Genomic DNA, 240,924 nt, shown 5'->3' on the forward strand with positions numbered 1-240,924 from the left:
TCTACACTCACTGCTCACACGCTTTCACTGGGTACCCTTGCAGTTTGCAATACAGCCACAATTCTTTGTTTCTCACTTGAATACTGCCTGCCAACACCTCAACAAGGGTTGTGCAATCACTTTGAGTCAGGCAGAAGACAGTGCTGCTCTAAAGGAAAAGTATATGAATCCCCCTAATTTCAGAACAAACATTTTTAGCTTTCAGCTACACTCAGATACAGACTCGTCACTTGTGAGACAAACTACAACACAAGCAAGCATGTTTTAAAACTGCATTGCAACGTATAAATGTTCAATCTTTCAAACACTTCACACAAGTTTAGGTGTAATGCTTGCTAACACAGGAAGAGTCACAGTGATGCCTATGCATCCCACCGGAGTTTGCAGAATCACTTGTTCCACAGAATACCACACACTGCATCCTCTTTCTGGAAACAAGCCCTGACAAACTGCAAGGCAATTTTCTACCCAACGCTAGTAGCTGTCTCTTGATCCCCCTGGAAGGACCACCCTGCCGCATAGCTCAGCATCCCACCCCTCTTCCACTTCTGCCACTCTGCAAGCCAGCTCTAGAGAGCACGAGAGAAGCTGCTGCAGCCTGGAGACCAAGGAGAAGGGAAGATTAAGGCTCCATTCACCTTTTCAGGTTGGAGCTCTCCGCAGCTAGCAGGATGGAGTCTGTTACATCCATGTCCCTTCACAGTTCAGACCAGTTCATACACTGTTGCTGATATGAACCACACCTTAATTGAAACAATTTCAGTTACAGTTGAGCCCACACGTGAATAGAAAGCAGAAATTTGCCAGTTACAGTCCCTCAACACAGCTGATATATCTGAGAGCAGCCTTCCACCACTGAGGTTTTAAGGGTCACACGTATTTTTTAGCCTTTTAATTTACAATTTACAGAATGAATGCAAGGGTAAATACCAAATCCCAATAACCCATAGTAAATGGGTAAAAGATGTCCTGAAATACCAAGCTTTAAAAATTCAATTAAAAATATAAATAAATAAATAGCCAATCACTGTTTTTGCAATTATTTTAACTTTGATCTTTAAAATCTGCAAATTGACTTATATCCTATTGCGACAGAAATCAAATCATTTTTACAGTTGATAAACAAGTTTACTAGTTAATTAAATCCTTTCTGGATTTTTTTTTTTTTTCCTCTTTCAATTTTAAGAGAGTAAAAGTTTAAGCTTTTAATAGAAAAATGGAGCAGCATAATTGTCCTGGGTTCAGCAGCAGCAGTCAGTTTTTCTCCTTCTTAGTAGCTGGTGCAATGCTGTGGTTTTGACTTTCGGCCTGGGAATAATACTGATAAAGCAGATGTTTTCAGTTACTGGTCAGAATGTTTACCCTGACCAAGGACTTTGTGAGTCTCATGCTCTGCCAGGGAGGAGGAGAAGGTGGGAGGAAGCAGGGACAGGACACCTGACCCAAACTAGCCAAAGAGGTATTCCATACCACAGCACGTCATGCCCAGGGATGTAACTGGGAGCTACCCAAAAGGGCACGTCCTCTTCTCTGTCGAGCTCTTTTCCGGCGGGCAGTATCGTATTCTCTTCCCTTGTTATTTCTCTTATCATTATTATTATTGGTGGCAGCAGTAGTGATTTGTGTCATACCTTAGTTACTGGACTGTTCTTATCTCAACCCGTGGGAGTTACATTCTTTCGATTCTCCTCCCCATCCCTCGGCGGGGGGGGGGGGAGTAGAAACTGCATGGTTCTAATTTACGGCCTGGGCTTAAAGCACGACAATAATATAATTCTTTTGCTTGATGCTCTTAATTGCAATTACGGGTTTAAACTAGAGAGCTCCTCTGGGGGGATCTTGAGAAGAGTTTGGGTTTTTCTTCCTTAGCTAGAGCAGTAATTAGAAAACACTTGGCTTTTCCATACCTCCAATAAACTGCCTTTCTCTCTTCCAAACAACTTCAATTTTCCATATTCCTAAAATTACATGAATTAGGTTTACAAGTTAATCCCCAAATTATCTGCAACATTAGTTCATACAAGTTACACACTGGTGACATTTTGAACTCCTGAGTAACACTAATATTTTATGTTGCATTATAAGAAGTACTAAAAATGTACTTTTCACATGATGCCACACAGCTCAAAATACACAGAAAAAGCAAACTGCTTTTAAAAATTAGTAAACTTAAGAATATTACCTTTGATTTGTATTTTCGTATGTGACCATTATAGGCTTGATCCTGCCAGCATTTTTTACTCAGTTCAGTAAAAAACTGAGTAAAAAATGCTCATAGTGCAGTTCACTATGCTTCGAAAATAAGCCCTCACATTAGCAACTGCTCAGCCTGAGAAATATTACAACCCAGTGGAGCTTGACTTAACTTCATTCAAAGCATACAGTTTTCCAGAAACCATCATGACAGATTTCCTTGCAACCTGCCAACCTAATACTGATAGCTTAAACTCACTCACTCCTGCTGCCAAACCCATCTCTTCTGCAGCTTGACTGCCCACAGCTCTCACGGCCTCACAAAGCTCCCACAAAGAGACAGTGAGGCAGTTGCAGAGCAGGGCTGGGTTTGCCTGAAGTTTCCTGTGAGGACAAAGACCACCAACCCTGAAGGGCCTGGCACATGCCTAGTTGTCTCATAGTTCCTGTAGATGAATGCTTCTGTGTCGTGGTTTAAGCCCAGCCAGTAACTCAGAACCACGAAGTCCGCTTCCCCCCCCGCCTTTCTTCCCTCCGCTTCTGGAGGGACGGGGAGGAGAATCGAAAGAATGCAACTCCCACGGGTTGAGATAAGAACAGTTTAATAACTAAGGTATAACACAAATCACTACTGCTACCACTAATAGTAATAATGATAAAGGAAATAACAAGGAAGAGAATACAACTGCTCACCAACCTTACTCGCCCCCACCCCGCAGTGATCTAGCCCTTCCGGGTAGCTCCCAGTTACATCCCTGGGCATGACGTGCTGTGGTATGGAATACCTCTTTGGCTAGTTTGGGTCAGGTGTCCTGTCCCTGCTTCCTCCCACCTTCTCCTCCTCCCTGGCACAGCATGAGACTCACAAAGTCCTTGGTCAGTCTAAACATTGGTATTATCAGCCCTGTTCCCAGGCTGAAAGTCAAAAACACAGTGCTGCAACAGCTACTAAGAAGGAGGAAAAATGACTGCTACTGCTGAACCCAGGACATTCTGAAACTACTGGCTGACAGTATCTCCTAGAGAAACTGAGGCATTACAGTCTTGCTGAATGGTCAGTATGGTGGGTAGGAAATCAGCTGATGGGCAGCACCAAGACGGTGATGGTGAATAAAGGCTTTTCCAGCTGGCGACCTGTCACTAGTGAGGTCCCCCAGGGATCAATTTTGGGCCCAATGCTATTCAATGTCTTCATAAGCAATCTAGATGATGGGATCAAATGTACCCTGATGATGTCTGCCGATGATACCAAACTGAGTGGAGAACTGGACACTTTTGGAAGGTAGAGCCACCCTGCAGGCTGACTCGGAAAGGCTAGAGAAGTGGACTAACAAGAACCTTACAAAGTTCAATAAGGACAAGTGTAAGGTCTTGCACCCGGGTAAACACAATCCAAGAGTGCAGCACAGGCTGGGATCTACCTGGCTGGGGAGCAGCTCTGTGGAAAGAGAGCTGGGGGTCCTAACGGACAACAAGCTCAGTATGAGTGAACAGTGTGCTGCCGCAGCAAAGAAAGCCAACAGGATGTCCGGTTACATCAACAAGGGCATCACCAGCAGAGATAAAGGAGTCATTATGCCACTCTACTCATCTCTTCTCAGGCCACACCTGAAATACCGTGTTCAGTTTTGGCCCCTGCTATACACAAAAGATGTGGACAGGCTGGATAGGGTCCAGATAAGGGCCACAAAGATGATCAAAGTACTGAGAAGGTGCCATATGAGGAAAGGCTGAGACAACTGGGTATGTTCAGCCTAGAGAAAAGAAGGCTCAGGGGAGACCTTATCACCATGTTCCAGTATTTAAAGGGTGGCTACTGAGAAGACAGAGACTCCCTTTTCACAAAGAGTCATGCAGAAAGGAAAAGGGGTATGAGCACAGGTTACTCCTCGGAAGATTCCGAATGGCCACAAGAGAAAGATCTTTACAATGAGAAGAAATGATCCTTGAGGTCCCTTCCAACTTGGTATTCTATGATTGTATTAATATCTGATTGCCCAAATGTTGCTGGCCCTTGTATTCCACCTACTCAAGTAACATGGGGGGGGGAGGGGAGGTGTTAGAAAAATAATCTATAGAGATACGTACTTGATATAAATTTTTAAAAAACTACTGTTATCTTAATAATTGTCCCTCAGTTAAGGGTAGAGTCATTTGCATAACTTGATTAAGAAGAAAGAGTTTCCACAAGAATTAAAGCTTCCAGAAGGCATTTTTCCCAGTAACCAATAATTACCAGTACAAAAAGGCTACGGCAGTTATTGCTAGGCTGCTCTCTCACTTGACCTTCGCCACAAGAAAAAGTTAGGTTGAGAAAAATCTCCCTCCCTTCTCCAGCAATTTTGCACAAAAGAGTAATAATAATAATAATAATAGTTAAGAAAAATCGTCATTGGTAGTGAAGTAATTCCTTTATTGCCATAGAACCACAAAACTTTAGTCTTTTGTGACAAAGGGCTTTAGGTTGGACATGGATTATTTTTCTGGTGTTTTGAAAAAGCATATCCTGCAAGCCGAGACAGGCCTCCCTTCTCAGAAAGAATTCCTTTTTATTAGCTTGTCCATGCAGACTTACAGAACCAAAATACAAACAAAGCCCAGAATCAAAGGGATGGGAGGAAGGGGACTTCTTGCAGATGACAAACTCTGACTGATGCAGGCCCTGCTACCAGTATCTTTGCTATTGGAAATGCTGGTTACAGTGTGCAATGTAACTGGTGATATTACTGACACCTGCTGAGAACTGGAGGTGAGACAGAACGCTGCATAGGCAGTATGACAGCACACAATGTGCAGTACATTGGTCCTTAGTCACATGCTTTCAGATTTCCACATACAGTTCCCAGAACTAGTAATAATCTCGCACTCAGCAGACTAAGACCAACACAACCACCCTGTGAAACTATTTCTCCTCACAGAATAGCAAAACTTGGTATTAAATTTTATAGGGGTACAGACAGAAGAAGGGAGCATTGCTAGACTCCAATTACTACGCTATATTGAAGAGCGATGGTTCACCAGTAGATGTGCAATGAAAGCAAAGCTGCTTCAGAAAGATACAATGTTTTCTGTAAAAAGAATAACACACAGTAGCACAATACAGGAAAGTACAATTTACTGTTGATTAAATAATTACAGTACAGTGTTATACTTCCTGAGGCTCTGGAAGCTAAACTGTAACTCAGGTGAGATGTAAATTCCTAAACAACAAAAATGCTGACATGACTATATGCATATTACTGTTACTGGCTGTTGTTACTATTGACACAAAAAAATATATACAATTGTCCTCCTAGAATTGTAGAACAAGTTATATGGCAGCCAACTAAAACAAAAACCAATTTTATTTACTTGGCCTGACTATAGTAGCCAGTAGAACTATCCTCACCATGCTGTTGCAGCCTGTGCAGGGGAAAAATAATACTGTGAAATAGATCATATTGTTTCAAAAGCTTAACCAAGAGACAAGCTTCTTCCCAATGTTTGTGTTTCTCAAGAGTATTATCCAATTACTTCAGATTTCTAATCCTAATAGATTTTTTATTGCCACTAACACATGTATATGTGTAGTTGAACGAAGAGACGTAACACGCAAAGGTGTTAGCAAGTATGTTAATTGGACAATGTTAGCGCAACTCAAACATGTTTTCTGTAAAAAGAGTTGTATCCAAACACAGAAAGGTATACTGGGATACTTTGAATACTGATTCACATTAGATAATTATTCATACTGTTATTAAAGCTTTTTCCTCAACCCCAGGTTTGTTAACATTTAGAAGTTATAAGATATACAAAGCTTACTGCCTCTTTTACCTGAGCAGGCTGGGGTGAGTGAAAGAAGGGAATTAAAACTGCAAACTTTCACAGTTCAGACAGAACAGTCTGCATTAGCCGTGCCTCCCTCTACCAGAGTGAACAGCCATGCTCCTCTGACAGCTGTAGCAATGAGTGTGAGCAACGCACCAACAGCTTGTAAGCTTGCAAGTACAAAACTACTGCAGGGTACGCTGCTTTTCCATGCTATGTTCCCATTATTCAGCAGTTGTGACCAGTGCTGTCATACCCAGTGATACACCTGTGATGCAAAGCATTTAGCTTCTCAGTATGTCAAAAGGCATGCCACATCTGAAGGAAATTAGGGAGCCATCTCTGGTTCACATCCCACCTTTCAAAACAAAACCAGAGGCTATGGTGACAGGAGAGGAACACACACTCTGCAAACTCTGCAAACAAAACTGAAGCTATATACAAACCCTGCACTTGGCGTGCAAGATAGTGAAGTCTAGTGCACCCTGAGCATAACCCAACCATGCAGCTGTAGGCAATCATGCTGATTAATCTGGCAAATCATTCCACAAATGAAGTAAATTAAACATTGGAAGGATGCTGTCAGGTCCAGTTTACCAATGCTGGTAGAAATTATTTTAAGTGCCAAAGAAACTTATTCTTCACTATGCCAGTGAGCTTTCTCAATTGCTTCTGGTTTTGTTAAATACCACAGCAAGCAACGACGACGTGATTAAACTTATACTGCCCTATAGCACCTTTGTCTAGTACTGCATCATTTTGACACAGCTACTTTATTCATTCTCTGAATCAGAATAAAAGAAATCAGATGGCTTGAATCCAGCACAATTGTGAAAATCAGTTCACTCCCTTGAACACATTCCTATGTAACCTTATTTAGGTGTTCCTGCTCTGGCAGGGGGATTGGACTAGATGATCTTTTGAGGTCCCTTCCAATCTCTAACATACTGTGATACTGTGTGATACTGTGAACAGCACAATCCCTGCATGGGAGGGAGGAAGCTGTACACCCAATGACTTTACTCGGCAGGGTCTGAATGGGAAAGGGTAATTGGCCTGGAGAAACTCTCCCACACCTGGAGACTGCTCACTGTTTACCAACATGGTCAGTTACTAAAAGTATGTCTACACTGCCCCCTAATTCATGAGGTACCAGAGAAAGTACGGAGCTACAGAGAAGGCACGGATCTCTGCACAGGACAATTTACCTTACTTCTCATTAGCAACATCTAGTTGTTTGACTAATTTCCTATCTTTGTAAAGGATACTGCCTATCAGTTATTTTACCAAACACACACCTGTACTAGTGAAACCTGCACTAGTGAAACCTGCAGCTGTATGGGACCCCGAAGACCCTGGCAGAGCAAGCAATGTCAGAGCTGCAAGGAAGTGACTTTAGCAAGAGCTGTGACCACTTGGCAGACAGCTGCCTGCATACAAGGGCTGCCTAAGGCACAGATGCATGCTCCTGTAAACACATCCCAAGTTCTCTCTCTGTTCTTGTGTCAGATGCACATTGCTGAGAATTGCCAAGTCCACTTGTGTCACTCAGGAGTGGTATTGTCCTTTGCAAAGTAAACAATCCCATGCCTCTTATGCAATGACAAGCAGAGCATTTCTGATATCCAAGCTAGATCAAGAAATCTGTGCACTACATAGAAGTTTGCAATACAGGTATGGCATGACATTATCTTGAAATTGAAAACTTCTGTTTAGAAAATAGGGTCTTCCATGTCCTTTGGAAAAGCTTCTAAGAGAGACAGTGGATTGTGGGGAATTGTGGCAGGAACAGCTGAGTGGGTATAATGCTATAGATGGTCAGGTGACAGTATGCCACTCAGTTAAAAATCATACATAGCTTTAAATGAAAGCCTTTTGTTCTGCTGCAACAGAGCAAGTATTTTCCACAACGACGGGCACAAAGGAAAAAACCTTTAATGTGAAACCTACTCTAGAGTAATGCATTTTCTCACCACGTCTTGACTTCTCACACCTGTTTTGGCCTCCACTCCACCTCATGACTGCCACCCTCCACGTTCAAAGCCAGTGCTTTGCAGCGAGTGAACTGCCTATGCTGCCAACCCTCACTGCAGCAGCACACTGCATGATGATGCTCAGCAAAACTGCATGACAGTAGTCGTGAGCAGTGGCTTGGTGAGGGCGCAGCAGGAAAGGCAGGTACAGGTCGCTGTCCTGTGCTCCTCCCTGCTTTGCAATGCTGCTGATAACTCCTGACAGGAGCAGGCGCAGAGGGTGACCCACAGCTGTGCAGCCATCTGAACCAGCACAGCAAACTGAGTAGGTTCATGGACACCTGTGTCAGCCACCACTTCAGCCAGGTACAGGCTCCATGGCACTAAGAGCAGGCATACAAGTTCAGAGGGCACTTAGGGGCCATGCACAGCAGTTCTATCTGGTTTACCATATCGTATAGGTAGTAACAGCTGTGTGAAAGGAGGGCAGTTCTAAGTTCAGTATTAACAGTTCTTACTACGTAAATGTTGCCTTTTGTTTTAAAAGAAACGGGCAGTTTTGGACATAGATGATCGTAAGGTTCTTTCCTAACATTTTCCTAACCATTTTGATTCTGTATTAAAACACCAAGAATGTACCTGTCTTGCTCCCCCACAAGCAGAATCTTCTCCTGTTCCATATACATAAATGACAAAATTACCCCTGATTTCCTTAACAGTCCTAAAGTGCTACAGGTATTTACACACCAACAAAGGCTTCTCTACATTAACAAGCAATTTCCACAATGTAGGGAGCTGCACAGAGGTGGCTGGCAGAGAACAAAGAACACAGATGCAGAATAAGAACTAATGCATGAGAATTTTACCACATACAGAAAAAATTACAAATGTTTTTAGCAAACGCTGGAGTGAAAAAATTCCCAATAAGTATGCCATTTAACAGCAAATTATTTTCTCCTGAAAACAGGAATAAATGCTTCGAGGTGACTTTTAACACTGCATGCAAAGCTAACTTGCAAATATGCACATTTGCTAACACCTAAATTAGATGTTATACGTGTCAATGCAATTCAGCCTTTTCACTTGAATACACAGGGAAAATCAAAAAACTGTGAACTTCCGGGTTTAAAGTATCTTGAACTCCTAGCCCAGCTAAAGAACCATACAGATGTAATTTTAAAAACTTATGAATTTGTTTACTTTCCTGTATAGACAATCAACAACTAGAAACTAATTTCCCCATAACAAGCACAAGATATTCCTTCCTGGACAGGACATTAACCCAAGGCTGAGGTCTATCAAATGGGTATCCTTATGAGGTATTTTAAGTAATGCTTCCTTTAACATTACTTTGTCACATCAATTCTTTCAAACCCATATTTTCCTTGCTCGTTGGACCACAGACAAAGCGTTAAAGTCTTTGTGAGGTTTCGTAACTGGCCTTTCAGAGTCCATCCCACAGCTGCTCATCCTGTCTTCACACTAGCGCGGTGCGAGAAGCAGGGCACAGACTACTGAACCAGCGATGCCCCTGCCAGAGTGGGCCCCTTCCAAACAACTCCACACAGGAGCCTAAGGTAACCGCACCGCTACCAACGTGAGTTCAAGACAACAAACGTGGGGGACAGGCATTTTTGATGGTGATTATGGTTACCCACAGCCACCACCTCACCAGTGAAGCTCTCCCGCCGCCTCAGCTGCCCCCTACCTGCCACCGCCTCCGGGCCGGAAGGCCACCGGACTCCGAGCTCTGAGGAGGCTGCCGCACACCGCTCCCGCCAGCGGGCGGCAGGAAAGCCGCTCTCCCAGCCCAGCAGTTAGGGTAACGCGGCCGTGCAGGGCTCTGGAGATGGGGCTGTTCATAGAACGCGATGCCGCGCTCCCCCTCAGGCGCCGCGAGGTAAGGTGCGTTTCCTCGCGGCGCCTCCCGCCCAACGCCGGGATCGAGCTGCGAGCGCACGTGGCGCCGCTTGCGCCACAGGCACCCGCGAGGCGCTGTGAGGCGGTGGCGCGCGGCCATAACGCTGCCGGGCAGCTACCGGCGGGTCAGCGGTGTGGGTCTGTGCAGTTACTAAGCCTGTCTTGCACCGTTACCAGATCCCCAACTGGATTTTGTTCGTTCCTTAAGTTTTTTACCACAGGTTGATCGCTACACATGCATTGGTGTTCTTTTCCTTCTAATTGAGGCTCTGGTACAACTCGGAAATACACCTGAGGTCCTGCTGCACCATGGAAGGCATTGAGCAAGCTCGTTTCACCTCCATGATTAAGGGGCAGCAGATCTGCTGCTGCTCCGGGTGAAGGTTCAGACGCACCGGTGCCTGCAACAGGCCAAGGCCAGAGGTAATTATTATCCAAAGGCCCATTTAGTAGCATAAAGGAAATGTTGCTGGTTTGCAGAAGGAGCAGCACTACCCAGAGCAGGACTGTAGGTGCAGCCCATCATTGACCCACAGACCATACACACCGGTTCTGAGGAACTGGCAGGAAAGTGTATCATTACATTTATTGGAAGTATTGATTCACACATTATTAGGAACACAGTACCACTTTAGGAAAGGTTATCAGAAATATGAATAGAGTAAGTAATGTCAGATGCAAACCAACCATCTGGTCCAATTTTGTACATACTAAATGTATTTTTTCTTTTCTAGATCTGTCCATACACGTAGGTGTGGGTAGTAGCCCTCTTTCTGCTGGCAGAGTATTCTATGCAGACTGACTGTCCCTGCACTGGCTTCTGAGAACAGAGATCATAATGTAATTTATGGGGGAGGCGGGGGGAAAGCATGTGAACTTACTCTCCTAAGGCTCTTGTTTGAGTCTGACTAGCTAAACTGGAAGCTGGGTTTATGCTTGTGGCCAAAAGCAGAATGCAGTGAGTGTCTCTCCCAAGAAGAGAGAATTTACAGCTTTTATTAGGTCTTACAGATAACCATAGTATGCTTTATCAGTGGTCACTGTATGGACCAAAAGAGATATACAATTATTGTGAACGTACTATACTACTAAACCAGTATTACCACAAAAATGAAGAAGACTTTACCAGACCATAAGACTGCTTATATCTGGCTAATCTCAAAAGGTTTTTTTAATTGTTTACAAATAGTTTCATTATCATATATCCTGCAGTTCTAGAGCTGAGGCACTACAGCACAGGCATCAAAAATCTCACCCAAATTCCCAGTTTTATATATGCAATGACTAAAGTTTAAAATAATCTTTTCCAGACAACTTCAGTCTCACATCTCAAGTCCCTTAAATTTGTCTTAAATCTCTGGATATCAAAAACCTCTAACATACTTGCTCCTGAGGATACCTGAAATATATTGGTAATTTATAAACATGTTTCAGGGTTACATGATTGGTAAGTAAACAAGTCTTTGGTAAATAATAACTACTCTGTTCTTTACTCAGTTAAAAAACTTAATCCATTTTTAAATCTAGTTTAACTGATTTTTTTTAATAATTATTTCTATAGTGAATAAGGCTCATGGCATAATGTTGAGTGGGATGAATTGCTGTACGTAGCAAAACCTGAATGATGTTTTCAGTTACAAATCCTGTTAGAGCAAATACTAGTTTCCTGCTCTGGCTCGTTTTCTTTTTGTGCCTTTCAGCCAGGCCCAGGACGCTGAATCTGAGTGAGACTTTCTAATGAATTAGATTTCCAGCATGTAAAGGTGTCAGAAATCTAGAAAATACTGTCCATTGCAAGGATACATTCTACAGTATGTACTGAATTGTATGCCAAAAACTACAACAAACCAATAAGTTTAAGGTTGAAATACATATTATAGCTGCAGTATTTCCTAAAAGTGTCTGCTTTACCATTTGTGCAGTAAAACAGAAAAACTATGAACTATGCATGCTTGTGCAAGTTGAACATGACTTCTTGCTCCCAAAGGAAACTTAAAGGCACAGGACATAGGCAATGTGAATGAAAACCTGGTAACAAACACTGGCTTCCATTCTATTACAAGAATCCAATTAGAAACTGAATGCCTAAACTGATATTTTTTTCTGTTTCTGTACTAGATGCCTTCACTTTGGCTAAAACATACTATACCAGGTCCCTTACAAAAAAACAGCAGCATTAAATAGATTTTGTAATTTCAGAGGAGAAATAAAAAGATGTCTGCTTTAAGTTTGGTTTACAGAGTTTTGGGGATTATTTTAAACATGTCCAAGAAATTAGCAGATTATTTTCACTGATTGTTACAGTTTTACTGTTCTACTACATTTTTAATCATTTGCCTTGTTAAAGGATCAGTTACATTTGAGACAACAAATATTATGCTTTACAATAAATAATATTCAAGTCAATGTCTTGTACTTACAAAATAACACTATAATATTCAACTCTATTTTATATATTCTGCAGCAAAAATAACATTTCTAGTAGGAAGGAATTACTTATAAACTTAGCAAGATCTAGACATTCACATATGTGTGTAAACAACTTAACGAGGTTTATTATCTTTCCAGGAAAGCTATGCTTTTACAGTAGGTTTCAGCTAAATGTTATCATAATATGGTAGTAAGCATGTAACAGTGCTTATATTTAGTTCCATCACAAATTTGAATTTGAAAGGAAAAAGAAAGTAAAAAAAATAAAAAGGAGTGCCATTATTTACAAAGAACAGCAACTTTCCTTTTGCTTCACAGGTGACTGTATCTGTGTGCGAACAAAATGCTAGGGCGAGACATTCCAGATGAACTGCAGCTAATGTTGGACGAGGATGATTTCATGATGAACAGTGAAGGTCCTGGTAATAAACACCTAGAAAGGATATGAAAAACATAGCAGAGTTTACTGGCAAAGTGACATTCAAGAGCAAAAGAATTAGTTTTTCATGTATCATACCTTATAATCATCATATGCAAGAAATTACATACAATAAATATTTATATACATATACTGTATATATAATTATATACAATAAATAAATAATAAATACAGTCGCTAACTCGGGAAACAGACCTAAATTCAAAGAAACTCTTAGCGAAATTTCAAGATGTTGTATGAGGATTAAAATCTTTCCAGTCCTTCCTGTTTAAAGCAAGTGGGTAAACAAACAATGGTATTTTGTGTAACACTACTTCCAAAAATTAATACTTCAGCTATTGTTGCCTGATATTACAGTACTATTTGTTTACTTTAAACTGGGTAAAAACTCCAGTTGATGTTAACCAGCTTATAAAAAGTTCAGTTGTAAAAAAAAGCTGATTAGGGAAAAAACCAAATTTTTTCAGCTTTGTTTCCCAGCTCTAATTACCTAAAAGTAGACACACTATCATCACTGCTTTAACACAAAGAACAACAATGCTGCAATGTAGTAGGTCACATCAGTGACTGCTTACCTTTTAAATTCAGGCAACTGCATCACCTCTCTTTTTTTTTTATTAATTACAAACAGTAATTTATCATATTCATTCTTAAATCTATCATTTCCTAGTGACAGGAGTAATAGTTAATGTCAAAGTCATTAAATGAGCATAGTAAGTGTGCAAAAATAACATCCACATTAAATCACCATTTTGTAATGAAATACGTCAATGTTAGGAAGGATTAACACAACATATTGTATAAATTATTGCTTAACTTTTTTTTGCGTCATTCTAGTGTGGTTGGTTTTATTATCTTTCTCCCCGTACAAATAAATTTTCCCAGCTAAAGAGGTATCTATTTGCATATATCTACTTGATACTTACAAGGTATCATTGAAAGCTTTAGTTTCAAACATTTGTTTTATAAACATGCTCCATCCCTGGTGGTGTTCTAGGCCAGGTTGGACAGAGCCTTGGGTGGCATGGTTTAGTGGGAGGTGTCCCTGCCCATGGCAGGGGGGTTGGAACTAGATGATCTTAGGGTCCTTTCCGACCCTAACTATTCTATGATTCTAACAGAAACAAAAAAAAAAAAAAAATGGTTTGTGCTCAGAAAAAAATAAAGTTCTTCAAATTAGATTTATAAAGTCTTGGAAAAAGACTTCTTGTACATTAATATATATTCTGATCTTTTCTTGCACTTCATACAATTTTACAGAGAGTAAACTATTATTAGTAGGTCAGATTCTTACATCATTTAAAAACAGAAAACTAGATGAGAAGTGAAATTGTATTGTGGCTCTTCCCTTCCTAGAAAAATAGTTCATTACCTTACAGTTGCGGGGCATAATGAGAAAAAGCATTTATTTCCATATTTGTCTTTCTTTTTACAAATTCAGAATATCATGGTTAACCAGTATATTGCTGTATCCATACTATATATGTAACATTTGTGGAGATATTTTAATCAATCAGAATTATCATGATACTCCGTTGCTGAAGACATACTGATACTAAGAGAGAGAGGGCTTAGATTCCTGTAGCCTGTGAAATTTATGAATAAACTTCCATTCAGCATCCAAAGAAACACAGAAACTGAACATGAGAAAGTTCTGTTGGACCATCCCATTCACCACTTCCCAAATGCAAACCTGTTAGCTGCAGTACATTAGTGTAATCCGATCTGTTTGAATAGTTTGTGGTTGGTCATGATGAAAAATTTTCTGTAGTATTAACAGTAAAAGCAATAAAAACTTCAACGTTGAAGATTTTCTAGTCTTAGCTTATCCAAATTACTTTACCACACTCCTGCTATAGCTCAGTTGATGTTAATATTGAATATGATTTGTTTTGTGGCTAGCTTACTTCTATTTTTGCTGAGACCAAACAAATTCAGTTTCTGGTTGGTTTTAAATTTTATAAGAGTGCCTTGAGATCCATATGACAATAACAAATGTGTTCAGTGTATCAAATAACTAGTCTGAGATATAGCAAGTAAGCAATTAAATCATAAAATAAGTTTAACAGATAATATATCAAAGGTTTGCTTTTCATGTACTATTAAACTCCTAAAGCTTTTCTATGAAATAATGTCTGTAAGATGTTTTATATAAACAAAGCATTTGTAAGTTTATATACATAATAATTCAAATTGCCTTTATGGATAGAATTTGGAACCTACGTAATTTGAAGCTTACATTTAATTCTCCAGCTATGACTGTTAAATTGCAGACCGTTGACTCCCACAGCTGGAGCATTTTCAGTAATCCCTATTGTACCTGGTTGGAGAACTAAACCAGCCAATGGAGAATCAGGTAAGTGCCAAATAATTTTTTACTATATGGTGCTGTTTTGCAAGGTTTGAAAATATATTTATGCTCTGTAAGATGAAATAATAAAACTTTCAGTCTGTAGGTTTTAGAAATCAACTTTGCAAAACTATGCAATACAGTAAATCAGATGGCACTTACCTGACCCTTGGCTGGAGCTGCACCCCTATAGCATCCCACTGCGAATATGAAGCCAGAAGTATCACACCTGTTAGGATACCTCTATGCAAATGCAAATCTGGAATCAGTGACATTGAGGGATCTGAGAAGGGGAAGAAAGGAAATTTTCAGTTCAGTGTATGGAAAGCCTTTGCTGCAGCTACGTAGGCAGTAGGCAAGACTTTAATACGTGTAGTTTTATACAAAATGTGTATATCAAGTCTTCTTCTAGCAGCACTTCTAGAGTGGGCTGGAGAGATTAGAATGATAGACACTCAGGATCAAGGGAAATATTGGGGGAGTTGCCTTTTTTTTAATACATAGGGAACGAGGCTTAAAGAGAAGGGTAGTGGTAGCAACATAGACTAAAACCTGTTCCGATATTATCCTTTATAATTTAGTAAGAGAATATTAAAATTTATACCTTCTATCATCCCAGTGGAGGCTATTCCCAGTTGGAGATCCTCTTGAGTCTGATGAATATTTGTAAACCACCAGCAGGCAGTGTTTACAAAGCTGTACTATTCGTTGGCAACACTGGAGTTGCACAGGAGTCACCACCTCTGTGCTTTTACTCAATATGGTTTCCCAAGAGTTCCTGTTACGGAAAAAGGCAAGAGTTCATGTTTTCTCTAACAAATTGCAGCCTGGGAGCTTTACTGCTTTATATCAGATTTAACAAGAGAAAAAGCATGACCTTGGCTGTTTACAGGAAAGGTCTATACTATTTAACACAAATGCTGGCAGATGCAGAGTCCAAAACACAAATTAAGAAGTTAATCTTCATATGTGAAATGCTCACAGCCATTTCTCACATGGTTTTTCCCTAAAGCATTTATAGGGCCATTACGTAGGTTTAGCACATAAAGATTTATTGTCACATAATCTTGTATGTATCTTACAACAGAAATAACAAAAGCTACTTACTATTTTTAACAGGCTACCACCTGAGTGCAAATGTGACATCATATTAAAGGAATTATAACAGTAATAAATTATTTCTAAACGTCTACACAGCATAATAGTAGTAATTTACAGGTGATTAGTATGTGCTCTGCTTCCTTATCAAATAAACATATGTGGAGAGTTTCTCCGTTTAGTCATTCAAATAACTACTTCTCCCATCTGGTCACACGGGGTTGGTCTTCTAAAATTAAGTGGAACTTGCAGAGTGTATCTAAAGCAGCATGCCTTTTTGACATACAGACCATCACCCTTTTTGTTTCCTTAAAAAGCCACATCTCTTTCCAAAAAAGCCCAAAACCCTACCATACCAACATAAACGGGGTATGTTTTACCACAGAAGATTACAATAACTCTTTGCATACACCTCAACACCCCGCTGTGGCAAATTCCAACCAGATTACAGATCATTACATCCGTTTCAGGGGCAGCACGGTCACTATGAAGACTTTTTTGGTCAAATCATTATCCAGTAGCACAGATGGTTTGTAAGCTTGAGGGGGGGTTTTGTTTATTAAAGAAGCATTTCACAGACTGAGGAAAATTTGCTGCATCTGGCTTCAACATAGCATCCAGGATGATTTAGCCTTGTCCACTGAGATCAGCAGTAGATTTCACTAACCTGGTATAGGAAGTTTGTCCTTAAAACAAAATCAAAGAACCAGCAAGCTTACTTCTGCCTACAGAGATTTTTAATATTATGCTGTATTAGGACTGAACTATAAACATCAGTGACTAAAAGATAAGCTGTATGTACAGCTAACTGACTTTACAGCCTGGCTCCTCAGTCTAAATGATATTTTCTAGCTGAAACTGTTCAGTCTGATAGAATTTTCACTGCACACATCCTTTTCAAGTGATGCAAGCATTTCTCCTTAATTATTATCCATCTAATGAATTGCTTAAGAAGTGGTGTTTATAAGACACCAAAACTGTTTCAATATCAAAAGCAGAACAATTCTACTAGTTGAAGAGCTAGTATTTTCTTCAACATACTTTTCTCAATATTGTTTCCTGTCTGGGAGCTTTCCACTTGTATTTTTACATGAAAATTAATCTATTGTCTTCGTTCTTTCCTTACAAAATCATGTGATGGTTTGTAGAAAGCAGCAAGATGAAGTTCTGAGTATTACAGTCATTCATAGTGCTACACATAATTATATTCTAATTCAATCCATAAATCTCAAAAATCCTATAGAAGAAACTCTCTGGATAAATTCTTTCAGTTCTGGGCTGTGAGGTCTGTGATCACTTTCCCACTGCTAGGAGGGATTTTATCAGTGAAGAATAATGTGGCATGCTCTAACTATAGTCAATTATGAACATAGTGGTATAGAGTTAGCCTAACAACAAAAATGGAGATTTAGAACTATATATGTGAATTTAATGAACTTTCATATAAATGTGCCTGTGGAATCTCCTCCATGTGCTACACAGATTCAGTTCATACTCCATTATACTGCAGTCAACAGGGATCAGAGTACTGTTACCTAAGGAAACTTAATTTGTTATGCTCTAGGTTTAGTTTCCCATACATTAGTAAGAAATCATGGACTCCTTCCCAGATCCATAGAAGAGTATTATGCTTAATTGTGCAATATTGTCAATAATGTGTTATTCTTTTTATAGCCATCTGAACTCAACTGGTTATACCAGGTTTCACTTATTAATTTTGTTTATTATACAGTAAATCAAATGTAGCTCTCTGAGGTTTTCTTTGTTTCTTTATTCATTCTTCTTTCTAAAATAGCACATGCCTAGAAGAGATCTAACCAGAAGAAGAAACCTTAAGGCTATCAGCTCTGCTTTTCTCCCAAAACATAAATCTTACGAATAGTCTAAGTACTATACTTTTCAATAAATTTTCATATACTCGTGTTGTTTATGAACTAGCACATTAATACCCCTACCCTACATGTTTTCCCAAATTCTACACATGTCCTATGTTTATTCCAATCTGTTCTTTAAAATGGTGCAAGGACCTCTAGGGAAGAGTGATGAGAAGTTGGCCTTTCTGCTACAGAGATCCTGTCCTAAATTCTTTGTTGTGGATTACACAGCAAGAAGGATGCTTGTAGCAGAGTAAATAACGTACTGGGAAAGTACAAACAGCCTTTCTGGTTTCCTCTGTGAGTTCTGTAATAAGTGTATTACATGCAGAGTGATCTCTACACATACTGGACATTTGGATATTACTTTTATAGTATTTTTAGAAACTTTCACATAGAAAAGAATGCAAAGCTGACTCCACTTTGGAATCAGCTGTCTTGTTCTGCATGAATGAAATAATGCTAGATGAGATATCCTACTCTTCATTGAACTCTTATGCTGGCTCAAAGACTCTTCTCCTAAGCCAAGTGAGCAGCAGAGTTGTTCAAAGGAAAATCATTTTCTGTAGAGAAAAAAAAAAAGCTAAAAGTTTTCATGCATATTAGAAGATTTGCACACTAAAAGTAAATTCAAAATAGTAACCGCATTATTAAAAGGAAAGGTAATTATAATATTTTATTGCAACAAAAATGGAGCTTGGACCCAAGACTTCACACACCTCTGCTGGCATGAAGAAGGAATCCTACAGCTACTGAGGACTATACCAAAAAAAAGTTTTGGTTTGGAAACATGGAAACCTTTTCTCAGCCTACTTTAACTTTTGGAGTGTGCAGTGTTGGTGCCAATACCTACCTGTAACAAACCTTAAGGCTATTATCTACATGTTCCCATGGCCCATCTTGGTGGGAAAAAAAAAAAAAAAAAGTGTAAAGACTCCTAATGGCTTGCACAAGAAGCCTTCAGCAAGCAGAAGATAATGGTAAAAAAAGCCCCAAAACCTCATGACCTTTTGCATACCCTTAGATCCTTCTTCTTCTTGTTACCCATTTTGTTGGGAAACAGCTAACAAGTGCATTATGTGCATTCTGTACAAAGGACATACTGACCTAATTCCTTTGTACATACAATATCCACCAGCATACTGTTGTTTGTTATGCAAGCTAATCAAACCCCCTCCCATTCTTTATACATTCAATATACTTAAATAAGAATGTCTTTTTGTATTCAATATATTTAATAGTTAAACATTTGTATTCTTGTTTTATGAATAAATCAGGGCGGGGAGACTATTTTATACCTATGATCTGGTCCTCCAAACCTATCCTTACCTGAATGCCTTTGATTTCAGGAACGTAGATTTTGAAGTGTAGAATACTGAACTTTCAATATATGGCATAATCTTTTCTTCCCCATAAAAAACTTGTATTTGCTACCCAAATCAAAACCTCCTGCTTACCTCGGTGTGGACATTTCCTGTTCTCTGCATATTTAAATTCCCACCAGTGTGGAAAACAGTCAGTATAATCAAGCACAGTAATTCAAACTCATCCTTGGTAAATCAGAGAACTGACACTGCATTTGGCATGAGATGTCAGCTGCACTTGTGACTGAATTTTTCCTTTGTAAAGCTCAGATAAATATCACAGTAATTTATGTTGATGGTAAGTCCACATTTGACATTTAGAGTGGACTGGCATCAAGATTGTGCACCATCCTATGAAAGAGTTGACCTAAAGCTCAGACATTTTGAAAATGAGATTTTTTTTTTTGCTTAGATTATTATATTTGTAAATACATTACTAAATGGCTGATTCCATTACTGAAATGCTGGCCTAGATTAACAGATTTCTAATTCTACTATATCTCTAGATGGTTTTAAAACAAGTTCAATATATTACTGCATTCTCTTGAATGAAAATGAGCAAAAAACTATGCAGCATGGATTGTAATTGTGAAGTTATGAAGAAGACTAAGATAAAAAAAAACAGGCTTACCCTGAATTACAGAAACAGTTCCACAGACCTTGACCATGGCTCCAAAGTAAGCGATTAAATACACGGTTAAAAAGACGGTACAGATGTAAATTTTCAATGTCTGGAGCCTTCCAGACATGCTGTAGAACTGCACGAACACTTGTCTTGACTATATCCAAAATCTAGGAAAGAGTATTCCAACCAAATCAAAGCAAAGGCATATTGCAAAACCATATAAAACTATCATATAAAAATATATAATAATCATATAAAATAATCATATATAAATAATATATATATATTATATATATAATATAATATATATTTTTATATATATAAAATATATAAATATAATATATATATTATAATATAATATATATATAATATAATATATAAATAATCATATAAAACTAATCTATAAACCTAAACCAAACTGTTTGCTGATTCACTGCACACATACATACACACAAACACACACGCACAGATGACTGCATAGCTATAAATTCCCACAGATGTCTGTTCATTTCTGTGCATTCATCAGCAAACTTTTATGATATGCTTTTCTGTCAATAACATTTTGCAAAGCCAAGGAAATTTTTTTTTTTCCTTAAAGTTCATTTCAATTTTTTTCAGTCAGTTCAACACTAATTCATTTAAATAACAAAACGTTTAAAAAGAAGCAACATAATTAACAATCCAAATATTATCTATTTGAAGATTATATCTTTTTCCCCAGTTGCTTTTAAAATATCATCTATTTTATAAAGAACTAAAATGTTCTGAAAAGCTACAAATTGCTCTTAGTTTAATGTCTGTTTAAGCTCAGTGTTACCCTAGATGAAGCCATTTTAGTTTAGCTTTCATGCAGGAAACTGTGTAGTGAAATAAGTAATAAGAAAACAACCAGCAAGATTTTTAAAATAGCTATTTTTATAGAAATGCAACAAATTTATGATATACAGACTACATTTAAATGCAAGTGTGTAAAGATGTGGGTGAAGAAAATGCTAAGCTGCATTCAGTATAGCACTGAGCGGTCTACACAGTAAGTCTTAGCTACTCAGTGCACACACATGCTTACAAGGTAGTTGCACATCCAACTCATTGTAGTCCTCTTGGATACACCTTTGCACATCCCGTTGAACTGGGACACAGAAGGTGGGATTTGTCTTGCCTGCTTTTAAACATCTGTACATTCTGTTAAGTCAGGCCTCTAGGTTCCCTCCATAATCACTGAAAAGAAACAAGTTCCAGAGTGTCTTGGCTTCTGTCTAGTTAGATACTATCAATAAGACTGGGAATAGTTTTGTGACCAAAGTAGCATTTAGGCTCCACACTGGCACTCTGAACAGTGTAAAATCTATCCTAAAAAAAGTTTATGGTGCATGTAACCTGCTAACAAAAAAGTCAGTTAAATCACCATGATTTCTTATAGAGACATTCTTATTGCCCCTTTTGCAAAGCAGACTCAAGTGGGTGGTGAACCGATGGATGTATTCTTTATTTGGTATAAGATGTTGCAAATCAAAAGGCGTAATACTTCCCCAGGAAACTTTGAGATCTGTATGACAAACTGATTCACATAGTGAAACATCTGACACTCAAAAGGTGAATGAAATTTAGTAGAACAGCAAAGTATGGAAACATGGTAAAGAACTGCAGTTTTTGGTCCCGGAAAACAAACTGTTGTTTATAAATAGTCTGATTACACATGATGAAGGAAACAAAGCACAGATAAACAAAATGCTTGCAATAGCACAATGAAGCTACATAGTAAAAGAGTAATGCTTAATGGGCAGAAAATCTATAGATATGTGATAATGACAACCTCTTTTTGAAGACGTAGGAGTAGTCTGCATGCACAGGTCTTGCACTAATTCCATACGCATAAAAACCCAATGCAAGTACAGTGCACTGTATTCTCTCTGCTGAGAATCTTTATGAATGCAGGTGTCCAACATGTTAAAAACCACACCTGTGGTCTCTTCCTCTCAGAGTGAGATAAAGAGAGTAGTAAATTATAACCTAAGAATGGTGACCTTGTTTAGTAACTGCAGGAGCTAAGCCCAGGTTTTGAACTGCTCCATGGAGCAGTGGAATGGGCCCAGATTTTCAGACATTCCCTAAGCAGCATTAGTCTACTATCTTAATACTTCCCAAGCATTCTTTTCACTGTGTCTTGCCTAATTAAGGCTTTCCCCACACAAAAGGCCAGCTGTGATTGTATACATCCATTTGAATCGAGTCCCTAAATTACGTAAGGGATCAACTACATATTCCTTCGCAATGTTACACTGACTGATGGTAATTTATCTGTGTGTGTAAAACAGAACAATTCCACCCCACATAGATTCTCTCAGTAGTCCAAAAGACGTGAACTAAGGACTATGATGCCAATGTAGAGTTTTTTTCTTTTACTTTAGCACCTGGAATTGAAGAAAACTAAGAACTGAACCTTGCATCTTAAAGCAAGCTGAAGACTGCAAGGTACTCTGGGAAAGAAAAAAACCAAACCAACTTTCTTGTTTTTACTGTGTTGATATTGCCAATATGCCAGAGGGGAAAAGTATCTCAGTTAATTGTTCTTAATTTGCAACTATGGCCTCAGTCACATCCATTTAAGAAAAGAGACAAGGCATCTTGAGCTGGAACTTCATGAAACCTACATCCTCGTTTTTCAAAGTTAATTTCCCTAGCTTGCCTTCATCTTTCTGTTTAATTTACATCATTTACTTTAACATAACCAATTATCTAGGTGTAACAGAACAAGATGTTATGAAAGAGCATATTCAAAACCCTCTGGTAACCATCAAAACACTTTTAAAGAAATTACGTAAAGTGATGTAACATGAAGCAGTCTCAGCTCCTCCCATGCAAGTCTCTCTTTCCTGTAAGTCTTGGGAGACTAAATTTCACTTTAGCACCAGTTTACTCTCAACTTGCTTCTAAATGCCTTCTGTAGCTCTGCTGTAATGACAGAATATTACACACTAAGAATATGAGCAGAAGTTAAATTTTTCTACATCGTGTTGAATAACTGTTAAGCAAATATAGCTGTCAGGGATGAACATTGTGAAATCTAGTACATTGCGCAGGTATTTTCTTCTTGTGTGTTAGAATTTCCTCGTAAGTATAGTAAAGGGGACTGAGTTTCTGGTTTATATTTCTCAAAGTTGCAGAAGGTACCTTTGAGACAGATTCTTTACTTGCATAAATATTCTCCACCTTGAGCTCACTTCTCCTTTACCCACCTCATTGGAATATAAAACATACTTCTTTCAAATCAACAAAAGCTTACACATTTGGCAGTCCTCAGCTGCAATGTCATTGTCAAAGTTAATCCATTTTTATAAACTACCTTTCTAAGAATAACTATGTGATTGCTTGAAGGGATTGAGGTTAAAAGCAGTTTAAAAAAATAAAGGCAAATCATTTCCAGTGCAAGCAAAGATGAAGGGCGCACTAATGCTTTCAGGAATTATAAGTCTCCTAAGTTGTAAAAGATGTCCTTACAGGAAAAGCAAAGAAATCCACATTTCTAATTGTGCAGTTTTTGCTAATAACAATCTGGCATATCAACTTGTATCATCCTGACTTTGTACATGTGCCCTTGGATTGTCAGTCATATAGGGGACAGAACTAACCCTTATTGTTGGCTTTCTGAAATAATGCTTAAATGAAAAAATTCTGAATAGATTGGAAAAACAAACAAATAAACAAAAAACCCAAGAAAAGAAAACCAAAACAAAATCAAAATGCCAAAACAAAGTAAGCAAACAAAACCAAAACCAGACAGACACAGGTAAATTAAGGCAGATGCCCAAAAGGAGCTCAGGAAAAGAAGTTGAAGAATGTGTAGTAAAAAGTCTCAGTCCCTCAAAGAGCAAATTTATCACTCTCCCTGTGGCAACTCCTTCCCAAAGTTATGACTTATGGGGAAGGGTTGAAAAAGACACCTTAACCAGTCTTGTGTGAAAGCCCCGTATCTCAGTTGCAATGGTGGGCCCAATCTGGTGACTTCTTTCCATGCTTGTGACATCATAGATTAAAGCGAGCAATTCCAGCAACATGTCCCTGTCCCCCACCAATTCCAACTGTCCCAAAGATTCCTGCTGAGAAAATGACATCTCCAGTGTGACAGCAGTGTGAATTTTGGGCCCTATTATGCATGTATGTATGTACGTACTTATCTGTTCCTCCCTCCTAGCAGCTCTTTCTCGATATCATTTTCTACTAGCCCCACTAAAAGTCTCTCTGGTTTGGGGCTAAAGGCTAAAACTGCCAAATGCACACAATAGAAAAGACCTATGCACATGTATATTGGAGTAACAGCACTCTTTCCTGTAATTAAATGAAATGAGATCACTTTAAGCAAAGGACTATTCAGTAGAATAACTGTAGACATCAAACAAAAAATGACACAATTCCAGCCAATGGAGATGGCTGCTATACTGATTCCTGTCAATGGCAGAAGAAATAATTCTGCTAAATTATAGAGCTGTGCTGCCATTTGACATGGTTTAAGAAGAATTTTGATTAAACTATATCCTCCTACATTTCCAAGTTCTTCAGTTTGTCATGTGTAATTTAGTTTTATAAAGCTGTGTGGACACATACTCCATTTAATATCTGAACTTCAATTGAATAGTCAAATATAATTCTATCTGATGACATCACACTGAATGAACATTTTCTCTGTCCAGTACGAAAATATAAGCATTTAATGAAATATTCAATAAAATACAATTTGAAAGACTGAGGATCATACTGCTGATTTTATGAAAAGTAATTTGAGATGAGGATCTGAAATAGTTCTTCTGTTCTTCTATAACAATCTACCAACCTTTTCCATTTTTAATATTTATCATGTATACAGGATTTTGATTGTCTCTTTCTTTTATGGTCTATAAAAATAGATTGTGAAACTGAGATTATATGCCTGGGCCTGATATGCTAATCCACATAATGTGTCAGTGACTGAGGCAGAGAAAGACCCAAAATACTGCTTTAGGGGCACCAAAGTATTACTAATAGATATAATTTCTGCTATATTAAGGAAAACAGATATTACACTGGGGAAGATTATTTTGGCTGACAGATGACATACAGATATGACTGACATACCAGAGTAAGTCAGCTTTTAAACAGATTAAAAACTCCTTAGATGCTATGCACAACAGTAGCTCCTAGATAGCAAATGATAAACAAATATAATTAGTCCTTTGCAAGACTAAACCAGTTGAACATTATAACAATGTCAATAATCTTTGCTTGGAAGGTCTGTTTTTTTCTTAACATGATCTTCGTAATACTGTAGGTCAGAGATTTAAATAACCAAGTAAGGTATCACTAAGTCTAATGAAGTTTTAATACACCTGGTCTGAAACTGCTGAATGGTTCATCCCTTACCAATCAAATCTTCTGAATCTATACACTTCTAAGAACATTTGCAAAATCAGGCATTTAAGCACTAATCATTTATTTGTTTGCTTTTCTTTCAAGAGACTAATCTTCTAAGGAATTGTTTTTGAAATTACATTCCAGGATAATTATGCTTATCTAAATATGGAGCAACATAATTTCCTGCAATGGAATTAATTCATATATATGTTAGTATTAATAGCCAGTATTTTAGTATCTCAAGTCACACCCAGCTCCTGCTAAACACCAGTAGAAATACGGGTACGTTCCTGCTTCAGATGATCTTCAGAAAATGAAATATAGGTCACTTACTTTTCGTTGTTTTACAGAATCCAGTTTTATCAACCAATAGGATGCCACTTTTGTTTTGTGATACTTCCAGTTATCCATGATCTGTAGTCATTGCAAAATGCAAGATAAAAGAAAAACACATAAAACCAACTGAAATCTGGCATTTCATTCATGAGCATTGCTAATGCTAAAAAGTGTGAGCATCTAAAAGACCTCTGTGAAAATAATTTTTCCCTAAAAGAAACAGAAAAATATTTGCAAATTTACATGGGCGAACATTTGCACAGATGTGTGCAATCTTTCAGTTTAATCCTACCCTCTTTTCCACCTGATTCTAACATTCATACACTATAAAGCAGGTAAAAATCTTGTCTTGAGTGACTCAACATTTCCTTGACCACAGCAATAAGTTCAATAACTGTTAATCTAGTTAATAGTGAGGGGGTTTGCTGCATAAAGGATATTAGACATCCTTTGAAAACATCCTTTCTATAAATGATCACACATTAACTGCAATATGCTGCTTTTATGATGTCTAAGTGCTACCAAAATAGCTTAAGCTGTAAACTTACATTTTTATTTTTATTTTATTTTATCTTTCTATTCTATTCCAGACTATGACAAGTTCTAACTGACAACTATTATGATTTTTTCCTTTCATTATGAAATATTATTTCCCATCAGAAACTGGTTGAGGCCAGAAGAATTTATAAAAGAATTCTGTAATAGTATAGTGTATTTATAACCATGCTAACATTGCATAAGAAAGCACCACTAGATGGAGTGCATACACACACACTGCCGTATGTACAGATATGCACACACACGTCTGAAAGGGAAAATTTAATGAAGCATTTTATTTCTGTTTCTAGGATGAGAAACTCAATATCCTAGTTATGAATACTATCTTTCAGAATCACCCAAATCAACTATTGCTACAGGAGAATTCCTCGCCACTCTGGTGTAGTTGCACAGATTACTGGAGGCATAAGCAACATTTTGAAAGCACACAGAGTGTCCTGGATGGACAATGGATTAGATTAGTTTTAACACACTGTGCTCACCACAACAGAATACAAGTGTTAATATAAGTTACTAGATACCTCCATACTTCTACTAGACTGCTCTAAGCAAACCTGCCTTGGCAGGGGGGTTGGACTAGATGATCTCCAGAGGTTCCTTCCAACCCTAACGATTCTGTGATTCCATGAAAAGAACTTCTATCTTCATTTATTTCTTTCCCCAGTGGTTGTTAGTTTCGTTGCACTAAATATTTAAAAGGAATTTAGGTAACATGTATTTTCTGCTTATATGTCTTCATATTAGATACTGCTTTTTAATTGCCCTTTGGATTGGACAATGTTTCATGTGGCTTTGGTATCAAATTATGAGGCTCAGGATGAAAGAAAGGGTAACATGGCAGACTAGATGAGCCAAAATGAATGTGACTGGTGACTACCAAAATATGACTACCAAACTTCCAGTATGTCTTGCCGCATGCCATTCCAAGTTCTCTAGTATGTCTATGCAAGAGAAGTTAACATGTCAAGATGTGTACTAACAATATCAAATGAAACACGAATTGTAACATTCTTCTTAGCTTACTTAAAAGTTTGAACTTTTTCCACAATGAAAAATTGAATTTTCCTAACCTTCCTGATGGTTTCTCATGTATTTTATAAAGACATAGGAATGCTTTCAGTGCTGCTCTTTTAAGGTCAGAAAGCATGCAAAGCTCCAAGCTTTTGAAATCTTTTGAACTGTCCTGAGTTTTGGAAGTTTCAAGGCCACAGGAGCTCATGAATCATAAATTAAGCTTTCTATTTTCCTTCATTTTAGTGGCCTAAACAATAAGTGTCCAGCCTGTTATTCTTTTCTTACTTATAGATACTTACATCTTCTATAATGAATTCTGATTCTTCATCTGTTTTGCCTGGGAACTTCATTCTCATGTCATTGATAATTAGAAGAGTTTCTTTTGTTAAAGCAACTTCTTGCTCTTTCGTTTTCTGTTGCAGCAAAGACTCACTCTAAAAACCAATATGAAGCAGAGGAAAAAAATCAGGCACGTCATTAGATCACATTACAAAGGTGTTTCCTTGACAAAAATAAATTCTAAATAGGGTGACATAAAATATATTTGTAAAGTGTATCGACATTATTTAATACGTAACTAATATACACACGTATGCCTCACGTACATTAATGCATCACCGTTACTTATAGTTGTCAAGAAATTAAAGAAAAACTGTTCAAATATTTGTTGGAAACAGAATAAAGAAATATATATTCAATATTTATGATGCCCATCCTTTAAAATATAAATTTGAAATGTAGATAGCAGACTTTGAATTTATATTCAGCATAATAAAAAAAATATTAGTCATAAAAAGCTTCCTTTCAGTTCTGCACTGCAACAATTTAACAAAAACTGCCAATTACGTGTCATTGCGCCAAGATTTCAGGAAGCATTAAAAAGCAAGGACACTTTGCTCCTGCTGTGGTCAGTGGGGGTTCTGACAGTGTCTTTGATTGTCCATGATTCTGTTTAAAATAGCAGTGCTTTTGATAGCAACACCAGCTTGAACCCCTACAGTGTCTAAGTAAGACCATCTCTGGAGGGTTTGAGGGTCTTCTTTAAGTCTTCGGCACTAGTTCTGGTCCTCTTTCTTTACTTTTGCATACTTTTGCATTTGCAAGATTAAGTGGGCTTAATTTTACACTTTTTTAAGCATGAAATTTTTAGGCATTTTGAAATCTTTGTATTTTGTAAGAACCTACAATACTTACTATGGGATATTTTTGCCTAAGTAGGTGATAAATATTTTCAAGCATAACAAAATATTTTACTATATGATGCAAAATAACATGGTTGAAATAATAACATAGCAGGTATTTCCAAGTCCACCTTTGTCTATAACTCCTATAATAACGTGGCTGTAATTTCTAATGGTAAATGGCTTATTCCATAGTTTCCATACTTTTAGAACATTTGGATCTAAGCAGCCTCCAAAAATGGCAATATACTGTATTTTATTGGCCAAAACATATATAAACTAATACTTTATCACACACAAATTATTTCTTCTTAGTAAGTTACAGTTTATCCATTTTAAATATATTCTAGCAGTAATAAATAGTATATTATTCTTAGTTGCAAAAATAATTATAATGAGTTCCATTCAGAATATAGTGCTAAATTATGAGTGCTTCCTATCCATTCTGTAAGTAATTTTATTCACATTATTTTAAGAAGCATGACCTGAGCTCTATCACCCAACATACTGTTCTGCATATCAAGATCATTTCCGTGGTGGAGCTTTCCCAGTGAAAAAGAGACTATGGTTTCTTACTAATGTTAATTTAAGTGACTAGCCCATTTTTAATGTCAGATTGTAAGAGACTGGTTTTAATCTTTCAGTAATTTGTATTTGATATAAAGTTAATGTGAATAGAAAAATCTATATTAGCCCTGTCTCATTAAACTCTCAGAGTACATCTTGATGATAAAAGGGTAGTTTTTAAACTTGAGATAGCTAATGTGATAAAAAATACCTTTAACACGTTGTGGTGAAGACACAATCCTAATGTCTTTCCAGTTCTATTAGCTGACTTTAAAGATGGAAAACCATGTTAAGGAGTGTTTCACAAGATGTCAGCACACAATTTTAAAAGGATTCTTTTTAATCATGTAGACAAAATCTCACAGGCAAAACAGACAATGAGCGTTCTACCAGACAGAAATGATGATTAGAGACAGTAAACACTAGGAAGCAAGTTAATTAGCATTACAAAAGGATTTCTCACAACCAAAGCTCACCACAATATAGAAAGGCTGTAAATATGGGTTAAAAGTTCCAATTTGTTTTCCCCATCTCCATGTGAACTATTTGGGTGATGAAATATGTAGGTCAGGCACCACAGCATGAATGGAAATACACTGGCACCAGCATACAGTACAGTACTGAATGAGACTGTGGACTGATCCCAACAAATGCTACCTAGGGATAAGTGGATATGTGGTCCATCATGCAAACACAAAACAAGAAATGCCTGGGCTGTGAAGGAGATACCAAAGAGGATGACAGTCTGGTCACAAAAGGAAAAAAAATTTATGATTCAGAAGTACATTGTGAAATTACAATGAGCCACACAAATTCTAAGCAGCTGAACATGTTTAATCTGATTTATTAATTCTATTAATTATTTAGTTAGACTACCTGAGTCTAAATGTTTGTCTGTCTCAGCGACAGGCTTCAAAATAAAAGTTTTATCTTCACTTAAAAAAAAAAAAGATGGCTTCTAAGACATTTATTGCAGTGGCAAATCCTAAAGATAACAAGGGCTACCTATAAATTTGAAAATGTCCACGTTGGAAGTAGAGCTCTACTCCAGTAGTATAGTGTATGCGAAATAGATACAGTTGATTGAAAATTAATTACACCTTCTTCTTCAATGGACACTCATATGAAGTTTTACTAATGTCTTATTCTTGTACAATGTATTTAGCCTTGTAGTATACACTGGTTTTGAAATATTGATATATTTTTATTATTGCCAAGATTTTCAAGGTAGGTACATCCTTATTTCAGAACCAACAGTCCTCAAACAAACCAGAGGAACTTTTTTAGGGAGGCAAAAACTTTCTATATTCAAAAAATTGTTCTCAAAAAATGTAACATCTCTATTGCAACACCAGAAACTGAAACATCACATCTAGCACTCACTGTAAGTCATATCATAGAATCATAGAATGGTTAGGGTTGGAAAGGACCTTAAGATCATCTAGTTACAACCCCCCTGCCATGGGCAGGGACACTTCACACTAAACCACGCCACTCAAGGCTCTGTCCAACCTGGCCTTGAACACTGCCAGGGATGGAGCATTCACAACCTCCCTGGGCAACCCGTTCCAGTGCCTCACCACTCTTACAATAAAGAACTTCCTCCTTATATCCAATCTGAACTTCCCCTGTGTAAGTTTGAACCCATTACCCCTTGTCCTATCACTACAGTCCCTAATGAAGAGTCCCTCCCCAGCATCCTCATAGGCCCCCTTCAGATACTGGAAGGCTGCTATGAGGTCTCCATGCAGCCTTCTCTTCTCCAGGCTGAACAGCCCCAACTTTCTCAGCCTGTCTTCATATGGGAGGTGCTCCAGTCCCCTGATCATCCTCGTGGGCCTCCTCTGGACTTGTTCCAACAGTTCCATGTCCTTTTTATGTTGAGGACACCAGAACTGCACACAATACTCCAAGTGAGGTCTCGCAAGAGCAGAGGAGAGGGGCAGGATCACCTCCTTCGACCTGCTGGTCACGCTCCTCTTGATGCAGCCCAGGATACGGTTGGTTTTCTGGGCTATGAGAGCACACTGCTGGCTCATGTTAAGTTTCTGATCGACCAACACCCCCAAGTCCTTCTCCACAGGGCTGCTCTGAATCTCTTCTCTGCCCAACCTGTAGCTGTGCCAGTATGTAAGTCTAGAGATCTTATATTCCTGGGTTTCTGTCAAAATAGCATTGACTATAGTACCTCAAGTTTTCTAACACTGTAAGATTAGTAAGGTATTTATTGCATTTTACAGCAATAGAACTCTTTGAATGGAACTGCTGTTAACTCACCCCTGAGGAGTTCATAGTTCCCACGCTGGATGTCTGAGAGACCCTGGCCGAAGTAGGGCTACGACTTAAAGAATGAGACCTATTCACTGAAGGTGCACGCTGCATTTGCAGAGATGTTTTGGCTGAAAAGGGACGTTGCTCAGCTGCCTGTGACTGCATAGTCAATACTGATATTGAACGAGGGCAGCTTACAGAACGTCTTATTGGACCTGTGGATGATGTGGGGGATGAATTTGATGGAGATTTTGTATTTTTAATTGAAGGTTTCCAGTTCGTTCTACCTGCAGACAAATTAAATGAATGATGTAATTATTTCTTACTCTCTTAACACCCATTTTTCACTCTTTGTAACTATGAGCATATATGACCAACAGATGTGCACATATGTGGTACTATAATGTATGTTAACTAACTATATCTGTAGCAGTCAGTGGTGTCAGATTCCCTAATAATATATATTTTACATACTCTATAAGATCATTTATTTCTTCCTCATAGTCAGCTTTAATCAGGTAGACTCCAGTCCTCCATAACATCCATCAGATGCTCTATAGGTCAAGAAGTATATGGCTACTGTTTGTGGCTTCCTGACTGTATAAGTACAGAAGCAGGAGAGAAAATTTGGTTGATGAACCCCGTATGTACAGATCTAGCCCCTGCAGAGCTGTCATCTTCTGCTAAATAAAGGATGCTGCTATGAAAAATAAAATTTTAAAAGCAGCATTATATGTGTGTAATAACATGATTCTTTGAGACAATACAATGCTAAAACAAAAAGATAACATGTATCTACCATGTTCAACAGAACATGCTCACACTAATGTTTTGCAGCAAGCAAGAAAACAATCATAAAAAACCCCTGCAGAGATCTCATCTGGAATAAATTACTTCCTATATGTCTCCAGATAAATTTCTTTATCCTTTCTATATTCCAATGAATTCAAGCTTAATAAGACTATCTTTCACAAAGAAAAAAAATATCATTCACACCATTTCCAAGTGCAGCCCAGGTGTATCTTTCTCTCTTTAGCATTCCTGGCAAAAGAATATTCGTTTTTTCTGGCTTTTCTTTTTAATTTTTTTATTTTTTTATTTTCATTCACTTAGAAAATATTTTAGAGATGATGAAACAAGGAAAGCAGTGTTAAACTGGTTACAAATGTTGATACATTCTACAATACCGAAGCATTTCATATAACTCATTGTAAATGCCAGACTTACTTGGAAAAGTGATCATTTAACTTACCTGATCGTTCCAAAGATTTGTATTTATTTTCTTCAAGATTATATGAAACCTTTTTCTCTTTTTTTTCATTGTGATCTTCCTTTTGATCTTCCTTTTCAGTTTCTTCTGCTGATTCTGAAATACTGCTACTGCTATCACAAGTACTATCACTATTGTAGTACTTAAGTTTCCTTAAGGGCTGTGCACTTTCTGGCATTGAATACAGGGGCTAAATTAAAAAATAGAAAAAGAAAGAAAAAACACCCAAGAAATTATTTTTTTTCAGAATCCCAAAAGAGTGCCTTCCTATCACACTAGATCCCTGATTCAGGCAGGTTCATTTGTACATATTTAAAATTAGACAGGAAGTTTGTCCTTAATTTTAGAAAAAATGCTTAAATATTCACTACACAGGAATCCTTATCTTTCTTACATGAACAGCAGCATAACATAGTAAAGGAAAAAGAAATGTTCCATTTCAATTATCACACTACCAGATATATTGAATCATAAATCAAGCGATACAGAATACATTTACAATCAGTTTCAATCCCTCACTGGTATTTGCAATAACTGAAGCTATAGCTTAGCAGTGATCAATGTGAAGTAAAGAAATACATCGGGGAACTCTGGCAGGCATACTTCTGAAAGAGAAAGTGATTAATCCACATCCTGCAGAAAGGAGAAACTAAGAATATAGTGGTGGGTTTGGTGTCCCATATGCACATGGGATACAGTGTCATTGGGTAATTAATCTTGTGCTATTACCAATACTGAGACAAAAATCAAAACATAGGAGACAGAGAAACTGATGGAAGAACAGAAACTACAAATGAAAATATTTCTTTTTCCACCTACCATCAGGCAGACAAAAAAAAAATGCAATATCCTCCATTATATTTACTATCCTAAGAAGACTTATGTGGTCACTTTATTTCTGTACACATTTTCTTTCCAGTAATTTTCTCTCAGTCATAATAACCCATGGTGTGGCCTCATCTTCGTAGTCATCTAATGGACTCCAATTAAAACTCAGATTTAGAAAAAAAAAATTAAAATTTCTGAACATATTTTGGGTCAGAGTGAAACAGAAGAACTCTCAGGGAGAATTTAAATTGCCCTATTATCTTAGCATAATGTAATGCACCAAGATTTATTGTGAAGGGCAACAGAAAAAAGCCCCAAGATATCCTGCAAGATAAGTGAACATACTCTACCTAAACTTCTGCTCCAGCCAACAAAGGAAAGAGATTTCTGCCATTAACTTAAAATCAACAGTATGTTTATGCAAGCCCAAGCTGCTAGAATATTCCAAGCTGAAGAAGAACATTCCATTGAAAAGAGCCCTGGCAATTGTTCAGGTACACAGGGAATATGTTGATATCTACTTGCCAAAAGGAGAAATTAAGGTGCCTCAACACCTACTGCTTTCTCAAAAATCCTAATCCTATCAGTCCTAATCCTGATATGCTGTGTATCACAGAGATATATTCATTAAGCATTCCGGATGATTTATACAAGGTATAATAAACATTTTAAGTGAAAACTCACAGAGGCTTTAATGTAGATCTCACTCTCACTTGTCATATACATGTTCCTCACACATTCTACACTAAATAGTAAGGACATCCTGGCCAAGACTTCACATAAATTAATGAAGAAGAATAAAAAGAAAGGTCAAAGAAATTACAAAAAGCAATAATGATAAATAATAGCTAGATCTGGGTTTAAGCTGACCTCTTAAAATAAGAGATACTTGATTGTGTGGCAATTCTAATCACCTTGATTTTCCCCTGATGCTAACCTGATTTTTCTTTGATTAAACTCATCTGATTTTATACCAGAAGAATAAAAATAAGAGTAATTGCTCGTTTCCTCTAAAATATCTGTTATTTTATTTCCTTAGTTCTTTTTCCTGCGCAAACAGGTGCAATGAAATAAACATGACTAAACCTTGCAGTGTGTAAGTATAAGGTGCCCTCTAGAGGCTAGAAACAAACCAGACATTTTCAGAAGGCATTTGTCATTCTACGTAGAATTTAGTAATATTTTAATTGCAAGCAAAAATGCCTTCATTCTGTGAAATTCTTGTCTTTTTTCCTACTCTGAGCTCCTGATTACATTCAAATAAAAATAAGGTTGAAATTCCTAGCAAATATGGAATAGTTATTACATGCTAAGCTTATGCCTGTAGCCCTCATATACAGATATATGTATGTATGTATAAATGCCTATGTGTATATATATATGTTTCTATGTACAGAGGGGGGTGGGAAGGAAAACGCTTTTCTCTCCTAACTATTACAGCTGTTCTGTATAGTTTTCTGAGTCCTGACTGATCTTTTTTCCAAGGAAGAGTGTGTGCCCAAGGCAGAGCATCTGCCTGTCAGTAGCTTCTGTCAGCAGGCCAGCCACTGACTTTTAATGGAGGAGAGGACTGTATGACCTTGTGAAAGAATCTTTCATATTGGGTAACATGACATCAAAAGTACTGTTCCCTCAGGTTTGTTTTGTCAATTAGATCTTGCATATGTTACTTCTTTGCTATGCTAATGAATCTTTGTGGGATTTTATGACTACAAGAAGGTTTTACAGCTGGATTATTCTCTTACCTGATAGATTACTGGGCAAAAGTAAATTCTACTGCCTACCTTACTCACCAGATTTCTATACAGATATATGTTTAGATACTACATATCTCATAGCAGATCCTTCACAAAAAGGTGGCCAATTAAATACATATTATTAGCCATATGCACCTTACCCCTTACAGGAAAAAGGTGATGCTCTTTTGGTTAAAATGTAAGGACCATCCTCAATAGTCATCTGTATTTCAAAGGGAGTGCATAGGATATTATGCAACCAGGGAAGTCTCCAGCCACATGGCTTCAGTGTAGGCATGGTTTAAATGATTGAGAAGTGTACTAGGACCCTGAAAAACATGCAGTAATAGAGATCCTGCATGAAGTGTGCATACTGCAAGGAAAAGAAACAATCTCCTTGGATAAGCTAGTTTCATTGCCTTCCCTTTTGATTTCATCAATCTTATGAGAAGAAAAATTAAAAAGGTAGAATTTTGGTCTTTAGCAATTTTTTCTTTCTCCTATAATTGCAAACAATATTGTAAGGGTAAAGCAGCCTGTAAACTACAAAATCCATTTGCCTGCTATAAATTAGGACCGTGTCATATAGTCTCACTCAGAAATTAATTAGTTTTAAGATGAAGCTTGATCAAGAAAGGCTTATCAATTTGGGCTCAATACCCTATTAAATATTTATGGCCTCCAGCTTGGGAACAGCTTGTCTGCAACCAGCGTAGAGATAGTATAGATCAAGTCTGTGTGCACAGAGTCAACCAGACAGATGATCTCTGAGGGCTGCTGGGAAAAGACAGGCTTCTGGGAAAAAAGGAAATATGTGACTGAGAATAAACTTAAGTGACCCTGGGAACTGGGGAAAAAAAAAAAAATCTCAAGGAAAAGAATCCCTGAAGAATGTAGATTGAGTGTGTTGCTGGGTGGACTGGACTTTTTTTTCTCTCTTCTTTAAATGAATCTACCACTGTTAAAACACTAGCTCACAAAAATCCCCATATTTGTAATGAGGTTCCTGCAAATCTGTCTTAATACCAGACTGGGTATGCAGATCACCTTTCCAGTATGCACGCCTGTAATAACACTTAGCTCTTTGGATTCTTCCATGTATCTAAAGTACCCCTGCAAGCTCAGGACAATTGTCTGCGTTCATTTTGCACAGAAATTCCCAGATTTGTACACCATGTCATCAGAAACATAAAATGTTGCAAAAAAAATTTACACACATCTATAAATAAGTCCATCAGTGCTTAGGAACATAAATGTAGGCTTTTCTAAGCAGACTTGACCTAAAATGTTTGCAGGATATAGGAAACATACTTATTTTAGCCAAGCCCAAACTATTTATCTTTACTGGCTTAGAGAGATATGCAGTGTACTTAAGGCAAAGACTTGCATGAAATATGCACACAACCAGAAAGCATTAAGCTAAAAATAATATACAGTCAATTTAAAAGCAGATTTTGGATACAAAACTGGCTCCAAGACATACCATGAAAGAATTTTAGCAAGTAAGCCAGCTACAAATACATAATAATCATAATCAATCCTTAGAGATTCCATAATGCATGTTAGCCCATGATCTCAAAATTCTTAATTTTGGCACTAATTGTTCAGAGATGAATGCATTCTTTCGGGATAGGCTGTGGATATAGAAATCATTTCACACACTGAAATCAAGCAATCTCTTGTACAGCAATTGTTGCCATGCACCGTAATTCCTCAAAATTATTTAGACAGGAAAAGAAGGATCTCATGTCCAGTTAAAATTTTAATGGGATTTAGTTGGACAAATGGTAGTTATGCTTCTCATCATACTTAAAAAAAAAAGGCTAATGGCAGTCTGAGGAAGACAACTTCCACCAGGATCAGCTAATTACATTCCCCACTTAAAATTCTCAGACTACCTCTCTACAGAGTGAAATAAAAAAATTGGTATCTAAAAATCAAATACCTTAGGTCCTCGCTGCCTGGTGCATTTTTCCATTAGCTTTTCATCATCTATTTCACACTGCTCCAGAAGATCCAAAATGTCCTCTTCCTAGAAATAGGAATTTCACTACAATTAATTCAAAGCAGGACATATCTTGTCCTTCCAAAATTCAAGCACCAGGTGGTAGGAATTTGAAATTACTTTGATTACTAATTCCTGAAAGAAGACTATGCATCCCTCCACAGGAGGATATAAAAGTATTTCTTCTGATGCATGCATCTCTGCTTACCATCAACACAAAAGTTAAAATCAAGTCTCTACATTTATTAATGATAAAAGTCTGAAGAAAAGGTTAAACAAAGATTCCTGTAAACCTGCTGGTGATGCCAACTACAAAGATGGGAAATTATTTCTCAGATTTCAAATTAAATCACACTATTTTGTTATTTTAAAAATAGTTATTTTCCTATGCTATCAGGTAGAGGTTTTGGATGTCTTAAACTAGTGGAGCTGGTTTTATGCTGTCTCTCAATCCAGTCCATACAGGTGGATGAATAGCCTGAGACATTACTGGAGGAAGAAGGAGGCAATTACCAGCTCAAAAGCAGTTTCTGCCAACCTCTGGTTTGGCCAGGGGTAAGGCTGAGGAAATGGTAAAGTAGCTTAAAGCCATCTAGCCTGTCTCCACCCTGGGTCCACTGCAGTTCATCCAGATTCAAGGATCTGGCCCCACAAGCTGCACAAAGAATAATAATAAAATGATGGAAACATTATCAAAGACTGTTTATTATCCATCACACATGATTATCATGAAACTAATCCACAAGGTCACAAAAATCACAAGATAAATAACTCCTAGAGCAAATACTTTTTGTGCTGTAGTACCTTCATTCTTTTTAAAGGGTTATTCATTTCCCGTTGAAGAGAAGCTGCTCTCCCAGCAAGAAATGTCTGGAAAGCAGTGGCTAGTAAATTCTCGTACTTTTCAAGTAATGTCTTGTCATCAGGAGGGTAAATTCGCCTAAAATAGGGGAAAAAAACTGAGTTTAAGATAGAAGCTGAGCTACCTATCACACTAGGAAAAAAAGTAATGCAGTTAATCCACAGTCTCTTCTATAACACATACGCATCCCATCTGTGATAATTATATAATATCACATCATGAAACATATACTCTGAACATTGTTCTCTAAATCTAATTTTAACTCAGTGAACACAGTCATGTTTAAACCATCAATTAGCCAGTCAAAACAAAAATACCATGGAGGTCATTCCGGAGATACACCAAAACTCAGTTTTGCAGAGCTCTGAAATTTTAGTGGGTGTGAATGATGCACTCAGGTGTGAATGATTCATGAAATATTAACAAAATATTGCATGTAAAATTCAAAACCACAAAATAATGTGGATTTGCTGTAAAAGGACACAAAACAGTGAAAATCTGAACAATTACTTTGAGTTAATGGGCATGATGTAAAATAAAGATTGAGTATGTGCTGCACCTGAATCATAAATCCTCCAAAATAATAAACAGGAAGAAAGAGGTACTATAGAAAAACATTTTTTCTGGTACATAGATGTACAGGGTGACTCTGATTTTCCATTAGATCAGCTATGCTATTATTCTCTAAATTCACAGATAAGGAGATTATAACAATATGAGAAGCAAGACTTGGTGATTTATTCATGCTCATCAAGAAAAAATGGACTTTGAATAAAACCACTCCAATCCATTGGTCGTGAATGCCTGAAACACAGCCAAAAATTACAAAGGTGGAAGGCTAATTTCTAATGTATTGTAAAGGAGTAATCCATAAGTTAATTCTGCCTGCACTGTGCAAAGCATAGGTACCCTTTATGTACTGACTGGCATTATGTGACTTTCATGATTTTGTAGCCTTTTGTAAACTTTTTGCAATATTCTGGGCAGAATAAAAATCCAGGAAAACATCCATCAACCTCAGCAGGCTTTTATTTAATCTATGGATGTCAGTTCAGCAATTGGCTTAGTCAAGTATCAGCCTGCAAGCACAGGTAGCCCACTGATTCCAGGAGCAGTCCCGGGGTAATAAGAAAATCCAAAGCTGTTCTGCCCTTTTACATACGCATATTCCTCATTAAATGACCCTTCTCTTTTTCCTAAAGAAAACAAAATATTTTTTTATTTTTATTGATTTACAGTAACCAAAAAGCTAAATAAAGAGAACATTTGGCTCATTTTCAGTCAAGAACTGAATAAGAAACCTAAAATCTGATTAGTTAAAAGTTAGACTTTAAAGTTTCTGAAAAAGCAAAATGTATTAAAACATCATGTTTCTCTCTCTTGTAGTATAAGCAGCATGAAAATAACTGCTTCATTGTGGGGCTCTTTTTTGATATACTAGTTTAGTTCCACATACATAAAGAAAGGGTGTAATTAAAACTGGAAATGTTACGAAGAAAGACTTTTTGTAAGCAAAACCTTAATTTGTCGAAAATGAAAATTTCACAGAAAAATTTATCTGTTTAAATGAAAGTTTTACTGGGAGTTACAGAACATTTGTTCCAAAAAGCAGAGATGAAGAGAAGCAGTAAAGGCTTTCTAACTACTTCAGAATAAAAGATGTGAAGTCAGACATCCCATGTCCTGGATTAATGTTGAAAAGGGTAGGCAAACACTCCCATCATCTCTTCCAAGCTGTACTCCGCTCCCTTTCACCAAACATTCATAGGCCTTGCTTTCACTTCTCATTGAAGCAAATATAAAGAATAACAACAACAACAACATCTAACACAAAATTCTTGTTTTCTGGCCAATGCCTATTATAACCAACAAGTTATAATAGCTTCCTTCTGAACATATTTTACCAAGGAATTTGAAGACACTTAGGTCTAAGCTTACTAAGATACAAAATCAAAGTGTAAAAATATGAATATAGTATCTCTCAAATGCCATTCTATCAAAATTGGTGGAAGCACCAATATATTTTCTGATCTTTTGGCAAGCTCATAGATAACCTGGTGTACATGTATATATTTTCTATAAATGCCTACACATAAAAATGCAAAAATTATCATCTACCACATACACTTGTTTATGTTATTCTTAAAGAATGCCTCGAATACTTCCTACTAATACAGCCAAAACCAGTTACCTGTAGTTCCCCATGTGCCTGTTTTCATGCTCCTCTTTGGAAATCTGTTTACGTACTTGTGCAAGTCTTTCCTTCTACGAATCAGGAAAATAAGATAATTAAACCAAAGAGCACATAAGCCACTAGCAAAAAACAGCACATCTTTTGCCTTCCTACCAGTTCTTCTTTTCTCCTTTCCAGTGTGTGACGCTGCTTCTCCCAGTCTGAGGAACCTGGTGACAGTTTTTTCATGGAACCTTGACCATACAGTCTTTTTTGAGACTCAGCCTTCTGTTGAGCTAAATTTTTCCTTTTATCACTTGTCCTGAAACACAGATGTTATTCTGTCAACCCAATGCTGCTGCAATGAGATGCACTTTCATCTCACATATACCATCTGTATTTTCCAGTGAGTCATGTGAACTTTATGCCATAAAATTAAAATTGAAACTCTCATTAAGAATTTTTTTTAATACTAACTTTTATGGCTACAATATTTTCACACTTTAAGGTGTTCTTTGATGACTCTGTACTGTAATTTACTGTACAAACATGAGTCTATCTATTTTCCTGAGGTGTAGACTTTTTCCAGCATATCCCAACTGCAAAGTTTTCCTGTGGGGTAGGGGGTACGGCTGCTGACTGCATGTGAAACTACTGCCAGCATATTTCTTGTGTGGCCACATGCCCATGACTGCACTCCTATCCCCACTTCAAGACCTGTTTGGAAAATCAATTTTTAATAAGTATGAAAATTACTATTACCATTTATTTTTTGCAAGCACATAAGCAAGAAGAAGAATCAAGTCTGGGTTAATTTCAATAGCAAAACTGCCAGCACAGGAAACATCTCTATTCTGAAAATACCAACATGGGAGAAAAGGTCTTAATTTGCTCCTAGCCCAGTTCAAATTTCAGACAAGCAAACAAACAAAAGAAAAGAAATACCAAATCAAAGCAAAAGAAAGAGCCAGACTGAAGAGGACAAGTTTACCGTATGTTGAGAAGCTTTAATGCATTTAGCAGAACGCCTTTTTTTACATCATAGTCTATTTTTTGATCAGTTCCAAAGCTTGGGGCACGATTAATCTGAAAAAACAAGATACAGAAGACTCAGGAATATTCAGGTTCACTGGGGACACATCTATTTTAACAGGCTCTGGAGAAACCATTCTTTCAAATACAGCAGAGATTAAGAGAATACATGTTGAGAAGCTCATTTCTATTTCTGTTATTAAAAAATGAAAGCATTGAGTATCACAGGCACTGGGAGCCCAGAGATGTACCTTTCAGATGCCAAGTTATCCAGACACTTACAATGAATACCTTCCAAGTACTGGCACCCAGTCTAATCTATTCCTGGTTGCTTCAAACAGAAAATTTACCATGCAAAGTGCTGTTAAACAAATTATAACAGGCTATGTGTCATGCTAGGTAGTCCAGCACAGGAAGAGTTAAACTCTTTCTTAGCCCCCATTCTGAAAGCAACTTCCAATACTTCTCTAAAAAGTAACAACTACATAAGGACAGAAAGGGGCTCTATTTCAAGGTCTTCTGAAGTACATTTAAATAACTCTTCAGATACACTCTGAAGCAACACCTAGAGATCTAAGTTACTAAATCAGTACATAGTGTGAACACATAAAATAATAACAGTCTCAGTAACAAAAAGCTTATAAGCTAAGTACAAGATAAGAGATTTAAAATGTTACCATAATTATAAAGGAACAAGGGAAATGCAACTAAGAATTGGTAAGACTAAATCACACACTCAACAGCTAGGGGTCCTGACCAACCACCATACAACCACTGCCAAGCTTTGAAGCTCCTGCTTAAGAACTTTATTTTTTGGAAAGCTGTGAGGAGGGATAATGAAGTAGCTCCATCAACATTCCTAAGAACACCTTCCAGGCAGGTAAAAATGTGTATACATGAGCAATGGGTGCTAATGAGAAGCAGGAATCTTGCCTGGATAGTGAATGAGCAAGCAGTACTGGTTACAGAAGGGACAGATACTAAAGAGCTTCAGAAGAGAAAACTAATACCTTGTGCCCCATGCAAATGAGAAGTGGGATACAGTTAAAGTGTTCAAAGCAGAGGACAACTAAAAAAAAAAAAAAAAAAAAAAAAAAGGCGGTTCATTAAAATTGCATTTTAACACTTTTTATCTATTAGAGTATCTTAGAGCCTCGACAGCTGTGGGGCAGAACTATTTTGGCCGGTGAGTTACCAAATGTCCTGTTGCTGAGTCCCAACTGCCCCACCACTTATGGTGAAATCCAAGGTACCTTTGGCTTTGAGAATCAGCTTGTTCACTGGTTTTGCAGACAGGCTGGCAAAGTGAGCAATGAGAGCTGATGTTGAATGAAAAATCGTGAAAATTCAGCAGAAATAGGGAAAAGGTGTATACATATGCTTTTTTAGAAGACTCATCCAAATATTTAATTGACCAGTCTCCTCAGACTGATCTGCTCATCTGTCACATCACAAGGGCTAAATATTTTTTCTATACTGTGACAGTACAAATATTTATTGACATCCATTTTCAAAAAACATGTGAATGTTCCACTTTCAGCTAAGCCAACATGTAAGCATTAACAGAAATGAGCACAAGGATTAAAACCCAGTTCTCCAACGTTTCATTAGAGAATACTGCTAGCTGACAAGACCACAGACACACTGCATCTCATTTTTAACATGAAGTTTAAACAAAACAACTGCATTGATTAAATGCAGCTGATAACTGAAATAAACTGGAAATATTCTGATTCTGAGATATCATATTGTCTAATCCAGGAAGGATTTAGGAATTTTTAAAAACATATGTGTGAAGATCCAGTATGAAGCCTTATGATTAAGTCCAACAAATACTGAAGTACACAAAAAGCTCACTGGACTGAAAAGAGACATGAAAATCAAGCCCAGACTCCATATTCAGGAGAAATAATAGATGTTGAACAAAATCATATTCTGTACCATGTATTAAACTTTTTAATCTATATTAGCAGGTTTCAACTGAAAATATTCTTTGAAATAATGTTTTTGCATGCATTAAAAACAAGTGAACAGACAGACAGATTTTTATTAAAACTTCCAACAAATTAATTTCTAATTTTTCATGTACACTGAATCCTTAAATCCAGTGAGACTGCAGTTAGATACAGGGACTTATCTGGAATATGTAAAATGCTCTGTTGGTCCAATACTGAATTCCTAGATATGCACAGACACATGCTCAAAAGCACTGATGCATAAACTCCAGAGCATAAAAAAGTGCACGCTGTTGTACTTATATTTGGTTTAGGTATTTCCTAGATTTACAACAATTTGAACTACAATATTGGGCATAAATTCTGCACTACTAAAAATTTTATAAATATGTGTTACTTACATGAGCACCAGTGAGAATTAACACTATGAAAAGTGTAAAATAATTTAAATAACAGTTTATTTCCTACAGGGTAAATTTTGCCAAAAATCTACGTCTGGCACTTCTGAACAAATGAAACTGTACTGACTCTGTTTATTAAGCAGAAAATTAAAGTGGGGTTAGGAAACATATAAGAAGGCATTTGAATTGCTATTATGAAGCAAAATGTTATTATGAGACATAACACAATCACTCGACACTAAGGTTTTTGTCACTTTAATGCAGTCATTTAAGAGGCTGAAAAGCTATGGCATTCATAGTTAAAGCTGGAGCATTGCTGTATCACCTGCAAACACAATTTTCTGACACTCCATTCATGACTAATGTTTGAAATCCCAATACTAATGTGACCTCAATCCTGAGGAGTAACCAGAGGGGCCGTAAAAACAGTGATCCAGTTCTGGACAACTGTTGCAAACTTGGCTTGGGGCAGTATGTTTCAGATAGCAGTAGACACAAGTCCAGTACAAATAAAATCTGAGCAACTGGGTACGTCAGAAAGTTACTACATAAAAGCCAGGTGTGAATTTAAAGTTCATTAGTACCTCTATATTAACTATGTGTATACGTATAAGTTGCTTTGGATAATTTATCTTAAAAACGTCAAATTTTCTAATCTGTTGCATACAGCAACACACAGAAAAACTGCTTGATAAAGAAATACAATATTCCTCTATATGGACTCCTGGATATAATGTTTCTTACATCTATTATGTTTACAATATTACAGTTTTATCTCCTTACTTTAGCTTCTTTACTTTCTATGGCTTTCCAATAAATATAGAACTCAATTATTCACATAAATTTTTACTTCCTCCAACTGAAATCTTCTTTTGTTTCATAATTAAAATTTCACTGAAAATTACAGTTTTACACACAATTAATCAAATGGCTGGTAAGCACAGCAGTTGGATAACTCAGTGTATTTCAGGATTACATACTTGTAAGTAGAGGACCACATATTTGTAATGCTTAAATTAAGAAGCGTAAATTGAAGTACATCCTGTGAGGGCATCCCATCAACAGTTAAATTTGCAAATGATTCTGATTTTACAAATATTACACTCCATAAATGTGTAAGATACACCATTTCCATCTTCATTAAGACACGGGACAAACTTTAGCCTGGCGTTTCAGTTCTTTATCAAACCAGTCAAAGATCATATTCTCAACTGCCATGCTGCAGCCTATTCGTATGGAGTTGAAAAAGAAATTTTTTAATACCTATCATGCATGCCTATTGAAAAGACATTTCAAATATAAACTGAGATCACATGAATTACTTTAAACCTAAAATCAATTGAATAAAAAGTTATACACTTTCAGTAATAGGAATTTAACCTCTGTTCAATCTGTAGGACAGCATGAATGTTTTGGGAAGGATCTCATTCTTTATTAAAATGATTGAGATTTCTAACAACAGAATTTGAAAGGCAAAAGAAATTTTTAAGCCATAAAAAAATCCTGTTACACAGAATGCTGTTAGTGCCTGTCACTGAGCAGATCTTTGATTAGAGAATCAGGAAGTCCATCCTAATCGCTCATTTCTAAACTTCACAAATTGTGCAGTGCTAACCACCTTTTTGTTGGCTTCTGCAGAATGCTGGTTTAGAAGTGCTTTGTGAAACAGATACGGTTTTTACTGAAGAATACAAGTGAAACAGGTGCTCGCTGTTGCAAATCTACAAAGAAAACTAATTGCTCCCTTTCAAACTTTCAATAGGCTGCAAAAAAGGTTTTAAGGAAATGTTAGTAAAATCAATGAACATTTGAAAAAAATCCATCAACATGCCGGTTCAGTTACCCAACACCACTGTAAGTGAATGCTGACTCAGCTCAGCACTGAGTGAGACAAGGTCTGAGTGAATCCAGTTTATTTTGCTGAAGTTTGGTCATTTTCCACCAGAGACATTACTGATTGAAATGCAGAACTTGATCTCAAACAAATAAGATTACATTTATGTAATCTTATGTAAACTTTATGAAAAATCGTATCACAAGAACAATTCAAGTGCCAATGAAATGCGAAGAGATGCATCTGAAATGTATTACTTAGACTAGAGTAGAAATACAAGAAATGCAAATACCACCATCCTATATATTCAGCTGTTTGACATCTTCATATAACTACTCATGTAAGGGGCTAAATACTGACTAGAACAAAGTGTAGTTTTGTTAAATGTGATCACGGGTGAGAATCTTAGAAGTCTTGGGCAAGAACTTTATGTTAAGAAAATTGCTTTTGCCTTAAAATACCCCTTAAAAGAAAGTACCATCCTTTATTTTTCATGTGGCTATCCCTTGTTTCCAGACAAGATATAAGGTTGCTCACTAATCTGTAAAACAGTACCGTAGTAATCTCGATAATGTACCAGTGACACTGTCACAATAGGTATTCATAATATCTGGTTACCAAAGCACTGTATAAGCATCTGTTGGCTGAGAAACAATTATTTAATGTTCAGTGACCTGAGAACCGGGACTAGGTTGCATTAACATAACATTAGTAATTTTAGCAGGAGGGCACATTTTGAATACGGTTGACAAAAACAGCATTGCGTGAGGAACCCCAAAAGTACAGGCAAATAATGACAGCAAAGGCCTTGAAAATCCAGGGACTCTGAGATATACACCTGTCACAGCAGCCAAGTAGTGTTTGCTAAAGAAATGCAACCTTGTGAACTAACATTTGGTCTACAGATAACAAAGAGAACACAAAGCAGAATGGAGGAAATGTAAAACAAGCCAATTACAGTAAAACTTGGGGCAATTTGAAATTGCTGGCCAGTGAATGAACAGTAAGTGTACGGTGGCAGCAAATGAATAAAAATAACCCTAAGTGAAGCTAAGAGCAAAAACGAAGAAACCTTCACCATTAAGACTGTGTTCTTCACCAGGAAAAATACAAGACACTGAGAACTTGCTATAACCACCTACCCATAATTTTTTTCAGCAGACCTCTCCTGCCCTTGTTGGCCTTTGGATCTCCAAGGCACAGGCAGGGTAAACGTTATACATGAGAAAGGAGTAGATACCAGAAAGCTTGTGTATGTGAGTTTTAGCTACTTTATTAATAGGAATTAGCAGTAATTGGATACTTTGGCCTAAGATGTCCAAAGTAATTTTAAGTGGACTGATGAAGCTCTTAATAGATTTCCTAGTTCATTTACACTAAATAATAAGTTTATGGATCTGCATATAAGGTGAGTTTCTCTCACCCACATAAATCACAAGAGAAGTTGGGTACCCGGCACTTGAAGCAGTTATAAAAAGATGACCTTTTTCTCCAGTGATCACAACTGTATAAAATGAGGTTGAACAAGGCTGAAGTCCATCCAGTAACTTCAACTGTATGATTTTCTTATTTACATTAAATAACCTAACTTGTAAATTTTGGTCAGAAAGAGTAAACCTGGATTTTCTGTGAACCAAAGGGAGATCTAGGTAATTGTTGTTACTCAGAAAGGATGGAGGCTGCTGGGACTGCACAGATGCTTGCCAGAAACATTTGGTGCCACAAGATGGCAATCACGCATTTCCCACAGCCCTCACTTGTGTAGAAGGTTCCGGAAGTTCAGTAGCACCAAGGAACAGGAGATCTACATTGCATCAAGGCAAAATAAACAAAAGTCACCTCAGGAAAGCAGAGTCATTATAAATGTTGCATTCCTCATAACAGTTTATTAAGGTACCTTTATAACAGAAAAGCTACATGAGGTATGGAAAAATGAAACTAGATTTACCATCCTAATCCTATTTTGGCAATTTTTCCCGTAACATTGGGAATACTCAGGACCTTGTCATTAGTACTTGTTGCCACTATTAGAAAGAATGATTCATTCTCCTAAGGGGGTTTTGGCAAGAGAGAAATGATAGAAAGAGATAAGTGTGGAAAGCTGGGGAAGAAGCCAGAACAGGATTAAGAAAAACAAACAAGCAAAAAAACCACACCACTATTATAGACAGATATACATGCATACACAGAGTACACGTGTGTGCGTATATATACACACTGTACGTTTGATCTTTACTAGACTACGTATAGTATACATACAGTGTGCATACATATATATACAGTGTATGCTTGCTGTCAGAGTACTGCAAAACACACAAACAAGCACAGTAAAAAAAAAGTGGATGAGTACAGAAACTGAATTACTAAGTTTCAAAGTTTGAAGTTTCTGTTTAATTCAATATCTAGCAAAATAAGCTGAAGGATTCCTGGATCACTAAAAGCAGAAAAGGAAATTATTAGACTTCTGCATTTAAAAAAATAGTCAGCAAGTACACAACTTCAAGTCCTGAAGTATTCTACAGCAACCCAAGATACCAGAGGAGCTGTCATGGTTTAAGCCAGTCGGCAAGTCAGCCACGCAGTTTCTGCTCTTCCCCCCACTGAGGGATGGGGAGGAGAATTGAAAGAATGTAACTCCCATGGGCTGAGATAAAAACAGTCCAGTAACTAAGGTATAACACAAATCACTACTGCTGCCACCAATAATAATAATGATAAAGGAAATAACAAGGGAAGAGAATACGATACCACCCATCAGAAATGAGCCCGACAGAGAAGAGGACGTGCCTTTCCGGGGAACACCCAGTTACATCCCTGGTCATGACGTGCTGTGGTATGGAATACCTCTTTGGGTAGTTTGGGTCAGGTGTCCTGTCCCTGCTTTCTCCCAGCTTCCCTTCCTCCCTGGCAGAGCATGACACTCACAAAGTCCTTGGTCAGGGTAAACATTCTGACCAGCAACTGAAAACATCGGCTTTATCACTATTATTCCCAGGCCGAAAGTCAAAACCACAGCACTGCACCAGCTACTAAGAAGTAGAAAAACTGACTGCTGCTGCTGAACCCAGGACAGGAGCATTTACTACTTTATGGGATCCCTCCCTCTTACACAAAGAGTCTGCGACAGTATGATTCTCTTCTGAGAGCCATTATCATAAATGGTGAGTCAAACCTCCTAAAATCTCCATGCTGCTTGTAAACATCCAAGCAGATAGAGTGCTATCCTTCAGAACAAACTCACTACACAGGTTGACTCACCATCTTCCATAGAAGAGGTCTGCCACCATTTGCTACAAGACTGGATGAAATGCATTCACAGACTAATTTAAGTCTATACTTAAACAATTGCATACACTTATATGTAAGCTACAGGCAAGCCATAGATGATACTCTGGAAGTGTAGAGCTAAATAAAAGGGATAGTAGGCTTCGCTTGACAGAAACAGAAGATGTCAGTGTAATGAAGACTAAGATCACGTCATGTGCTGCTTTTGGCTAGCACATCAAAGCTGCCAAATATGCCTATGCATGGCAAAGGTGAAGGAATCTTATCTTTCTAATTAAAATTATACTGAACCACTGAAAGAAGCATGACAAAGCAATTGTTGAGAGCATTAATGGCCTGAGAACAAGGTTATAATTCAGTAAGTTAATTGTGTATATTTTGCTCATCGGTATCCAAATAATAGTCACGATTTATTGTCAATAGACAGATTTTTTAATACATTTTGCATTTTTCCTCCAGCTGTACAACCTCCCAACCAGTTAACATCATGATATAAGACAATCTGAAAAAAGTTCATCTATATGTTATTAATACTGTAATTAAAAAGACACAATAGACAAATGACAAACATTCCTGGTTGAAAAAGTGTGTGAGCACCATTTAAGCTTAACTGTGCCACTAACACATTAGAGAAGAAACATTTCTTCCAGTACATTCATGACAATCGTTTAACAGCATTTCATGTATATGGAATTAGTTTACTCTGTTTATGATTTACGTGGGTGCTTTTAGAAGCCACAGGAAAAGAACAGATATCCCCAAAAAGAAGAAAATTAAGACCATACAGTCACAAAAGTTCCCACAGCCATACTGCAAAGCCATACTCATGAAGGAAATCTATGTAGCACCTGATTGCTATAAACAAGGTCCTTCAGCAACAATAACAACTGGATTAACATCACATTTCTCATTAAACCTTCATGAACATCTGCAATGCCATATTCAGAGAATCACGGAATCACAGAATCCCGAGGATTGGAAGGGACCTCAAAAGATCATCTAGTCCAACCCCCCTGCAAGAGCAGGGTAACCTAGAGTACATCACACAGGAACTTGTCCAGCCAGGCCTTGAATATCTCCAACGTAGGAGACTCCACAATCCCCCTGGGCAACCTGTTCCTGTGCTCTGTCACTCTCACAGTAAAGAAGCCTTTCCTGATGTTCACATGGAACCTCTTATGCTCCAGTTTACACCCATTACCCCTTGTCCTATCACTGGACATCACTGAGAAAAGCCTAGCTCCATCATCCTGACACTCACCCTTTACATATTTGTAAACATTGATGAGGTCACCCCTCAGTCTCCTCCAAGCTAAAGAGACCCAGCTCCCTCAGCCTTTCCTCATAAGGGAGATGCTCCACTCCCTTAATCATCTTAGTTGCCCTGCGCTGGACTCTCTCCAGCAGGTCCCTGTCCTTCTTGAACTGAGGGGCCCAGAACTGGACACAATATTCCAGATGCAGCCTCACCAAGGCAGAGTAGAGGGGGAGGAGAACCTCTCTTGACCTACTAACCACACCCTTTCTAATGCACCCTGGGATGCCATTGGCCTTCTTGGCCACAAGGGCACATTGCTAGCTCATGGGCACCCTCCTATCCACCAGGACCTTCAGGAGAACAATTATATTTACCTGAGTCTCCAAAAATCACTGCAAGGCCATGTTTCCATATGGACACTGCAGAAAAAGCACCATCTATGTACTCAACAACAGTATCTCCTGCAATGCAGAGATTTTCTTTGGAAGTTTTCTTACACAAACATGGATGCAGTTGGAGGCTTCATTAACTTTACTCTTAAAAATTTACTTTACATTTGTTTAAAGAGGTTTACCTCTAGGAGCCATGGTTTTAGTTTTCTGTCCAGCAGAATATCAAATCCCAGGACTTCAAAGCAGACACTGTCACTTCCCGGTGCTTGCCCTGGCCTGCACATGCGATAAGCATGAAGAACATGTGGCTCTGCAACTATGAGAGTCTTCACTACTAACTCCTGTAGGGATTTTTTTCAGAAAAATTCATCAGGAGAGAAGACACCAGTATATATTGAACTAAAGTGTTTCATAGTTTAATCTTTGAAATTTCATTAAAATATCTACTAAAAAAATACTTAAAATACCAAATAAATGGTCTATAATAAACTATTCCTCTGGAGTACCAGACACATTCTTTATATAGCCCTAGAGCATCTTGTTATAGTTTTTATAGTACATACATACTTCTAGGTATGTAATAACTTAAATTCTAAAAGCATACTGGGAACAAAGTATAGTATAGTATACCAAATCTTTACCCATTTCATTTTGCAATATAATTTTCAATAAATATTCTCAGAATCATACATACAGATAGTGCCTAAACTCTAACAATGTCAGACCTATTACTCATCTAAAGACACTTGTAACATAACCACTGACTTCAGTGGTGCAGGTTCAAGTCCACAGATCTGTGCAACGCTGACTACAATTTTGTAAATATTCACACATAAAATTCACTTCATACTTTAGAGGAGCCTCCAAGAATTTAAATGGGATCATTCCTTTGTTTTATATTACTTATGTGAATAGTTGTTTGAAAGGGCTTTTGTCCCTCAGAAAAAGTTCAACATTGAATTTATAATCACTCTCTGAATTTAGTCTTTTAAAAAAAGATAATCATCATTTATAGCAGTATAGTTCTTTGTGGTATGCATTGCTGAGAATTTGGATTAACTTTCAAAAATCATTCTGGATTCCAGAAGCAATTAATTTTCTAAGAATACACACAATAAAGAAAAGGCATATTAGTTTTATCTTACTGAAATATCATCCCAGAACTTGGAGACATCAAGATTATTTGTTTGTAGAAACTCAGTAAACCATTTTATGGAGCGTTTGCTTCCTTTGTCTTCTGTTTCATCCCGTTCAAAATGTTCATTATGTTTATTGACAGAGTAGTTAGTCAGATGCATATACAATTGACTCTGAAAAAAGGAGAAAAGGCATTAAAAAAACCCTCAAACCCCAAACACTTAAACATAACTCGAGAATGGTCAATTTTCAAAATAATGAAAAGAAAAATACATTAAAGCAATAATGACAGAGTTCATATTTGCAAATACACTATATGCAGACTTAGTATTTCTGATTCTTGGAGATTTCACCCACTGAATGTTCTAGCCTTATAACAAAATCTGTTCTCGTATTTAAGCCAGTTGTAGTCAACCAATCTACTGCTCAACATCTGGTTAGGTATATATCATATATCTGCTATTTTTACAGATCTGTATGTAAACAACTACCCCAAAAAAGAGAAGAGATTATCATAACTTACAGAATTATTACATTCCCCAAGAAGCAAACAATAAAGATGGTATTTTTAAGTGCTACTTTAAAAGTGCTAAAAGCAGTCTGGCATCTGTTTCATAGACAATCCCACATTTCAGTTTTCACTGTAGCTTATTTATGAGAAATGTTCTCATTATAGTGGTACTTTAAAAAGTCTTTTACATATAAATTCATCTGCCATGTTGATATCTGCCAAAATTGCTCATTTTTGAGTGGCTGATGGCCATACATCAGAGGGAGGTAAATTTCAAAATATACATTACATAAGTGAGTGCTATAGTTTCTTTATGAAGCAAAATGTCACCAATAATAGATTCATGCTATTAGTTGCATGGAAAAACAATAACTACCTTTCCAAGGCAAATTTATGAATCATGATTTATATATATATTTATATGCTTACATTATCCTGCAATACAGATTACTGTACAGATCAATTCAGCTTTCCACTCACACTACCATGATGACTGTCCTCATCACAGTGAGTTCTCTGTCATCTGTCATCCCTTACTTGAGTGTAGCTGATATTCTAAGCTGACCATAAGACTCCTGTTCTAATTCCTTTTTGATAAGACAGCTAATAGATGACACAAGCCTTCTGCTGTCATCTCACTGCACTCACTCATGTTTAAAACACCTTAATGACATTAACAAAACCAAACAATTTAATTGCAGGTTAATTAACAATATATTGTATTAGCACTACAAGTAATTAATTTCTCCCATGGCTTCCAATTACTGCTTTGAGAATCATTCTGAAAACTATTGTTTTTGAGTTGTTGTAACTGTCATCTTTCCATGAAATTCAAACCATTTCAGACAAAACAATTACTTTTCAGACTACAAAACATGAAAGTGTTTTGTTCAACATCTGAACTAATCTTTAATCTGAAGTTATCTGGTACAATGTCACTGTGGAACAATGTCATCTGAAGAACAATGTCATTAGTGATGAAGCCAGGTTATTCCATACAATAGACAAACTGCAACATGAACAGTTGTGAGAACACAGAAATAACTGTCTGTTCTGTTCATCCACTCAGAGCAGATTTCAGTGCTGCTGATGCTGAGATCAGTAATGATAAAATAATATTAAAAGCAAATTATTCCAAACATAATATTGGAACCCTTCCAAATAGACCACTTGTACCAGTATCCAAATTATACCTGCATTCTTCAAACATGCTCTGCGAGACAGTGACAATGTTAAGTGACAAGTAGGCAGAAAGCTCTCATGTTGTCTACTGCATAATTACACTGAAGCAGCTCTAAAGTATATGGCATTGAAAAGGAATCATACAGTAGCAACAAGTACAGAGTGAGGTATAAAACCCAAATCTACTGATGCCTCCCAGTGCTTCAGATTTCTTTCTTTCTTAAGAGACACCTGAGTGTCTGGCTGTGCCAGAAAAGAGGAGTTACACCTCTCAGGAGGAGGGGAGATGCTATACATTGAAGAGGATTAAAGTGTTCAAAAACTTTAGCATGTCCCTTACCATTTCTTTTTGCAAGTTTACAGGCAACCTAAAGTTTTAAGAACATACTCCTTTCCCTGCTGAAGTGGTCACTGACAGACAGTACCAGAAATAGATTCCCTCAAATTCAGGGATTGCAGTGACTACTTTCATGCAGTGGTCTTTTGTATCACTGTTTCTCCACTTATTGCATATGTTTCTAACACAATGGCTAAAATATTGCAGGATCCTCAGCAGAAGCTCCAGACTTCAGGAACATTAAACAATGATCTAACAGGAGATAAACCTTATCCCCATACCCCACCACAAACTGAGTCTCAGATAAATATAAAAGCAATGTAACCATTAAGTTATTTTATTTTACCTCCTCCAAACACTACACAGGCAAAGAAATTTCTACATGCACAAGTAATAAATTGGAATGAACTCCAACTTACCAAATTTGAGTCACTGGGGGGATGATACTTTTCTGTGCCCATTCTCACTAGTCCATCATGATATAAAAATACTTTTAATGGGTCACAGGAGGTGACAAGAATATACACACGTAAATCAAACTTGTAGCCTTCCATAAGAAATGGCTTGTCAAGGTATTCCTGAACAATCAAGTGATCCTGAGCTTGTAGCTTTTCTGCGTTTCTTATTAAAGAGATCCTGGTAAAAATGAAAGCTATTTTAAAAACATGGAACTTTAACATTATTCTTCAAAACAGATTCTCGTGGGTATCCAGCCAGGTAGTCAGGCTAAAGTCTACCTGCAGAAAGAGACATATATCTGACTTGTAGGGTAGAGAAAAAGTTCTTCCTTTACCTGGTTTTCGGTTTCCTGTCTTTTACTGTCTTCACTGGATAAAAAAAGGCAATGAGCCATTTCAACATAAATTTCTGCTTCCTTTGATTCAACAATTTGTAATAATAGGTTCCCTTTACACTTACAAATTGTTTGGCAGAACGACCAGTGTCCAGCTTCTGCAATTATTCCCCATGCAGCTCTAAAAATAGGCTTCTAGTCTTTGTCACAACTTCTGCCTGAGGTACAGGCTGCAAAGAACTTTCAGTGCTAGCCTGACCTAGTGATGATGTTTGCAAAGCAGGACACTAAGTACGCGTGTGGATGGCATAGATTAAGCTCAATATTTCTGTATTTCAGTTTCCTCACATCAGAATGAAAAATTATTTATATACACACTATAAACTGGTAGTCCCTAACTACACAGACTTTTAAATAACTGTAATAGCTAATATTTTTCAGGTACAAATATTAATCCCAAATTCCCACAGCTTTGTTGCCTTAATCTTATCCTCTATTATTTATGATACATTTCAGTATTCTGGTGCTGAATACTCCTAATATACTGAAGCATTTTCCAGGCATTTCTCTGAATTATGCTGCTACCTATCCCTTCAGCTTATCTTTACCCTTATCAAGAGGACTGAAAAACCAGGAAATGGAAAAGCTTGAGGGGCTTTACTTTTACAGTAATTCTGATATATGTAAGAGCTTTAACATATAATTAATATAATTTTGTATAAGCAAAATTATATTAAAAGCCATAAAAGCTCAAATTGCAATATCTAGACTCAGGAATAGAGTTGAAAATGAATTTGCAGTATTTATCTCTTCTTTTTTTTACTGTGCAGCCCTGTCAGAGGCAAAACTGTCTCAACTGAACTGCAGATTGCAGCCTCCTCAGGGTTATCCCTCCTCTAGCACTGGCATCACTACCTTCCATGAGTGTACCTCCAGCCACATTCCCAAAAGCATCTCCTCTGTTTCACCTACAGCTATGGCTGCCACTCTTAAATATGTTTGTGCTGCTCTGACTGGATTCAGTTCTGGTATGCAATGGGGTGGTTGGGCTGCTCTCATAGCTGTTGAAGGTCCTGACTTTCTCCCATATGACACCCCTGCAGCCTGCAGCCCCCAAAACCCTGCCATTTATGCCAAATACAATCTCACCCTGTAAGTCTAAGCATAACAGATAACTTTGCAATAAAAATAATCCTGCTTTTAAGAATTATCTGAGCTTCATAAAAAAATGCATTCTCTAATTATCCTATATTCAGAACAGCATTAAAATACCACTTCAATTTAGCTTTAATTTTAGCTGTTTCTGTTTGTTAAGCCTATGTCCAATACATCAGCTTTCACAAAACCTGAAATAAAATCTTCTTACTGATACACAGCTTCTGTTAATGTAAACAGCATTGGATTCCACCTTTAATGGGTAAGAAGACTGAAGTTAGCAGGCAACTTACCCATGTCCCATTGCACCATTAGCTGGTTTGACTATGAAAGTTTTCTGTCTACGTTTCTTCTTCAGTTCTTTTACGTAGTTCTGAAACTGTGTGTATTCTGCAGGGAAGATCCATGTTCGAGGAATAAAACTATACTCCTGAGGCTGACTTTTGATCATTCTGCAAAAAAAAGTAATTGAGTTAAAATCTTTCAACTACTTTGATGTTTCAATCCTCAGGATTAGAAAGCATTTACAGTAATTTGACACGGAAACTTTGTTAGGAAAATACTGTAATATCAAAGCAAACTTCTGCACCTGTTTAAGAGTAGTTAGAGCTCTATAACATATTCATATGCACACAAAAAAAAAGCAGATTATCTTGTGCTTTTCTGCTTATTATCGTATCATTCTTGCTTATCATGTTACTGGCATCCATCTCAGTTCTTGGCATCTATCTCACTTCTTCGCATCCATCTCACTCCTGCTGTAGTTTCTGTTCAGTTACTCAGATGATGTTAGTCCTATTCTTAAAAGTACCAAACTCACAATAGACCATGTGATTATAGACCTTTCCCTACCTAACAGATTACTGGATTCCTCTTTTTTTTTTTCCCCCTTTTATTTCCCTTGAAGGGACAGGGATATTTAACAAGCATTTTAATTTTCATATTTTATGTTTATGTGTTTGGGGATGTATAAGGATCAACACACACAAAAACAGCACCTGGGACATTTGACATTTCTTCATGGGTACAAAAAATATTAATAACAAGGATCAAATTTAAAATTAAAATAGAAGCAATTTAGGAAGGTTTTGTTTCTTTCTAGTCTTTTGAAGGAATTTGAAAAGTAAGGAGTTGTAGTAAACATACTTTCACACAAGCCAAACTACTGCTCATACACCTCTACCACAGTGCAGAACACACAAGCTTGGATTTTTGTTTGGTATAAGCACATTAAGATTCCCTCAGTACCTTATTTAGTCAAAAGAAAGCAAAGAAATGCAAAGCAAGGCAAGAGGGGCCGGGGGGAAGAAGAGCTAAAATAAAAATAAGGTTAAAACATCACAGGGAACAATTTCTGAAACTGAATCTGATTAAAGGATACAGCAAGTTCCTGATCTCCTTGCTTTAACAGTTGTGGTAGCTGAGGTAGAGAGCACATCTCATTTTATGGCTATGTTGTCTGTGCAGGAAAGACAAACGGAAGAGCAAAAATGGTAAAGAACTCAGTTAGCAGAAGTTTCCATCACCCAAAGCTGTGTATCTGGCAGGTAGGAAACATATGATCTTGAAGGTCTTTTCAAACTATGATTCCATGATTATATCCACACCAGACTGGCAGTATGTGCTAGATACATATGGGTTAGCTTTAAACAAAGTAGCTTTAACACTGGTTAACAGCCAAGTTATAGGAGCAATGTGGACTTGGTCGTGCTATGCAGACACAGTTAGCAGCAGAATAAATTCAGTTTCTGCTGAGTTAAATACTGGTGCAGCTAGCTTGTTTCAGGTACTTGGATTACTTGAAACTTCATGCATAACCTCATATGGAATTAGTTCGTGTAACTCAAAACTACTTTGTAACATAGGGTGGACACATCTGAAAATACAAATATCCACAGACCAACAGAAAGTGACTGGATATTTTAAAATAAATTAACTGAGATAGGAAGTTCCTCACTTTGACTTTTTTTTTTTTTTTTAAATGGCATCATGGGGAATTTTAATACTTTTTAATTAATTACAGTATCAGGATAATTTACATTTAAAAGAGACAGTATCACTTCAATTTTTTATTTCTACTTTGAGCCCACATAATATTCCTGATGCAGCACAAGTCACTTTTTCTTTAAGTGGCTCAAATACTAATGGAAAAAACAGAGCTGCCAACGGCATCTGTAAGGCCAGGACTGTAGCCAAGCCCTACTGGTATAATAGATACACTGCCACCAAATTGCTTAGCCAACTACACAACAAACACTGCAGAAACCACAATTGCTATAGTAGTCTTGAAGTACTGCATGAGGTTCAGTGCTTCTGCAGCTTCATTGTAACTATTATTTTTACAAATCTGGTTTGATGAAAGGCACCAAGTATTCAGAGATAGTTTAAAAAACAGAACTAGTTAATTCATGACTCATGCATATTTTTAAACTACTCTCCATCTGCTATATATTTACAAATATTATTACCTTGCTAACTGAATCGTTTATCTAGTCAGAAATTATCCCATTTAGGCAAAAATAAATTGTGTCAGTTTCCACTCCTCTTCAAATTATCATATGCATCCTGAAGTGTTACATGATACAGACTTGCCATTTAACTTATTTGCAGGTTTCAATACACATACTCCCTATTCAATCAATATACCTTCAAGCTATCCTAGAAACATTCTTTTGTGGCTGCAAGTACATCAATTCTACAAGCCTTTTTCTACCTAAACCATGACAGATGCGTAACTGGGTAGACTACAGCATAAGGCTTAACCATTGCTTACAAGTTCTGGTGCGCACTAAAACTCTTCACAAAAGAATTCAGCTCTGTTCTTTCTTTCCCTGCTTGGCCCTATTCAGAAATGGCTTAGTAACATCATCAAGTAGCTTGTGGAATCAAGACCTATTCCACTACAATAGCCCTATTTTCCTCCACATCTGCTATCCACTACTGTGGGTAACCACTTTTTCACTCTGCTGCTCTATTCTTTAGCCTTTGCAGTCCTAGTAAGGACTGAAGAGGAGGTCTGAGAATTAAACAGCAAATGATTGTTCTTCTGAGTGCTATTTTAGCTCACAGATACAATCAGACTGTACTCTTGTTTCTCAGAATGCTTTCTGTGCAAAACAATTGAAGTTGTCGAACAAAATGTAGGTTACTAAAGAAATGACTTCTCAGTCTAATAACACTGGTTCTGCTGCCTAGGTTTCAAACTCCTCTGACTTTTCAAGTATGAAAGGAGGTTAGCAGGTAGGTATGGATGAGAACAATTCTTCGTTCATGATCAGTTCACAAACCTTTTAAGCATAAACATAAATGGAACACTGGAACAGGCTACCCAGGGGGGTTGTGGAGTCTCCTTCTCTGGAGACATACAAAACCCGCCTGGACACATTCCTGTGTAACCTCATCTAGGTGTTCCTGCTCCGGCAGGGGGATTGGACTAGATGATCTTCTGAGGTCCCTTCCAATCTCTAGCATACTGTGATAAACAACAAAGGTGCTGCAAAAAAGACCATCTCATACATGGGTCTATTCTCTTTCCCCTTTATCCTGTACACCTTCTCCCCCACTTACTGTGTTATTCTGTAATCAAACTTATCATTCACATGAGAAGATCTCATCTAAGAGACCATTTACACAAATTAAGAGACCATTTACAGAAATTAAGATCTAGTTGGCCCTACAATGGCACCTCTGTTCTGATTATTCCCCTTGAAAATGATGCTTGTGCCCCTTTTGTTCTCAATTAGAATTATAGAATAGTTAGGGTTGGAAAGGACCGTAACATCATCTAGTTCCAACCCCCCTGCCATGGGCAGGGACACCTCACACTAAACCATGCCACCCAAGGCCTCACCCAACATTCAATTACATTCCTGCTTCTACCTTTTCCATTACTCTTTGTCCATTACGCTTTGTCCATCACTTTCTGTGCTGGGTTGTCTTCCTTCACATTACACTATCTATTACACTGCTTCCTTCTACCCTTGTCCGTGTGAAAACCCCATTGTCTTGTGATCCAGAGCTGGATATTGGCTGTAAGAGGAATTCCTGCAATTCCTCCTGAATAGCATTTGCCTCTCAAGAGTCTAGTAGATTTGTTCTTTCACTCCATTCCCAATAGCTAGCAATAAAATGAAGGTTAAGATCAGTGTAACAACAGAAGTAAAAGTAAACCAAAAAGGAGTCTACTCTCCTCTAATTCACTCCAGTTGTTTCATGAACTCTCAACAGTACAAAACCCACAGCTATTCAGTAGCAGCAACAGAAAACAGTGCATGCAGCAGAAAGGTAAGGAAACAGAATTAGTGTTTCTGCACAATCTTATTCAAATGAATTTTAAGACAGAACAGCAGCTGTGTGGAACAAAATCCTCCACTCTACAGACAAGAGCTTGCTTCACCATTTATCCCAACTGACTTGTGATTTCACAAGCAGTCAAGGCATATGATTTTAATTTGTATAAATATGAATACTAAGCATTAAATTGTGAGGCTAGATCTACAAAACCCAGACTGATTAAAACCCTGCTATATCTACTGATACTAAGCGAAGTCACAACATAGATGTCTGACCAGAGTTATTGTATCAGAGAAATTATTCCCATTTTATCTATAATATGTGCAATGTCCACATGAATACCCTTTAAACTGGGCGTACCACTATTATCTACTGATATGAAGCAAAGTCACAATATAGACATGTTTGACTAGGAGTTATTGTATCAGAGAAATTATTTTCCCATTTTATCTATATGTGCAGTTTCCACATGAATAGCCTTTAAATCGTGTTTAAAACTCAGAATACAGTAGGTTGAGAGAGGTATAATCTGACAGTATTTGAAAATAATGCGTGCATGGTAACAAGAGCCTTTTGTCCATTTTGCACATTTTTTTAAATCACAGAACTGTAACAATACAGAGGGATGCCACTGCCTACCAAACTGACTAATGTTCCATTGTTTCCAAGACCCCTCCAAATCACTGTTTGCCTCTATGTTTTTATCTCTGTGTTTTTACTTAAAGTCTGGAAGGGGGAGTGAAAAGTGTTTGTGTGATGTGTATTGACACAAGGGAGTTCTGGCCCACATGTAAGACATGTAGACACCACAGCAATGCACATAATATTTGCCTCATAATAGTTGCGTACATTCTACATGTTATGTGTCATATTCACAAAACAGAAAAGGAAGGGGGAGACAGTAGAGATATCACATTAATTACATTAAAATATGAGAACAAATTCTGTTTTGGTAACAGGAAACGCAGTGTAGGTAATGTCTGGGGCCAAACGATTAACTCCATTAATAATTCCTCTTTAAACTAATTTAGATTAGAAGAACCAAATATTCACACACACTTTAACTTTTCCTTATTACCAGGCCATTGAACCATTATTTAGTATTGTTTTCTTACAGGTCCTACTCACAGATTCTCAGCTACCAGCTATTCCACTAGAGTGAGGAGAAGTTATAATTAGATAAATTAACCTCTCTGACTTATTCCTTATATAAACAGTAAGATGCTTCAGGGTTGTTTTTTTTAATATAGTAATTAATTATTTTAATCAAATAATACCCATCCACATACTAGTTATTTTTTCTGTTCTACCATTGCAGGATATACACCTGGGTGTATTATGTATGAAATGTGTTGCACAGTAACTTAAGGCTGTCCTACATTCTGCAATTTGCAGACAGAGAACTGAACCCACAGAATTTTCCACTGAAGTCAACCAGAGAGACACAGTAGCCCACTCCAATACTATAGATCCAGGACCAAAGCCAAAGTTATTAAGGAACTTGGAAAGTTATTGTTGGTCCTCTCATAGACTCTTAGTAAAAATAAACAAACCTTAACTGCACTGCGTCAAATACTATGGCTGAAAAACTTCTTAATATTAAAAGAAAATTACTTAGTCATGTTTCTTGCCAGAAAATCCTTTCTGCAGATCTCCCCCATTCCTGGAAAATGGTTTATTCTCTGAGGAAGGAGAAGAAAAGAAAGTTTGTTGGTACGTTTTAGTTTTCCTGCCACACCTAATAAAAATCATTTAAAACACTCAACCGCACACTCAAGCAAACATAATTAGTGTTCCACATAAACTGTTTATGATAATATCTTACATTATGCTACATAGTCTTAGCAATAGAAAAGATGCTGTTAGTTGTATTCTCTTCCACCATCACAAGTGCGCATTGATTTAATTTCAGACGTGAAAGGAGACTATCATACCCTTACTCACAAAGCTACCTACAAAGAAAGAATGCTCTCACAAAATAATGGTAAATAAAGGAATTATTTATCCACAGAAACAGTGGAGAGAGCTCTGCTTGTTAACATACTGCTTAAAAGTTTATGAGCAACTTATAAATGATGTTTTACATCTTCTTTTAAACTCTGATCATTCACAACACCCAACTGGCAGACAAAAGCATGAAAGAACAGCCTTAAGTATTGAAACACCAGATTCCAAGTGGTATGAACAGATAACTCTGGAAAAGAGAATAGGATTTTAAAATCTGTAGTGGTATAGCCCTACTGCTGAGTGGTATTTTGTGGCAGGGTGTTTTTTTCCTGTCCACACAAACGTAACTGACCAAAAGTAACACATTTCTGAATGTTTCAGAATGAAGTGGTTTCATGAAACATGTCAGAAATCCTATCACTCTACCTGATAGTTCTGAAGCTCAGCAATCTTTTCTTGTTGCACAGCAGAATCACTCCATATAAGATTAGCTGTTTCATCTTCATCACGTGTTTTCACAAATCCCATTTCTCGTATTACTACACGTACTACGGAGAAATCACATATTTAGGGAATATTTTGAATCTCTAAAATAGATGTGTTTTGAAAACGTAAAAAATCAGTTAAGAATTTAAACACTTCCAATATTCAACCCTTTGTCTGAGAACAATGTTAGCATGCAAACTATTATTTATCTGCCAGTACTTCCATCAGTCTATTGCAAACCTGTCATGACAACATTATACAGCACCTTGTACTGCGGCTGGAATCAGAGCACAACCATTGATGAGAACTCTAAAGAGCTTCAGTGCATTCCCCAGTCATCTAGTAAAAGTCCATTTGCATGGCTTTTTGAGTTAATCTTGGCTATCACATATGTTAATTTTAAAACAGTGATGACTGCAAGTGTCACTGCAGATAGGGGACGAGAATGCCTCTTCAGTCAAGGCACAAAAGTAAATGCATACATTGTTTTAATATAAAAAACAAACAAAGAAGAAAAAAAACCTTCCAAACACATACAGAATCCATAATTAGAAGGTTTTCCACAGCCTTCTTGATTACTTAAGCTTTTGCGTTTCAAGGCTCTTCCCTGAGTGAAAAATAGGGAGCAACAGCTGCAGCGTTCAAAGCTACCAACTCTATGTTCCAAAAAAAAGAACAAAGGATTCTTACAAAAGAAAATCCTTTGGAAAAGTCTCACTGTCAGCTTGATGCAAAGTCCATTAATTCACCCCCATTAGTTAATCAATGGTTATTACTATTAGGAGGAAAACAAATATGTAGCTTCCTACCAATTTCATATTTTGTGCCAGCGACATTGGCAGTGATGACTCCATTCTTCTTCTTTCTGACTTTTCTTTTAATTGTGCTTTGATAGGGTAGTCCCGAAGTCAAAGCCAGGGGAGCAGTTCTATGGTTCTCTGAAAAATAATGTTGTAACTGTTAATATCTTTATATCTCAACTAAAAATACAAACATTCACTTTGTTCCAACTTAGAGGCACAAGCATACTGAATAATTAACAGACAATATTAAAAATCCAGGACTAGCATACCTCTCTCATTAGGCAAGGATGGCATTATAACCTAGAGTAGCGTAGAAGTAGAACCCAAAATTCTGTCTCAAGTTCTCAGAAAATGATGAAGCTAAAAAAGCTGAATTATTTAAAGCTCCAGTCATACCATTTCAGTCTCCAGTAGTAGCAAATATTAGTTCTGGAATGCATAGATATCTGTGGGGAAAAAAAAATAAAAATTTAGAAACTTTGCTATAGAGAAATCCTAAAAAAAACATAAACAGCTGAAAAGTAACTATGGAAATGCTTTTAATAACAAGTCACAAGGAACGTTTCTTTTAAAAGACTGATCAAGTTCCACTCATATAAAACTTTGTTCACTACAATTCAATTGGGTTTTTTCTAAGAAAAATGCTTTTGTAGTATTAATTTTTAAATGATATTACATTACCTTATTTTCTTATTTTCATTTGTGTATGGGAGATTTTGGCCATGAAAATAGGTAACACTGAATTCCATCAATACTGCTAACTTTTATCTTTATAAAGCTCACTGGATTTATGGCAATTTTAAACCATTTTAATTAAAAAATTAAAATCAGACACACTGTACTGTGTGTTTTCAGGTACCAAATGGGAAAGAGCTGAATTCAACTTAATAATATTGTTTCACTTCATTTCTCAACATTTTTTAAAGCAGTTATTCAGTAATCACTTGGTAGCACACGGCTGCAGTTTCATGACCACTCCATGACACGACGGATATAATTTCAAAGTCACCTTGAGTTGGCAAGTATCTAAATTGTTAGTTTCTTAAATGAGTAATTGCATAAAATGCTATTTTTTGTGTCTAAATTGATGCAAAATTCCATTTCTTTTTCTCTATGAATACACTACTACACGTGAAAATCCCACATTAAAAAGTTGCTTAGGTCCAGCTTAAGCACATAAGAACAATGGGCTAAAATATCAGGGGGAAAAAGAAATCAGGAATGAAATGCTTCTAAACACACTGCTACATGACTTCAGGCATGCAGCACTATTATAACTAAGTCTGCAAGGAAACAAATGTTGTCCTTGGCAGGCTGCCTCTAACAAATCAACAAGTTTTTGAAACATATACAATATAAGTTACTGATTTTTAAATGCTTTCATTTCTTTTCTGCAATTATATGTGTGGCTAAAGTTCCTTATGCTAGCTTTAGACTAGTTTACAGATTAGATTAGATCTGATTGCAAAACTTATTTAAAATAGCTTTAGATAAAGCATAAGGAATTTTTTTCTGCTATAAATAGCAGAAAAATACAGTAAAGTCAAAGTCAGCCATGACATGATGTGAACGTATTTGGCCATAAAATTGGACAAGATGTGCATTAGCAAAATTATCAAAATTACTTATAAATCCTCATTTTTCATTTGCATGTTTGTGTGTGTGTACAGACATGTCAGAGAGAGACAGATACAACTCTATTGTAGACAAGTCACCCTCTAAGTAAGAAAATATAAAAGCAGACACCTTCATCTGCAAGATCTTATCTCCTTTGAAGACAGAAGCTTACCTTTATCACTCCATTAATACAAAAGGATAAAAAGAACAGATATGGTTGTTTATGACTGTCCTTAACGTACTAGGGACAAAATTTGACTTTGTAATAAGACAGCCCTAAATATCCCTCATACCCATTTAGTGGAGTGCCACAAATTAAAACTCAACGTTGTGTACTTATCCAGAAGGTAAGAACAGGAGACGTTTTATACACAGTGTTCCACACCATGGCAGCAACACCCAGCCATACCAACTTGCAACTCACTTTGCTGAACGAGAACTGGCTAGGAAAAATCGCCTCAGACTGAACTTCAACTGGCTGGTCATTTTTACATTTTAATGTTTCAGATGCCACCAACTGAGAAGGTGGCCTGAAGTCCCCTTGCACATTGGCCTACTAAAATTAAACACAGTGAAGGGAAATCAAAGCATTTACCCTCCTTAAAACCAATGTGAAGGAAAAGGAGTGCTGGGCACAGTGACTCACTGAATATTGCACGTTGTCTGCTTCTCAAGCTAAGAATACCACCAGAGTACAAGACGTGTTTAGTTCCTGGGAATAATACTGAAGTACATCTGTTACCTAATTAAGGACTTCTATGCACATACTCAAACAACTAGCAGTTGTTCCTCCCCTGTACTGGCTACAAACTTTTAACAAATTTGGAAGAATATGAAGACAACTAGTATTTCCCTGAGAAAAATGCCATCCCTTTCAAATACAGCATGATTTACAAGCCATGATGTGGCAATAAAAAACAAGCAGCTCAGAGCTTTCATTCAGCTTATAATCACAGAAAAAAATACCTGCCCAAAGCTACCATAACACATTCTGAAGGTGGACCAAAAAGCTCCAAACTCCACTACATTGTTGTGTTACCATTTTTCTTTATACAGAAACTCTTCTACACTCTTTAGGGTTTAAATAGAAAGCACCAAATACTCAAGGTCCATGACTTTCAACTAGTCAACTTTTTAGCACGAATACATTAATTGATGGCAAAGATTTATGGTCACCTTTAGAGTATTATAAGGGTAATTGGTAATTTCACCATATAAAAAACAAAGTAACTGGACTAACTCTCATGAAAATCTCTGCAAACTGTTCATTGAAGTAACTCTTTTCTTGACAAGATTATGGATGACGTAATTTTCATCATGCCAGCAGAAGCATGCACTTCTCTAATGATGTTAAAGCTTGTTTCAAAGACATATGCTGTAATAATTGTCAAATAAAAGTCTAATAGCCAAATCCGGATTTAAACTGAAGTCTTCAAAGACAAAAGGGATTACAACTGTACTCTGTATTCAAGCTTATTCTAGGATTTTGACTTTTTACAAGCACTTCTACCAGTAAACTGTATTCTGCCTTAAGCTTGTATATAATAATTCAAAATTGCTTTACAAGTGCTTCACTTACGTCACCCACCTCCAACCAACCATTTCACTGAATACCAAAACACCAGTAGTTCTAAATTAGTAGTTTTCCAGAATATTTTACATAAAATGCAGTCCTTTCCTTTGTTCCTATTGGAAATATCTTCTTTCCAAAGGGCAAATATAAGTGCAATGAAAATGCAGTCTCAGCTTTTCTTCCCACTGTGTCAAGTGACAGATAAGAGGTACAGCATCTCCTCTGGGGAAACACATTACCCAGAGCACTAGCTATGAGTTGCAGGGGGGCAGACTTGCTCCTGCTTAGACCTCCATGCTTTTTATGTCCCCAGTACATCGCTAGGAGAAGCTGCAATTCTGCAACAAGAAAACCTAAGACCAGCCTACTGAGGAAGCTGAAATCCTCACAAGTAATTTGCAACTGTTCCTCAGACTACACTTTAGATAAGCAGTTCTCTAATGGGGGGAATGGGTCACCTGGGAGAGACAGGAATACATCTCCAAGAGTCATAAATGAATGGATGCTGCTGAAGGGAGGAGAGAGCTGGAAGAAGAGGATTGCACACTGACAGAGCATTGAGATACAACACTGCAATGCCATGGGCTCTGACAGCCAGGAGCTCCCACACATCTTTCCTCTTTTTGACTTCTATATAGCAGAAATCATCCTAGAATTACTTCATTCTCTGATCCAGGTCCTCCCCAGCCATATTTCTAGCTCACATCTTGATTTGTTATCATTGCTGCTTTGTGGGCAGCCTCTGCCATCTCCTCAGAATTTTCAGTCACAGGGCAACACATATTGCAGGACTCACCAGATCACACAATGATGATTTTTACTTATAAAGTAAGCATAACCTATAACCTGCATTCAGCTACAACAGTGTAGACACATATCTTTCTAGTGACCTACCTGAAAGACCTGTCTCAAAGGGATGGCTTTTAAAAACATGGAAGAAAGTATTCTATTTCCAAATTGGGACTGACAGAACTTGCTTAACCTTGCAAAGTCAGCTATCAGGAATCTCTGAATTCACACTCACACAGAAAAAAGGATCACAGATCCTGCTGTATATACCATTTCCCTCCTGAAATCATGATAAACACGAATTGGTGAAAGTTTGTTGCTCACCCACATTGACTCCAGGGTGGCTGAACAAAAAAAGGTTAACCTATAAATGGAGAAAGACCTGTGAAGAAGAAACAAATGCACTTTCATCAGGTTAGCACATTCTTATACAAACAAGCACTTTCATCCAAAGTGTTCTACAGGTGAAAAAAAAGATGAGATGTTACCTTTGCGGTTGCCTGGCAAAGGTGTGAGAGAGCCAGTAAAAGAGATACACTGCACACAGTCCTGTCCTAAAAAGAGACAGAAGAACACGAATTAAAAAAAGGGACTTTGTTCCTCCAAGGACAGCAAAAGGCACTTCCATCTCTTGCTGGAGAAGGAAGCGCTGCACACAGACAGGGATCAAAGCAGATGCTTGAGTCCACCTAAGAGAAAAGAGTGTGCAGGGTACAAAGGTGCCTGAATGAAGATCAGGGAACAGTGGTTTCACAGTTAATGGAATGATCCATGTTGTAAAAATTTAAAAATTAAGAGTATTTTTTGCTGTTCCACAAATGAGGTGTATCGTAAAGGGTCAGTATATTGCCTCAAAAATATTCTTCTGGCCTAGATTATACAGAAGCATTTTTGAACAAATCCCTCTATGTTATTTGCTCCATACTGCTCACAAGTGACCTCTGCATTTCATAATCCTTCACTGTACCTCCTGATGCAGTGTGGAGCTGAAAAGGTTGGTTTTAATTTTAAATAGGAATTGCATGCCATCAGACCATCATATGTGTGTGTGTGTGTGTGTGTCCCAAAGAGTAAATATCCCAGAGAAAAAGGTTGAATCAATCAGACCAAAATAGGCGGGGGAGTCAAATTCAAGCTTAAAATAAAGGGATGCAGTTTAAGAACCTATTCCAAAGAACACTCAAATCAATGAGATTCTTCAAGCTAACTTGGATCATACAGTAACTATGAAACCATTACCATGTACTTTAAAAAGAGACCAGACTGCATATGCATATTTAAAATAGATTTAATTTAATAGAATTAAGAATTAAGAAAGGTACAATCACCTACTATCAGAATGTTTCATTTCCAAAGCAAGAGACAACACTGTATTTCACTCAATGCAGTGTTTTCAATGTTTTCTTCGTTCAGTATAGCTGTTGTGATGCTACTGGTGACTATGAGCTATGCATGTGCTTAACTTTACATCCCCGAATTCACAATCCAATGCCATGGCAAGTATGACATGGACAACTAACATTTCTTAAGTGTTTTCCTATTTACGTAGGTGAAATACTACAAAAACTAGATAGTTTCATTTTCATTTGCTGCATTCTTTGTGCACAGCTAAGTAATCACTCACCAACAGTGGAATATTTTACAATAGATTTTAAAACCAGCAGACAGCTTTCCTCTGAGCCCATTAGCGCAATTTACTCAGTGCTGTCAAAATCCTCTGGAAATGCACAGTAGCAGGGAAGAAATCCACAAAGCTCCTGACATAAGGAGATTTCACTCTGAAATGGAGACACACTGAAGATAGAGTTACAGAACTTGGCCGATGTCCATAGGAAGGGAGGACAGCATCACAGCACTGTAATCCTCACTACCAAGTTAGCTGGAAAACTAAAATAACAAAAAATTCACAGAAGCGTGAAAAAGAAAGAAGTGAAAATAGTCTTCAGAGCATTGACCTAGCAAACATCTGAGTTCTGTTTTGTTCAATCTAACCCATTTAAGTTTTTTCCTCCCTTAGGTCTTAGAGTGTGAAAGTCTGGATACACGGTAGTCAGGGGTCTGTTATTTTTACAGTTATACAAACTATAATCTCCTGTTGATCTGAGATTAAGATGTAAAATACAGATTCAGAATGAGATTAAGACGTCAACAAAAATTATAATAGAGAAAATGCCTTTTTCAGTACCACCTCAAATTGCAAGGTAATAACAATTCACAGTAATCAGACTGCAGAATTAAAAGCCTTATACTCTTTCACATCTTTTTTTTTAATATGTCTTGACAAAACATCCATTGATGTTCCTGCTACAAGCAAACATAGCCAAGCAGTTTTATTTTAACAATTTGGTAACAAGTTCTCACTCCTACAGAGAAATTCTAACTACAAAAAACAATCCTCAGTTTGAGGCTCAATGTGTCAAAGTGATAAGCTTGTTTTTAAAAGGCTGTCTGTCAGATCGCTTAAAAATGCATACGCATTCGGGTTTGGTTCAAAATATTCTGAAGTCAAATGAAATCTACTAATTTCAACACCCTTTGCTCTCACCATCAGATGAGATGTCTATTCAGCAGTTCTTACAGATAAAGCAAAGGTACTGAGTTCTCAGAGGCTTGATTTGCTAAACAGACAAGCTTGCTACAAGCTACACAAGAATACGAACAGCATGATTTATACAACACTTTTTTGAATCACGCAGTTCTGTTAAACAATTCTCTGAAGTAGATCATTCATATGGCCAGCATTCCTAAAACTCTCAAAATTTCTCTGAGCTACCAAACAACTACCAAAACAACCAAACCAAGCTATGGTAACAGCACGCTACCTCTGAATCCATAATTTACAGTTGCTTTAGTGAGAATTTAACCATACAACTGCCATTTCCTATTCAAGATCCCAATCAGTAAAGGTCCTAGAATCACTCTTAGCCTTCTGCAACACAGCTTATACAATAAACATAATTTTACAAAGCCTATTTTGTAATACTGAAAGCATAAACTATCCTGACCCTTCCAGTCTACCTGCAAAACACAATGCAAAACAGAGTCTGCATCACAGTTGAGAACCTGCATCTCTTCCTAGAGAACACAGAAGGTGCTATGAAATGGTAAGTACATATCCCTGATTCAGAAAACAGGAAAGGTATTAGAAGCTGTTAAGGTAGTGGAAGTGTCACAACATAAGGAGTTTCACAGGAATTAATCATTTCATACTCTGGGCACAGAAGCAATTTATTTCATTTCAGTGTTGTCTTGAAACAATATTGCCTCTTTCTGCATTCATCTATTTTCCAAAATTGCAAATCCTTGGCCAAATTTAAATCAATGTCAAAGCTTTCAAAGCCAAAGATTGATTTTCTCCTTAAAAAATGACCTCCAACATGTCTTTCATAGCAGAGCACACAACGTGACTATCTGTTGGCTCATTCTCACCCTTCAAAAGCCCTTTCTAATGTGACAACATATTTTAGACTGTTAGCAAATTGAGTACTATAGTTTCATAGCTATGTTCTGAATGTTGAAAGAGGGCCATCAAAGAAAGCGAGATAGAATTAGACTACAATAAAAAGGACAATGCTTGAACCTTTTTATTGTCCAGTAAAACAGAGGAAAGATATTAATTGACAAGGCAAAGAACATGTGTGATTTACAAATCAATAATTCATAAATAAAATACAGGGAACTTTTTAATAAACATCTTTTTTACATTCACAGTTGGAAGGAAAATATTGACAAAATAGCCCAAACAACCCAAAGTGCAACCATGTTTTTACACAGTAAAATCTTAATTCCAGAAAACATGCACCTGCATCACACACTGCTAAAGAAATATCTACTTTAATGCTCGACTCTCAGCAATAGGCATAGACAATGCATAGGTCTCACACTACTGTTCACCACTTCAGTATGTGTTGATAACACCATAAGTCTGTCAGCAAGACAGCATTTCACTAACTCTAGAACAGAAAGTATTCCCAGACCCTGATCACAATAAGTTCGACTGAATACTGCTGAATGAAAACCCATTTCTACCTACCTCAGCAACCCCAACAACCATTCCACCTTCATTTAAAATAGCATTGGAGTGATCTAGGCATTTTCAGCCTAGAAACATACACTACGTTAAGAGTGCGTTGGCCACATCAGCTCTTCAAGTGACAGCTGAGTGACATGATACCTACCACCCACAGGAAGGCTGGGCCCCTGCCACCTCAAATGAAGCACTCCCTTTAAAACAAACAGCTGAAGGACCCTTGTTTGATTTATCTTGAGGACGATGAGTGCAGGAAGCCATGCTGACTGCCCGACTGCCGCACACTGAGAGGCAAAGCTCTTTGTGGTGAGACAGCCATGGCTGCTAATGAGAGAAACGGAGTTGATAACATGCCATAATGATTATGTGTAACAGCAATATTGAAGTCTGACATTAATAGTGTGGGTTTGGTAGGGGAAAAGGTAAACAACGGAGAGTTAGGAGAGGAACTGAGTTGTGGCACCTGTAGGAACATGTCTGCTCTGCTTTTGACATTGCAAAGTGTGCTGTTCATGCTCTTGATTACAAGCATGTCAACGTACACCAACATGTATCACAGAGTGTTTTAAGTTGTGTACAGCACACACTAATCACTACTGGAATTAAACTATTTCTTTCTTTTTCTATCATTCACTTAACAAAATATCTGTTTCTCTAGCAACAGCTAGTGATCTTACGGATCTACAAGACTGGACATGTATCAGCATAGTAGTCCTAGGATAACAGAAAAAGCACTAATCCTTCAGTGAAGCTGATATATTTGCAATGATTCATGGTATTATAAACAGCCCTTAGGGGGAGATTTGCCAAGGACCTTGGGGAAGGAAAAAAAAACTACACACACACACACAATAACCCAAAAAAACCCCCACATTAAAAATAGGGTGTCTTTAGAAGGTTATCCTCAAACATTAAATTCTCCCCCTCCTTGCTTCAAGTTGATGCCATTGGCTTGGTATGAAAACAGCCTGAAGTTCAGGGACACAAGAACACAAATATAGTTAAAAAAATTTCTACAGACCTCTGTGTGTTGCAAGAGCTACACCTTCACCCCACATGAAGTCTGCCCCATTTCATCTTATATTTTACAGGCCTACAATACATAGATCTATTTCAGCATCTCTAGACATGGACTGCAGTCACCACACACAGCCCACGAGGACTCTGATTGAGGATTACATCATCCTAATTCACATGCTGCCACATAACAATCTTTCCTAGTTTAGCAACAAGGATGACACTCCCACAGCAGCCTGAAATACAAATTGGCAGACATCAGCCTGCAGTTTCAGCACCTGATGTGCAAACATTACACAAAAATCAGGCCTTGAAAAACCTACCAAGTACACTCACAAGAAACATCTATTCAAAACCTTCTTGACCATGGAAGTACAAGAAAGGTGCTCTTACACAATCACTGAATTGTTCATTCTATTACACTGACACTTCCAACTACGGATCAAATTGCTCACCTCAACTGGGAATACTCATAGGCTTATATACGGGGGTTGGTAGACCTCTCATATTTTAATGACCGTGCCATATACTTCTACTCTGTAAAGAATAAATGACAGTCAGAAATATTCACAGTTGGCCTTAGCTGACGAAGACTACTGCAACCAACACTCAGTACTACTAATATTTTACAAACAGCTGATAAAGCCAGCCAGAAACTCCAGCAGCTACCAAACATTTCAGTAAAAACATGCTTTCCTCCCCACAACTTAGTATTTGGGGCTCAGTGGGGTACCACTGATTGGAAAACTATTTTTCAAATGAAAACAGGAGAACATCAGCAGTTTCAAAAGGATGTGAGTCCTCAAAGCTTCTCTAACTGGAATTGACAGGATTTATAAAAAATCCTTTAAAAGGCTGGACTGGTTCCAATCCCTCTATGTCACGCTATTTTTATCCATTGCAGGGAATCTAAATGGAGTCACTACCCTCATCAGTAATGAGCTGAGACTCCAGTATCCTACTACAGGAATATTTTGTGTATATACTGCTCACCTGTATAGAAATAAAGCATGTGGTCAGAAAGCCTAGAAAAATAACATGACTCCAAATGGAATGCTTTGAACACCAAACAAAAAAACCTTACATGCATCAGACTTCAGCCACACTAGCTTTAATTTTTGCTTAGAAGAACAAAGCATGAGAATTTTCCAGGATATGCTTGAACTCATAGGATCAGAATAATGTACCTTCTGAATGATGGGTACAGCATTACTGATGCAACCCCGTACTACTGAACAGTTCATTTACTGAGTAATCATACATTGCCTCTAAGCTACAGAGATCATACTGACAATGGCATCGTAGCTTTAATGTAGTTTAAAATAATTCCAACATCTGAGGAGATAACTTCCCTAAGCGTGCCTATTTGCCTTCATGACTTTAATCACAGCAGCAGCACAGTTCCAAGTTTGGAACAATATTACAGTCAGTCCTGTCCTCATCCATCTTGATCAACTGCCAAAAAGCAACACTTAAAGGCAACTGGCTCTGGACTGTGTGTTTGTGTTTGTTTTGGTTTGGTTTTTAAAAAAAGTCATTGTGTGTTAGTTAACAGCTACACTTACAAAATGTACTGAAACAAAAGTCCTCAGCCAGAGGCCGGAGCAGTGGTATATTCAGTTCATTGAGCAGGGCTCTATTTGGTTTTTCATTGCTTTAATTTTATACTTTTTAAAGGTGCATTTTTAATGAAGCAGAAGGGCATAAAGTTATGCAGCCATCATGTATATGACTGTAAATTTAACCAGCTTTCAAATATTCAAAAGAAAGAAATACATTAATTTCTGATTATGTTATAGCAACAAATGCCACCACCCCCCAAAATAAAACATGACTGAGAACTGATCCACACACTCATTTTTTTTTTTATAATCATCATATCACCTTAGGCTGAAAATCACAATGTTTATTGGTTTGTGGTTCTGACTCTCAAATAGATCACACCCCTCATCCTACAGAAGAATTTTTTTGTAGCTAGGGAGTATTATACTTACATGATAACCCTGGCTAAGGAAAAAAATGCACCAACCTGAGCCAAATACATTTTTAAATACAAAGGTATGGAAAAATTCCAACACACCTAATAACTAGAAGAATAGATCTTTCAGTAAATGTTTAATGCAAAGTGTTAGTACAAATGAGAATGAAGAAGACCACTGATAATCAAAAGAGAAAGAAAAAGAGCATAAACTGGGATTTATAGTTGACTATTGATCCAGGACTCTGCATATTATTTCACAAATATGAAACTTCTTCCCAACTCTTATGCTCTTTTGATTGCTCACAGGAAGAAAGAGCTTTTCTCCAGGAAATTTCCCAGTTTCATCATTCAGAAGAAATGTACACAAAGCACAAAATTTATTTCAAGTCAATAATGTAAATGAGATCAAGCTATGTGTAACAGGATCTTCTCTGCAGTCCAGAGAGGTAAATATAGACATTTTTATTGACTTTCGTGGACTTTGCCTCAAAGCGTTTCAGTTTCAGAACAGCCCTGCTGGTGGCACAGTTCAGGAATATAATGAAGACAGACTCACTCGGGAACGAGACCACGCCACATCTCATCCAGGTCCAAACTACAGTCCATTTAAATCAAATTCTCATCACAGTACAGATTACAACTAAAAATAACTGAACTGCCTCTGAATTTCTCTCTTTCTTGACAAATATTACAAGCTTCAAGTTATCACTTTCAGAACTGCTTGGCTGTCTAGAGGCAGTGCTTCATATTTCATAACTCATGTAGGATTCACAGGTTCAGAAACAGAGATTACGGTGCAGGTAACATACAGATATAATGCTACAGAAAAGGGTTCATGCTGCTCTTCAGAAGTCTTTTTTTTTTTTTTTCTGGCTAATGGATCAAGATTTACTGCATTCAGAAGATGCTCCTGAATCTATCCATTATAAGATAAAATAAATTGTGAGCTCAAGGATGGATGAGAAAGAGCATAAAGACAGAGAAAAAGAGTAAGAAAACTCATTCCAAAATACATGTGATGGGCAGAATGCATAAGCATTCAAACTGAAGGTAATGTATTTCAATTAACATAGTTTGCAATAGAGAACAACTTGGGGGGGATGACACACAAAAAAGCAAACACAAACCAAACATACACTTAGCAGCAGCATGTGGCAGGATGAGATACCCAATTCTTCTGCATACAAATTACTGATAAGAGTGCAAAATGTTTATTTATCATGGATTTAACTGACAAGATTACACACTGCAGAATATACAGTCATACCAAGACCTCCCACTGACATGGAAGCAGATTTAAAATAATTTTGCAGAAGGAGCAAAATGGAATCACTTACCATTAGTGTTGCATTGCTGAAACTATTTGAAGAGTCAGCCCTCTGGAAACAAATTTTTCTATCAATAATTGACAGCTGATACAGTTTCAGGCAGTGGTGGTACATCAGGGGAAGACATGCTGCAGAAGCATCTCCTTCCCGTTTAGCCTATCCCTTGCTTGGTTTAGATCTTTTTCTTAACCCTTTCTAGGTATTTTTTCCCTGTGCTTTCGGTGAAAAGAGAAAAGCATGATATATATTATAAGAAAAGAATGCATTATTTCCCACTTTTCTTGGAGTGTGACAAGAGCCGTGGGAAGAAAGTCAGTAGGATTTAGTCATAACAATAAGCTGAAGAGAAGTAAAATCTAAAAACAGAAAATGACTCAGTGACTGGGAAGGAGTTATACCACAGACATGAGGTACTGTAACCAGAACACTGATTTCTTCAAATGTAGAACTAAGAGGTCAAGACCACAATTACATCAAATAGCAGCAGAGAAGTAAACTAAAGAAGATGAATAGTTCAAAATTTGCTATGAGAAAGCTGGTTAGGATTCCCTTCCAGCATTGGACCACTGGGACTGAGGCTTACAAATCAACCCTTTTTGGTTTCAGTGAGGCCAGCATTACAACCTTATAAAGCAATCTTTAAACCAAATGAAATCTTAAGTGAAGTGACAGACAAACATTACTTCCTTTCCTGGGATAACAATTTCTGTAGTATTCTGAAACCATTCACATCTCTTGAATTTGGCCAATTTACATCAATGAGAATCTTTTTCTGACATCATTTCACATGACTTTTCTTTGTCATACTATTTTTCTTCCTTGTGCAGAAAAGATTGGTCTGACCTTACAGCTCAGATCATTTTAATAAGGGTGGACTATGGATCATGAATGCCATCAGATAATAAAAGATTTGGAAAATTATTTTGTTCAAATGGGTTATTTCTCCTCACAGAAAAAAGAAAGGGGGGGGGGGGGGAGGGAGGTGACGACAAAGAAGAAAACTCCGGAGAAATCAACTGTACTCCACTATGTCAGTTTTATAGCAGTCAGGCCCATTGCATTCCCAGGTAAGACCAACTACACCACTACTGTCACACCTGTTCTACAAAGTATTGTGGAGAGCCAGATCCTAGTACTATGGAGAAGGATATATTCACATAAACCTTTTGTAGTCCTATTAACTGTAGCGCAATCCTTCTAGAATCATATACAGGTAGAATGAACGTGGGAGCTGAATGTGCGAAGACTACAATATACTTACAAGTCATTTCCTTACTTCCTCACTTGTAGTTTATGGATTGTAAGAGTAGATGATTTCTCTGAACCACAGGTAATGTCTCTCTTGCTTACCCATTCAAACGAAACAGAAAATCAAATGTGCATATTTGCACCATAAGCACAAAGAACTAAGGTTCTGAAAATCGAATAGCTCTATCAACAGTTTGTTGCCATTTTCTCCAGTTCATATGAAGTATGGTTCTCCCTTTCACACAAATCAGTACAATGAAATCCCACAGATGACATTGCAAGCACATTTATTCCTCAAGTATAAAGACATAACAATGGATTCATCTGTACAAATGTAGACCCCTAAAATTCAGATTTTTGAGCTAGTTTCTCTGGGCTGCCTTCACAGACAGCCTACATATAATCACTGTAGGCAGCTGCAGGTATCTCGATTTTAGATGTATAAACCCTGGTGAGATGAATTCCAAGTTGCTTAGCATGACTCGCACTACTTAAAATAAATAACAAACAATAAAAACCACCAAGGATGAACGCCTCTACTCCATGATCAGACAGGTACATCTTCCAAAATTGAAGAAAATATGAATTCAAGGACTTTGAAACAGGGTGGGCATTACAGAAGAAAATTCAGTGCAACCAACTGAGACACAGTTGCCTGTGGAAACACAGAACTAGGAGTGAAATGTGGACATCTATCCTGAAGTCTCTTTCCACAGACAACTTTTCCCCATGCCTCCTCATACTCTCTCAGTTCCAATTTTCTTACATCCAGCTGTTGCAGAGAGTCAGCCTCAACTGGACCATTAATCTATTGTCCTCAAACAGCTGGAACAGCATTCTGCACGCATGTCCCATAACTGACAGAGTTACTTCTTTTTTAGTTATCAATGAACTAAACGGCATGCTGACTATCTGCCTCAGACATTGCCAAACACCCACTGACAAAAATATATCTTTATTTTCATTTCTTATAAATTTTATTTTATTTTCTCAGAAAACCAAAGACTTGCTTCTTACATATGTTTGTATTCCTGAGTGTTGCTTTTGGTGGAAAGGCCACAATGTCTTTCCTCTTCTCTTCATATCTATAGGCAAGAGAGCAAACTAATAAATAGACTTTTTTAAGCAACTGCTTGGGGTCATTAACTGCATCATTCTAAGCTGGTGTCCAGAATTTCAATCTAACTCTGCACTGTAACTTTACTTTTCTTCTATTTCTTCACTTGTGGATGCCACTCTGGGTCTATCTCATCATGCAGTCACTCTTCATTTTACTTACTGAAACTATCCTCTCCATCCCCGTAAACATTCTTTTCAGTAAATGCTTCTATTTTCCATATTTTAAATGGTACAGAATGTACCAAAGTCAGTTCTCACATCACTCTTGTTCATTTTTAAGCAAAAAATTCTTTTATTCAACTTAATGTTGATGCTCACTAGTAATTTATAGTCTTTCAAAGACTTCAAGTTGACATAAAGATAAGAAGTTAGGATAATATTATATCCCTCTAAAAAAGCCACATGAAATAAAATGCAGTAAAAGAGGGTGGTTTTTTCCTGAGTGAATTAACTGCACATCTCTCAGATCTCTTCTATCAATAATTCATATGAAGTGTTTTAGCACATTTCTCCCACCCCCCACACCACCAAGATAAGCTTGAAAGGATAAAACAATGTAACAAATTCACAGAAATTTGAAGTTTACAGAACACTAAACACAACAACCACCCACAAAACCAAAGAAAATGCAGACTTCCATCACATAGGTCTATTCTATATTTCTCAAGGAAAGTCCATTCAGAGCAAGCAATTTCCCCATCAAATCTCACAGTCTTCTGCCCTGTCAGTCCACTCATTTTTGTGCTCATAAACAGTATCTAGATCTGTGCCTCTTCACCTGCATCTGATTAAGCATCTGATTTCATTTTTTCATGCTATACTCCAGTACTTCCACTGCCCCCTATAGGGATAGTACTGTGCTGGTTTTCAAGCACTAAAAATAAAACAAACACATGTCAACCCAAGGACAAAGTTGGAAGGAAACATACTTTAATGTAACCAAAGAAGAATATATTTAGCGTTTTGCTACTAAGCAAGGATGAAAATAAACTTGTCAACACATTGCTGTACCTAACTGTGAAGCCCACGCCCTACTCAACTCTTTCTGTGGCATTTATTATATATGAAAAGCAGATTTAGTCTTTCTTTATTTCTTCTTCAGAGTGACTGTTAGTACTCCTTTTCTCTCGCTGGCCAGAAGGGGCTTCTGAACTGCTGCGTCAAGCACTTTCATCCTTTTAGGCATTGTTTTCTATCAATTAACAGTAATGTAGCCATCTAAGGTGCATTTGAGCAGTGGTGCATATTATACTTCAATCTGGAATCCTTCCAAAACCAGATACAAGAGTAAGTGGGAACTGGCATGCCTCTCACTCCACAAAAAGGAAAGTGAAAAATGAGTCCTAAATCATAATGTTGTTTCCCTTTGTATTTCTTTCATTATTATTGTTAATTTGGGCTTTCCATAAAGCAGCACTGGTTTTGTGTTCCCAGAGAAGAATGCTTATTAAAAAAATCCCACGTGATTATATTCCCTAAATATTGCTTTTGAAGCAAAGATATTTTTTAAATGAATACCTATTTTTTAACATTCAAAACTATTTGAACTTCTATTTTTAACACTGGCATAAGAAACATGGTAACTGTACGCACAGGTCTTCATTTGGAGATCCTGTGTTCTGATTAAAACTGATATTGAAGGCAAGAACCATGATGCCTGCTTTGTTTAGCCCTTTAAGACATAAAGCCAAAAATTTATTCTGTAACATTAGAGCTTGTTTCCTGGCCTATGAAATTCAAGGCGAGAGCAAAAATGCTGATAAATGAGTATAAATTACTGAGGTAGTATTTCAAAACTAGTTTGTACAGCTGTATGAACATTTAAGAGAGAAGGCTAGAAAGAACATTGGGAACAAGCAAAAAGCTAAGACTTAAACCTCTGCAGAACCTGTAGTTTCCCACATTTACCACCAGGAAGAAGAGTATCCAGTACACCGAGACACTATGGAACCTCCTGGTCTGGAAGAGCTTCTGGCTCCAAGATGGGAACTACTATAGAACAGGATTTGTTCTAATACCCAACAGATTTAGCGATTGGCAATGTTTTTAATCCCATATCCATTCTCAATTACATATTATTTTCTTAGCCATCAGTGTAGTAGGCATCAACAAATTCCATTATGAAATTAAAATACGTTAGTATTTTAAATATTAATGTTTAAAAGGTTCATTGGTTCCAGTAAATTTTAGAGGAAGCTCATAATGTCTGTGAAAGGAGTACTTGCAAAGTACCATTCTGGTTTTAGATAAGCATTAATGGAGCTTTAAAGAGCTTCCCTGTGCTTAATAAGGGCCATTTGAATCCTACTGCCAGAAGTCAAACAGTACCAATTAACTTTCTAGGCATGTAGAAAATAAAAGTGAATCTAAGGCTAAACAATCTAAAGCTCACAGGGTAAAAACAAAATCCAGCTAATATCCTCCAATGTATACTGTGGTATTTACAATCAATTTTCTTAACTTTGACAGTTTATATACATCCTTCAAAATAAAAGGAACTCCCACTATCTTCATACAGACTCTAGCCCTCTTTTAGGAAAATACAACTATTCTCTCCCCCCTCTCATTAGAGAGTCACTGTGTCAACTCCAGATGATGGAAATACCTCATCACAAAGTAAAAGACTGACAAGCATTCATCTTTTTCTTCAAGGACTGATACAAAGCCTGTCTATACAATTCAGTGTCTTTATGATTTAGGATTGGCCAAAAAGTCACAACACTCCAAGGCAGTAATTACACTCTAAATTTTCTCATTTAAATTTTCTTGGTTTTCTAAGGATTTCCATTTTAAAACTGTGTCCTCAATTTGTATGAGATATCTGCAAGCATCTATTAAAAGCACAAATACTCCTTAACACCACATTAAAACATAGCGAAGAGAAAAAAAAAAAAAACCACCAAAAAAACCCCAGAACATTAGAAGATGTGGAAATTCAGGAAATTCAAGAAATAACTCATTTGCCATATGCATCCTAGAGAGATTTTTAGAACTTATAACACATATCCACAGATGGGAGATTCAAATCAAGAAATCATACTTCAGTCTTTCATGATGCTGACAATTTAAAGCAAGCACAATCAGCAGTCAGCATTACTCTGCCACATTTCACCTTCAAAAATATATTTATGGCTTTCATTAGCAACATAAAGCAGCATGTAGATCTTAGAAAAAAAGGATCATAACTATAGACAAGATTGCAAGATGGTTTAGTGTCTAACTGCTTGTTGACTAATTCATTTCCCAGACCTTCAGACCTGTTCACAGCTTAATCTACACTGCTAATTTAACACTGTCAGCTTTGGAGGAGCGTGGGAACAAACCCTGATTTGATTGCAAACCTGAGCCTCAGATTACTAAAATGATTGCTAGATTACTGGAATAATTACCTAATAACTGCTGACAGGCTTGAACTCCTGGACTCTTCTAACGCTCCCAAAGTGGTGGGCAACTCCCTTCGGAAGTATGCAGAATGTATCCAACCATCAGAAATATACAAAGCGGCGTTTTTCTGAAAAAAAAATGAAATAGCTCATGTAATTCGCTGAAACTTTGTAACATTTTTCTTCAGAAAATTATACTTTCATATGTCAGTCTAGAGATTATATTTACTCACCATGTAAGAGGGTTTTTTACCTTTTTTTTACCCTTTTACTCTTTTTTACTCATTTACTCACTGGCATAAAAACTGATTTTGTCAGTTTTTGTTCAAAGTAGCACTGACACATAACCTATTTCTATAAAAACTATACCCTAGTACTTAAAACATGGACCAAAGCTTCTGCTGATGCCAAGTGACAGCACATTTTGAGATACTCTGTGGAATTTGTGGGGGATAACCAATACCCACACAGAAAAGTGCTTCTAGTCTTTCAATTGTGAAAACAACTGGCAGGATTTCTCTAAGTGTTATTTAGATAGGCACTAACACCCTGGTACATAAAATTAATGAGGAATTCAGGCAGGGAAGAATTAAGAGGAGCAGTCCTTGGGTAGTTTAGGGTTTTTTGAGAAGGAATAAAATCTGATTTTGGTACTCAAACTGAAAATAGGTATGAAAGGCACAAAAGCAATCACTATTTGGGACCTTCAGTCAGTTTCACAGAGTTCAGCAGTACATTCAAATTCTAGCATCAATTGCTTTTCCCTTTTGCTTACAATTATGTGTGGTTTCAACAGCAGAAATTCAAAAGATTCCACAGACCACGAGCTTTCAACTAAGCACAGAAAGCACGGGAAGATACCTGACTTGCATCTCCAGCATCTCCAACTTGCTCTACATTTTAGTCTCCCCTGGGTACCACTGCCAGCAGACGATCCCGTTTTAACCTTAACCGGCTCCGAAGAGACCTGGCCGTACATGCGAAACGACCTGCAGAGATGACGGGCTTCACCCTCAAAATTGGGGGGGGCAAAGGGGAAGATGTTAGAGTACATTAATACCTTTAAACCCGAAACGGCTCCTTACACCTCACACTGCGACACGCTCGCAGTTACCCTCCCCTCCCGACAAGAGGGCTGCCCGCTGTAGGCAGGACACCCCGTTGCGGTGCCGGGGATCGGCTCTGCAGACACTACTTAGCAGGGCACCCGAACAGCAGAGGGGTGCTCCCGCCCCAGAGCATCGCTCCCAGCCGAAGACAGCCCGCTCTTCGGCACGGCACCCCCCGGCCGCCCTGCCCGCTCCCCGGCTCCCGCAGCCCCCAAGCTGGCAGGGCAGGGCAGGGCTGCCCTTCCCTGCCGCACCTCTTTACAGGCGGCGATGCTGAATCACGGCCGGCAGCCGTTCCGCCGGCTCTCCTCGCAGACGGCAGCCGAAGGCGGCGGGCCGAGAAGCTGCGGGTGAGGCGAAGTGCGGGCGGAGAGGGCGAGCGCCCCACCTATCCCCTCCAGCCGTTACCTGTAGGCGCTCCGGTCCTCCCAGGCGACGCAAGGGTGCCGCGGGGCCCGGCCGGTAGCGTGCTGCGCCTCACGGACGGCGAGTCGGGGCTCTCCCGGCTGGCAGCATCCGAGCCGGGCACCGGCGGGAGGAGGAGCGGGACGTTACGGCGGGGAGCTGGGAGCAACCATTCCCCGAGAGGGGGTACCGCCCGTGGCCGGCGAGGATGAACCCTCCCACAGAGGCACGTGCGAGGAAAGCGGCTGAGGAGAGGAGAGCTCTGACCGCGGGGCGGGCGGCGCCAGGAGCGGTGGCCAGCCTTCCCGAGCCACCGATCTCCCCCGCCGCCTCTCGCGGTGGAAGCGGCCCGCGCTGCCTCAGTGCTCGAGGATGCGAGCAGAGGACCTAGCAACCGCTCGGGGCCCAGACCGCGAACCCCGCTCCCCCGGCCGCCGGGCGGAGGAAACCTCGGGGCCTAGCTCCGGCTGACGGGAAGCGCCTCCAAACCCTGCGGGCGCTGCCGTAAGCGGGCAGGAGCGCGGGTCGGGCACTCCCCGGCGGCCCCGGCCACGCGCGCGAGCACCGAGCAGGCACCACTGAGGGGTGCGGGGCCTCGGCGGTGGCAGCAGCGGAGCCTGCAGGGGGGCGGCCCAGGAGCTGCCGGCCGTTTGCTGACAGGGGCGGCCCTGGCACATGCTGCCGTCACCTGTGGGCCTGTGCTGGTTTATCCGCGTTTTCAGGCCGTTTTTTCGTCCTTCCCGCGTGGCGCTTGTAACCAGCGTTTCCCCCCGGTGCGCAGAGCTGCTGTTTGCCACTCTGGAAGAGCCACGTCAATCTTTTCCTGAAATACTTTGCCTCCTAGCAAATGACCTAATGGGACAACTGCATTAAAGATTAAAAAAATGGAGAAACGTTTGTCAAATGAGGATTTTGTTGTTGTTGTTGGGTTTTGTTGATTTTTTAATTTATTTTATCAAAATAATTAAAACCTTGGAGAAAAAACATCCCTGTCTTTTCTGAAAATAATAAATAAAGGCCTAACTAAAATTTGTATCCCAAAAGATTATGCAATACTCTCTCTGTTTACCAAGGTTAAGAGCCAGATTCAGCAGCAGTGGAAATCCCTGTGACATTGGATTTAGGCTGCTGTATGGTTGCTGCGGATCTAGCAGTAATCGTTTATTGACTTATTGCTAATGCTTGGGGGTTTTTTGTGGTTTATTAAAATTAACTTATTTTATCCATATTATTACAGTCTTACACCACATATTCCTCATTACTATGTACCTTTAAAATCAATTTCAGCCTACCTATTTCTGCACAATCTCACGGCCAAAATAAGCCTTCCATGAGATCCTGTATAACTGCCTTTTTGAGGTAGCCAGAAATAAATACATTCAGCAAGCTTAAAGTCTTATTTTCCTTGGTCAGAAAATATCAGACATTTTCTTTGTTAAATGATGTGAAACAAGTTGAAAATTTTATCAGCATTATGTTTCTTGTTCTACTTTTAGCATCTTGCAAAGTAAGCTAATACTTTAATAGGAACAGATTGTGGACTTCTTGCAAGTACTAGAATGTTTGTTAAAGACAGAAAGCCACATGAAAAAGCCTTTAGGCAACCCTGGAGAGATTTCAGACTGTTTCCTCACGTGTGGAATGGATTTATAGCTTCTAAAGTTCAAGAATTTCTTTTTACAGATATATTTTTGATCAGGTTTGATTACAGTTTACATTGTGTTTCTTACTGATACACAGAAATTATCATTTACCACTCAAACATTTTGCTAGGCTTGTCAAAAAAAAACAGAGGTATAATTTCTGCCCACAAACATGTAATCTCATGGAAATTCACATGCTAGTTCGTGTAGGTAAGTGTTTGTATGAACAGATCTAAATTTTAATGCTAGAGATCCCATGCTAAAGCAGAGGCATTGAGATTTAAGCTTGTCCCCATATAAGCATTCTTCATTTTCCTTGCAGCTATGAGAAAGCTATGTTACAGGATGCTTGTAAGGAAAGGTTTGATTTTCTTTCCGTTAGTCATTTGGAATACTGCCACTGACTGCAGATGAAAGCATTTACAAGGTTTACATGCATGGCATGTTATCTCCAGGTCAAAGCTTGCTTCAGTCTTACAGCAGATCCTGCCTACTTTCAGTGCTATGTCCTTATCCCACACCCCAACCCAGGTCTCTACACCCCAAAGCCTGAGGTGCATCTCTCTGCTGAGCAAATTACGTTTATTATAAAGAAGAGCAGCAAATCACAAATAAGAGTTTGTACTCCGCTTTATAGTTTGCAGGCAAACCTGGAGCCTGGCAATACGACCATGCCCTGCTCTGCTCCTGGGTGGCTTTTTCTAACACCCCCCAAGGTCCAGCTAACACTTCCCCTTCTCAGAGGGCAGCTGGTACAGCTGGGTGCCAGTCTCAGCTGGGAAGTCACAACCTAGGACACAGCCTCCCAGCAAAGACCAAAGCCTGACAAACATAAACGCTTTTTCTCATCTCCATTCCTGAGAGGCATTAATCTCTTCCAGAATGTGCTTTTAGTTGTTGTTTCCCAGAAATGGATCAGATTTACTCTTTTTTAATGCGATCTGCATTCTGAATCACTCTGAAAGTAGAGTGCCTCCATGTTGAAACATTAGAGCTAACAAAATTTAGTAAGAAACCAAAACAGGGTATTAAATATGCAGATGCTTGATTAGGAGTATTAGAGTTATTTTTAATATTGAGCTAGTTTAAACATTGAACATGGATGCACTTGAGAACAGATGTGACTAGATAATTATTGTCAATAGAACTATCAAAACACCTTTTATGGCATGAAGAGCATACGAATTTCTCAAACAAACATAGGCAAAACAGAAAACCAAAAAACACTTTCTCTGAAATCTACTTATTTCTATGAATTTTCTTATGTTTTTTTCTTGCTTTTCCATCCAGGGATCCTAGGTACCTTTATGACTTTCAATTGTTACAGTAAAAGAACAGTGGGGGCAATCTGATCAATACTACCTTTCAGAGAAAAGTTGATTATTTGAGCATGGTTCCTATTTCACCTGTTGTGTTATTAGTAATATATTCCCTGAATAATTATAAGCATTATAATGCTGCATATATGTAATCCATCTCAAAGCCAATACATAATTTCTTCAAAATAGAGAAAGGACAATTAAATTCTCTCAAGAATATTGGTCTTTTAACAAAGTCATAATACAGGCTTTGAAATGCAAACCTGTTTATCCTGTCCATTCAACTTACAGAGCTGCAGTAGGATGCATGGTCTGACATGGTACAGAAAACTTGGAGTCACATTTTGCCTCTCCTGTTGAAACAGGTTGTGTCATCATGCAACTGTTAGTGCTGAGGAATGCCAAAAAGATGAAGTTTTAAAACATTAAAAGTAACAAACATGACTCTCAAAAGCTTTGAAATAAACCAGCATTTAGCTATATAATAGGAAACTTTGCTACTCCAGGTGTTTTCTGTCTTGTTTGCATGACATTCATCTTGGAATATATTTACCAAGTAGTTAATTATGCTTCTCTGAACAGGTGCATTTTCCCACTTGCTATAAAACTATGTCCAAACATAGTCTGTGCTGTCAAGAACCAACCATTTCCTAGTGCCTGACTAGAAAACATTACCAATAAGGAAACAAGGTTCAGTTCAAATTCCCTTCCTTTTTATTCCCCCAGGATTCTTACTACAAGACTTCTCAGCCCCTAGTACTTTTTTGCTTCAGAAAGCAACACCCAATTCTTTTATAAGCCATCTGCTCAGTGCATTAACAAAATCTGTACAACAGCTTCCCAGCAACACCAACACCTGCTAATAGGGAATGGGGTTTCAGGCAGATACTGCCAGCCTGTCACAGCTTCTTATCTCTCTAATCTTCAGAGCACTGTCTGGGATTATCTCTTGGAAATCAAACACCCAGCAAGATGGGTTGTTATTTTTTCTTATAAATCAGCAAACATGCTCTCAGTTGAGTTCATTACCACTGTAAACGTCCTTTATTATACAGATCACTAGAATTTACAAGCTGTAGCAGTACGATATTGACATAACATAGCATTTCATATACAATAACTTTTTATAGTCATCACTCCAAACACACTCTGGGTGAGATTCAGTACTGATATAAGTAGGTACCATAAAACCAAGGGTATCCATAGACTACAGTCAGTTACAATCAAGCTTAATGGGGCCCCTTTCAGGCATATTTTTTAACAACTTTAAGATACAAGCACTCCTATTTTTAACCACACAAAGTATTATTTCAGAGTATCTTGATCTGTTTAGTAATCAAAGCTTGGAGGTTTTTCTTCAAATAATGTCTTCAAGTTCCTCAAAGCTTGGAGGTTTTTCTTCAAATAATATCTTCAAGTTCCTATCTGCTGTTTGCCCCATTTAAGAAAAAGGGAGTCCAAGAACCTCAGCAGTTTCGAGAGGTGTTTTTCTGTTGAACATTTACCAAGCCAGTAAAAAAAAAAAAAAAAAATCATTTCCATTGTATGAAGGCTGTAAGATCAAATGAGGCATAAGATGAAGGAAAGGGTAAATTTATACCTGCTGGTCAACTAAGTTAATGTGGGCATTCAGGAAATAAAAACTGTTTTCATAAATACTCACAGATTGGGGTAAGATTCTGTCATTTACAGCAAGTAAAGGCTAGTTATGCTATTGGTGGACTGGAGGCCCAAGCAGAGGGAGGGTTGCTCCTCCTTCACTGTTGGACATAGAAATCAAACTATTAGTTAAACAATATGGTCAGAATCACTGCAAAGTGCAAATGAGACAGATTTCTGCCCAGCAAAAATCATACTCTTAGTTCATTTGTCTCCATATCCATTTAATCCAGGCCTTACCAGGTGTAACTGAGAATGGTTTCATATAGGTTTATTGAAAAGTCTGAAGTGATCAGTTCACTAATTTGATGGGTTGCAGTGTAACAACTATTGTGTATTACTACCACCATAACCATTCTTAAAGATAATTGGTATCTAAGCTTTATGAGCTAAAGAAGCTCTAAATCTTTTGATTCAATCAACAGAGAAAAGTTCCCTCTAATTTTCATTATTAGGGTCTAACTGCTTTGTTATTTAAATTTGGGGTGGAAGGGAAAGAATTAAATATTTTTGCATAGAATATTACAATTCGTTTAGATAGGCTAGTATACCTTTGCCATTAGCAAAGCTTTAATTCACTTGAAAATACTGTACAAGTATTACAACATTCCTATGAGGTAAATATTACACGTCTCCATTAAGGCAATAGATACAGATTCAAATTTATTCCAATGGCATTGGTTCAATGTCATGTCAGCAATAAGATTGTATATCAGGTGAGTACATCATCAAATGCCACACAAGATAATGATCTATGTACAAGGTTCAGAAAAAAAAGTCTATTTTCAGCATTTGTCTAAATTTACTTCAATATTTGTACACTGCTTGGAACATGACCTCTGAAGTCTCTCGCAGAATGAAGTGCACAAGTTCTCCCAGATCCCATTCATGTGCTCAGTAGATTGTCAGTGTCTTGCAAGATGTATTAATTTATAGCCTCATGATTTTTCTTAATATAGTTTAAAATAATCTTCATACAATATCTTCAGAATTTGTGTTCTGCAGAGCATTCCCACAGTAGAATTAACTAGCAAAACCATTTCCAAAATCTTACTTGCAGGTACAAGTCTTTACCTTAGCTAAACTGCATAGAACTTCATACCACAGAAATACAATATTTTTCATGCAAAAAGGACTATTGAAGAGCTGATCTTAACTGAAATAGAACAGAATTGTATGCAGACTATTAATCTGAAGTTTGGTTTTCATTAATACACACCATTAAAGCACTGAAATATGTTAGTTCCTCACTGTTTCTACACACAATACTCAAAAATACTAGGTGATACAAGAACCTCCTTATTTGGGCCTACCCCTGTACCTCAAAACAGTTTTCAGCTGCATGGGTAACAGGTTTTGGGTTGTTCTAGAAAGCATTTTTCTTTTATACAACTGTACACTTATTCTGCAGTGTTGACACTTTTTAATGACAACAGTACTATAGAGTCCTTTGAGATTTTTTCTAGTATGTATGCTCCCCCACCCCTCCAAAATAAAAATAAGAACATAATAGAATTGGTTTTACTTACAAAGGCATGATACATGTATCTGTACCACAAGGTACACTGAAGAAGGGTCAAAGTATCTCCATATGCACAGTCATTTCACTGCTAGGTAGGTGTTCATGAGAAACCAGCATAATGAGATGACATCAGAATCAGTACTGACTTCTCCAGGGCAGCAAGATACAGAAATTTCATTAGCAGTAGAAAAGTCTCCATAATACAGTTACTGCAAGATGCACCAGGCTACATCATGCAAAGCCATGCCTGCTAGCCTGGCAAGGTGGGCAGCTTGAAGTCAGCACAAATCGTCTCTCACCACTCAAACTGGCCAGCTCAAGTGGTCCTCAGAACAGAGGACTTAAGAGTGATAGAAATGGCACAACATTTGTGTAGAGAAAAAGTGGAAGTTACCTGTAACGGAGACAAGGACTATACATATGCATTTATAGGAATGGTTAAGCATAGAATTATAGTAGCCTCTTTTGCAACATAGAATAAATCCTACCAAATCTCAGTCTGTGCCATACAGCACAAAGAAATGCAGGATCAGTACCTATATAGATGGGTCAGCTCTTCATGGAAGAAGTACAAAACATAGAGGGCACTGAGTGGAAGCACTCACTGGATCTGGGGTATGGGCAGCAGTATGGGTCTTCTGCATATTACATGAACCTTCAAGAGTTCAGATTTATATTACAAAGATGCACCAAGTCAAGGAGGCAGCAACAGCAGGGCTACTTCCTAAAAGAACACGCATCAGCACAGATCCACAGCCCCAGGGACTAGCCCCACCACACCCAAGCAAAGTGCTCAAGACAAACCTGGAGATGGCAAACAGACCCAACAAAGAACCCATACCAAAAAGCAGTACCACGGTGATGAAGCAGACACAAGATCAGGCCAGAAAGCCAGTCCATTGGCAAAGTTAAGGTCCAACAGTTGTCAGGCAGGCCCATAACAATGAGGCAGGACTGATACCAAGCTGGGAAACCACCCTATAGGCTGGGGTCGAACAGGTATCACAGTCAGGCTGCAATTGCAGGAGATCAACACTCCTCTAATATGGCTCAAATAAAAAGTGAGAGGCTCAGGACTGAGCTTAAATGGAGCTCGTGAGCCCATGGGTGTGGTGGAGGCTCCAGGTGAGGGCCATTAGGGTTTATTAGTGCCCTCCTGCAACAGGATTCAGAGGAATTTGAGTGTTTTTCTTTTGAAATTCTGTAGTATTTTTCATTTTGCATTATCCTTCACAAGCAACTTTTTTATTGCATCTCTCATGTTAACTTAATATTTGCCTGGGTAGATATGTGATATTCAGTTCACAGTGTTGAAGGAACTTTCCTATTCAGCAACAGGGTTTTGTTTACCTAACCCTTTCAATCAAATCTTGCTTGCTATTTGCAACAGGAATATCTGGTTCTAGAAAAGATAAACAATATAGGGGCAAGCTTGCACAAAAACTAAGAATAACCCAACATAGGTAGTATTTTCTATGGGCTGAATAATGTCTATTTGCTCTTGTCACATCATTTTTAGAGACTGAAAATGTCTCTATTGTGAGGCATTCACCAACAGGAAATAAACTGAAGTGTGTGGAGTGAGGGCTTTTAAAATAGCACATTATGAAACGATCTCACTGAGTTTATATGCATTTCCTACAAAAAAAAAAGTTCATCTTGAAAGCTGTTTTATTCCTCTTTAAGGTAATGAGCAGGATGCAAATGTAGAAAGGATAGCCTGATAATAACCCTAATTTCTTTGAAGCACAATGCTTCTGTTTAAAAATAGGAGAGTTTTTCAGCTGATGATCCACCACAGACAGTGACGGATGATGGGTTTACTACTCTCCGAGTCCCACCCTACCGCTATGTTGGACTAAAAGTCTATTGCAACAAAGCCTGGTAGAAGAGAAATGACTCAGTGCAATTTCACATTTTATAAAGTGCACTGGAATAGCAGTCCATGAAGACTTTACAAGCTTTTTCCATTCAAAGTTCCAACCACAGTTACACAAGATTGAAATTCACATTCAATTGAATGGTTATGCATTTTCCCGTTTTGACTCAGTTCTATATTATGGTTACTTTGCTCTCATTTGAAAGACTATATAAGACTTAGGATGATGTGAATTCAGATTACATAAACAAGAATTGCTTTAAATTCCCTTTTCTCTATCAGAAAAATTAAGAGAAGACTGATATTCACAGGACTCAACCAGGAGTTCCAAATAATGTAATATTCATTTGTGAGATTCAATTCATCTAATAAAGTTAATCCTTCAGACTTTTTCATCATTTAATCACAAAATCATAGGTTTTATACATGAAATAATATCACATTGTGCCATGAATATTTCACAGCTAAAGTTTAAGAGGTATATTTTTACATCAAGTGTAAGTTACAGAGCTACAATGTTAACAAGAACTAAATAGAGATTTTATTCTTAAATATTACAAACATAAAATGGAGGTCAAAGTTAACTTGTTCATATATGACCTATCTATATATATCTCCCACAGACAGCAATGATTTTATAGACAGCAACAAAAGAAATGGATGTGTAGGAAGAGTATCACATTTTAAATCCAGAAAAGTAGTAGCGCAATAACAGGTAGCAGTAATGGTGATAATTTCCTGAGACAACTCATTATGATGAAACACTGCCAGGGGAGAAGACAAACTGGACAAGCTTCTAATCTCATTTCTACCACATTATCTGAAAAAAAAAAAAAAAAAAAAATTCTAAAATATCAGAGACACAGAACCACCAGATTGTTTTGTTGGGGGTTTAATTCTGCAAAATTCTGCATAATAAAGAACCTGCTGTTTCATATCCACATGAATAAACTTCAAAATACTTATCAGCTAGCTAATATTTAACCCCTCTATTTATCATGTCTAATTTGCAACGGGTATTGCAAAGGGTAACATTTTCACTCTTATTTGAATTTTCCCAGTATTTTTTAATTCACTTTCTAATAGGCTTTTCAACCTGCTAAAGCTATCACCTCAAAAAGGCACCATAAAAACACTCTATCAAAATACAACAATGAGCAGAGTTGTCACTTTTGTATACTGAAAGTCATCTTTCTCATATTCTTCTTTCATTATATAAAAATTTTTAATCAGTAAATATTCATGTTGCAACAGAAAGCAATATAGAAAGCAAGAAAAAAAGCTACTGGCAGAAAACATGTTATTTTTATATATCCTAAATTAAAACAGTCCGTAAAAGCATGAAGCATTCCAAAAGAAATGTGAAAAGCAAGTCTCTGCAAAAGCATGTTTCCTCATACAGGTACGGTTATACAGGATCTCCCCACCCCCAAATGACCTAGTTTTTCCTCAGTGTCCCCAGCTTTTTGAAGACCACATTTTGTTCCATTGATGTTTACAGGGGTTGTCCTAAGCAACGAGATGAAACAGAGAGGTCTAAAGAGGCCTGTCCTCTCTGTGCTACAGTCTCCAAAATCACAAAAAGGAAAGCTTTGCAGAGCCCATGCCTGTGGAGAAATGCCCAGCCTGAGGTGGGAGAATCCTGCAAATTCTTCACTACTATTTGTTACCACAAAGAAACAAAAGACTGCTATCATTATACTTTACATAGACATGATTTTGGGCTTTGGTTCAGTCTAGGGACTGTAATTTTTGTGAACATAATAGGTAATATTAACATAATTTCCTTATCTCATGGGATTTTTATGTCCAAGAAGAAATAGTGACCATGTTATTGAGTGATTATGATTTATTAATTATGGTAGAAAACAGAGACCCATTTCAAAATTAGGTCCCTGTTGGGATGCAGCTGTCTAAACATGTATTAAAAGACCAGAAGTCTGCAGATTATTCCTTTCAGAGCCATCAAGGAGTAGAGAGCTCCACACACAAAGGCAGAGATGAACCTGGACTATCCACATATTACCAAGATTGTAAGAAAATTACAGGTTCTCCTAGTCATAAGCAACACTTTTTCTCTCCAAATGAAATAGGTTATATTCGCCACTATTTTCCTTTTTAAAAGACCAGATTGCATATGTGGATGACTTTCTGGCAAGGAACGGCCATGTACCCAGATCAGCAAGTGCCTATGTGGAGTTCGACATGAACCAAGGAACAACAGAAGGTGAAGGAGGATGGGAGCGAGGCACTGGGAGTGAGAATCCCAGCAAGGTAAGAAGGAGCTGGAATTTACTGAGTTGCTAAATTGAGGACTGTTGGAAAACTTGAAAGGTCAGGTTCTCACACCTGTGCTTAACCAATTATATGTGTAGTTGTTAAGGGCCTCAAAGATATGTATCCAATCACAATGGGCCAAGTTAGTGCAAGCAACTTTAAGAAATAGTATATAAAGTGTTAGTTTTCTATAATAAATGGCTTTGTCTGATCACATTGATCTCCGACTGAGTCCATTCCGTGACATGCATATTTTCCTGTTGAATGAGGCAAGTTCTACAAGTTCTCTTCCGTAATGATACTGTCTGTTTTCCTTTCTCTGCACAGGTATGTGCTCCAATTCTGGCTTGGTTTTCTCCTCTCTTTACCATTTTCAAACTTTATTCTCCTCTGTCCCGCAGTGTTTCATTCCTTTACTGGTTACCATGCTCTCCTCTTCATGGCAGATGAAGCTGCCCTCCATAAGGGGTTCTGCTGCTCTGCCTGTACCTCCTCCAGCCTTTCTCCTCTCCCTTGAAATCCCAGTTGCCATGGGACTGCCACTCTCAAACACCACTGAAACTTTCAGAAGCCTCTGACTTCATCTGACTGTCTCACCCTAAGACTTATGCATGAAAAAGCACTGCATAAATTATAAGTATCAATTGTATTATTAATATTTGCACGTTAAAAGATCATTATACAAACCATTTAGCTCCCTCTTCAAACAGGTAGTAGATAGAAAGGAAATATCCCTCCCCTGTCCTCCATAGGGAAAGTGCTTTTAACTGAAGAAGAGCAACATAACCTGCATTTATCATTCCTAAGACATTCTAGGAATAAATTATTCACCCAGGAGAACCATTTCTAACGTGTCTTTTGTGCCCATTCAGTATATGGTCCTATGCTAACCTTGAGAGAATGGATATGGCTAATTATACTTTTGCCTCTGCAATAAATTGATGAAATGTTACGGCAGAAATGAAAGAGACCATGTAAGCAAAATATTTTCCTTAAGATAGTTTATGAGATATAACAGTTGCAAAAATAGAAATCCAACTGAGGCTGAGTGTTGCAGGTAACATCCTGATGTCACCAATGACAAAACTTCATTTGAATGTAAAGAAAGCAAGGTTTTGTTCTAGACTTCGCAGAAATACTTTCTCCTCAGCTATGACTTTTATGGCCTTTGCTCCTGTGCGTGTGTGTTAAGGGGATTAGAAATCTCAACTGTGGTTTGTCTTTTCAGTAATGACCAGGCAGGGCCCCAGCCGATTTAGACATGCCTGCATCTTTATGTTCAACCCTATTAGTGAAAATAACATCTAACATCCATGTTATTTGAATGAAGCAAGGGATGCTGAACATCACCAAAGTGTGCTACTGAATTTCATTAGCTTTGTGAACTCTCCTAGTAGTAAATTTGCAGTACAGCGAAGGGAAAGAGCAAGTAAATAGTACAGGGTGGGAAAGGGGATGAAAGAAGGCCAAAAAGGATAGAAAAGGGGAAAAGCAGAGGGCAAGACTAAAGGCATATTAAGTCTTTCAGATACAGAAAATTACATTTCCTGGAGAAAAAAAAGTATTATCATTTTAGCAATATAAAAAAGTAAAATTAGGAGGAAAAAAAAGAAAACACTTTTTAAATCTGAGGATAATATTTATTGTGATAAAAAATAAAGTAGACAGAAGGGAAGATTTCTGAGGAGAGATATGAAAGGCCAAAAAAGCAGCTGTTTCAAGTTATCTACATATAAAATCCAATCACCTCTGAGTTCAAATGTTGCACCTGAACATAACAAATAACTGCAGGCATTATTCCTAACATAGTCAGGCTTCCATACATCCTCTGTTAGAGACCTTGATTCATTTTCTTTACCATAAATTATTTTAAAGAAACTACAGCAACAAGAAATGCTTGAGGGTAACTTTTATATATAGGCATTTATTGGTTAATATGTTACTTGGGAATGGATCTGCCTTTTGCACAAAATAGAATGCATGGAGTTCTTTCATGCAAATGTGATGATTAAATGATAATACCTAATACCAATTAAAAAGCCCAGTCTTTCATGTTCCTGTGGAAAAAAAAAATGTATTTCATATGGTTACCATCTTTTAATATGGATTAAAAAAATAAAAGTTTCACTGGAAGTGCTATATTTATTTCAACTATTATAGGAAAATTAGTTCAACATTTCAGATGTGAAACTGAGTTTAAAGAAAATCTGGCTTGGACTAAATGCAAGTAGAATGCAAGTTCTCTGTTTCATAAGATAAAAACGCTTGAAAACATGCAATTTCTCTTTCTTCGTCTATCAGTCATGCATCTATCAAATACACAAAACATGTACTAATATCAATGCACATTCTGCCAGTGGCTTCTCAGATTCTGGAAATGAGAGGAAAAAGCTTTTACATTGAGATTTGCATTACAATTACTTGAAATAGCCACTTCTCCTTTGTGTTGTGTTCTTTGTGTTAAAACCATAGATACTTCTCTTTCTAGCTTTGTCAAACACAAACCAAAAGTAGATCTACAAATACAAAATAAAATTTCTGAGTTGGTTTCTTGGCTGCTTTTTTTTCAGATGTAAAGTGGCTTTTACTGTTTGTTTCCTCCATGTTTTGGGTGGGTGTTTCAACAGTTTCACATCTATAAGTATGATATTGTAATTTTTTTTTGCTAATTATTTCCTCTAATGAAAGATTACTGGTCTAAATGTTCTTTTAGAGGTGCAGCTTTCTGGCTTGTAAGTGTTAGAAAAAGGCACTGCAGACACATGATTAAAGAGCATCTACTGTAATCCTCTGAGCTTGGAATGACTCCTCATTCGTTGCAGTAGCAATAACAAGAAATCACAGAAAGACAGAAGAAATTGGAGCATTTAAAGTCTCAAACTCTGGAAATACCAGAAAACACTGGAAAAGAAGGCAAGAGCACTTAAATGTACATCTGGAAGCAGTAAGTATTATTTAAAAGCAGGTCAACCAGAAGGAGGTTTTCCCTCTGAAAATAGCAAGTGCTGATGCATTTGGCATATTTAACAGTTTCCAGCAATCCAAGCAAAGGAGGACACTCATGATGCTGTTACAAAAAAATTGAGGAGTATTTATTATAAAATGAAGCATATGAAAGTTATCTGCTTTGAACCTGGAGGTTTAAAAGTATTTTGTAGTTCGTAAGGTTGGACAGACAATTTTATCTATTACAGTTTTTACGATAAAGCATGGCATTAGCCTGCCTTAGGGTGAGATCTAATGAAGAATTGTAGATTAAAAAAGAACAAACACAACTTCCAACTTTAAAAAGCCACTGCTTTTCAACAGAAAAGTGGAGCAAGTAATACAGAAATAGACTCCTGGGAGAAGCAGACTCCAGATGAGGTAATTCAGAATCTGCCAAGAAACTAGTACTTGAATAAGTGTTGGACTGGACAGTGCTCTGACACCTTAGATATGACCAAGAGCTTAAAATAGCATAAGACAAAGACATTAGAGGCAGAAAAGCCTGAAGAGCTTGAAAGCATAAGCCAGGAATAACACCACAACTAAAGCAGATGGGAGAAGCTGCATGTTAAGTGAAAGCTCGTATTAATTTGACTGCAAGTGCCAGGGGACTGAACCGTGAACAAACTGCATGTTGCTGACACCTTTGCCTTGGATGACTGTTGTCGTAAGAATAAAGGACACTTTCAGAAAAAGATGTTATATGCAGAAGAAATAATAACCATGAGAGCAAATGGAACATATTACTTTCAATTAGTCATATGTGTACAGCTCCCAGTATTTCCAGGAACTGTGCTGTAACCCTAAGAGAAAATCAACAGGTTGTAGAAAGATAAATGGACAAAATTCCAGGTTTAGGAAAGTGATTTTGTTGCTGTGTAAAAAAACATGCTTCTAGAAGTTAGTAACAAACCAGGAAAAACATCTTAGACTGGTTTATTATTTTTAGCTGGCATTACTAGAGATATTTCAGCTGAAGAGCTGATTATGCATTAAAAGGCTTTTTAGCTAGGCTTCTTTACCCAATACAGTGATATCTGACAGTGGGACACAATTTAAAGGACATACATTTGAGCAGAATACAGTGAAGTTTGGATTTAGATATGTGACTACTAGTCCTCATCACTCCTAATTGATTGGGTGCAGAGTACAAAAGCCTGGTGAACCCTCTGTGTGAACTCTCTTAGTCAGAATTAAACTGACCTTCATCTAATAGCCTATTTCATACATATATATGAAATATATATAGCTATAACATAGCCTATTTCACTTCCAAAGTGAGTTAGGCTAAATTGAATTAAGGTAATTTTTAATTCTGAGGAAAAATACATACTGAGGCATTTAATATACCTTAGTCTACATTAAATTAATAGCTGTAGTTAACTTGGAGATCCCTGTAGAGAAGACTTAAAAGGAGAAATTAAAAAAACCCACTATTTTTGCTATTTCATCTTCTTTCTTCTGTAAAACGTGATTCAGAGTCTCAATATACAGCAAGAACAAACAAACATCAGTGTAATATTGATGACCTCCCAATTATGGTAAGCACACAGATAATGAAGTCAACTACCCTGAAAGTGTTTTACTATATAGGTTTTTTAAACAGTTATGCATTTGAATAACTTCAACTGCACAAACAGTATTTCTAATCAGATCTTTGTGACTAGACTAGAATCTAATGTCAGACAACTATACCATCAATTTTAAGTTTCATTCCTTCTGTAGTTCATGTGCAACAATCCAAATACGTTGCTGAACTACTAAAATTACATGAAAAAGAAAAAAAAAAAAGGGCAATTGATTTTTTTTTTGGTTGGTTGTTTTTTTCTCCACTAGTTTTTTTTTTTACATTGTCAATGGCACAGAAGTGCAGCAAACCAAGATAATATAAAATATTTTGCTTTTCTTAGGCTGAGCAATCTATTGTGGATTCCAAAAGTTTGGAACACCTGTGTAGAAAAGCAAAGGACTTCTCACAATGTGAATAAGGAAACTTTTAAAATGAGGCTAATGGCAGCCAGATACCCACAAAAGGATCACAAAGTCAGTCACAGAGGCAGGTCAGTATGAATTTTCCTTAACAGTAATTAGCAATTTATTCTAAATCACAAATTTGCAGGCGGTACCTTCTACAAATATGGAATAATCTGCAGAACAATTATAAGCAACTGAAAAAAGTGTTGCTTGGCTGATAACAAGACACTACACCCCCTCTCCCAAATGATCATAGGAGATAAAGGCCAAGAACTGAGCAGCTGGACTTGCCCATTAAGAAAGTCTGTAGTATATCTCTGCAAAAACCATGTCTACATATCTACTCAGAAGAACATTGATCACAAACCACCACCTGCCACCTTCCATGAATGAATATATAGCCACAATCCACAGAAAATTCAACAAATGCTGTCTTGTCAAGGGGCAATGCTGATAGCAAAAGCACAGACCATATATGCCTGTTTATTTATGTTTAAAACATTAGGAAAAAACCCACCTTGTAACTTTATGGCTCTTGAGAGGTTTGTGGTGAAATATGTGTAGTTAAAAATCAATAAGGGAATATATAAACCCTTTGCTTCTATGGTTTTCTTTGACCAGCAGCTATCTTAGGAAACATATAATGCCAAAAAGAGAAGGTAAAGTGGTGAAGTGTTGGCTGCTGCTGTAAACTTCCTTTGGAACTTCTTGCTCTAGGTGCACCCAGTCACCCGAAATGAAGAATCCTTCCTTCCTTGAACCAAAATGTCCCTCAAAATTGTAACAGTTAAATTGTGCAGAACACTGTCCTGAGGCTCCAGATTCCTTCTGGATTCACAGTCAGAGGGCATCAGAGACCATTTGTCAAGAGATCTGCCAGAAAAAGTTGTTTGCCAAGTTGCTCAGTTTCACTGTGGATTCAGGGGCTGGCAATATCAGACATTGTGGAAACATGATGTAAGACCTTTCACTCCTCTCTGTGAGGATGGGTCCTCAAAAGAAACGAATTGCGCATCAGTGGATTCGGCCTTACCTGCACAAAGATGTGCTTCATCACTTTTTGTATAGCTAGTACAGGAAGCAAGGGGAATTGCCATACTCCTGCTTTCATCCTTTCCCTTAGCACATCTACATGACATAACTGATATATTCTTGGCAGGGCTGAAATTATGCTGCAGTGATGAATATTCCTGTTTCTGGGTCAGAAGCTGTAAAATTTGGAAATAAATTCCACATTCACAAAGAGATACATATGCTTCTTGGCATGTTAGCAACCTGCTAGAAAAACATCCCACGCTGGCAGAGCAGGGGTTAGCTGAGAACAGGAAATGTGCCAGTAGCCTGGAACAACCTGAAAGGAAAACAAACAGTTAAATGCCAAATATATCCGTCTGTTTAGGAGTAGAGAAGGAGGCTGCCAGGGGTACTCAAAGATGCAGGAATGTGGGATTTGGGGAACAGCAGTCAAAGCCAGTATTCAAACCCTTGCAGCATACAGGCACTGCTGCAATGGTAAGGCAGGCTGGCCATATAAAGGCAATTACAACTAAGGCAGGTACACATTCATAACCTGAGCAGAGCCTACATCCTCAGGGTAGGAATTATCACTATGGATGGGCAAACCCATCAATCCCTTGCAGGCACACTGTAAATGCGAGGGAAGAAAATTAAGACGCGTGATGATTTAAATTTAGTGACTCCTTTCAAATGTGTATTGACAACAACTGCTGTAGTTGCTACAGAAATGCCACTATCTCATCTAGAAATTGGAATAATTATGGAGCGAAATGATATGCGGCTCCAGAAGTAATTACCGTATGAAAAGGTGGTTTCCATTTAAAGCATGTGAGAGCCCTTGATCTAACAGAAATTTATCTTTTCTGTCCTGAAATAACCCTCTCATTTTTAGTTCTGAGTCCATGTAGCGTGGAATGTGCAAGTTTCATGAGGGAACTGTACATCTGCTACAAAGCGTTAGGCTTAATCAGAGAAACAGATTGATCTTGCTAGGATATTCCTAATCAATAGTTCCCAACAAATATGTAGAAAAATGAATTAAAACCCGCTGTGAGTCACTGAAACTGCATCACTAAGTATGTACAGTTCTAAAACTGCTCAGCTGACTTTCTTAGAGTATAGCTATTTTTTTTAAATCTTATGCAGATTAGCAAAACAAATGAAATTGGTATTTTTTTAGATTGCACCATTACTTAAATATTCTAACATATCCAAACAGAACATTTTTCATATTTGCATGATTTGATTTTTTAACCAGTTGTGCTGCATGAAAGAAGACAAACTACTTTTGTATGAGCAGTGATACAGAGCATTTCAGCATCAAAGGATTTTACATAAGAAAACCAAAGGATTACATATAGGAAAATTAGGGCAAAGTGAAGATTAGGGCTAGAATAGGAGTTGATGCTCTGAATGCTACATATTCTACACTGGCATATTTTGCCATTATTTTATAGCCAAGTTGAGTAAGTGGTGTGAACAAGAATGCAAATGTCCAGCCCTAAGTCCTTGTTTCTGTTACTTTCACTTAGACATGCAATGCTAAGATCATGGAAGTGGCTCATTTAATGTTTCACAGCACTGTTGACTTACATTTGCTAGGTCGATTATGAAAGTGTTTGGGTATAAGCATTGATGCAAATTCACCAGTGCTGCATGCGTATTCAAAGCATGTGCTTATTTGAGAACTAGTATCATGCATTGCTACACATGTGTATGCGGTGCTACGTGTGCATATATTGGATTTTGCTGGAGTACCTGCAACGACCAGCTGATCCTTGTACACCAAATCCCAAAAGGCTGTAATGATTACTGGACCTTGCTGGATCCCCACTTATGCCACCTATGCAGTGTAATTTGCTAGTGAAGGGATGAGCTGTAATGCCAGGAATATGCTAAAGACGCTGCAGCATACCTCATTTGTTAGTAATGCTACTGCTGTCTTCTCAAGGATATCAAAATGCCTGTCAGCACCTGGATGAAAATCAGCTGACTCAGATTCAATCTGGCCAAAATGAAAATGGTGATGGCTGGAGCGGGAACAATGTTTAAAACTGGGGTGACATCTTTGCCTACCTGTGATACCATCTTCAGACATTTATATAAATACTACAGCACCTTGGTTTTCTATTTTTTGTCATTGTCTGAGTGATGGTCAATGGCAAAGGTACCCTACTCTTTTCCCAAGCCTAACTTCTCCTCCTGGTGCAGATCTGCCTATTGCAACCTTTGCGCCTTTCCCTGACAGAGTGAATTACCGATAACGAGCTGAACCTCTGGATCAGTGCTTAAGGAACGCAGAGACTCCAGCTTCGGCAAAATGACAGCCCTCTTAAATAGTAGCAGCTTCCCTGCCCCCAATGGTTTGCAGGTTATTTCTTTGCTATGTCTAAGCCATATTTCTGATCTTCAAAGCAATAAAGACCTGGCTTCCTCAGAGCCTGTTTCTTTAACCATAAAACCACAGGTACTCCTCAGAAGCAAGCAGTATCACACAGATCAGGACAACGCAAGTGAAAAGGTGAAAAACAAGAGGAAGTCCCTCAACTGTAGTGTTCATTGATAGAACTTCAACCTACAAAACATCAAGATAATTCAGGTAAGTGCTCCCAAAACTCTGCAGCTGAAGAATCCAGGCAGCCTGTACCACTGTCAAGGTAGAGGGACACACTAGCTAAGTGTGCCTAGTGTTCATACAGTGTGCTCCAGAGCAGCCACAGGAGACTGGAAACTTGCCAGAAGTATCTGCTTTCATGTGCATAAACTGGGAAGTGGCTGTGTACAAAATCCCGTCTTAGAGAAAGGTAAATCAGTATTAGGCCATGACAGCGTGTGCAGCACCAGCAGGCAGCCCACAGCATCAGGAGAGGGTTTTGGTAGCCTCTGTGAAAGGTGGTAGCTGGGATGGCTGCCGTCAGAGCAGTTCATGCAGCCTGCAGCCTTGGAGAAAGAATGCTGCCAGAATAGGCTGGGCATCACATAAATTGTCCTGGCAGAATATATATGGTTTGTGATCCCTAAGATTAGCACTTCTGCTCTCCACTATCCTCACTTTAAGGCACATAGAGCCTTCTTTTTGATAAGCATTTCCTTCCAGAGCTAAAACACTCGAAGTGTTTTACATGGTAAATATATATATTCAAAGAGTGCTATTATCAACTCGAAAGTCACAATACCGTTTGAAAATGCATAGTGTAGCTATTTATGACATGAGAGGCAGCGAAAGGGGGGAGTAAAAAAAAAAAACCTCTTTCCTGGCAGCTCTCTTACTCTCTGTATTTTGTTCCTGTAGTCTGTTGAGCCGTGTAAAAACAGTCTGTGAACAGGCGGCAAGCGCGATTTCCCTCATGTTCGCTGCCGCGGCGCAGGCCCAGCCAGGACGGGTCGGGAAGACTCAGCCGGCGACCACGGGATGGCGGCCCCGCGGAGCGCGTATCCCGGAGCGGCCAACGATGTTCCGGGGGATGCGGCCGAGCCCCAAGCGCAGGCGGGCGCAGCCGCCAGGCCCCGAAGCGCTTGGCCGCTGGGGTCACCTTGGGCCCCGCACGCCGCGCCCCCGACCGAAGAGCCGCACACTGCGGGCGGGAGGGAGGTCTGGACAAAGGGCACAGGGCCCCTTCCACGCCACAGCCCCGTGAGGCCGGGCGCTGGCCGGGGGTACGCGGAGGCGGCCGCGCCCCCGCCGCAGGCGCCGAGGCCGAGGGCAACCCGCCCGCCCCGGCCCTCTGTGAGCCAGCGCCGGCATGGGAGAGGGCCGCTCCAAGCTCCTGTAGCCCCTATGTCTGTCCGTCCCTTTCTCCACTCGGGCCCGGCGTCCGGGGCAGCGCCCCCCGCCTTCGGCAGCGGCGCAGCCCGGACCCGTGGACGGCGGCATCCCGCGCCCCGCGCGCCCCCGGCGGGCGGCGTAGCAGGGAGGAGGCACCGCCCCGGCCGTCATTTCCGCCGTGTGTCGGGGTGGGGGAGGGGGGTAGAGCGCTCGCCTCCTCCTCCGCGGCGGCCGGAGACACAGAGCCCTAGCGCGGGGCGAGGGGAACCAGCCGCCGCCGCCGCGCCCGCGGGCTGCGCCGCCCCGCCAGCAGAGCCCTGCCCCCTCCCGCCGCAGCCGCCCGGCATACTTCCCGCCCCCCCCGGCCCCGCGCCGCCCCGGCCCGGCCATGGGGAACGCAGCCACCGCCAAGAAGGGCAACGAGATCGAGAGCGGTGAGTGAGGGGGACCCGCCGCCTCTGCCTGGCGCCTAGCTCCTCTCCCCGAAAAGGGGCCGGCGGGCTGGGCCCGGCGCGCCCGCCCGACGCTGCTGCCGCAGGCCCCGCGGCCTAGTGGTTGAGGCGCCGAGCCCCCCGCCCCGCGCAGGCCTGTGCGCGTCGGTCGTTGGCTCGGCGCGGCCTGCTCGTCCCCGCGGAGAGCTGGCCTCCGGGTTTAGTGCCTGAGGCAAAATGAGGGATAAATCCGCCTGCGGCTGCCGGGCCGAGGCTGCCGCCGGGCCGCGCGTCCGGCTGTCCTGCAGCAGGTGTCTGTCCCTGACCAAGGAGGAGCCGCTCCACAGCGGGGCCAGAGTGTCGGCGGGCAGGTGTCAGCGCCTCCGCCAGCCTCCATCCTGGCCCCGGCCAGCTCGCTTTCCCCACCCATGAACACACCCTTGCCGGCGGGGGAGGCCGCCCGCCCGCCGCGCCGCGCTCCGTCTGTGGCGGGAGGGTTTTCATCCCGCTGCGGGAAATGTAGGTCAGAAACTCCTGAGCCTGCCCGGATCGTGCAGCCCCGCTGACCCCGCCGGTGCTGCCGCTCCTGGGGCACGGTCTGAGCCCCACGGCGTGTTTACATCGGGAGCGCGCCGGCAGAGCAAACGCTGCTCTCCAGATCCCTGGGTAAAATGGAAGACAAAAGCATTGATCTGAACTTGTCATTGCCGGGTGCTTTTTGCTGTTTTGTTTTCTTCTTCCTAAATATTTCAGCTTAATCTTAAAATGTTATAAAGCTGATTCAGTTGGGGGGAGGAATACAGACTTTATTTTTAGCAAGTTAACTTCCTTACTTTGCTTCTAGTGGAAAACTTCGGGTATGTTTGTGATGGATAAGAGAAAAGCCAAGACGTAGAGAGCAGCCAGTTGTGCAAGCTCAGTGTTCCTACAACAATACCCTTTGTTACTGGAAATTCCTTGGGCCGTGTTAAAGTGGAAAGAAGTTTAAACATCCAAGTTACTTTTTTTTTTTTTTTTTTTTTTGGCAGTTTGTTTACCTTTTGAGTGTTTACTATTTGAGGCTTGGGGTAGGACCGAGTAACCTCATTTGTGTTGGCTGGTGCCTACCCACATATTTCTCCGCTCTTGGGGAGCTGTATGGGTGTCTCTGGGTGTGAGACCCGGGCTCTGCTTCACCAACCAGTCCTGCTCTGTGGTTTTGCCTTCCAGTTCTTGCATCTTATCTTAGTATTATTGTTATTATTATAGATTTCACAATCCAGATGTTTATAAGTATTTGACCATTACTGTTAAGTGTGTTTTTTATTTATTTATCAGAATGCGTTAATTTTTGATAGGGAGTATTTTAGCCTACCTATAAAGATATGTGTGGGGAAAGAGAGGGAGTGTGGGTGTGTTGTTTGAAGTACTTCAGATGACAACACTGCATTTTGTACTTCGTAGTAGCTATATCGTTATTAATGTGTACAGTTAAATAACACTACACGACGCAGTGTTTACTTCTAATTCGTAATAAATTATTTTCTTATATTACCAAATACAATGATTTTCAGGTTGCAGGAGGAGTTTGCTTCAGAACTCCTCTCTCCTTTTGTTAGAGTTTAAAAATGAAATGACACTGAAGATATCAAGCTCAGATGTTCAGTTACTCAGTATATTTAGCAGCAGAAAGCTCTGTCATGTTTCAACTTCTGTTTCTTCATCATTGCCATACTGCTGGGAAAGACCAGGATTCCCTTATTATGGAGAATCTATAGTATATGAATACTATACACATAATAAATTACGAGAAGCAAGACTTGGTTTACTGGTAGTGAAGGTTGATGTGTAGTCTGTTGATACAATACATGAACACTGAAAACTGAGAAAACATAAAATGTGACAGAGCTTTATTATTTCTGATATGCATATGCATGGTTGGACCAGTTTTCCTGGTTTGTGTGTTAAGTGTCCTTAGTAGCACATATTCTAAACTTCAGAACTCTGAAAATGAAATTATTTCAAGTGGTAACAGAAAAATATCCAGGTTTGACTCATAAAGGTGATGTTATGCCCTTGATCTGTGCGTGGAGCTTATGGTATTGTGTGGATCAAGGACATGCTAAGGTCCCTGAAAGAACAATGAAGGGTAACGCAGCTTCCACTGATAACTGTACTTCATGAAGTTCATGAAGTGTAATTTGAGACCTCTTTCACTATCTGTGGTCAGCACAGTAAATGCGGCCCTTATATTCTTCTTGTTTACTTTAGCTTTCCATGTATATTCAGATACCTTCAATACTTGCTACTTCACTTGGGCTGCAAAGAGGAATAAAACCAGTTATAGGTGAACACCAGTAATAGAATGGAGCAAATGTTTCAGAGTATTTCTAGGCAGAAGTTGCAGGTGAATGAAATCCGAATGCTGGTTAATTTTCTTCAGCCTAGCCACCAAAAAAGTGAACCAGGCTTGCATAGCAGGGGAGATACATGGCTATGTAGACAGAAGATGGGAAGCTTCAGCGTAGCCTATTAAGGCTTTCCTTCTGTGCCCTTCTGTTCCAGATTCTCTTAATATGCAGTGACTTTTGATTTAGGGGGACCAAAATAAGAAGTGATCCTTTACAAAAGAGAAGCTTAAGGGTTCTGTACCTGTTTTAAATGGGTTCATGGTTTTCCACAGGGCACAGCAGCCTGCAAATTCTGAGGGTCTTTTAGAATAACAGTGTAAATATTTTTCATTATGAGTCTGAAGAGACACAGTTGTTAGTTTTCTTAAAAGTTTGACTAAGTTTGATCCCTCATCCTAATATTCATTTAATTATTCGTCATTTGTGTTTGCTGGGGTTCTTTTTTTCAGTTGCTGATTTATGGTAGTTGAGAAAATTTCTTTTGCAACCCATGAGTTAAAAATGTCAACATGTAGTAGATTAAATATATATATATATATGTAAAAAAAGCCCCAGGAAGTCTATCTTAACTTGTTGCAATTACTGTAGGAAAATGTTAGCTGCTTTAATATTCATTGTCTTGGAATCATTTGTTGAAGTAGCACACAAAGTAAATGTAACTACAACACATCTCTTGAGTTTAAAAAAGGTTATATTGTATTTTTTTAACCCAGTAAGTGAATCTGTTACTTCCAAGGTCATTATTCATTTTATATGAAACAGGAATGTTTTAACTTTGCTAGAACTAGTTTATGAGCTGGAATGAATGTAAGCCCTGCAAATTGTAAAGTTTGTAGAAAGCTGTAGCATTGGGGTTTTTGGTGTTTGGGTTTTTTTCCTTCAGGTAACTTGATAATACAGATTTTTTTAAGTAATTACGATGTGTGCCTCTGAATTATTTGCCCCTTTAGATGTGCAAGAAAATGTCATACATGATAGCAAAAAGTTTGTTTAGAAATTAGTTAGTAATCTCACAGGTGTTTTGTTTGGTTTGTTTTTTCCTAGATTCAATCATACTTAGCTGTGATCTTGTCTGTTTCTTTTTAATCACCAAACTGGATTAGAGACCAGATGATTAGAACACAGTCTTGAGTGACTGGCAGATATGTATACTTTCTCTTCTTCCAACAGATCTTCAGACCACATAGGCTTGGCTCCTGGGTTATGTTAGCCAGGATTCAAATGATCTTTGCTGCTTTTTCTATAGCAATATGTGGTAGTAAATTGTTATTAAAATGTATGCTTAAAATTAAACTATACGTGGTTTTCAAAGCATAATTCTGTACACATACCCTCTTACCTGGTAGCCATATCTCCAGCTTTTAGTGAAAGAGGAATTTGTTAATCTAGAATGGCTTTACTAACTTCAACTTCTGTGGTCTTTAAATACCCAAGTACAGTGTGTGTGATGTGTATTCTGCATGTGAGTTTTATGTTCATTCACCCCTCCTCAAAGTGTTCCCACTACAATATATTCAGTATGACAGAGTTCCTATTATAGTCAGTTCTTCCCTTTTTAACTCTTATAATTATTCTGTAAGTAGTGCTTCTTTGAAATGTGCTTGACAGGAAGATGCAGCCTCCTTCATTTTCCTTTGCCAATAGATTTTAACTTCCTCAGGGGACATTTCTTGGAACTAAGATTTATTTTTTTTTTTTTATTTCTTATTTCTCATGTGCATTCAGTGCTGGGTCATTCTGCTGTATTTACTCATTGAGAACCAAAAGAGACCACAAGTTTGTTTCTTGTAAAGACTGGATGAGGCAAAGCTCTGTTATTACTATCCTTGATTAGATTAAAATCAGTGAAGTGGAGGTGAAAAGCTCCTTGTCCATTACTTTTCCAAGCTTGCCAATTCCCTCTGACTCTTCCAGAGACTTTGTTTCAGTGTTTTTAAGTGTGGTATTGTTCAACAGTTGTTTTTCTTTTGCTCTGTATGTTTATGCTCTCTGATTTTGAAATGGATAGCTTTAGAGGCCTTGCTTACATGTTCTGGAATCATCAGCTATAGTATGTATTGTATAAATAGTAATTAACAATATATATTCCAGTGATGCTGGAATGGACTGTATGGATAACATCTCTAAACGACGCATAAAAAGCTTCTTTCCTTATACTTTTGGGCTTGTTATTGTCTTACTATTCATCAGTTGGGTTTCAGCAATAAGGAAATAAGGAATTTTCAGTGTTGTCTGAGTATCAGGAGTACTTATTACCTGCTGAAGAACTAAAGATTCCTTTGCTGTAATAACCAATGTAAGACTGCCAGTATGCACCATCTGAAAAGAGGCACCATCTGAAAATTCTGCTTTAATTAAAATCAAAATGCTTATTCACAGCTTGGACTAGCAAGAAAGCGCCTATCATTCAGTAAATGGTAGCCACATGGTAGCGTAACAAAAGGTCAGAAGAACCTCCAAGTGACAAATTAGTTTATGTATTTAGCTGTTGCAGTTGAGCCTTTATTACAGCCTCAGATGGCTTTAAAGATGGAATATTTTAAATTACTTGACATTCCCTTGTTGCTGGCTTTCTTTAGTGTTCGTTCATTTACCCATATATCCACGTTCGTAGAAATGACACATTCAAAAGTAGTATCTTGAAAAATACTCAGATTTCTCATATTTTTGGCAGCAGTTGCATTGTTCCTCAGTGTAATTAAGGCTATGTCTGTGCTGTAAAAGCTGTCTCATTAGTATGGGGAGCAGAATGTGGACAGAGAAGTAAGTGAAAAACCTGTGAGATCGCAACACTGCAAGTTATGGGGTCGCAGGCTGCCCTGCTTTGTACTGTGTGTCAGGCTGTTGGGGAGTCTTCTTCAGTTAGTTAATTTCTTCCATAACCGACACATCTGTCCTTTGGACAGAGCTGTGGAAAGGCCTTTGGATGGCTGTCAGATTTTATGTGTTTTGCCTGCATCCTTACTTTAGACATCATGAAGGGCTTGTTTGCCCAGAAGCTCTTTTTTTTTTTTTTAAGCTACAGCAGTTAGTTTAATAAAGGATATTGTCTCTGCTACACAGCAGGCTAGTTCCGGATCAGATCCAAGTACAGTGCATTTTTTTTAATCAGTGCTTCTGCTCATTTAAGCTTGCAGAGCTTTCAGTGTTAGGAACCTTCAGTCCGTGAGGATTTTTCTTATAAACTTGTAAAACTTAGGGCTAGAACTTTGCGGAGTCTGCCCTGCAGTGCTGCTCTCAAGCTTTGTCTTTGTTACAGGTGCAAGGTGCTATTTCATAAGCATTTCTATCAGCTGCAGTTCTGCTTTTCTGTGCCTGCCGCTTCTCCTGCCTCTGTGCCCTCAAGTGTGCTGGAGCAACTGTTTATGAGACAACAAGGTGAACTGAATCTGAGATTGATCTAGGTTAAAAATAACCCTGCAGAAAAGGGAAAGCAGAAGAGACTTACTTAACCTGGATCAGCTTCCTGATCCAGTTCACTGCAGCTGCCCTAGCAGTTGTACCAGTGCAGGTATGACACAGAGGTGGCACTGGATAGCAGGAACAAAATAGGGGCTGCCTGACCTACTGCTCTTGCCAGAAGGAGAGCTGTGGTGTTGTGGTTTCAGGCTGTACTGCAAGTCTTTTCCTCCCGTAAATGGTTTCTACATTGTGAGGTAGAAATGCTTCCTGGAGAATGGGAGAGAGGACAAAGTAGCAATGAAACTGTTAAGGAGGTAAGTGAAGCGAGAAATGTGTTGTCTTAGGAGTTTCGAAACTAGAAGATAAAATCATTAAATTACTTTCCTTTTTTTACCTTTTTTTTTTTTTCTCCTTTCTCTACCCCTGGTATGGTTGGGAAACGATTACACACATTCCTCTGTGTTATCCTGGTGTTCAGTAGGGCTGGTCTTGAATCAGGACCCCATTTTGTTTATACAAACACCAAGTAGACAGTTTGTTCTCCCAAACCTACATGTTTTTGTTGTTGAATACAGACAGATGAGAAATACAAGATGAGACTATTTGTCTATGTAGCAGGAGAATCAGTATAAAGCAATTTGAAGGTATGTAGATGTTGTTGTGCAGGAAGCTGAAAGGAAGATACTGGGGTAGCCATGTCTGTGGTGTTCAGAATCAGCAGCAGTAAATGATGGTCTCTTCAGTGCTTGGTTGAGGCTGTCTCATTGCCATCCTGCTTGCTGTTTCTTCAGCATCGCAGCAGAACAATTTCCACTAAGATTAAGGTTTCACAAAATGGCTGAGCCCATTTGCTGGCTTGTACTGTTGAAAAATCTGGTTTTATTGCTAGACGCTTCATAAGTCAGAGTTCAAGTGTTTTTTTTCTGATGCATTGATAAGCTGTTTTACATAGGCAGAAAACCATGTGGGTTTTATCTCTTTGGTTATCTATAATTATTTTGCATGCCAGATCAATTCTTTGAGGTGTCAGATGGCAATAGACAGATTCAAAGGAAGCGCTGAAAGCACTGTTGGTGATGAAATGGTGAGGTGGCAAGGAGTCTTGTCTCTTAGCACTGAGCTATTAGATTAACTCAATAGTTTCCTAAGACCTCACTCTGCTAACTTGGAAGTGATTACTCTAAACTACCGCATTGTCTGCCTTTGTTCATATAATTAATTACTTCTAAGGCTTGAAGGTTCTAGTGAGAGATGTTAGCATGTAGCAGTTAGACTTTATTTTTTAAAGCTTTTAGAATTATATGAAGATAGAGAAAAAATGGCAAAACATTACTTCTTTGCATCTCCATACTTAGTGTATAGATCTTTAAAACGATAGTATTTTAGAAGAGTTTTTTGTTTAGTTTTATCACTTTGTATTTAGTTTCAGTTTTCTTTTTGCCAATTTGATAATCAAACTAAGGAATGTTCCAAAGTTTTTATTCATTCGTTTTCTCATCCTTACACTATTTTCAACTTTTTCCCTGTCCAGAGGGGTTAATCTGTAACCATAGAGGGCTTGCTAGCTTGTGATACAATGACTTCTGGTATGTATTCTTAAGATACACATATAGTAAGCAAGATTTAGACTAACTCTGTGGGTTGCTTAACATTTTACCTTGTAATAAAGGGGTCATTTTTATTTTATGGTGGTTTGGTTTTGTTTTAAAAAAGCCATGGATTTTATGACCTCAGGCTAAACTTCTTTATTTTCAATGGTTCTTTACATCAGGGTATCATCTGTCTGTAATTTTGAGCCATAGTTTTGAATGTTTTAGAAAATCTTTTGGAAAATCATAGAGGTATATAAATACACTCTTCCTGTTAAACTGGCCTCCAGAATTGGAGAAGGCAAAAATCTTTTCCATGACATAGCTGTTCTCTACCAGAGAAAGCCTGGTGGGCATTTTGAGCCAAGTTCTCTGCTTAGGAAGGCCAAAGAGTTACTGTTCTATCTTGCACTATTTCTTCTGAGGGATAGGGCATCTGAGTGATAGACTAACACTGCAACGTTTCATGTGATGTTAAAACAAAAGGCACAGAAAATCATGCTTCAACACATGAAGATGAATGAATATCTGATCTGCTGGGTGGTTTGTTGAGGTAAACATTAGTTTAGTTATCCCTCTGCCTCTTGTTAACTTTTTATTAAAATACTGTAAGGTTTAAACAGAGGACATCAGGAACTTCTTGTTTATTTTCATTCAAGTTAGGCTGTTTCCAGCAAGTAGGTACTTGTTAACCTACTGCATTTGCTGTTAGTGCTTGTCTGGAAACCCACAGACTTCCACAGCTGCAGCATGGTTTACAAAATTAAAGCAAAGGAAACTGCATTTCTGGCATGAAGATGGAAACTTTAAAGATAGAAAGGATTGTTATTTTCCTGTGCCCAGAATCCGTTGCTCTTCCCTCTCATGAAATGACATAATTAAGGGTGTATGTACTCGGATACATCAGCAGGTGCATTGTAATAGTAATTAATGTTAGTTTTGATTACTGTGATATTAGGCAGTTTGAAATTCTTTGTTTGTCTTCTAGCAGGTAACAGTAATAGGTTTATTGTCTATTTAAATTCTACTTGTTAAGTGTATGATAACCCAGTCTTACTTTGCACAGGGGGAAATGTGACTTAACAGCACCAAAGTCTATCATTAAGATGAAGTTTTTAATGCAAATTACCTGCATTCAAGCATTTTATTAACTGATCCATAGATTAATGTGAAGCCTGGAGGTTTTAATCAGGGTTTCTTATTGAAAAACAGGGTAGGTGGTGAAAGAGAGTGGAAAAAAAGTGTTACATATCTAAAATCATGCCAAACCAATTTAAAAGATCATGATACTTGTTTCTAACAGGTGTCATTATGATGAAAGGAGATAAGTTTTCATTGACTTGTTGAGGAATATTTTATGTCAGGCAGTTTATAAAAATCAGTGCTTCCAACATACATTTGGTCCTTGTGAAAACTTGTGTAATGAGAAGTAGGGGTCTCACTGGAATTGAGGGCTGTGCATGCACTGCAATCCCAGTACTGGTACTCTGCTTTGGAAATTACAGTTTAGACATCCTAAAGCAGTAGGCTGCAATATGCATCCGTTGGTCAAACTAGTTTCTCTCTATAGCTTAAAAATGTCCATTGTAGTGGTAGTTGATGATATGAACTGAACTTCAGAGTGAAATAAGGTGCTAGATTATTTAGTTTAATAGCTTATATGAATATCAAATTGCAAAACAAGTAATTCTTGTGATTAGTTTAAATCTACAACAGCTTCATAGGTTAAGGAATTGCCTGGGAGGTTCAGGGTTTATAGTGCTTTTTAATGGTTCTTATGGTTGTCTACTGGTTCTTTTGCAAATTAGCAGATGTTTTTTATCTCAGTCTCTTGAGGACTAGTGATCAGATGCAAAACTGACACAAAGCCAAAATTAACTTAATTTTCTTGAAGGTTACACCAATACCTAATAACAGTTCAATTTTTATCTAAATTTTGTCAATTGTTGTGACATTTTCTGCTAAAAGATTTCTTTTGATGCTACCTACATCATAATCCAACTGCTCATTTAGTATGAAGAAATTATTTAATTCACATATTAACTCATATTTTTTTATATTGGACTTCAAGATAGAACATTCTTGAACTTTAAATTAGTATGTCCAAAGTGTTTTTTTTTTTTATCTCCTTCTGTTTTCATGGCTGATAACATTTGTTACCATTTGTAGGCAGCAAGCACATTAAACATGTTGCATCTGAGGTGAATACTCAGGAAAAGCTTGGCAAGGATGGCAAAAGGTACTGAATGATTTCCATATGAAGAATTACTATGTGACATCTATCTAGAATCGATAGAGGATATGATCTGTAAAATTACCAGTCTCTGTGTGGCATGAGAAATGAGAAGTGTCCTATACTTGCCCTGTTCTTGCTTCTGTTAAGCAGTCACTTTGAGTCACTGTTTCTGTTGGCTTTTTCCTTTGGAACAGATACCAATTTAGTCCTAATAAAACACTAGAGCTTGCCTTGAGATGAGGAACTACAGAAAAAGAGGGTGGAGAGAAACCAGGCAACAGCTAGTAAAAAAAGTGTGAGTCAAGAAATTTAAAACCAGGGAGATAAAAGGAACCCTTAGCGGAGTATAGTATGGGTCTTGTCCATATTATTCTGTCCTGGAAGAGGGAGCTAATGAAAGCTAGCCAGAGATGTTCTGCCTGAAGAGGTGGAAGTAAATGCCAAAGGTGTCAGGGTCATCCTGTGAAGCTTCTTCCTCCTAGTTGCAGCTTGGTCAGAGCCAGCGGAGTTGATGAAGAGATCCTGCATCACATAGAGCCTTAGAGAGGAAGTGCATAAGCAAAGAGAATCTTAATAGGAGGTTTTGGAAAAGCTGGAGGAGGGGTTGCTGTTTGTCCCACTCAGGCAATGGCATGCATGTGTTCTACAGGGAGCTAAGCTCTTGGGACTTTCGTAGTAGTATGGATGTGCCCATTCTTTAAAGTATTTTTCCTGGCTGGGCTCTGGATGTAGCCCAGAGAACAAGCTGGTCCACCTGGCATCTTGCGTCTTCTGATGGTAGGAGATCTTGTCTCCTGTCTGGGCAGGGCCAGAGGTGAGAAAGTGAAGTATGAGTGCATAGTGGAATTTTCCAAGACAAGGTGGGAGGAAGAACTGGATGTCATGAAGCTGACTATAAATACCGTCTGGGGGGGCAGGTGTTATCACAGGGACAAGGACCTTCTGCTGGTCTTACAGGTGCCTCAGTCTTGTAACTAGGAGTTACGTTGTTGCTGTAGAGGTGGCATTGAAGGTCAGGGCACTGAGCACTAGTTTCATGCCAGATACTCTAAGCCACTTTATTATGCTTCTGCCACAGATGCCAAGTATACTTAGTGTGTTGTATAGTTTCAGCACCTTTAGTATTTTCCATTGATACCTGTTACAGTGAGTACCTTATTTATGTACAGTTCTAGTCTTCTTCGTGTGCTTAACTGTATTTCTTGCAGTCCTTAACTATGTTTTCCTATAGTCTGCATGAGACAGTTTTATGTTGCATTAAAAAAATGTTTCCTGTACGAAAGATGTGCTTTTTGTTTGTTCTTTATATCATGATAATTGTAGGTGCTACTTGTATACCTTCAAACCGTTGTTTGTTTGGGGGGTTTTGCTGTTATTATTTTAATGGGTGGTGTCTCTTTAGAAGCTTGCTGTTTTCAGGAGCTGAAGTGATATTATACAGTTGTTCCCTTCAGGAGAGTTGAGTTTTCTTGGTGGTGATGGGTTTGGAGGGTTTTTTTGTTTATTTGTTTTAAACAAAAGGTTTTGGGAAGTTACAAGCAGCAGGAATATAGAATATAATTTGGCCAACTGCTTTTCAGCTGTAAGGTAGTGTTATATGATGATTTGTTGGAATTTTTGGATCAGTTATAGCCACAGCTACTTGTTGGCATTACTGATGCTTTTTTCAGGACTTTTTTTAGAAGCAGTTTTATAGTTTCTGCTGGGCAAGAGCTGTGTTTTCAGAATAGAACCTGATTTTTGCTGGTATGATGGTTTGTTGGGGTTTTTTTAAACAAACAAACCCGAAAAAAACCAAAAAACATCAACAAACCAAGAAACAAACCTCAGCCAACCAAACCAAACAAAAACCCATGTTTATATGGTCTCCATCTTCACGTTTCAGGCTATAGTTACAAAACTTTTTTCAAGCTGTTGCTTACAGTGTCCTTACATGATGAGTTTTCTTTGGCAGTAAAGCTGACTTGAAAAAATTCCTGCCCTGACTACCCCTGCAGGTCTGGGCTACAATTTGCAGCCCTTCAAGTGCCAGTACAGCTGTTTGAGGATTGCTCTGAAGTGTCATCAGAATGCTTAAATCCCTTGCTCCTGCTCTGCTCTTTTAACCTGTTGACTTCTTGGACCTCTCTTAAACGATGGCCTAAGGTTGTGTGGGACTGATACAAAGGAGGGAAGTGAAAGAAAGGGTGAAACATTGTTCTAAGTCGATTTTGCCACTGAAGAAAATGTATGAAGCATTTCTATAAAGGGAAGGAGAAAATGCTAGTGTCACACAGTGTTGATCTAAGCTTTTAGATATGTTAACCTGAGATGGTTTTTAATTTGAGGGGCTCTTTGGAGCCTTCCTTTGAACCAGAGATATTGCTTGACTGACTTCTGTAATGATGTGCTTCAGCACACCATTCTCAAATACTGTTGGTGAAAGTTGTCCCATTTATGCTTACTAGTGAGACTGAAATAGTATTTGTACATTTTAGTTCTTAAATGTGATTGCTCTCATGGTCATCAGAGTAAAGTTTATTTGGACAAAGTCATCAAAAGGATCACAAGTCTTTTTCTTCATATTTTTAACTACTCCAGAATGTATTCAGGCTTTTGTTAGGAGAAATAAAACTGGAAGATGACTAAAATGTACACACTTATTTTAGATACAGCATGTGAGTAGAGTGTAACAGGAGGAAGGAGGCATGCAGATCTGTGTAGTAGCACAATGAGAGATGTGAAAGAACCATATATCAAAGCTAGCCTAAATTACATAGGAAGGCTAGAGGTATAAGCGCTGCAAATTCAGTATGATCTTCAACAAGAAAAATGAAGGCATCTCTTTACATTTACCTTTTCTGCAGCTGAACTGAATTTTCCACTTAATGGTGAAGATACCGATTTTTCTGCAGGATATATTTTTCATTTAAAGTGAACATAAAGTTTGTAGCCTTGCTGCCCTTTCTTTCAAAAGATTACTTGTGGTAGTTCTGCCCTTCTTTGTGTGAAAATAATTCCCAACAGAAAATAGTAGTTGGCTGGTTTTTCACAGTTCTATTCAGAACACTGTAATTTTCTCCACCAACTAAATTGACTCATTCATTTCCACTAGTACATACAAACTTACTTGTTCTGCTTGCCAGTCCTCTTGTGAAGAGGACAAGCCCAAAACACAGTGGCTGGGAAAACAGGGTAGTAGATGTTCAGTATGGAAAGCCTATAAAACACAAGGGTTTCACACTCAGTCCTTTAGGACTTGGACATGAGAGGGAGATTTTTCACAGTAAGAACAATCAGCCATTGGAATAATCACCCCAGGGAAGTGGTGAATTTCCCAACAATGGAGACTTCTAAGATTTGGCTGGACAGAGTGCTGGACCATCTTGTCTAGACCATGCTTTTGCCAAGAAAAGCTGAACCAGGTGATCCTTTAGGTCCCTTCCAACCTAGTTTCTATGATTCTGTGATGTGTAATGCTGAAGCGGAGTAGCAAAGCAAGCGTGTTGAGCTTGAGGTTGTTTGTTACTTGTACAGCTGTCCTGGGTTCAGCAGCAGCAGTCACTTTTTCTCCTTCTTAGTAGCTGGTGCAGCGTGGTGGTCTTGACTTTCAGCCTGGGAATAATACTGATAAAGCAGACGTTTTCAGTTACTGGTCAGAATGTTTACCCTGACCAAGGACTTTGTGAGTCTCATGCTCTGTCAGGGAGGAGGGAGGAGAAGCCGGGAGGAAGCAGGGACAGGACACCTGACCCAAACTAGCCAAAGAGGTATTCCATACCACAGCACATCATGCCCAGGGATGTAACTGGGAGCTACCCGGAAGGGCTAGAACTTTGCTGGATGGGGGGCGAGGTGTTGGTATCGGTCGGCGGGTGGTGAGGTGTTGTATTCTCTTCCCTTGTTATTTCCTTTATCGTTATCATTATTGGTGGTAGCAGTAGTGATTTGTGTTATGCCTTAGTTACTGGACTGTTCTTATCTCAACCTGTGGGAGTTGCATTCTTTCGATTCTCCTCCCTGTCTCTCCAGGAGGGGGAAGAAAGGTGGGGGGAGGAAGTAGACTGCGTGGTTCTAATTTACGGCCTGGGCTTAAACCACGACAACAGCTCTTGAGAGGGACTTATAGAAAGTGACTGCATATTAGGAAGGAGAGAATAGAGATTTAGGAGAAGCAGAGCATTGGTAAGAATTTGGATTTCTCTCAAATTGCCTGAAGAGGGAAAGAGTTACATGAATAGCTGTTGTGATTTCCTGTTGAATGTACATTTAATCATGGAAAAAAAAGGAGACATTTAGTGAACTTGGGGAAAATGTATGCTGCAGTTGCAAAAGACATTATATTCATATAATGGGTGTAAGACACAATATTGACGGTTTTCTGAGAGTCAAAGTAGTAGTAAATACTGAAAAATAAAGATGCAAGAGAATAAAGCAATATTCATATTATCTCTATTAAGCATTTACTAATGATACAAGTAGCAGCAATAGCATTATTGCATGAGGAGTGTTCTCCCTCTTCCAGAATAGAGAAGCACACTAGTGTTATGTGTAAATAACTATACACACGCACATATAAGCATATATGTATGTGTGTGTGTGTATATATATATAAAAAACTCTTTGACACATGTAAAAACCCAGATTTTCCGTATTGGAAATAAGGAATATTAAGTTTTTGATGTGTTAGGAAAAAATCCCTGATCATTCTCTGTTACACAAATCTTTTAATGTTACTTTTCTTTGGGGCCCTCACTGACAAGAAACCATTGGACCTTTCCTTGCACTCTAAGCATATGATGAAACAGTGAATCCCCCTATTTGTGTTTATGTGATGAAGTGTTGAATAAAAGGTAGCATTGCATTTTTTCTGGTGTTTCCTCATTCGGCACAGCATATTCTGTCATGAAAGATTAAATTGCAGATGCTGCTGACATCTGTTACTGTTTGGGAGGTTCTTGTTTCTTTGGAGTAGGGTTATCTGAATTGTAATTGTCTCCTGCAGCAGCAACAACTTTTCAGTATCCTTTTGTAGGAGACAGTTTGGAACCACAAACAAAAACAATTCTTCATTTTTGTAGCTATCTGTTCTTACTGGTGTGGTTTTGTGGTCTAAACACAGCTTAATTGTCACAGCATTGGTTAGTGTAGAACTGAACTTAGAGGACTGTTATGTGAAGTACTAAAATACTGTGCTTAGAATTAGGCATTGTTGCTGCTTAGGAAGTGCTTCCAGAAAATCATTCTTCTCAAGTACTTCTTCAGTAGTGATGGTATTTAAGAAGGGACAGCAAAATTAGAACAGTTTTGAAAGATGACCTACAAGCAGATATAAATCTGGTCCTTCAAGTTGTTACAATTTAAGAAGGCAAAAATACAGTCATAACAGTAGTCTGATATTTATAGCATACTTCGTACTGAAGTATGCATATACTGTATGTGTAGATGGAATTCACTTAACTGAAGGAAAATCTCTGAACAAGGGGAAGAGGATGTTTTCCAGTGCCACCATTTTGTGACTTTTTCATATTGAATAAAGCGAGGATAACAGTTCTATTGCAGCAAATGTAATTATGCTCTAGGTAAGATCAGTGTTTATAAACATCTTACTATATTTTGACAAATACCATGTTGGTGAGTGATACACATGAGTTGCAGTTAGAAAAATGGGAAGAAATGGTAGCTAATTTATCAAGAGTTACAGCTTGAAGCATTCATATATCAGTAATTTAAAATTCTGTAATATCCATTAATAATCCATAGAGGTATGTGAGATACTACAGGAAATTTGAGGTAATTTTACCTTTTTTTAAGTAAATGTACAAAGGAGTGGAGATGGTGGCCATTTAATGCTCCTTTCACATCTTAGTCATTGATTTTGCCAAAGCAACCAAAACAGTAAGCCTGTTTCAAGGGAATTTTTTTTTTTATTAGGTTGTGGTTTTTGGTTGGTTTGGTTTGGTTTTTTGCAGGTGTGTTTGTTTTATTGTATAAAAGGAAATTGTATTTGGTATGTTTATCCTCTTACAGAAATTTTTTCATGTGAATCTCAATGGATGGATGATGCTACTATTGCAAACAGCAGTGATTTTGATTAGGAGATAATGGTATTTATGTAACCTTGTAAAGAGGCTGTAAGTTATTGGCAGTCTAGTGGTGGTGGTGAGGTAGTTCTATTTTGTAATTTGGGTGTCTAAGGTTAGAAAAAAAATTGGACATTTACATTCAGAGTTAAATTTTAAAAACTATTTCATTGATGGGAAAGGGATCTGCTGCTCTTCTATTGGCATGTGTTCATACTACTAATTTTTTTCTTACCTCAGTTTTTTAGCCTTTTAGCAAAAGCATTTTTAAGAAGTCATTTTCATTTTAAGAAACTGAAAAGCTTTTTACAATGAAATGAGATATTCTGGTGTTCTGTTAGACAATGTAAGTACAATGTCTTCATTAATTCAAGTTGCATGATGCAGTATTACTTGGCAATTTATTAACAGGAAGTCTAGCTTAGGAACAAATTGGTTTATGAGTATTGAGACTGTTTTAATTCAGTGTTTCTATTACAGTTCATGTAGCAACATCATGAAAGTATCATCTTTATTGAAGAGTATTTTCTGTTATTACCATGAAGTGATTTTAATCACAGGCACTGTTAGTATTCACACTAACAGAAATACTTTGAAGTGTATTTTTCCTGTCCACAAGTGTTTACATACCATGCGTCTACCTCTTTCTGTTTTGTTGTCTGAAATCTAGCATAGAAATTAACAGGCTGGCGGAATTGTCAGTTTTGTTGAACTTTACCCCTCAAATCCTGCACCTGTTCAGGTAATCAGGAAGACATTTCCACTTTTAAAAAGAGAAGACATATACATCTTGTTGAAGCAAGGTGTTGTAGGGTACTTTTTCAGTCTCTGTATTTCAGGCAGGTATTTTTAGATCATATTTCAGGATAACAAGGATTTTTTAAATTGTAAACACTGATGTATAGTTAACATTAAAAACTTTGCATGGTAGTATTTTTAACTATAATACTAGTTCAAAATTGCTTTGCTTAGAGTAAAGATTACATTATTTCAGTGTGGTTTTCAGTATCTTACTTTATCTGATACGAACAGGATTATTCAAACCCTTTACAATATGTTTCTTTTACTGCTCCTTTTTGCTCTGACATTTATGGTGTGATGGGTGGGATAAATTTTTAGTGAAAGTGAGGGATGGAAATGCAGCCTTGCTGTCTGTGGTAGATTAAACAAAAAACCAAATCAAAGTAGTGTTTTCAGTTAAAAAAAAAAAAAAAAAAAAAAAAACACCAAAAAAAATCAAAAACCTCAACCAAACAAAAAACATCAAACAAAAACCCCAATCCAAAAAAACAGGCAGCACACTCCTGAAATATTTCAGGAAGCGGAACTATAGCACTTGAGGAGTGCACCTGGGTATCATTTGGTACAGTTGGTAGAGATGTGTGTATATATGCTTCTAATGGAAATAAAAGGCACAGCAAGAAAGCCACAGGTACAGTTTAAACGAACACTGAAACATGACCTGTGGAAAAATGTAGCAAGGTATTTTTTGGCAGAGAATGGCCAAATAAGCCTTATTATGGGCCTCTTGGATTCGTTTCCTCTTTGTAGAGGTAGGCTTTTGTATGTTCTTTGTAAATACCCAAGACTGAATTGAGCTAATCTGCAGAGAGCAGCATCTCACCCATTTTTGTTCAAGGGGGGAGTACATGATGGAAACAGGTAACCAGCTGAGGTCAAATAGTGATGTGCATTTGTGCAAGCACCATGATTTTTTTTTTTTCTTTTTTTGGCTGACTTACAGCTGTAATGATATGTATTGTCCTGAAGATTATTTTGCTGTATTACCTACTCATATTTCTTTGCTTTTGATTTATGGTTTATTATTTACATCAACAAGTTAAAACATGAATTTTGAACTGATACATCGGTTTCCTTTCCTGGGCAGTTAAATACCAATATATGCTTTCTCTATAGAAACAGCTTCTCGGAGATATGATCATATGGCACCAAGTGCACAGTGTGTGTCAGTTTATTTTGCAAAGGTGACGATTTGCTGCTAAGAAAGTTTGCAATTCTTACATAAATGTATAAGCTTTTAAAAATAAAATCTAGTGTGACTCTTCCAGTTCTGTCAGACCTGTATTGTCCATAAATAAAGGGTCATCTTAAAAAATTAATGGTCATAAAGCTCTGATAACAATCGGGCAAATTAAAACAGTATCATAGGTGGAGGGGAAAGGTTTTTATTAAGGAATTGAACTTGTTTCTCTTATGTATTCTTATGATTCTTCTTGAAATTCTTTCAGATGTAATTAGCATGTTTCCACACACACCTTTTTCTGTTGTTGTTGCACCTTTTTTCAAGCTTGCTTTCTATCTCAGTCTGTTTTGGCCAGATTAGCTTTATGTTTCCGTTATGTTTTTATTCAGATTGGAATTTATTCAGTAACATGCATGCATCACTTCGAACAATTTTCTGTTGAAGTTCTGTATGAAAGTTAATTGATTTGCCATGTTACCCAAAGTTTAGCAATACAGTGGATAGAGGATAAAATGAAACCATAGTTTCCTCCCTGCTTACGTTCTTACAGTTCTAATCACTGTAGAACAAAAGGTATTTTATGTTCCTCCTCCTTCACCACTCCCAAGGAATCTTGCTACTTTCAGTGCTTGAGACATTGAGCTATACTCAATAAGCAAGCTTTATTTATATTTTCATTGTTATTTTCAGTGCTTGTTGATCTGCCTTATTTACTGCGAATTATTCTTTTCCTTGGGAGCTGTTTACAAAAGTCATTATTTTAGTTCATTATTGTTTTGTAAACATCAAATTTACCTTTATAACATCCTGCTAAATTAGGAGGTTTTTTAATTTCTGTTTTATGAATAGGAAGCTAAGGTACAGAGATTAAGGTAAAATGTTTCTCCTTATTTAGAGAGCCCTTTCTGATGTGATGAAGACTTTATTTCTTGAGGCACATATTATATTAAATCCTGTGAAGTATTCAGGTGCTGTTTAAATAAATTTTTGTGGCAGTTACAATTATTTCTTCATCTTTGTGAAACAGGCATCCAAACATGGGGGATCAAAAAGCCGCAGTACGTTAAGCTGAAAATAGTGGGTTTAAGGAACTTGTCGTGGAGCAGGGATATTGTCCACTCCTCAAGAATGGCTGGCATTCAGTAGCCCTCATCATCAGTGTCCTGCTGCTTCCCAGAGTTTTGTAGATCTTTCCACTCTACATAAAAGATCCCTGCAGATACATTCCTTTCACCGCCTAATCCTGAATGACTTCCAGAGCAGTTCAATACACTGTATTGCAGGAGGTATCAGTCTGTGAAGAAATAAATACATGACTGTATCTGTTGTTACAAAGCATGTGTTAAAGAGGGCCATGATGAGGTTACTAAACTGATGCTAATTCTGACTTTTTTCTATGCTTTTGAATACCAAATTGTGAAATATAATGTTTTTAAAACATAGTTTTCTGAAGTTACATGGACAAGTACTTGTTTATATGATTGGATTTGTACATGTCTTCTTATAAGAAGGCAGTGACATTTACTAGTCAGTTATTATCTTTATGCATAAAAATTCATAATTAGTAAGTAAGTGGATAGTAAATTAGTTCACTTTATCCCGTGTTGGTTGCATTTCTGCTTGTCAAAATTACAGTAAAGCTAAGGGCAATACAGTAGCTCAGTGGCAAAGTTTGTAGCTTGTATGTTTTTATGTCAATTTGGAGGCATTTATTAAAATTGAGAAGACATCAATTTGATAGGTATACTTCAAGTTTAAAAAAGAAAGCTTGGGATCTTGAGAAAGGAATAGGTACTGGTGAGAAGCCTTTGCTTACTGGAACTATTAGGAAGGTCTTTTACTAAATTTACAGAAGCACTCTTAAAAACCTCATAAAAAGCCCACCCAGCTATGTTCTGTAAGAAAACCAGAAATATGTTAGATTATGGTATCACAGTATAGAAATAGTTTGTAGATATGATTTGGCTCTTATCCAAGGTCAAACCACAGTATTTATTGACCTTCCTACTTAGCCTTGATGCACAGAAAATCTGGGCTGTTAAACTTGGGAGTCATGTGATTGGCTAAATCCTTATTTCTCAGTTGTGGTGTTCTAGAAAAACAAGGCAGAGGCAATGCAGTCAGACTTAACAGTCCTATTGCTTTTAACCATTTCTGAATTTCTGTTAGGGAGAGTATAGGTTTTAAGAAAACTATTAGCTTTTTAAAATTACTTGGCATTATTAAGCAGCTTTCATGTGAAAACTGGCAACTAACTCCACATATTTATTAGACAATTAACTTTTTAGAAGACTGAGGCATACAGCAATACAGTGAAGTGACTTCTTATAGTTGCTGTAGGCTTATAGTAACACTTCTAGTAACTTAAAATAATGTGTATCTTCATTTTTCACTAGTCATGCATTTAAATTAGCAAGTCTGTTACAGAGAGAAAACTATACTTATTTTATGGCAATTAGTATATCAATTTACTTCACGTTCTCAACGTGCTTATTAATTTTAGCTCAAAATAGATCAAATGTACCACATGTGACTGCTGTATCATAATACTACTTATCTATTTTTAAATCTAAATGGACTCTGGGAAAGTACTTTGCAAACTTCTGGCCTCTATTGCAGAGCAGGTTTCCTACGTATTTCTGGGTAAAGTGCCTCCTAATGGGGTCCTGAACTGTGCATTGGTCTTTCTGGCCATGTTTCAAGGCTTTTGTTTGTTAATCAAAAAGCCTGAAATAAATCAGGTGCATTGTGTAAATGCTTTTTTCAAAATGAGCAAGCTGGGAAGACTGCATCTTCTTCATTTCAGTCCTGAGAATGTTCTGATTTTACAATAGAAAATGAAATATCTGCTGTAGGTCGTGACCTACGAATTGTATTATTCTGTTCTGTTTTGTAAGCATTTTCTCTGTAAACTTATATTCAGGACCAAAACGATAATTATTTTTCCCTGAGTGTATGCTACCAGCTTTTCAAAATGTATTAAATGTCTCTTATTAAAAATATATTGATTAATGAAAAGCAAACAGCCTTCACCTTTCTTACTCTGTAATCATGGAGTTTTGGTTCAAAAGTTATGTATGAGTTAATTTTTTTTTTTTTTAATGGTCAGTTGAGTTTCCTCTATCTCTGCTGCATGTAGTCCAAGTTAAATGTTAGGACTTTTCTAGCAGGATATCACCTCACCAAATTATCATAGTCATGAAAATGAATAAAGTAAGAGAGAATCTCAAAAGGCAGTGAAGAATTTTAGTATTTTCAAGTTTGAAGGCATCTGTAAAATAAGACAGATAAATATAAGGAGAGCAGATGAGATGTTGCTGAACTGGTTGGTTCTATGGTTGCATCTGAATATACAGTTGTGTTGTACACTAACTGTAGTTTGGCTTTTGAGCATGTATGTGTAATTGCCATTTGTAGTAATTCAGTCTGAGAGTTACGAAGACAAAAATATCAACAAGAAGCAGCACCACAGAGATGATATCAGTATTTAACAAAACATTATGAAGTAACGTTAATTATCTGTGCAGTCTGAGTTGCATCACAATTTGGGATCCAAGGGAGTACCCTTAGGTGGCAAATGTTGGCAAGCAATCCACGATAGATGGTGGATATTTGCAGTGCTTAGCCTGTGAGCCAAATAGCAGTGGTGCTATTTGGATTTTCTGAAGTTACCCTTAATGCTGCAGTCTCATCTGTTGCTGAAGAGAGAACCCCAAGGTCAGATTATTTATGTATTTGTTTTCAAATAAAGACATCAGCATGTTAGTGGTGTTGCAGCCACTGCGTTTTACAGCTTAAACGTCTCAATCAGTATCTGTAACAACAACAGATACAAATTAAGGAAGATGGCAGAACAGATTTAACAAACACCAGTGTTTGAGGCATTCTTTTTTTCTCAGCATGCCTAAAGTATATCTGTAGTTTGTTATTCATATCCTGAGTCAGCTACTGCTAAGTCAGAAGTTGCTAAAATATTGAAGAATATTAAAGAAATGGGTGTTCTGTCTTTTGTTTATGCACAGTTGGCAGTCAGTAACTAAATTCAGTTTTTATTTCAGTTCGAGAACTGAAATGAAGAGTTGATGTAATAAGATTGTGTTGAATCAGTTTTTGGCCTTTGACCTTCTAAAATTAATGTCTAAAACAGAATTAAGGGTAGAATTGTATATAGACATGGAATGTTGTCCTTCAAATGGCTTAAAAATCAGGGCAGTGAGGGGTTAGGCTTTTTTCTTTGTCTGTCATTAACAGTGGTAGGCCTTTCTCCATCTAGAAAAATTTTGCCTACCCTCTCGGGGACTTGCATTGTGCAACATCTCTCATTTTGTGACCGATTCTGGTTTTTTTTTTAAAGAGGCCATAGTTGGCACCTGACTCCCTCGCTCCCCCCTCTTTTTTAACATGAGAGAATAGAACTATTTTGATTGTTAGGGAAAATAGTGGTGAAGATGCCTCATTTGCTCTATACCTTACACTTAAACTCAGGTTTTGCCTTCTCTCACAATAGTTGTTTCTGATGCAGCGCCCTCATCCTGTCTTCCCTTAGCTCCTTGTTTCGGTTTTGCCTCTGTCTCATGTCAGCTCCCTAAGGCAATCTTGTGTCAGGACTCAGTTCCTTGCCTGTTAGCCCTGCTAGCCCTTCCTCTGCTTTTTTTTGTTTTTAATTTTTTCACCCCCCCTCCTCCCCAGTTCAGTTGCGAAACTTTTATTTTTGAGTGAGAGTCAGAGTCATTCTGGTGAATTCTAATGCCTTATGTTCCCCATGTTTGTATCATAGTTGATCCTGAAGTGGAAACTTAATAGCAGAGAATAGGAAACTAATGTCATTTTAAACTGTGTAGTAACAGCTCACTAAGTATTTGTAAGCAAAGAAAACATAGTTTCCTTCATCTTTCATATTTCAGCCTGTTGCATCAATAATTAATCTTCGAGTTGCTGATGTAAATGTTACTATCATATCTTTAAAAGATCTATTTCACTCTTGTGAATCAACACATTTTTGTAGGAGGCCCTCATTTCCAATTTATTTGATTTAGGACAAGAATCATTAAATTAATACCTTATTAAATGTGGTGATTTGTTTCTCCATACATTTTATTCTCTTAATCCGTAATATGTCAGCCAACTTAAATTGTTTACTGCCAGAAGTCTGATTTTAATGCATTTTCTTGGCTGATGCAAAAAAAATTTAAGTGTTTGAACTTAAGGATGCCAGTTTAAGCATATGAAACACTAAGTTATTTTTAATTCAAACAAAACCCAGTCAATTTTATTTTAAATTGCTTCCGTATTTAAGCCTTAGTTTTATATTAAATTTTAGGCTACCAGTTATTTTTAGACACAAATTAATGAAAACAGATGGAATGTATGATTAGAAATTTTGGCATATTGAGCAGTCAGGCTGAACTGAAAAATACTTGAATGTTTAATATGTGGGGCAAAATTATATCAAGGAGCTATTTGATTGCAAAACCAGGGGTGCAAACGGATGCTTTGAAGAAAAGCAGAACATCTGAGCTAGACCCCACTGCACACTGTGCAGGATGTGAATGTGTGGCCTCTTGTCTCCGAAACGGCTGTGTCCCTGTTGTGTGTCTGGATACTTGTATATATAGATATGAATTCACCCCTTTAAGGGAGTGAAACCAATAACTTCAGTAGAAACTGTCCAAATAATGGGGGAAGGAGAAAGTCTGGTTTCAAACACACTGCATAACATATGTATTCATATAATGCTGCTCATGTATGATGTTCAGAATTTAAATATTTACCAAGAAACATGGGTTGCTTTGGGGTTTTTTGGGGGTTTTTTTGTGTTGGTTTTTTTTTTTTTTTTTTTTTTTTTTTTTTTTTTTTTTTAATAGCATTGAGAAGAATTTATCTTTGTAGACAAGGAGAAGATTTAAAGGTTCATACTAGGTTTGTTGCCTTGCTATGTTCATACCTACTCTAGGTGACTCCCAGCATTTTGCTGTCAGGGTTGTTACAGTTTTGTTTGTAGTGCTGCTGAAAGTATGCTTTTCTTATCTGTATTCCGTGAGCTGGTTGCTTTAAGTAGGACAAAATTTGTACCTAGGATATCAGCTTTTCTTTGCATTTTCTTAGAGTGCATACATACATACTCCTCCTTTAGAGGAAGAAAGGAAGCAAAACTTTGTGTTTCAGCATGGGTGGCTAAGAGGCTGCAAGTTTTCCAGCAGAGTGTAAAGCTTTGATCTTCTAGCTGAAGTTGTTTTAATTAAGGAGTAAGAGAAACTGATTTTAGGAAAGATTTACAAATCTTTTCTGTGTAGGCTGGGTAGAGTATTTGGAAGAAACTCAATAAGCTACATCCAAGTGAATGCTTGTGAAGCAAGTGTAAGAGAAGATGGAAACAAATTAGGTATCCTTTATTTGCTTTTGAACAATTTGCCGTCTGCTTTGTTAGTTCTGTGAAATACGAGACTGATAAACTATATACGATTTTAAATGCTATAGTCTTGGTGGAGGGTGGTGATTAACATTAATGTGGTGCTGTTAATAAAGACTGTTTTTGAGTCTGAACTAGTGATGTAGCTTTTCAGTTATGAGGATAGAGTATGCTGCTCTATTCCTAGGGTTCATGAGTTGGGTTATCCTACACAAAATGAGGAGGTATCTTCAGAGCTTCACATCCATATGGTATATTTTTAGCGGGTTTGGAATACCATTCTCCATAGGGCCTGGAGCTGTACACAGTCTACTCCAATTGCAGGTTGATGTAATGCAGAGTTACTGAAGCAGTCATCGTTAATGGAGTATGGACTAATACTGTATTTAATCTGTTCTTAATTAGCTCATGGACAGAGGTCTTAATAAAGATATATCTGAAGATAATAAGGAGGGTGCAGAGATGTAGTTAATCCAGTAATTGTGACAAGTGAATCTCTAGAAAGGATAATTCATTCTACCCCCTGAGAAGTTCTGTAAGAAACTGTATTTAGTGTGCTGAAGTAATATTTTACTTCGGTGGATATTGTAGGGTTTGCACAGATTTGAGGCATTCATGAAAAGGTAATTCAGTTGTGTATTTCAAACTAAGTAGAACTTATAACCACATGTAATGTGGAGTCCCAGAAGCAATTCATCTTTAGAACTTGGCCATGTTTGACATGCTGAATGCCCAACAAACTCTCTGGGAACCGTGGAGAGTTGTGTTAGTGTATTAGTGTGGTTAACCTTTTACAACTTTTCGGAAAAATTAGGTACCAGTAGTGTTTTCAAAAATTACAATAATACATCGTTTGCCTTATTTGCCTGATATATCAGATGTTGTTTTCTCCTGAATATGTTGTCTTTACAGAGGCAAAGGAATGGAAATGTCAAAGCAGCTTACCTAATAATACACAAACTATCCTTGACACTTCAGATAATAATTCATTTGGCTTTTAATTTGCATCATTTAAGTGTTGGGTTTTTTCATATCATATAAGAAGGGTGAGGAGAGTAATTGCAATTACGAAGTTCATTGTTTTTATACTTCACTTAAATGTGATGCCATGCATTTCCTCCCAGCCCTCAAAAGTGGAGGAAGGTGGATCTTATAGTGGAAATAAGTTTAGAGATTCGCCCAATGTATTGCAACTGGGACCCCATTTTGGCAGTTTTCTTGGGCAGAGTTTAACTTGAGAGGAATTGGAAGAAAACCAGAGTCTTCCCACATGCCATGTGATTCCCAGAAATAACAACTCTATTGAGGTGGTTAGGGACAGTTAAGAGCATCTGAGACCATCCCTAAGTGAAACATATTTGTTCTTCCAGGAGGAAGAAGAGAAGCCTCTGGCTAGTTACGGAATTGAGACATTTTTCTCAAAAAGTAGATTAAAATAATAAATTCCAGAGATAATGTCTTCCAGTTCTACCAAATTAGAGGGATTTCCGCTTTCCAGAAATCAGAATGGTGCCCACATTGCTATCATAAGGTAGCATTTACCTGTTCAAAATAGGAATATTCAAAACTGGTTTTAGTAGTGTTCATGGATGGGATGAATATATCACTACGCAGCTAAGGACAACATTCCCAGTTATTACTGGGAACCCGTCAAGTGGTAAAGCCTGTGTAGGCAAATCCTCTGTTTTCCCTGCACACAATTTGCAGTGGAGGTATGTGGTGAAGCCGTCAGATATTTCAGACATGAACATTTCTGCAACTGCAGACTTTTTGGCAGAGATTCTTCTTTCAAGATGAAAATACTTGAACGCTTGTCACTTGTCACAGTTCTCAAATTCTGACCTGTGTAGGTTTTCTGTGCATGGTTTGGGGTGGGTTTTCTTTGCAGGAGTTCTGCTAATGAGGAGAAATTAAAAGTAATACCAGTGGCATCTCTCAAAAACAAACAAAAACCCATCTTTGAACAGTTACTTGGGTTTTTTTTGGCTCCGTTTCATACATAACAGTCATCACATCATAAGCCTCAGCAATTTATAGTTAATCTGGGGAAGGCCAGAGCAAGACTCTCTAAGCTTTGGCTGGGAATTGTTAGCTCTTGGGTCTGTGACAGTCATTTGTTACAGGGTAGGTCTCTTAGCTTCTGAGACCAAGGTGGAAATGAAGCTACAGGTGTGCAAATGTTTAGATGACTTACATTGTGGTGAGAAGTTCTATTCTGTAAATATCAGAAATAGGAACCAGTGGAAAGGAAATTGAAGCATGAACTTTGGTAGTATTGTTCACTATCAAATGCATTGGATTTGTGCTGCAAAAATTTCTTTACCTGTGGGAGTGTTGGTTACCGTGGTCAAATTTTGCTTGAATACAAGTTTGGGGAATTCTTTGGATGACAGTGGTATAGAAAACTCTTGCAGTATCCTTGTTTAAGAGAATATGGGGTTGATTGTCACTGCTTTGAGGTGACCTTCTGTGCTATTGGTGGTATTTCATAGGATGAAATACAGTGATTTTCAGAATACATTTTTAATTTTTGTTTGCTCCTGTTTCTCTTTAAAGCAAATTAAAGGTAAATACAATTGCAACTGAGGGATGTTCTTGTTTCTAATTAAAAAATAATTCCAAGATTTAGTTTGTATTACACTTAAAAAATAAATATTGTTGAACTGTGGAAAAGTTCATTCTTTATGCTGTCTAATAAAGTGAACTATAATAGAGCTAGTCAGCATAATGAGAACCTGCTTATTGAAAGAAAATCCTTAATTTTAAAACAAAATGCGGAATTGTTGAACTTCTTGGGATAAAGATGTAATGTATTATCAAGCACTGATTTAACACTAAAAATAAGCAAAAATTGTATGTTCAACACAGCTTGTAACTTACTGTCTGTAAGCTGGCGAAGGGCATCACTAGTTTCTTTTGATCGTATTTAAAATACAGTCTTTGATCATTTTGCTTTGAGGGTGAAAATGCAATTGCAAGGTTGTGGCTGCTGGAGGATACAGTATTAAGGTATCGCATCTTTTCTCTGGTGTCATTCATACTGCATGTGGAGCTGACATGCCATGTGAATTGTTAGATTTTGGGTTTTGTCACAGAATTACAAGTAATGGTGTATTTTATCCATACTTGCTTGTAAAGCTTTTCTCAGGGTTCTGGTTGAATAGATTTAGATAACAACTTTCAGAATTTTAGTTTCTGCTTTCTTAATTACTATTCTTAAAATTGTCTTGTAATAATAAATATCAAGTGAAATAGCATCTTGGCAAGTTTACATTAAGAAAAAGAAAGAAAAGAACCAGTTAGCATTTAATCTTGTAGTGTTTTTATCCTGGAAAGTGCTTTGTGCTTTCTTGTGCTTTAAACAAATACTAGAATAAATAAAACATATTTGTGGTCATATATTTCTCTCATTTTTTTGTAAGATGCCTACTGGCAATTGTATCTTGCAATCCAAAGTTTTCTCAGTTTCAAGATAGCCTGTTTGCTTACCAGTAGCTGGAAAAGACATTTCATAAATAGCAGAAGAGAAATGTTTAATTTTAACTTTTTTTCTTTAACCTGGTAAGTTTGTATTATATCCAAATGGAAATTCTACTTAAGAATGTATCCATACTACTAATAAATAAATTCACTTTACATGAAAGGAATTAGATATACATTATACTTTATAAATTAACCCCCTTCACAGATAGGCAAAAAAGTAAGATCTGTGCACTTCACTGCTACCTCATTAAGAAAAATAACCGGTAATTAGAAAGTTGGGGTGTGAATTATTTTCCCTCTAAAAATATCTAAGATCTTTAATTGTGTTTATATAACACATTTACCAATGAACGACTGAGTACTTTTAAAACTTACTGTTCAGTATTACTGTTCAGTATTACAGTTCTCATACCTCACACTTCGATGGTAAACCAGTAGATGGCATTTGTCACTCAGTTTAAGTGTAGGCTAACAAATTTTGTAAACCCAATGTCATCATCTTCAGTATGTAGAGGAACTGTGTGATCTGGAGTGTACTTCTGATGCCTCTGTATTCGTGCAAGTTCCTGTAACTGTGATATTGCTTGCTTAGCGCGATGTGTATTAGGAGCATTTGACAAACTTTGAAATATCCATTTACACGTTCTATAGTCTCTTGCTTTGGGGACCATCAGCATCCCCTCTACTTTTCAAGGATTTAGTGCTGATTTTCCACTCTGTCTGCTGGGGGAGATAGTACTAGATCTATACTAATTCAATCTTTCCACTGTTTTGTGGACTGTCTGAAGCTGAGCAGGCTGGTAGGAGTGGAGGGCCTAGGGTACTCCCCGGGACAGTCTGTAGTCTGACAGTAGGGCACAGGAATACAGGATCTGTTCCTAACATAGGTAGACACGCCCATCTCCACATTACATGAACAGATCTTCTGTGCTTTAGACCGTACTTTGAAAGCCATTACTGTATTTGCACTCTCTAAACTTTCATTCTATGAAAAAGCACTATCATGTCCAGTGAATTAACTTTGGGTTTGCTTTCTTATTTGGGTATTTTCCTAATTATTGCCTAAATGCCATATGATTGGAGAAAACCAAATGTATGAATTTAAAATATTTAGCTCAAAATGGAGTCAGTTGTTTTGTTTTATTCCTCTGGCCATTTAAAATGCATTTGCTGGTCATTTAAAATGCAGACAGGCTTCCTAGAAGGGGTACTAAGGTGATTTTAGTTACTCTAGTATTTATTATTCTGTTCTTTCTCTGTACGATACAGAATCTGATACTAGAGTGTAGCTACTAATATAGTAAAGATTTTTATCTACAAGACTTTAGCTTTGGTGAGCATTTTACTACTGTCCTTTCTCTTATTTCCTCCCATTATCCTATATCAAGAATTAGCTCTAAATGTGACTGCAGATCATTCAGGTTTAATCATCATTTGTTACATGAGGTGCTCTGGACTTGGGACACATAATGCTCGATCTGTCCTGAGCAGGGTTTTTCAAACATAAATGTGCCCTTTATAGGGCAGTTCCTTAATACAGCTAAGTGGCTAAACCAAGGAAGGGTAGACCAAACCGGCAGATTCTAGAAAAAGTAAAGCTCCACTACCCAGAGCTTTCTGTAGCCAAGATGCCCTTCACAGCAGCTGCTTACCTGCAGGAGCCTTTACTGTTTCTGTGAGACCCAGGTCTTCAGCATCATTGTTCTGATGGGAGATTGGCCAGAATCCAAGCAGGTAATGTCTCCTGTAACACAGTTGGATATTGAGCAAAATGAGCCTTCTAGTTCAGGAACATAATTTTAGTCATTTTGATGGATAACCCATTAATGCTTATTATTAATCAACAGTAGAAGTTATTTTGATGCATGTTAAGTGGACAAAACGTTTTGTCTGCTGTTAGTTTTTTCAGAGGGACAGAGTTACTGAGGTCATATGCTAAATTTCTTCCTAATTTAACCTTGGATTTTAATTTAAGTAAGTCCATACACGTACCTGTTTTTAATAGACCTCACTTTTTCCAAAAGCAAGAGCACCTTACATAGTCTTGCCAGACAACTACTTTATGCAAGTATAACAAAAACTACTTGCATAGGTCTTGGGGTACTTTCTCTTTTGCTGGAACCTAGCAAGGTTTGTACAGAACTTCAGCTTATAGGTAGAACTATCTTAAATTGTGCTAGGAAGCAGTTATAGAGAGTTATTTGAGTAGCATATGATCTAGAAGAGCACGGACCAAGCAGATTTCTGCAAGTACCTTCAGAAAGTTTCTTGTACTTATGTGAAAGCAGCTATTTCCAGGATGGATCTTGGCTAAACTTGGTTTTATTATGGAATGATTGTGTGATTTTTATTCATGTTTTTCAAACCTCTCTCTTGCAATGTGTCAGTCAGTCCAGACCGTAAGCACCAGTGAGCACATCATCTTGAAGGAAGCTGTTAAAAAAGCAAGGAGGAAGGAGCTGTGTTAGAAAGGAAAGAAATCCAGTTCCCTTTGGGGAGTTAGAGAGTTTTGTGGAAGATTTGGCTTGCAACGATAGAGTTCTCTGTCCCCTTCTTAACGCTAGATGGGGGACTATGACTAAAGGCTATTTGACTTCAAAATAATTGATAATGTGCTGATATAAATGAGGAAACTTGATCTGCTGCTATGGTGTACATGGAAAATCGCATCATCTTTGGGGATCAATTTGTCAAATTTTAACAAGAAAAACCGATGGAAAGACTGAGAGATTTTACTTGCATATGAAAAATCAGATGCTGAATTTGACTTCCCCTCTCCCCCTTCCCCCAAGTTCTCAGTTACGTTTTAATTCCTTTCCTATCATGATAGATAAAGAGTAAGCTGTGCTGTTGGACCATGTTATCCTTCATTTATGCTTCCTAAATGAGAGATGAAAGTATTAGACATCTGCTGCAATTAAGCTTGTGTACAGTAGAGGCCAGTAGAGCTCTACTGAATCAAAATAGAAACATGACCAGCATTTCCATAGCAACAACTTCCTCTTGGCTGTCCTATTTATAGAAGTGCTGCAGTCTCAGCCTTAGCACTGATCTCAGAGGGGCTCTCTAGTAAGGGTTAACCTTCGTAGAAAGAAATGTTCACGTAGAGCTGCACTAAGACTGCAAGGGTTTACTTGCTTGTGTTTTATTAAACAGTGAAGTTACTGGTTGTGTTTATTTTGTTAATACATGTTTTGAAAAATCTTTTGTTTCAAAATGGAAAGCCATTAAATTTGTGAGATACTAACAAATACTGCTTTTCGTTCCGTATGTTTAAAAAGAAATACAAGCTAGTGGTATAGTGCTGGATGTAGAGTGAAAATCAAAATACATCTGCTTTTTCAAGAAGCCTTTTTCTGCCTCTATTTCTACCCATAATTCTTTCTGAAATATGCATGCCTGGCAAGACTTGGAATGGATTGTGTTTACATAATTTCTGATGAAAATGTTCTTTTTTTTAGTTACAAAATGGCTATCTATATATTTTGGTTTATATCCTTTTCTCTCAAGGTTTGTATAGCTAGAAAAATACATGTATATCCTCAGGCTTATAGCACAGAATGCTTTAGGTTCTTTAGTATACCTTACTTAACAAGTTTTAGATGATGTTATGAATGTTTATAAATGCTTATATTTTCTAATTAAAATTAGACAAAATACTTCTTATTAAATTGCATTGGCTGCATCTTTAAACTTAGAAATATTTTATTGGTCAATCAGAGACCTGCCAAATTCAGCAACATCCTCAAGCTCTTAGAAATGGAGGAATTGTCACTAACAGTTTGGGTCGAACAATTGCTCACTCCTTTTGTAATAAATCCTAAAGCTGGACTTCCATTCTTGAAATAACTGATGCATAAGGGAAGAGATGTGCTTTATCAAGCCATCAATTTTTAAAGCAAAAAAACTTTCTTTAACCTCTAGAAAAAGTTCTTTATTATTCATAGTAATAAAGAACAAATAAATTAATGTAATAATAAAGGGCAAATAAATGAATTTATTATTCATTTATAAGATTTCTGTAAGTTATTTTTTCCGTAGATTACAAACAAAATGAATATGTAGAAAATGTCACAGTGTGTCTTTTTTTACTTGTGGATTCATGCCAGTGCTGAAAAGGAGAAATAGTTATTTTAAATATTTAAAATAAGAAGATAAAAAAAGAATATTTTATTTAGCCATTAAAGAGAAGTAGAACGTGCATAAACAGGCAGATGGAGACTTGGCTTCATAGGTAACCAGGAAATACGGGATTTCAAGGTTTGGAATTAAGACCTAAATTTTAGTTAGCTGTAGGTGGTCTGAAATTTGTTTTGTGTCATGGATCCATTTTTCAAGGTCCTATCAAAGAATAAAGTTAATTGTCTTTAAAACTCCTATATGTTTTTGATTGCAATGTGTTCATGGTTAACCTTCATGAAACACTAGAGAGGACACCCAGTTTTGATATAGCATGAGGAAATTTCAGTTCTGTGTATGAAGCTGAGAGGTATGGCAATAGATCCTAGGCATAAAGTAAATACATTTCAAAGGTATATAGGTGTGCTGTATTTTTTAATGTTTTTCTATTTTGTACTTCTTTAAAATTCAGGAATTCCATGGTAACTTTACTTGGGAAACATTTTATATCTTTTAATATGATAATATGTGCATTTTTCTCTATTTAATTAAAGCAAGAGTGTACAAATCATGCTGTTACTCAACCAGCTCAATTCTTTGAGGAAAGGAGAGTGCTTTCTTTCTTAATCCTTAATTTTTAAGGCTTGACTGTTTGGGAAGAATTGCTTCTTAGGAACTGAGAAGTTACGTTCTAGCAGAGATTAAAATAAATTGTTCATGTAGCTGCATTGTCCTGATAATTTCTGAGCAAGAAGCTGAAAGAGTCTGTGTCTGGGTTATGGTGCTGTATGTTGTTACCTATGATTGAGAGACGCACACAGGGCATGAACCACTGGGACATGTTCACAGGGTTATGGATTGGCTGTCAGGAAAAGTATAAATGGTTTTGTTGCCGGTATCAGGTTAGAGGACCACAGCGTTAGCCCTTTTCTGTTTTTTATAAATTTTGGGAAGATTACCTTAAAAATTTTTACTGAACTATTATTTATCAAAATACTGTAACTTGCACATACAGTGTTCGCATTCATAGCTGAATCTCTTACTCACGGCTCTGGGGTTTTTAGTGTGTTCTAAAGTATTGCCAAGATGTAGTGGCTAGAATTTAGTGAAAATAAATTTCTGCCTAGAGGAAATTCTTCACATTTCAGTGTTGACTTTGACTGCAGGGAGAAGTTGGAACTTTGCTATCTCTTGTAGAGGAGAATTTTAGAAACTGGTTAGAAACATTGAAGCAACTCTCTCTTGCACTTTTTTTGTGTAACTCTTTCCTTAAATTGTGTGCCTAGCTGGTTTGAGCAAAGTGTGTTTGGGAGTGCGCTGGAAGAGACGGAGCTCTGCAGGCAAAGAGTATCACAGCGCCGGCACCAAGCCCCAGCATTCTGAGCTTCCCAGGGGGATTTTCAGCACAGCCCAGCTGTAGAAACTAGTAGGAGACGTAGATGGCAACTGACTAGTCTTAATTTCTTCAAACATTAATTGTGTTTTAAATGATTGACCTGAAGTAAGCCTTTTTTTTTTTTTTTTTTTTTTTTTTGTAATAGAAAGGTTCCATAGGCCACAGAAACTGTAGAGTAAAAATTAGGGTGAAAGTTGAATGCATCCTGATCAGGCCTGATATTATATGGCTCATACCTGTGCACAGAGATTGACATATACCTGATCTGACTTTCTTAGCATTGGCTGGGTAGAACATATAGATGTTCATGGTCTGGCTAGAGTACAGCCAGCTTTTGCTCTTTTGGGAGGGAGTAAGAGCTTAACCATAAGCACTGCACAGCTTTACATCAAACCTGGCTCAGGTTCTTCTTCCAGCTTAGAGCATGAGTAGGATGACCTCAAGAGTGCTTGCACATGTCTGTATAAGCATTTAATTGTATTTAAAGATTTACAAACTGTTCTAAGGAAAAGCGGTACTGGCTAGCAAGTGGAAATCCTAAGACAAGCAGAAAACAGATTTTTTCCTTTGATAAGCTTTTGGGTGGTAAAATACCCTGTCAGACCTTGTGGATTCTGTGCTTCATATTTGACATAAGATACTTAGTGTGGATAAATTAATGTCACACAGATTTGGAAGCTTGTTGGTAAGACGAAAGATTAATTAGAAGGAAATAGAAGGTTCTACTTTTGAAAACCGTGAACTTCTTTTGAAGAGATGTGGGCCTCACAGCTTGGTAGTATTGTGTATTATCATTGGGCAATGCCAGTCAATGCCAGAAATCTACATTAGGATGGTGTATTACTATCTGTGTAAAAATATGACCAGTACTTTCTTCTCATGTTTTGCATATAGAGTGTTCACTGCCAATAGTTTGTAAAATTCTGTCAAATGCAGTTTTTTTTCTTAGGATATCTTTGAACAATCCCTTTTTGATAACCTGTTTTCACTTCAACCAGTTCACTCTTGTGATCTCAGAGGGCGGATGTTTCTGCTTCCTATTTTTGGCACCTAACTCAAGCATCCAGGTTAGTTGGGTGCGTTCAGAGCTCTGAATTTTGGTGGGCAGAGTTGCTCTCTGATTGTTCCCACACCTCTACATTGACTGTAGAGGGTTGACAGACTCTTACGTAATGTGAAGCAATGTGAATTTTGTAAATTACCCTCTTTCACATCAGGGAAACAAAATGGCTTAGTTGGAGACTTTTGTGAAAGATAAGATGGCAGTAGTGTAAAGGCTCAGAACCGCAGCAGGGAAGAGGGAAAAGATGAGCACACCATCATACCAGGTGCATTTATTTACTGGAGAAAACAGCCAAGGTCAGAGAAAATCATAGTCTCTTGGAAGGATTCCCTGAATGCCCAGGGACTTGCAGTGAGCTACAGGGGAGCTTGGCTGTACAATTCCAGAGGGCCTCTTCCAGCACCAGAAAGTTCACCAGGCAGAGAAATAAGTATCCTGTTATTGTCAAAGTGTATCTTATACTGCTGTATGACAGGCAGCATAGCATTACTTTGCCATAAAATATTTGATTATATATGGCACATAACATATCCCCTCTGGTTATTTGTAACCCTTGATAAGGCAAACGGGTTCCTGTAGGTTTCACCAGCTCTTGTTTCTTCCAGCAGTCTTGACCTGATGGGATGTCATGGAAGTCAGCATTGATCTTGCAACAAAGCAGGTGAAAAGCTGGAAACTGAAAGGTGGAGAAGGACTTGCAATGGGCTGGCATCCAGGGACGGTTGCAGCACCTGGCCCTGACTGGGGAGAGCAGCCTGGTCACCAGATAGCAGGTTCTCATCTAGATTTGCAAACTGGTGTGTTAATTGTAAGCATTTTGATAGTTAGTTCAAAATTTTGAACAGGTTCTGTAGAAGGAAAATATGTTTTCAAGTGTATCTGGAGCCTGAAAGCAAAGGGTGTTCCTGTGCTTTTCATATAGTCTCTAGAAATTTAAACTCTTGTGTTGACAGAGGCCGGTACCAGGAATTTAAGAAGTGCCCATTAGGAGGAATGTAGCCAAATCTGTAAAGTTGCATTTTTATTGTTTTATCGTTATCACAGGCAGTTTGTAATCATGGTTTTTCTTCTGAAGCACAGAGCTGTTATGAAATAGTTATATAATGTCCAAGGATGGATATCTGCTGACATTTGAAAACTATTCAGTGAGAAGTATGATGGTAAAAATCGAGAGGTATGTCTTTAACACGTGTTGACTGTAAGACAGGAGACAGATTGTAGGAAAGTTATTTCGATCTTTCTTAAGAGTAGCCTAAATTTTTAAGAAGCTGCATTTTACATGTGCAGAGGGTACACTGGGAAACCTGCCTAATGTATGTGTTTCCGTTTTCACAAAATGAATATTTAGTATTGCCCATTGTAAGCATGCAAAATTTACATAATTTGCAAATTAATATAATTTAATGTTAAATGCAGCTTTCAGTTTATATCCCTATGGTTTGTGCCGTTAAAAGTGATGCTTTGTAGACTTCCTGTACAGTTGAAAATACTCAAATTTCTTTTGAATGAGAAACTTTCTTAAACAATACCAGCATGCAGAGCTTTTACATAAGCAATGTCAGGAGCTGGTGATCGCGGCTTTGTGATTCTCCTTCCAGCGGCCTTTGAGGCTGGAAGAGTGAGCATGCTGCTAGATAAGGATCTGCCTGTGCTGGTTGTTCTGGTGCTTTATTCTTGAAAAAATTAAAAGCATTTGGTTCATTCCTAGAGTAAACAGAATCCAATTTGGATAAGTACAATGCAGTTATGTTTATATGAATGTTAGAATTCTACTTCTTCAGTCTGATTTTTTTCAAAGGAGAAATATAATACTTTTCCCTTTCCCCCATAATAAAATAATAGCTTATTCAGTAGTTTGTGCAAGTAAACTCCTTACTTAGAAAGTTGTTTAGTTGAAAACATGCGATTACTAATGATTAGATTACAACTGGTTATGTTTGCTGTGATGATGGTAGTACTCCATCTCAATAACAGGGGAAGAACTGCCGAACAGTCACTTTTGTTCATGCATGGTTGTGGTAAATTAAAAAAAAAAAAAAAAGATCTGCCTTTTGATCTTTGCTTCTGAACAAGTCGTTTGTAGTATTTTAACTTAAAATGTGTATTTAAATATAAAATATGAGGTATTAAAAAGCTGTGAGAATGCATGCTGTAGCGATTATTACACATTTAAAAACAAACAAAACAAACCCACTTTTTGATTGACATAAAAAGAGACTTTGAGCAGTATAAACCAGTATATTATAGAGCTTTTCTTAACAGGAAGTAGAAGAGAGTAGTGGTTAGAAAACACTGCATACAGGAAGCTTGACACATGCATAGCTCTGAGTGGCTCTGGGTTGCCCAGCTCCCTTTAGATATTTTCTCTTTTGCTTTTGTAAAAGTCACTGGTGTGTATAGATGGCAGCTCAGAAGGAGGTGCCTTGTAACCAGTGCACAGGGACGGCCACAGCGCTGCAGAGGCTGGAAGGTTTTGCTAATCGCCTTTTCCACAGGCATTCAAAGAGTGGTGCACATGAACAGAGAGCAGCTCTGGAAAATGGGAGCCAACATTGCTCTGAGCTTGCTGTCCTATGGGACAAATCAAGTAAGTAGGGGGGTTGTTTATAGATACTTGTTCTTCATTTGCCTAGAAAGTGCAGAACTTGCATGTTTGTAATCAAATATGAACGCTGATCTGTGTTACGTTCCAGAGGCAATTTTATGATTCATTACCTAAAGGTAATAATTTGAAGAATAGCATATTGCATCTGGCAGAGGGGCTGGGGGTCTGGCTCATGGACTGGTGGCTGGTAGAATAATTCATCTGTTGTCCCTTCTTTTCTCATAAAGCACAGTTGACTTGTTTGGACAGGCCCTCACCCCAATATTTACTTCTAAATTACTTCCTTCATTTTCAAATTGAATCAGCTAGTTCAGCAGAAATAGAAAACTCCTTAAAGATTGCAATGTTTAAACTCTGTAATAGGCGGACATTGCTGCACAGATTAAACTTCTAATTACAGGGCTTCTTATCATTCATCATTTTAAGAGATATATCATCTGTACGTATACTCTATCCAGTATTAAACCATAAAATTGTCTTTGGTTTTAACTATTATTTACTAATTCAATGTGCTGACTATCATTAGTTTTAATTTCTTGATTAGTGCACAGTCTACAATATTATTTTGATGGATTAAAACTTTTCATGATTGCATTTTGGGTAATAAGTGAGAGATTTCAAAAAATATCACAATCTAAATAAATTGACATTTGATTTTCATATTTTTCTTTTAAAGCCGTGCATTATTTTGCAAAGCAGTTATTGTCTCTGTGGTTAAATACTCATTTTAAAATGTTACAATATGGTAATAGATGATAATTTTGTTCCAGATTTCAGATTCATTGATGGATTTGAGATAGCACAATTATTTCAGTGGAAAATATGCCTTATTGGAAGTGCTTAGCATCACAGTATTGCCATGAAGAAAATCTGGTTTTATACATCTCCCTGCTTGCAATTTAAAATATTATTTGAGTAGGGAGTGAATCTGTTCTCAGAGGATAAGCAGTAAACATGGAAACAAAAAGGTGTTAATGCATTGGCCTAAAATAGATTAAATCTAGGGCTCCCAAATGAGAGGGGAAAGGATCGACTGGTTTTGTTGGGAAGATAAATGATGGAAGTGCATAAATTCTGAGCTTCCACTTCTCCAAAATGTTTTTAGCTTGGTAAAAATAGAGGCATACTTGTGCTTATGTACAGGCTCTTCTTTTTTTATGTAAATAGCTATTTGGAAAAATAATTCTGAAGCATTTTTGTATATAGAACATGAAGAACAAAATGGTATTGACCTACTGACACAAATTGTGACCTGTTTGTGTACAAGTCTCTACTACTTTTTTCCCCTCTAGTTAAGGCAGGGTTCCTCGTGTGACATGCTTGATGAGGAAATGGACTGTCATGTCTCTTGATGATAAACATGGTGAAAATGGCTGTTCCACAAATGCTATTTTGAGTCATAATTAAGCACAGTGGTTGCGTGCATTTTTTCTGAGCCAAAGTTACTGAGCTGGTAGTTGAATGGTGGTTAAGTATGTAGCTTTAGTTTTGGGGTGAAATTCATAATCTTTATCCTAAACCTTTAATCTCAATTTGTAATAATTTTTTAAAAATGATAAAATACTGCAAGTGCACATGGACTAAGTATGCATTTCAAGATTCTCATTTCACTACCACTGTAGGTGAAAGAGTGATAGAGAAGATAAGGAGTAGAGTGGAGGGAGTGTTTTTGTCTACAATTGACTCATATTGTCAGAGAAATACATGATTTGTAAGAAATGAAAGCAAAACAGAGTGTTGGACTTTTTGTTTGTTTTGTCTTATATACCTGAGAGTTCAATGTCATAGAATTGCCTAGCATCACTGAATTTGGGTAGTAGATTAATTTTACAGAAAGTTCAATGAAAAAGCATTGGTTAAGAAATATACTGGTGTTTGACTTGCAAGGATATTTGAATATTCTAAATTATTAGGCTCATATCACAGCAACTTAGAAATACTGGTGTAAGGTCTTGGATGAAGCTACATAACAGACAACATGATTTACTCTTTAAACTTGAGGCAAAAGCGCTGGTTTTAGTACCTGAAAAAAGTTTGGAAAGTGACTTCTCAGAATTTTGCTCATTTAGGTTTCAGATAGAATCCATTGGAAAAGGAAGTTAATGTATTTATGCGTTCTGGTGTAATGAGCTACTGTAACAGGTTCAATTTTATGTATATCCTTCTGGAAGCAGTTACTGATTAAGCTGTGGGTTTGATGAAGGAGAAGGAGCTGCTGCTTGCTGGGTGAACTTCTTGTTTGAGTTATCTGTCTGCTGTTGTGGGTTTGAGTAATTTGTCATGTGGTCTATGGTCTTAGGGTTTTTTCAATGATTGGTTTTGAAGTAGAATGTCTTTGCTTCTTTATTTTGATACGTAAAACATAGTATTTCTAATGTGCTTTGGATTCTTGGTTGATGCTTGAAATTAATGTTGTGTGAAATCCTCAGAATCCAGTGTGGCAGAGGTGGGTCAGGGTACCGCAGACCTTGGAATCTGTTTCAAAAAGCTGACTGAGCACATGTGTGTTTGTACAGCCTGAACTGGTAACCAGGTCGGTTCTGCTGCACAGCCAAAGGATGAAAGGGCTGTGATGATAGTCATTGGAACGGTGTATTTCGTTCTTAGTTTAGACGTCTTGACTGTAACTGCTTACAACTGTATGGAACCTACATTTTGATTTTGTTCTGTTTTCTTAGTTGCTTGTTGCTCTTGCAATCTCAAAGATTGAGATTGGAAAGGAAAGGAGAATGAGGCTGCTTGGTTTTGAATATAGAGACAGTAAGATCAGTGTGAATCTCTTTAACTGATACAGATATTTTGCAAATTTGCATAATAAGAGAACACGTTATCAACTAGCATAACTCAGATGGTCAGGAGAGTCACCATTAGTGTGTCTTTCTGTCATCCTCATCTGTCTCTAAATTGCAACTGATGAATAGTGATGAATAGTCAAAGGAATATTATTTGGTCACGAACTGATTCAAAATAACAGCAGTATACTTCCCAATACCATGGAATGACTTACAGAGATTTAGATGAATAATTACTATCTGTGTGTGTGTGTGTAGAGAAAAATATATGTGAAAGATAAAATAATGTACAGAGTACATTGTGTGAATTGATTCAAGCTTTAGAATAACTGCTACTTGGGTACAAGTCAACAGATAATTCTGGTCTAAGGTTGCCATGGAAACAACCAGTGCTTGATATAATTGAGAACATCTTAAAACCTCCTGGTGTTTGCATGCTTTTTTTTCCCCCTGCCATTTTGTGTTGCTTTAGACATGAATAGGTAGCACTGGTCAGAACAGTAGTAGTTTAATGAGCAAAACTAAATCCCTGTGTCCTGAATATTGATTTTGTTTTACTACTGGTATCTTGTGCTTCATAGTTGGTTTTTTTTTTGCATCGCAAGGAGCTTATAAGGAAGAGCAGCTCTCTGGATTCTGTGTGCTCTCTTTCCAATTACTGTGTAAGTGTGTTTAGATATTGGAGCACTGATTTGGTAGAGATTAAAATACTTCATCAGCCGTTGGATTAATATTAGGAGCAATATGTTTCTGAAAGCTGGCTTTTCAACATGAATGGTAAGTCTTTTCTATTTCCTTTATCATGATTTTTTTGTTCAGTCTTCACAGGAAAAATCTACTAGGTTTCTCTTTCTTGTCTGCATAGCTGCATTGACTGCTGATCTCTTTGTTTTTGTAATCGGCTCACTGTGGGTTTCTGTTAAAAAATATTAAAGTATTGCAGTTTTTATTAAATATTTTGCTTTGCATAACTGGTACTTAGTATTTGAAATTTTATTTTAAATATTTCTTTTAGAAATAACTGTTACAAATCAGTAAGGCACAATCTGATTTGGAAAATTTAATAATTGAATGATATACGTATCGGTTCACTTAATTTTCTGTGCCACTCATAATTATTTCATGTGAACTGATACAAATCAGAGAGGCCTTCTGAAATTATTATAATTGTCACATAAAAATTCTAAATTGGCTTTTGTTGATTTTCATCTGAACCAGCCTATTTTTCTATGGTTTTTACTCTTTCTAAATGATGGGATAGCAGAATAGTTGAGGTCATTCATGGAAGTAGGGGAGGGGATTCTCATTTGAAATGAGATACTATAATAGATCTAGTAAACTTACAGGCAGGTATTTGCTTTCCAATTCCATTGTGACTACTTATTACAAGGTACTTTGATTTTAATGAAATTATGAAGTACTGTATTCTTTCCTGGAATATTATTGAAAATTGTATCTAAATATATGAACTCTGCACATTTATTTCCTTGGAAACAGCTATCAGTTGAAATTGTTTGCAAAAAGCTCTAATACGTTTCCTGAAATGCTGCTTTTTTTGTTTCAAGCAGATAGTCTTGAGCTTTGAAAGATGACTTGAGATTTTTAGATATTGCTTGAAAGAATGAAGAGTTAATTATGTATATGGGGTTTGTGTAGTTTTGCTTTATTTGTGAATTTAAAGGACCATTTTTACAACGGTTTCACTTTAGTACATGGCATGAGATAAAAGAGTAGGAGGAGCCATCCCACTGCCTTATCTAACATCTTTTTTATATATATAGCTTATATATATTTACATCATACAAATGTGTTGAGGTCATCTTCTCTGCAATTAGAAAGTGTGGCTGTTGTTTCCTTGGTGTACAAAGTACAACAGACAGATATCGGAACTGGTACAGTTATAAAACAAGGTTTCAGAACTTTGTATGTACCTTATGGAGATTTAGGTTACAGCCCTGTGGCTGTTCAAGTAAACCTTAATGCGATCTGTCCCTGAAGGAGGTGGCCTGGCTTCCACTGTGTGCTCCCTGCAGCCCTGTGGGGATGCTGGCAGGCAGGATGCTGGTGGGGTGCTGGAATACACAGCAGCCAAACCACCCCACCAACACCTGCCCCTGCACAGCCTCTCTGGAAGTGAGGCTGAAACCTACAGCCTTGCTGCGCTTCTCTACAGCACACTGCCGCCTTTGTCCATTGATGGAGAGGTCTCTTATTGGGTCAGAATGTCTCTGCTTTTCACCAGTTACCAGGCTGGGTTTTCCATCACCCTTTTCTCTGTTTCTCTTACTATTAGGTTGTAGCTTCCTCAGGAATTAAGGTTTGTGGAAATCAACTCTCTGAATTTTGAATTTTGCTGCTTGAGTGTTGGGGTATTTTGGCGGGGAGATACTGGTGTGATTGAGTCATCTTAAGGGAAAATATTTCTTTATGAATGAGGTGAAAAAGAGGTTAAAGGTGTTTTATTGATTGATTGATTTTTATTTTTATTTTCCTAGGAGGTGGTGGGCTTGGTTTTGGTTTGGTTTTCTTTTTTTTTTCCCTGGGGCTTTATTCTGCAATTTGCATCTGTAGATTTCATTCATCTTGACATCCAGGCTCCCAGTTCCATTAAAAATAGAAATAAATAGCTGCAACTTCTACGAAGTGTCAGCTCCCAGTCAAAAAGGTCTATAAATGAGAAGTCTAATTTTGACAAGGGGAAGGTGACAGAATCTTGCTTTGTCAAGTGAGGATTAGATTGTCTTTGCTGTAAGCATTTCCCTGTGTAAACAACTTCTGCTTTTTAGTGCACTTTTGTTGTGGTCTTCACTACAGCGGTGTCACTTTGCACCATCAGTGAATAAAATCATATCCTCCTTGTGAGAGACTGACAAGGTTTTGTTCAGTTGCAGGTACAATTGGTTTACTTCTCCCCTCTTTGCACCCCCATTCTTCACTTTATGAGCTTCACTTTATGTGATTTTTTTTCTGAAAAGACTTGAAAGAAGGAAAAACTCTTTTTCTATTTCTTTGGTTTTGTGGGTTTGGTTTTGAACAGCAGAACATTCTTGAACAGATAAGACTGTAACTTCCATAGCCCCAGCTCCTAGCTCTGAAAGGTGCTACTCTGCTAGATATTCTGTTTCACTAGGAATAAGCTTAATGATCCCAAGTATCACCAAGTATGTGGTTGGGCTAGTACTTTCAAATACTGTAGATAGAGGTAATTGCTGGTATAGACATTTATGCTCATAATGCAGTAGTTACCAAATGTGTGTGGAGACAGATGGACAAGTATGAGGAAAGAGGGTGGGCAATGCTGACAGACTGCTGAATTATTGTCCAGCTTTGTCTGCACTGGAGAATAGGAGTGGTCCAGGAGTGAGGCTAAAGGGAGGCAGCGTACATAGTTATGTGCATTGGGAACATCCTTTAAGGGAGAATGACAAGAGGTAGCAACTAATTATTCCTGCTACTGAAAAGACTGCAGAAAATGGAAGGATGCCATGGAATTTCCAGGTGCCATATCTTCGTACATGCGACTTATGGGACTGATGGATTCTTCCTTTCAAAAATTCCCTGATGTTACCTGTTAGCCTCTGACAGTGGAACTAGGATAATTTCTTTGGTGTTGATCTGGGTTCATGCTTTGTTCTGATTTTTGTACGAAATTTTGGAAAAAAGAAAAGGTGACATGAGTTTTGTTGATGTAGTACTTAAATTGCATTCATGCAGTGAATAGTCCCTCAGGGTGCTTGGCTTGGGGTCTAAGCAAACAATTAGTTTAATAAAATGAAGGTTTTTTCTAAAGGAAAGGGTGTTTGATATGTTTCAGGTTTGTATTTCTTGAATTGTGGCTTACTTTAGTCCCAGTTGTTGCAGTTCTGATGGATATTTTGTTACAAGAATAATTTTCTTCTTTCCTTTGTTTTTAATTTACATCTCAAATTGTTTAGATAATTATTTGTTGCTGGCTCCTCTAAGAGTTGCTGCTGGTATTGCTGTCGCAGGCCAAAGTTCACAACAGGAGTTTCTCAGCTTTAATTATTGAGGTTCTTATGGGTTGTTTTGTAACTTGAATAATGTTTTTGGTGTTTTCCTTTATTCATTTGAGTTGCTGGCAGGTACTCCAACCCATCAAGAATTCATGTGGCTTAGGTTTTTGTTTTTTTTTTTTTTGGTCAGGATTTGCAGCTCAGTTCTCTGCAAGTTTCATGCCTGCCTTTTATCCAAATTAGCACCGACTTTAACCGGTTTCTCTCTAAAGTCCCATTCTTTATCAGAATGGACAGTAAACACTCTTACCTACTTATTGCTTGCCCTAATCCTGAGGCAAACAAATTTGCTGTTCTCTCAGTGCATTGAATTGTGAAGTGCGTTTGTTTATATAAGACTTCCTTACTCAGGAAGTCACCCTCTCTGCTATTTAAGGTTATAAATGAACTTCTGCTTGGCTAGTTACTGCAGGCAACCCTTTCCTGTAAATATGGAAAGCCCGTTCTGCGGTAGATATGTCAGTATGGTGATGTGTCAGAAGCTCAAATCTTGCAATGAGATGAAGAGCTATTTTGCTGATTTACCCTGGCAGCTGTGAAGATGTGTCTTACTGATCCCAGAGCATGTGTGTGAAAATCGGTGAGACCTGGGATGAGGTGGCTTTTGTGGGAAGCAGACTTAGACATGAGTGCAGTTGAATCAAGATTTGAGTATCTGCAAGTATTTTGATGCCTTGTATGAAATACTTGAAAAAACAAAAAGCAGGACAAGAGGTGCCCTTTTCAGGTCACTTGTAAAATGCATCCATGCAGTCAACAGCCCCTACAGTCGTTTAATTTGGAGTATAAGGAAGAAAAGAGTTCAGTAAAACTTGGATTGCTTCGAAAGAAAAAGGTATTTGTCCGTGAGTATGTATCTAGTATTATGAGAGGCATTGCCTGCTTCAGGGGATTTATTAATCAATATGCGAATCAGATCAACTACCTGCTTACAGTTTCTAATAATCTAACTATAAAACATACTTCCAGTGATAGCTGCCCAGTAATATGCTATACATTTTAGTCACTGAACTTTTACAAAGAGGGAAGGTGGAGCAGTAATATGGAGAGGGAAGTTGGTGCTAGCCAGTTAGACAGGATCTAAAACAGTGTGGAGGGGCAGATGGCTTACCTGGAGGAAAACTGCAGGAGGTGCCATAAATGTTGTGCTTGGTATGTAGTTTTGATGGTAAGACGAAAATCTGATTTATGTATATTAGTATTTAACTACTAGAATTTGCTAAGAACCTTTACTCAAGAATGTGATATGTTTACAAGATACTTTATAGTAGTACCTTAGAAAATCTTGTTCTTGGAACTCATTCTTAAAATGTATTGGGGATTTTTTTCGCACATGGTAACCATGGAAATATATGCACTGTAGAAACATGAGGTGTTCGAATTTTCACAATTCTTGCCAGGTTTTCTATTTTCTTTGTAAAGTAATACCTGTTACATTTCACACAGCAAAGGTGGTCTTTTTACACTATAGGTCCGGTGGTAGTTGCAACATTTTAGATTACGATGGGTAAAGTTTAGCTACAGCTACAGTAGGTGGTACTGCACAGGTGAAACTTAATTTCTTATTGCTTACAAAGCACATCAATGTCTGATAATTGAGAATTCTATGTGTTAAGATTTCTTCACATAACCTTTTCTGTATGAACTAATTTTATATGTAGGGAGTGTTAAGTACTGCATTGGAAGTAATTGTAATAAACTTATGATTTATTAATTTGAAATTTTAGGTTAATAGCATTATCTTATCTAATAATTGAAAATTAATTTTAAATTAGAATTATTTATCAGAAGCCTGTTCAATAGACACTGCCACACTTTATGGTCACATTAGACTAGCACAAACTGGTACTCCTTCAGAAAATGAGCAGTTCTCCTGCCCCACATATTTGCCCATTTCCACCCCACATTTCCCTTCCCTCACCCCAGGAGAAGCTTTCATGTGATGGAAAGAACTGTGAGTTGCTCTGGATTAAAATTAGCTTCCCATGGCCTGCCCTGCCCTGCCTTCTGTCCATTACTTTTTAATCTGGCCTAATTCCCTGACCTGTCTTGGCAGTCAGCCACAAGGATGCTTTTGCTCTTTCAAGGAAGGTCATGATAGAGTGGCAGGAGCGAGTGGCTGTAGAAGGATGGGACTGGGATACTTTGTATTTATACCTGCCCATACTGAACACTGAACTGTGGTCTCACAAATCAAACTGCTATTTCTTGCACTTTTAAGCCCCTAAGCGCATGGATTGTTGCAAGAGAGGAAGCAGATTTACAGATCTGTCATCTCCAGCAGTCTGGAATAATTCCTTTCAATGAACGCTTTAAGGGCAGGAAGAACGAATGAGAGAAACTCCTTTCCAAACCTTAGTTTTAACATACTCCAGAACTAACTGAATGCCAGTTCTAACTGGTGGGTTCAGAGAACTGGAACAAAAAATCACCTCTAATCAATCAGCAAAAGGTTGCTAATAATGCTTAAATTTGAAAAGAAAGCTTGGTTAAGAACGAGTCCTGAAGGAGCAAAATACCCAGAGATGGAATACCTCTTTCCCACCAGGAATCTGCAGGAGACTTGAGGTCATGTCCTGTGCTTGGATGTTTGGATGAAGCTGTTCTGTTTGTTTGCATTGAGGACGTCTTGCATTTAATCAATAATATAGCATTTGAATAATAAATCCCAGCGTGGTTCGTAGAATCATAGAATGGTTTGTATTGGAAAGGACCGTAATACCATCTAGTTCCAACCTCCCTTCCATATTCAGAGATACCTCATCCTAGACCATGTCGCCCAAAAGCTCTGTCCAGCCTGGCCTTGAACACTGCCAGGGGTGGAACATTCACCACTTCATAGACTTGGGTTGGTTGTTTCCATTTTTTGGCATTTATCTGTGTGTTTTTTGAGGGAGGAGCCACTTTTTTTAATTGGGTCTGGATTCTCCTTTAAACTAAGAAAGCAGAGGTTTTGTCTCATCTGTATTTTTTATGGTGGAAAATGATTGAATCAGGACATACACACATGTACAACTCTGCTGAGCAGAGCTAGTACAAGATTTGATACGTTCGTGACTGAATAAATTTAATGATTTACATAAGTTTGGGGGAGTTTAAGCAAGATTTCAGGGATTCACACTGAGTGACTCTGTTAGTTGGGTTTGGTCCTGTCTCCACAGGATGTTCTTTGGCATGCTGTACTTTCAGCATTAGCCAGGTTCAGTCCCTCTGTTCGGACCTGTACTGTATGATTTAAGGAAAAAAATAAGGGGGAAAGACTGAATATTGGATTTGGAAACAAAATTGATTTTATTCACTCTAAAAAACAGAAGAAGGAAGAAGAAAGTCAGTCTGACTGCAGCACTTGTGTGCAGTAGAGTGTCTACCTCTCAGAATTTAACAAAGGTATCTCTGGTAGTGAAAACCTGTTTTGGTTTGTTTAAATCTGTCACATCTCTTTTACAGGCTTTTGTCAGCCAGCCAAGCCAAGAGGAGAGGTGAACATTAGGACTTCAGCTTTAACTTACAGCTTAAAATTACAGTCTCGTAGCACTGAAAACAAAAATTAAGGAGGGAGGGAGGGTGGAAGGAAGAAAAGCTGGGTTCTTTATAGAGCCTGTACTTGTAAATTTGTTTTTCTAGAACTGGCAAAATACAGTCTAGCTCAAAACTTAAAAAATGTGGATAGGGTTAAAGAAGGATTTTGCCTGTGTTCCAATTTTTGAGTTGTAATGAGTAAGTACAGTTTGTATTTCGTCATTGTTGCACATTGGAAATTGATTCCTGCATGTTCCCCACAACCTTACCCTGCCAAATCAGGCTCCAGTGCTCTCTTTCAGTCTTTGGGCACTGCAGCTGTAATTTGTCTTAATTTAGTGTTTATCCTTTTGTGCCCCCAACTTACTCCATGGTTTTTCCATGCCCTTCTGATCTCTGTTTCCTACCAGTCCTTCCCAGGATTCCATAGAAATGTTTACAGCATGCAGTTAGATTATTAGCACTTCCATTTAGATGCAAATTTGGATGCAGTTAATAATTCTTACATGGTCATTCATATTTTGTATTCCAGCAAATAGGCTTTTCCAGAACTGCACCGTATGGTGTTGGTTTGGGGGTTTTGTTTTGGTTTTTTTTTAACTGAAGGAAAAGTTCTTAGCCATTGAAGCTGGCGAGTTAGTTTGCTCTGCATCCCCTCTTTTTATCATAGTTAGTGCTTAAAAGAAATATAAGGTCAAAACCCTGTTCTCAAAGTGAAAAACTTGATAAATGAGAGATTAAATTGACACAGAGTTTATTAATCTAGCCTTAGTGACTTTGCAACTCTTAGAGCAGAAACAAGACAAAATCATAGCTAGTCAGTTTTTCACAAGAGGGCTGGTATGTGTGTCTCGCTGCAGCTCTAAGACAAGATTGACTTGCCTTCTACCAGGCTTATATCACATTGGACTTTTTTTCCCCATTGTTTTTATATCATCAGAAACAAAGCCTTTTGTACTTGTTGACCGTCTGTTTAATGATACCATTTTAGTTTGTGTTTTGAAGTGTTCCCCTTCACTTCACCAGCTATTAAAATGTTAACTGGTGCTCACAGTACTTCCTCTGAGTGTATAATAATATTTAACACTTAGTTGTGTTCATTTTCAAACACTTGCCAGGGTAGAGAAATCTTTTTCTAAGTCTTGTGATATTACTCCTGCTAATAAAGAGAAACCTAAAGAAATTTAAGGTGACCGGTTAATGCTGTAAGAGGGAGACTTAACTTGAATCATGTTCTTCTGACTTGCTTCTGAAATATGGTACCATAACCACAGGATGCACTGAGGCATCTATATACATCTGTATAATGTTTAAGGCTATAAATACTGGTTTTCTAAAAATGAAATATGCATGTATATTTACCAGAATCTCTTCATATATATTCATTTTTCCATTACATGGAATTTGGAGATTTAATTAAATAGCCCATTTAATTCTAACTTCAAGTGATTATATTACAGTTTTGGAACAGAAATTGAATTGTATTTTGATAAAGGGCATTTTAAATACCAAGCAGAGATTGGCATTTAACACAGCAGATGGGGGTTTGTAGTGGTGCCCAATGTTTAGTCTTAATCAGTTTAGTTCTTGCTTTCTTGCCATGAATCCTATTGAATCCTATCCAAATACTTCCCTCCAACCCCTCCCCTCCCCAAAAAAAAAATCTGGCTTGCTGGCTCTTGTAGGATATGTGCTTGAGAATAACAAGTACTGTGCACATGGGAGATGGGTGAAAGGCACAGTAATTAAAGATAACTCTTCAGGACTGCTCCATCTGTGACCCCTTCCCCTCTGCTGTCATTTCATCCCTGCAACTGAGAGGTCTTAACCCCTTTAATTTTTTTTTCAGGAGCTTTCCTCAGATTCACTTGCTTTTAAACCATGTTTTAGGCAGAGTACTCTTGATAGTACCCATACTCTTTATTAACAATTCTTTATTATAAGCTTGCTAACTTTTCATACAAACATTAATCAGTAACCCAAGCAAAAATACTGTGTACTGTGTGAATATACTGTTAGATAACAGTCTGCTTTGGGGGGTTTGTGTGGGTTCAGGGGAGTTTTGCTTTGGTTTGGGTTTGGTTGTTTGGGTTTTTTTAATGCTTCTTTGTATGCTGGTATTACCTAGGAACCTTTGGATCTTGAGTTGCACTTCCCTTAGAAATCTCTTACAGCAGGTCTCCTGCTTGTCACCGTGTTGCCTTGGTTCTGAGTACAGCTCTCTGCAGGCAAAGTCCCACACCACCTTTTATACGAGGGGAATGGCTTATATCTTGTCCAGCTCTGTGTGCACCTGTAGCATTTCTTCCGACCAGGGTTTGAACTGAAGTAGGCAGAAGTTACAAAACTGCTTGAAGTCTTTCATTTGTGAGTCCTCTGTTTGTTACAACCTTTTTCTGAATCTCCCCAGATTCCTACTATATGCTTCAGGTTTTTGCATTGCACAAAACTTGCTGATTCTACCAACAATTGCTCTTGCTGGGCACAAAGAGCTAGGTTTGTGCTGTGTGTTTGTGCATACTCAGTCTCTGGACCAGTGGTGCATTCTCTCCAGTTCCAGCTGCTGTGCTTCCTGACACGTTGTCAAGGTCCAGCTGGAGAAAACCCCAGTGTTGGAAATATTTTGTTCATGATCCCCAGAGTGAAATTAAAATGCAAGTGAGGTCAAGTACCATAATCAATCAGTTTGTTTATTAATTACTATAAAAAAGCGATAGGACAGACTGGAAGAAAAAGATAGAAATTAAGCAAGCCTTCAAGAGTGCAGAGAGATAGTCACCACTGTGCATCCAGCAATGTCCCAAGGGTCCGTCGTCATCATCTTTAGTGGTGGGAGTCGTCCAGGGTCTGTAGTCGTCATCGGTGGAGGATGTCCAACACGGCAGTTACCTTTTTCCCATCTATTATGTTTTGGGGGGAAGTACCTCTTTTCTTAATGCCATGTACTGCCCATTGCTGGTGGATCACAAGCATCCAGTTTCACTGCTCTTGCAGCCAGCTCTTCAACTGCACATCTGTAGCAATCCTTGAGATAATGGGCAGCAATTCCTCGCACCAGCCTTTTGAGATAATGGACAGAGGAGTATTATCTCAGTTACTCCCACCCATCTCGGACAGTGGAGTCCCATTTCAGCTCCTCACACCCATCTCTTGGGCGACGGACCTTGGAGTCCCGTCTCAGCTTCTTATACCAATATTTGAGACAATGGATTTCAGTTCAGTCTCTCACGCACGTCCAGTTGTTTTGAGCGCTGCTGTCACCCTTGCCAGTGCAATTACTCATGTAAAGCAGGAGCTTTTCTTCCTTTAGTTTCAGCCTCCTTTGCTCCAGTTTGTGCTGTACCAGTGAAACCAGTCTGAATAGGGTCTGTTGGCTGATCTTTGCTGCACTCTTTGCACTCTCATCTTTACTTTGCTCAACTGTATAAGAGTGATCCTTGCTTTTCAGTGTTTATGGGAACCTATCAACATCTCTTTCCTGAGTTCTTTTTTATTTTGACAGTCCTACAAAATTAAATCATTTCATCGTATGGTGACCGTACAGGATTTCCATGTGCATTCCAGCTTGCATACAGCAACTTGGGCGGTGCAGTTGAGACTTTTTGAGGGGCTTTGCTGCTGTTGGGTAAAAGGACTGAAATTTGATTGTGAATTTTTTTTTTTGAGACTGCTTGCCGTTTCTGTGCTATGCACCACATGCCATGCAATTCACACATGCTGTCTTCTGGAACAAAGTGCTAAGTAGTGGGAAGATCACCCGATTACAGGTTTTATTGTGATCCAGCATGCTGCGATGAAGATAGATACACTTTTGTTAGCAACAGTTCCTTGGATGTGTGTCCTGGAATAGATTAATGATTAAAGATGCCAACTTGATCTGTTGAAGTTTTGTAAGCTGTGCTTATTTCTGTGATGCATCATCTTTTTTTCATACTGAATTTAGCTGCCTTTGGGTTTGTTTTTCTCCTCTTTTCTTTGCTCAAACATTCTGTGATTTAGCATGAGTCATTTTGTCTGTGTGGGAAAGGGTTGGTTTGTTAAAGGGTCCGTTCTTGAGTGGGGAGGGGAATGGGTGGAATGTATTTGTGTTTTCTGTGTGTTTATTGTGGAAATGCATAATTTTTTTTTCTTTTTTCCTTCTCTTTCTTTCCTCTCTTCATCATCTCATCTGTGTGGGTGAATGTTCCTGCAAACCCTTGTGGAACCTATAGAGACTTTTGGTATGCTCATTCCTTCATTAGTGCCCAAAGTCATAGATGCTAGGAATATTTAAAGACTAGCAAAGCAAACGAGTCACATTGTCACAATATAAGGTGGCTAAAAATGTGCACTTGAGGAAATCTTCTAAGTCATCGTCTAATAAACCTGTTCATTTGAATCATCACAATAATACCAATGGCCACTACTATCTAGTTGGTGTAAATTTTGATTCTGTGCTTGAAAAGTAGAAATGAAATGTGTCCTTCTGTAGCAAGAACTAATGTTTTGTGATTGAGAGAGACTTTTCAAAACTGCCTATCGTGTTCCAAATTCTAGGTCTTATTTTCAGAAGTGACTGAAGTGTATGCACTTTGGTTGCCTAAATTCCGTTTGAAATCACATACCAAATGATGTAGGATTGTTGATGGTGTAGGAGCCCAGATGACCTCTGAAAATGAGAACAGGCATAGTTCGACCCATTTCCTCATTAGGAGGGAAATGTAATTCTAATAATAAAACACACCACAAAATACGAAATCATTTTTAAAAGATAGCAGTTTTAAGATAGATGAGTGACATGTAGATAGCTTTATTTTGAAAATGTGTTCAATGCTCCTTTCCAAGAGAAAGGGTGAAAATAAATAAGGTAGAAGTTCAGTTGAAGGAGAGCTTGTGACTTATTGTTATTCTAGAAATGAAAGATTTTTCTCATGCTTCCATGATTTGAGTATTTCCAGCTGCATCACATTTTTTCGTAGACACCATTCTTTATTCCAGAAGCAGAACAGAAAGATGACTATATGTAAATGTCATTGTTTTCATAAATACAGAGTAAATTATATTTCAGTGCAAATTATGTGGAAACTTAAAATATTTATATGAACAATGGAGATGATGTGAGGAATTTTTAATGTACGTACTATAATAGCATAAAAAGAGACCAGTTATCTCATGGTTTGGCTGTGCTATATAGTGTAAAAGTTAATGTTCATTTCTAAGCTACAGCCACTTGAGTTTGAAGGCTTGGCTTTTCGGTAATCTTAATGATCATCTTTGGGGTTTTTTCTTGTCATTAAGAGAAAATAATATTCATGCTATTTTGATATAAGTTGATGTTTTAAAACTTTATCACTAGTCATCATTTTACCAAGTCATCTCTGTTCTCCTTAATGGAAGAAGGATCATCAGGCATGAATCTGGACACTGTTAGCTTCCCTTTTTTGTGTTGAGAAATTATTTCATGCCACAGGAAATCCTGTCCTTTTCTCAAATTAGGATCATTAGAAGTCATTACATGAGTAACCCCCATAATTTAAAAACAATGGAAATATTTTCCACACACAGGATAAATGTGTCAAGCATTTTTACTGACTACCCACTAAAATATTTTTAACTCTCAGTGAGTTTTAATACCAGTTTAAAATAGTTCCTTTGATAGAAACTGTTCTTAATAACAATTTAAAATAATTCCTTTGGTGCAAACTGTGTTTTTCTTACTCTGCTTTGCCATACATTTAGGATAATAAATATGTTCTTCCTCTCTGATATTGCTTGTGATCTCACTGTGAGTGGATCTCATGCTTTAAACACTATTTGGACCTTGAGGTCTGGCAGAACTTTTGATATTCTTTCTGAAATCTCAGTTATTTGCTCCTCCATCAGAGCCGGTGACTGTGGAAGCCATAAACCTCCCTTGGGTATTTTGTGGTAGTTGAGTCCCATAGCACATTTGAGACGGAGTTAAAAAGAAACACAAAACAATTCCTGATGAGCCTTCTCCAGGGCTGCCCTTGCTTTTACTGCTGCTGTAACTCTACCAGTACTAGAAGAGAATTTTAAGAAATGTCTCTGTGTAGACTCCAGTATTCTTAGAAGAGCACAAAAAAGTTCTGATTCAGCAGAATCAGATTGTTTACAACCCCATAAACCTATTTTTTTATGACCATTGGAAGGTAAATTACAGTTGCTAAAACATGTATTTCTAGATATTAACCAGAATAATCTTGGCACACTGCTCAGTATTTTTAGAAGTTGCTTGTGGCAGAACATCACAGTGCAGAAAATCCACCGTTATTAATGCTCTATTATGTGAAATAATTCAGAGAACACAAAAACAGTAGGATATTTTCTTCTTGATTCTGTGACTTTTTCAGAACCTCAGCAATGTCTAAAACACCTCCTGTTTATGACGGTGCATTAAGTAATCTGCCTTGATCTGGCTGAGCATTGATATTAAAAAAAAAATAGAACAGCTGAAAGATGATCTAAACGAAATATGTTGGTGCACATTTTAAATAGCCAACCGGAATGTTACTGTTACACTTTCCTTCAATGTCAATGGAAAATCAATATTAAAAATTCTTATTCTCTGACTGTGGGCATGCCTAATGTGCAGTGTCAGTGTAGCCCTGTGCTTTGTCTTTGCTTGCAGTAATGCTGTCCATTTGTTACTTGAGCTTGCAAACAGCCTTTAAATGAAGGTGATGAGGGGAAAAAGCAATGAAATTGGCATTACACTTAAGCAGCTGAAAGAAAATGTAACTTTTATTTAACAAAAATTGATTAAAAGTCTGTGGAATGGCTGTTGTAAACGTCAGGTGTTTGTGTTTTTTTCCCAACCAACTTAAGAACGTCTTTCATCACCTTAAAGCCTGCTTGTGTATACAGTATTGTCAGATAATAGAGCCAGTGTAGAATTTCTGTAGAATGACGTAGTTACTCCAGAAAGCTTAGAGACCACCTGGAGATACTGTAAAAGCTCTAGAGGCATTGGTGCTTGCTTTCATACATGGAGAAAATAGTGTATTATGGGCTGAAGAAATAAGTTGATAATAAAGTTTGCATATTTTGCTAACAAAGCATCTCCATTGCGTTCATGACGAATTACACTAATTAAATTGTACTTTTTTTGTCTGCTTTCAGTGAAAGAGTTCCTAGCCAAAGCCAAAGAAGACTTTTTAAGAAAATGGGAAAGCCCCCCTCAGGTATCCGTCATTTAAGCATTCAGTAATTTTCTCTTGCATTTTTGTATAATGTGATGTGTTATCAGCCTGTAATGAGTGGTGCAGAAAACAGAAATAATTTTTAATGCAATTTTTAGAGAAGTTTCCAATTTTAATGTCAGTTTTGATATTGAAGCTCATCAGCAAAGACTCTTGGGCCTTCTCCAGTTTTGAGTCAATGAAATGCTCATATTGAACAACAGCTTTCTCTTACGGAGAATGATGTTTACCATCAACATGACAAGACTCAAATTCTACTGGCATGGTTTAGCTGGCTTTTTGTAACAATAAGCATTGGCACATCTGTCATCTACCCTGTTAATAATTTCCTCCATGATATTAAGGGGAATTGAGGGTATTAAGTCTACTGCACAGGGCTTGGAGCAGGTTAAGGAGCTTGTTAGAGAGACATCTCTGAAAAGTTGAACTTGATTTGGGTTTTGGGGAAAGGGTCATTGTTTTTAGAGCAGCATTTGGAATGCTATGGTACTGAATGTCTTTGAAAACTTACTCAGTGATACACTCTCCAGACAGCCCTAATGTAGGAGTGTCTCTAGAGCTTGGGTTATTTTGCATGTTCCAATATTGTTGTTTGTGAAGTATCAGGGGATTATTTATCTGCATGTTAAATTTGTGATCTGTTTACTGCATTTCTGACTGAGCATGTGTCATCTGTACGGACAAATTATAGGAATGTTGATACAATTCAGTTAAGTCTTTTTCTGGTTTAATGAGTACAATGTAAAATCTCGTATTAAAATTTGACATGCATGAAATTGTAACAACGATATAGTTGGCTATTGTTGTCTTTAATAAATGTAATTTTACTCATTATTTTTCATAAGTCAATTCAGTTTATACAGATAAAATTGTCTTTGGGTATTAAATAATATTATTATATCCTTGTACATGTAGAATACTGCTGGCCTAGATGATTTTGAGAGGCAAAAAACCCTTGGAACAGGATCGTTTGGGAGAGTAATGATGGTGAAACATAAAGCCACAGAACAGTATTATGCTATGAAGATACTGGACAAACAGAAGGTTGGTGTAACTCACAGTGGGTTTTGTGGTACAAAAGAGTTTTATGTAGATCAAGATCTGGTAACTGTGGCTAAACTGTGTTGCACAACTGTGCTTTTCCTTATCACGTTTGGGTACTGGTGGTACATGAAAAGCTTGGCATTCTCTTTTTAACCTGCAGATTCAGCTGTTGAGGCTGTGTCAGATTCTTACAACTGCCACTAACACTATTGGCAGGCTAAAGAGGCTCTAAGTCCTGTCCAAGGCATTAGTAAAATATTGTCAGTTAAATTCTTTGCTTAGCTTTTTGTGAGGTGGCCTATACCAAAATGTAGTGCTGTAGTTAAGTAAATAAATAAATACACCTTCACAGTGTAGCTCAAAATTCTGGAAGACTCTTTGGATCAGAAATTAACAAAATTTTCAATTGTAAACCATAATTTGAAAAATAATTTCTTTTCCATTCTTGGTCCCATGAGGTATTAACTTTTGTAAGCATAATTATGCAGTAATCCCGTTGCACCTCTAGTAACTGCATAGATAGAACAGTAACCTCTCAGAACAGCTGTGACAGCAGACATTTTCTATGTTGAAAACTTAAATGCTCTAGTCTGATTCTGTATTGTTACTCCCGCCTGATTTAACAGCTTATTACTGTTAGATTACTTATTACTGTTAGATTAAGTAAGTGGCATCACTTAATAAAGTTTAAATTTTAAATAAAACAGAATTCTGGAATGCTAAGATGTGTTTTAAAGGAATTTATCAATACAGTTAGTTTTTAACCATTCTGACAAGCCTTTCAGAAGTACGTTATTTAGATTAGTAGATTCTTAGGTCTTCAATATAAGAGCTTTTCTTACTTTGTAAGGCACTGTAAATAACTTTGCTATTGTACAACAAAAATCATATTAAGAAAATATTAATCTGGCAAAGAGAATTTAATAATCAGCAACTGATAAAACAAAGTCAGCGTTATCTCAATGTGGACTCTTGCACTTAGGCATTATTACCTTCCTGAGTAATTTTAGTTAGTGGAATTATGGCAGTGACATAAATGAGTCCTTCATGAAATGCACACAGTTTCAACTCAGCATACATAATTTTATGTCTGTGTATTCTATTAAAAATATATTAGTGTTATATCAGTAACTTCTATTAATGAATCACAAAAATAGAAAGTGGTTTAGGGAGAACCTATTTCTGTCATTTTCTATATTCTAGAAAACATACAGGTGTCTAAAATTAGACGGCTTGCAGGCTGCCTGTGATTTTTCATTTACATTTTACTTGGAAAAAAGAGAAGGCATGTTGTGTGTCCTGTTGTTATCCAGTCTTATGCTTGGTTCATCATGCTATGTAATAGAAGTTGATGTAGCCAGAAGTCATACGTGTAAGGTTATTGGTCTTTTATTTGTCTGGCTTAACTTTGGAAGGTTGTAACATACTATTACTTGGCTAGTTTCATTAATAATTGTTTTTTGAAAAGAAAATATTGTTAACAAAAGCTTAGACACAAACAGGCTGCTGGAGAATCTGATATTATGAGATACCATTCAATCTACAGGAAGCTGTCATTAGACGTGCCCTGAGCCTGAGCTTAAATGTGAGCAAAGCTGTGTTATTTGAGGTTACAGTTTGATATTATGAAGTGTTAAGCAGCAGCTTCAGCCTGTGGTGTTGCTGCCATTGCCATCCAGCATCTAACAAGCAGAAGATGGAGGAAGAGTGGAAAAGTCTTGTCTAGCATTGCAGCTGTGTGCTTCACAATATCAAATTAAACCTTAGCGTGCTTGCTTCCATCACCAAGGTAATTCCAGAACCATTGCTTTTTTAGGGATGAAGCAGACGCTTCCCACACAAATGAGCTGATTTGAGCAAAATTTTTATTTGGTCCCTAAAGATCTGTGATTCAAAAGAGATTTAGTATTTTTAACTCTGTACTTCTTTTGTATGACATTTATTTCAAAACAGTAGTGGTTTTTTTAGGTTCTGCCTTTTGAATCTAAAGGTTAAATTTAAACACAGTGTTGGTCAAGGTTGGAATACCTTGCTTATCTGGTTTTTGTAGCTGTTAGATTTGATTTCCAAACGTGTAAAACCAGACTTGTTTTGATCACTCTTCTGTATTTTCTCCTTGTTTCGCTGGGGGGGGGGAAGGAGAAGTAACTTTGCTTGGAAATCATGCCATTCTAAAAATGAGATGTATCTATATTGTGCAATAGGGATTAAGTAAAATGGAAAGAAATCAATTTTGCAATGTTGGGGTTTAACAGAAGTAAATCAATTGTTAATTACTGAGGAAAAAGCAATGATCAGAAATTTGCCATTTGCTGCCTTGTTAGCAGCTTAGCATTATAATGGGTTCCAAGAAGCTAGCATTTAGATTTTTAATACTTTTGCTAAGCAGGAAAGCAAAGCCCACTGAAAGGTTTGGCAGAAGTAACAGTTGTTTATAAGAATGGCAGTTTTGAATTTGTATTCTCCTTAGTTGTCTTCTCACTACTGTGTGAGCGATATCAAATAAGTCAGTTTGCTCCTGTCCACAGATAACAAAATTCATAATTAAATGTGGCTGACACAATTTCCTGCCTTTCTTAGCAAAGGGTCCAGAGACCAAATGGATTTTATTGAACTGTCATCCAGCTGCAGAAGTATCTCCATTACAAACGCAAGCAATTCTAAAGAAAACAGAGAGGTGTTTTCCTTACTGATTCCTATTCGTAGCAAGTAGTAAGAAACACTATTTCAGGAGTTATCCGTGAACCATATTGCATCAGTATTACTCTTTAAAGTTGTTGGACTTTTTAATCGTTCGTTAGCACTCCTTTTGTACTAGTAATTTACAAGGGTTTTTTATTATCTGTAAAGTTACAAGCTTGCTTTCAACTAACTGTTTTACACGGAAAAATTTATCAACAACCATAAAATGTTGTACTTAAACTGAAGACTCTTTTTCCTCTCCTAGGTCGTCAAACTGAAGCAAATAGAACACACACTGAATGAGAAGAGAATATTGCAAGCGGTGAACTTTCCTTTCCTTGTAAAACTGGAGTATTCTTTTAAGGTAATCATTATTTTGAAAGTAGTTGTTTGGGTTTCGGGGGTGTGTGTGCTCAAATGTACATGTTAAATCATTTAACTTTTATAGTACAATAGTTGAAAGTTTTCAAGGATGCTTCACATGGCACTGCTGCCAGGTCTTGAGCTTCAGTTCCTGCACTTGTGTGTACACTTGCGCACACCCCAGGTCATCAGGTGATGACTGAAAGGATATATCCAAGTAAATAAAATTAAATTCTTAGAGATTGCCTTTTTTTGAGGGAAACTGGCTTATGTTCAGCAGAGAGCTTGTAGTCGTCATTCTGTCTTTGAGAAAACACAAAGGATCTGTTTCTATACCAATATATTGAATGGTAAATTTGTAATTGTTTTGCAGGCTTTTTAGTTGAGATTTATATCTGAGGCAGGTGTTAGTGACAATCTTAACCATGACAGAAGGAGCATTTGATAGCTTCTAATTTCATGGCAGTATGTGTTAGTCTGTCTGTAAAGAAATAGAGTATTTTCCTAATTTAGAGAATCGCATGTGTCCTCTAAAATTCCTTCTTCTTTTTTTTTTTTTTTTTTTCCTTCTTCTTTCTTTTTTGTTAATACCAGTTAAAATGAGCAAAGATGTTCTACCTCAGTCCTTATAGTTTTGAAGTTTGGGGCAGGGGCTATGGGAGACAAGAATACCTCTGTCAATTCTGAACTTGTCAGAGTGCAAAGTCTTGTCTTGCATTAGGCATCTTATCCTCTCTTCCTTCTCATCACTTACACACCTTTCTGTGTCAGGAACTCACTGATTATTCAGATTTACTTTAAAATAGATTTGTTGACGTACGTGATGTTCCTTTTGGCATGTGTGTCTGCAGTTTTCGAAGAATTTCTACCTGTCTTGCTTTTTATTTAAGGTCATTTGATGGCTACAATCTTCAGTTTACATTCTTTAATAAAATATGCTGTATGTAGGAATTATAGAGACTGTAACATGCCTAATATGTATTTGTGTGTGTTTACTTGCTTCCTTAGGACAATTCTAATTTATACATGGTAATGGAGTATGTTCCTGGTGGTGAAATGTTTTCACATCTAAGAAGAATCGGAAGGTTCAGGTGAGAGTATTAATGACGTTATTCCTTTTAAAAGGTTTATGTTGCTAAATTGAGAAGAGGGTTTTATAAAATTTGTTAGTATTGAAGGAAAAATTCTGGAGGGTTAAATGCATTAAGGTTACTCCTCTTTCAGTGCTTAAGCTAGTCAGGCAATGAAAACTTCGTAATTATTTGTTATTTTTCAGTTAGCTAATGCAGGTATTTGTGGTTTATGCATGATAGAATCTTGGAATTCCTATGCTCACTGAAACTGATGTTAGTTTATAAAAGTGAAACTTAGTCTAAGCTCTGTATTTTGGGATACGTTCATGCTGATTTGCATGTGTATTTCAGCTGCAAGACTTATACAGGAAGTGATTGTGTCAATTCTAAAATGTTTGCTGATTTTTTAAATTTTTTTTTTTCGTCATTACACAGTAGAAGAATCTGTTAGAAGATACTTAATTTGTCCATCCCTGGCAGTTACATGGTTGTTTCAGTATCTTAGCATAGCATTGGGGTCCTTAATGTTCTTTTAATTCTTCACAGTGAACCACATGCACGGTTTTATGCAGCTCAGATAGTGCTAACATTTGAGTACCTCCATTCATTAGACCTCATCTACAGAGATCTAAAGCCTGAAAATCTTTTAATTGATCAGCAAGGATACATCCAGGTATGATGTTCTTCATATATTTAGATAGTGGAGTCTTGTCTTACTGGGTTAGGTGATTTTAGAAAATGTGTTTAGAATAAATAGTCTTGAAGCTGGTTGGCATGTATTAAAGTTGGAATATGGAGTGTTAAAATGCCCTACTGCTTAGTAACAGTTAAAACCACTGGAATTTGCCTCCTCTGACTGAAATTAAGTATGCACAATGGAGTTGTCTGTCGTTGAGTGAGTTATCAAGGTTTCCCTTGGGGTTTGTGGTGTGCAGTAGGTGATTACATGGCTCTGTTCATCTGACCTATTTTAGATGTCTGCCCTAGAACAAGACAAACAGTGCCCTAAAATGTCTGGTTCTCTGCACTGTCTATACAGATGGCTTAGGATAACCAGCTTAGATGTCAACACCAACACTATAGTACTTCATTTCGTTCAGATGAACCCCACCCTTGGAGAGTGTTAACCTTTGCAGCACATCTGGAGTAAGAGCTGAGCTGAGACCAGATCAGAATTGCAGTGCTGCAAATGGCAGCTTCAGTTTTACAACAGCCTCTTATGGCACCCCCTTACCTTCCTTTTAGCTCTTATGTTTTTTGTAACTGGCAGATGGGATACAGCTGTACACCAAAAGGTGGTATACAGTAACAAGCACTCTGCAGTGATTTGCAGTCCTTAAATGATAAGGATCATTTCTTTCCTCATTGTGTCAGCTTTTACTATAGCAGAATCTAACAGGAAAAAAACATAATAAAAATGTTTGAGAGAATAGAAAGAGTACATATCTTACGTTGTTTATAACTGTAAAATAATCTTGCCTGGAGAATAAAATAACACTATAGGGAGAAGTACCAGTTCTATTAATGTGGTTGGGGAGCACCATTAATGTAAAGCTATGAATGGCTTCAGAATTGGTGACTCTGTATGTGCAACAATGGCTTTGTGATGGTGGGCGTACTGCAAATGATAATGGGTCCAGCAGTCACTCTTCCCTTGTGAAACTGGTTCACTTCTGCTTCTGAATAGAGAGGGGGGTGAGTTCATACATTGATACTGCAGCTCCAACTAAATTTTGTTTAGAAACTGCATTAATTTTCTTTTTTAATTTTAAAGCCATTACTGTTTGTCTCATGTCTGCAGTATATTTTTCTTATGTAGACTGTGCATTCACAAACACAGAAATGGTTCTTTGCTGACTGAAGCAGGTCTGTCTAGTCAGTGCGTCATCCTCTCTGTTCAGTTCCAGCTGCGATTGCTGTTTCTATTAAAAACAAAACAAAAAAAAAAGCTGCCTTGATAGTTTGGAGTTTGGATTGTTTAATTGTGAGAGCAGTGTATCAGAAACATCAGCATAGGATGTTATATGATAAGCAGTTGGTATCATTGTGGTATAGTATGTTTTCTCAGGAAGCAGTTGAAAAAGGTACAAAGGAGGAAACAAAAGAAACAGATCTCCAAACTTAATGGCTTGAAACTGACCCCAGAGTTTCACATGCAATTCCCTGGCTTCTGTGTGTATTCTGCAGTACAGTCCAGCAAAGATCACACAGCTATCATCACATACAAAGTTCTGAAACTTACTGCAGAAAACATGACAAGTAGAATGAGGAGTTTATAATGGCCAAGAACTTGCCATTTGTGAATACAGTTACTGCTACGTTTTCCCTTCCCCAGTCCTCAAATAAACAAGCTTGACTCTGGTGATGCTTTCAAAGATACTCAAAATCAGAAGTTACTGAATGACTTCTTTCATGTTGTCTTATTCCCACACTAATTTTACGTGTAACCTTTATACACTTATGCAATAAAATTCTAAAGTTACAAGACTGGCAGATATTGTGACCCTTTTTGTGATTCATGTATTTGTTAACTAAAGGAAAAGATAAATATTTGTTCATATTCATGTTCTTTAAACTTCCAGCAGTATAAACAGTCTGATTGAAAAGTGTAAGAAAATTAATGTAACTGCAGTACATGTGACAGATTAGTGAGCTGAAGTTCCCACTGATTTTTTAATTTATAAATAGAAGCTTGTGTCAGGGGGAAGATATATTTTGTTATTTATTAATTTTATCGGGAGAAACCTTTTCTCTGTCTGAATTAAAAGTATCAAGGACTAGTCATTACACATACATCTGACTATATGATACTATGTGATTAGAGAAGCAAATACTTCCTCTGTATAAAATGGCTTTCCAAAATACTTCAAAAGTACTTGATTTTAAATTTATTTGTAGAAATGCACTTACAGACAGTTTTTCTTCTGCTGACAGGTCACGGACTTTGGCTTTGCAAAAAGAGTAAAAGGAAGAACTTGGACGTTATGTGGGACTCCAGAATACCTGGCACCTGAAATAATTCTCAGCAAGGTACTTTGTCTTGTTATTTAGCCATGTACTTGATGCAGTTAGAACTTATCACCCAATTATTAAACTCTGAGGCATAACCAATTGCTGATACTTCCAAAAATCAAATCTTGACTAGTCAACTCTTGATGATAATTACACAAAATGTAATTGTTGCTTTATAAGTGTTTTTTAGTATGCTAAAGTGTACTCCCCAGCGGAGATTTTCACACACCTGTACACAGCTTTCTACATATGCTTGCCATGTAACTTGTGAGGTAAAAAGAGATTTAAGGAATCTCTAATGAGGTGATTTAACTGGCATCCTTGTCAGAAACCAGATGTGAATGATTACATTCTGAAGTGTTAACAGACTAGAACAGAAGCTCCAGAGTTAACAAGAACCACACTGGGTGAGTCACTAGTTATTAAATAATTAGTTGCAAAGTGTTTCAGGTTCAAGGCACTTTACATGAAGTCAGACATAACAAACCACTGCTTTTACACATTAAGTACAGGCCGTCCAACCTTACCATTGAGGAGTTTGTCTCTTTAATTGCACTGAGTGTTGAAATTAAAGAAATCTTATTTATCATATAGGTGCTCAACTGTAGCCTTTCATGTTTTGTAAAGGTAAAAAGCAGTTCTATGAACTGTATATGATACAGTCATAATGCATAATGCTAAATTGTGCATTTAATATACAGTTTAAGTACCCTTTGCAGGTCCAAAAGTAGCAAAATATACTTCTTTTTGGAGAGAAAATATTTGTCATTTGCAGCTTTTTTGCCCCTATGTAGCTAAGCAGCAGAATAAAAAATTGTGCTATATGTACTACAAATTCTCCATAGTAGATTTTTGAGGAAAGCCCAAGTCTTAGCCCTGAGCTTTGTAAAAGATCTCAGAGAACACATAAAATTCATGAGGTTGGTGGAGTTTTTTATTATGAATGAGTCTGTAACAGCTAAACTTAAGCCCTTGTAGCTAGTTGAATAAATATGAAAACAAACGTTCTGAAATGTGGATAATCAAGCAAAAAGTTATACAGTATAGGAAGTATTGTTGTATTTAATGAAATTTTCCTGAGCTTTGAAAGGTTTTTCAATCATTCTTTAACAAGATTATTTTGATTTAAAAAAATAAGTAAATTGCGGCCACTTCTGCCGTCTTGTCACATCAGTGTAAAGACATCACTAAAACTCAGCACAGGAATATGTGCAAAATGTTTCATTTTCATCACTGTTTCACTGTCATCACTGCATTTTTTTAAGTATATTTTAAGTATATTGCTGTTGGGATCTACGAGCTTTGGTTTGGTTTGAACTAGTTTGTAAGTTGTGTATTAGGCAAGCAATAATGCATTTGCTTTCTTTCTATTCCATGGATAGATACTGAAAACCTTTTACTGTGTTAGAAATGGTACTAACAGTAGTATTTCTCGTTTTATCCAGGGTTACAACAAGGCAGTGGATTGGTGGGCATTAGGAGTGCTAATCTATGAAATGGCAGCTGGATATCCCCCATTCTTTGCAGATCAGCCCATTCAAATTTACGAGAAGATTGTGTCTGGCAAGGTGAGTGAAGGCTTGGTGTGTTTTTGCAAACATAGTTGTTTGTCTTAGCAGAACCTGTTCTTTGTGAGGAGTAGGTGCAGAATTTAATGGCTACTAGACAGTGAGCAATTTGGAAAGAACATGGAAGAAGTTTATAGTGTATGCTTCTTAAGTACAGACCTTATTACAGTAATATTAAAAATCTAAGTTCTAAAAATCTGTTCCCTGCTTTCAAATGCAAGTTATTAAATTTACAGACATTATGGTATCATATCCTTTTATGCTTGGATAAAAATGATCTATTAACAATTATTTGGCTTCATGCTTTATTTGCCCTGCTATTTTCTTTTCTAGAAATATTTTTAAGAAGCTCTAAAGAGTTTCCATAATCCGTAGTAGGTTTCTTTACTTCTGCAGTCTTGTAGTTCAGGACATGTCAAATGTTCTGTTCAGCTTTCATTGTTACATAAAATTTTTAAGAAATGTTTCCCACTTTTCCATTTTATTTTTTCATGAATAGCTCTTAGTGAGATGTGATTATTGTGGTGTTTCTCCTGCCAGCCAGCATTGTCTTTTCATGTTTCTTTGTGCTCATTTGATTTGTTATAGTTCTTCTCTTCCTTGTCCCTACATAAACACATGCTGTGCCACGTCTTACGTACTGCTGTAACTCTGATCAAGGGAAGGAGCCTCAGTAGGCCCTGTCTAGGACCATATTTAAATCAAGGAGGTGGTTGCTTTAATACTGTGACCCCTCAGCTGTCTCTGTGAATAAATGGCAAATCACTTACTAAGATACATTTTTAAAGAAATGTTTATCTTCCAAAGTAAGAAAACTTGGGCCTTTTTTTCAGTTGTATCTAAGTTGCTCAACGTTTGTACTGTTGATCATCTACTTTTTTTACTGAGTCCATGGATGGTTGCAGAAACAGCACTGGATTTAAACTCTGGAAACTCTAAAATTCAGTTTTCAGCTAGCAGTGTGTTTCCTTTATAACCTTAAGTCTTTTATTTAATCTTCCTCATGCACCTAGTTCTCTACTTAAGAAATTGAGTTAATATTTCCTTACTGCTCAGCTGTCTAGGTATTATATTCATTAAAATCTGTGGATTTTTCCTGTACTAGAGTAGAATATGTTGACAGATAAACTGAGGCAGTGATCCTGATTATCAGGTCTCTTGATTTCGCAACACATTTTTATGTTAAATAATTCCATGTTCTGCATTTACGTCATAACTGATCAGCTGGATGTAAGGAGTGTCAAACGCTGAGACTACAGGCATGACAAATACATCTTTCTGCCTGTTCTTTTCCCCTTTCTTCTCTCTGCCATCTCAAATGCTATCAGCAGATCTCTTGCTAGTAAAACTCCGTGTAATTACATTCCATGAATCATCTTCAAATATTTCTTAGCCAGGTTTGAATTAATTGTATTGGCAAGTCACTTCAAATAGTGCTGTATTATTTATCCAAGATCTTTGGTGTTGGTGTGTCCAGTTATCAGACACAGATTACAGTACAGCATAAAGTTCCAGATTGAATTTTCATGTATGATTGCTGAATGATATTTCAGAGCATATACATATGCTGTATATATATACTATTATATACTGTATCTCCTATGTGTGTGTATATATATACACAATATAATCTAAAAATTTATTGCTGGAAGATAGTTAAAAATGCCTTGAGATGATGTGGTGGTGAGGCACCAAGTTAAATTTAGCTTTTATATTATTATTACATTAAATTAATATTTTTTCCCCAACTCAGATCTAGAATCTTTAAGTTCAGAAAATGGTGGATGGACAAGGTAACACTATTGGCAAAGGCTTTGTGAAACAGAAGTACATGTGCAACAGTAATGATTGCTCTTTTCATGCGTTCCTACTTGATTTGTTTTTAGAGGAAGAATAGGAAATGGCCCAATGTTTCCTTTTGTGTGAATGCTGGTTTACTTCGCAGGGGGAAGAATCAAACTTCTGTATTGTTTTTTTTAATGTTGTGGATGTACAATTTTAGGTAAGGTTCCCATCACACTTCAGTTCAGACCTAAAGGATCTTCTAAGAAATTTACTCCAGGTAGATTTGACCAAACGATATGGAAATCTCAAGAATGGTGTAAATGACATAAAGAATCACAAGTGGTTTGCAACTACAGATTGGATTGCCATTTATCAGAGAAAGGTAAGATCCTTCAGAGCTATTCAGATCACAACTATTACAGATCTTTAAGGAGTTAAATTTCTGATTACTGTGTTGATTTTTTGCTTTCCTAAATCCGTTACCTGTAGTTAAAGTGAGAAAGGGTGACAGTAGTTTAACCTTTAAGACTCTGAAGAATATATATTGATTGAATTATGTTTGTTTCTCGTTGGTGTTTTAGCCTAGACCTCTGTATACATTCATGTTCTCTTAACACTTGTGCTTTAGTCTATTTCTGGAATATCTCAGAATGAGCCATCTCCTGCCTCTCTCACTTCTTATTTAACCCCTGCTATAGTGGCATCTATAAATACTCCTCCACAGCAGAGAGGAATCTGTTTTCCTTTCCAGCTAGTTCTTAGCAATCAGGCTGTGCTTCAGTGCAGAGAAGCTCTAGCCAAAGTTAGAGCTTTTCTCTTTCTGCTAAAGAAGCATGCTGCCTCCTTCTTGCTCTTGCTTTATCTGTGACTGGGACTGGATCATGCAGAGAATGTCTATGCTCAATCTTCAGTATCTACTGAGGAGTTTTTGTCTTCTGACACTATGCTTTAATTGACTGCAGTTCCATAAGCTGCAGCAATTGCAGGAGCCATGCTGATTGCTTTTTTTCTGGCATGTTTAGAATGGCTTTCTAGACCTGCCTGACCAACATGATTTGTAATGTGTTTTTTAGAAAGTCCCTGCCCAGTCCACACTATAAACTTTAGGCCTGCATAAGAATGAAAGCAACAGAGACAACTGGGAATATTTTCAGAGCACGAGCAGCCATTAACGTATCAGTTAGAGGGGAGCACATTAGTAGCTTCCAGGATGAATGAAGCAGAGCTGGGAGAGGAAGCTGGAGAAAGGGATGAAGATGATGACAGTTTGGTCTAGGTCTGTCTTCATTAACTCCAAATCTCCTTCTCCCCTTGAGGGTAGAATTAAACTTAAATTTCTGTAAGTTAGTGTGGAAACAGATTCCTAAGAAATTAATTGTTCTCTTAAATGCAACCTCTGAATTATCTTTATTTTTTTCAATGGGCAACCAATAGAAGACTAAAATAACTTCAGTGGTGGTGTCCCAGAAGACTCAGATGGAGAAATGATTTTGTAGATATTGGTATTATATAGAGATATATAATATATATAATATGTTATATATTCATGTGTATAACATATATATAATACATATTTAATATATATAATATATACAATATATAATTATCTAGATATTGGCAAAAAGGTTAGAGTTAAGTGATAGTATTTGAAAGAATTGGTTTGAATTTGAAACATTAACAGTCTTGACTATAGAGGCACAAACTTGCTGCTGTAACAGCAATATTTTTAAGGCCAAACCTAAAAGCTAACAATAGTTTATAAAAAGAAACTGGTTGTTTGGCTACAGAAATTGACAGTACAGTTGTTGTATTATTCACTAATGTATTAATTACTAGAAGACAGGGTACAATTAACACATCCTGTATTCTTTGTATTAAGTATAGATGTTTTTAAGAAAAGATTCCCTGTTGTAGAATTGTAATTATCTTTGCTTTCTTAATGCCTGTTTACAAGGTAGATTTACATGCACTGAGTTTCATTTGCCAGTATGCTGTATGGGGACACCAAGGCCCCGTAATAAATATTAAGTCAGATGTTTTAATACTGTGCTGAATATTCTTAGCATTGCTAGTGCACTGGTGTGGAGAACTATTTCCACAGAAACAAGAAGTATTTTAAAACATGAGCAAGTAATACAGCCAGAATAGCTATTCTGTTTTAAAGGATTGTGAAAAGTGATGTTGAATAAGTTGGTAGCTTCTCATGATAAGGAATAAATACTTTAATACTAAGGGGCTGAAACAACAGCATGGATCGTAGTATCATTTAAGCAGTCATAGAAATACAGTAATAAATTCGAGGTTTATACCAGCTTTTCACAGCAGCTGCTACCACAGCATGTATTTTCCTGAATCTCTTGGCAGCTAATGTAACAGGAATAATTTGTTAGGCTACGGTCGTAAGTGAACCAGTTAATTACTTAATATTTCAGATAAGATCAAGTCTCATTTTCTTTGTTTGCGTAGCTGTTTATTAAAATGCTGCCTGATAATATGATTGTACTTAGAGCAAAACAGGTATTCTGCTATAAACAAGTGTTACCTCCTGAAGTGTCCTTTTAGCAATTTCCTTAGTGAAGATAATAGGAAAAATTCTGAGCCATCTGATTTGAACATGTTTCAAAATTCTTCTTGTGTTCTGAGCTTTGTTGTACGAGAGTTTTTGAAAATCAGTTTGAGGAGACACAGAACTCAGGTGATGGTAACTGTGTGGCTTTGAAGGCTAGGTGTGTACACAGACTGTATATTCTCTCAAAATAAATTGCCTAAACACTTATATTGTTTCAGCAACAAAAGGATACACGTGTCAATTGTAGCACAGTCTGTAAATGCCAACAGTTAGTGTTATTTCTTGGGGGTGTATAATGTTATCACCCAAAGTTAGCAGACCCTAGTTTGCATTAGTATGTGCTGTACCTCTTTAATTTACTGATTTTGACACACACACTCCATTAGTAATCTACCCAGGGCAATGAGCAGTTCCACAGCTGCACAGTATGATCTGATCCCCTACCTTAGCTGGAGCTGTGCCTGCTCTGCTTATCTGTCTCCCCACCACGTTGCCTCTGGCACACATAACTCCTTGGGATGTCCCCAAGAGAGATACTTGTCTGATTACTTTGCATTTCCAAGTTTAAATTTGCATCACCTCAATGATTTTGCTAGAATTTTGCTTACTGCAAAGGTGGATAAATTAAGTACCTGTCAAATGAAAAACGCAGTACTGATAATCATAACTCACACTTCTGTTTGTCCTAGACATGTTGGAGTGTAGAGCTCCTCTCCTTCTCCCCAGTCTTCTACTCTCTCTGGTCCCTCCCTTACCATCCATTTTTCATCACTGCCTCCCATCAACCCGGAACCCTGCATATTCCTTCTTCCAGCATGCAGCTGATTCTAAAATTCCACTTACTTTAAAAAGTAATTAAGCTTAATTTTGAACTTTATGACATGTGATAGACTAGAAGGATTAATATTTGAATTAACATTAGCTAAGTGAAGGTAGAGTTTAGTAGTCTGATCCCTAAAATAGCATTTCAGTGTCTGCAAGTTGGCAACGATTCCTTTTTATTCCTTCCACCTCTCCACTTTTCTTCTCCTTCCCCTGACTGTGTAGGGACAGCCAGTAAAAATGCAGGTATGTCCCTGTGCAGATCCTGTCTGTGCAGATCTCTGTTTGTGAAGATCCATATCTTCATTTATTGTCATTTCAGTTTAACTTCTAAGATGTGTGGAGGCTGAAAGTAGAGACAGATTGAGACTGTTCAGTTATATCCAGACCCAAGGATTTTATTGTAAGGTCAACTTCAGGAAGCTGTACGTTCCCTCAGTTTTAAGAAACAGCAGTTAAGAGGGTCCTGGAAAGTTCCAGGTTCCAGTGAATGAGTGTGAATGGCTTACTACCATACAGCTGACATGAGACATACTGAATCTCATGGTCAGTTAAGTATATATGTGGATCTGAGAGGATGTGCAAGTAGTCTTTACCAGAAGGGTTTTTCCATCATTAATTAGAGCTGCACTGGCATTCTGTACAGTCTTTAGCGACCCCTTAATGTCACTGCTTGTCTCTCACTTGTGGCCTAGTTTCAGGAAGGCTTTCACTTCTCACAATTAGGTCACAGGGGGAACTTTATAGGAGATGGAGAACATACTGTTTTAAACTTGTACTAGGTTAGTTTTTATCTGAAAATGGAGGTTTGATGTAAGTAGAAGAGGGATTCCAAACTGATTTTTGGGTAGTGTTGATGGTAATCAACCTACTCTGCTTCCGCTGTGACTCTGTGCTGGTGCTGTGCAGCCCACGCTGTGCTAGGAGCTGCACCACGCAGCTGGTGAACAGCAGAGAGCAGGGTCTCTTCTGCAAGAAGAGAATTAAGGTTTGTTTTGAAGTGGAAGCAGTTTTTACTTGATGGTGGTCAGTGAGATACTAGTCTCTTTCAGCTTACATTCATACAGCTAGACGTGCACCTTCTTAGGCTGGATTTATTTGTGCCACAACTTCAAGCTGTAATATCTGATTTCTTGGCAGAATTTGAGGAGTAATGGGAATATTGTTGTGCTCATTATCACAGTGTTAAATCTAAGAGTATTAGGGCAATAACATTTCAAGTGCCTCTTTTTTTTTTTCCCCTCACCAAATACAGGTAGAAGCTCCATTCATACCAAAGTGCAGAGGTCCTGGAGATACCAGCAACTTTGATGACTATGAAGAAGAAGATATTCGTGCGTCTCTAACAGAAAAATGTGCAAAAGAATTTGCTGATTTTTAGTAGGAGTAAGAGGACAAGATGACATCAGGGCTCACATTGGGATCTTTGCACTCTGTTAACAGATGAGGTGGAGCTGAGACCATCATATGTCAAAACAGTTACCTAGTTACTTCATTCCACAAAGCTGACTGAGGTCTTTATTGCCATCTTCCATGTGTGCAGTTTGCACCAACCCTTCTAACTAGGCACAATTAAGCAAGCACTGTTTGTGCAGTAACACAGAATAATAGACCACTTTCCTACTTAACTTTGGTTTCTGTCGTTCTTTGTTTCTGTGTATTGTTCATTTTCCCCCTTTAAAATGAAGTAGTTTTTTACCCAAGAATGCTCCATTTTATTTTGAATAATGTATTATTTGTGTGAGTGAAATGGAAGGTGTTGCGGCTAGTGTGATTTAGACTGAAGTGAAAGATAAATGTTGCTTCTAGTCTGTGCCAGCCAATAATTCTTGTCTGTCTTGTATCTGATGCTACAATTTATAAAGAATTTTTAGTAGCTCAGACTAAACCTAGCCAACATTTTTCGCATTTTTGAAGGTAGTATTTATCGCCATATAAATGTCTGCTAAATTAACTTAAAAACGTTTCTTCCTGGAGACTGACCAAAATTCAGTAGAATCAATTGGATGGCTTATGTAGGGGACAGTAGCTAGACCCTGTGCCTTGGTTTTCTACATCCCTGCAGTTTTCGTCACTGCCTCCTTCCTTCCTATTTCCCACCTAGGCAGTAGGTAAATTGCCATAACCAGACTGTACCATGGAGAGCTTACAGTCTTGTGAGAAGGAGTAATTCTACCTGGTCTGGATTTTGGACCATATTTAACCGTCAACTTACCAGCATTTCAGTTGGCAGGTATGAAATGGCTTTTTTAAGAACATGAACCCTAAACTCTTTAAGGAAGTTTTGGTCAGTATTGTAGAGAATATGATTCATTTTGATTCACGTTTTCTTTCTGGTTTGTTTTGTTTGTTTGTTTTTTTATTTTAAAGCCAGCGTTTGGGCTCCCCAAGTATTCCTTGTTTTGAGCCTTTTTTGATTAAAAAAGGCACCCATTAAAATCACTACCACCACACCACAAAAAGCAAAATGCGCTCTGCCATTAGCTATGAAAAAAAATGGTTTCACAAATGCAACATAATTTTCTAGATGCATCGCTGGATGAACACGGTTATTTTTTGTTAGCTGTTAAGAATAAGAGGTTCTTGCCAAGTTTTTATTCTGGTATACTATATTAGTAAACTGAGGATGGAGTACTGCTACAATCATTTTCTTTTTAATTACAGCACTTCATTCACGAAGAAAAGAGATAAAGTTTCAAAACTGCAGCAGCTGGGTTTATTTTAGTTGCGTTGTGTCTTCATTTCTAATCTACTTTCTTTCAGTCAAACAGAATGTATGGTCACACAGATATAAGTATTTGGGCTTAATTGTTTTGTATACTCTCACCAACTGACTTAAAAGATACCGCTATCATGTGCTAGCTTTGGGCACTTTTACACATTTAATTCAATGTTAATAATCAGTGGCTCAGCACTTTTTTGGGGGTTGCTTTTAAACTTATTCATAGTAGTTTTATTTGTGCACTTGATTCTGGCTGTCTCAGTGACCTGTCTTAAAACAGCACATCTAAACAATTTAAACTAGGCTCATATTTTATGATCGATTTACATGCATACAAGGATGAATTGTTTTTAAAGAAAATGAGCTATATTGATACATAGCCATTGTATTTGTTTGAATGCCAATGCAAATACACCACTGGCATTCCCTCCTTTTAATCTGTGTGGCACTCCTTTAAGAAAAGCCTTTGTAGACATTTTACAAAAGAATGAGAGACGTACCATCAACATTCTGTATGTTTAGGTTGTTGAGCATTTTTGCACAACGTCATTAGGAGGCTGACACTGAATGCAGTCTTTGTCCACCCATATTTACATACGTGCAAGAAAAGTATAAGATACTTTGCTGTAGCAAATTTTATGTAACAAAGATATATCGTCACATTAATAAATTTAAAGAAATCCTTTGTATGAAAATGTTAAAATCTTTTGTATTTCATTTAGACCAAGGACATGCTGCTGTATGCTAGCTGTATGCGATAAATTCTACAGTAACTTTGTTGTCGTTTATGAACTTTAAAAGATTTTAATAAATGTTGGAGATCACAATTTGATTCTGTTATGATTTTAATTTTCAATTATTACCTTTATAATTCTAGTAAGGATCAGAGATTTTTTCTGTTTTGTAAAATACTGTAATCATTCATCTTGCGTGTACAATAAGACAGAAGTCTAGGATTGGTTCTGACCTGTGTGATACCCAGATTAAACTCTACATGGGCATAAGTGGAAAAGTCATCTTAACACCGTGATATTATGCTACTTTTTTAATTTTATGAAAATCCTGATAGAAAGTAAAATACTTTTCCAATATGGCATAATAGACTTCAGTATGGAAATGAGATTCTATTTTGGAAAAGGAGGGGAAGTGTGCAATTTCCAAGGCATTAGTGAGTACATTTGACAATGTGAGTATTATACAACCCTCTCATTTAAACACAGTCATAAAATATAACTACAGAATGTTACCTGTATTTAATTTGAAAAATCCTTTTCACAATATGGAAAAATTGTATATCTATGACAGTAGAAGCTTGTTAATTTTACACATTTGAGGAATTAAGTGTTGAACTATATGGTATATTTTAATTGTATTCTAGTTGTATGTAACTTTCATTTCCAACATAAAGGATTGTATCTCATTAAGTAAATTGCTTTTTTTATTATCTTGTCAGTTGCATTAAAACCCTTATTTTTAAATCCTTTAAAGTATTTTACTAATTTTTGCAAATAATTAGATGTTTTTAAGTGCTGCAATAGTGTGCAATATAGTAAACATTTATATACAGAAGTGCAAATTAAATTATGTACAACACTTGTGCTGCTTCTTTGTGAATCAGAATATTGTATGATGAGAGTTGTTGCATCTCCCCACACACTGCAAACAGAATTTGAAAATCGGAGGAAAAGGTTATGAAACATACCATTCATATTGGTTGGGACACATTAAGCTTTACACTGACTAGGGGGTTTGGAGAAGATGGTATGGAGAATATGAAAGGCACTGTGAGATCTCAGTGAATTGGACATCATAGACAATCAAAAGTAACCAAGGTGATCATTAGCAGCAATATTGTTTGTCTTCATATTTTCACCTTCAGACTCGATGCTTTTTATTAAAGATAATTGCCTGGTTTTAAACTGTCTGCAGATCCTGCTGTACCAACTTTGTGCTGTGTCTCATTGTGCTGTGAAACAACTGATAGAAGTAAAGACTGTTCATGGTCTTGGCATTGTCTGTCTTGAGGCTTTTTCCACAAGTGGTGTTCGGAGAGGCTCTGGTACCTGCTTTCTGTAAGGCAGCTCCTCTTCTTCCTGCTTTTGGAGCGGAGCTTCGGCCTCTTTGCTTCTGCTGCTATACATATGACTACAGACTGTGCTTTTGTGTTCTTCATGGTTTTGTGGTACAAATGCTGTATTACATTTTAAAGACCTTTGTACTTTTTCTAAAGCTAAACTAAGAAACTGTAAAAAGGTTGTCTTCTGCTTTTACTACAGCTCGCATGCAAACATGGCATGTCAAGCAGCAGATTTGAAGGTGTCGTTCAAATCTGTTGCTGTTCTCATTTGCCATGTGTAGGGAGGACTTATCCCAGATGAGAATTTGAGAACCATTCCATAAGAAACTGGTAGAAAGACCAGTTCATTCTCCAGGTGGGGTGTGTGTAGCTGATCTGGATGTGTGTGACAAAAAGTTTTATGACCACCATAGTTTTACAAGTGTGGGTCTTTCACATGTTTTACAAATGTTTTTACTCGAGAGCTGGAGGAATCAACTGATCTGAGGCTCTGAGGGAGGGATAAAATGAGTGAGGTCAGGTTGGGCAGTGATCACTTGCAGTAAAAGCGTTAGAGCTCCACGAGGATGTTTAAATGTCATATAGATAGTAAATATTTGTCATCTTACATAGGAACTATGTAAACTTGCATTTTTTTTTAGAAGTATGAGATGGGCATCTCAAGATAGCTTCACTTCTTTACAATTTGATGATGAATAAAGATTTCAATTAGATCTGAAGTCTAGTGCCATTTTAACCTTTTGTTGTTGGGTTGGAGGTGTGTACTACAAAAAAGGAGTGCCTGCCTGAAGGAACTTGCAGATATTGACAGTGTAATTTATTCTTATAATTTACTACTGCAAAAGCTTCCTACCTCAGTGGGGTAACGGCAGCTCAAGGCTTCCATGAAGTCACTGGCTCATGAGCTCCCAGTGGTCTGTTTCAAAGCCAGTAAAATTTCCTTGAGAATCCTTGATCTGGTTGTCCTGCTCCCTCCCTCAGAGGGTCAAATACAAATGTTTTTGCAAAAAATGTATATCAAAAAATTGTGTTTATGTGGCTCTTTGCTTAAAATTTTAAAAGCAACATATTTGTGGTGTTCATTTGCATAAGCTGATGGGCAGTGAAGCGTGTAAGAAAGACCTAGAGACAAACTTGCACATTCCTTATTAGTGCTCAGCTTACAAGATTCAGATTTTGTGAGATCACACAGTAGCAGTCTAGTATCTAGTTGCAAATTCTGCTCTCTGCGTTGAGAAGCAGTTTATCTGAGGGTGAGAGGTCATTGACAAGGCTGAGGTAGAGAAAGTAGTTTGCTTAACGTGTGGGCCTGGTGGCAGCACAGAAGCTCTTTAGGATGAAAAGTTCTAGTTGGAAGGGGTTTGAGAACAGAGGTCAGTAATCTGTTCCCACACGTACACAACCACAATAAAAAATGTTTTCCTTTCCTGGGAGGTACTCTTCTGCCTTTGCTTCCAAGATGCAGTAGAAGATTGGAAAGGACACACTTTAGGTATATTGACACAAACGGAGCAAGGTCTCAGCAGCCTGGCGTGTAGTGCAGTATGTTCAAGTCTGTCTAGTTGATTCCAAGAAAAAATACCAGTCATTAGGGCAATGAAAAGTGGAGTGCTGGAAAGGCTTGAATAACTTGCTAAAATTCTTCACCACCAGGATAATTTGATTCTATATATATAAAAACAAAAAAACACCAAAACAGAAAGAAAGCAAAAAAACCCCAACGTAATTCAGTCCAACACCTTTTCATTTACGTTTAGTGGTATATCAATGCTTTAGTCTATGGAGCAATATCACAACTGTCTTCCACTGGAAGTATTGTTCTTCACTGTGTATCTGCATTGCTACTTTGAATATGTATATAGTTATCTAAGTAACAGTTCAACAAAATGGATGTCCTTTCACTTTCTTCCGTCTTTCTATTTAATGTTTATATAAAGTGGGGATCTAGGCATTAGGACTTCATTAATGATAGGTAACATCTTGGATGAGTAAAACAATGTAATGCACTCACAAGTGTGTTAATTGAGGTTAAGCAATTGATATTCAGTTATTTCATAAATGCCCAGAGTTTTTAAAACAATACAAAAAAAAACGTGCCCCCAGGAATTATTAACATTATTCTCTTACCATATATATTAGGAAGTATGTGTCTGGCAGGCTTGCTTACCGGTGGGAAAAGCTAAGAAAGGAGCTGAGCATGAAGCCTTAGTAAAAACATAATGTACAAGAAACAAGAATCCATTACATGATACAATGTGTACTATGCAGTGGTAAAGAGTTTGTTAATGTTAGCATGTTAGTTTGTCAGGAGCATGGTTCTACTTCTATAGGCGTTATATGCTCTGTAGCTTAGGACATAATGCAGACTCTTGGCCTCAGGAGGACATCCGCATCAGGCAGGCATCTGCTGTTACGAAAGCCCCCATAGCTCATTCATTCTGGGAAGGAATTTCATTCCAGCTCTGGTCTGAGGGTTGGCTGCAAGGTACAACCCCTGCATATCAGGGTTGGCTGCAAGGTACATTTCCTGCCAAGAGAAGTATTGCAGTGAATGCTGGGGGGAAAATAGCCCCTTAAAGTCTCAATATATATATATTTTTTTTTTTTAACTTGGGATTTGTACAACCCAAAGCTATGCTTTAGAGCATTCCTAGTATTATGTCTGAAGTTATTAAACTGGTCTTAATTCTGCAGCTACTTATTGACTAACAGAACTCAACTCTGACTTTTCTTAATTTCTTAATTTCTTTTTTGTTTTTAATGTTCCAGATCACTACAAAAACCTATAAAATGAGATGAATCACGATTCCACCTTCCCTTAGCTTCTCTAGAACAAAAAGCTCTCGTTGCATTCATTTGCCAGTAGATGGCACATTTATATGGCATGGAACTGTGTGTGAAAGAAATGTCAGCTCCAGAGCGCATGGTAAGAAGAGGAATGGAAAATAAATATTTAAGAGCAGTAGGGAGTAAGAAATTCTGACTGTAGCGGTCACATAATCTGTCAGATAATACATGCAATACCAACCATGAGTATTTGTTCTTTTTGTATTACTAGATTTTGCCTTTAATCCTTGCAATATTTTAATATTGCAACATTTTTCTACTGATTTTCGTATCAGCAAAAACAAGGCTTTGATACTAAAATGAACAAAAGCACTGTTTTCATTATATATTGTTGCATGAGCTGTATGAAAATTTCACTAAAATCCCTCACTGATAAATCCTGTTTTCATGAGAGGCTAGAGTCAGTGGGGCTGTTCAATAGCACGCAGTCACATTTCTGTATTGCATGCAGTTGAAAGTTCAGAAATACACTGCTTTTAACCAAAGACTGCTACAAAAAAAAAAAAAAAAAAAAAAAAAAGAGAAAAGAAATTGAAAAGTGCTTTTAAGCTGGTTCATTGAATATACAGTATTTACAGTTGAGAGAATATAAAATTTTTAGAGTTGGATATATCTCTACTAATTGAAACTACAATGTTTACAGGCAAAATGCATTTTCCTGAATTATGTGACCACCACAGCAGTCAAGAGAAAGTGAAGTTACAGCCAGTGTGTTCTTGAGAGCACCTCTGATCTCTCTTGAGCCTCATCAACCAATTTAGAACTGATCAGATTTTTAAAAGGTCAATTTAACTGTTATAACCTTAATGCACAACTTTTGAATGTCTGTCATGCCTGCTAATATTCATGTGTGAGCATCTGGTTATCAAAGGAGAGAGCAGAGAGGGGAAACAGAGCCATCTAATGTGTGTCTGGAACACTTCCCCTGCTGCAACAGTGGGTCCTTTCTTGCAGTCACTGGCAGTTTTGGCAACCACTTGCCACACAACATGGATGTTCTTTGATTGTTCATATTTACATAAAAAGGACAGGGTTGCCATGATTTCTTTTGGCTTTCTCATAGTTCAGTGCCTACAAGCAGATAGAGAGCTTGTAAGATCCACATGCACAGTGACTGAGAGCTGCTGAAAACATCCTTCTCTGGGCCTGTGTTGCTTTCAGTGGGCTGAGGAGCAGCACCCTCCATGGAAGAAATGCCACATTCTGGTCTTCCACACCTGCTTTCTGGCAGTTATACCAGAACTGTAACATGTAAGGAAGATGACAGTATTTAGCAGAACATGTGTGCTTTATGAATTTTAGAAGTTACTTTACAGATTTTAGAAATCTGGATGTTTCTGAAGCAGGTTAAAACTGCCTGCCACTGGCTAACTCTGCCTGCCTACTGGGTATCTGGTGGAAAAACCTCACAGCCCTAGAAACTCACTGAATGGTCCACCTGTGCACCTCTGAAATACCATCATTCCCCAAATGGCTGTGGTTAGCAAAGGTGGACACTCTTCAAGAGTTTGCCACATCCAGGTGTGGCAGACTTCTGTGCATGCCCAGAATATTTATTCAGAAGAAAACCATGAAGGAACAGACTGGTTCGGCTGGACTCCTGATACCAAGGTGAGTTTGTATCTAAGCCTCTGCTTCTCTTTTCTTTATTGAGTGGATACATGGACCTGGATATTCACAATCTTGGCTTCTAAGAAAACCTCTTGATGAGGAGGTAGGTAATTTCCTGGGGGGAAGAAAGCTTCCCAGCAAAGTGGGGGAAACCTAGTAAGCATCAGCATGTTGTGCTTTTTCCTTTGCTTCACTTCATACAACCAAAGTGCTGCCTTTCAGATTTTTCATAGATTTAACAGCTATTTCACTGAAATGTCTCAGCCATATTTTTATAAAACATTTTTATTAGGCTGTATTCTGTTTTACAATGTTGGTATTTCATGTGAATAATTTTCATAAGCTTCTTGCTGCGTTATCACAAGCTAAGCAAATGTGCGGCAGGTACTACTGCTAGTATGAGCAGAATGAGTTGTGGTTTGTATGATATTTTTTTCATAAAAAGTATAAGCCTTAAAATAACAAGGGCTTAAGTCTGGACAGTAGCTTTATTAAATATAAGCTACTACCAGGGTAAGAAGGAGCACAACAAAATAAGTAGGGCAGGAAATTCTCAGTGAAGTGGATGTAATTCACATGCAGAAAGATTTATTTAAGCAATTCAGCCTTGGAAAACAGAGGAAGCAAAAGCAGGAAGGTGCCACTGGCTTTGCATTGCAGTCAGCTGCTGAACACATTGATTTTCAGCCTGGTGTGAAGAGGGTGCAACTCTAGTCATCCTATTGGAAATTCATGAGATTACCTAAAAAAAAAAGGGGGGGGGGTGTTGGATAATGCTTGTTGTGTAAAAAGGACCTCAGCATACTGAAGCAAAGGTTTAATGGAGTCCCCATCAGATCAGAACAGAGGGGCTTTGCCATCCCATTAATTACTGCCTTGTCAGCGAGGCAGAGCAGCGCTCCTCCCCGCCAGGCGTGCAGGGAGCTGGGCTGCTGATGCGGCACTGTGCACCTGCAGAGCTGTTAACCCGTGCGCCGATCCTGAAACAGTGCTTTCACAAAACTTCCTGCACATCTGTGGACCTCCATTTTAACATGTGAGGGTGCACCCAGGTTACCATGTGAAGTACAAATCCTGGCTGAATGGCTTTTGTGCTCTGACCTAGTATTTAAACACACACTTCAGCTTAATTGCCTCAGAAGTGAATGCTGGGTTGGTACAAGTCACTCTGCTGTGCTCTTGCGAAGGGTTTTCTGCCTTTCCTCTCTCCAGACTTGCTTTACACCAATGCTGTCTTTGGCCTTTTGTCCAGGCTTTATGCAGCACTTCAGAGCAACATGGCAATGGTCTGCCTTGCAGAAAACCCTGGCAGGTCAGACACAGCATAGCTTTTCAATGACCTTCCTGGCCAAGGCAGGAATTGAAGAGAGGTGCTTCATTGCTGGACTCTGCGGGCAAACTCGAGTACCTTGCTGGGAACTGTCCCTCAGTCCTTTGTGCAGTGCCAAAATAGGGAAGGAAGAGCAGGACAATGGGTAATTAAGCTGTTGATACTGTGGAGCAAGGTAAGAGGCAACCTAGAAAGAATATGGACTGGAGTGGAAGAGACTTTAACTAAAGAAAGAGTTTTCTGAGTGAAAATTGTTGGAAAGGTGCAACCTGGACCACTAACAGGGACTTTGCCTCTTTCTGGGTGTACAGTAATTGCCAGGGACTCTGGAAAAGACACTCTGTAAGTGTAGTGTGGAGCTAGGGGCTATTCAGAGCAGACAGGGAAGGTAGAAGTTATTGCTGAGACCCTACAGCACCTCACAGTGCAGCCCCAAATGTCTGCACCTGGAAGGCAAATGTACACAAAGAGGAAAGGGGAACAAGCTCAGAACACGCAGAGCTTATTACAGAGAGCGTCTAAAAGGGCTATGGCCATTCAGACAGCTGAGTCTATATAAGCAAGTAAATATTGCAGAAATGGAGAAGTAAATTATTAAACTAAACAATATTACTACAGGAACAAATAGGTCTAAACTGTTCATGTATTTTTCAAGTTGTAAATTGAAAGTTTGTAACCACCAGTAACAGGGAGCTTGACACAGACTTTCTGCTTGTCAGGGTGGGATGAGATTCCTTATGGGCTCAAAACCAGCACTAGATGCAGTTGTGGTTATGTGAGGGTTTGTGTGGGGCGGCAGGAGATCAAACTAGGCAGCCTGGAAGGTCTCTTTTTAGTCCTGTATTGCTAGGAAGGAAACGTTGCAGAAGGGATTTTTAGACTGGAAATAGCTGTAAATTAATTCAGTTTGGGTAGCAAGCAATCATCTTGAACCTGTGTCGCTTCCACATCTGTGACAAGAATTACTTAAAACCAGCCTGTGCTACGTTTGTTTCCCGTGTCCCCAGTGTTACATTAAGAGGGGTTGATGATTTTTGATCACTAATCATGTTTGGATGAAATCTCTCAGCATTTTGCCTATCTCTGGTTTACTTTCTTCCCTGCAGTGAGCAGCATTTCCAATCTGGCCGCCAGGAACCACAAATGATCACTTCCAGCCCAGAAATGTCTCACTGAGCACCTCGAGGAAAAGCATATCGCCTTCCAGCGCTATCGCTCAGTCAGCGGAGCAGCCGGCGCTGTGACAGCCGCGTCCCAGGCTCCACACCAGGGGTGCTGTGCCCGGGAGAGGGAGCTTAGTCAGGCGGCCTCTCAGAGACTTCAGCTCCCGGCAGGCCTCGCGGCCGGCGGCGATTGGCGGGGCGGTGCGCGGGCTCTGGCGGGACCGCCGGCCGTTACTGCCGCCTCGCGCCCAAGGCGCGCGTGGCACGTGAGGCCTGTCCCCCACAGCCCTCTGCCTGGGCGGGGGGGGGTGTGACGTTGGAACGTTCTGTCACTGACAAAAGAAATGCGTGTTTTTACACACGGATGTAATCCCTTCTGCTCTGCATAAGCCTAGTTTACAAAGAGGAGCTTTCCTCGCTTCCCTCAACGTGAAACCGCACATGTCCTTCATTGTTTTCACACTCCACTTGATCTGTGAACATGTTTAGCCATGATTTTACCTAGGCTGTTGGAACAAGAAAGGTTTAAAGAGCTGTATTTTGCTCTAGGGGAGCTGAAATTGGGTACCTGCTGCACAGTTAATAGGGTACTACACTCGCCTTAGCTACACGTGCGATGCATTTTGTCTTCATGTGTTGCTGTCATTTCCAGGGACAAAAAATATAATAGTTTTCCAGTAGAAAACTTGTGTTTTCCAATACCCAACCCCCAGGGTCATCAGTGTCCAGTACCTACACTGATTTCTGCATATTTCTCCTTGTGTAATAGCAGAAGCTCAGAAACACATGGAGTTGACCCTTTAACCAATCCTGGTCTCACTTCATTCCCTATATGGCCTGGAACTGGTTTTTTGCTAGAAGCGGGATGTAAATAGTCAAACAAAAGTCTAATTCACTTTCCTGCTTTGTCTCCCTTCAGGCGTAATCTCCTTTTAATTAAATTACCTTACTCCAGTGAATGAAAATACAAACTACTGATCATATCCACATTGAATTTTTCCACAGCTTGTTTTCCTCTCTCTGCTGTTCAAGGTCTTTTAGCCAGAATGCATGCACTGTGTGAGCCTCACTTCAGATACTCCAAGGATTAATTGAAGAACATGATGGAAGGAAGGGGAGAGTGTGAGTAAAATAGCTGGTTTATATTTGTATCCTCAAATGTCAGTTCATTACCAAGTTAGAAACCAGCTGATGCAGAAAACTCATTATGGCTTCATTTAGAATGCTTGTTTCTTGAGAGATGAAAAAGAATTGCCTTACTTGTCCAACACAAATATGCTACGTTCTACAGCACACTTCCAGATGTGAAGTAAAGAGGGTTCTCTTTAGGGTGCAGTATGTTTAATACTCTATTTAACTTGTTCATCTGAATTTATTTAAATTCAAAAGCAGTGAGGAGGACTCCTGCTCTCTGTTCTTAATGCTTGAGTCCCATTCTTTGCATAAGTTTTGTGAACTTTGGGTATTTATTTGGCAGCGTGTAAGTCAGGCAAAATGAAATGGTTGTGGAAGTCACATCTATTGTCCTTTGCACAAAAATGGGCTTTTCCTGTGACTTTAGTCCTTGTAACTGTGTCTGGTTAGCAGTTACTTGACTCAGATCTCTGCCCATGCATGCAGCCAGGATGCACTCAGCTGCTTCTGTGAGTGAGACAGATGCAGGGTGGCTGTGCCAGCCCTATGCCCGCCGTGCTGCTCTGCCTGTAGGTGCCAGCTGGGGCACTTGTGGCACGGCGCCGTAACTTGCTCTGCAGAAATCGGCTGAAGTCACCAGCTCATTCTGTATGAATCCACAGGTAGCTTGTAATGTCCTATTGCCTCTTGGTGAACTGCAAGGGTGTAGTTTGAGTCTTCTGATTCAGAAGGAAATTCTGCAAGTAAGACATCTCAAAATGTACTAACACAGGTTGTTAAGGATGGTCAGAAGGTCACAGCATCTGAGTTGTGGTTGGGATGCAGCCCTGGTGTGGAGGGGGTCTGCAAAGCCCGTGTGTGGGAAAGACAGTGTGAGTTGGTTGGTATTACTTGCTTAATTTCCCTAGCGTTGACAGCGTGTCATCCATGTAACACTTCTATGCCATTAGAAAACAGCCTGAATCAAGGGAAGTCTGGGAGAAGAAGTTAAAAAATAGTGTAATAAAAAAAAGTGCAATTGTTGGAGGAATGTGCCAGCATTTGTATTAATCTTTGCAGGTGAGATTTGATTGCTACTGGACCAGACTTAGTCGACTGTTTGCGTTCACTTTGAGTTGTACCTCACTGCACAGCAAATCCCGTGGGTATCTGTGGGTCTCCTTATGAAATAAGATACAATGTTTATGTGAGTACGAGGTGTAGCTGCCCCTGGGAATCGCTGTCTCCATCTCCCTTTTTCCTCCAGTGCTGCTGGTGGTGCTGCCCTTCGTTGGTCCCCTTTCCTGTCACCTGGCCCCTGCTGATGCTCCAGTTCCAGAGAAAGCCAAGTGTCTGATAGCCACCTCGAAGTTGACGAACTTGTCCTAGAAACGAATTTCACGTAACTTTATCATTTTTTCCCGAGATCTGGTTGTTCCCATTTCTCACCTTGTGTAAATTTCTTCGGCTCAGTACTGTATCCTTCAAAGAACATCTGCGGATTTTTTCCTTTTTCCCCCACTCGTATCATTACTTCATACACCCCACTCGGTAGGAGGAGTAGAAATGTTTACAAGGAGGTCCCAAGAAACTCAGGTCATGAATCTGGCACTGAGCGCTCCTCTCCGGCCCTGCAGCCGCCCGTGCCAGCAGTCCGCCTCTGCCCTGCCCGCGGCTGCCTCGCAGGTAAGTGCTGCCGGAGGGAAGCCGCTCCCCGGAGGGGTCGGTCGTTGCTCCCATTCCATCAGACTCCCCGGGGTGCCCTCCGCGGAGCGGGCGCCTGCGAGGCAGGGAGCTGCTGCGGGGCGGCGGGCGGGGGGACCCCGCTGGCCCCGGGCTGAGCGGGGGAGGCGGTGCAGTGCTGCGCCTTTAAAACGGGCGCCATGACGCGGGCGGCGGTTGGTGCGGGCCGTGTGTGGCGGGCACGTCAGGCGGGCCGGGCGCCAGGCGGGGCTGCTGCCCGGTGTCAAACTGAGCCGCCTCAGAGCGCCCCGCTGCCGGCGGGGGGGGCGGGAGCCGCGGGCTCCGGAGCAGCCCGTAGCAATGCTTTGGTTTAGTTGCTCGTAGGTAGGTTTTTCTGTCTTACTTCCCCCCACCCCTCACCCCCCCCCAGCCAAAAATTGACAATGTGGTGCAGTGCTGCCTGGCGAACGGTCTCGGAGATGCTTGTAAAATGGTGAACGCGTGCCACACAGCCCCGGAGGAGCTGGCTCCTCCCGCCGCGGGGGAAGGGGAGAGCCCCGGGAGCGCCCCGGTGGCCGCGGGCTCCCTCCGCGGAAGGTGCCGTGCCCCGAGCCCGGGGTGGCCGCGGGTCCTGCGCGGCCGGGGTGAGGGACCTCCCGCAGGCGGACTGGTGCGGTTGTCGTCTTGCGGGTACCTCAGGTGAACCAAGAAGTGTTTCGAGGGAATGCGTTATTTGGTCAGCGGTGCACGAAGAAGCATCTTTTCCATTAGTTTGTTACTGTTTTGCTGGTACTTTGCGTGCTGCCAGCTGTGTAATAAAGGGTCTTTTTTAATTTTATTTTTTTTTAACAGCAATATTAATTGCTACTTTCTGGTTTTGCAAAGTTTTAGTTGAAGAGCATGATTTCCCTATTCTGTACTTCCCAGAGCTCTGTGACATTTCACTGGCATCCATTAATGCTACAGCAAGAGCATCCTGAGTCCTTGGTCAGTTCTTTGATGCTTTCTGAAATAGAAATGGCTTACTTGAAAACAGAAAGAGAAGGCTTTGGTCATTTCTGCGTGTTCTGTGGAGTGGTAGAAAAAGCTGTGTAGTCAAAGTATTCCAGCACGCTGCGAGGAGGGAAACAAACTGGATTTTCTCCTGTGTCCTTCGTATGCTCCTTTCCTTTTCAGAGTCCAGCATACGGTACCTATAGAAGACACTGTGCTAGTGAAGGAAGGATGGTCTTACGGATAAGATATAGATTTCAGGGCTCAGGAGTTTGGCACTCAATTATAAACTCTCCTTACCTTACGTGTGAAATGGCTATAAGTCAGTTTGTGCTGATCTGTATCTTGGATTCCCCATTTGTAGCACAAGGCTATGAATTTCAAAACCTCACATCTTATCCTCACTAGGGATAGGATCATACATCTGTTTGGATCCTCTGCATAGCAGGATGACTGAAGGCATAATAAGTTCCCTTGATATCTAGCTATATATTGTACGTCACTCTACGCATATGGATATATAGTTTGATAAAATTTTTACCAGTTTCAGGAAGGATCAAATGTAACATTACCTTCCTTGATTTTTCAGGTGTGAAATATTTCTTGTGTTTGAAGCACAGGTCAGCATTTCCTAGTTCATTAGCTATTATCAGCTTTGACAGGCTTCTGAGAAAAACAGTCTTTTGACAGCACCTGTGTTCTCAAGTAGAAACATGGTTGTGTCCTGGTAGAATGCTTGTTTCTGTTACATTATGTTGCTCTTTTCATACTACCAATAATTAAACACAATTTTTTCTCTCCTTATTGATCAGTTGCTGAAGTAAAAGAAACTTCTATCCTCCCCATGTTAACTGTTGACATGGAAAACAAGGAAAATGGCTCTCTGGATGTCAAAAAGTAAGTGAATCCATAGTGTTCAGTTCATTTAAACAGCACATGGATTTTGATTGTAGTTTTAATTTGACCTAATGTGACTGGCAATGATGGGCACCTCCATCTTTGCTTACTTCAAACCTTACCTGTTCTCAATTACTTTTGTTGTATTTCAGCTTCAAAATGTAAGTGCCTTGGAAACTGAATCTATGTGATATGTAGAATGGAGAGATGTAGAAGCTAGTAACTTAAGTTGGGGTACCTTTCTCCACTGATTTCTCCTCTCAATCAGAGTCTAAAACAAGTGGTAGCCCTGTAACCAGTATTCTACATCTGCTCCCCTGTCTGCTAGTGGCTTTTGTAGAGGCAGTTCCTGAGGGAGAGGTTTGTCCTATGTGGAAGCCTACTCTCTGTCTCATTCAGAGAGACATATGCCCTTCTCTGCTGACTGCCCAGCATTGCTGAGAAGTAGTAGCAGCAACATGTGTCTTTGGTGTCAGCTGTCTTCTGGAAGATGTATTTTAAGCTGTTCACTGGAGAAGGCCTAAACTGGGTTTTTACTTCAGATCTAGGGTGAGAATAAAGCATAGACATGGCTTGCACTGCTCTACAATTTTCCTTCAGTGTGGTAGACTGCAGGCTAAGGGATAGGACCTGTTCTGGAGGCATTTCTGTATCCTCAGAGGTCAGCAATTCTTAGATCGGGGCTGGCAGTTCTCAGTTCTGTGTGATGTTATGATCTGAGAAGTGGAGTTCTTTGTGGAAAAATTTGGCCTTGCTGCTTTAAAGTTAATAGAAGCAGTGGTAAGATAGATATATGGATGTATAGATATATTAAAAGAAAACCCACAAACCAACCCCCCTCTCAAAAAAAAAAAAAACATCCGAAACAACCAAAACACAAAAACCCCACAGAGAAACAAAACCCAAGCAAAACCAAAACAAAATAATGAAAACCCAAAAAAACCCCAAAACATAAAGAAAGGTACTGGAGTGAGTTTTTAGTCTGTCTTCTCAAACAGCAGCACTTCTGCAAAGCTGCACCTCATTCTTCTCCTTCAGATCTCTTTTCCACAAGCCTTCCAAGAAAACTTGACAATGCTTTGGCTTCCAGGCACTAGAGTAGTAGTAGTAATAATCAACATCATCATCATCACTTCAAGATGCTGGTAAAACACTTGATTATGACACAGCATCAAAAGGTCTGATGGCAGCCATTAAAATCGGCATGCTCCCCCTTGTCTTGAGACATTACTTACACCACACCAACAAAAAATGCATTTTCCTATTCAGTGACTATGAATAAATTGTATTGTGTGTGTGTCCCTCAAAACCCACTTTCAGTTGGCAGTCTTGCTTCTGCAATGAGGACTCTGTGGTGGGAGAAGAAAGGAGGCAGTCAGGGCAAAGACAGTTTACATTTAATCATTTCCCCCTAAGGCTTATGTGATAAGGGCTCAACTACTGCTGGGAAAGTTGCCTTTTTAGATGGGGCTTGTATTTAAACTAATCCGGAGCTGTGTTTTCTAAATGAACATTGCATGTGCATGTGTCTACAAAGGAAGTATATGGCACTTTCTTGAAGTGGTTATAAATAGCTTGGCTAAAATCTGTTTGTTCATAGCTATACCCTTGCAAGCCTTGCTGCTTCTGCCACATGATGGCAATAAAGGCACAGGGACAGTGGTGAAAAGCAGTCAAGCCTCATCTTTATTTGTTGCCAGTGCATCTAGTGTCTTGTTACAAAGCCTAAAATGCCAGTCCTCTTAAGATAATACAGCATCCAGAATGTCTGGCATAAACCGGTGTATGGCTACACCATGTCTGTTACATATTCCCTTTTCTTGTCTAAAGAATAGAGCCACATGCAACAGCAGGGCAAGGAGGAGACAAAGTCTAGAAGCGAAGTGAGCATCTGTGTGAGTAGATGGGTTAAAATCCAGTCTCCAGCAGTCTGCCACACGCCTTTGAGTATTCTGTAGCTGTAGCTGTGGAAATTAGCTCCACTTGAGGTCCAGCATAATGCTATTCCTTGAGGCAGGAACTTGCAATTATTTTCTGTGATTAGTTAATGACTAAGGTAGAGCCCCTGAAGTCATTGCAGTTGAGCCTGGAATGGGGCTGGACCAAGCTGTAGTTCTATAACTGTAAAAGAAGAGCTGTATGAAGAACTAGCATATGTGGGCTGAAATACAAAATTGTGGGAAGGAGGGTTTGAGACCATATTTAGCTGGAAATTAGAGTGTTTCAGGAAGCAAGCAAATACAATTAGGAGGTATTTTTATAGATTGAATATTTTATTTGCTATTTAGGAAGAATTAAATTCAATATCTTTTAGGATTTATTATGTTGTTGGTTTTGCTTTTTAAATACCGAGGAGTTGGGGTTTTGTTTGTTTATTTTTAATTTTAAGTAGAAGATGAGTCATTGAAAGTCTAGGGGAAAATACAAAGATTTAAATATAATACTTCAAATGCTGCCTTTACAAATATGTATAGGTTTTCTCTGGTGCTTTTCACATTTTACTTTTTAAGCCTCAGAATGTGCACAACACCAAAAATCTTAATTGAAAGGCATTACTTGTTAAAAAAACAATGTGCAGTTCTGATAAGGCTACATACTCTCATTTTCAATTTTGCTGAGTATTGCCTTTTTGTGTAATCACAATCAGTGAAGCAATTCATGAAGTCAGTCATTACTTGATGAGCAAAAGAAACTCTGGCCCTTTGCTCATTGCTCTGAGATTTGTGTATATTCCAAGTGGTAAGTGAAAAAAACTGCTTTTAGAAAGCCAAGTGCAGCATTCAGTGTGATGTTGAGGTTGCAGTGTGAGTCCCTAGGACCAGAATTTTGTTGCCGTGTTGACAGGTACATTCCAAAAGCTAGGAGAGAAACAAAGATCACTGTGTTCATGAGTCCTCCTTCTCAGGGCTGAGCTAGTTGTAGAAATTGGGATGTTGTAGAAATAGTGATGGGAGTAGCGTATGTGATTTTGTTCACTTCTTTTCATGGCTGGTTGGAAAAATGGTTGGCTCAGTTATTTTCTGAAAGACACAAATCTAGGCAAGACAGAGGTGGTGACAGCTGGAAAAGAAAAATCTGAAGGACGGCATAAAAATGCTGTTAGCAGAGGATAATCTGTGTTTCTTTTCCAGCTGGTGCTGTTGAAAATCAAAGTCCTCTAAGCTTCAGGACCTGAAATTGACAGGATTCTGACATTTGCCCTGGTCTATAAGTTTTCAGTATTTCTTCATTAGCATTATGGTTAAGCATGCAGAACAGTGCAGAAACGTCTGGCATGGACTTTGCAACTTCTAGTTGAGAAAGGTGTTCAAGAAGTTCTTTCTTTTGGCATCTTGCTCTTCATCCTCCTAAATTGCTATAGGAAAGGCAATCAAGCTGACTGCGTTTTTGTTACCAAGAATTTGCAGAAGTACAAAGGTTATCTGAAATAGGGTGACAGCAGTTAGAATAAGGATAATAACATGAATGATTGGTTGGTTTTTGCTGCTGTGGAAAGCAATTGCCTGAGATCAAGCACAGAAGGAATTAATTCTCACTGTGTTTGCAAAAAGTCCATAGATTTGTCCAAAGATGGGTCCAAAAACACTTTAGGGAAGTTTTCAGTATTGAGCAATTAGTGCAAGTGTTGGTGCCTCTGGTTGGCTGGTATTGTTTTGTTATGCAAGGTAAAGGTGGTTTACAGTAGTTTCTGCCCATGTTACAAGGAAGTACAGTCTCATCTGGGAAAAGAATAACATCTACATACTGCAATTCTTTGTAAGTACTTGGTAGCTGAAATGAAGCTGCAGTCTTGAAAGACAGGTATTTGGTACCTCAGTCATGGTAGTCTTTGTTCTCAAACTGTGAAGATCCTGACTGATTACCTTTGCTGATGTGAAGATTCATATACTTTATTCTTTTCTGAAGGAAGAGGTACCTCAGTTGTCCTCAGCATCAGGTCTTTGAAATGGAAGAGAACAGGAGTGGCTGTTCTGTACCAGGGCAGGGGGAGATGTGTCAAAGGCTACTTTTCCTGGAGGAACAAGGAAGGAGGGAATGTACATGGGGTGTGCACAGAGAAGTAGCAAACACTCTGCATGCATTTAGTGATTACTTGTCTGGATTTGTACTTTGCAGTTCAGTAGAGAATGGGAGACCTCTGGATCCTGCTGACTGGGCTGTTACCGATGTTGTGAATTATTTCAGAACAGCTGGATTTGAAGAACAAGCCAATGCTTTTCAAGAACAGGTAAATCTGTTAGGAAACACCTATTGACTGCCATCAGTTTCTCAAATGGCACGTTTTTGTCATGGATTTGGCTATATTCTGTCAAATGGGAGTGGAAATCTCACATTAGCGGAGGGTAAAATCTATGGGACTATGATCTCAGAGTAATAATATTGCTGAACAAGGTGTGAATAATGGGTTGGAGTTTGACTAAGAGAGTCATGTGAAAGGTGATGAATCTAAACAAGTTTTCTGCCTTGGCCTCAGTCTTCTTGTACAACCCACTCAGTTTCACTATCTTGTTATTTAAAATGTGAATGGTAATTCCCATCTTCCTTAGTGTATTGTACAGATACACTTATGACTATTTATACAATCTGGGACACCTAAGAAGCAAGTAGCTTTTGAAAACCTAGGATAATAAAGGGGCTGCTGGGTTGCATTGAACTTAGCAGTGCAAGTGAACAGGAAAGGACAAGCTGGTAGTAAAGGGGAAGAATCTGTTTCGGCACTGGAGCAGCATGTTTTTCTGAGAAAGAGGCTAGGTCTTCGTTTCAGGTCCTTGTAACTGCTGATGCTAAGGGATGGGTTCTTTTGGTAGATTTGATGAGCAAAGAATTTAATAGTTATATGGCCACTTGCAACTCACCTGTCAGCATGCTGGTAAGGTGTATTACTGTGTGGAATAGGGAAGTTGGCTTACTTGGCCTACAGCTCACCTATCCCATAGAGAAGAAAGTTACATCTCCAGATTGTCGGTTCAGCACCTTCCCTGGTAAGTCTGTAGGTTTGTGTGCAACTACCAGGAAATTATTTAAACACCTGTATCTAGCTATCAAAATAGATGTCTTGACCTTCCAAGGCACTGATCTAGTACAAGTTATGGGCAGCTTTGTAGGGAAACTGTAAATCTAATATGAAATGCCATTACTGTTGGTCAGGTTAATCGTGCTGACCTTCTGCACCTGGACAGTGAAGTCCCATGAGATTGGAATTAGTGACTATAACAGTATCTAAATTTACCTCTTTGTTCTTGCAGGTGAAAAGCCTGGTGTTGAGTAGTTCTTTTGCGGGGTGCAGAGAGAGGCTGTTTCTGCAGGTGCTACTTATTTTTCAGAATTTGAAGATGGGTAAACAGGCAAAAAAATTGTTTAAGATTATCCATTCCTAAATACCAGCATCCTTGTCTCCTCCACTGCCCTGGAAATGTGGTTTGAAAAAAACACACAGGCAATGTAATTGCAACCTCTGAGAGTTTTTTCCTTATACTGGCAGATACCTCTGACTTTCATCAAATAACCTCTCTGCACCTCAGCTGGCTTGTCAATAATACTGCAGTATTACTACTGATCTAACAGCAGCAAGGTGAGACTAACTCACGAGGTTTGGCAAAGCAATTTGCAACAGTCTGCCGGAAAGCAGCATAGAAGTAGAGTGTAAAGGTTTTATTAGTATTCTGCAGTGAGAGCAAGCGGCTTCAGGAGGATAGCTGAAGTAAGCTGCTTTTTAGCAACGTGTTGCCAGGGCTCTGCTAGGGTAGCCATGGGCAGAAATGTGCCAGTGATTCCACTACTAACTTCACTTTATGCAAAGCCTTAGAGAGGGAGGCTAAAAGCTGCCATCAGGATGCAACCAGGAGATGTGGGGCAGACACTTACAGCAGAAGTTATTAGAATCATAGAAAATCATAGGATAGTTAGGGTTGGAAAGGACCTTAAGATCATCTAGTTCCAACCCCCCTGCCATGGGCAAGGACACCTCACACTAAACCATGTCACCCAAGGCTCTGTCCAATCTGGCCTTGAACACTGCCAGGGATGGAGCATTCACAGTTTCCTTGGGCAACCCATTCCAGTGCCTCACCACCCTCACAGCAAAGAACTTCTTCCTTATATCCAATCTAAACTTCCCCTGTTTAAGTTTGAACCCATTGCCCCTTGTTCTATTGCTACAGTCCCTAATGAGGAGTCCCTCTCCAGCATCCTTGTAGGCCCCCTTCAGATACGAGAAGGCTGCTATGAGGTCTCCACGCAGCCTTCTCTTCTCCAGGCTGAAAAGCCCCAACTTTCTCAGCCTATTTTCATACGGGAGGTGCTCCAGTCCCCTGATCATCCATGTGGCCCTCCTCTGGACTTGTTCCAACAGTTCCATGTCCTTTTTATGTTGAGGACACCAGAACTGCACACAATACTCCAAGTGAAGTCTCACGAGAGCAGAGTAGAGGGGCAGGATCACCTCCTTCGACCTGCTGGTCACGCTCCTCTTGATGCAGCCCAGGATATGGTTGGTTTTCTGGGGTGCAAGTGCACACTGCCAGCTCATGTTCATTTTCTCATCAACCAATACCCCCAAGTCCTTCTCCTCAGGGCTGCTCTGAATCTCTTCTCTGCCCAACCTGTAGCTATGCCTGGGATTGCTCTGACCCAGGTGTAGGACCTTGCACTTGTCATGGTTAAACTTCATAAGGTTGGCATCAGCCCACCTCACAAGCGTGTCAAGGTCCTTCTGGATGGCCTCCCTTCCCTTTGGTGTATCAACCGAACCACACAGCTTGGTGTCATTGGCAAACTTGCTGAGGGCGCACTCAATCCCACTGTCCATGTCACCGACAAAGATGTTGAACAAGACTGATCCCAACACCGATCCCTGAGGGACATCCTTCCCTCTCCATTCCCTTAGCAGCACGAGGAGCAGCAAATACCTGGTCCTCCATGCCAGCTCTGCCAGCCCATTCCTTGTCTGCACCAGGAACAGTTCCAGGAATAACCCTGTTCCTAACCTCTTACCAGTGGTCGTGTTCGGTTTCTTTTATGTTGTATACTAGTCACTAACTTTGTGTGCTTATGGCATTTGTTATCAAAATCCCCCAGGCCTTCCAGGTATGGCAGTGCTATCAGGTTCACTTTGAACCCTTAGCCATCCTCACTCTGTATAGTCACCAGGCATGCAGCTGAAGCTCTGTCCATCTCCATTTTAGTTTGCCATTTGTACTGCAGCTTGCCTGGGTCCCAGAAACCCGAATTAACTTGATCTGCTACTGCCCTGAATATGTACTAGAAGGGGAATGAGGTTGTAAATGGTAAAGGAAAGCATTCTGTTTCACCTACAACAATGGGAAATTGTTTTTCACTGATTTGTTTCAGTAGGGGTAGCACAATGGTTTCCTTACAAAACATCCCTAGCTCAGAACATAATAATGAGATCTGTTACTATGTTCAGCTTTTGCACAACAATAACTGAGTCCACACTTTCTTTTGATGAATCTGAATGCATCTGGACTCACCCAAAGCAAGTGACTCAAAGAATTTTGAAGACTTGATTTTTTTTCTCACAAGGTTTTAAAGAAAAGGAGAAATCATTTTAAGGACTGCAGAATGTTTTATTAAAACTGTATTGTAAGTGCAGGTAAGAAGTGATGATTATATGATGATTATACATTATTCCTTCTTGGAGTTTCATTGATGTCAGCAAGTCAAAAGAACTAACTGATGAAAACAGATTCAACTGAAATATGTTGCCCAGTAACAAAAAAACCCCATAACATCAGAAAGCAAATCAGAGAAGCCAAGAAGTTGGAGGCACAGGATAACCAAAGAGGGAGGCAGAGCAGATACGGGATCAGGGTGTGAACACCTTCAAATAACTGCTGCCTCTCAGTATATGGCTAAGCTAGAAGCCCTGGGAGCACATGGGGCTGTGGCTCACTCAAAAACTGAAGCTGTTTGCCATGTCTTGAGACACGCTAGTGCAATGCCTGACTTTCATTGTTGCCCAAGTGGCTTTTAGCTATTAGCATTGTGATAGCCAGATAAGCCCAAGAAACCAGTGTTAGTTTGCTGGCCTCACTGCCGTACCAGAAGAGGAACTGGGATTTGATTCTAGCTTGTGTCCACTGCTGCTTTCTAGCAGAGCCATGGTATGGAGGAGCATGTGAGCATGCTGGCTGCTCTGCTTTCATGTTATCTGTACTGTGAAACCTTGCAGTTCTCAGTAACTTGGAGAAAAAGCAGAAAGAATGCTGGGAGAACTTGAAGCAAAACTGGTCCTCTGGTCATTTACTGAAGATAATATGCTATTGCTGCTGAGGTCATGCTGGCACAATGGAGAATTACTATTAGCTCTATTTGTGCAGAGGGGTCCCTCTGCAGATGACATTAAAAAGGCATAACAAAAGCTGGCATTGAAGTTGTGCCCTGAAAAGAATCCAGAAAATAGACAAGTAGCAGAGAAGAAATTTGGAGAAGTCACCAGAGCATACAAAAGCTTACCTGGTACCAAAAACTGGACTGACTAACAAATGTACAGAAGCAGGTTTAAGTGGAAAACTAAAAAGAAGTGGAAGAGCTTACAATACACACAATCATTCATTTCTACACATACATGTTTAGAGAATCAGTTTTCTATTCATTTAAAGTTACCAACATTTCTAGAATCCATGGGGAGCCATGTGGAAGAAGAAGGGAAAGGAGTCAATGTTTTTTTCCTGTTCTTGGAGTTTCTCCCATTCCAAGTACTGGATTTATTTCATTTGGAGGCAATTCTTCCTCCATAGCATCATTGAACAACAACAGGAAAGGCAACTTCAGGATAGGTCACAGCAATGAGCAAACTACTCACTGGTGTCAAACTTGCCACAAAAAGAATTGTGATGAATGGAAAAGAGAGGATAGAAACTGGTTTTAACTGTTATCATTCTCAGCAGTAACTGGAAAGAGGCACCTGATATAATTGAGTAAAAAGTTACTGGAAACTTTTTCCTTTTGGAACAACTTTTACACTGTGCTCCCCTGAAAGACTAGCAGTCATCATTTAAAGAAATTCTGCTTACAGCTGACCTTTGAGTATGTTGTGGTTTGCCCATGTATTTTGTACTTACAATCTTTACCAAATCATAAGAGAGATAAGTTTGGACAAATTCATGCTAAATTCTAATAACTCTAATGTAAGTCTTCCTCCTTTTATGTTGAGTTGTAATCAAGGATGGGATCTCTGACATTTCCAAGACAACAGTTAGTATTCCTAAGATGCTTCAGTGGGATAAATTGATGTGTGATGTTTATAATATTTATAAAAATACAAAATTTTGGCAATATATTATCACGGACAACAACAATATATGCAAGCATTTGAACTGGTTGGTGGCTTTTGATAACAAATTTAACAGTTGTGGTTATTTTGTTTTGTTTTGTTTTGTTTTGTTTTTTAGTTAAAAAAGAATGCAACAGCACAGTCAAGTTGAGTCCTTATAGCAGGAGAATGCCATAAAGCTATATACTTCTTTGGGGTATGACAGCCCTGGGAGGTCTCACTGTGTTGTGAGACACCGATCAATGCATTAGTTGTTGCTCCTGCTTCCTGAGTAGTGCATTGTGATTGAACTGTAGAGATGTGTAAAGAAAAGAATGGTCCCATGTCTAAAACAGAGATGGGAGTTGAAAGTTGTAGATTCTTTCTCTTCCATTTTGACCTTTGAGAAATCATTTACAGGTAGTTTTCAAATATACAACAAGGTTTTGAGGTAAAAAAAAAAACAAAAACACCCTAAACCCCACAGGATTTTAATCTAAATAGGTCAGAAAGCCAAGGTTTGAGGAAAAACCAACCAAACAAAACCCCACAAAACAATCAGTCAAAGAAGTTCCCTTCCCTTGTTGAGTTCTACAGTAGTCTAAATAGTAAATAGTAAAGGTACTTGTAAAATTTCTAATTACAGGAGTCTTCTCCTCCCTTCCCCATAGGACACATGGGAAGGTTGGCCTTTTAAAGAAGGCATCTGAAGTTATTAGCAGATACTGTCTAGTCCAGACTTGCCTGTTGCTGTCAATGGTAATTCTCCTGGAATGCACTTTATAAGCTGCTTTCTTGAGAGTGTCCTTCTCTTAAAGGTGCCAATTAGGCAATCTGCACATGTACCTATTAATTTGAAATAGATTTACAAAGAGGGAATTTTGAAATAAAGCTTATTTGGCTTTTGTGCTTGACTACACAGTATTTAGTCAGCACAAGTGAGTAAAGTGAAAAGCCGACCGCAGAACTTAGCAGCTATAAACACAGTTTGAGGAAAATAAAAGCTACTATTTTTTTTCTCATTGATCCTTTGTAGTAGTCCTCCATTTGTTGCATGACTGTTCTCATCTGTTAGATTTGTACATTTGTCTTTATAAACTCTGTAATTCTTCTTACAGGAAATTGATGGCAAATCATTACTCTTGATGACAAGAAATGATGTACTGACTGGACTTTCATTAAAACTGGGTCCTGCGCTGAAAATCTATGAATATCACGTTAAACCTCTACAGACACAACATCTAAAGAACAACTCTTTCTAGCGAGTTATCTAACTGGGATCATGTTGTGCCTCAAACAACAAATAAGCAATTTGGTTTCATGTGATGGAACTTTGTAAAGAGAAAATATATCTATTAAGAATTTAAACCAAATTATTATATATATCCTATTGGATAGAGTTGGCAATATACTATATACTGAGTCTGAACTGAGAGAGGTGGTGTGTATTTTTTACATAGTACATAATGATTTTCTCTTTTAGGAAGTGTCAATGAGCATGTTAAAATAGCTACATCACTGTATCCAGAACAAAAGGGAGGTATGTCAGTCTCATTTTTGAGCCAGACATGTTCTTGATTTCATGAATTAAAATACCAAAAAATCCCCAAACCCAAATAAAGTTTACATGCATCTTTGGGAGAGAGAAACCAATTAAGGTAGGTTTTGGTTTATACTAAAGACCTACTAAAAATATTGCTACTTGTAATTTTAGGATGGGACTGACACTTGCCAAGTCACCCTTTTTTGCAGAGGGTCCTATTTTGACCTTATTAAGGTTTACTCGTGGTATGCTGCAATGTTTAGAACTGTGTATACAACTGACATAACACCTTCGATAGCAGAAGGTGTTGCCAACAGGTGAAACTGGGTTGTGTATTTTTTGCGTCCTTTAAATTTTCAGCTTGTTTTCACCTGGTTTTAATAGTAGTTCTATGTAAAGTATAGTTGTTTTTTTAAAGTTTGTGTTGCTTTGCAAAACAAAACAAAAAAGCTTTGTTTTATTCCTTTTTCTAATTTATGATAAGTTGTTTTTTAACATTATCCAGAAATCTGTAAAAAGAGTAAAATTCTGCACATTTCTAATATTGTCTGTCATTGGTGGTGTAATGGTTGATTTTTTTTAATGCTTTACTTAACAGTTTGAATACTTGTTTTAAAACTGAAGGAAGCTGTCTCATCACCATACATCTCTGTTAAAAGAGAGTCTTGTTCAATCTGTTTGTACCAGTTCCCTATTTGATAGGTTGCTTGCTATATCCCAATAAAGCATTGCTTATGTTTGGATTCAGTTTACTTTACCGATTCTTTTACTTTCTCTGATTCTTTGTTGTGGTATATTGGAGCTCCTGGTTTTCTCCATTTTCACATTAAAAAGGTGCCAAAACCTACTTAATATTTTATGTTCTTGTGATTACTTTTAATACCACCTACCAAGATATTTAAAAACATAATTATTTTGCTTTTTCTTATCTAGTGTTATATACTGGGGAAGGAGAAGCCCTGGTCACAGTTCACCAGTAGCATCTGTGCTTCTCTTACCACTTTCTAGAGCCATCAGTGGTGTAGAGGTGCTGTGCTGGCCCTGGTACAGCAAGGTGATTTGCCCTAAAATGCCTGAGAGATAGCCTGCCCATGGTCTATCTATGTCTGGGCTCACCATCTTCTGGGGCCATGAAAGCTTTGTGATGACCCCAGAAGCTGGGATGTGAGGTTACATCAATGAGGCTTAGCAAAGGATCCGGGAAGTAGGAAATAAGCAGGAGAGTGGTCAAAGTGGAAATGGTGTGGGAGGAAATAGTGAGTGGGTGCAGCTGAGAAGGAAGAAGGTAAAAAGAGAGTGGTGCTTTCTGCCAAGTAGGAGCAGGATTCAGGAAGAGAAAGGGCAAGCTCCTTTAATCTCCTGCCTAGGCGGGGGCCCTGCCTTTGTTTCTGACTTGGCCAGGCGCAAGGTGTGATTGTTGATGCTGCAGTGCTAAAAGAGTTGCTTTTGGTTTCTAGAGTTGGGATTTGAGAAGGGGTAAAGCCATGTTAATAGGTATGCTGTACCTATTAACATTTACCTAGGTAAAGCTCAAGTTATATGGTATAATGCATAAAGTATACACAGCAGCATGCTTTCTTGTATACTTTGTTTCCTTGTACTATGTATTTATTTGGAATTCGAGACACATGATAGGAGATGGGAATGTATTCACCATTTCCCTTTCTGTCCTTCATATTGTGCACACTTCAAGTACTGTCTGAATTCTGCTTATGATTTTGTTTATATTTTGACAGTGTCCAGACATACCTACTGGAAGTAGGGATCCTTCTAAATATTTTAATAGAGATTTCAGTATGCTTATGAAAAGGATTATGTGAACCAGCTATGTGTAGCAGTCTGGAGATGCCTACCAGCCCTTTTTTTTGTAGGATTATTGTTGCAGGAGAATACATAGTGCTATGTTACTGAAGGATGAATTGAGTATTCTCTTTTTCTGCATATACATGCTTGGTGTGGGATTAACACATTTCATAGATCTATGTTTGACATAAAATTAAAACATACTTATTCCATGAGGGAGTAAAATCTTTACTGTAGCCGCGAGAGCTCATTTGGTGATTACTGAGCACTGTTTGTTCGTTTAATATGTTTTAATGAACAAATGAGCTGCATTCGGAAACATCCAGATTGTATTTCACTTTTGATCAGCTCCCCTAACTGGTTTGTGCAAGTAGAGACCTAATGGAAGTCTTGCTGCAAAATGTGAAAAGGAATTTGGAGGAGGTTGCTCAGAACTGTAACAATTATTTTTTTTAATGTCCCTGATCCGTATTGTAGTTTCCTGCTGTTCTCTGAGCTTTCTAATGCTGCTGCTCACTTTGTGCAGGTGACTGTTCTGATTTTGTCAGTTACATTCTCCTTGCTTTTTTTCTGTGAGAATAAAAAGTCTTTTTAAAAGAGACTGGCTGGTTTGAGAGAGGAAGTCAAAGCCAGATTATTTTTAGCTCCCATTTCTCTTGCAGAAAACACAGCTGCTGTTGAGATGAGGAAGCGACTGATAGGCATTACTGGATACCCTGTCAATACTGCAGTTCTGCAATCAGAGAGTTTGCAGGAATACAGTTTATAACATGCCCTTAATATGCCTGCAGATAGGAGAGATCCTCCTTCTTAAAAGACCTCCCCGTGCTTTGGGTGGTGGTTAAGCTGCCAGTGTCCAACTGCTCAGTTGATAGTGGGTGTGAGAGTGAGGATGGTCTCAGTGCTGCGGATCTCCTTGCTGTCACGCTGAACCAGCAATTTAGAAAGTGGCCTTCTCCTAGAGGCAGTTTTGAAGGAGCAGAGCAACAGCTTCCCTGCCCTGCTGCCTGTCAGCACAAGAACGGAGACACGTGCCACAGCCAAGGTCCTCCTATTCCCTTCCCCTCTTCTTACCCTTTGCATAATACCACTAGTGCACATCTATCAGAATCTTTCATAGCACTTTTAAAATGATTTGAAAGCATTACAGAATCCTTCTTTGGTATGACGGTTGTGAAATATATATTAGTACTGTTCATCAGCTCTGATGTTCACTTTACTCTCAAGCTGTAGATACACAATGCATAACATGTTCTCTTTGCATCCAAATGTAGTACCAGGTACCACACATAAAGCACATACAAGCCTCCATATGTATGGAGGCTGTGGCTGTGTCTATCCACCCAGGTCACTTTCTCAAGCCAGAGAAAATGGATCTGTCTGCTTGCTGGTATCTCCCCTCCCACTGTGTTTCTTTAAAACAGTTTGCTTTTATGTGCTGCACTTGTTCAACCTGTAGAAAATTCTTTGCTCTTATAATTCTAGGACAAGACTCAGCAGCTGTAACAAAGGGAGCGGCCCCCATGGGTCACTCCTAGTTAAAAATGGCCAAGGCAAAATGTCACGTTAGGCTCTTGCTATCAGTGATTACTCACTAAATGAACTCTTCTATCTTTTCACTGCTTTTTTCAACAGATTCAAATTCTACCAAGTCCTTTACTACTTCCTCTTTTTAAAAAAGGGCATTTAATTGGTCAGTTATCTTCAACACTCCTCTTTTCACTGTCACACTTCAATTACAATCACAGTAAATTGAGAAGCAGAGGGTCTTACTTTCTGCGAGTCTGGGGGAAGCTACAAATGTATTTTTCATTTTTTTAATGGCAATATGTCATGGTTTAAGCCCAGGCTGTAAATTAGAACCGCGCAGTCTACTTCCCCCCCACACACACCTTTCTTCCCTCCACTCCTGAAGGGACGGGGAAGAGAATCGAAAGAATGCAACTCCCACGGGTTGAGATAAGAACAGTTTAATAACTAAGGTATAACACAAATCACTACTGCTACCACCAATAATGATAATGATAAGGGAAATAACAAGGGAAGAGAATACAACCGCTCACCGACCGGTACCTCACCCCCACCCTGCAGTGATCCAGCCCTTCCAGGAACTCTCAGCTCTACATCCTGGGCATGACGTGCTGTGGTATGGAATACCTCTTTGGCTAGTTTGGGTCAGGTGTCCTGTCCCTGCTTCCTCCCGGCTTCTCCTCCCTCCTCCCTGACAGAGCATGAGACTCACAAAGTCCTTGGTCAGGGTAAACATTCTGACCAGTAACTGAAAACATTGGCTTTATCAGTATTATTCCCAGGCTGAAAGTCAAAACCACAGCGCTGCACCAGCTACTAAGAAGAAAAACTGACTGCTGCTGCTGAACCCAGGACACAATATTATCTAAAATATCAGCTCAGGCTGAGTCTGAGCATGACCAGAAAAAACATTATCTCACTTTCTCCACTCTGGTTCTTTACTTCCAAGTCAGAACAGCAGTTCCTTCCTTTCCTGGAAGGAGTTTTGGTCCAACAGTCAGGTAGGAAATTGACTGCATATTTGCATTTCAACAATGTAACCATCACTGTCTCAGCAGGCAGTGGGATGAATTGAGCAGTACAGAGAAAGTCTGTTCTGCTCTCTCACCTTCACCTCAGGGACAATTTACACAGGCAATGGATTGGCTTCTGCTTCCTCCAACAGAACAAGAGGACTTGATTGGTGCTGGGGAATGTCATCCAGAAGAGTCCATCCATGTCCCATTCCGTCACACCAAAGGCCTCCATACTCCTTCACCTCTGCGTTGCTCAGTTTTGACAGCAGCTTTCCCTAGGGGTAGTGCAGATGGCAGTGGCTGTCAACAGCCTGCAAAGGCAGTCTTCCATTGGAATAATAGGCAGACTGATTTAATACATAGCTTTAATTCCTATTGGGAAGGCTGACTTCTTTTCAATATGATAATGTAACAAGTTCATTAAATTCTTTTTTGCTTAGCCCCTATAATTCGGGAATTGTTTGATTTAGTGATGCTCCTTTGGATCCCAGATATGTGTTCAGCTTACTCCCAGAATAACATTATGTGGTAGATGCTGTAAATCTGGGGGATGCAACTGTAACCTCAAACACCTGGAGAGCCCAAGGGGAGCACCATGAAGCCTGTAAGTGGCCCTTTGTTTCCATGTGAGAGTTCCACTGCTTCTGAAGGCTGCTGGTGAGTACAGGAGACCAGTGTTGTATTTATATGCTGCACTTGTGAGCATCTTCTTTAAAGGAGCAGTCAGCAGTTATAACTGCTGCATCATCAGCTGATCTGCTGATAAAGCAACAACAAATGTCTTGGCATTGGCAGGCTTGTACTCATCTCAGGATGTTCTCTTCGTCTTTTCAGATGATTGCTGTAATCCAGCTGTCCCTCTATGAACACTGCAGCACTTGCTACACTGAGGAATGCCCTGACTTTGTAGCAGCTAAATCATATCAAAAAAGGGAGGGAAAGCTCATAATTTGCACTGATGTCTGATTCAAGAGTAACGTTGCTTTATGTTGTGCTGGTGGGGTGCAGCAGGAGGAAGGAAGTAAAGAGTAAGGAACTTGTAGCTGAGTTTGTTTCCCAGCTGGTGGCCAAACCACAGGGAGAAGCGTGGAAGTGAGCGTGTGCCTGGGTGTAGCAATCCTGTTTCACAAGGATACTCCTCTTCTTCCTCCCTTCTGTATAAATACTACATGCCTGTTTGCTGGGCTTCTTTACTTGGAAACATTGCAGGAGTACAAGGCCATTAACACTTGAGCTCATGACTTTTACAGTCAGATGTAGATGTTAATATGGGAATTCATGCCTAATGTCACTCTTGAGGGGTGGCAGAAGCCACCTTTAGTACTTGAGTACTCTGGTTTCTGCTGTTATGCTTCCCTCTGCACCGAAGTTTTCTCTACTCCCCTTATTTTTCTACTTTTTTTGTCCCTCCAGTATTGTTTGGTTTGGGTTTTTGTTTCCAGCTTTGAAGTAGCCAGATGAGAGAGATACATGTCATCACTGATTTATTAATTTTTTTAATTATTATTTTATTTTATTTGACTTTGATTTGTCTGATATTTTTTACTATGAATGTATTTCCCCCCCCTTTTTTCCTCCCCCTCATCTTTGTGCTTATGTTCTAGTGTCTCTTGCCTCTGTTACCTTATGTTCCACTTCTAGGCTGGCTCCCCTGTACACATTTGTCCATTGGGGCCTGGGCTACAAATGCTCATCCCCACAGGGAAGCACTTACTTGCAGCAAAACCTGACCTGCTATGGTCAGCTAACAGGACTGAATGATTATGTTTGCTTCTGCCACACAAGTCCATGAAGTACTCCTCCAGCTCTCTCTGGCAGGCACCTATACGGTATGTGCCCCTTTCCTGGTTCTGTTCATCATTTGTTTTTTTGTGAGCCTGGCAGAAGTGAACTGCTGTCCTGGGGTATAATTTGGTATGAACCTTGAGGAGGACATAGCAGGCTTCAACTCAATGCAGTGGAGAGTTTGTATGTCTGTAATAAATATATGTAACAACTAACACCATCTTGTGTTGTTTTTTATTTGATTGGCATAGATCGGTCTATGCATACATCATCAGATCTAGTAAGTGCAATTTATAATATCTTTTCTATATATATGTATACCTTGTAATATATATGTATATATGGGACCACCCTGCTATGTATGGTAAGGATCAATCTCAGAAAACAGTTTATATCCTAATTATAGTTGAGATGTGAGTTTACATTTTTGATCCTATATCTGGAGATATTTAATAGGTATCCTTTTTAGGTACAGCTGTGCACTTTCAGGAAGAAAATGGTTGGCTGTTGTATGCACACAAATTGCAGAATTCTAACTTCCAAAGTATTTATTTGGGGATTTCTAGCCAGAAAGGGGTTTTTTTTGTCACTTCAAAGGTTTAAATGTGTGTTAGAAAACAGGTAGCCTGAATACATGTATAGAATAATCCAGCCGGTGAAGACAGATCACTTGTACTGACCCTGACAGTGATACTTTATCTCTGTTTTAAATACTGGCTAATGAGTTTAGCTAGTGCATTTTATCTATGTGATATTGGTTGGTTTTGGAGCAAGGGCAGCAGCTGAGGATGATTGCTGTTGGACTGTCCTGGGCAGCTATCAGAATTGAACAGAAACAGAATGTGAAAGAATCAGATGCTAAAATGATTGTTTGCGCACATGAAACACCATATTTCTTGGTAGAAGGCTCCAGGCCCTAGAAACTACTGGGATGTAGCCCAGGACCAGCACGGTTCATGTTATCAGCAAGAAGATGTATTTTAAATGGTAATTCTGTGTTCTGCTAGCTGCTGCTTATTTTCATCAAGTGTAATTTCACCAGCAAAGCATCAGAGTTGCCTCTGAGTAAAACACAGTAAACAACTTGAACAGCTCCTCAGGACAGGAACTGAAACAAAAAATATCTTTCAATTAAAATAATGCAAGTCCATTGTGGAGACTGAATCTAATGAAGGTAGTGGAAACTTGGTCAGGTTTCAGGCCCAGATAAGTCTGGCTAAGTCCCATTTTTGAGAATGATTTATGCTATTGTTATGTGAATCTAATTGCATATGGAAAATCTGGCCTTCTTCCGATTGCTTAAGTACTTTCTTTAGAAGCGATCTGCCCACATAAGTGACTCGAGTTTTCAGTGCTGCATGGAGCTGTGCCGAGATGCCTTTAAAGACTTGATGAAAATCTGCATGTCTGTGAAGGTTTATAGAAACCGCATTGCATGAGCATACATATGTGCTTGTTGCCACAGGAAAGTCTGAACAAACAACTGCTTGCTGCATTGTGTCCTTGTTCTGCCAGGAAGGTTAGTCCACTGTTACCTTACAAGCCCACAAATGAAGCACAAATAGTAACAAAGGAAACTTTCTGCCTAATGCAATAGGCTTCTCATAAGGTAGAGAGAAAGTGGGTTGTGAAGATCTGTCTTGTTTAGAAAGAGGTAAATGCCAAAATATTCAGTAAGATCCTTTTTCATCTGTTTTTCCACCTACTGGTAGTGAATTGTCATTTGGAACAAGACTGGTCAGTTTTTGAGGTAAAACTGGCTGAACTAAAACATATTTCTTTACTTGCAGTGTTTGCATTTATATATAGGTAGTAAATGGTTTAATTTCTTATTTGGTAAATAGTCAAACACGAGTTTGTTCTTTTGATGTTGCTCTTTATTTGCCCTTAAAAGATACATTAATAAATTACAAGCACCTGAAAATGGCAGAAGTAGCAAGACATTAACCCACAAGTACAATACAACACAATCTAACGAGGTATGAAATAACGTCCCTGGCAAAAGCTGAAAGTGTTGTAAATAAAACTTTTGGAATTTGCTAGTGACCAGAGAACAGCATATCTGGGAGAGCCTCACTCTGTAATGTCATTTGTCCTGTTGTTTTTCAGGAGATATCTCAGGCTTGTGAGCAGTGTCTTCCCTTTGCATCTGTTACATCTTGCTCACCAAAGCAAGTTCCTGTCTTGCAAAGCACCTCAAAATGTCACACAGTGCGGGACATGCTCCTCATTTTCAGTGCCTGTGAATTTAATGATTGTACCCAGAGGAATGCTGCAGGTTTGCTGAACTGAGAAGGCACAAAAACAACTGAATTGTGGTTTTCAAAAGTAACTGGGCAGTTCCCATTGGATTTGCACTCTGTCACATGGGATCTGTGAAAATGACACTCAGATAATGAGAACGGCGGCTTGAAGCTGCCAGAAGTTCTGTTTCAAATGTGGTAGCCTCAGTTTGCAAGATGAGAATTGTTGGCTGTATAGTTTTATCTCTATGTTCAAAGTTACCACCTGGCATAACTGAAGTAAGATAGATACGCACTGTCTGTCTGTCTAGCTTTCTCCCTACCCCTCCCAAAAGTAATAGGGTTACTTAGGTTGACTCCTGCCTGCTCAGAAGTCATGAGGAGATTATTAGATTTAGGAAAACTATTTAATTAAACTTAGATAGCCCAAAACCTCAAACACCTCAGGGATTAATATAAAAGTAGTTATATAGTAACTGTATAGTCCGATGAGTAGCAGCAGCAGCCATGCAGTCAGAATACATGCAGAGAAATTAGTCAACAGCTGTTACTATTCACACCTCAAAGGAGATACGAGAGAGACTTTCTTTTCTTTTCCTTTTTCTTCATTTCCTCACAAAGAAATCAGTGTCTGATTCCCTATGCAGTTACAGGGTCAGAACCTGAGCCCTGTAGAGCAGTATGGCATCAAAGGGTCATGACAGGTTATGTCAATGAAACATCTGCTCTTGTGCCTGTATATTCATTTTACTGAAGGATCATTAATAAATAGAATATAGAGAGTTGCTGATTTTACATGACAAAAACATGTTATAGACATTATCAAGTTAATTGTTTCATTAAGAGGTCTGGGAATATCTGGTTTAAAAACTAATTTACTGTAATGTTTCCAGCTAGGATTTCCAAAAGAGCATAGGGGATTTTAATCTGCAAATCACACTGAGATTCAGGGACAGACTTTGATTTGTGACTTCCTGAGGGTCCTTCAGAAATCCTAACCTCAGGAGTTCATAGAGGGAAAAGTAGTCAGCAATGGAAGTGGCCAATAAGGAGTATATGTTGATAGGAAAGCCATACTACTAAGTTTATCAGGAAGGTGTGAGTGTAGTCAAGAACTTTAGTTTCTTTGGGCAGCTGCCAGTCCAAACAGATTTTGCCTTTCATCTTTTAGCATATGGACTTGTGCTTCTAAGAATGTCTTCCTGCCAAGTGTGCAAGCACAGGAGCCATAAGGAGTTTCCACTGGAACCAGAACCTGAGGGGGATGAGCATAAACAGAGAAGTCATTTCTGAGACAGGGATGTGCCAACACCATCACAGCAGAAACTACAGCTGTTCAATTCATAAAATCATGTCCAGGCCCTTTCTTTCTCTTACGAACATCAATGGTAGATGTTGTTATCTCAAGTGAAAGTAGATCTATAATGTCCACCTGAAAGAGCACAAGAGGAGGATAGTGTGGCAGCAAAATCACAAGATTTAGGGAAGGAGACTAGAGCATAAACACTATAGACCACTGATGCAAAATGGAATAACCCAGTTTCTCTCTGTCACACAAGGATAACATAACAGACTTTCAGCTGGGCTTGACTGTCAGCTAGAGCAGCTGTGGAAGGAGGAGCAAATGTATCTCATCACCTACATCTCTGACCCTCCGCCTGATCACAGGCTTATACCTCGTCCGATGTTGGACCAATCTGCTTTGGCTTCTAATGGCTACAAAAACATCCCTTCACTGCTCCTGTAGAGTGCTGGTTTTCAGTCACTCGGTTAGCCTATAGCCTAGCTAATCTGCTTGTAACCCCACTTCACCAAGAATGCTCCCTGGCAGCTCAGTGCTGCCAGCGAAGCAGGAAGAGCCATAGTGGGCTGTCTTTTCACACTACCTGGCTATGTGAAATGATGCCATGATGCATTCTGCTTGGTTAAAACTGCACAGGTTGACATTATAACTGAAAGTCAGAGCACTGGTGAAAACAGGAATGATTTTTCAGACGGTAGTCTCTGTTACAGATCCCTTTGATAGCCAAAGCACTCCCCTGTACTCCTTTAGCTTTTCTCAACAACACAGAAAGGCAATTATCTTTCCTGTGTAATCAGTGTAAATCTCTTTCAGAAGTAAGGTGCAGCTTTCACTGGGCTGGGAGAGAAAATTTGCTCCTTTTAACCCTGTTCTATGCAGAACTGCTGCTATGCCTTAAGGCTGAGTATTTCTAAAGAGTCCAAGCAAGTTGTGCTAGGAGCATTTACTTACTTCTTTGTCATTGGTCAAGCCTAGATTCTTCATGTCTACAACATTATAAAAAGTGTTGTTCAAGACGACTTCTATGACTTGTACCTGAAACCAAGACAATAGATGAGACAATGAATTAGGGGACCTTTTTAGCCAACAGTTTGCCAGTCTTTTCACTCACTGTAAAGAAAAGCAATGCAAACACTTCCTCCTCACCCCCTGTATAGTCTATGGAATGTGTAGACAATGCTGTAGCATCCCTTTCACTTTTACTCATGTCCTGCCAAGCACTGAGTGATATGTTCTCCCCCATTGTGTTCACAGCTAGGGAGCAGCATTGGAACTTCTCAGTGTGTTCACAGTTTTTTCAGACCATCTAGCTGTACCACCAAACAATTTCCAGTCTTATCTAGAACTGCCAGAGGAAATACTAGGCTCATTTTGGTCTTCTCAGTGGTCTGGTTAACATTCATTAAAGTAAAACATCAGCAAGAGGAATGATGATACCTGTGGTACTTTGCAAAGGACGTGCATCTGGATGCAGTTGACAGTTTTCTGGTAAGAGGGTGAATATTCCCCACAGTCAGGTGGCCCAGCAAATGCTTCAAGGATACATTCACGGATTTTGTTCCTAGAGGTAACACAGGTTCTTACAAAACCTTGTATTGGCTGTCTCTGTTTAGATCCATAATGCTTTACTGTGGGTTTGCTGTTGTCCTTGTTGTTGGGATTTTTAACATTTATTTTCTCTGTCTGTTCTGATGAATACATAGCACATGGAGTTTTATGGAAGAACAATTTCTCTGTCCTGTCACATCCAAATCCCCCCCATTCCTCTCCCCTAGCTGTATAGTTCACAAATAGGTGTTTTGCTGAAAGTATTTAACAAATTGGTTGTTTGTTCTCCTGAAGTGCTCTGTATTGAACACTGAACTGTCCATTTAAATACTATCTGTTGGTGCACCATCAAAGAGAGGAGTACCCCCAAAGGGTGTCTCTCACCCCCTGTACAAGTGATAACACTTTCACTGAGATCTGCGGCATTGGCTGGTGCACAGCAACTGCAGTTCTGGCCCTTACACCTGCTGTATTGTATAGAGGGACTTTGGGATCACAGGTTAGATAATAGATACTATTTGATACGATGCATACCATATGCAGTCAAAGTCAAAATCCTTGCATTCGCCATATGACCATTTGCAGAAGAGCTCTCCACATAAAATCCTGTCATTTCTTTCAGGAAGTGTAGTGTGTTCATTTTTACAGAAGCCTTCAAATCCAGACTGTGTTGTCTTCATAAGTTTCAGGTCTTTAATTCCAGCAAAAACAACCAGAGGACCTGTGATCCAAAAACATGAGACAGTATGAGCTCCTTTTTAGGCAGTGAGAAAGAAACCTCTGTGTGCTTACTTGTAGTGACAGCTTCAGAGCTATGAAGCTGTCTCTTCAGGACTCACTCGTGTGCTCCTCTTGCAAGCCTAACTACTTTTAAAAATTACTTTCTGCACACAGATGTTAGCAGAGAGGTAAGAAACAAGACAGAAACTACTGCAATTGGAGCTCAATCTAGAAAACAGAGAATCCCTGAGCTGCAGTCAAGGAGAGCTGAGGACACCCTCTATCTCACCTCCTTGACATGCTTTGGGTTGGCTCTTACTGATGTCAGTTCAGGGACTACTAATTGCTCTAAAGGGAAACTAAATAGGCTACTAGTGCTGCAGTGTACAGAAAAGATGTGATGAGCTTTTTCTAACAACACAGACAAGCCTAGAAAACTCCCAGTACAAAGACTTGGAGCCTCCATCAGAAATTCTGTTGTGAGTTTTGCATCCGTAAGAACGAGAGGGCAAGGAGCCAATGCAAATCCTGCTGTTCAGCTAATTAGCAAGAGCTGGCACCTATACAGATGCCACCCACAGGTTCAAACTGACAGTGCTTTTTCTTGTAGCCACTATTTATAAAATGTGCTGTTGTGGATCACTGCTGCATGCGTGGAGTATCATCTTCCAAAGACCAAGCGGTTAAAAAGGTGTGTTCTGAACTTTTTGTTCTGACAACCCTTTTGGCTGGCAGCTAAACAGTTTCTAGTGGTCAGTTGTTTAATGCACACCAAACTGATAGCTGAAAATTTCACTGACCAGAGCTGCCAAAAAAATGCAGATTCAGAAAAGAGAGACCTTAAGGCATGCAGGCTTATTCAGAGCCTGTACAGATAGTCAGTGTCAGAAGCCTGGGCTGCTGTTTCTGTGCTGCTCTTGGTGCTCACACTACCTAGTTAAAAATTAATCCTTGAATATGTGTGGTGCATAGCAATCCTGCCTTGGACTGGGAAGACTGAGAGACTTGGTCTTTAAATTGTGTCTTTGCAGGAGTTTATACTGGAAATAACTCCACTGTGATTGATATCTCTAAATGACATGATTGTTTAGAGGTTTGGGGTTTTTTTAAACTGCTCTGTCACTGGACATTGTCAAAACTGCTTTTTGTGTATTTTTTCTCTTTTTTTTTTAATGAGTCCAAGAAGGTATATCTATAATTTTGGCTACACCCCCCTGCTATTTACTAAAGCTTTAATAAAATCTAAAGAAGAGACTGTCCTTGGACAGGATATTCTGGGATTTGTCCAGATCTTGATGAATTCATTGGGTATAAGATTGTAATTCAAAGGTATTAATGTATTGTAGATGCTATCAGTGAACCTGGAGACATATTTATCTCATATTCAAATCCATGGCCGTGTTAGAAAAAGCTGCTTGTGATGAATGTTCTACTGAAAGGCTGGCTGGCTGTGTAGGAATCACCCTGAAACTTGCACTGAAGAATATAATGCATAGACAAAGCTTTAAAGGTGAACAGATCCTGCTGTGCTTTCAGCATTTTTTGTGCTGTGTCTTCAGTTGGCAAATGTTGACTATTAAGTTACTTATGATGTTTTCAGTTTCTAAAAATCTCTGAGCCTTTTATCAGCTGATATAATGGCAAAAAATGATAAGCCTATAAGTCTATTAAGTCTCACTGGGTTTCTTTTAATGATGAGAAAAGTGTTAAAAGAGGATTAACTGAGAAATATATTTCTTTGCCTGGCTGATAGGTGCATAGGAGGGTGCTAAAGATAGAGAAGGTTCTCTTATGAGAAAAATAAAACAGATTTGAAATCTTATCTTTAGTTATTGTTCACCTAGGCAGGGAATCCTACAGAAACAGCTAGAAGGCTACATGAAGGGAAGGCTAAGAAGGAAAGGTGGTTTCTTCAGTAAACCTTAAAGGCTTGTTTTGTTTATGTAAAACCTGAAATTGAAGAATTTTATGCTGGCTTTTCAAGATGACGAAAAATTTAATTCAATCTGTACAGCAGCTTTTCAGGAAAGCATAAACTCTTTTTCATGTTTTAAATTCAGGTTTCTTTCGTACCATTGCCCAGAAAACAATGTTTATACTATTAAGGCTGCCAAAAATACAGCAGTAGTTAACATAGCTAGCGTTAGGCTAAGAGACACTGGAGATGCATATGGGCTTTCTCTTTTCTTTCAGTAGGAACACAGGGATGGTGCTCAAATGTGTCTCTCAGGACTTGTGTCCTGTCTGTCAGAAACTGGTCTCACCACTGGTCCTAACCTTGACACATTAGGAAAACAGGGAGAGAGGGTAGGATGGGAAACAGTTCGAAGTTACACTAGGGTAGTAACAGATAGATACCAAACTAATGTCTAAACCCTATAAACCCACTGTGTGAAATGATGTAGTGGTGTCAGCTCATTTCCTAGTAGTCTGAAAGGTGGGTTAAAGGAAACACTAACCCAATGAGATTGAATTTACTTTCTTGTTGAGTCATAGCAAAAAGAGAGGATTTTTACACTTTCTTTGGAATGCAAATTTATGGACAGACAGTTGAGCTTGAAAGCCTGTGTCGTTTAGGTATCATAAAACAATTAGTGAAGCCAAATGGTGCTTTGTTTATGCATGGTATACAAAAATAGTAAGTGCACTCTGAAGTATTTTCATGTGAAAAACTGTTTGCACGTAGACCTGAGTGCTCACCATGTTCAAGCCAGCCTGGTTTGCAGCAATGAAACTGCAGGTTGCTTAGAAATAAAACCAAGGCATGTTGACAGGGTTTTGAAAATAACTGCAAACTAGACAACTGACCTACAGTGGTGGGGTTTCATGATGCATTCTCTGTAGGATAATGATAATAACGAGACTGCAAAATGCAGTATAAGGTAAAAAAGTATGCAGACTGTTCTCAGAATGCTATTAAACCCTGTGACAGCATATAGCACTACTGCTGGATGTGCTGTTGAGCATTATATGTTTAGGATATATACACAAATATGAGCTACATTAGCTCTTCAGCCATGTCTCAGAGATCAAGAACTGCCAAATGAGACTATAAAGGTATTCTTCGTTTTAGACCTCTGGAGCAGTTTACAGTGCTGTAAGCCCTGTAAAACCTTTAGCTATCTCTAAAACATCTTCATATCTCATTGGCAGAAATATTTACAGTAGAAAAAGCTGCAAATTCTTTTCTCACCATTTCGGCACTGCTCAGCTTCGCAAAAGCGGATCCCATTAGGAGCGTATATGAATGAGTGGATGTGGGGAACACCGTTCTGCAATTTAAGAATTTACATTGTAATTTACATGTAAGTAAAAGTGCAGTAAATGCTATTTTAACCTGAAAACAAGAACTAAGAGAGTGATGAATGGCTTCAGAATAACAGATGGAATGTATTAGTATTTTAGATACCTCGTGTAGACGTTGCCATGGTACTTCTTGAACATAGGTTTTGACGTACGCCACTTGGCAAAATGTTGTCATGAAGTGTTGACAGATATCTATAGCGAATTGTTCTAAAGTTGCGATCTAAGACAAAAAAGCAGACTTGTTAGAAAGAAGCAATTACCTCGTGTATGAGAGTAGATTGTTCTGATTGTTGCAAATATTTAGGAAGGATCAGTGTTGATAAAAATACGGATTTCTCTCATTTTTGATGTTGCACACTGTGCGTAGTCATTTGATCAGCTTGCAGCATACGCTGCAAATAACAACTAGAGTAATGTCAGAAATCTCCCATTCTGTAGTACAGCGAGCTGCAGTCCTTGGAAAAACTGCTAGAGAAGCCTTCTGCTTTGAGGATACAATGCTGAAATAATCATAGCAATATTCTGATTAAGCTTTGCAGGCTAAAAGTGAGATTTCATTACCAAGACAGACAATTTACGCTACAGATTGTCATTATGATAGATGCAATTGAGGGAGGTAAGTAACAGTTGACAGAATTAAGAAGAGTCTCACATACATTGAGACCTTCTGTTTAAAATGCTATATAGGAATAATGCAGTAGTATGTGCTATTAAATTTAAGAAGATGAGTCCTCTATGACAGATCTACAAAAACTACGCTAGTTCTGTGAGAAAATAAAAGGCTTTGGAAAACTAAGGAGGAATCCACAGGATAAAGACTGGAGGAGGAAAAATTTTCTCCCAAATCACTGAAGGTCACTAGTGCTGCTTTGACATGTTAATGGCAGGGAGACTATTTTGAAAGTAAAATGTTATTATAACAAACGCTTCCAAATGAAGTCATAAGAAACAGCAAGGTTAGTTAAAAAAAATAAAAAATACCCCATTTTTCTTGGCCAACACAAGGACAATATTCTTTATGGTGTCTGTAGGTATCACAGCAGAGTTGTTTCCATTCAGGTACTCATGACAAGAAGTCAGCCGGAGATGTGTGCACACTTCCACTTCTTTAACAAAGTGCTTCTTCCCTTCTGTATGAAGGCGAAGGAACTTAATTGTGTTCTTGCCATATTCGCAGTTGAGGACTTCTACATCCTTGATCTGCAGAGAAAATATATCACAATTGTAATGGAATTTGGTGGAAGCCTGAGTTATACTCAGTCAATGAAACAAACAATATTTATGGCCTTCACTTCTGTGGTTACCTGAGATAATGGAAATATTTTCATTATAAATTGCAAAGTCCTGATGGGAATCAGAAATGCTTTTGAAAGCTATTATTATGTTAGTAGCAGCTGTGATAGAGATTTAAAATTTTATAGGGGACAGATCATATGTCATGAGTAACAGTAAACTAGTCTGTCTTGTTCATCATCTTTGTGTTAGTCCTGACTGTATAGACCTTCACTGAGTCTCTCCTCCGACATCTGTTTCTGAACCCCACGTGTCCCAGTGCACTCAGTTACCACAGGTGCAGCAGTGCAGAGGGCAGGCAGCATTCACACCCGTGACCCCACAGGCAGTCTGCCAGGCCAAGGCTGCACCTCTACAGACATTTCCTGATGTTCCCTGGCACCAAGAACAAATTGTCTCCACCTCTGGCTCCCAGCTCTTCCAGCTGCTGCCAGGCTCTGCTTGTGCCATGTGCTCAGCCCTCCCTATTTTCATGCAGGGGTAGAAAAGTTTGGTAGGTGTCCTGCATGGCAGAACCCTCCATTAGCAGGCATAGCCCAGCAGGCACTCCATGTCCCTAGGGCTGCCCTGCATCATGCACCTTGGATGCACTGAGGCCGAGTGGAAGCAGTGAGTACCAAAGCAACTCTTCTGTGAGGGGTGCAGAGGTGAGCAGGAGTAGGTCCCAAACAGAAAATGGAAGCAGCTGTCACATGCTTGGAATGTTGTGTATTTTATTACCCCCTCTGAGCATGCTGCAGTTTCCAAGAGCAAGAAGAAAACACAGGCCGAGCTCGGCTGCTTGAAAACATTTCCTCACAGCACAGTTCTGATCTACAAAAGGGATCAGAAGTGAGTCTGAGTGCTGAAATTCAGGCCTTGATCAACATCTCCAAAATCTTGGCTTTCGGAGATCGCTGGTTATGCCTGTGCTAAGCCCTATTCAGTTTTATCCTGCTGCTGTCAAACACCCCCCATTTACACACCTGTTACAGTGTTGGAGAGGCTATACTAGAAAGGAGATAAAATACTTCAGAGGTTGTGAGGATTTCTGACACGCTAAAATATCCAGAACTTGCTGCACTTGATTTTCCCTAAGGCTGAAATATCCCATACTTGGTATCAACATCTTTTAATGTAAATCATCACCTTTTAATGTAAGCGTAACAAGGAGGGAGAAAGAATACTTTACACAGCAAAATATAAATTGAGGCTTTTTATGTGTGAGTTGCTAAAAGCTTATCAGATGTAAAATAGCTCAATTCAAGCATGTTTGTTCCTAAGAGACAGGCTGATGCACTTAGAAGATAATTTAAAAAACCATATTAACTAATTGAAAGTAAATTGCTGTGGCTCAGAGCATTTCTCTGCCTGCCAGTCCCTGCGGGCTCAGTCCCCACGGGCTCAGTCCCCACGGGCAGATGAAGGCCCCCAGAGCTGAGCACAGCTCAGCGCTTCACCAGAAACCATCTTTGCGGAAGAGTACAAAGCTGCACTGGCTACAAGGGCTGGTGCAGTAGCAGTGAGGTGGTTTTGTTTTGCTTGTCTGAACACAGAGTTCTTTTCAGATTGCTGTAAAAAATTCATACTTCAGCCTTGCAGCACTGGAAAGAAAACAAAAAGGGTTTCCCTCTCTCCGGCTTTTCTTTCTTTTTTTTTTTTTTTTTTTTTTTTTTTTTTATCAGAATACCGTAAATATTCTAAATAGTCAGAATAGCACCTCCTAAAATGCAGTGGGAAGTTTCCTCAAAACCATAACCTGGCAACCCTTATTCTGCCATTTTGTTGCCCATGAGCAGTTTCCAGTGTCTCACGGGAGACCTGGCCCCACTGCCGGGACCTGGAAGCATGACATGCAGGCTGGCTCTGCTGTCCCAGGGTGTACTGGTTTCATTGCACAGCATCAGCTGACAGTTAATGCAACACAACTTCTCCTTTTAGAGCCTACCCAGTGCTCGCCCTGTGCAGCCGAGAAACCAAAATGCCTGCGAGATCTGCATGGTGTCCCCATGCTTTGCTACTGCTTCTCTCCTCCGTGCCCCTGTGGGCAGCTGAGATCTCCTGCAGGAATGAAAATGGGGAGGCGGTTGACTGGTAAGTAAATACCACGGAGGGAAGAAACATTGGGTGAGTAAACAACACTTGAGATTAAACCACTTGGAGCAGGTGGATCACTGGGAAGTAACACATAGCCGTCAGTGGTTTAATCCTGTTTGCCTGTGAGTGGTAGCTGAACTTTTCATTTGGTAAACCTAGGATAAGTTACTGAAATGTGATTTTGTTTCACTGAACCAGTCACCATGCTGGTTTATGACTAACTGCAGAGTAATCACTGCTTTACACAGTGTTCTTGTCTCATCAGCAAAGGGAGTGTAACCTCTGATCGGGTGCCAAAGCTGTGCTTGCAGGGGGCAGCCCCGCACGTGTATCTCGCCCTTAGCCGTGTTGCTCCTACATGAAGAGCAGTGTGGAAGGACTTGTCCCCTTGCTGCCATCGCTGAACCACCCCAGGAGGGATGTGAGGTGGGGACAGCAGTGTGGGAAAGCACAATCTGCGCCCTGTGATGGAAGCAGAGGTCATTCCCTGCCTCCACAGCCACTGGCACGTTGGAACTGGTACCACCCCACTGCCAGCAGCAAGCCTGAGTTTGGGTATTAAATGATTAATTGGATTAATATGCTTTGAAGATGAAAGACACAAAGTATAATTACATGATATTCAGCACAGGTTTAGAAGGTGAAATAAGGGCTCTTAAAAAAAGAGCACAGAAACCTCCCAAAGATAAATATCAACCAATGTCAAAATAAGAGTGTCTGTCATGGAACAATGGTTAGTTTGGATATAAATGATAAAAAAGTAGGTGCTAGTCTCACACATCCCTCCCCTTGCACACACAGCTAACTGCAGGGAAGGCAGGAGCTCCTCCTGGCACAGCCAGGCTACTCAAGCACAAGCATAAAGCAGACCTTGCTCTGTATTGGCATAGCATCAAACGTATGAGGGTCTGTTCCATCCCTCTGACTTGTCACCCTTGCCAAGGCCCTTGGGAATAGTGTGAGTTTTCAAGAATCAAACTGTTATTTGGTAAAGCTATTCAATAGCTTTAATGTACGAGACATTTCGCTTCTCCACAAACTGCAATTATTCCTTGCAGAATGCGTCTGTTTGCGCTAAAGGTAAAAAAATCCATGCCCAGACCAAAACACAAACAGACCCTATTCACCATTCCTTCCTTAGACACGTGTTTTTGTACTCAAATTCTCTGAGAAATTCTTTGAAAACTGTGACTAGGGGTAATTCACTTTGCCTCTGTGTAAACACCAGCAATGTGGGACCCATTGCACATGGGAATTGCCCAGGCAAAACTGTGTTCCCTTCTGACAAATTTTGCTAGAAGGATGGGAGATTTCCTTTCCAATGTGCCATGAACAAATGGAAGAGAAACATGCCTGTCTGCAGTGGTCATCCTAGTTTATTGACAAGAAATAGTCACCTTTTGCCTGACTCTCGATTTGGTTGCTATGAAGCTGATAGGAGAAGCAGAACTGAAACTGCTAAGAAATGCTTCCTCTTAACCAAAAGACATCAGTGCTCTTTCAAACAAACATGGCACTGTAGGTTTTATATCTAGTTACCAAGAGCTTTATGTGAGTTCCTACTCTCTAGTGGTTTCATCCTGCAGCATTCCATAATTACTTGTTATTAGTATTCATGCACCCTTTCATTTGCCACTGAACCAGAGGAATCACTTGCCCTATCTGACCTGATCCCATCTGTGCTCCCCAGACGTGCTTGTAGTTCCTACCCACACGCAGTGCTGGTGCTGGCAAAAGTCTCCTGTGTTTTCATTCCCCTCAGGAGCTCATCCCATCACCTTCACCGCACCTCATGCAGGAGCTACCAGAGCAAACAGCCATAAGATCAGCTGTCTAAGGAGGGCACAGAGTCGTTCCTTTACTCATCCAAACTCACTGTGTTCTGTGGGAAGCTTTCCATGCACATAAAAGCCAAAACTCTGCTTTCTGAGAAACGCTGAGTCAAGGATGGAAGCCACAGATGCATGCTGTTTGGGCTTTTGGGGGGAAAGGAGATGGAGAGAAGGAGTAAAGATGTGATTATTTGGAGCAAGTTAGTGTTCATTCACAAGTAAACAATGTGACAATGCTAATTGGGTATAAGCGGATTTGCCTTCTTTTGGTCCTCATGAAAATAACTTTCACTCTGCTCCTACCAGTGCCTAAGCTCTCAAGAAACTTTTGTGCACAAACAGCAGTGAAGACTTTTATACAACTTTAATTGCTAATACACTAACACTGGCTTTCTGGAAAGGTCCAAAACATGTATCCGCTGGGAACTGGCAAGTAATTTACTGATAGCTCAACTACTAGCATTTCCATAAGCATACCTGCTAACATGGGTTTGCCAGATGCAAGGCCGTAAACACCTGAAAGCATAAATCTTCCAATACATTCCAAAGCAGTTTGGAAAGGCTTCAGATACTAATTCCTGGATCAGCTCATACTGTTGTAGCTCTTGCTGTTCCTCTCCTTTCTGAATCTTCATTTCAAATACAGGAATTGTTGTGGATCCTTGTGCACGTCAAGTTGTCCCCAGCCTTACTATCCAAATAATTTTATTCTCTTCTCTGTGGTCTGTCATCAGCAACAATTTCTCCTGGGGTATTTAAGGAACACCACTCAGTCACTGGCAACGCAGGTGGATTACCAGCACTGGCAACGCAGGTGGATTACCAGCATCACTAGTGGTGTGTTTCTCTCCTGCCTATACATGTGTGTTTCCCACTGATTGAATGTTCCTCTAACAAAATGCTTTCCTGCCACTTCTTACCTGCTTTCAGAGCTGCCTTTCTGGACCAGCTCGAGACTGTAACTACACTGGGCAAGGCTTACTCCTCCTGCTATACTTGAAAGGTTAAGCATAGTCAGGCTGCATTTTTGGTAAATAGTATAGGATTAAAAATAATGCTACTCAGTTCTTACAATGACATAAATAACAAACTACTCAAGTATGACACTCAAAAAAAGGGTCTCAATTATTTATATTGAAATTAATCCCATGGATTTATACACCAGGAAAACCTGTTTATTTCATCAGGGACATTAATATGAACTGAGCCATTTGCTGACAATATTGAGTACTCAATATTTTGAGAATATTTATGTATTCAAATAATACTCAATCTTTGAGAAAAGAGTTGGCTAATGGTTTGCAGATAGTCTACAACAGTTCAGGATAGTGAGAGTCTGTTATGAAAAGCAGGATTGGAATAACATGGCTTTGTAATTATTTTGTGGGTTTAATACGTATAAACATAATATTAGGCATTTTTATAATTCTAATGCACAATTTTATTTCACTTAAAGTTATATTTATGTAATATTAAAATAAATTATAAGAGGTGTCCAGGTTGACCATGAGAATGTCAGACTGAGTCTGGGACCTGACGCTCTCTACCAGAACCAGGAGTAATAGGTATTTGGTGGCTAAATGGGACTCCAAACCAGGGCTACCTCAAATTCTTTCAGGGTACCAACAGCAGTTCTGGCCACAGCATCAGGAGTTTGGTGCTGAATCAGCCTCCTTTTTCACTAAGAAGCAGAATAGATTTGTCCGCAGCAGCTGCTGTGCTGTTGAACTGCTGCTGGCTCCTGCACTGAGTCACCACCTCGAGCTGAGACATCCACACTGCATGCTGGTGGCACTGATCACCCTCCAGCATAGGCAGCCCCAGAATCACCCTTCTCTGAAATCCTCAGGAGGAGAAGAGGTGTTGATTTACATTCAAACAGGATGGTTGTAAAATAACAATTGCTCTTCACTGTTGCAGGTTTGCTCTTTACAAGTTGCCAAAACACGGCAAAGGAGAGATTTCCATGCTGGGGCTGGAATACATGTACATGGACACACTGGCTCCACAGTGGCAGCTCGGTAAATACCTTGTCAACATGACACAAGGTGCTCTGGGGCAAACACTAAAGCAGCTGTATGAGACGTATGAATCCCAGGCAAGTAACATTAATTACCATTTTGTTGAGATGCTCACTTGATATTACATGCAAATGAAATTAAACCAGCCAAAATAAGCACGTAGAGGTATGGCCAGACCTGACAGACTTGATCTACTACAACATGTCAAGGGAAGCATCTTGGCAGCTGGGAGAATATTTGTGGTTTTGGCTGCAATTAGAAATTGTTCTCAAACTTCTAATTTGTGGTAAAAGTGTTGGCCATCAAAAAAATTAGCATTGGTGCATAGTCCCATTGGCTGCTTCTCTGTAATCCACACTGAGCAACATCTCAGCTGTGAGCTGGCTGTGAACTCAGACCAGAGCCACTGGTGACTGTTACACTTCTCCTAAGCCCTCCCATGTACGTGTTTCATGCTCTGTCACAGGTCTGGGTTTTGCTTTTCCCCCCGAAACCACTGTAATGCTTCAGCAGTGATAGGCTGCTTGCTAGGCCTTTGCTTTCTTTTACACTCACAGTCAGACACCTCATTTATATTTGTGTGAAGCGATTATAAAATACAACAAGATCTGCCTATAGTTATTTTTTTATCACCTACATAGTACTCTTTGGAGCTGGGTGTGTCTATGCATTTCTGCTGTGGGTTAGTGGTAGCGTGTTATGAATTTATATGTAGAAGAGATTCCCAGAAGTCAGCCAAATATTGTCAAACCAGTCAACTGTCCTATTCCAGGCCTTGCTATAATTAATAAACTGTTCACAAACTCAAAGTACATCAGGAGGGGGAGCATGTCCCAACTCCTTTGAAGTTCCTCTGTTCAGGGGAAATAAGGTGTGGCTGTATGCAACTATTTTGCAAAACGCACTAGTTGCTTGTCCTTCATAAGAACACTTGTCAGTCTGCCTTTCCTTGGCAAACATTTTCACCAAATCTGGTTGCTAAATCAGAGAGGCACAAAAAAAGAGGGGAGAACTTCTTTGTGAGTGCCAAATAATCCCATTTAAATTGTCTTAGTGAGCCTATCTGACCTCTTGAGGAAGATCTACTGCAATGACTGAGAGAACTTCCAACTTACATTAACTGGGACCCTAATGCTGAGTCTTCAGGTTTATTTTACTCTTAACTTCTGCACAGACTGTGTCAGCTGAACTGGGAGAAAGAGCAGGCTCATGATGTTCACACAGAGAAGTCCTGAATTCATTCTCCTGTTCCCAGCAGATGTTCACTTAAAAGCCTTCCTTTTACTCAATGTCATGTTTCAGAAATGTGTGTTTTCCTGCAGAAGAACAGCATTGCATATGCGATATACAATGATGAGGTCCCTCAATCAGACTCTGATAGGTGGAAAAGAGGACATACCAAAGGTACAGGGAGATTCCCAAGCTATTATTTTCTTCTTTCTAAAGCTGTGGATAACATCTACTTGTCTGTTCGTCTATCTGCATATCTAAAATTTCTGCCTATAGCAAAACTGGAGAATGATTTGCATGATGTGTGGTTTGTTACATAGTTACATATGCTGCAGCTTCTGTTTTGGTTTTGCTATGCCTGTGCTGTGTTGAAAAATTGAGGGTTTACAGACCCCTTGTTTTCAAGAGCTGAAACTCATATAGCTCCTCTCAGTGAGTACAAACCACACTGTCCTGAGCCTAATGGCAACAGCAGTACAAGGTGTGAAGGGAAAGGCACCCTAAATATAACCCTCTTGTTGTGGTTTAAGCCAAACCCAGGACACCCCTCCACACTTTCTCTCTCTGGGTCAAAAAACTGCTGCCAAGATCATGGAAGCACTAAAGTATGCAGTGTAACTAAAGCAAGTCTAATAAGCATAAACTTTAGTGGAGGTCTAATTGTTCCCTTGAGGAAGCAGATGGGGTTTGCCCAGCCTGGCTCCAGGATTAACACATTTTGCAGGTCTATATGTTCAGGTTGCAACAGCGGGGACATCTCAGAAGCTGTGCTCCTTCCCAAAGCACCCTGCTGCAGGGGAGGCATAGCCCATCTCTCTCTACTACTGCCCTGTGGAAGAGGATTTGGTCTAGAAAGGAAGACACAGTGTTGATGGAATCTGTTTCCCCTTATGCAGTGAATATATGAAGGGAAGGAAAATGAGCAGTGGCGAAAGGGTCACAGCCACTAAATCAACAGACTTTTTGAAGACAAAATTTTAAGCAGAGAAAGAGAAGGGTTTTGAACAGATTTCTTTTTCAAAAGGAACATGGTGATAGTTTGAGTTTGGCTACATAAGAGAGAATTAATGTAATTTTAATACAATATTAGTGTCTCCTTTAATCCATTAATCCAGAGCCCGTTTACTGTAGACATAAACGCACTGAGGTATGGTGTCTGCAGCAGCAAATCCAAAATAGGACACAGCTGTATTGTCTCAGGGCTTTTTCCTCCTTCACTCATTTGCAATAACTTTTTTTTTCGACAGGATTTCTGCTCTTGGACAAATCACAAGGATTCTGGGTGATTCACAGTGTGCCCCTGTTCCCTCCCATCCCTGAGGACGGTTATGGATATCCAGCTACTGGGGAGATCTATGGACAGACGGCCATCTGTATAACCTTCAAATATGACCAGTTCACTGAAATAGGTCTGAAAAGCTTCCTCCTGAGAAAGCCTTTGTCCCACCACACCTCTCTGACTGCTTTCCTTGAAGCTTTGCCTCAAAAATTGCTTGTTCTTGTCCTTCATGGTCAGATTGGGAAACCAAAGTGGGGCCTTAGAAACAGTGCTCTTGGCTTCAGTCATGTTTATCTAATGATTCCCTCTGTGAATGTGGGAAATTCACTCTTTCACTCTGACTGTATCTCCCCATGGGAACTATTGGGGTAATAATAGTCACAAATGCTTATTGAGGATAAAATCAGTCCACGCACACAAAATACTTTGGAAATATAAAGTAGGATGATTAATCACTTTTAACAGTAATAGCTCGTGCAGCTGCAACTCTGCAGTTCTGAAAATGTAATGCAACCACTGCTTGAGCTGGAGGCTTGACTCGTCAGGAGTTATGAATATGAAACAAATATCATCCAAGATTTCTCCAGGTACTTTTTGCCACATAAAATACCAATAATAAAAATAAATAATTTAAACAAAATATTAAAAAAAAGCGCCAACAAACACAAACCCCAAAATCCGTACCTGTAAAATTCAGAACAATCTGATAGTGATCTCTGGTACTGAAATCCTTAAAAGGGACTATCAAAAGGCATTACAAAAGGTCATACTGGCATGCTTCTTAATGCTTTTCACACTGTTTTTCACTCTTCTCTCAGTTACAAACCTCAAATGGTATTAATGAAACATGTACACTGTGCAAATTGCCAGGCTAGCCACACCTCAGAGCTATCAAAGCCAGGTTCCTGTTTGTGGAAGTGCATCTATGCATGTGTTTATGGAAAGAGGACAAGAAAATGAGATGCAAACACTAGTGCTTTTCCTGCTCCATCCTCCCAGCTTCTGGCAATCTATGGTTCAGGGATTTCTTGAGCCAGAAGGACTGGAAAGTTTTTACTGGTCTTCCATGAACTCATCTAATGAGCCCATTTGTTCCCTTGCTCTTTATGACATCCATGACAAGGACATTCTACAATTAAACTGAGCGCTGTACAGAAAAGTACATTTCTCTGCAAATTCAATCCAGATGCTGAAAGTCAAGCTCTGTTCTCCCTAAAACCAGACCAGACCACTTGGCAGCTCTTCTGTTTGCATGTGGCTTGGCAACTAACTGACTGGAAACTACTCCAGTAAATACTGACAAGCTTAGATTTACTCATGCCGTCTGAGCTTTTTGTGATTGCTTAGAGGCTCGAAGATGAGCCTGGGTGGAGGTGGCAGTGGACAGATCCACTGTTAACAGTTCTGCTCAGAATAATGAAGTGTAAGTGGAAAAACCTGAGTGTACTCCACCAGACAGTCTACGTGCTGCAAGGCCAGTCAGAATAGAAAGCAATCAATGTGACTTTGGTGGCTAAACTAAGATACTTTGATACTTGAACTCTTCCCAGAGATATGCTGTGAAGATTAAGAAGGATTTAGGTTTCCTTTCCAAGGCAGAACTTTACTCTCTTGATTGCTTTGCTTTAACCCATTTAATTCTGCAAGTGTTTATTTATTTGGGTTTTTCTTAGACCAACAGATGCTGAGTTATAATCCAGGAATCTACAGCTGCTCCATCCCTAACATCTTTCAAGCTGATCTCCCAAATCTGCAGAAACTCTGTGCAGGGTCCAGGCTGCCCTCTGTCCCCTTGCGCCACCTCTCCAAGCTTCAGTCAGCTCACGGGGAAACCTTTCTCCACTTTGCAAAGTCACATTTGTTCATAGACGGTAAGAGAACCTGTTGCCCTACCTATCATGCATTCTTAATTGAGAAATAAGCAATTAATACACTCTTTGTCAATTAGTATTGTCTTTGAAGGGAAAAAAACCTTCAGCTTCAGAAATAAATGTAACAAAGTGCAAGGAATTGTGGTCCATTATGATATTCTCTCAGGCCCACAAAGCAAAAACCTCTCTGGTCCTTCAAATGCCTTAAGGTATTCAACAATAGGTTTTCAGAAAATGTATTTCCTCTTATTCAATACTAACAACAGAGGGGTTTGATCACCTGCTTTTTGTTATGAAGAAGGCTTGATTTTATTTTTTTTCATTCTTTTTGCCGTTGATTGTTTGTAACAGGTTTTCCAGGATAAGGAGGAAAAGTAGAAATGAATTTCTGAAACTAAAGTCAAAATAACGGGAGGGTGCAAAATCCCCTCTAGCTCACTTTATGCAAACCAGCCCAATTTAGGTGATACATTTCAGTCCTCTCTTAAACAAAGGAACAGGAAAGACTAATTTCCCTGTGTTATTTCACAGATATCTATGTGGCCTGGATGGCTCAGGAACTGAAGACTGATTTGTTGGCTCAATCCTGGCAGCATTCTGGCCAAAAACTTCCCTCAAATTGCTCTCTTGACTATCATGTCTACAACATAAACCTAATAGGGATGCCATTGAATTTCACCTTTTATTCCATTAACGATCATTCTAAATGGGCTGCTTCAAGGGAATACAGAGATCAGTGGACCTGCATTGGAGACTTAAACCGGGCTGCTGAGCAAGCTTGGAGAAGTGGTGGGTTCATTTGTATGCAGAACGAGCACATCTACAAAGCCTTCAGGCATCTGATAATCCACTACGACAGCTGCACTGGTGCTTCCACAGTGATATAACAAACCATTCCTCCCAAACACCACAGCCGCTCGTTACATAGAAGGTGTAGGAAATGTCTCCCTTAAACCATATTCTTCCTCTGAAAAATGGCCCTGTGAGTTGCCAGATGTGTTGGACCTTCACCTTGTTAGCTGTAAAAGCAGGCAGTTTGCAGGTAAATTATGGCTGCTTTTCCCTGGGTGCTGCACCAGCAGCATACTCTGTGCTGTCCCCAGCTCCTCCTGCCATCAGCACTGCGCTGGGACACTGCCATACAAGCATGCACCAAAGCACATCGCTATGAGTGACCATGCACAGGTGTCCCCAGGGGAACTTGTAGGTGATGGTGGATATGGGATGGGAGGAACAACAGGAACCTGTCTCACTCGCTAGGTTGTCAGGGCTTGACAGTGAACAAGAGAAAAATACCCCAAAATGCTTCAGAATCGGCCCATATTCCAGGTGCTGCTGAGATCAGGCACAGCATTTCTGCTCAGTTTGAGCTGACTCTCTTAAAGAGCTGACATACTTGGATACAGGCAGGGAGACAAGTCTGTGGACAGGACGGCTTCATTTTTACATGATTAATTTTTAGAGGAGAAATGAACTTTAGATCATTTGTAACCAATAGCTTGGGGGCATTTATAGTGCTTTTATTCATGTACATCAATCTTATAAGCAAATAAAGATGTCCAAAATATGAATAAGCAAAATAAATTAAGAGTGAAAATGGTCTGTTTACAGTCTCCCTCTTCCATTTTTATAGTGATTTGTGGTTGGTTACAAAGTTTTATGTCTGCCAAAGGAAAAAAAAGGATAATTAGGAAAAAATTAAAAATAAAAGAGCAGAAAATATTAGAAGGATGATGTTATTTCATCTACATTTTCCCACTACAGCAAAGGTTAATGGCTGTTAATTTTCAGCTCCTCCAGTCTCAGTCTTAGGAGCTGAAGTTTACATGTACTTGCTATGAAAACAAAGCTAATCCTGATACGCTTTCGGGTTCAAATTTCAAAGGTGTATCTGTATTTAGTATAATTCTAAATACATTTATAGGGTTATATCTCACTTGTATTTTTTCTTCCTGAATTGCTAACATAAACTCCAGTCTCAAGAGCTGGCTGTCCTACTAGTATTTCTGGTTTACTGTGTTCATAGTCCATACCACTGATTCTCCACAAGAGTGTTTTAGAAGGAAGTAGATAACAAGAAATGCCCCACAACCACAAGCTGGCACTGGAGATTTTCTTCCCTTTCCACCCTGAAAAAATCAACCAAACCACAAAGTGTACAAAGTAGCAAACAAATCAATTTCAGAAAACATTTGTGCATACTTCTTGAGGAAATAAAAATAACGTATGTGGCCTTAATATATGTGCTTAATGAGGAGAACAGATTTCATATTTAGTCATCTGAATCAAAGGCAATCCCAGCTCTCATAGCTCAGTGAAAGTAACAGATATTCTTCACAAACCAGCTCTTTTTCCTGCATATGACCAAGTAACATTTGATAAATAATTTGCTTGGCAATGTTTTTTCCCTGGTGCTAGTCAAGTTGTTTTGTATATGCACTTTTCATTCTTTTCCTAGCTGTGGTCAAGCAACACACGTATTTGTGGCAGTGAAGACTGCCAGTGACACTGAGCACTGAGCACTGGGATGGTAAGGCATCACTCAGATAAGCCAAGATAAAATTCCTTTCTCGTGCCCACCTTTTTTTGGCAGACACTAACCTGACCTACTGGTCTGAACTCTTGTATCTTACCCATAGCTTTGCATACGTGTGACCTCAGTGTACAGGAACAGCAAGAAATCCTCCACTGGAGATGGTGCTGCTGAGGTTCACCATGGTGCACCTGAGGGCACCTGCACCTGTGACACAACCTGTATTTCTTATGGTAGATGCTCAGCCTCAGTGTTTGGGTCACCGAGTTCAATAGCAAAGAGTCTCCATTAACCAGCTGTCACAACAGTGTTGCCACAGCCCTGCTCCCCAGGCTAGAAGTCAACAGTCCTTAGACTTTACATGATTGCTATTCTTAATAATTTGATCAAATGAGAGCTGTCATAAACTTAACAAGGCTACTTACAGCATTCCCCTTTCATTGTATCCAAGATTGGTAGCCTCCATTTTAGCTGTTACTGAGAAGGCATAAACAGCAGTGGAAAGAGGGAGAGAAACAGTTGTACCATACATTACAAGCACCTAAATAGCCAGGTTGTGGCTGTGTAATGGACAGTACACACTTATTTCAGTGGTGTAGCAATAAAAAGGCTGCAGTGCTGGTTCTCTCAATTTTTGACTGTAGACAGCTTTAATTTAGTTTTGCTTTTATTGTGTAACTTCTATGTTTGCATATCCTGGCATTCCTACTACACATACTATGTAAGATGGGCAGACTCACTGTTTCCTACAAGAGACTGATAACTGACAAGATAAGCCATACAGAGGGTTTGTTACTTTTGGGCTTCCTGTGCAAAGGCAAGATCAGAAGCCACTTACTCAACCTTCTACGCCCTCACAGCATGCACTGTGATCAATTGTTGGTGTGAAATACTAATTTTTTCATGTTTTTTATATATATATGTGTAGGTTTTAATTTTAAAAATTGCTGTTCTTTTTTTAAACTGCCAAATGCTCAAGAAATATCTGCCTGTCCCAGTGACTCTGTGCTGCCTTTGCTGCCCACTGTGACCCTTTTGACTGGACAGACCTTCTTCTGCAGAAGGGGACAGCTGGCACTGCCCTGTGATTTCAGGGGGACATCTGGCACCTCTCTGTGATTTCAGGGGGACCTGCCCAGCAGAGCTGATTCTGCAAAAGTAGAAGTCTTCTTGGACCCTGGTATGGAGAAGGGATAAACCTGGTCTCCCATCTGGAAACCCAGAGTCTCTTCTTGTCAGTTTGCAGGTATGGCTGTTCTGACCCTTGGGCTGTGTTCTAGGTAGACTAAATGAGAGCATGTATTATACATGAAAATTGTTTGCTGAGGGAGTAGGAGAGGCCAAAGCAGACATTATTAATCTACTAAACATTACTGTACTGCAGCCAAGTTTGTAACAAACACAACAGTAGGGATTGTTGTTTGGTATAAATTGCCTTGTAATCACTTCCACAAGCCGAGACTCAGTCCCAGCAGGCCCGGCAAGCTTGCAAGGGGCAGGAAATGCAAATACAGCCTCTCGAAATACACGCCTGCCACTCACTCACCCACTGGGCGTCTCCTAATCTCAGCACAGCCACTATCATCCCAGAGAGAGGGCAGAACCCTGTCTCCTGTCACTGCTCAAAACCCCCGCCGATGATTGCTCTATAAACCCCTGTATCCCCGAGGATGTTTCTGTAACACTGGGAATTGTGGATTGTTGGGGTAGTGGTTTGCTGTGTTTCAAAAGTGCAATTTTACACAGACTTAATGCAAGAGGTCAGAGGATTAGACATGGCCTCACTGCAGGAAAAGCTGAAAAAAAAGATAAAATTTGAAAGAAAAAAAGAAAAGAAAAATAAGAACTTAAACTGTGTGAAGTTTAATTCCAGAGCAGTTACAATACTGGAAAACAGGCAGAGGCATTGCAATCTGAGCCCACTTCAAGGGGCAACCTTTAAGGTGGGATAGGTTCTGGTGTCTCCACAATGACTGAAAATCTAGAAAGCCCTCATGGTGGGAGCAGTGAGCAACGGATTGGAGAATTTCTCAAGGACACGTGGGGGTCCGTGCCAGCTGCCCGCCAGCAAGTCCAGGGAAGCTCTGAGAGAAACTTCTCTGACTGAGCTGGGAACCTGTCCCTCTCCGAGGCACGGAGCCTGGCACTCGGGATTGTCATGGAGCTCTGCAGGTGCATGTCTGAACTACAGAGAAGTCCACCCCAAAGAGTGGTAGGTTGCACTTTTAAAAGTACACAAGTCCTGCAAAGCCCAGGAGGTTTTGATTGATTCATTGTCAGTAGCACCCATTCTTCCAGCCATCCTTACAGACCACAGCCCCGCTCCCCTCTCAGCACGCTGTGTGTAGTTTTCTGTTCCCGTAATGGGAAGCTTGCAGTGAGCACACCTAATGCAAGTACCTGTGTCAAACAGGGCTTCCTCTGCTTGCCTGCGGCATGAAGGGAGAGGGTTATTTTTGCCAACACATATGGGCCTCTCTCATCTCTCTCTCCTGTTTAAATATATACACTCCTGATGGTAATGAAACACTCAGGAACATCACTGTGAGAATTTGTTTTAATGTATCAAAGCATCCTTGTTGTTACTAGCACAGTCACCTAATTATCCCCGAAGAAACTTACGCCCATATGTTAACGCCCATAAATCATTGTGTGTATCTCTTTTATACCTTTATTTTCAGTCTCTGGGAAGATACATCACTGGGTACTTAGCATAGTAATTGCTTCAGAACATACGAGCTGCCTTTGCCCTGGGTAAAATATTTGGGACACAAAATGGTGCTGGCAGTTTCTTCTGAAAGCTCGCTGTAACCCAAAGCCTAACTGTGCTCAGAATGTGATGCAAGAATATGATGTGCCAATTTAATTTCACAAGAGATTTCTTAAAAAGACGGGAATTTAAGGATGAAAGTGGGGATGAACACAAATACATGCTAGGCAAAGCATGGAAAAAAACTCTCATTCAGCATGGAATAAATTCTTCATAGCACAAGGCAGAAAGCCTGATCTGAAATGTCAAGCTAGGATACCAATATCAGTGTTTTCTAGATACCCTGACAGCCAAGTATTTTAGCCACATCTGGTACATCTCTATTGATATTGGAGATATTGGAGTTCAAATGACTAATTTGCTGAATTTTCTCATAATCCTCATGAATTTGCTGCGAATACAGTAAAAGAAGCTGCATACGAACTCAGAATTCAGTTGTAGCACTTTCAGATCTTTGCCTTGGGCAGGAGCTAGCTCATAATATGTTCATTGTATACTTATCTTTATGTTTTTAACTGAATTATCCCAGTATTGAGTATGCTATTCTATGCATATTTGATATGTTCATTTTACTCAAACTATTAAATACAGAACATTAGGACCTGGAAAAACTGTATCTTGCTTTTTATAAACAGCTGCGTTACAGTTCCACTGGAGTGATTTTTAGTAAATCCTCTTGATTTTATTTTTTATCAGTTGAGTTTGCTTGATGTTTCTACACAAGGAATTCCGGTGATTACCCTGATTCTCCTGTAAGAGGGATAAAAGGAAGGAACATTCTTCCCCTCCTCTGATCACTTTGCAGCTTAGGAACTGCAAACTAATACTCAGATATTCAAAGCTCTGCTGGAGCAGAGCACATTATTTGATGTTGCCTGCTCTAGTGCTGACAATTGCTACAAGTGCTTCACTGTAGTACACTTGTACTAGCATTGCTTAATTTATTAATCATAGAAATTTTGTATGCAAATTAGCCACACAGTTGTGCATCACCATACAATAACCCAAAAATCTGTCTTCAAATGTATTAATGCCCGCAGTTAAACATGCCATATTACAGCAGTAAAGGGTTTTCCCATTACATTCCAAAACCTGCCAAAGAGTCACTAAAAGCCATTATCAGTGTTTCCTTTTTGTTCCTTACTTCTGACTTTGTAAATTGTGGGAGTATTTAGGTCCAAGGCTGTTTTGTGCCTGTCTTTTTTCAGGTTTCCTTTCTGGGCTAAGTGTCTGTCAGACAATAATCAGTATTTCTCTTGCTGTAGTGCAATCTAAATAAGTATTTTCACACAGGGATGAGTACACCCATCACCACTGTCCATCGCTTTATGCTTAGAATTCAAAATGCCCGTTTCAGGAAGTTTCGTTCCCTGCTCTCAGTGGCTTCATTTCACATACTGACCACGTAAATCTTAGGCATTGTGTAAAATGGAATCTGCACCTTTTCCTCTCTTGTTTTCTAACTACTCCAAATATTTATTTCATGTAGGTCAAGGTGAGAATGAGGGGACTGACAATTTTGCATGGGACATTTTGCAAAGGAAGACCATAGAAGGAATGCTGCACAGCAAATAGGAACAATTAGTGCAGTTGTGCTCCCAGCTGTCCACCAACCTGCCTTCCTCTTTACAAGCCACAAGACTTGAAGAACCAGAGAAACAGGAGCAAAGACAGAACAAGAGCAGAAGAAATGGAGAAGAGGGAATAATACATCTAAATGTGAGTAAGAAGAAAAAAGCAAGGGAAGAGCAAAAGGAGCATTAGGATGGGCAACATCAGGAAGGAAAGAGACCTGCAGTTTGGTGACAGAGAACCATTAAGAGTTAACTGTGCAGAAATACAGTTAATAGGATGTTTCATTTACTATGATAATTATTTAACATTAATCCATGTTACAGATGTAGTCTCCATAGGCTATGCCTCAGAGAGATAAAAATGAAAGGCATAAGTGAAGTGGCTTAGCCAAGTATTAAAAAACCCCAACAAACCAGCACCTGACGAGAAAGTCACTACATGCCTATGTACAAACCTACAAGAGGTGGGGCAAACCAAAGTCAAAAGCATTTAATATGTAAAAGTAGGTGGGAGAAATTCATAAGCTAAGCTAACTAGTTTGAACCATACATATCTGAACATTAGCTTTTAAAGAAGGGAGCTACTATTAAGGTTTAAAGTCAACACAAAAAATACAATGGAAAAAAGAGATGCAAAATATTCACAAGCATAACTGCAGATCACTTCACTACAAACAATGACACTAAAGCTAGCTTCATTCATTCTTGTGGCATTGAGAGAACTGGAGGCAAAAAAAGTAAGTACAGATACAAAAGAACTAACATAAACAGTGCTAAACAAATTGACACCTTTAACAGTTTGCTCTTGAGATTATTACTACAGACATTACTGCAACATAAGGCCTTTTATTCTCAGGTGAAAATCAAGCTTAGTTTAGAAACCTCCCCAGTTTTATATTATTTTTGGTTTCATCTCTGATCTTACTTTGCTCGCCAGCACTAAACAAATCATCACTGGTCTAACACAGTTGTTTCTCACTGCACTGAGTCAAAATCAGCAAGCATTCCTAAATACTACTTACTGTCACTTGGCTCATGATGGCCTGCTGTTTTGTCACCTCCAGGTCTTGGATCCCACAGAGGAGTAATGGCAGTATAGAAGCTGTAGCTCTATAAAAACTGTCATCTTAATATCAGAGGAGGAGCTAGGCATAAGGGGTTGGCTTCAGAAATGTAAATATTTCATAATTTATTTAGTAACCTGGGTTTTGTTCCCCCCCTCGAGGCAAAGCTTTAATAAAGGAATAGGTCTTCTGCAACAAAGGAAACAACAGCAAGAATAGAGACAAGGACACATCCTAACCCCATTAATATCAGTGGGAATTTGCCTTCATCTTCAGTGGGAATTTGCCTTCATCTTCAGTGGGAACAGAACTTCAAAGACATGGGAATCACTCATAAAACCTGAAGGATAAAATCAGAACCTTTCGTGGTCTATGACACAAACTGTATTTAGAGGATGGTAGTGCAGTCCTGACACTGTCGAAATGTCCCCAGCAGGAGTTTCACCTTTTTGGCTCGGCCGCAGCCTTGTCCCAGGTGCTTCAGGGTGGCTGTTAGGATGGACATCAGAGCAGCTACATGTGTGGGCAGTTTCTTTGGCAGAAGAACCTCTCTGAAGCAGGACCATGCAGGAGCTGGGTGGAGAGGAACCTCCTCACATTGAACACTATCTCTTTTGCTGTTCATGGCTTTATTTTCAGTGCCCAAATAAGGAAGGAGTTGTATCCCTTTTATAGATGTTATTTTACATCTCAGTCATTTAAGACTTTTGAAGCCTGTCTCTGGCAGAATGAAGACTGAATGTTGTATCTCCCTAGTCCCGTCTTGTGTTATTGTCTTCTCCAGGGAGATTCAAGGTCTTTCTCGAGGACTAAGAGCATGTCCTGGATGCACTCTGCCTGCTAAATGCTGTGAAAAACCAATATGGGAAAGCGAAGATGAGGGAACTCATTCCCAAGCATCTCTGCAGGTCTTGTTTTGGTACTGCGAAGTAGAAATTCTGCTAACAGCATTAGTAGTTTCCCCTCTCTTCCCTTTGGATGACTCCTTATGCTTCTTCTGATCCTCAGATTGCATAATAAAACACACTATCAAGTCACTGTATCACAATGTACATAAGGTACAACGTGGAGAGATGTTACACTCTTTAAGGGTAAGTCCATCTGCCCCACAAACACCCAGCTCCTCAGAGTCCCATTTTAGCTCCTTAAAGAAAAGTCTCCCTCTGTTCTTCATTATTGATCATCAAAATCAGTCTGACAACACAGACTCTTTCAAATAAATCAAATTCCAAACAATGGTAGGTGTTTCGGGAAAATGTTTTGTGGGAGTGTGTACCCCAACTAAGGCTTCCTCATTAATTTCAAATGATATTCCATATGGGATCCGCACCACTGGTGTACTTCAGGTCACGTCAAGAAAAAACTTACAAGCACTTTCAGAAAAGCCCCTTTAAAGAAATATGTTTACTATGCTAATACGTGGCAGTGATTTTCAGTCCCTGGGTGTAGAGAGGTCTATGGGCAACCTTCAAGAAAGCCACAAAATACAAGTTCACACATATTTTCTATACATTAAACTTAAGGAAGCCTGTGCCTCTACTGGAAAATTATAGGAAAATTTCAAAACCTGTGCTTTTTGCAAGTCAGACCTGTATTTTTTGTCAAAAGATACAACTAGGGACTTGGGTTTGGTTTTTTTTTGAGAGAGTGAGCACTGCTCAGGATCCTGCAGGAACAGAGAATTTAGGGTTTCAATATTTTCTTCAATAAAACACAGTACTTTAATGTTAAATTCCTTTGGTGTCTAGTGCCCTCATTTTTAACAATCAGCATGTATACAATCAGTCTAAGAAATGAGGAATGAGGCGTGTGGTTTGCCTGCTTTGAAAATCATATAATAATGTTAGTTGTGGGCTTAGCTAAAATGACTGACAGCTAGACAGATAGTGCAATAAAGGTGAAACACAGTATTGCAGATAAGAAACTCATCTTCATTTCATGGCCCCCATCTTGTCTGGGTATATGAGCCCAGCGCATTGTGGGATCAAGTGACACTCTTCAACATAATGCTACTGAGCACAACCAAGTTGATTAGATGAGTTAAACCAATGTGGCAAGGGCAAAGTGAAACCAAGTAGCTTCATGGCCCCTTACCACATATACCATCAACACAGCATCTTTCCTAAGCAAGGGAAATTTTGAAGGGTAAGAGCATCTGAAGTAAGCTTAGTGTAATTTAAATGCAGTATTGTATGAAGCATGACAATGAGATCAGCTGAGTAAAAAACTAGAAAAGCTGAACTCTGGACAAATTACGAATGCACTGCACGCAGTAATACGTGTTTGTGCGAAGTATTCAGGAAAAGAGAAATACATTTCTTCTAAGAGGATGTAGGTGTGGCTACTGCAGTGTACCAAAGAGATTAAAACAAATCCTCTTGATGCTGTGTTCTTGTGTTTGAAGTAGTAATTAGAGTCTGGCGTCAAGTCTGAATGATAACTACTACTTTCTTCACGCAGATTTTCTAAGCTTGAGAGACCAGTTTTCAAAAGCTCTCTAGCAAAGCAATTATGTAACCAGTGTTACCCCATCAGAAGAAACTGTTAAAGCATGGTCAGAAATACTGAAGGTGAGTCTTGGTTTTCCAGTATCTTCCCAGGACTGGGCTTTCAAAAAGGAAAGTCAGCTTTTCTGGCAGCAACATCTCATAATTACAACTGGAAATTATGCAATTGGCAAAGTCTTGACAGCCCTGCAAATTGGACCTAATACAGTCAAAGGCTTAAGCCTTTACAATATTTCACACATGGGCACTTTTTGCCAATATTCTCTATTATAACTCATGGTTTTGTTCTTAAAGGAAAAAAAAAACCACAATATTTTTTTTTCATTGCTGATACAGTTTTGTATCTGTTACTGCTTTGGATTTTGTGGTTTGAATACTCCCAGAAGGAGGCTGTCATGCAGATGCCCCAGAGTCTGTCAAATGACTGGCTTTCTATGCAGCTCAGCCATCAGCCTCCATTGCAGGGATTACATGCCCCAGCTTACTTCACCATAGCTACATCTACATTTTGTGGTTTATTTGTTTGTTTCTTCTTTAGGCTTATTAAAAACAACTCTTGGCCTGAACAGAAAGCACTTTTACCAGAACAAATATTTGGATTCCTTTATTCCAAACTCCCATGACACTGTGTCCCAGATGGCTTAATACTGAAAAAGATTCCAGTAAGTCTTGTATATGGATGTATGAGCATGTTATATATAAAGAGAAACTTATAACTGAAGAGATCCAATAATGTAAAATAAAGTATTTTAAAGTGAGGAAATGCAAAACTACATTTGCCTGTGCAACTTTGACTTGGCTATCCTTTATACCTGGACCATCTTCCATGTTGTGTACAAAATCTACAGATAATGGGTAGGGGTTTTGCTGGGGCTTAATCCTTTTTATTAAGTGTAAGTCTTCAGGTATTATTTATTGCTCATTAGCCAGCTCTGTCCCAAGAGCTAATTCTGTCATGGGAGTTTTATAAGTTTAGCTCCCTGAAGCGTTATGGTTCTCATGTTTGGTCTAGGATGTGTAGTAGTGGTACAAGTAAGATGTATGCCTATGGGTGGAGGAATAAATAGTATTTACCAGTAACAGACTCAAACAGTTAATTTCCTTCCTTCTGCGAGTTCCCTTCTGATACACTGTAGCAAGTTCTGCTCTTAAACAATTTTTTCTGACTTTAATATATTATTAGTCACAAGATTATCCTGGCTTCATGCTAAGCCTTTACCTAGTAACAAAGATTTTCTTAAAACCTGTTGAAATGCTTTTCATCCCAAGTGCATCGTTTGGTTTCTGCCACACAGTCCTCTGCTAGTACTATACATATGTAAACGTCTTTTCCAAATCACAGTACCTCAGTTTGAGAATACACTGGAATATCCCATAGCACTGAAGTTTTAAGTGGTGACTGTTAAAAATTCTTGGAAATGTAAGAAGTATTTAAAGGCTAGATGGTTCAGGAAGCTAACAGGAGATTAACTGTCAACAAAATGTGGGACAACAAAAAGAATGAAGAGAGTTATCTTCTGCAGCTTGCTTTTTTAAATAAGAAAAAAATGAAACAATTTGTGAATGCAAACACGAGTGGAAATCACTTTTCAAAGAGTTTTGAACTACAGAAAGCTGTGGAGTACCTGCCTCTTCCTAAAGTAGGATAATAACTAGAAACACAGCCAGTATATGAGGGTACCAGACTGACATCTTGCCTGAAGCAACAGAATTACTTTATTTAATATCTGCCAACGGGCAAAATGAAATGAAAGATCTTGAGCCCAAAGGAAAGCAAATTGTTGTGTCCCCAAAAGTATGGACTGCTTCCTCATAAGGTGGTACTAAGGACAGGCTGCTTTCCATGCAAAGCTGGCAGAGCGCCCAGAGAAACAACATCGCCCGTGTATGTGGTTCATCCTTGTCAGGGTGACAGCCTGTTCCCAGGACTACCAAGCAAAATACAGCTGAATGAACAAGTGAGAACAAAATTTTAAATGTCAGCCTCAGCCTGTATAAAACCCTAGAAAATGATACACTTAGTTGTAAAAAAAAACTAGAATGACATGATAAAAATCCTCAGCAGAGACCTGCAAAGACACTACAATCAACTGAGCAGTATATTCTAGTTAAGTTTTTAAAAGTACAACAGAACTTGGTCTTGATAAATACCTTGTGTGCAGTTTTGTTGGGATCTCCAGCAATGCCATTGCTCCATCTCTCAGTGATTCTGTGGTTAGCATCATATCAACAATAACAACCCTGCAGCTGGTGTAACAAGATAATGATGCAACCCTTAGGGATGAAGGTGGAGGTGCTGGTAGGATGACAAAGTCCCACCACCCAGGTACAGTAAGAAATAATTGAGATCAGGTAAGGCTGCAGTCAAACATGAAACATTAAAAATGCTGTTTATTAACAATCACAGAAGCCATTAAAATGAATTTATATAAATTATTTAATTAACAAACTAGAAATACTGAAGTGACCTGTGTGATCTGCTACTCTGACTTCCTGTGTAATGGAGAGCAGATTTCCCTGAACCAGTTCCTGTTTGAACTAGATTGTATCATTTTAAGGGGGAAACATCACATCATGATATAAATATCATCAGCAAAGTTACCATAGTTCTTGGTAACCCTCTCAATGGTGACTTCTGGGAAACTACAAATTAAGATTGCATGTCTTGGATCTTTGTCTGCCAAAGGTAAGCCACGTGTTTTGAAATGGATATTTAGTACATAGAAGGGTATGTAAAAGGCCCCCATTAACTTTCTCTTTGATAAGGTAAATAGGTGGAACTCCTTGAGCCCTACATTAGAAAGAGAGTATCCTAATCCTTTCATCATGTCTTATGTCTACTATATGAAATCCCTCTAATTTTTCATCATTCTTTTTGAATTTAGGACATGAACCCCATTTACAGCATCCCACTTTGCCTTGCATCACTGTCAGGTACAGAAGTATGAACCTCTCTATTCTTTCTGAGTATTTACTGGCTTGGGCAATCAAGAGCAAAATTCCCTATTCTAGTCACCATATCAGAGGAGTAGCAACTATGGTCTCCAGCTCCAGTCCCAGGAGAGGACTCCCTGTGAGATTTGCTGGGCCATTGCTCTTCTTTCTAGAATATAAGTTATGCTTATATAGCCATAAAAGGCAAAAATGCTTTCACACTAATTCTGTAGAAGAATAAGGCACAAAGGGACTTACGGGAAGTTATCATGAAGTATTTGTGAAGAAGGAATCTGAGAACAGGACAGGTCTCCTGAGTTCTGTACTGGCAGTAGTACTACACATTTACATCTGAAGTAGGACTGCAGAGGCAAACTAGATGCGTTGTCAGCTGGTGGATACAATCCCAGTATCAGACTGAATGCTATAATTTCTTTCCAGATTTGAAACTCTACTGGTAAAACAAAAAAAATAGGGCTTGAAACATTTAGCCTAACTCTCTCCTGTCAAAGGTAATCATTTGTACCTTCCCTTTCATAGGTAATCCTTCACAAACTTCAGAAACAAAGTATTTTCCCAAGCAGGAGGAAAATATGATCAAATGGAAAGGAAAGACAAAGGAAAATACTCTCTTAGCTAATTCTTCCTTGTCATTTTGTACACTAACTTTTACTGAATTGGTGCTTTTGATTCTGTCCTCTTTCTCCTACTGCAGGAACAGAGATATCTTTTGGCATCAGTCTGTGTTGGGTAGAGCACCAAACTTGCTGAACCCTGTAGACTAAACAAAAGACTTACTGTACTAAAAGGTCTAACTCAAAATTGGATTTCATGATGAGTTTAATTTCTTCAATCAGTTCAGCCATGTGCACCAGACATGATTGCTCTGACAAATTTCTGCTGTAAAATGCTGAAATCTAGGCCAGAGCTAGGAATAGTTCTTGGGAAGCTCTCTAGATTTCCTGGAGGGCAAGGTGTGACTCTATACGTGGGAGGTAAACGCCAGTGATTTTCTGTTACTAGTAATTAGGTACTGCTTGAGTTTCATTAGTAAGAGCTACATATGCATACTGGAAAAAAGAGTTTGCCTGACATT

General features: G+C 38.7%; 5 protein-coding genes across 9 annotated transcripts; 3 read left to right on the forward strand and 2 right to left on the reverse strand.

Annotated features, from left to right (window-relative positions):
- Positions 1-12,635: 12,635 nt before the first annotated feature.
- TTLL7 (tubulin tyrosine ligase like 7) lies at positions 12,636-63,354 on the reverse strand (the record flags this gene model as incomplete). Its single annotated transcript, XM_080623665.1, has 20 exons — positions 12,636-12,756; positions 15,717-15,890; positions 20,080-20,240; positions 25,792-25,872; positions 27,666-27,800; positions 31,392-31,672; positions 32,638-32,845; positions 37,165-37,251; positions 38,029-38,164; positions 40,278-40,351; positions 40,434-40,581; positions 41,251-41,345; positions 50,599-50,757; positions 51,562-51,726; positions 54,003-54,219; positions 55,825-55,983; positions 61,439-61,506; positions 62,198-62,319; positions 63,067-63,195; positions 63,330-63,354. 20 exons carry the CDS (start codon positions 63,352-63,354, stop codon positions 12,636-12,638), a joined length of 2,745 nt encoding a protein of 914 aa, XP_080479791.1.
- Positions 63,355-102,891: 39,537 nt separating this feature from the next.
- Positions 102,892-176,652, forward strand: PRKACB (protein kinase cAMP-activated catalytic subunit beta; the record flags this gene model as incomplete). Of its 5 annotated transcripts, XM_080622429.1 has the most annotated exons (12): positions 103,107-103,137; positions 137,876-138,040; positions 139,763-139,854; positions 157,340-157,401; positions 158,335-158,463; positions 161,411-161,509; positions 162,517-162,599; positions 163,128-163,254; positions 165,516-165,611; positions 167,039-167,161; positions 169,164-169,328; positions 173,593-176,652. In XM_080622429.1, coding segments are annotated over 10 exons (1,011 nt in total). In that variant the 3' UTR covers positions 173,719-176,652. The 5 variants fall into 5 exon arrangements, with proteins under 5 accessions (XP_080478554.1, XP_080478555.1, XP_080478556.1 ...); XM_080622428.1 differs by lacking the exons at positions 137,876-138,040; positions 139,763-139,854 and having other exon boundaries at positions 102,892-103,137; XM_080622430.1 differs by lacking the exons at positions 103,107-103,137; positions 137,876-138,040; positions 139,763-139,854 and adding an exon at positions 103,215-103,800.
- An 8,535-nt stretch (positions 176,653-185,187) lies between these two features.
- Positions 185,188-199,309, forward strand: SAMD13 (sterile alpha motif domain containing 13; the record flags this gene model as incomplete). The annotated part of the gene is made up of 4 exons (XM_080623256.1): positions 185,188-185,209; positions 188,689-188,773; positions 192,890-193,001; positions 199,166-199,309. The coding sequence occupies 4 exons, from the start codon at positions 185,188-185,190 to the stop codon at positions 199,307-199,309; spliced, it is 363 nt and encodes a 120-aa protein (XP_080479382.1).
- Positions 199,310-209,084: 9,775 nt separating this feature from the next.
- Positions 209,085-216,172, reverse strand: LOC308223811 (uricase-like; the record flags this gene model as incomplete). Its single annotated transcript, XM_080623257.1, has 8 exons — positions 209,085-209,222; positions 210,222-210,305; positions 210,708-210,831; positions 211,353-211,539; positions 214,732-214,810; positions 214,948-215,064; positions 215,826-216,044; positions 216,149-216,172. The coding sequence occupies 8 exons, from the start codon at positions 216,170-216,172 to the stop codon at positions 209,085-209,087; spliced, it is 972 nt and encodes a 323-aa protein (XP_080479383.1).
- Positions 216,173-218,097: 1,925 nt separating this feature from the next.
- On the forward strand, positions 218,098-227,706 carry DNASE2B (deoxyribonuclease 2 beta; the record flags this gene model as incomplete). Its single annotated transcript, XM_080623596.1, has 6 exons — positions 218,098-218,210; positions 221,966-222,143; positions 223,389-223,470; positions 224,544-224,705; positions 226,249-226,446; positions 226,978-227,706. The coding sequence occupies 6 exons, from the start codon at positions 218,098-218,100 to the stop codon at positions 227,331-227,333; spliced, it is 1,089 nt and encodes a 362-aa protein (XP_080479722.1). The 3' UTR covers positions 227,334-227,706.
- Between the last annotated feature and the right edge of the window lie 13,218 nt (positions 227,707-240,924).

Source organism: Psittacula echo, assembly GCF_963264785.1.
Source record: "Psittacula echo genome assembly, chromosome: 7".
NCBI lineage: Eukaryota > Metazoa > Chordata > Aves > Psittaciformes > Psittacidae > Psittacula > Psittacula echo.